This window comes from Ahaetulla prasina, chromosome 9 (genome assembly GCF_028640845.1).
Source record: "Ahaetulla prasina isolate Xishuangbanna chromosome 9, ASM2864084v1, whole genome shotgun sequence".
Classification (NCBI taxonomy): Eukaryota; Metazoa; Chordata; class Lepidosauria; order Squamata; family Colubridae; genus Ahaetulla; species Ahaetulla prasina.
This window is the reverse complement of record NC_080547.1, coordinates 27528504-27816861: the sequence shown is the minus strand read 5'-3', so window position 1 is coordinate 27816861 and position 288358 is coordinate 27528504. Positions and strand designations below refer to the sequence as shown.

The 288358-nt window shown below is 41.4% G+C and overlaps 5 protein-coding genes and 1 non-coding gene across 13 annotated transcripts; 3 read left to right on the top strand and 3 right to left on the bottom strand.

Moving 5' to 3' along the window:
- Positions 1 to 29699: 29699 nt before the first annotated feature.
- ATP6V1B2 (ATPase H+ transporting V1 subunit B2) lies at positions 29700 to 47851 on the bottom strand. The gene is made up of 14 exons (XM_058194428.1): positions 47704 to 47851; positions 39341 to 39396; positions 38408 to 38506; positions 37539 to 37632; positions 37323 to 37400; positions 35710 to 35849; positions 34176 to 34277; positions 33811 to 33908; positions 33447 to 33570; positions 31837 to 31987; positions 31054 to 31136; positions 30721 to 30825; positions 30265 to 30394; positions 29700 to 29946 (listed from the first exon to the last, which is right to left on the bottom strand). Exons 1-14 carry the CDS (start codon positions 47825 to 47827, stop codon positions 29804 to 29806), a joined length of 1527 nt encoding a protein of 508 aa, XP_058050411.1. The 5' UTR covers positions 47828 to 47851; the 3' UTR covers positions 29700 to 29803.
- Positions 47852 to 68978: 21127 nt separating this feature from the next.
- On the top strand, positions 68979 to 95297 carry SLC18A1 (solute carrier family 18 member A1). The gene is made up of 15 exons (XM_058194708.1): positions 68979 to 69117; positions 69882 to 70233; positions 78849 to 78907; positions 80203 to 80286; positions 81687 to 81779; positions 83043 to 83132; positions 83388 to 83431; positions 83890 to 83950; positions 84958 to 85053; positions 88195 to 88273; positions 91036 to 91087; positions 92306 to 92369; positions 92754 to 92873; positions 93824 to 93957; positions 94752 to 95297. The coding sequence occupies exons 1-15, from the start codon at positions 68979 to 68981 to the stop codon at positions 94863 to 94865; spliced, it is 1581 nt and encodes a 526-aa protein (XP_058050691.1). The 3' UTR covers positions 94866 to 95297.
- A 6635-nt stretch (positions 95298 to 101932) lies between these two features.
- MAK16 (MAK16 homolog) lies at positions 101933 to 110322 on the top strand. The gene is made up of 10 exons (XM_058194429.1): positions 101933 to 102032; positions 102945 to 102994; positions 104324 to 104433; positions 105073 to 105137; positions 105752 to 105903; positions 106052 to 106106; positions 107183 to 107257; positions 108528 to 108641; positions 109786 to 109842; positions 110128 to 110322. Exons 1-10 carry the CDS (start codon positions 102018 to 102020, stop codon positions 110320 to 110322), a joined length of 888 nt encoding a protein of 295 aa, XP_058050412.1. The 5' UTR covers positions 101933 to 102017.
- Positions 110323 to 110538: 216 nt separating this feature from the next.
- Positions 110539 to 123547, bottom strand: TTI2 (TELO2 interacting protein 2). 3 transcript variants are annotated; one of them, XM_058194425.1, is made up of 7 exons: positions 122634 to 123545; positions 117776 to 117962; positions 116462 to 116554; positions 113495 to 113682; positions 113256 to 113399; positions 111316 to 111478; positions 110539 to 110717 (listed from the first exon to the last, which is right to left on the bottom strand). In XM_058194425.1, exons 1-7 carry the CDS (start codon positions 123314 to 123316, stop codon positions 110547 to 110549), a joined length of 1629 nt encoding a protein of 542 aa, XP_058050408.1. In that variant the 5' UTR covers positions 123317 to 123545; the 3' UTR covers positions 110539 to 110546. The 3 variants fall into 3 exon arrangements, with proteins under 3 accessions (XP_058050408.1, XP_058050409.1, XP_058050410.1); XM_058194426.1 differs by lacking the exon at positions 116462 to 116554 and having other exon boundaries at positions 122634 to 123546; XM_058194427.1 differs by lacking the exon at positions 110539 to 110717 and having other exon boundaries at positions 111314 to 111447; positions 122634 to 123547.
- A 716-nt stretch (positions 123548 to 124263) lies between these two features.
- On the top strand, positions 124264 to 124361 carry LOC131204109 (small nucleolar RNA U13). The gene has a single exon (XR_009156535.1). It is a non-coding gene; the product is annotated as a small nucleolar RNA U13 (small nucleolar RNA).
- Positions 124362 to 132824: 8463 nt separating this feature from the next.
- Positions 132825 to 206991, bottom strand: LOC131203806 (RING finger protein 122-like). Of its 6 annotated transcripts, XM_058194430.1 has the most exons (9): positions 206975 to 206991; positions 203328 to 203441; positions 194181 to 194463; positions 192916 to 193130; positions 158581 to 158737; positions 147537 to 147582; positions 140815 to 140856; positions 137676 to 137758; positions 132825 to 133570 (listed from the first exon to the last, which is right to left on the bottom strand). In XM_058194430.1, exons 3-9 carry the CDS (start codon positions 194357 to 194359, stop codon positions 133441 to 133443), a joined length of 852 nt encoding a protein of 283 aa, XP_058050413.1. In that variant the 5' UTR covers positions 194360 to 194463; positions 203328 to 203441; positions 206975 to 206991; the 3' UTR covers positions 132825 to 133440. The 6 variants fall into 6 exon arrangements, 4 of the variants coding, with proteins under 4 accessions (XP_058050413.1, XP_058050414.1, XP_058050416.1 ...); XM_058194431.1 differs by lacking the exon at positions 206975 to 206991 and having other exon boundaries at positions 137676 to 137755; positions 203328 to 203479; XM_058194433.1 differs by lacking the exon at positions 206975 to 206991 and having other exon boundaries at positions 132825 to 133818; positions 137676 to 137755; positions 203328 to 203471.
- Between the last annotated feature and the right edge of the window lie 81367 nt (positions 206992 to 288358).

Here is a 288358-nt window from a genome sequence, read left to right as displayed (position 1 = left end):
TTTGTCTCCGACTCGATGCCCGTCTGCAACGGCGACCATCCCGTCGCACCCCCCGGGACCCGCCGTCGACATCTGCACCCCCACTTCCTGCACCACCAGCACCCCGGGTCGCCCCACGTTTTGTAACCGCTGCGGAAGAGCCCATGGAGTTGGGGGCGGCCAGACCTCGCCTGACAGCCCAGGAGCGGAACCGGAGGCGCCAAGGGGGATTGTGCCTGTACTGTGGAGAGCCCGGCCACTTCGCTGCTTCTTGCCCCAGAAAGCGAAGTGGGGCACGCACGCCAGTCCCCGAATCACAGCGTGACCAATCGGGAAACGGAGCAGGCCCGACCTCGGGGAAACCCTAGGTCGGGCACGTACTAAGCCCCCACTGGACGTTGCGGAAGTAGACTCTGGGCCCCCTCGGCATCTGATTCTGGACACACGGATATGGTTGGGGAACCAGTCGGACGGGCTCCAGGCGCATATGCTGGTGGACTCAGGGGCCACAACAAACTTTATGGACCAGGCCTTTGTGACCCAGTTTGCGGTCCCCGTGGTTCCGGTGGACCCTCCGATGCGGGTAGAGACAATTGATGGACGAGAACTGGTGTCCGGCCCCATTAAATTCGCCACCCAGCCTTTGCGCCTGGCTATTGGGGACCATGAGGAGGCGATCCAGTTTTATGTCACGGCGGACCTTCATTTTCCCTTGGTCCTTGGGATGGCCTGGCTTCGGACCCACGATCCTCAGGTGGCCTGGTCGCGGAACGCCATCTCTTTCCCGAGTCTGCAGTGCGTCGACCACATCCGCCACACCTGTGCCGGCCAGAACATCCCCACCGCTGCCATCACCTTGCCTCCTGAGCTGACGGACTTCGCCGACGTGTTCAGCAAGAAGGAGGCGGACCGACTACCCCCGCATCGGCCCTACGATTGCCCCGTGGACCTTCTGCCCAACGCACCACTGCCTGTGGGACGCCTGTATTCCATGTCGGAGCCCGAGTTGGCCGCCCTCAGGGACTTCCTGGACAAAAACCTGGCCCGAGGGTTCATCCGGCCTTCAAAGTCCCCTCTCTCGGCCCCGGTCCTCTTCGTGAAGAAGAAGACAGGGGACTTGCGCCTGTGCTGTGATTACCGCCGGCTAAATGCCATTACGGTACGAAATCGCTACCCCCTGCCGCTCATCCCGGAGCTACTGGAGAGGTTGCGGGAGGCCACGATCTTCACCAAGCTCGATCTCCGGGGGGCCTACAACCTGGTGCGGATGCGAGAAGGAGACGAATGGAAGACGGCATTCGGCACCCGATACGGACACTACGAATACACTGTCATGCCATTTGGGTTGACCAACGCTCCCGCCGTTTTCCAGCACTTCATGAACGACGTGTTCTGAGACATGTTGGATCGGTTCGTGGTTATCTACCTGAATGACATCCTGATTTACTCCCGGTCCAGGGAAAGCCACCTTCGACACGTCGGTCTGGTTCTGCAACACTTGCGGGAGCAACAACTCAATGCGAAGCTGGAGAAATGCGTCTTCTTCCGGACTTCCATAGAATTCCTCGGGCATATCATCTCGCCCGAGGGCATAGCCATGGACCCATGCAAAGTAGAAGCTTTGTGTAGCTGGGAAGCCCCTCGTCGGGTGAAGGATGTTCAGCGCCTGCTGGGCTTCACCAACTACTACCGGACCTTCATCCCGGGCTTCGCCACACTGACGGCTCCACTTACCCAGCTCCTCAGGAAGAAGGTTGCGTTCGGTGGGGTCCCCGCAGCAAGAAGCATTCACAGCCCTCAAGAAAGCCTCGCCACGGAACCCGTCCTGAGGCATCCCGACCGCTCCGGCCTTTGTGGTGGAAACGGACGCGTCCAATGTGGCTCTGGGAGCGGTGCTGCTACAGGCTCCGACGAATGGTGGCACACTTTTCCCTGCGCTTACTACTCCCGGAAACTCAACCTTCCGAGCGCAACTACACTATCTGGGAAAAGAGTTGCTGGCTATCAAGGCTGCATTCGAGGCTTGGCGACACCATCTGGAGGGCCCGACATCAGGTGGAGGTCCGAACGACCATCGGAATCTCGAGCACCTCACCACAGCTCGGAAGTTGAACCAGCGGCAGATCCGTGGTCGTTGTTTTTGCCGGTTCAACTTCCGCGTGACCTACATTCCCAGCGGTCACAACCGGAGGCGGATGCCCTGTCCCAAGCCAGAGTACCTCTGCGCCAAGGACCCCTTCCTCCACGGACAGTGCTGCCGGCAGAAGCCTTGGCCGCAGCATGGGAGCCAGTGGACTTGCGGCCCAGGTGCGAGAGGCGAGCGCCAGGACGCCTGGTCGCAGCAAAGGAGAGCGGAGGTGGGCCCCACGTCTCCTTGGACCTTGGAGGAGGACTTACTCAAGTTTGGGCGATTATATGTGCCCACAGGACCACTCCGAGCCCTCGTCATGACCCAGTGCCACGACAACCCTGCAGCAGGACATTTTGGGTTCTTCAAGACCCTCCACCTGGTGACACGGACCTTTTGGTGGCCCGAGTGCGGCATGATATACATGCCTACGTGACATCCTGTGCCGTGCCGGCAAGCCAAGACCGCCACGGGGCCCTCCCGGCTCCTCCAGCCCTTGCCGACACCCGACAGACCCTGGGGCGATCTCTATGGACTTCCTGACAGACCTGCCGCCGTCCTCTGGGTTCACCACGGTGCTGGTGGTGGTGGACATGCTCACCAAGATGGCACACTTCATCCCATGCCGCGGACTGCCCACAGCCGCAAAACGCCCGCCTCTTTCTGCAGCACATCTTCCGCCTCCATGGTCTACCGGACAGGGTGGTTTCGGACCGCTGGAGTTCAGTTCACAGCCCGCTTCTGGAAGAGCCTGATGGCGCGTTGGAGGTGCAGGTGTCTGTCGTCATCGCACCATCCGGAGACCGACGGGGTACAGAGAAGGTCATCGGTATACTGGAACAGTATCTCCGTTGCTTCATCAACCAGCAACAGGACAACTGGGCCGACTACCTGTCCCTGGCGGAGTTTGCTTTTAACAACTCTCAGCACACCTCTACTCAGATGACCCGTTCTTTGCCAATGTGGGGTACCATCCGCGCTCTTCCTCTGGCACCACCGGACTCTCCTGTTCCCGAACGCAGACCTTCCTGACGGAATTGCATGCGGTCCAACAGTTGGTACGTCAGCAGCTGAATCGGGCAAGGAGGACTACAAACGGTCCGCCGACCGCTCCCGACGGGCAACGCCCCGCTGGCAGTTGGAGACCGGTGTGGCTCTCCACCAAACACCTCCCGTCCGACCGCCCGGTAAAGTTGGACCACCGATTCATCGGCCCATTCCCTGTCGAGGCAGTCATCAACCCGGTAGCCTACCGACTGACCCTGCCACGATCCATGCGGATCCACCCGTTTTCACGGTCCCTTCTGGTTCCTGAGGCCACACTGAGTCCCTTGATGCCCAACAGCACCCGTCACTGTCGCCGAGGGCGGATCGGAGAATCTGAAGTCCACAGCGTATGAGACTCCCGCTGGCTGAAGGGTCGTTTCCAATATTTGATCGCGTGGAAGGGATACGGGACTGATTTCTCCTGGGTAGATGCCTCCGACGTTCATGCCCCTGACCTGGTGCAGGCCTTCCATGAGCAGAACCCAGCCCGACCGCATCCCGATCGTCAGCCCCGGGGGAAGGGCCCTGCAGTGAGGGATAGTGTTGTGACCCAGGTTCCTGGACCCGGACTCCTGGACTCGGATGATTCAGAAAGTGAGGGAGAAGACCTGGCCAGCCCTGCTTCTCTTGAGCCCTTTCCCTCCCTGGCACCCACTCAAAGGGAGGAGGAGGGGCCGGCAAAGCCTGATTCCCTGGAGCCTCCTTCTGATTTGGCAACGCCCCAAGAACAGTTTTGGAGTGATGCAAGATTACGCAGATGTGACCGGCGTGCACAGCAGCGGAAGAGTTGGGACAAAGCCAAGTCATAATTGTCATGCAGTGACATCTGCAGAGACTATAAATAGGAGGCGGGACTTCCTGGTTTTTTGTCTTGGACAAAGTAATGAATTTCTTGGGCAATCTGTATCAACGGAGGGAAGAATATATTCGTGAGTAATTCTGGCCTTATCTGTAATTTCCTTGTTATCTCCAGAAACTTGGCAGGCCTGTGGGTAGACGTAGCCAGGACATTTATATATATGTAAATAAATCAGAAAAGGAGGCCTCTGACTGACTCTTTGCTGGGATTATTGGGGGAAGGGAAACAGAACACCCATAATGCAATGCAGAGGGACCCAAGCATGCATGCACGACCCCCCACAATGCCGTGTGCATGTGCACGTGACTCTCCCCCACTCCCCCACCTCCCCCCTCCATGCATGCATGCGCAGTGGAACTGAGCTGGGCGACAGCTTGCGTGCTCTCACAGAGGGCTCTGCATGCCGGCTGTGGCACGCGGATAGGTTCACCATCACAGGTCTAGGCACACAGCAGGAAGGGGGAAAATGCCTCCTTGAAAACTTTAACTGATCTCATAATAGGCATTTAGAATCTAAAATTGACTTCATTTTTCCATATTGTACATTGCAGACAATGTACTGTAAGTTAAAACAGCACCACTGTGTGCCCAGTTCCTGAATAACACCGATACAGAATGATATACAGAAAATAACATCATGTTGAAAAATGATTTATTAGTAAAAGTGTAAATATATGTCCCATTTTAAGTTGATAATATAGAAAACAGTTTATTATTCTTTCTGATTTTCAGCTTACCCATTTCCATATCTAAGAAAGGAATATAACATTCTACATATGCAATTTAACTTTGCTAATGGTGCTAAATATTAAACAATATTTAAGCTTCCACCACCACACCACATTCTTTTGCAATAGGTACACAATTACTCTGTCAGCACATTTCCCTATTAAATCCAACAAAGGTGAGGTTAACATTTAAATTTTCAAGGTAGATGTCATCTGATGGACAGCATTGTGATCAGTGCATGGTTTCTGTGGGTAACAAGGTGCATGTCTTCAGCTTTTATCAGGATACCTTGCCCTGAAGTTCATTTCTCTAGTTAAATTTTTGCTTCAGTGGCTAAAATGGCAGAGAGGATTCCATATTTTTCAAAAACCTCTCAAAAGAGATATATTTTAATAGTGGCAGCAGTGTGCAAATCTAAGATGGGAGCTCATTTTCAGTGGAACTGCATGAATCATACTTTGCAGAGATCTATGATACATCTTGTGCTTCACTAACCTTTCAAGTAGAGTTTGTTTTCATTTCTGATGGAAGTGGATAGTAATTGAACATTTGCTTCATTTTTCTCCAGACAATTCCTCCTCCTCTGTCTTGACTGGAGATACAAGTTTCTTAGACACAGAGGCAGCTTTTTCTGGTTTTACTTGGAGAAGACCAAAGCTGCATAGTGTTTCCTCTGCAGGCAAAATCTGGCTGGTTGTTGGTTTCAGAGCCACTGGGTCATCATATCTGTAGACAGTAGAAAAGCTAAGGCTATCATCTTCCAGAATTCTCTCTGCAACAAGGGAAGTGAGTTGTGGGTTCCTGGTGGACTTTGTTGTCCCAGCAGCAGGCTGTGGAAAGTCTACTGGAACTTCTGTCTTTTGAGAAATGTTGTATTCAATGGAATCTTTAGGCTTGTTAGTGATGCAGTCATGACTCCCGTTTTCCTTGCATTCCTTTCCACTTAACAAAGATGCATCATTTGATGATCCGCTGAAGTTTTCTCCTCCAAATTTCTTCAACATTGAATCCTTAATATGAGGATCTTGGATGACTGAAGGGTGATCAGGAAATTCATGAGCATTATCTTTGCTTCTTAAATTCAGTGGGATGGTCATTGAAAGAGTACTGGCTGTGCTCAGAGTATCTTCTTGTACTCTAGTAAATATACATACATGTATTAAAAAAACAAGCTATATAGAACATTTAAGCTGATGTTATTGCTGTATGTGCATATGTAAGTATGGATAGAAGTACAAATGCATGTGCTTGTATCATATGGCAGAATAAAAATCTTACATGCCATCTCTCCTCTCACTGAAGCTAATAGGCCTGTTTTAAAACATGAGAAGCCATCCAGTTAGTAATTACCGTTTATGGACATGGTCATCATCATCTTTATTAATGGATGCATGTTCATCACCAGAAGCTTCACTTCTGTGATTCTTGTCTGCGGTGGAAGCTTCAGGAAACTGAAGCGTACTCTGATGGTAATCTGAGAACAAAAATTATACAAAAATATAATGTTGATGTTCTTACAGTCTATTTCCTCCTTATACATCTAAAACTATCCATCACTCCTACCTGCTTCAGGACTGCTCATAACTGGGGATAAATCTTGCTTGTGTTCAGCAAATTGTCCTTCTACCTTTGACAAGGAAACCTGCAAAGGCAGGAAGCACTGTGAAACAGCAATCAATTTTCAACACAAGAGTAACTTTGAGAAGACTGCCCCCCAAAAAGGATCTGGTAACAGTTTTCATGTTCTTTTCAAAGGAAAGTCACACAGAAGCAGCCACAACTTGAACTGCGGTCTGAGTCCAAGATATGAGATAATGTTCTTATGTAACTGGAAAGATTGCAGTTGATTAAAAATCTTCTGAAGAATCAGAACAGTTTGAAAATGAACTAATTACAGAGTCTATAACTTCCCTCCAACACATCTATTCAAGCAGAAGCTAAAAAGTCATTTATTTTAATATTTCTGTAAGTCTTAGCCTTTCATGAGGACAAACTGCTTATCATGCTAAGATGATCCTTGAAGTGGAGCTATGGTGGTGCAATGGTTAGAATGCATTACTGCAAGCTAATTCTGCTGATTGCTAGCAGTTCTAGTCTAACTGGCTCAAGGTTGACTCAGCCTTCCATCCTTCTGAGGTTGGTAAAATGAAGACCCCTCCAAATTGTTGGAGGCAATACGCTGACTCTGTAAACCATTTAGAGAGGGCTGTAGAGCACTGTGAATATATAACTCTAAGTGCTATTGATAATGGTGATAGCATATTGGGGATAAAGGTTATTAAGAGTGCAAAACCCCTCAGCCTCACTAGGTAGACTAGACTAGGAAATCAGCTTCACAGGACAAACTACCCTTTATTGAGGTTGGCTACAGTAATAGAATCCTGCAAGTCACTTTTGGTGACATTTTAAGCCTCTGCGCATGTGCAGAAGGCTTTGAACATGCACAAATGATGGTGCACGCACATTTGCGAACTGGTAAAGAAGATAAGTGAATTTCACCCCTGAGCCTAAGTAATGGTTCTTCCACATTTCCACCAAAGACAACTTCTTTTCTTTGTATACTACTTTATAAACCAATCCAGAGAACCAGATATTTTACTCCTGCAATTTTTCATTTGGTAGTGTTCACAAGGAGATGGTCACAGAGAGGCAAAATTAAGGTAGATCAACTGAATCCAAGAAGACATCCAGAATTCCCATTTGTCAATAGGTTTATTCCAAGTGTGACTATCCTGATCTTTTCTTTTCTTTATTACTTGGAGAAGCAAACAAACCCTTACCTTTCTAGACTTGGTTGCTGGTTTTGACAAAACTTGCTGATGAATCTTTACTAGTCTTTTCTTCAATTTCTGCTTTGGCAAGACAGTGTCACCTAAAAGGATTTAGGCTATTGTCATAAAAATGCTTTGTTCTTTTCCACTGCAAGACCTAAAGCACCTATTTTGCCCTTTAGGACCCTTGAAAACCCAGTAGATCTAAACTTTTCACCCAAACCATAGGAAGAAGGAGCTTTCAGCATTACTAATAAGATGCTAGAAGGCATATAATGCCCAAAGATTGCCCACTTTTGATCCAGATGTGTCATCTACAGTTTGTAGATTTGATGGATGAGAACTTAAGCTGCTACATGCTCTTTCATTACTACATAGGTTCATTTTCTAACATGGAAGCCAGAATAAGTGGACCAAATGTTTGATATAAGTAGAAATGAGCAGGACAAGATTACCAGCTTCCCCATCAATTCAAATAAAAGCTAAATATTAAGTACAGTAGCAAAAACAGGGCCTCTGTGGCTCAGACTGCTAAGACTGTCTGTTATTAACAGCAGCTGCTTGCAATTACTGCAGGTTCAAGCCCCACTACGCCTAAGGTTGACTCAGCCTTCCATCCTTTATAAGGTAGGTAAAATGAGGACCCAGATTGTTGGGGGCAATAAGTTGACTTTGTATATAATATACAAATGGATGAAGACTATTGCTTGACATAGTGTAAGCCACCCTGAGTCTTTGGAGAAGGGCGGGATATAAATGCAAATAAAAACAACAACAACACTACCTTGTTTTTGTAAGTTTGATGCTGTGATCTTTTCTGCAGACTTCTTGTTGATTTTAAAGAAGAATCTGGGGTTAAAAAAAACAGTTGAACTAAGCATTAAAAAATCTTAGTGAGATGTTCAGCACACAAAGGTATTAACTCTGTTCACACGGGAAACTACAGTAGGACACCAGCAGAGAAGAGAAGATTGTGTTCCTTTTATGAAAGAGAGATTTTAAATTAAAGAGCCATTTAAAGGGCTGGAATTCACTCAGTTTACTTCTGTAGAAAAATTCAAAGTTCCAACAGGCTGATGCTTTGAGATGGGAAGGGCCTCTCAGATGTCCTAACCAGCATGTCCATGCTCATTCAGATTTCTGAAAGCTATTGCCTAACATATTCAAAATATAATACTGCATTTGACAAGAACAGCTATAGCAAGATTGTCCATTGGTTCTGGGAGCTGAATAGAAAATGTCAGGCGTGCCTCCATTCAAAACTCAAGAAAGAAAAACCCCAACTCCATGTTTGTAGAGAAAGGTACTTTTACTGAGCATGAACTGATAGCAACGAAAAGAAAGCAAGATCTGAGGCAATAGGTGTAAAAATTACATATTGAAAGTATTCCCAAATCCCTCCCCCCAAGGACCTTAGCTGAATGTCCAATCCTCAGCTCTCCAAGGTGTCATGTGAGGTGCATCTTCAGATGGTCCCATCTATCTGGTATGCCAGAGCGGTTGACCTTGACTGGCTATCAACAAATCCATTCAGCTGCACCGAAGGCGATGAGATATTCCTCCCTTTTCCTCCCTTTTGGTCACATGACGAGACATCTCACTTCCCTCTCCCAAATACCTATACAATTCCCCCCCCACATTACTATGGCAGCTGATAGCAAGCAAGCATCATAGAGGCTGACACATTCAAATCCTAGTGACAGGATATGGAAAACAGTTGAGTTCCTGCATTAATCTGTTTTATGTAAACTAGTAGAATAAATCTTGTCCACTGTTTTCCAACTTTTGCAATCTAGTGCCCCTTTTAGTTGCAGCCAGCATAGCGTAAATTTGAAGCTGATGGTATCCCTTATCTGTGGAATGCCAGTCTCTGGTGTTTAACAAGATCTCAGTGATTTAAGAGGGGATTATTATAGTTATCCATTTAGCGATGGGACTTTTTCAAGCTATAATTGTGGCAGCAGCTCAGTCAATATGAATAGGTCATGATGAATGCTGCTAAACAGATTTAATGAGAGTCATGTCTTAGGAACAAAATCATGTAACCATAGTATTGCTCTGGATTAACTCTGCAACTTTGACAATATTTCTGGCTATGCAGTTTACCTGCTAGAAGACTGGGTAGGAGAGGAAGACTGAGGAGGTGAGGATGCATGCTGCTGGTTTTCTCCTGGCTGTGCTAAAGAACAGCTAGCATCTTGCAGTTGCCTCTGAAGAACAGTCACTATGGAACAGGCAAGAGAGTCTGAATTAGCTGTGTCTTTAAAAAATTCATATCACCTCCGCTTGAAATAGACATTTTAACATTTTCAAATTTAAAATCATTCGTACCTTGCTGATTTGGCCTTCAAATCACAGTGATTTTATTTGCAGCATAGATTTTTTACTATCAGAGCAGTTTTGATTTCTGAATTATATTATTTGGGAAGATTAATCTCTGATTTCTCCTACCTGTATGCTCTAATTCCACCACGGCCCTCTCTGCTGCAAATGCTCTGCCTGCTAGTTCCTGCTTTTCCATCAATAGGCATTCTAGGTACACTCTCACTCTCTCTGAGAGTCTTAGCTCTGTACATTCAGACAGCTCCATCCAAAGAAAGCACAAAACAGAAGTCAAACCTAGGCTTCCTTTCCATGTACACATAATCAAAGATAGCAAGTCTCTTATAACAGCAACCACCTAAATACAGTTAGTGTTGAAGCATCAGAAGCATATGCAGGAGATGAATTTTCTATATTAGAAGATGCTTTGTCCACCTTGGTACTCAATTGCTTTAAAACTCATTGAATGTGGTACTCAATGCATTTTGATGTGAAAATCTTGTCCTGGTACTCATGGTTTGTTTGGTACTCGAAGCACAAGCTAGAACTTGTTGTTGTTGGCTGTCTTGTGACTCACTACATTATTCCTTATGGGAAAAATTTGTTTGGTACTCATCATTTTTGGTACTTGTCACACCTCCCAGAAACAATTAACAATGAGTGCCCAAATACCACTGTTGTCGTGTCCCACTCCTCCGCTGACGGCCGGGTCAGGGAAATCCGAATCAGGCTTGCCTCTGCAGCTCTGCCCAAAGTCCTAGCAAAGTCCTCAGAGCAGGCAGGAGACCAGTAAGTGACTTCAGCAAGATAAGTTCGACTTTGCCTGACTCAGAGACTGCCAGAAAGTAGATCCTTTATATAGGCCATGGGGTGTGGCTCCATGACTCAGCACTCATTAAGGCCTGCCCCTCCCTTCCTTCTGTTGCCTCTGCCTATCCAGTCTTCTGATGTGAGGGTCACTCCAATCAGCTGTTGGAAGTAAACTTTCCTCAGGCTCACATGCTGTGGAGGAGGGGGAGGGGTCTAGCTAGCTGCTCCGTTTGCCTGGGCATGGAGCCAGGGCTGGGGCCGGGGGATGCTCCCTCCTCTGCAGCCTGCTTGGGCATGGAGCCAGGGCTGGGACCGGGAGGTGCCCCCTCCTCTGCAGCTTGTCTGGGCATGGAGCCAGGACTGGGGCCGGGAGGCATACATTCCTCCGTGTTCGGGAGCAGATAAGCAGACCCCGGCTGCGGTGAGAGCGGACAAGACACAACAACTGTATAATCTTAGATTTATATGAAAGCATCTTATTTCACGAAAGCAAAGATGCAGCATCCTAATCTTATGTTTTCAATATAAATCCCCAATTCCAACAACCAGCTCTACCTCTGGTAACACAAGTTGATCAATTTCATTCAGCAGACAAATCAACTTGCGGTTGTCCTTCCTGGCATTATCCAACTCATGCTCAAGTTCTAAACAAAAAAAAGGGATATCAGGTCAGCATCATACATGTCTGATACCATTAGAATAGGGGTGGTGTTGACTTACCTTCACTACCTGTTCGCAAATGTGAGAGCACATGCATGCTCACTTCGCTCACAACTCCTCTGCACATGTGCAGGACCTTCTGCACATGTAGAGCATCAAAAATGGGACGTGACAATGTCTGGTGGGTGGGTGTAGCCTCCTGCAGCCGCAGCTACCAGTTCTCCCGAACCAGATAGAACCGCTGAATACCACCACTGCATTAGAACAGTAGTGACATTCAAATTTTTTCCCCACCGGTTCTGTGGGCGTGGCTTGGTGGGGAAAAAAATTTTTTCCCCACCAAGAAACCTTGGTGGGGGTGGTCCTGTGACTGAGTGGGCATGGCCAACTTGATGTCACTCATGGCCACACCCACTTAATCACATGACCCTCCCACCAAGCCACAGAACCTGGTAGGGAAAAATGTGTGTATGTGCACAAGGAGGGGTCATAGTGAATGCTGTGGCAGAGAGAATCTGAACTTTTCTCCCTCCACTCACAGCGGAGCTGCTACTCCCTTTATGGTCCCCCAGCTCCCTCCCTCCCAGGGACTACCTTAAAGGGACAGGCTGCAGCAGCTCCGCTGTGAATGGAGGGAGAAAAGTTCAGATTCTCTCTGCTGCATTTAACATTGAATTCTGTGGAATATTGAGTGACCGGAAGAGGTGAGCAGCTAGTGGGCAAGTGGGAGGGTGTGGGCGGGGCCCACCAGGGATGATTTTTACCGGTTCGGTGAACTGATTCAAATCATCCCTACCGGTTCACCTGAACTGGTCCGATCTGGTCGAATTTCACCCCTGCATTAGGGGCATTCACTTCCAGAATGTCCTCTAAATTAGAGCTCTGACTTACTCTGCAGCATCTCTAATTTGATCAATTTCCTCCTTGATAACACAATAAATTTGCGCTTTAGAATTGTAAGATTCCCAAGAGTTACTTGGTGGAGTTGAGTGGCTACAAAAATTGAATAAATAAGCATTTGGCTCACTGTGTGGTGGCACACAGAGCCCTTCCCAATTTGCTCACATGATGCTATTTTATTTAATATTTTCTCCCTCCCTTTTAAATGATTTTTTTTTTGTAATTGTGACTTTTCATATACTACCACATTGTACTTATTCTAGTCTAGTGACATTACAATTTCTGTGTTTGTGTGTCTTCAAAATATTTTCTCTAACCTTAACCTTTACCTTGAATTAGAAAGGGGGAGGAAATTTTTGTTGAACCTCCATTTATTTTTTATTATTGGTGGGGGAAATTAAAAATTGCTACTTATACTTCTCATACTTGCAGCTTTAAAGCCAATAATGTTTTTCTTCAAAACAGCAATGTTTAGGAATTTGTACTGCAACTTAAAGCAAACTATCAGTGAATATCACTGAAAGCAGAGAATTGACTTGAGCCAATGTGCTAGCGATGAACTGAAAATCATCTCTCTTATTCCAAGGTCTGTGTGTTTGCCCAAAGAACTTCATGGAACAAATATACCATTTTTCTATTAATAATGCACACTGACTTTATAATATCAGATATACACTATAAAGCACAATAGATGGAATACTCAAAACTGGCTGGGATTTGAAATCTTTTTCTCTTAAATTTGTCAAGTTTGAGAAGCAATGCTTTAGAAGAGGTTGTTAATTGCTAGTGGAGAAATTGCTAGTGGAGAAATTGCTAGTCTTGTTCCATCAAGTTTCAATATTTTAATCAAATCAATTTACCTCTGATTCGCCTTTGATATACTTCGGTATCTTCAGTTGCCATATCTGTGGCCCAGTGTTCTCTTTGGGATAGAGAATCTTGGACTTGCTAGAAAGGAAATTTTTATTTAAAAAATTAGCCATCTTATGTTTCCCACTTACAAGAGATCATAGCCATCATTTCCATGAAAGATCTTTCATCTATCTATATATTACTGAGACACTTGTTGAAATGTCTTTAATTGGATGAAATGATGCATTATAGGGCAACCATTTTTGAACCAGGGTCACCTCAAATGGGCTATCTTACAAAATGCATCCTGAATCCAGGACCCACGACTCCTGAAGGAATAAAATTTGAGGAATTTGTAGCCGTTTCTGTGCTATTGGCAGTTGCTGCACTGCTATGCTGCTGTTGTGGTCATGTTTTCTTCATCTTCAACCTTCTGTGACAGTTTCCCAGCCACTCCTGAAATTTCTCACTGCCTTCCCCGCTCAGAAAAAGCCACTTACCGTATTTTTCGGTGTATAAGACACACCTTTTTACCCCAAAAAAGCGGTTGAAAATCTGGGTGCGTCTTATACACCCACATGCCGCCCCTCACCCTTCGGAGGTTGTCAGCCTCTGTGCATTGCACAGCTGCGCAACCTAATGCATCTGCTGCGGCGCTTGCATCTGCTGCGGCGCTTCAAAGGGCCGCACTACTGCTGATCAGCGCTGTAGGCGGCTAGTAGACCAGTGCCTCTATTTTCAAAGAAGGTAGACTGGTGTGCTCCCAAAAAAAGGCAATGAATAGATTTGTGCTCTATTTTCAAAGAAGGTAGACCGGTGCGCTCCCAAAAAAGGCAATGAGTAGACCGGTGCCTCTATTTTTAAAGAAGGTAGACCGGTGCGCTCCAAAAAAAGGCAAGTAGACTGGTATGGCACTGCTAGGCAGAATTCTTTTTTTCTTGTTTTCCTCTCCCAAAATTAAGGTGCCTCTTATACTCCGATGTCTCTTATACACTGAAAAATACGGTACCTGCCTCCCAAATTCCCACAAGGAAATTCAATGGGGAAGCAGGTAAAAGTTGTTTCTGCTCCCCTTGCTTTTTGGCTCACCCTTGGTCATACTGTTTTTCTCTGTTTAGGTAAAAAAAATCTTTGAAACAATGACTCAACATGGCACATGTTGTCTAGTAATCTTCTATCACTTTTGGTAAGATGAGACATCCCTGCTGAATAATATCTCCTGTCATGGTTGTTAACCCTATATTTTCTGGAAATCACTACCTTTTAGGTACACACCTGAAAGGGCCAGAAAGTTATAAGATTTGCATTTTTCTTTAATTTCTCTTCAGCTAATTGTCTAATTATATTTGCTTCTGGGCAACTAAGAGTTGTATAATTTGCTAGTGATTTCCAACTGACTGTTTTCCTAACTCAGTTTCCTCTTGCTAGGGTTCACAATTTCCTACCTACTTGGAATTTTGAAACTATTCAACATCAGCTCAGATAAAGTTTTTGTTGCTACCCCATCCAATAAATGAGAATTGGTCCTTTTCTAAAACACTAGTAGCCAGTGATTCTAAAATACTAATTTTCAGTGGAGTGATTATTACTGTTAACAATATTTACACATCACACTTGCACCCACAATTACTACTGTACTGAACTCCAGTGACAAGCTCCACCTATGATTTTCTATATTTCCATATCTTTCTGCCCTTTAACAGATCTGATTTTGACCATTTTTAAAGCAGTTTCCACAGAATCAATGCATCCAGTCTTGGATCTGCCATCGTAAGTGGACAAAGAATCTGACATCAACAGGTCACAAAATCATTTAGTTTTCAAATTCTCCAAAACTCTTCATCAGAATAGAAGCTGGACAATAAGGATGTGGAGAAAGGAAGCCAGTTTAGTATAACAGTTGCCAAATACTGAGTAGTTAGTGGTTTCATTTCCCAGGAATATTTCAGTATCAGCAGCTATTAGCAATGATACTAATAGCTGAGTAATTCACGCAACCTACAATATTTAGAATAGAATAGAACTTTATTGGCCAAGTGTGATTGGACACACAAGGAATTTGTCTTGGTGCATATGCTCTCAGTGTACATAAAAGAAAAGATACGTTCAATACAGGTTTCAAATAGCAAATTTTAAGTTTAAAACAGCTTATCTTATCTTGTATCAGTGCCATATCCTGCCTCATGTAACATGTAATGGAGATCTTTAGAAATCTCAATTCTTACTTAGTATTTATAGCCTTTGGGGTTATGCCAAAGACCATAGAGTAAGAATATAATTCAGTTTTACCTGGACATCACTTCCTGGAGCAATGCAGCCATTATCATTTGTATTGGATTCTTCCTGCTGCTGTTGCTGTGGTGAATCAAGCACACCCCCTGAGAAGAATACAATTCTTGGAAAACTGAGAACATGAAGCAGAGACCCTGTTTTTCCAGCATAAGTAGCACCCATAATGTTTTTGTAATAGCGTAACAATGAACATAGTACAAAAGGTGTTAACATCTTTGAAACTCACTGAAAATCTGCAAGGTTAGTTAAAGGTTTCCAAGGCAAACTAAAGCCAGTTTTAGGTGCAGGCAGATGAAGCCCTGATTAAAACATTCTCCAGTGTCTTGAGGTTCAAGTATAAAAACTAATCAGAAGTTTAAAGCCCATAAACTCTTATGAATGAGTTATAGTTCAACTGGAAAGGAGGGGAAAATACGCCCACTTTGCATAGAAAAGGTCTCCATTTAAATCCAGTCCCCTGAACTTGGGGGGGCGGGGCGGTATTGGAAAACATTTTGCTTCTTATCCAAGAAGCTTTTTCAGTTCTGTCTGGAGGGGAATGGAAGCATTTAATGGAGAAGTGAAATGTTTGAAACCAAGACAAGTTCAGTTGCCTTTTAGACAAAAAAAGCACTTTTGTGACAACCATGATCTGGATGATGGAGAATGTCCATAGACTTTTATCTGAAAGCTTCCTATTCTCCTAACACTCTGTGGAGTGTAATGCAGGAGCAAATTTACCTTTTACTATTTGAAATATGATACCTTATTTAATCCTTTAAATCATTATTTCTCAACTCAGCAAAAAGTAGTAATAACTGAAATCGCAGTTAACTTACAGTAGTGGCCAAAATTGTGGAAATCTTTTGGAAAAAGTGTATTTTCTAAAACTAGCTAATAACACCACTTTTTTTTGAGTAATACCATAAAATTATTTATTAATGGAAAGATAATTTAATCAAGAATGTAATGCAATAACTTTTATGAAAGATTTGCTATTAAAATAGCAGTTACAGTATAAAGAAGAAAAGTGAAATACGTAGACAAAATGAGATATACAAAAATTATCACGTCAGGTTATCCAGGTTGGGTAACCTTTAGCATGAATTATGGCCTTACAACATCTTCCAATGGAGTGAACCAAGTCTTTTAGTTCTGCGGCTGTTATAATGTGAAACCAAGTTTGAATGATTGCTTTTATTAACTGAGTTTTATTGCTGGGTCACTTCTGACTAACAAGTTTCTTTAGTCGACTTCATAGATTTTCAATTGGGTAAGGTCTGGGCTATTCCAAGGCCATTCCAGCAGTGGAATATGATTATCTTGAAACTCCAAACAAAAGTGGTGCTGTTAGTCATCAAACCTCAAAAATACACTTTTCCCAAAAGGCTTCCACAATTTTGGCCACTACTGTAGAGATGCAATAAGGATTCTATCATATTGCTAACTTTCAACACAAAGCATTCCCTTCTCTGGTAAACACCCTCTTGATTAAAAAAAAATCTTCCCCCAAAAGTAACATTCCATTGCTGATTATCCACATTTATTCATCATTCCAAGGATATAAACTCCCAACAAACCTTTGGCTTTCAAACAACAAAGAGCTTCTCTTATTCCACCTCGCCGGCCATTCCGCTGATTAGACATAATTGAGCCACACAAAAATCTCCCACGCTGAACTTTTCCATCCTTCCTTTTTATCTTTATTTGCTGTTCTCCCATTGGAGAAACTAATCAGGGAACATGTGTTGCTTATTAATTGATCTGAGGTTTCAGCTGACAACCGATTGTCTTCTAAGATAGCCAACATTTGAATTGTAGCTATGCTTCTAACATCCCTTCCTTGCTAGCAGTTAGCAGATCAGGTTTGGCTTTCAAGTTGCCTACCATTTTTTTCTACTTAAAATAAATCTATTATATTACCAGTGTTTCTCCAAGCTACCCTTATGGGAGAATGGCCTATTGCCTAGAGTTTTTCATACTTTGCATGAAACAAGCAATGCCTTAATGAAATTGAAACTTTTTACAATGGAATTTTACAATGCGATTAATAAAAAGATATTGCCCTGAAGGTTGAGAAATGAAATCTTGGATGAGAAAGCGAAACATTTTCAAAGGTAAAAAAAAGTCCTGGTGCCTTTTGGAAAAGGAACTTTGGGACAGCCTGACCTGGATGATTGAGAATCTCCACAGATGTAAAAAGATATTGTGACAACCCTGTGTGACTTACGTTTCTGGTACTATCTATGAACAAATACATAATAACCAATTGTCCATCACATTTACACAGAGAAAACTACGAAGGAAGATTAGAACCACAATTGTGTTCTTTACTGCTACTAGCAATTCTTCAGGTATCGAAAAGCTTTGCTTTCAATTCTTCAACCATCATAACCACTTGACCATCACAATCTTAAACTGAAACGTCACTTTTATCTTCCACACTGGTGCGCTTATGCACGCCCCCTTAAGGACTCTTAAGAAACATGAAAGGTCCACAGTTTAAGATAAAAGGTGTGGGGATTAGAGAGCCTAATGACAGGATCAGATAGATTGTTCCAGACATTTACTACTCTATTTCAAAAGTCATATTTCCTACAATTAAGATTAGAGCTAATTACATTGTCTTTAAATCTATTGATGGCCCTTGTATTATTATGGTTGAAAATAAGGTATTCATTTACAGGTAGAATGTTTTGGTAAATAATCTTATGAACTAAGTATAGGTTGAAACATAGACGATGTAGTTTGAGGCTTTCTAGACGTAAGATTTCAAGCCTGGTGGTATAGGGAATTTTATTTCAAGCAGAAGATTTGAGAAATCTTCTGGTAAAATATATCTGTTTGTATAGTGCCCTTATGACTATATCTTCAGTAAAATCGATGTGGATTAGATCATTGCAATTGGATGAGGTACGACTAGGAAACGAGGGGGAGACTGAACTGAAAAAAGTATTGAAGAGATTAGCTTTAATGGCATCATCATTACAATCTTACCATTTGGCCTTTTTTGAGGTGGAATGGTTTTAGAGTCTTTAAGTTTGGCGTTTATGAAATTATAGACGGCACGATTGGAATTCATATGTAACAACTATTCTTCCTGCTTGCAGTGGTAATTGATACATTCTGTTTTTATTTGGCGGCAAATGGATTTGTATCGGTTTTTGAAGTTAGCTACATAGCCAGTTTTATTTTTCCACCAAAGGGATTTTTTTTAAATTGAAGTTTCCTTATTGATATGGGTAATTTGTTCTTTTTAGCTTTGGATGTTACTAATGGTACATATAGATTAATGATTCTTTGTACTTCAAGAAGAAAAGTGTTATAATAGTCTTCAGCAGTGTTGCAGTCATTGAATAGGATTTGCCAATCTAGAGATGAAAGGTCGGCAGCTATGAGATCATAATTTGCTTTTTTAAAGTTGTATTTAGGAGTCCTATTATGAGATTCCTTGTAAGGATATAAATTTATACAAAAGTCAATCATGTAGTGGTCACTGTTGGAGAAATGTTCTTTGATGTAAGGTTATAAATTGTGTTTAAACTGTTCCAGAAGATTAAATTGAGGCAGTTGTTGAATTGTTAGATACCAACTGATCAAGTCCTAAAGAAATGATGGCATTATACAGAGTTGTATGTATTGATTCAGTAGAGCATTCCTTTAGGGTCCAATTAATAAGAGATAAATTGAGGTCACCAAGAAAAATAATTGGATGTGGGCATGAGACTGCCCATGTTAGGCTGCCATTCTCATGATCAAGGTCATAATCAGGGGCTCTGTAACATAAAAGGAAGCATTTAGTGAAAGAACATAGATAATGGTCTCACGAAGAACTAGCTTTCACCAAGTATGCTTGGTTCGCCAGTTGCGCCCCTTCCTTGACCGGGATGCCTTATGCACGGTCACTCATGCTCTTGTCACTTCCCATTTGGATTATTGCAATGTTCTCTACATGGGGCTGCCCTTGAAGTGCACCCGGAGGCTGCAGCTAGTCCAGAATGCAGCTGCGCGGGTAATAGTGGGAGCAACGAGTTTTGTTGTAACACCAATTGTAACACCAATTGTAACACCAATCCTGCACAGTCTGCACTGGCTTCCTGTAGTCTTTCGGGTGCGCTTTAAGATTTTGGTTACCACCTTTAAAGCGCTCCATGGCTTAGGGCCCGGGTACTTACGGGACCGCCTGCTGTTACCTTATGTCTCCCACCAACCCATATGCTCACACAGAGAGGGCCTTCTCAGGGTGCCGTCCGCCAAAAAATGTCCGAACCACCTGCTGCCATTGCTACTGGATTGGCCAATCGGGTCCGAACCGGAAGCATTTTACCCCTGGGCATGCATGCCTAGTTTTGGATGTTAGGGTGTTGAGGTTGTTGATTGTTGGATGTTGGGGTCTTTGATTGATGGGATAATATGAAGGACAAATAAAACAATATCGTGAAAATGTCCTGTTCAGATGAAACCAATCTCTTCTAATGGTCTCTTGATGAAAATCGACTCCAAACTAATGTTCACCTATGTAAAGAAAAAACTTTGAACTTTTGAAAAGAACTGTGGGAAAACCCCTTTTGAATACAGACGGATCATCACTTGGAACACAACATACCAGATATCACCGTTGTCGAAAACCAGAACGTACAATTTATTGACATTGGATTACAAGGAGATGCCAGAGTCGAAGAAAAAGAACTGGAAAAAGTCATGGAATATCACAACCTGGCCATTGAAACAACACAGCTATGGATGAAACACATAACAGTGATTGCCTGACATAGTGTAAGCCGCCCTGAGTCTTCGGAGAAGAGTGGGATATAAATCCAAAAAAAAAAAAAATACCCATTGTCATTGGGGCACTTGGTACCATGTCCAAGAATTTTATAAGATACATCAACAAATCACAGCTTCCTGCAATAACACCAGCGGAACTGCAAAAAACTGTGCTACTTGGAACATCGTACATCTTAAAAAGGTACTTCTTTGATACCTAGGATGCTGGCAGCAACCCATATCAGCCATTAGCACCAGTCAATGGTATTTGTAATGCATTTTTTAATGTTCAGTTGACTGAGTTTCATGTTAAATGAATAAAGTAAATAATAATAATAATAATAACCACCTTTATTGTCATTGTACATCATGTATACAACAAAACTGGTTTAGCCTCTACTGGTGCAATCCATAACAGAAAATACAAGACAACATGGTTAGTATAGAGAATAATCTTTATACAAGTAATTGGGGAAAATGCACTGTAATCTATAAACCATGTTCATCTCTTAAAATGTGTGAATAAATGCAATTGAGGTTTATTTATTCACTGTTAAACAACCCAAACTCCATAGTGTAAAACCAGTTGTTCTTTATTGAAAGAGTAGTAAAGGAACACTCACAAACTGCAATTGGTGATTCTGCTGTTATCTGTTTTTAGGGAATGCTTAATTTCTGCTTCCTATTTTGTCTTGTGATTTTTGGAGATGCTTTGTAGGTGATTCTATCAGATTCATTTCTTCTCTCCCTGTTCAGTCAGGATCTGTAGTACATTTTAACATAGACTGGTGGGTGTATTTTGACAATACCTAGATAGTATCGATTTGTCTGGGCTCTAACACACTCCTAAAAGAAGCCTATTTAGCATCTTTTTTGTTTTTGGAAAAAAGCTAGTCCTCATTTAGCAACTGCCTCATTTAATGACTATTTGCAGTTTTATGATGGTGTTGAAAAAATAACTTTACAACCAACCTCAAACTTATGAGCTCAGGTCTGTTAAGCAAAGGAAAGCTGAAGAAAGATCATAAGCGCAGTGTGGATGGCCTCACTTAACAACATGTGTCCCAATTATGAGCATTAAATGAAGATTGCCTATAGTGGTTAAAAACCTACTTTTCCAGCTGCTTAAGTTATGCTAGCAATTTAAACTGTCTCAGCTCTGCAGTCTGGCTCTGCCTTCCATATAAATTGCTTTGTTGTTTATTACTTGTTTTGAAATCATTTGTGATTTGTTGTAGTAACAATATATTTTGATGTTTTATTATATTCTATAAGCCCTGAATGTCTTTAATGGGACTAATGAATTGTATGGCTCAACATGATGCCACCTACCACGATTGTTTTATCATCTTTTAAAAAAATATTTTTATTATTATTATTATTATTATTATTTATTTGATTTTTATACCGCCCTTCTCCCGAAGGACTCAGGGCGGTGTACAGGCAACAATAAAATACAAACACCACAGTATACAATTTAAAATGCAAGTTAAAAAACTTATTATAATTAGCCTAGAACTTTAAAATTTATAAAACCAAACCCCATTTAAAATTAGTAGAAAATTTAAAATCGATAAAATTTATATAATTTAAAATTTAAAATTTAAGCCAGCCCCGCGCGAATAAAAAGGTATGTCTTCAGTTCGCAGCGGAAAGTCCGAAGGTCAGGTATTTGGCCTGGGGGAAGCTCGTTCCAAAGTGTGGGAGCCCCCACAGAGAAGGCCCTTCCCCTGGGGGCCGCCAGCCGACATTGTTTGGCGGATGGCACCCTGAGAAGTCCCTCTCTGTGAGAGTGTACGGGTCGGTGGGAGGCATGTGGTAACAGCAGGCGGTCCCGTAAGTACCCAGGCCCTAAGCCATGGAGCGCTTTAAAGGTCGTAACCAACACCTTAAAGTGCACTCGGAAGGCCACAGGTAGCCAGTGCAGTCTGCGCAGGAGCGGTGTTACGTGGGAGCTACGCGAAGCTCCTTCTATCACCCGCGCAGCTGCATTCTGGACTAACTGAAGCCTCCGAGTGCACTTCAAGGGGAGCCTCATATAGAGAGCATTACAATAATCCAAGCGAGAGGTAACGAGCGCTTGAGTGACTGTGCACAAGGCATCCCGATCAAGGAAGGGGCACAACTGCCGAACCAGGCGGACCTGGTGGAAGGCCCTCCTGGAGACGGCCGTCAAATGATCTTCAAACAACAGCCGATCATCCAGGAGGACACCTAAGTTGCGCACCCTGTCCTTTGGGGCCAATAACTCACCTCCAACAGTCAACTGCGGCTGCAGTTGACTGAATCGGGATGCCGGCATCCACAGCCACTCCGTCTTGGAGGGATTAAGCTTGAGCCTGTTTCTCCCCATCCAGACCCGTACAGCTTCCAAACACCGGGACAGCACTTTATGAATTTCAAATTCCATTTATCTGACATCTACTATACAACTATGATTTAAAAATTGTAAAAAGGTAAAGATTCCCCTCGCACATATGTGCTAGTCGTTCCCAACTCTGGGGGGTGGTGCTCATCTCCATTGCAAAGCCGAAGAGCCAGCACTATCCAAAGATGTCTCCATGGTCATGTGGCCGGCATGACTAAACGCCAAAGGCGCATGGAATGCTGTTACCTTCCCACCAAAGGTCGTCCCTATTTTTTCTACTTGCATTTTTACGTGCTTTCAAACTGCTATGTTGGCAGAAGCTGGGACAAGTCACGGGAGCTCACCCCGTGGAGCTCACTAGGGATTCGAACCGCTGAATTGCTGACCTTCTGATTGACAAGCTCAGCATCTTAGCCACTGAGCCACTGCATCTCTTTAATTTTTTTAAAAAAATTAAAAATTGTGCAACTTTTAGTTGCTTCTGAAAATTATCCAAGACTGAACTGAGAAAAAGAGCAACAGAAGTCTCCTACAGTTCCAAACCATTTGCATCTTTGCCGAGTTGCTGACACATGAATCTATCTTAGGTTAAACAACTTGGTGGCCGCTGGGTAACACATATACTCCCTTAGGGCCCACCAAATTCTTTGTCTCTCCTGATTTAATTTTTAGAAGATTCTTCTTTCAAAAGCTAATCAGGCTGCAATGCACCAGTCTCTAGCATAATTACTCAGAAAGACCCTTGACCCCCTTCCAGTGGCCCCAATTGGCAGAAAAAAAGAGAAATATTCATGAAATGAACAGTGTGAAATGGCTGTAGGTGGATGGCGCAACCTTGCCACCTTGTTTGGAGTAGTAGTCAAATGTAGTCCTTCACTTATAATAGTTCATTTAGTGACTTCGAAGACATAACAGCATAAAAAAAAACGTAATTTATGACCATTTTTTATTTATGACAGTTGCTGTATCCCCATGGTCATGTGATCAAAATTCAGATACTTGGCAACTGACTCTATTTATGATGGTCGCAGTGTCCTGGGGTCATGTGAGATCCCCTTTTGCAACTTTCTGACCAGCAAAGTCGATGGGGAAGCCAGATACACTTAACAACCACATTACTAACTTAACAACTGCAGTGATTCACTTAATGACTGTGGTGAGAAAGGATGTAAATGGGACAAAACTCACTTAACAAATGTGTCTTAGCAACAGAAAGTTTGGGCTCAGTTGTCATTTATTTATTATTATTTAAAATTTATATACCGCCCTATCTCCCGAAGGACTCAGGGCGGTTTACAGGCATTTAAAAATAGATAAATACAGTCTAAAAACAATTAAAAAACTTATTCTAAAAGCCTAAATTAAAAATATGAAAATAAAACCCAATTTAAAACCCGTAAATTAAAATCTAGCTCAGTCCTGCGCTATTAAATAAGAATGTTTTAAGCTCGCGGAAGGTCCGAAGGTCCGGAAGCTGGCCTGGGGAAGCTCGTTCCAAAGTGTGGGAGCCCCACAGAAGGCCCTTCCTGGGGCCGCCAGCCGACATTGTTTGGCGGATGGCACCCTGAGAAGTCCTCTCTGTGAGAGTGTACGGGTCGGTGGGAGGCATGTGGTAACAGCAGGCGGTCCCGTAAGTACCCAGGCCCTAAGCCATGGGCGCTTTAAAGGTCGTAACCAACACCTTAAAGTGCACTCGGAAGGCCACAGGTAGCCAGTGCAGTCTGCGCAGGAGGCGGTGTTACGTGGGAGCTACGCGAAGCTCCTTCTATCACCAGCGCAGCTGCATTCTGGACTAACTGAAGCCTCGAGTGCACTTCAAGGAGCCTCATATAGAGCATTACAATAATCCAGCGAGAGGTAGCAGGCGCGAGTGACTGTGCACAAGGCATCCCGATCAAGGAAGGGGCACAACTGCCGAACCAGGCGGACCTGGTGGAAGGCCCTCCTGGAGACGGCCGTCAAATGATCTTCAAACAACAGCCGATCATCCAGGAGGACACCTAAGTTGCGCACCCTGTCCTTTGGGGCCAATAACTCACCTCCAACAGTCAACTGCGGCTGCAGTTGACTGAATCGGGATGCCGGCATCCACAGCCACTCCGTCTTGGAGGGATTAAGCTTGAGCCTGTTTCTCCCCATCCAGACCCGTACAGCTTCCAAACACCGGGACAGCACTTTATGAATTTCAAATTCCATTTATCTGACATCTACTATACAACTATGATTTAAAAATTGTAAAAAGGTAAAGATTCCCCTCGCACATATGTGCTAGTCGTTCCCAACTCTGGGGGGTGGTGCTCATCTCCATTGCAAAGCCGAAGAGCCAGCACTATCCAAAGATGTCTCCATGGTCATGTGGCCGGCATGACTAAACGCCAAAGGCGCATGGAATGCTGTTACCTTCCCACCAAAGGTCGTCCCTATTTTTTCTACTTGCATTTTTACGTGCTTTCAAACTGCTATGTTGGCAGAAGCTGGGACAAGTCACGGGAGCTCACCCCGTGGAGCTCACTAGGGATTCGAACCGCTGAATTGCTGACCTTCTGATTGACAAGCTCAGCATCTTAGCCACTGAGCCACTGCATCTCTTTAATTTTTTTAAAAAAATTAAAAATTGTGCAACTTTTAGTTGCTTCTGAAAATTATCCAAGACTGAACTGAGAAAAAGAGCAACAGAAGTCTCCTACAGTTCCAAACCATTTGCATCTTTGCCGAGTTGCTGACACATGAATCTATCTTAGGTTAAACAACTTGGTGGCCGCTGGGTAACACATATACTCCCTTAGGGCCCACCAAATTCTTTGTCTCTCCTGATTTAATTTTTAGAAGATTCTTCTTTCAAAAGCTAATCAGGCTGCAATGCACCAGTCTCTAGCATAATTACTCAGAAAGACCCTTGACCCCTTTCCAGTGGCCCCAATTGGCAGAAAAAAAGAGAAATATTCATGAAATGAACAGTGTGAAATGGCTGTAGGTGGATGGCGCAACCTTGCCACCTTGTTTGGAGTAGTAGTCAAATGTAGTCCTTCACTTATAATAGTTCATTTAGTGACTTCGAAGACATAACAGCATAAAAAAAAACGTAATTTATGACCATTTTTTATTTATGACAGTTGCTGTATCCCCATGGTCATGTGATCAAAATTCAGATACTTGGCAACTGACTCTATTTATGATGGTCGCAGTGTCCTGGGGTCATGTGAGATCCCCTTTTGCAACTTTCTGACCAGCAAAGTCGATGGGGAAGCCAGATACACTTAACAACCACATTACTAACTTAACAACTGCAGTGATTCACTTAATGACTGTGGTGAGAAAGGATGTAAATGGGACAAAACTCACTTAACAAATGTGTCGCTTAGCAACAGAAAGTTTGGGCTCAGTTGTCATTTATTTATTTATTATTTAAATTTATATACCGCCCTATCTCCCGAAGGACTCAGGGCGGTTTACAGGCATTTAAAAATAGATAAATACAGTCTAAAAACAATTAAAAAACTTATTCTAAAAGCCTAAATTAAAAATATGAAAATAAAACCCAATTTAAAACCCGTAAATTAAAATCTAGCTCAGTCCTGCGCTATTAAATAAGTATGTTTTAAGCTCGCGGCGGAAGGTCCGAAGGTCCGGAAGCTGACGAAGTCCGGGGGGTAGTTCGTTCCAGAGGGTGGGAGCCCCCACAGAGAAGGCCCTTCCCCTGGGCGCCGCCAGACGACATTGCCTCGCTGACGGCACCCTGAGGAGTCCCTCTCTATGAGAGCGCACGGGTCGGTGAGAGGTATTCGGTAGCAGTAGGCGGTCCCGTAGATAACCCGGCCCTATGCCATGGAGCGCTTTAAAGGTGGTCACCAAAACCTTGAAGCGCACCCGGAAGGCCACAGGTAGCCAGTGCAGTCTGCGCAGGATGGGTGTTATACGGGAGCCACGAGGGGCTCCCTCTATCACCCGCGCAGCCGCATTCTGGACTAACTGTAGCCTCCGGATGCCCTTCAAGGGGAGCCCCATGTAGAGAGCATTGCAGTAATCCAGGCGAGATGTCACAAGTGCGTGAGTGACCGTGCATAGGGCATCCCGGTCCAGAAAGGGGCGCAACTGGCGCACCAGGCAGACCTGGTAGAACGCTCTCCTGGAGACGGCCGTCAAATGATCTTCTAGAGACAGCCGTTCATCCAGGAGGACGCCTAAGTTGCGCACCCTCTCCATCGGGGCCAATGACTTGCCACCGATGGTCAGCCGCGGATTTAGCTGACTGTACCGGGATGCCGGCATCCACAGCCACTCTGTCTTGGAGGGATTGAGCTTGAGCCTGTTTCTCCCCATCCAGACCCGTACGGCCTCCAGACACCGGGACAGCACTTCGATAGCTTCGTTGGGGTGGTCCGGCGTGGAAAAGTACAGCTGGGTGTCATCCGCATACAGCTGGTACCTCACGCCGAAACCAGATGATCTCACCCAGCGGCTTCATGTAGATGTTGAACAGAAGGGGTGAGAGGATCGACCCCTGCGGCACCCCACAAGTGAGGCGCCTCGGGGCCGACCTCTGCCCCCCTGTCAACACCGACTGCGACCGGTCGGATAGAAGGGAACCACCGATAAACGGTGCCTCCCACTCCCAATCCCTCCAACCGGCGCAGCAGGATACCATGGTCGATGGTATCGAAAGCCGCTGAGAGGTCTAATAGGACCAGGGCAGAGGAACAACCCCTATCCCTGGCCCTCCAGAGATCATCCACCAACGCGACCAAAGCCGTCTCCGTGCTGTAACCGGGCCGAAAACCGGACTGGAACGGGTCTAGATAGCATAAGTCGAGGACTACCTGTATTTTTGATAACTGGCCATGCTAATCATAGCAGTCACCCACCAGAGACTCACAACCTTCAATGAATAAGATTTCCACTGTAATGTAGAAAATCAGTGATCAATGGACAACGTCAGGTGGAAAGCAGAAATTTGCAAGAGTGGGTGATGCAGGAGAGGGACTCTCCTCATCCTTCTAACAGCTCAGAAGCTGGTAGGTAAGGATATCTATGGAGGCAAAGATGAACTACAATGAGCTCATGACTTATATGGCTATGGGCTAACTTTTGAGTACGAAATAGTTCTTGAGAAACTTTAAGCTCTAAAGGCTTATGATTTAAAAAAGGCTTACCCCCTAAAGAAAACAAGAAGCCTCTATATGACCAGTACAGAACAGACTCCCATTTTCTTTAACATTTATTGATCATGTTTAACTTATTCAGGTATCACAGTTTTTTACATTAAAATATTTCCATGCTATTTCCCCATCCCCATGATTCCCAACCCTCCCCAGATTCAGAGAAAAATAGAATCGACATAACTTTGATGGAATGCATCAAGAATAAAGGGAGTGGGGAAGGCTACTGCACCCAAGTTACAGAGCACACAGAACAAAACCGTACAAAGAAGATCTGCATAGGACAAAGCTTGGGAGGGCCAAAGGGGTGACATGTTGGGATCGACAGTCTTTGCAGCCTGAACCATCACAAACCTTTCCAAGCAACACCCAACTGGGATCTGAGATATTGTCCTGTAGTTTTGTGATCTGGATCACCAAAATTGGGAATGCTGGGAGAGGCCCCCAGGAATAGGCTGGAAACCAAAACCAAGGGGAAAATGTACCTCGTATTTGCCTCTGGGCTTTGAAAGTCACGCAAGCCCATTCTACAAAAGCATCGGATTGCCAACGCCATCTGCTGCCTAGTGCCAAAGCAATGTTTCGAACTGTGCTCAATGGCTAGTGAACTTCACTTTTGGAAGATGGTTTAAAGAAAAATCCAAGGTTGGGGTAGGGTTCAAACCTAAATACCTTCCAAAGGTCTCTCAATAACAGACTTTAAAATGGCCTTTCCATGTTCAGTGTGCCTTCTTACTTTCTGGATCATTAGGGATTGAACAAGAGGACCCTTTGGTCTAAACTTTGAAACAATCCATGCATATTTCAAGCAAAGGCTCCTGAGCTTTGTTCAAACATAAGGATCTGCTGCAGTTGGAAAACATTGGGCCTTTTTCAGAGTATTCAGAAGACTAATAAAGGAGAATATTTGTAGCTTAGGATTGATAGGAGGGGTCCTTGGTGCTCTCTGAGTTGGTTTGTTTTAATGCAGACATTTCATGATCCAACTAGGTAACATCATCAGTGCTCCTAACGAGTGGGCTTTGCTCTCAAATTATATTCTGGTGGCTTGCCTGTCAGTGTTGATGGGGTGGTCTTCATTTGGTTGAGCTGTTTACTGTTGGCTTGTGGCAGTTACTTGATACCCCAATCAAAAAACTGCCAAAGAGCCCACAGTAAACAACCCATCCAAATAATCTCTAAGATCATCCCCACCAACAGACAGGGCAAACCACTAGAATATAAACCGACAGCAAACCACACTCCTTACTAGCACTAATGATGTTACTTAGTTTGGGTAATGAAACGTCTGCAAGAAAACAACGCAGATCAGAGAGCACCAAGGATCCCTCATATTTTGAAGACCAATGATGTACCAAACAAGATAGTCGTTAGCTGCAGGCATCCTTACCCTCACGAACATTGTCCTCTGCCTTGATTACTTTGCAATGAAGCATAGGAAAAAAAGTGGGGAGGAAACGCCCGTTTTGCTGCTGTTTCATATTTACGTCCACAACTGCATAAATGTGCAGCCGGGCAATGGGACTAGCCATCTGGAAAATAGTCCCTATGCCAAGTTTTCACAGAAGAGGTAGGAATCATGTACTTTTTCTGGGCAAGCAACAGGATGTGCAAATATTGCAAAATCACTGTTGAGCAATTTCCTAGCCATATAGCTGAAGCAAATGCTGCTTTGTGGACTTGAAATGCTACCAGTAGCCATTGTAACCTGGTGGGTGGCTTTCTCTTGCCCACTTGCCTGCAGAATGGCTTAAGAGTGGAGTAACCCCAAATACCAAAACTCCCAAGTGGACAAGGATGGCCTGACCAAGGAATACAACTTTTCTCAATTTTTGATGGGTCTAACTTTTTCCTTCATTACTAGATGATTTTTCTTACGCTCCAACAGTCCAAAAATGGCACAGCAGCCAGCTCTGTGTACTTTCTTCCTTCATGAACACATAAAGAAGAAAAATACCCCTTGCAAGAAAGCAAAGATAATTCTAAAAATACACACTTTCCTCCCAGTATATGTAAACCACTCAAGATACCAGTGTTTGAAAAGGAGCGTATTTTAAAACATCAGCAACACTGGCACAAATATGTCACTTATTCTTGGTTTAATTACAGGGCTGACAAGTAAACACCAACACAAGGGAAGGGGGGGGGAATCCAGTATTTTGGGGAGGGAGCAAAAGGTGCAAGCTAATGTTTTGCAGTGGAGTCTCGGGGATAGAACTCTGCCAAAGTGCTCTGAGGAATCCTCTTCAGCATCTCCTTGGGGAAAATACGTAGCAGCTGCCAACCAATGTCCAATGTTTCATAAACAGTGCGGTTTTCATAGGGCCCTGAAACAATAAAAAAGAGCAGGGTCACACGCTGAGATCCAAATGAAACAACACCACTGTCCCGTCATCCAAGAGTCAGCTTGATCTAGTGGTTAAGGCACCAGACTAGAAATAGCAGCCTGTGAGTTCTAGTCCTGCCTTAGGTATGAAATCAGGCTGGGTGACTGGGCCAGCCACTCTCACAGCACAGTCCACCGCACAGGGTTGTTGTTGTGGGGAAAACAGGAGGAGGAAGGAGTATCATATGTGTTTGCTGCTTTAGTGGTAAAAATAATAAAGGCAGGATATAAATAAATAAATATGAAAGACAATCCCTACCCTGAGCAATGAAGTTCCTCTCAAACTTCTGCAGAAATTCAAGGTAGAGAAGATCATCAGAAGTAAGTGCTTCTTCTCCTACTACTGCCTTCATGGCTTGGACATCCTTCCCAATGGCATAGCAGGCATACTAGACAAAAACAAAACAAAACACTAAATTAAAGAACTGTGAAGTTTATTAAGAAACATGTCTCTATATTTCAAACAATATGAACCTCATAGGAATTTTGAGATTATTTCTGGCATGAAAGGCAATTGATATACTTATGGTTTATTGGGATCCTACCTTTCATTAAAAAAATTGAGAGCTTGATTTTTTTATTGAAGATTTTTTTCCATAAGTAAAAAAAAATAAATCCAATAAAGGCAAGAGAGAAGGAAAGAAAGGAAGCAAGAGAAGCTGTTTAATGCAAGAAAATGGTGGAATTATGGACTTCTTTTCGTAATTCCACTTACCAGCTGGTTTGATACTTCAGCATGATCCTTTCTGGTCATTCCCTCCCCAATAGCAGATTTCATCAATCGAGACAAAGAAGGAAGTACATTGATGGGTGGGTAAATCTGAAAAAAGAACCAGGTTTTAACAACAGCTCTGAAAATTTGGAAATGTGACTTCCAGGGAAGAATGATGGACTGAAGAAGGCTCTGTGAAAAGTGAAGCCAGTAATCATGAAAGAATGAAGAGATGGCAAATAGACAGGCTCTTTGATAATTCCTTCCTGGACAATCAAACCAGTGACTTCATGCATAAAAGGCACAAAGCAGTATTTTACAACATGAAATACTAACCTGTCGGTTGTGCAGCTGTCTGTCTACGTAGATTTGGCCTTCTGTAATATATCCCGTTAAATCAGGAATAGGATGCGTTATATCTGCAAGAGAAGTTGCATCAAAGCTTTTCTGTGCAAATTACATGACTAATTACTGATCTGTTTCACATGCAATCTATTGAGTCACAAGAGCTGTGATAGTATAGTGTTTAGAATGCAGTATTGCAGGGTAATTCTACTGACTGCGAGCAGTTTAATTCTCAAGGTTGACTCAGCTTTCCGTCCTTCCGAGGTGGGTAAAATGAGGACCCAGATTGTTGGTGCAAGATGCTGACTCTGTAAACCACTTAGAGAGGGCTTAAAACACTGTGAAGTGCTATATAAGTCTAAGTGCTATTGCTATTTATATCTTGGTGTGTTCAGTGAACCCAGACATTATGGTTTATTTATTACTGAGCACGAACTATAAATCCAGCCACTGTGACACACTTGCCTAAGCAGAAGGAAAAGGAAAGGCAATCCAAATACAAAGATCTATTAATGAAGGAGACTGCTGGGAAAAGCAAGAACCACCAAATGCTGGGGGAAAACCCTTCCCTTGCCTAGGAAGGCTGTGCAAGAAACTCCTGGAGTTACAAAACACAGCTGCCCAGATGCTCAAAGCATCAGTGTCTGAATTGTGAAATGTTTGCCTATCAGGCTTAATGCATTTAATCTTAGCCTGCAGGGCAAGGTATGTAGCATCAGATGCAGAGGTTGAGAGAAGTTCCAGGACTAAAAATAAGCCTGAAAGAGCACTTACCATCATTGGGCATGGTAAGAATGGGAATCTGGGTAATGGACCCGCTCCTGCCTTCTACTCGTCCAGCTCGTTCATAGATTGTGGCCAAATCTGTGTACATGTAACCAGGAAAACCACGCCGGCCTGGGACTTCTTCTCTGGCAGCTGAGACCTTTGGGAAACGAGGGTAAATAACCAGCAGTAGCAAGAAAATAAAATAAAAAAAAAAATCTGCCCCCAAAGCTACCCTTTTCTGATTTATCCTTTGGCCCTGCACACCAGAGGATCACTACTTTTCATCCCTCTGATCTCTCTGTGAAAATTAAGACTCTTGCCACCTCCTTAACATAAAGAAATATTTTCCTGAACCCAGAATCTAGCTGATGGGCATGCAAAGGGTTTTCATACCCACTGAGGATCTGAATACCGCACACTTCTATTAAATACCCTTTTGAATTCATTCATTCATATGAAAGACAATAATGTCAGAATATTCTGTAGTAATTCTTCTTCTCAAAAAACCATAACCTTCAGATTCCTAGTTAATTTTGTGCCTTACAAGCTAGAAAATTCAAGCTGGGGAAAATATTTGGCTGCACAGTTCAACAGTTGTCTAATCAATAGACAATATTTTTCGGAGTATAAGACCAGGGGTGAAATATAAAATTTGTTACTACCGGTTCTGTGGGTGTGGCATGGTGGGGAGGTAAGAAGAAAAAATGCTTTTAAAAGTAAAAAAAAAACCACCTCTCATGATCACGCGGCTCAGCTGGGCATGGGCAGAGGGTGGGGCAGGGATTTTTGCTACCGGTTCTCCGAACCACCCGCCGCCATCGCTACCGGATCGGGCAATCTGGTCAGAACCGGGAGCATTTCACCCCTGTATAAGATGCTCCGGACTATAAGACGCACCTACCTTTTTTGGGGAGGAAAATAAGATATACGCTAGTGCATGGATATGGGAAATAACATGAAATTTTACGTTTGGAACTGTTTTAACTTTTTTTCTTTGCAAAGATTGGTATTGTAAAAATCAGTAAGTTATTCAGCACAGTCTGTTAGATGTAAAGATTTTTCCCGCTCTCTTTATTTTCCTTCAGGTAACATTTTAATTAAGTTAGTGAAATGCTTTTTAAATTCCAGCTAATTGTTGATTCTAGACAGAAATTTTACAATAGAAGGACACAAAGAAAAAAATAAGACTCACAAAACAGTCACAATAACTCTGCCTCCCAGCACAGCAAACAGTCTGCTTTAGTTTCGTTTTCAGCACAGTTTGATTAGCACAAGAAAAAAAAATCTGCCTCCCAGCAATTTGCCTGCTTGCAGGAGGCCCGTGCGGCAATAGGCAATGGCAAATTCCTGCAGCCTGAAACAGCTGAGAGTCGGGCGGCTGATCCAACAGACAATCAACTGCTTGTGCTAATCAGGCTGTGCTGAAGCTGAAACGGGCTGTTTGCAGTTTGCTGCTTGCTGCAAGGAGGTAAGTTGCTAGGAGGCAGAAGCCAAAGGGTGAGGGCCAATGGGTGGACGGGGCTACATTCAGTGTATAAGACACACCCAAATTTCCCCCCTCTTTTAGGGGAGGAAAAAGTGCATCTTATACTCTGAAAAATATGGTAAATATGTACCTCTCTCAGAGCTTCTGCGTAGGAACTCATATCTGTCAGAATGACCAACACGTGCTTTTCACACTGATAAGCCAAGAATTCTGCAGCAGTCAGTGCAAGACGAGGAGTGATTATCCGTTCAATGCTGGAAAAAATAACATTAAACATATGCCAAAGTGAAGGAATGGCTTTCTGCCTGAAGACTGCCTGAACATAACGAGAAGACAAATGCATCCAGTGCCCCAAGGACTTGACTCCTCTTTCAGTCACCAATAGGCTTAGATGTTCCATGAATGCCTACACAATTAATATTAAAGGCCCCACTTTTGGTAATATGATTAATATACCAGACAAAATCCAAGAATGAAGATTCCAGTCCACTTACGTTGGATCATTAGCCAAATTCAAGAACAGACACACGTTGTCCATGGATCCGTTTTCTTCAAAGTCAGATTTGAAAAATCGAGCTGTTTCCATGTTCACCTGCAGTAAAGCAAGGAAATGAAGTTGACCCAAACTCAGCTTACAGAAAATATCACTGTAAACATGTAGTAGGCATAAAGATGCCTATTACGTTCGTAAATTTTGTCTTTTCCCCCGATTTTTATTTTTTTAGCAAAAAAGAAAAAAAATGTTGCCCAAAGTTGGCAGCAGTCTCAGAGAAATGGGGACAAGTTACTTTCCCATGGAGGTGCCCATTTTTCTTAGCAATGAAGGAGAAAATAATTTTGCATGCATTTAATTACTTACTCCCATCGCAGCAAATACAATGGCAAAGTTGTCAGCACTGTAGTCTACCACGTCTTTGGATTTCTTCACCAAGCCTGCCTGACGACAGATCTGAGCTGCTATCTGGGGTAAAAAAATGGCAATGTATGACTTCAGTGTAATAAAGAGTTGATTATTAGGAAGAATGTAGATGATAATGCTATCCAAGTGTCATTTATGAGGATAACTGCTTTAATACAGGTAGTCTTTGACGTGTGACTGTAATTGATATCATTATTCTGTTAATTGAGCCTGGAATGTAGAAGAACATAGGTAGAGCCTGAGGATGGAGTCAAGAGAGTAATCAGCCTAGAGTCATTATGTTCTCACAACTGATTCAAGTCCAATTACTCTTGAATTCTATTAACTCTTATTTAGCGCCAATTTAGATTTGACCATTAGTTGATTAGATTCTTGTCAGTAGGCATGAACAATAAATGGGCTAAACTAGAATTTAAAATGTGGTCCTGAATCTTTGTGCCCGACAGAATGACAGTCATAAAGTCATGTCAGTTAAGGAGGTCATCATGTTACCAACCTCATTATTACAACAAGTTTTTGTCATTAACGACTTGGTTGTTAAGCAAGTCCACTGCCTGCAATGGGTACCTTTTGTCAGAAGCCAAAAGTAAAAAAATGGGTTTTTGGCAAAAAAAATAATCATGAATTGTGGTCATATGACTGTAGGACACTGCAAACAGTCATAAATATGATCACAGGACCGCTGGGTACTCTGGGCATCATAACTTTAAATGGTTGTTAAGCAACTGGTCATAAGTCAAGGACTGCTTATACTTGGTTTGGCAGCATTTACATCAGGGGTGTCCAAACTACGGCCCGCGGGCCAACTGTGGCCCGCGGGTCAGTTTTTATTGGCCCGCAGCAAATTCTGAAAATATAATTGAATATGGCCCGCACATGGCGCTTGAGCTCAACTCTGTTGCACTTCTCAGTTTCAACACTAGATGGAGCCAGTCACAGAAAAGGTGCTTCTCCACTAAACAAAATTAAGCAAAGAAAAATATTTACCACGAGTCACCAGAAATGGCAGCACCGAAGAAACGCAAGATAGCAAGTGAGTGTAGAAGATTTCAAACACGGTGGGAAAATGAATATTTCTTTAAAGAAATCAACGGAAAGTGTGTGGCCCGGGACTTTGCTTATTTTTCTGTATTTGGCCCTCACCAAAAAAACTTTGGACACCCCTGATTTACATGCTACATCTCCGCATCTCCAAGAAGGCATCCTTGGATTTCATGCAGCTTTTAAATGAAATATAATGGAGTTCAGCTTTCAACATGATTTTAGCTTAATGTTTTGATCTAAACGTTTGGATTTCTTAAAGAGTTTTATTTTTAAGCTTGTTTTTATACTTGAGCTCCATGAAGGACTTGCTAGAGAGTGGCCTCCAGTTTTTTCTTCTTCTTTTTGATCTGTCCAAGAATTCGACCATATGGTCATCTCCAAGCAGAGGAAGTGAGATGACTACTCCATAAAACACTATTCAAACCCCTACCTCGTTATGGGGCAATCCAGCAGCAGAGAAAATGGGGATTTTCTGGCCTCTGGCAATACTGTTCATACCATCTATAGCAGAAATGCCAGTCTGAATCATTTCTTCTGGATAAATTCGACATTGAGGATTGATAGGCTGACCTATTTCATTTTAATGGAAAAAAACAGTCCATTTTAGTCTGCATTTTTGAAAAAAGCATGACCAGCATTTCCCACAAAAATATTAAAATCCAACGTACCCATGTTACAGTTCAAGCAATTTGTCTAAGGAAGTAGATATTTCTGAAGCATCAATAGCAGGGGTGTCAAACTCAATTTCATTTGAAAGCAGCATCAGGGCTGTGTTTCACCGGGGTGGGGGGCGTGGCTGGGGTAGGCATGGCCAGCTCAACATCACTCATGTTTGGGGCACCTGTGGTGGGGCTGGAGGCATGCATTGTCTCTCCAGTGGAGGAAGGTGAGATCAGGGAGAGTGCCAAACCCTTGTCCTCCAGAGGAGCCTCACCGGCCCTCTCAGGCCACACAGAGGACCCCTGTCCAGAGCCTTAGGCAGCGAAGGGAAAGCACCCAGCCTGGCCCTTGAGCTCCTAGGGCACCAGGACCCAAAGCCCAGCTTCCCCGAGGGGGTGCCTGGCATTCCATATCTCCTTGAGGCTGCTGTTCTTGCTCTCCATGGGCAGGTTGCTCATGGTGCATGTTTTCGGCCATGATGGCCTCCTGCAGCCTCTGCCAGCAAAAATGGACCGGGGGCTGTGGCCGCCCCCCCTAGGCTCCATTTTCAGTTGCGACAGCTCCTGCAACCCTCCGCCAGCAAAAGCAGCGGGGGGAGGCAGCTTCATTTTCACTGGCAGAGGCACTGTGGGCCGGTCCTTCGCTGTTTCTGGCCAGATTTAAGCACCCCACAGGCCAGATCCTCAGGGCCTTGATCTATACATAGCAAGGCCTTGTGTGAGTTACTAACTGCAAGCTCCTTCTTAATTGACAGCCTCTAAAAATGGTGGAGTACTTTCAAAGCTTGAGGCCACACTGCATTTTTATTATTTAAACGACTACACAGTCATTTCTGTGTTCCTTGAAGACCTCACCCAAGAAATGTCTAGTTCTCACAATCACTTAAAGCAAGTTAAAAGTTTCAAGGTGTTGAAACTGGATCTTGCTATTAATGGGTTAGAGTATCCTTTAGAATATAAGGTCAATCTTTGAAAAGAGACAGCGTAAGAAGTCTTCTGATTTTCTAGCTTGTGTAGGGATGTGCAAATGAGCCAAGATCTAATTTTAGTTTGTGATATGATTTGGATTCCACATGCCAATTTTTGAATTGATTTGAACATTTGGATGAATGCATGTAGTCAACAAACCTTCAAATCAATCTTCAAATCGATCACTTCATTCACTGAATCCTCAAATCTGTTCAAACCCCAACTGGTGTGATGGGATCGCAGCAATTTGATTAGAATGGGTGTTTTAATCATATTTCATTTGACTCCATATTTGCGACTGAACATTCACACAGTTCTGCTTTCCTGAGCTGTTTCTTTTATTATACTAGTCTACTACTAAAGAACTGCAAACCCATTTCCTGTGAAATTTTTATATTAAACATTTTAAACATACCCATGATATCAAGGTAGTCTTCGGCCAAGACTACAGGACCTCTGTCTATAGGTTTTCCTGAGCCATTAAACACACGTCCTACAAAGATCAAAATGAGAGGGGGGGGGGAGAGAGAGATGCATTATTACCACAGAAGCTACCATACTGCATACAAAACAGATATCAGGACAAGTCACATGTAAAGTTTTCCATCCAATAAACAAAATCTGATACTACCGAGCATATCTTCAGACACCGGGGTTCGAAGGATATCCCCAGTGAATTCACAAGATGTTCTCTTAGCATCGATTCCCGAAGTTCCTTCAAACACCTAGAAAAGGGCAAATATTTTACTTTGTGTTTTTATTTCAAAAATAGCATTATGCTTGTCCTTTATTTTAGGCTCCAGCTTCAACAGCTCAAAAATAGCTTTATTGTCACAAGACTATTTTGATGCGAAACTAATTCCAAACCCAACAGGAAATAAGATGATGTTAAGCTTTCCTGGAACAAAAATGTTGTGAGACCAGAAACTGAATGTACTTCTCTTTCATAAGAAGCCTGGAGGCACACAGTTTCTAAAATATTACAGCTCAGTTTAATAAGCTCAATCTTATATAAAAAAGCTTTTGGACCCTAAAATAGCAGGTAAGAATACAGGCAGTCCTTAACTTACAACAGTTCATTTAGTGACCGTTCAAAGTTACAACGGTATTGAAAAAAAGTGACATGGCTGTTTTTCACACTTATGATCATTACAGCATCAAAAATCAGATGCTTGGGAACTAGTTCATATTTATGATGGTTGCAGGGTCCTGGGCTCATATGATCCCCTTTTGCGACCTTCTGACAAGCAAAGTCAATAGGGAAGTCGGATTCACTTAGCAACGTTACTAACTTAACAAATGCAATGATTCACTTAACAACTGTGGCAACAAAAGTCATAAAATGGGGCAAACTCACTTAACAATGTTTCACTTAGCAACACAAATTTTGGGCTCAATTGTGGTCATAACTTGAGGACTACCTATAAAAGAGTATATCTCATTACTTCAGATAACTTATTTTCATTGCAAAATTAGAAATATGACTGGGAAGCAATTTACCTGAACTACAGCTTTGGATCCACTGACTTCTAGGACTTGTCCACTTCTCTTTGTTCCATCAGGGAGTGTCAAATGCACAATCTCTGCATATCTGGGAAACTAAATAATAATAACAACGATCAACTGTGCCAAGAGATTTTTGTTAAGAGCAGGGGAGAACACAAAATTAAAGCACAGAACATCAAGGGTAATCTAGGTCATTTCTTCAAATTTAAAGGTTAAATTAAAACCTGAAAAAACTTAAAGGAAGACTAAATTGTTAAGACATAATTATAGACCAGTGTTTTTTCCCCAATATCATTTTTACTAGCATTCAGTATGAAATTCTGACAGCCATAGCAATGGCGTGACAGCCACCTGTCAGTGAAAATTTACTATGGCATTTTATGGATAAGGGATAAATTTATCTAGTTTTCTCAACCCAGAAAAAAGCTGGCATCTATTCAGTAGCTTCCCCAAACTGATGTTCTTAAAATGTGATGGACTGCAAACTCCCAATCAAAATTAGATATGCCCCGGATGCTGTTGTTAGTCCAATATCAGAAAGGTCGGTCTAACTTTTCATGTTTGAAATTCCACAGTGACATTGATAATGCTTTTGTATTTGATGTGAATGTTCAAATGCTTCTGTAAATAAACCCATCGGTTATTTGTCTATGAATGTTATTTTACTGCAAAGGATGGGATGAGATTTGCATGTCTGTATTGAACATGTTGAGAAATGCTTGTCCACAAGGATGGTGTGGACACAGAGTCCATACATTGGTTTGAATGTAATTTTCATTACAATATCAACCAAGCTAGCATTGAAATGGATAATTGCAAAATGCACTTAGACATATAGAAATGTTTGCTATAATTAAGGAAAACACAACCATAGAAAACTGCAGTTCAAATGAAATGTTTTACAAACCTATCAAATCCCAAATTTACCTTCACTTGATCCAAGATTACGAGCGGTCCATTAACTCCAGACACTGTTTTATAGGCTGAAAAGCCAAAATGAAGAAAAGACATTAAAATGCACTCTTAGTCAAAATTTACACAAATTTACTAAGTAATAATGGAGGCTATGTAATCACATCAAATACATTTGTATGCTTGATAGATCATCTCTGGAAAAGAGATCACAACTAGCCGAGTCATATGCTAGATATGGGGTGCCAATTACAGCTCAACATATGACTGCAATTAAGCCCAAAATTTATGTTGCTAAGTGAGAAATTTGTTAAGTGAGTTTTGTCCCATTTTACAACTATTCTCGCCACATTTATTATTGCAGCTCTTAAATTAGCAACATGGTCGTTAAGTGAACCTGGTTTCTCAGTCAACTTTGCTTCTCAGAAGGACACATAACGGGATCACATGACTCCGGGACACTCCAACTGTCATAAATATGAGTTAGTTATCAAGCATCCGGATGTAAATCACATGACCATGTGGATGCTGCAACAGTTGTAAGTGGGGAAAATGGTCATAAATCATTTTTTTCAGTGCTTTTGTAATTTCAAATGGACACTCATTTAGTCAACTCTTGTAAGTTGAGGACAATCTGTATTGTAAGCTAGCTAAAGTACCCTAAAGAGATTTATTATGCCACTGCTTTTTTGCCTCCAGTCTCTGAAAATGTAAAATCATATAAATAGACTATCAACCTGCGATGCAACTCTAAAGTTGCTGACAACTAATTAAAAGGATGTATGTTATTGTCAAGACAGTATATCTAGCCTTCTTTGTTTCACCCTTTGCTGCAAAAGTGTTGGGGCCGGGAGATCACCACAAGTTCAAAAGCTGCAGATTCTTAATCTTTAGGACAAAATTTTTGGCACAAGAAAACAAATCAGAAGCTGCAATCTTCTCAGAGTACACTATGGCTCTGCATTAGAATTTCCTTCAATGAATAGCTGGGAAAGATCATATCCATTTGCATTGGCACCAGTTATCTGCACCTTCTTGAGCACTCAGTAGTGGGAAAGCAATCAGAGGCAGACATTTGAGATCCCAGTTTCTTACTCTGGGTTAAAGGGATCTGAACTATCCACAGTTGGGCCCACACATGGCTGGAGGATGTGTTACTATTTCATTTTGCTTCTTATTCATGACACTTGCAAGGATCAACTGGTTTGAACCAATGTATTCATTTTATGTTTTCTAAGAAAATGTGCTATAGAGTAGGGGTCCCCAACCCATGGTCCATGGATTGGCACAAGTCTACAACATGGCAGAAACTGGCCAGAGCAAACAAGCGAAGGCAACACATGAAATCACGCCCCCCCCCGCCCCCGGGTCCACAGAAAAACTTCTCCCCATGGAATTGGTCCCTGGTGTCCAAAAGCTTGGGGGCCACTGCTATAGAGCACTATCTCTGCCACCATCAGCCCCTATAAAGAAGGAGCAGAAAAAGGAGAATAATTGCACATAAACTGAAATTTGATTCATATATTGCTTTAAATCAGTAATTTTCATAGTGTGGTCTTAACCTTAGCAATTCCAGAAACCCCTTTAGGAGTCTATGAAGTCAAATAAATAAACTTTGAATGATTCTGGGGAACTCATAGCAAGGAAATTACAATGAAACCAATAAAAAGTAAATATAAAGGAACCATGAATTACTGGTAATACCAGATATGAATTTGATCCCTGTACTTTTGCCTGGCTCAATGCTTCTGCCAAAGAAGTTTCTCACACCTATGTCCCTCCTGTAAGAAGAGGGCTATTTTATTGGGTGCCTAGTTCTTTACACTTTACAGTAAACAATAATCCTCAATTTACAACAGTTCATTTAGTGACCTTTCGAAGTCACAATGGGACTGAAAAAATGACTTATGACCATTTTTCACACTTATGACCCTTGCAGCATCGCCAATTCATGTGATTTACAGTTAATGCTTAATAAGTGGTTCATATTTATGAAGGCTGCAGTGTCCTGGGGCTTTCTGATAACCTTTTGCAACCTTCTGACAAGCAAAGTCAATGGGGAAGCCAGAGTCACTTAACAACTATGTTAACATAACAATTAAAGAACTGCAATGATTCACTTAACAAGCCGCAGGCCTGCACCCTGGAGACGCAGCTGACAGTGCAAAGTGGCGTTCCGAAAAGCGGACCCTGCACTGGCAGGAATACTCTAGGAAGAACAAGAATGATTCACTTAACAAATGTGGCAAGAAAAGTCATAACATGTGGCAAAACTCACTTAATAAATTTCTCACTTAGCAAAATAAATTTTGGGTTCAATTGTGGTTATAAGTCAAGGACAACCTGTACCTGATTCTCCTGAATGGGTACAGAGATTTTTTAAAAATTGGAGGAATCCTCATAAAATCCTGGATTCTCAAGAACTCATAATTTTAGAGCATCTCTCTCATTCGCCCTTTAAAGAAAACCACCTGGAAACTAGAAACGACCACCACGTTTCATTCATTCACTGGATGATAACCTTAGCTTTCTTACCTGTTGACTAGAGTAGTAAAAGTGAGTTTTAGGAATGCTTTCTCTGTCCACTTTAGCTTGTCTATGAGAAGCTTCTGAAGATTAAATGTGCATGGCCCAATTTCTAATGTCTTCTAATATTTGTCTGCTCAGAAATAGTGTGACCTGGTTCTTACACCAAGGTCTATCAAACAAGTCAGTTAGATGAGCTTATATATAACATGCCATACCTTACTTAAATCAGGGTTTTAAAATGAAAAGGGATGATTTCATAGCAAATCAAAGCCATGGTTTGCTTATAATGCCACAAGAACCTGGATCCATTCATCATGCTAAATTTCAAGAATTACCTCCACCAACCATACGTTAATACATACCCTGTCATTTTGTAAATAAATAAAATTCTGTGAAGCACTGTGACCTGTTCCCATTGTCAAGATGGCTACAAGAAACACAACTATCTCTGTGATATGCAAAAAAGTTCATCTGGGCTCACAGAGGCAGCCAAAAGATATGCAGGAATTATTTTACAACAGTCTATTCAGAAAGGAAGTTTGAGACACTGTACAATGAATAAGGGATGGGGGAAGAGGTGAAAAAGAGCATGCACAAAGGTATAAGGGTCCTTTATCATCCTTCCCAGCAAAAGCTTCAATTTAATCCCACATGACTGTAAAAAGAGAAGCACTTCAAAGAGCACAAGGGCTTTATCAGACTCATAAGATGAAAGAGTAATCATTAATCATCATCCCCCAAAATTAAGGAAAGGATGAACAAACCAGATTATTTCTAGGACAGAATAACTGAGTAAGAAGCTGCATCCAATCCATAATTATCTAGAAATAAATCTCACTAAACAATAGCGATTCTTAAAATATGCCAAAGGGATTGTCCTGTGAAGGTCACACCTAAGCACAAATCTTTATGGAATCCAACAGGATCAGATCCAATTAAAGATTTGGTGGACAAGAGATTAGCCATTTTCACACATTTAGTAGCTACATTATAAGTCTGCTTTAGTTGTGCTATTGTTGTTATTGCTATTTACAAATTGGACGAGGGACAGAATAAATCTGTTCTTCCTTAGTCACCCCACTTTGTCTTTGTGACAATTTAAACTCATTTTGCTCAAAAATTCCCTTCAGCATGGTCATTAGATGCTACAGGTAGTCTCGATGTACAACCATTCATTTTGTGACTATTTAAAGTTACAAAGGCACTGAAAAAGGTGATTTAAGACCATTTTTCACATGACCATTGCAGCATTTCCCACACTCACCTGATCAAAATTCAGATGCTTCAGAGCTGATTCATATTTATGACATGACAGTTGCAGTGTCCTAGGGTCATGTGATCATCTTTGCAACCTTCCAACAATCAAAATCAGTGGAGAAGCCAGATTCATTTAAGAACTGTGTTACTAACTTAAATGGCTGCAGTGATTCACTTAACAAGTGTGGCCAGAAAGGTCATAAAATGGGGTAAAACTCACTCAGCAAATGTCTTACTCAGCAACAGAAATTTTGGGCTCAATTGTGGTAGTAACTCAAGGACCACCTATATTCACTTCTGATCTCGGGAAAGGTAAACCCAGAATCTTATTTATCCAAAATGTCTCATCAGGTCATCTACCCCATAGCATTATTTTCTTAGGCGTCACATAATACATTGTACTTGGTGGTTGGCTTAATATAATGTGTAAATCCAGTCATAATTTTAATGATACAGTTTGCATCTAGATTAAAACATTTTATATAAGTAAAATTATCATCGTTTATTTGTGCTAGCAATTATCATGAGGATGTCTCAAATTTAACTAGAAGAACAGCTATATGAAACTATTTATAGCAAACATGATAGTATGTTACCTGTGTTGTGTCAACACAGAAATATTTACATGCCTGGTGGATTTGTAACAAAGTTTTTGGTGTACGGTAAAGACGTTTTTACAGTATCACCAATTATGCTGATAATACTTGGGTTTTAAATCAAAACAATGTTAAAGTGTACATCTTTTAAATATTTTAAAACAATTGGTTTTTTTTAACCCTAACCTTAAATGTTTTAACATTGTACATATTCTTCTGCTGTTCAAAAGATGTGTATGGTAAAACAGATATCTACAGTGTGTGTGTGTGTGTTTCATAGCAACTGGAGACCAATCAACAAGATTTTTTCCTTCAATCTCTACCACATTTGGGTGTTAGCTACATCCTTAACAGCTATTGCACAACTGCAAACTATTTCTGCTAAAATATTGCCAAAGTGCAAATCCCAGTCTCTTAGAAGTCCCTCAAAAGGTATCATCTAGGATGCTGTTTGAAAGCAGGCTTAACAGTAAAGTTACCGATAATTTTCAGATAATATTTACAACATAAGCACAGTCTTACATGTTATCCTAGATAACATATTCCTTGTAACTGCAGAAACGATATACACGAACACCCAATTTTACCCCTAACCTCCACAAATAAGTCTGAAGTTAGTTAAAATGTGGCTATCCAGGCCAATTCTGTACAACTACAATATAAATCTTATGATTAATTCCTGAACATTTTGTCTTTCCCCCCCACTTTTTTAGGGAGAAGGATTTATTTCCTGTCACTCTCCAAACAATCTCATTTCCTTCCTGTGTGTTTGCGCATACAAAAATCCAAATATTCCAGTGTACAGTAAGGACCCTACGCTTCTAAGAAAGCAACAACCAGCCACAGAAGACCAAGTCAGAATCCATGTGGCTAATATCGATTAATCCTTCCAAATTTGGCCAACATTGCTGGCAAACACACTGAAGTTCTTTCAGCAAGAAAGTTGCAGGCAAATCAGCTGAGCCTCAAGTATCTTACTCCAGACTTAGTTATTTATTTATATCCTAGTTTGCAGTACTATCTGAGAAAGAAAGTGGATTACCTCTTGCTTAAATGAATTTCCTCCACATCCAACATCTGCATCTGTCTCTTCACTCTTTTCAGAAATATCTCGTTCTCTCATTCTGTTGAAGATGAAGAACCATATCTAAAAGCTGAACCCCTTAACTAAAGATATTCGGATGCTTGTGTCACACAAGGATTGGCCAAAGGCAACATTTTTTGGCTGATATGTGCATTTTAAATCTCAAGGGCATGGCATTTTCTGTCACAGGAAAGTCTTACATATTCTTAAAAAGAATGAGTGAGGATAGCCACAAATAATGCATTTACTAGAAAGCAAAGTCTTGAGGTGCTTCCCACTCTAAGTCTCCTTTTCTCCACCACCTAAGCTTAACTCTTCCTTCCTACGTGGGCAACCTCGCAACCAAAGCACAGGGCTAAGTCCTGTACTCTAGAAATATAAAAATGCTTGGAATGCACTTTTGAAAGTAAACAATTCTGGGGGCTAAAATGTGTGGCTTTGCAGCACAGCTGATATGTGTTTTTGATCTCCTTGAAGACTGGAAAGGTTTATTTTTCTTTTAGAAAAATTAAAGCAGGAGTGGGAAGAAATATTAGATACATTTGCTACCTTGAGTTATTTATAAAAAAATAAAAATATACAGAAATACAAGATACATCTCTGAGTATAGGGAAATAATACTATTACTGGTAAGATTCAGGATCATGGAGGTGCTGAAAAGACAGGATGGGAGGATACACAAACCTCTATTCAACTAAGGAATTATCTCTAATGTAACTTTAATATAACATTTCACAGCTTCCTCAGCAACATCTTCTCTGGAGATGCAAAGAGAGAAAAGAGACTACTAAGAAAAAGAGAAACCTTGGCTTCCATCTACATAATTAGATTTCTTTACCCTTGCCTGGAAATTACCTCTATATAGGTAAAGGTATCTTCATAAAGCAAACTAGATGTGCTTCTAAAAAACATTTCTCTGTTGTTGGAATGTTTCTGTTCAACCCACTCTTGTATCTGTATGGGATCCATGAAGCTATTTTTCACTGCCGCAACACAGGATATCCCCATTCTGGGAGTTCCACAATTGTAAAACTTTATTTGCTGTCACACTGCCTTTGATTTAAAGCAACAAGATCAGCATCAGGAACATCCCTGTTCTGATCTGAATAGTAACCAAGCTTACTTTCCCAGTGAATAACTGAGCCTATTTTACTTTACATCTGATTTAATTGCCTACAGTAAACTTGTGCACCACCTTATGCAAGGACCACCATTATAGCTGAGTGGCAAATTGCCAAATAACCAGCCAGCTCAACAATCTGAAGAGGTCAGCCTCTACATTTCCTCTCCCTTACCTGATCTAAAGGCAACCAAGGCAATTCCAGATCAGGCTGAAATGAATAAAACCAGCTGTCTCATGCAGCAATGTTGGAACTGTTCTTAAATTAACTCGTTTCTATCTTTCCTTCATTTCACCTAGCAACAATAAACCTATACCCCAAAAGACCAGAAAGTGTGTCTCATCCCTAGAGCATTTCACACACTGGGATGTGAGAGCGAAACCTCTGAATGCCAGAGCCATCTTGCTTCCACTGACTGCTTTCACGCAAGCCTGCAGTGTATCACATGATCTTGAGGCTTAGCCAGAATCTATTAGTCAGAAGGTTTCACAATCTCTCATTCTCATTTCTCGATTTAATAGCAAACCAGGATGGTTCTGTTTGAACCTTTAAGAAAGAGAGAGAGAGGAAAAAAAACAGGCAGGGAGAGAATCAGCTTCAAGGGGCAGCAATATTATGAGTGACAAAGACAATCCGTCAGTGGTGGAACAAGAGCATTCTAGTGGTTTCTTTCATGCACAAATCAGCACGGGGGAATAAGCTGACCAAGGAAAGAGAAGACAGTCCATATTAAAAAATGGGGGAGAAAGACGTGAAGGGGATACGAAAAAATGATAAAATCATGCGAGTTATTGCCTCAGATTAAAACCAAGGAAATTACAGAAGAGGAATCATTTACTGAAGCATATGTACTGTTAAGAGAATGGGCACGGAGTGCCATAAAGCAGTTTATCTGATCCTGCAGGGGGTGGCACTGCAATATAGCCCCCTTTGGGCCTCTCCACTCCCAAAATTATCTCTTCACCTTGGGATTTATTTTATTTTATGGCAATCTACCCTACCCTTGGACAGTCAGTTCTAGCTAAGGGAGGTTTACTTGAAAATAAGCCATCCTAGATTTCACTGGCCTTACTTGGAAGGAAGGCCTTCCAGCAGAAACTGGCACTGCAGTGCTCTTTGTGTGTGCAAGGAGGGCCTAGCCTGGAGGGCCTGGTGGGTCTGATGCCAACCTAGGAAGCATTCAAGAAAGAGACACTCAACATCCTTGGAGAGAAAACAGAAAGGTCACACAGAGGCTCTTCCTGCAGGATGATGGGCATGAAGCAGGGAAAAGGAGGCAGAAGCTGGGCCTGGTACAAGGTCCGGTCTTCACTGCAGGGTTTTGGGGCATGGAAACCTCTGGAAGAAAGGCTTGCATTCCCTTCCCGGGCAAATGCACAGAACAGAAGGATAGGGGCATCCTTTTTGATGCCAGGATGAGACCTGAAAAAGGAGGGGCTGCATCCCAGCCTGCACCCAAGAAGAGCTCCTGCATCGCCCTCTCTCTCTCTCCCGCCCCCCCCCCCGCATCATCACAACGCACGGACAAAATTGCCCATCATCCCCAGCCAACATGAGATTTGCAATCCAATAGAGGGCGCCAAAGTTGGACCTGCTGCAACCAGGCGGATCCTCTCCTCTTGCCCAGTGAACAAATCTTAGCTTTCCCCCTTTCGGGAGAGAAGAAGCCGAGCCTATCCGAGGGATCCCGGGCGGAGGTGCGCCTCCCCCGCTGGTCTTTTTCCAGCTCCATAAAGGGCTAAAAGGAGAAGCTCTCTTGGCACTAAGGCGATGCCGGGCCCCCGTACTCACTGAGGCGGGGCTGAGAGATGTAATCGCGGGTGACAGCGGCCGCCTGATCCCGCGTCGCGCCTCCGCCGCTCAACTCCGAGACAGCACCGTTCACCATCCCCCGAATAGCCCGCATCGCCGCCATCTTGTCCCGTCTGGACTGCCGCGTGACTGCGCAGGCGCTGATATAAGCGCTCTGCGTCACCCCCCTCTACCCCGCCTTTCTGTCTCACGCCAACCCGGAAATCGCCGGGAGAGGGGCGGGGCTGGAGGAGAGGAGCTGGCCAAAGTGCTGAAAGGCGGGGCCAGAAAAACGCGAGGGAGACGCGCAGGCAAAAGCAGGGCGAGACGCAGAGCGCAGTACAGAAGAACCTCGCCCCCGTCTGCAGGTTGCAATGGAAGCCATAGAAGCGTGGAGAGACTCCCGACTGGGCCCAGGGTGTTCCCTGCCCACCCCAGGTGCCACAAAGACAGGCATGCCTTAATCGGGGATCAAGTTGCATCAGAGAGCTGGGACAGTTAGTTTCCACCAATTCCTGGTACTGCAAAGTGGCTGAGCTTACCTTCTGTTATCCAAATCCGCATCATACAACAACGAAAGAGCCTCTAAGCACCTGCAGAGGGGCTTCTCCAAGTGCCACTTGTACAGCATAGAGAAGTCAAAGCTGCCAGTCTGGATTTTGCTATTTAAAACTGCAGGGAGATGAATAGAATAGAATAGAATAGAATTTTTTTATTGGACAAGTGTGATTGGACACACAAGGAATTTTTCTTGGTGCATATGCTGTCAGGGTACATAAAAGAAAAGACGTTCATCAAGAATCATAAAGTACAACACTTAATGATAGTCATAGGGTACATATAAGTAATCAGGAAACAATATCAATATAAATCATAAGGATACAAGTAACAAAGTTACAGCCATACAATCATAAGTGGAAGGAGATGGGTAATGGGAATGATGAGAAGATTAATAATAGTGCAGATTTAGTCAATAGTTTCACAGTGTTGAGGGAATTATTTGTTTAGCAGAGTGATGGCGTTTGGGAAGAAACTGTTCTTGTGTCTAGATATTCTGGTGTTCAGTGCTCTGTAGTGTCGTTTTGAAGGTAGGAGTTGAAACAGTTTATGTCCAGGATGTGAGGGGTCTGTAAATATTTTCACAGCCCTCTTTTTGACTCGTGCACTATATAGGTCCTCAATGGAAGGCAGGTTGGTAGCAATTGTTTTTTCTGCAGTTCTAATTACCCTCTAAAATCTGTGTCTGTCTTGTTGGGTTGCAGAACCAAACCAGACAGTTATAGAGGTGCAAATGACTGACTCAATAATTTCTCAGTAGAACTGCATCAGCAGAACTGTATCAGTTCTGCAGATGTAGATTAATATTGTAGTGAATTACTGTGAGACAAGATGGATGGCTAATACATTTTATAAATAAATAAATGAACAAGGATCATGTTCTCCCCTTGAAAGTAAAAGCAAAACTTCATGGTGTAAAATAGATTAAGATAGCCTTGTCTACTTGTCAGGTTAGTAGCAGCCCTTTCAAAGTGAATTATAAGCAATATAAACAGTTGCAAATAAAATACAAGCAATAGGAGAGAAAAAGAAATATATTAGGATTTTTTTTTTTACCATAGGAGATTCTGTGCCAATAGCTCTGCAGGGCTAGAAACAGGGTGGGAAAAGGTCAGATAAGCAGAGACTGTAGTGACTGCCAGTCTCAATAACCTTCTCTTAGAGTAGTCAGTGGAAATGAGTTCTAGATCTTGCTATCTGGGGCTGATGGGAGTTTATTGGGTTTGGGAAAACTGTTTCAAAGAAATAGCACAGAGCACATTTTTGTCCTGAGAGCTAGTAAACAAAAGTAAATACCCTGGCACCAAAGCAAGAGAAAGATAGAAACTGGGTGAAGAGAAAGTCATTAAATCTGTTGTATTTGCCTGGCAGGAGAAAACAGCAAGGGGGGAAACAGCTGTGCCGCACAATTTAATTTCACTAGAAAGCAGGATTCCAGCAGCAGCAATTTTAAATCATGCTGCACAGCTGATTGTCAGAAATACCGGTTCAGAGGAACTGGTAGCTTTTTTTTACTACTGGTTCACCTGAACCAGTAGTTTTTTTTTTGTCATAAAAAAGTTTTATTTTTACAATCATATCAAACAGCTCATCCAATGTACAGTTATATACAATTAGTCGGGCTTGCCCAGTCACCACCACCCTTTTTAACACTCTTCCCTCTTCTACCTTCTACTTTCCAGACCTTCCTCTTCTTCTCTTATCTACATCCTCTCCTCCCTCCACCCTCCACCTTCCTTCTCCCTCTTCTACCCCTCTTCCTTCCTCTTCTCCTCTTTCCTACCTCCTACTCTCTCCTCTTTTCTCCCTCCCCACCGTTCTAAAATGGTAACTGGGCAGATCCGACCCTACATTAATTATATTTATACATCTTCAATAATCCCTGTACATTAACCATCATCCTCTACCCTCAACCCCCCAATTCCCCTCCCCCTTACCCCCCACCCGCCACCCCGACTTCCCAGAACAAAATGCAGGGTATCAAAACTAACAATCATAATCCAAAATAATTCCTAAATTATAATCTCTAGTCACTCCACACATAATCACACTCTCAATTCCCCTCTCCTTCTGAAATAAATCTAATACAAAATATTTCCTAAATTTACTCATATGCTATTCGATATTTTTTTATCTGATACTTATTTTGAATATAATCAATCCACATTTTCCATTCTAAAATATATTTTTCTTGTGTATAGTCTTTCAAGTAAGCAGAAATTTTTGCCATTTCTGCCAGATTTGATACTTTGAATGTCCATTCTTCAATTGTAGGTAATTCTTCTTTCTTCCAATATTGAGCAATCAAAAGTCTCGCGGCTGTTATTAAGTTCAAAATCAATTTAGTCTCTATAGCTGTACAATCCATAATTATTCCTAGTAGAAAGAACTGTGGAGTAAACTTAATCTTCTTTTTCAAAATATTCTGCATGATCCACCATACTTTAATCCAAAATGCTTTAACTTTTTTACAAGTCTACCATATATGGTAATAAGTAGCATCTTCACAATCGCATCTCCAACATTTAGCCTGTACATTAGGATACATACATGACAACTTTTTGGGGTCTAAATGCCATCTATAAAACATCTTATAAAAATTTTCTCTCATATTTTGCGCTTGTGTGAATTTAACATTCCTCACCCAAATTCTTTCCCAAGTTTCCAACGTTATTGATTGCTGAAAATTTTGTGCCCATTTAATCATACAATCCTTAACCAATTCAGTCTCTGAATCTATTTCTACTAATACATTATACAACCTCTTAATATGCTGTTGGCCTTGATCTCTCATTTGTTTTAACAAATTATCCTCAGTTTGCTTAACACCTATTTTTTGATCTAATTTCCATCTAGCTTGTCATTGTCCATATTGGAACCATGTATAATTTTTCCCTTCTTCCCCCATCTTTTCTCTGGATTTTAATTGTAATTCCCCCTTTTCCATACAAAGAAGTTCTTTATAGGTAACTACCTCCATCTTTTGATATATATTTATATTTTCTATCATGTGTCTCGGGATTGCCCATATTGGAATCTTTCCATCTAATTTATATTGATATTTCCTCCAGACCCTCAATAATGCATTTCTAATTATATTATTTTTAAATATTTTATCTACTTTCTTATCATATAATAAATAGGCATGCCACCCATATAACAAACCATAACCTTCTATATTCAAAACTCTTTCCTCAGTTAAATTAATCCAATCAGTAATTAATGATAAGACAACTGCTTCATAATACAATTTTAAATTAGGCATTTTAAGACACCCCCCTTTCCCTTGTGTCCTGCATTATTTTTAATTTTATTCTTGGTTTTTTGCCCATCCATACAAAGTTATTAACCCCCTTTTGCCATTCCTGTAATTTGATATCATTCTTAAGTACCAGTATCATTTGAAACAAAAATAGAAACCTGGGCAAAACATTCATTTTTATAGCCGCTATTCTTCCCAGCAAGGATAGTTGTAACTTCTTCCAATTCTCCATTTCTTTCCATACCTTCTGCCACAATACCTCATAATTATTTTTGTATAATTTGACATTTGAAGCTGTAATATATATTCCTTTCCATTTTACTTTGAAATTCATCCATTTTATTTTCTAATTTTGAGTTAAGTTGCTTGATTTCTTCAACTTCCTCTTCTAATAAAATCACATTTGTTGCCAAACTTTGTACTGCAATTACAAATCCTTCTTTAACTTCTTTATTTCCCACTTGAATTTCTATTATCTGCTCTTTCATTTCAGACATCTCATCAGTTATTACTTTAAATTTTTCTTGTATAAAGTCCTTTAAGTTCTCTTGTAACGCCTCTAAATTCAATGTTCTAGTCTCTGCTGTATGAGCTGGAGAGGCACCAGCTGATGAAATTCCAGAGCCCTTTGTTACAGTAGACTTTAATTGTTTGGCTGCCATCTTCTATAAAGTTATTTATTTATTTATTTCCAACTTAATATTCACTTTAAATCTTCTTAACCTCTGAGAAACACAGTCTTTTAAAGCAATATTTAAAAATCTCCCCTAGATTCTATCAGCAGGCAGCAAAGAGTTAAAGTAGCAAATAACATGCAATTTACCAGGGGCAGACAGCAAGCAATAAAAGTATCATTTTCGCTTTCCACTCGTTAGCTTGTTAACAATTCGCCTCCATTTTCTTGCTATTTTCAAGCTTGTTACAAAGTAACGGGGAATTGGCTTGGCTACTTGCATAAAGTTCTCCCACTTTCATTCTGTCCGGTATAATCCTTTATTGTCCAAAATAAATCTCGGCGTTTGGTCGTGGTGATTGGTTCCGCCAAAGCAGAAAAATCCTCGGATCTGGAGCACTTCGGGTTGCTGAAGGGAACTTAACCCTTCAAACCCCTTTTTTTTCAGGGGCTTTAGGGAAGTTCTACCTCTACCCTGCAGCTCACCTCCTCTTCTTCTCCCGAAGAGGGGTTTTTTCGAACCGCTGGACGGCAGATTTAAGCTGTCCTAGTGATTCCACATAATCCAGAGGTTGGTGATCGTAAAGATCACCGCCATCACCTACGGTGCCAAACAGGAAGTCCCTGAACCAGTAGTTTTTATCACAATTGGTTCACCCAAACTGGTACAAACCGGTATTATTTCACCACTGGTTTATATTTGATATACAGCCATCACTGAAATTATTTCATAATGACTTGATAGCATGAACTTTTCTTAGCTTTTTTTTGTCCTTGGAAATCTCAAAGGTTTTTGGCTTTGTTAGCTGATGAAAGAATGATATCTCCATTAATAAATTCCTAGTGTGACTAGCATTAATGATAAAGGCAAGATTTTTTCTCTTTTTCCACTGTGTTTTTGCACTTATTTCCCTCTAGCTGGGTATACATGTATAAAACTATGTGTTTTCCAATCTCATTCAGCAGTGAGTAGAAGCAAATAGGTTTACAAAGTTTCCTTATGCCTGGTCAGATCACTGGACTGCATTGTATCAGTCACTATTGCTTCCTACAGCCATCCCTTGAAGCCTTTCAGAAGCATTGGAATATAACATTCATGCTGATGAGCATTCATGACAAGGATCTACTTTGTTATATAGGGGTTATACCTGTTGAGAAGGATGTTTTGAATGGATTTAGGTAGGAAACATTCTTGAGGAAGATGGGAATTGAATTTAGGACTTTCTGTATTCAAAGCAGGCCTTCAGATCTCGACCCACTCAAGTAGGATTCTTCCATGTTACAAATTCAGAGAAGCAGAAAAGGAAAGGATGAAGCACCATCCTACTTCCCTTAATTTGCATATAGACAACTGGCTAAGTGCCATCTGCTTCTTCCTCTGGAGGAGTGATTAATATGTGCATGTTTCAGACTCAGAAATGTGTCCCAATGGAATAAATGTTCATGCATTGGTTTGAAACATACAGATAGTCCTCGATTTACAACCATACTTACAGCGGTACCAAAAGTGACCCATGACAGGTCTTCACACCTATAACCATTGCAGGCTGCTTATACTTTAATTTATCATGGTAGAATAGTTTTCTTATGGGTATCTAAGTCCAAAATAGTCTTCTTCTTCTTTTTCCTTATGATTGAACAGATTACATAATACTGAATGTTGCATAACTGATCTATAACTTCAATTGGACTCTCACACAAAGGATTTATTTCACCCATTTTATTGTTTTCCAACTTGAAGCAGTCACTTTTAAAAATATGTTACTAAATTGAACTTAACATTCTTTTACAAAAACAAGGTCCTGCAGAAACTAGCATATGTATGTATGAATTTGTAATTCATAGTTAATTAGAATAACATAATGATTACTGAGTATTAATATAACTCCTTTTAAAAATATTGTCTATTTTTATTAGACAAAAATTAGATGCAATATTCAACTCTGACTGTTCTTTGGGAGGACAGCTATTGAATGGCTCAAATATTTTGGCCACCTAATGGGAAGAGAGCACTCGTTTGTAAAGACCCTGATGTTGGGAAAGACTGAAGGCAAAAGGAGAAGGGGATGGCAGAGGATGAGATGGTTAGTGTGATCAACACAATGAACATGAATTTGGGCAAAACCCAGGAGACAGTGGAGGGGGTGGGGCGCTGGCATATTCTGGTTCATGGGGTCACTAAAAGTCAGGCATGACATAGCAACTGAACAACAATACAAAAACATAATGTTGTCTAATCCCCCTTCATTCACATGTATTAATAATTCCCATAATATTGTTGCCAAGCTTTGAGGTATATTCAGGCTGCTTTCACTTTTACTGCTTCACAGCTTGCCAACAAACCCGGGGGAAAGGGAGGGAGAGATTGGAATGTTTGTTCCAGACAATAACAAGAAACTGCCCCATGTGAACCAAGGACGTTTAGGCAAGGGTTTGCCAGAGGTGTGAAGATTTTTTCCATAACAACATCTGGACACCTAATTGGACAATGTGACCTGAACTAATGGAGGACAGACTATACTTATAGTTATTATATTGAATTGCCTGGGAATTAGCCAGAGCTGGTTTTGCTTTCATTCTTTGCCGAAATGATGTACTCAATAAATTTTTGCATTAAGAGATTGGATCGTTTCAACAGAGCTTGCTTGGTTGGGTTTGTCAGTTGGAATCTTGACAATTGCCCTAAGATGAATTGTTCTCTTTCAGCTAAAAAACAGACCTGCCAACCTAGAAACGAGTAAAGTAATAACTAGCAGTCAGCATGGGTTTGTTAAAAACAGATCATGCCAAACCAATCTTATTTCATTCTTTAACATAGTGACTAAATTAATAGACCAGCAAAATACTTTAAACATAATATACTTAGACTTCAGCAAGGCATTCAACAAAGTAGACCACAACCTACTTCTTCATAAGCTAGAAAAAAGTGGGATAGATAGCTTCACCACCAGATGGATTCTCAACTGGCTGACAAACCATACTCAACAAGTAGTCCTTAATGGGTCTACGTCTACATGGAGTGGAGTAAGCAGTGGGGTACCACAAGATTCTGTCTTAGGCCCAGTATTCTTCAATATCTTCATAAATGACTTAGGTGAAGGAATAGAAAAGGAACTTACCAAATTTGCAGATGATACTAAGCTGGCAGGAATAGCTAAGGTGGATTTTGAGAGACTTGAACACTGGGCCCTAACTAACAAAATGAAATTCAATGTAGAGAAAAACAAAGTCTTACACTTAGGCAAGAAAAACCAAAAGTACACATACAGACTGGATGAAACCAGACTTAATAGCAGTAACTGTGAGAGGGATCTTGGAGTCTTAATGGACAACCAAATATGAGCCAGTAGTGTGCAGTGGCAGCTAAAAAAATCAATGCAATCCTAAATTGCATTAACAGAGGGATACTATCAAGATCAAGTGAGGTACTAATACCACTCTATAAAGCCTTAGTAAGACCACACCTAGAGTACTACATCCAGTTTTGGTCACCACACTATAAAAAAAAATGTTGAGACTCTAAAAAAAGTGCAGAGAGGAGTGTTAGAGTTTGTAGCAATCCAACCAGCATACTAGTAAAGAATTCAGCACGATTCATGTAAATAAGAAACTTCTTTATATACAATAACATATAGCAGAAGCCAGAACCAAAACTCAGAATCCAGAAGCACAGAATCAATAATCATAGAAGTTCTCACTCATCATCTTCAGGCTGGTCGAAACGTCGCCATGAAACCCTCAACCTTACACGGGAAAAGACCCGAATATGCCAAGACCTACATACCTATACCCATGAAAACCTACGAAAATCAATCAATCTATCTATCTACCTACCTACCTATCTATCTATCTATCTATCTATCTATCTATCTATCTATCTATCTAGTCATAATTATTACTTTCAATCCAACTTATATATTTCTAATAGTGATACATATTTATATAAAGTTGCACTCTTTCATTATTCAATTATTCCATGTTTTCTCTTATTATTATTATTTGTTATATAAAACTGTGTACACTAATATTCCCCTTTTCTCTTATTTCTATCTCTTATTCTAACTTTTAATCATATCATCCTTCGTTAAAAAACATTTTCTTTCTATCCTACCTAATGTCTGTCCAATCCTGTCACCTACCTACAAAAAAGAAAAGAAAAAAAAAGAAAGGAAAGAGAGAGGAAAAGGAAGACAAATCAAAACAAACACCAAAGATGAAAGATCATCTATCCATCATCTTTTGTCCGCTTCAATACTTTAATTGCCATGCTTTTTTTCTTTTTGACTTGTCTTCCATATTTCTCTCTAAGATCTTTATCTCTTTCTACATCTGCTTCTTGGCTGTTCAATCTGTGTATTTTTCTCACCCCTACCCTCCTTCTCCAATGCCTCATTTCCAGGATTTTTGCCCATGCCCCTATCTCTCTTCCAAAGATATCTTCCTGTATCTCCAATTCTCTTTTCAACTCCCTTAATATATTTTCCCCCTGGTTTGAGTCATCAATCACTGTTATTTTCTTTGTTGTCACCTCTTTGTCTTCTTTTATTTTCTGATTCTTTGTCTCAGTCTTTTCTACCATTTCTATTGTTAGTGCCTCCCTTTCCTGGGCATCTTGATCTTTGCTCATCATCCCTTGTCCATCCATTTTCCATTTTTCCATAATCTCCTTAAATCCTTTCTCCATAATGTCCTTTGTGTTTTGAAAAAATAACACCATCTCCTTCAATGTTTCACTTGTTTCTTCCTTATAAAGTATCTTATTTTGTTTTTAAGGAAAAAAAATCCACTTTTATTCAACAGTCCAAGAGCTATTTATTCAGTCCTTAAATTGCCCTTCAAGGGATGAGCTAATCACAGTTCTTTATATCCCAAAGGTAAACAGTCAGTTCCATTTGAATAGTCCCAGAAGTTATCAGAAGTCATTCAGGGGTCCCTTTAATGAAGTAGCTTGCTTATTTTCATATTTAAATCTCCAGTAGTCCTGGAGTAGCTGGGGATAATCCAACAGATATTTTCACAGTTTTTTTCATAAGTATTTCCAGGCTTGTAGTTTTCCCATTTGTCAGCAGGTGGCACTCTCAGCTTAGATTTCAATATTACCACTCAGCAATTATCATTTTAGTTATAAATATAAAAGCAGAATAAGTTTTATAGGTAAATGTCAGTATGTATGAGAGTTCATGACTGGGAAGACATGGTAACAAGGTCAGCCAATGAATAGACATGGCAACAAGGTCAGCCAATGGGGACTGTTTGCTGATGCTTAGCACTAGTCTGCTGAATTGAAACCAAAATTTGCTGTTCTCTCCTTTGCCTGTGTTTGCCTGTACTCTCTACTATGCTGGAAGAATCAGCCATTGGTATTGTATATTTATTTTCATGTGTTCTATTATATATAAAGAGAAGTTAATGAATCCTGCTGAATCAGTTACCTGTGTGTACTTTCTGGATGTGATTGCTGCTGCAACATCTGACAGGTTATGGGCCCAGAGCACACAGAAAGACTGAACTTTAATTTAAGATGAGGGATAGCCTGTGTTCTAAGCAGAAGAGAACAAAGCTGTGAAATCTTGCAGGATGGTTGTTGAATTCAGGGAGAGGTCTCTGCCTTTGGGACAGAAGAATTATATTATTTTGGCTGCAAAGATGGACTGTTTCCTGAAGGCTAAGGAGCTCTGGGATATTGTTGTTAGTCCACCCCAGGCACCATTAGCAGCTGCAGAGCAAAGGCAGCCTGGCCTGCATCATCTTAAGTTTAAAGTTGATCAATTTATCAATGTAGCTGATTTAAAGACTGCACAGGATTGGCTGAAGTTAAGAAGTGTGCATGTGAGTGTGTCAGCATGCAAACTTGTGCAATTATGAAGAAAATTATACAGAGCCCATCTGCAACCAGGAGAATCTGTGGAGTAGCATTTGGTACAAATGCAAACTTTATTTGTTGAAACAAATGGAACACCATGGAATGTTAGAACACCATGGAATGAAGTTTCCTGAATCTCAAAAAGTGCTGTTGGTGTTAAACAGTCTGGATGAAACATGGGACATAATTTCTGCAGTATCTGAGAGCAAACCAGAACAGGAGTTGCATTTGGAGGCCTTAAAGCAGCAGTTCTCAACCTGTGGGTCGCGAATGACGATTTGCCAGGGGTCGCCTAAGACCATCGGAAATATGGAAAGTATACTTGCGAGTCGAAGAATCGCACTCCAATGGTTGACTCCACAAACCAGCTGCAGGCTCTTCAAATTGCTAGCCGAATTCGGTTTCAGGCGCAATTAATTAAAAAAGAGAGAAATCTTTGCTCTGATGTCTCCCTCTCAAGCCAGCTGCAATCACTCCCAATCGCTAACCTAATCTGGCTTCAGGCGTGATAAACTTAATAGGGGAGGAGTCTCCGCTTTAATGCCTCCGTCCTCAAGGCAATCGCAAGCAGTTCAGATCGCTAGCCAATACGGCTTCAGGCGCGATAAATTCAAAACGAAAATAATTTTACGGTTGGGGTCGCTGCATCATGGGGAATTGTATTAAAGGGGTCGCCACATCGTTGGGAATTGTATTAAAGGGGTCGCAGCACTATAAAGGTTGAGAACCACTGCCTTAAAGGCTTGTTTGATTGCTGAAGAGAACAAACGGCCATTATAGGAAAAGCCACGAGGAGAAATTCCTGAGGTGGGGGCCCAAGGAGCAGAGAGCAAGCAGCTCCATATGTAACAGACTGGCTGTCTGCAAGGAGCAGAGCAACAGACAAGATGTCTGCAAAGAGAAATTTAGCAGCAGAAGAGATCCACATTACAGCCCAGCAACAGAGGCAGTGTTTCATCTGTGGTGAAAAGACACATTTGAAGAAGGGCTGTTTGCAAAGGAAAAACTATTTGCAAAGAAAAAAGGAAGAAAATCAGCTGATGGACAAATTGCTGTGACAAAAGTCAGCTATTGCAATAGCAGAGACAATGGTTAATAGAAGTGGGGCAAGTAAAATTGTTTTATTATTTACAATTATTAACAATTGTAAATTGTTTTACAAAATGGATCCATCTGCTGGAGATGCAGTAGCCTTGGCAAATGGCCAGAAGGCTAAGGTCATTGGAAGAGGCAGTGTGCAAATTCCATATCTGGAAAAGTTATGTGTGCCTGAAATGGAGCATAATTTCCTGAGTGTCTGTAGTTTAGACAAGCAAGGATTTGAGACCACATTTGTAAATGGCAGGTATCTCATAAAGAGAAATGGGAATCTATGTGTACAGGGCTTAAAGGGGATAATCTTTATGTGTTGCAGGGACAAAAGGTTCATTGTGCACAAACATTTGGAAATGTGGCACAACCCGATTCATGTATTCATCTCTTGCACAGAAAGCTTGGCCATGCCAGCTTCAGAGTTTTGTAAAAGATGGACGAATTTGGAGAAGGATTAAATTTAAAGAGATGTAAAGTATACTTTGATTGTTCAGTATGCAAATCATCAAAGTCCAAGGCATTTCCAGTAAGCAAGAGTAGCACAAGGCAGATAACAAGAGCTCTAGAGCTGGTATGTGCAGATTTGGTTGGGCCAGTGCAAGCCAGTTTGGGACAAGCTAAGTATGCACTAGTCATTGTAGATGACTACAGCAGTTTGGGTTCTGCTATTTACTGAAGAGTAAAATAGAGGTGCTATAGAAATTTAAGTAATGGGTAAGCTTCATGGAAAGGATAAATAAACAACAGGTATGTCAGCTGCAAACTGACAGAGGTTCAGAATTCATGTCAGCAAGTTTTCAACAATGGTTGGGACAATTAGGAATAAAAAGATGCACAAATCTGTACAGAGCAGCTGAGAATAGTGTTTCTGAGAGGCAGAATGGAGTTTTACAAACAATGAAGGACTCACTGCTAGAGCACTCTGGTCTGAGCAGGTCATATTGGGTTGAAGCCATGTTGACTGCTAATTATTTAATCAATAGGCTGTGGAGTTCATCGATTAATGATACTCCATATGCGGTGCTATATGGGAGATAGCCATCTCTGGCATTTAAGGGTTTTTGGAAGCAATGCATGGGTGCATATTCCAAAAGCAATCAGAGGAAAAAGACAACCAAAGGCTAGAAAGCTCAGGCTGCTATCACTTTAGCAATGGGAGCAAGAGAATAGTGATTTCCAGGTCTGCTAGCTTTGCAGAGCAAAATTGGAATAGAATTGATGCAAATTTTTTGAATGATCCACTTAGTGACAGTGATCCACTTAGTGATGGTAACTCACTTAGTGATGTTAACTCACTCAGTGATGGTGTCAGCATTCAGGGAGGAGAAGCTGAAAAGGATATGAAGCAAGAGAGGGTTGACACAGAAAAGCAGTCAATGCCACGAGGTCAGAGTGATGGAACAAGGGGATTCCACCCTGCTAGTAAAGTAAAGGTGTGTAATGTATGGTATGAGCCAAGGAACTATAAGGAATTATTGGCATTACCTAAAATTGAACAAGTAAAGTGCAACAAAGCCATGGGTGAACTTAAAGTGTTCACTTTAAAGTGATTTGTGATCTTATTCAGGGGGAGTCCGCGGACCTTATGGGCATTACGGAGACCTGGTTGGGTCCGGAGGGGGGGGTTCCCCTCGTTGAGCTGTGCCCTCCAGGTTTCCGAGCATTTCATCAGCCGAGGGCCCAAGGTAGGGGTGGGGGGGTGGCGGTTGTCATTAAGGAAGATCTAGAACCGAGGGAGGCCACTGTTCCTCAGATTGCCGGTTGTGAATCCCTCTATGTGAGGTGGGGCCATAGGAATCAGTTGGGCTTGTTGATCGCATACCTGGCTCCTTGCTGCGTGACCACAGCCCTGCCCGAGCTGTTGGAGGTACTTGCCTCTGTGGCGGTTGAGACCCCCAGACTTATAGTCATGGGGGATTTCAACTTGCCATCGGCTGGCTTGCTATCGACTGCAGCTCGGGAGTTCCAGGCTTCCATGACGGCCTTGGACCTGATTCGGGTAAATGATGGCCCCACGCACATGGGGGGAGGCACACTGGACCTGATTTATATCTCTGGTCAGTGGTTAAATGATCTGGAATTAGATGATTTAGTAACAGAACCGATGTCATGGTCCGATCATTTTCTCCTTCGACTAGACTTCTGAACCGCCATCCACCATCGCAGGGAGACGGAACCTATACGGTGGTTCCGTCCCAGGCGCCTGATGGACCCTGAGAGGTTCCGGACGGAGCTTGGGCCATTCCCTGAGGATCTGGCCCACGGCACGACTGAGGAACTAGTTGCGGCCTGGGAGCCGGCCGCGGCTGGGGCCTTGGACCGTGTCGTGCCTTTGCGACCTCTGACCCGGCGTAGATCTTGTTTGGCCCCTTGGTTCTCCGAGGGGCTGAGGGAGATGAAACGCCGGAGAAGACGTCTAGAGAGCACCTGGAGGTCCAGCCGTTCCGAAGGTGATCGGACACTAGTTAGGTCCTATTCTAGGACCTACCTAGTGGCAATGAGGGAGGCGAGGCGTTCATATGCCTCCACCCTCATTGCGTCGGCAGATAACCGCCTGGCCCCCCTGTTTCGGGTGACCCGCTCCCTCCTTCATCAGGAGGTGCGGGATGACCCGTTGCAGGGACGTGCTGAGGAGTTTAGTGGTTATCTATACGATAAAATCGCTCAGCTCCGGGATGGTCTGGACCGAAATTGGGATGATCCAAGCGAGGGAGAGGAGACACGTCTTGTTGAGTCCATTTGGGATGAGTTTGACCCTGTGGCTCCCGAGGACGTGGACAGGTTGTTGGGGAGACTTCACGCCACTACATGTTTACTGGACCCGTGTCCTTCCTGGTTGGTACTGGCCACTGAGGAGGTGACACGAGGCTGGCTCCAGGAGATTATCAAGGCTTCTTTGTTGGAAGGGGTTTTCCCTGCCGCCTTGAAAGAGGCGGTGGTGAGACCCCTCCTCAAGAAGCCCTCCCTGGACCCAGCTATTTTGGGTAATTATCGTCCAGTCTCCAACCTTCGCTTTGTTGCGAAGGTTGTAGAGAGTGCTGTGACGCGACAGCTACCCCAATACCTGGATGAAGCCGTCTATCTAGACCCGTTCCAGTCCGGCTTCCGACCCGGGTACAGCACGGAGACAGCTTTGGTCGCATTGGTGGATGATCTCTGGAGGGCCAGGGACAGAGGTTATTCCTCTGCCCTGGTCCTATTAGATCTCTCAGCGGCTTTTGATACCATCGACCATGGTATCCTGCTGCGCCGGTTGGGGGGATTGGGAGTGGGAGGCACCGTGTATCGGTGGTTCTCCTCCTATCTCTCTGACTGGTCGCAGACGGTGTTGACAGGGGGGCAGAGGTCGACCGCGAGGGACCTCACTTGTGGGGTGCCGCAGGGGTCGATTCTCTCGCCCCTTCTGTTCAACATCTATATGAAGCCATTGGGGGAGATCATCAGTGGCTTTGGGGTGAGATACCAGCTGTACGCTGACGACACCCAGCTGTACTTCTCCACCCCAGGCCACCCCAATGAAGCTGTTGAAGTGCTGTCCCGGTGTGTGGAAACCGTACGGGTCTGGATGGGGAGAAACAGGCTCAAACTTAATCCCTCCAAGACGGAGTGGCTGTGGATGCCGGCACCCCGATTCAGTCAGCTGCAGCCGCGGCTGACTGTTGGAGGCGAGTTATTGGCCCCAAAGGATAGGGTGCGCAATTTAGGTGTCCTCCTGGATGAACGGCTGTCGTTTGAAGATCATTTGACGGCCGTCTCCAGGGGGGCCTTCCACCAGGTCCACCTGGTTCGGCAGTTGCGCCCCTTCCTTGATCGGGATGCCTTGTGCACGGTCACTCATGCGCTCGTTACCTCTCGCTTGGATTATTGTAATGCTCCCCTTGAAGTGCACTCGGAGGCTTCAGTTAGTCCAGAATGCAGCTGCGTGGGTGATAGAAGGAGCTCCGCGTAGCTCCCATATAACACCGCTCCTGCACAGACTGCACTGGCTACCTGTGGCCTTTCGAGTGCACTTTAAGGTGTTGGTTACTACCTTTAAAGCGCTCCATGGCTTAGGGCCTGGGTACTTACGGGACCGCCTGCTGTTACCACATGCCTCCCACCGACCCGTACGCTCTCACAGAGAGGGACTTCTCAGGGTGCCGTCCGCCAAGCAATGTCGGCTGGCGGCCCCCAGGGGAAGGTCCTTCTCTGTGGGGGCTCCCACACTCTGGAACGAACTTCCCCCAGGTTTACGCCAAATACCTGACCTTCGGACATTCCGTCGCGAACTGAAGACACATCTTTTTATTCGCGCGGGGCTGGCTTAAATTGATTTTAACAAATTTTTAAATTCTTAGTAATTAATTTTAAATGGGGTTTTTTAGCTTATTATATATTTTACTTCTCAGGCCAATTTTAAAATAAGTTTTTTAACTGCATTTTAAATTTGTATATTGTACCGTCTGTTTTATTCTTGCCTGTACACCACCCTGAGTCCTTCGGGAGAAGGGCGGTATAGAAATCAAATAAATAAATAAATAAATACATCTATGACTTTGCCACAGGGTTGCAAAGCCATAGGATGCAAATGGGTGTATAAAAGGAAGGTATTACCCAATAATGAGGTCTAGACCAGACATAGCTTGTGCAGTAAGCATCTTAAGTCACTTTACTGCTGCACCAACCCAGTTGTGTTTGATGGGAATAAAAAGGAATTCTCAGTAATTTGAAGGGAACTGTGAATTTGAGTCTTTAAATACAGGTCTGGGAAGAATATTTATGTCTATTCCAGTCATGAAGGGAGGAGTGTCAATGTATATTCATGTGTTCATGACTGGGAAGACATGGTAACAAGGTCAGCCAATGAATAGATGTGGCAACAAGGTCAGTCAATGGGGGCTTTTTACTGATTCAGACCGCAAGGAGCCTGGGCGTGGCTTAGCATTAGTCTGCTGAATTGAAACCAAAACTCTTCTCTGCTGCCTGTGTTTGCTTGTACTCTCTACCACATTGGAAGAATCAGCCATTGGTTTTGTATATTTATTTTCATGTGTTCTATTATATAAAGAGAAGTTAATGAATCCTGCTGAATCAGCGATTTGTGTGTGCTTTCTGGAGGTGATCGCTGCTGCAACATCTGACAGTAAATAATTCCAGCATTGTAAAATGCCTTCCCAGTACTTCATCTTCCCAATTCAAGAGTCCAATTTTCTATACATTTCAAAATTTACTATTTTTCTCTCTTGTGCCCTCTTCCTCCATCTGGTTTTTCTCAGAATGCTTGAAGGCCACTTAAACAAATAGACTGAGCAAATAGTTCCAAATTATTCCCTGGAGTAAGTTTAAGGCAAAAAAAAAATCCTCTCCCCCAGTTCCAGTCACTGTTCACCTACTTCGCTCCAGCACCAGTCTTAGTTGTTGTTCTTTGGTTGTCCCAGATTTGTAGTAGCCATCTTTAGGCTGCTTCTTCTTTTTGCCATGGCAGAGAGGAAAAGAAAAACCCTGGGTCTGACAGGAGAGCTGTGTCTCTCCTGGACCTCACAGGATGCTCCTCTTTGCTTCACAACCCCTAGAGGGCAGCTTTGACTCCACTTGGAGCCCACGAACAGGGAGAACCCAGCACAGGGAACATGGCAGAGGTGGGTTTCAGCAAGTTCTGACCAATTCTGGAGAACCGGTAGTGAAAATTTTGAGTAGTTCGGAGAACTGGTAGTGAAAATTCTGATTGGCCCCACCCCCATCTATTCTCTGCCTCCCAAGTACCAGCTGATCGGGAGGAAATGGGGATTTTGCAATATCCTTCTCCTGGAGTGGGGTGGGAATGGAGATTTTACAGTATCCTTCCCCTGCCATACCCACCAAGCCATGCCCACCAAGCCATGCCATTCCCACCAAGCCACACCCACAGAATCAGTAGTAAATTTTTTTGAAACCCACCATTGGAACATGGACACCCATTCCCTGTGTCTGATATCATCGCAACATCAGCCGGAACAGCAACCAGGATGATTAGGGGACTGGAGATTAAAACATATGAAGAACAGTTGCAGGAACTGGGCATGGCTAGTCTAGTGAAGAGAAGGACTAGGGGAGACATGATAGCAGTGTTCCAATATTTGAAAACCTGCCACAAAGAGGAAGGGGTCAAGCTATTTTTCCAAGGCACCTGAAGGCCAGGCAAGGAATAATAGATAGAAACTGATCAAGGAGAGATTCAACCTAGAAACAAGGAAAAATTTTCTGACAATGAGAACAATCAACCAATGGAACAGCTTGCCTTTGGAAGTTCTGGGAGCTTAATCACTGGAGACTTTCAAGAAGAGATTGGACTGCCACTTTTCAGAAATGGTGTGGGTCTCCTGCTTGGGTGGGGGGTTGGATTAGATGACCTACAAGAACCCTTCCAATTCTGTTAATCTGTAATTTGTAAACCCAATTGGTTGAAATGGAAAAGGGTGAAGAGGAAGTGCTATCTACAATGCTTGGAGAAAATCTAAGAGTTAGGTAGAGAATTTAGAATTGCCTACCAATAGCAACTACGCACAACAATATCCATTTTAAAGCAGACAGAAAAATATATAATGTAAGCCATGGTTTTGTTTCCTTCAAACGCAGCTTCTCCTGTGGAGCAACCCAGTTTATGTACACATCAGCAAGATACATTTAGATATGATTCTCTTTGCAAATTCATTTCCTCCCTCGTTTTATTTATGTAGTTTCTCTGTATGGGCAGATGGTCTGTCATCTTCCAGGTTATCTTTCCCACTCATCTACAATTTATAACAGTATGTTTGTTCTTCAGAGGTTTATTATTCTTATGACTGATATCTAATCCAATATCTGAGTAATAACAGTGTCTGGCTCCTATTATAATTTGCAATGACAATGCTACCCTCTTCAGTGTACATTTGGTTAACGTCAGTTGCTGCACCAGCCTGTCCCTCTTCATCCCAGCTAAAAGGATTTCAGATGATTGATTCAAAGCATTTCCATCCTATTCTTCAGCCAGTTTGCCTTGATGTTGTCATCAATTTACAATTCAATAATTTATCAATATAACTGAGGTGTTTATGCCTGTGAATATATAACCTGTTTGTATATATAAAAAAGCTAATTTGAATCATTTAGCTTTTTTTCCTTTTATAATTGTGTCTATTTTTTATTTCTTTTTCTGGATTTAGTTAATAAAAGAATGGAGGGGAGGGGGGGAGAAGGCCACCTCTCATCTTTATTTACACTCTAAAGCAAAGAATAGCATAAAAGGAAAAAGAGATGGGGAGGAAAGAGGAAAATGACCCAAATTAGGGCCAATTCTTAGGGTTCTATAGAACTTTTTATGCACAACAGAGTGCAGAGTGAATGGTATAAATTGTTTACAGCACCAGCTGGACTTCTATAGTTTAAAGATTGGAAGGGACAAAGGTTGCTGGCTTTTCAGCTGAGCTCATACAATAATCTTATTTCCTTTAGCTCTTTGCTGTAGTTGAATGGAACAGCTGCAACAGGGTTTCTCAACCTTAGGAACTTGAAGATGTATGTACTTCAACTCCCAGAATTCCCCAGCCAGCACTCAACTTCTGGGAAGTGAAGTCCACACATCTTAAAGCTATTGAGAAACATCAAATCCAGTGGATTATGGAGAGGCAAAATCCAGTGGAGCTGATTCTCTGCAGACTTTGCTATGAAGCAGACTTTGCTATTCTTTTTTCCTCCTGGAATGAATGCTAAAACACCTAACTATGTTGGGAAAACAACAGTAGCATTGTCACAATCTGCTTGTCAAAGGCTGCTCTTCCCAGCACAAAACTATCCAGATGTTTTGATACATCCACTCTTAGAATTCCTAAACAATATGGTCCAATTGTTTGAGCTGGATGAGGCTTAAAATTGTCAGATACTTCCTCTTATCCCTTTGTGGTTTTCCTGTCACGTTTTTCTTGGATTAAACCACTCTATCAGAATGAATTGGGGACAATAGTTGTTTAAAAGAAGGGAATAAACTAGATCAAGGATAAATTCACATTCCAGATGTTGCTCACCACTACCCTTATTATTTTGGGCAACTAGAAATGGTAATTTAGCAGTTTCTGGAGAACTTTAGATGGGTTCTCCTAGAACGTCCAAGATAAGATTGTTTAATTCCCTTCAATTCTGTAAATCAGTAATTTTGCTAAAAATATTTAGAAAGGGGATGTAGAGAAGGAATATTGTACAGGGAAGAATATCAGAGTCCTCTGAATATTCCTATCAGAACTGGAAATTTGTTATCTGTCCCTCTTTGAGCTGGGATAGAAGTATGTACTTTTGAATGATAAACCCTGATTTTAAAATTGGGTATTTTTGAGGTGGCTCTTAATGCCAATCATTTCAGTAGTCTAGCTCCCATTTCCCTGGCTTTGACGCAGATGGAGCTGCTGAGCTGATTGGGGGATGTTTGAGCTATCAATTATGCCTTCCTGGTCAAGAAATCCTCATATCCTTTTCAGATAAAAAGGAATATTAAATTCACTTGGCGAACCATTTTCGGAGCACTGTGAAAAAGCACCAGGAAGACAAACACTGATATATTCAAGAATGGTAAGGACTCTCCATTTCTCAATATTGGGAGGTATGACAGGGTGGAAACTGATGAGGCCATTAGAAGCCGGAAGGAAGGAAGGAAGGAAGGAAGGAAGGAAGGAAGGAAGGAAGGAAGGAAGGAAGGAAGGAAGGAAGGAAGGAAGGGGAAAAGTGTAATTTGACACTTGTATAAACTCAAATCCAATAAGTTGTACTAACTTCCAATATCTTTCCTATAAGTAATATTATGAAACTTCTAAAACACAAATCTTATTAAAAGACAATTCTTTTAGCTTATTCAACTCTAGGTACCCCTGTGGTTTACTAGAACCCTTCTTTAAAGAAAGGGTAGGTTAGGACAATGCAGTAAATTGAATTAATTTGGCACAACTAGTATGCAAACTTTCAAGTTTTACCTATAGAGATTCTTCTGTATTTGAATGTTTTGTAAACTGAGATGGTGGAGAAGACCAGTGATTGCTGCTTGTAACTTTTTAAAAATAAGTTTGTCAGGATTTATCAAACTTAAAAGAATAAGCCTCTGCTAACTACTCATGCTGAATAGTTTTCAATTCATACTGCATCAAAGATTAAAGAAACAATAATATGTGTGTGTGTATGTGTATGTCTGTAAGTCTGTACTTGGCTATAATGCTGTCTGATTTACACCAGAACAACTGAAGAAGGCAGAAGCTGAAATGCAACCTTCTTATTGTTAGTTAATTAAAAAAAAAACATTCATATTTTGACCTCCATGTTTGTTCAGGATCCAGAATAAGTAAACTAATTTAAAATGATACTTTAGCAGTCATTCAAGTCTGAATATTTATTTTCCCTTTTTTGTTTTTTAATGTAGTTTTTTCAGAAGATTCTTTCAGGAATAATTTTGATAGAGGCAATGAGAGCAGCAGTTTACTGGCTAACAGAATTTTCTATTGTATTTTTTCATTCTTTCTTTTGGAAAACTGAACGAGAGAGCAGTCCGCATATCTGCGAAGAGTGTGGGAATCAATATTCCTATTAGGTCAATATCTTTATGTACTCAACTCACCAGCATGAAATAAAATGCAAGATTTTTATGTCCTTGATAAACATTTCTGGAAAGTTTTGCATGCTGTTTTGTGCCTTGTGATTGGTTGCAAAAAGAGGTTGTCCTTAAGTCAATTTTGGAACTGTCCTTTTAGATATATTATTGATGTTGGAGTTTGGGCAGACATTTTGCTAAAATATTTCCCTTACAGGATACACAAAAATTTAACTTCTAAGGAGCAGTGAAAAGAAACTCGGAAATGAAGATGCTGTTTCCTAAGCTAGCAACTGAATGCTCCCTATGGCTCTTGTTAAAAGAGGGAAGAGAATCCCGGAAACTGGTTTTACTGGTTGTATTTGTGGCTCTGCTAGTAGACAATATGCTTTTCACAGTTGTGGGTATGTAGTGTTTTGGTTTGCTCATTCTTCTTAAATGTGGAGGCTTTTATTTTGCTTTCTCTCACGTAGCAGCTTATTTCAGCAGCCACTTCATAATAGTATCCATTGAATTTATTCAGAATTCCTCATACATCGTTCAAGGGGATTCTGAATAAAATAATATTGGCTGCCAGTTGGAATGATATTAGTTCCTGTATATATTTATTTACAAGCAGATAACCTTATTAGTTACAATATATACTTGTGTACCACACCCTATTTTTCATGGTACAGTATATTGGTTAAAAGTTCAAGGGTTTGCTTATCTGTGAATGGGTGTAGATGCATACGGAAAATATGGATGCTGTACTTTAAAAGAAGTGCCTTTATATATACTTGTGGATACGTCCATCTGTAAATAAGCCAAACACAATTTTTGGGGGTGCATTTTGGCACCTAAAATTTTCAAATTTATCCCAAGGTTTGTATTTGACTGCCATCATCCCAAACCTAATCAGATTGCCCTGCAATATAGTGAGTGTGTATGTCAGGGGTGTCCAACCTTGGCAATTTTAAGACTTGTGGACCAACTTCCAAAACTCCTCAGCCAGCCATGCACAATCTTAAATTGGCAAGGTTGGACACCTCTGTGTATGTGTTTGTGTGCATAGATTAAAAAAAATAGTTGGTAGAAAGCAGAAAGCAAATATATTTAAGATAAAAACAAAAAGTCAAACTTTTTTTTTGGCTGGAGAAATATTGCCTAGCTGTTCTTTTTTTTTCAGTGCCAATCATCCCTTCGTTTCTATATGCCGCACACAAAAATATCAGCCACTCTGCAATTCAGGCCACACTTCCCAAGGTTCCTGTGCCTTTTTCAGCTGATCCTTCTACTTCGGGCTTGTTGGACTATGACAACATCATTGTGACACTCTCAAGCCGTGATAGTCTAGCTAGTGTCAATGGGAGCCAAGAAGGAACAGTTGCCTCCCTTTTCCCCATGGATGCTTTGAACCATAGTTGTACAGATGGAATGGACTCTCTTTCAAATGAAAATGTTCGTGTTGGGCTGATCTTTGCCTCAAAAGCTTTGATGCAACTCATAGCAAATCCCTTTGTGGGACCCTTGACCAACAGGTAGGTAAGTTTTTAAGCAAACAAATCAGAAAGACTTTCTGTACTGCAACACACTCAATTTGCAAACTTTCCAAATACTCAATAGGAGCTAGTTTCAGCTAGCGGTTAAGCATCAGGTTAGCAAACAGGAGACTCTAACTTCTAGTCTTGCCTTAGGCCAGTCACTTATTCTTGGCCTTAGGAAGGAAACAATGGCAAGTCACTTCTGAAGTCTTGCCAAGAAAGAGCTGGCTTCATGCCCAAGGCAGGACTTCTTGTTATTTTAGCAAAAACTGGGGAGGTTCCTATCTGAGATGCTTTTTCAAACTATATTTCTGCCCTCGACCCATATTGCTTTTATCTGACCCTTATCTTGCACCTTTTCCAGTGTGTTGTCCGGATAATCCATGCATGGGTAATCTCCTATCCAATTGTCAGAGACTGAGTGAATATATTTTTGAACTATTTAGCCATGCCTCCTGCTTGGTAAGCTCCAGTCTTTTTCACTCAGTCCAAGGGAAGAGATCTGAGTTGGTTTTCCCTGACAATTTCATAGTCAGATTGGTTATTTTTGGAATATTTTTTTAAACAAGTTTTTATTGATTTTTTAGTTTCCCCCCTACACACATACATAATTTATGAACAAAGTATTGGCCATATCATATCTTAAACAATTCAATATATTCAAATATATGTTACTTAGTTGCATTTTTTGCCAAAATATTCTTTTTTCATAGTTTTTATTCATTTCCTAATATTTTCGTGCTCATTTTATTAAGTGGCATCTTCTTTCGCCCTCAAGTTCTAATTTCTCCATTTTTACTTGTATTCATTCCCTTTCATTCTTTTTTTTTAACTATTTCAATTTTTATCCTAATATATTCAAATATATTCGGGGTTGTCTTTCTTCCATTTCATCTTTTCCTTTTCACAGCAGTCCTTTCTTCTCCTTTCGCTTTTTTCCCTCCCTCCTTTCTTCCTCCCTCCTTTCTTCTCTCCTCTCCTACTCCTTCTCTACTTCCCCTTCCTTTCTCCCCCTCACCCTACTTCCTCCCTATCTAATCTTCTCTCCTACTCTTATTTCCCCTACCTTTCCTCCTCTCTTCTTCCCTTTCTTCTTTCTCTCTCCATTTCTGTATTTATTTTCAATATTTCTGGTGTCCAGACAACCCCGATTTTCTCATTTATTATGCATATTTCTCAAACCTCCCCTCCTATATTTTAGTTATTAACATTGTCTTCATCTTGTTCCATTTGTATCATACAATCAATTAATGCAACTTTCCACCTCTTATTTTCTTAATGTTTTTGTTCACAATTCAATACTTATTATTTTCTTCCAATAGTGTACATCATTTACTAACATTTCAATTTTATTCCATTTTACATCTTAATTTCAATCTTTTTCACTTATAAACCATACTATCTTTCACATTTCATCTGCTGGCTTTTCCATTCTTTTATATATTTAAAATTTATTTCCTTACCATCAACTTTAATTCTTTCTCATTCCATGTATTTTTAGATACAAACAGAAAAAGAAGACATATATCCCATTATAGGTTCCACATTTAATTTACTTCTCCTCCTTCTCCTTTTTTTTAATTTCCTTCATTCATTTCAACCTTTTTTACTACCTTTTTACAATAATCCATATATTTCTTCTAATTTCCATTAGTTGAGAAAGAAAAAAAAGAAAGTTTCTACCACTATTTTAGTTTCTTTTCTACTATTCATTTTTCTCCTTCTTTTAACCATTTTCTTTCAGTCTCTCCCAGATCTCATCTCTTGATATTTTTCTCCCTTTCTCCCATTCTTTCACCTTCTTCTTTCACTCTTCTTGCATCCTCTTTTTCACCTTTCTCTGGCTTTTACTCAATTACCCCCCTCAATTTTTCTCTTTCCTCCTCTTCTCTTTATTCTGTCACTGCTAATCCCAGTGTAATCATCTCTTTTTTTCACTCTTTTAACTCAATCTTTTCTTTTTTCCCTTTCTTTTTTAAAATATCTTTCCCTCTCTCCATTTTTATTTTTTCATTATCAATCCCAATATGATCATCTATATTATCCTCACTCATTTCTTTTTCAACATTATTTGTTGAAATTATATATTTTTGTTCTTGTTTTCTCATAATTATTTCATCATTTCTTTTTTTATTTTTAAGCCACAATTCTGCTTGTTTGTTCCCATTAAAAGACTCTCGCACCAATATCTTTGGAATATTTGAACTACACTGAATCTATTTGGATTTTAAAGACATATTTCTTCTATCAGGCAAGTTATTTGTGTGCTGCTGGTGGCTGGTGGGCTCCAGGCTGGGGCTCCAGGCTGTTTTCCCACTACCCAGGAAGGAAGGAAGCAGCTATCTGGAGTTGTTCTTCTGCAGAACACCTCTGTGTTTGTTTAGCTGCCGGTGGGCTGGCTGGCTTTTCTCTGTCTATCAGAAAAAGCCTTCCCCCACCTGTAATCTTCATTGTGGGAGGCTCTGGAGTTGTCCCCGGTGTTCCGTGGCACACTCTGAGGTCCAGGAAGGCTTTGAGGCACTGAGAGGGCTTTTTAGCTTTTGCGCCTTTCTGTTTGCTGGCTGGGGAAGCAACTGCAACCGATCGATATGGATTCTAAGACTGAGGCCGTCGCCAGCCACCGTCCAAGAAGCCATTTCGAGGAGCTGGAATCCGCTCCTTCAGACGTGGTAAATGACTCCTGGCTTCAAGCTCCCATTGGCGGTTGTCTCCAGTTATTTCATTAGCATTGGCAGAATTTAACGACCAATGCCTGGGTGCTACGGATTGTGAGGCATGGCCTCACCTTAGAATTTTTCTCCAGCCTTCCCACTCATTTCTTTCAGTGTCTAGTCTAGTCTCTTGGAATCCTGTCAAGAGGCAACTCATGGAAGCCGAAATCAGTCATCTCTTAGACGTAGAGGCAATAGAACTAGTTCCAGTCGCTCAAGAGAGGACAGGGTTTTATTCCACCCTGTTTCTTGTGCCAAAAAATTCAGAGGGCTGGAGGGAAATTTTAAACCTAAAAGATCTCAATCGTTACATCCTTTACAGAAGGTTCAAGATGCAATCCCTCGGGTCAATTTTGAGTTGCGTCTGACAGGTGACCTCTTACAATTAGTAGACCTCAAGGAGGCGTATTTGCATGTGCCAATACATCCGATGCATCGCAAGTTTCTCCACTTTGCTTATGCCAACAGGCATTTTTAATATCGGGCAATGCCTTTAGAGCTTTCTTCAGCTCCCAGAACCTTCACAAAACTGTTAGCTGCAGTGGCAGCTTCTGTCAGAGGGATTCCAGTATGTGTTTTGTGTTACCTGAATGACATCTTGCTCCTGTCAACATCACAGTTGCAAGCAACACAGGACAGAAAGATCCTTCTTCAAGGGCTTCAGCACCACGGTTTTTCTCTCAATTTGTAGAAGAGCCATCTACATCCAACTACACGCATTCTTCATCTAGGTGCGGTAATAGACTCAATAAAAAGTCAGGTGTTCCTGTCACTGGAGAGGATCTCCAGTCTCAAGGAGTTGGTGTTGCAGTTCTGTGGCAGCGTCATGTTCCATTGACCCAGTTGTCACAGTTACTAGGGAAGATGATTTTGTGCATCACTATCATTCCCTGGGCCTGACGGCATGCTCGCCCTCTGCAGTGGTTCCTGTTGCCATTCCAAAAAGCAGGGTGCAGCAATTCCAGGACAAAAGTTCTACTTCAGCCGCAGGTGCATCTGTTCTTAAAGTGGTGGCAGTCAGCAGTAATTCAGAAGGGGTGTCTATTTCTGGAACAAGAACGCATCACAGTGACATTGGATGTGAGCCTTCTCAGTTGGGGAGCTCATCTGGATTCACAGGGGTGCAAGGCAGATGGACGGCGGTGGAAAAAAAGAACAGCATCAACTGGCTAGAGTTGAGGGCGGTGAGATTTGCTCTCAAGCACTTCTCTTCCACAGACAGGTCAACATGTGTTGATTATAACGGACAACATGGCAACAAAGGCACACATCAACTGAGAGGGCAGTACTCGTTCATAGCTCCTCATGGAGGAGGCAGAGAGACTAATGAGCTGAGTGGAGAAATACCTCTGTTCTCTGAAAGCAGAACACATCTTAGGTATTCTAAACGTTCAAGCAAATTGGTTGAGCAGGGCACAACTAGACCCTTTAGAATGGCAGCTTCATCCTCAGCTGTTCCAGGAGATTGTGAGGAGATTCAGTCTCCCCATCATAGATTTGTTTGCTCATCAGGGCAAAAGGCAACTTCCATGCCTTTTCTCTAGGTTTCCAAGTCTGGAGGTGGAGGGTTACAATGCCCTCAGATGTCCTTGGCCACGGGGTCTACTGTATGCATTCCTGCCCATTCCTTTCATCCCAAGAGTGATTTGAAAGCTACTGGCAGAAAGCGTGGAAGTCGTTCTGGTGGCACCGTATTGCCCTCACCGTCCTTGGTTTGCAGACCTAGTAGGCCTCTCAGTGGCCCATCCCTGAGGATTCCTCAAGATTGGATTTCTCTCAGTCAAGGGTCATGCTCCATCTGGAGCCTCAGTGGCTCCAGTTGACCATTTGGCACTTGAAAGGATCCTCCTGAGGAAGGATAACCTATCAGAAAAGGTAATTCAAGGACTTCCGGTTGGCGCCACCTTTCTCGCCTTTAAGGCACTCCGCACTGGATATCATAAAAGCCGGTGAAAACAGCGAAGAACAGCTTTAATTTCCCTCTCTGGTTGAAAGAGAGAGAATAGAGCACAGGTGGGGGGAGTGGTAGATTCCCCTAGGGGCTTTGTTTTTGTTATGCAAAGTCCCGAAAGGTTGAATCCCACAATCCTGCTTCAATCTCCAGTATTCAGCGCACTCCTGCAAAAGCAAGAAAAGAGGAAGGTGTCCACCTCTGCTCAATTGATTTCTTTTTGTGGATCTCTACATGCAGACGGAAGAAACACGAGTGAACAATTATTGGATTGCAAGTATTTTTGATTTCCTGACTTCCACCTTTTAAAAAGAGAAACTTTTTTCCCCCCTTGCTTTAACTGACTGTTTAAAATGGCGTTTGAGAGGAAGTGAAAGTAAAGCGAAGTAAAATGGAAAGGAGCAAGCTGCGTAACTAAGAATGGAGACTTTATCTTATTGTGTTGGACTGTGGACTGTTGGATTATATTAGTTTGTTTAAGTATTTCATAAGGGGATTCTCAGCAAGAACTTTGCCATGAAGGTTCTTTCAGAAGAATGGATTCGTGACTTTATACAGGATTATACAGAAATAATGTATTTAATTATTCAAAAATACGAATTGATAAAAAATGGGGATGGTTTGGATGAGAGCTTGGAGAAATTAACCAGTGTAATCGGTACTTGGAATATGGAATGGAGGTGCAAGCAAAATCGGATAAAAATGAAGATATGATCATGAATAAACAAAATGATGTAAAGAGGCTTTTTCTAAAAAGTTTAGATGAAATGCCTGAATCTGTCTTACAAGAGGCTGCCTCCCAAACCGGAAAAATTCACAGGATTAATGCTTTTCAAGAGTTCTCTTTCCGGACTAATGGAATATATGGCAGTAACTTGTGGATTGTTGGACATAAGGAACTATTAGGAAATATTATGATTGACTTTTTAAAAGGAGTAATGAAGGAAAGACAGAGACTAATGCATCAAAAAAAATGGCAAGAGATAAAAGTATTACCCTGGAAAGAAGTTTTTTTTGAAATATTAACAGATAAAAATATTAGCGTTCCTGAAAGACTTTACGTGAGAAAGATCTGGAAGAAATGGATTGATTATATGTTTCACATCTATCATAAAAGACTAGGACTAAAGTTGAATAGATATTGTAATTTCTTGTATTGAAATTATATAATGTGTTGTACTGAATTGCAAATAGAATATTCTCAAAAGATCTTACGTAAGAAAGATTTGGGGGGGAAATTATATGGTTACAGAAATTATAAGGGAGATATTCTCTGAATTGGATTGGATTTTTACGCATTAGCTGGTTTTAAATATTTTAGGATTAATTTGTTTTATTGATTTATATATTTTATTACTGTTAATTGTTAAAAAATTTTTTTGAAGGATTTTGGTTATGTAAGGAGGAAGTCAGAGCTAGAGAGGGAAAATTGGTATAATAGTTTTGGGGGAATTTTTTTTTTTTAGCATATGTTTGTTTTATTTTTAACTATACCTTGTGTTTGTTCCGGGAAGTCAGGGGGGAGGGGGGTTTGTGAAGGGAGAGGAGAGGGGGGCTGGGGGAAAGGAGGAAAAAAATTTTTTTGTAAAACTTTTTGAATAAAAAAAAAGAAAAGGAAAGGTAATTCAAACCATGCAAGTGTCTAGAAGGGCTTCTACAAATTGTATTTATAATGCTTCCTGGAGAGCCTTCTGTCTGTGGTGTTCAAAGCATCACATTGATCCTACTTCAGCATTGATTCCGGATGTTTTAGAATTTTTACAAGGTGGTCTCAACAAGGGTTAGCCCCCTCCACACTTCGACGAAAGGTTGTAGCTTTGTCTACCGTTTTCACCAGTGATGCTTACCCAACGCTCTTGCAACATCCAAGAGTGCATTGTTTTCTCTAGGAAGCTACCAATCTTCGATCTCTGGTGGTGCATCGCTACCCTACTTGGGATATCCACTTGGTTCTTCAAGTGTTGATGGTTGCACCATTTACCTTTCTTCTGGCAATTACATCTGCCAGGAGGATTTCTGAGTTGGCAGCCTTGTCTATTAGGAAGGACCTTTGTATTTTTCATTCCAATAGGGTCATTTTACAATTGGATTCATCATTCATGCCAAAGATGAACTTTTGGTTTCACCAGGCCCAAGAGTTAATTTTTCCAGATTTTTGTCCTGATCCTCGTCATCCACTGGAATAGAGTTGGCACACATTGGATGTGCGGAGGGCATTATGCCGTTACATCAAGCATACATTGTCATTTTGACAAACGGAGGCTCTGTTAGTATCATTTCATCCGTCATCAATGGGGAAGAAAGTCTCCTTGTTGACAGTGGGCAGATGGCTGAAAGCATGTATGTCCATGGCATATGAACTCAAATCTCAGCCTTTACCAGGCAGAATTTTGTCACATTCAACTTGTAGTGCTGCAACTACAGCAGCTTGTGCCACACAGGCTTCTATTAGTGACATTTATAGGGAGGCTACTTGGTTGTCATTATTCCCTTTTATACATCATTATAAGTTAGATAGTTATGCTTCGGCCAAGGCATCTTTTGGACGTTGGATGTTACAGAGTGTACACTCCACCCAGGACCCAGGGTGTCGTGTCCCCCTCCCCCTCCGACGACCAGGTCAAGGAAGTCCGTCTCAAACGTGGCAACGAAGCCTCTGCAGCTTGCCAAATTCCTTCAAGGTTTATCAGGGCAGGCAGGAGTCCAAGTTGTGACTTCAGCGATAGAGTCCGATATCAGCAAACTAGATGAGACTTTGCTTGACTCAAGGTTGGAATGCCAAAAGCAGGTCCTTTATATAGGCTGTAAGGTGTGGCTCCATGATTCAGCATTTATCCAGGCCTGCCCCTCCCTTCCTTCTGCTGGCGTCGCCTCTCAGATCTCCAGAAGCGAGGATCCTCCCACTTTGATTTGTCTTCTGCTGTTTGGGAAAGGGAGGGGTCAGAAGGAGTAGGCCCGAGCAATTCCAATCCCTGGCTGGCTTCCTCTGACGGCTGAGCCAAAGGAACACCGGCCGTATGAGTGAGGTTTATCTGGCTTATTTGTTCACTCCTGGAATCCTCTCTGGGCATGGGGCCAGGGCCGGGGGCTGGAGGCATGACAGGCCGTTCATCTTCATTATCAGATGTCTGATAACAGGCATCTTCATTATCGGAGTCTGATAACAGGCCCAGTTGAAGACGGGAGGGGCCCGGCTGAGGAGAGGAGGGAGGACGAGTCACAACACAGGGAGTAGTCAGCCTCCTGCCCAGGGTCCATAAACTTGGGTATATCCCCATGCATGGATTATCTGGACAACACACTGGAAAAGGGACGTTGACTTTCCTGAACGTTGCTTTTCAGTGTGTTGGTAGGATAATCCATCCCACCGTTAGGCTTCCTCAGGTAGGCCTGTGTGTGTGTGGGGGAGGGGTTTCTTTCTGTTTCTCTTTACGGATCCAGGTTCTCTGGAGGATCGCGCCTCCGTGGAAAAAGACTGGAGCTTAACGAGCAGGAGGCATAGCTAAGCAGTTCAAAAATATATTCACTCAGTCTCTGAAAATTGAATAGGAGATTACCCATGCATGGATTATCCTACCAACACACTGAAAAGCAACGTTCAGGTAAGTCAATGTCCCTTTCCTTCCTATTCCTCAAGATTTCATCTTAAGCCTGTTACAGTTGCCATATTTGCAATAGGGCCTCTATGATGATTCACAACAGAGTCAGAAGACATGCGCAATGGCAACTAAAGCAGGCAACTGCAATCTGCTGTTTTAAAGCATCTCCAATACCTCATTTGATCTGATATTAGATCAACCTATTAGGAAATGAAAATTGTGTCCCCTACTATGATGAGTGCTCAGACACATAGAAAATCTTGTTTCCTTCTTCCTCCCGGTTATTCAAGAAATGTTGTGAAGTAGCTTGTGTTGTACAGTGAACTCAAAACCATTTTTTGGTCTCTGTAGGATAGGATACCATATCCCCATGTTTTTTGGATTTGTTATTATGTTCGTCTCTACACTATGTAAGTATGAACACCTACACAACATGTATCTCCTCTGATGTTGCTGGAAGTAGGTCTAGCCTACTAGACAGATGGGGGGGGCATGGTAGCTGTCTTCTATTGTTTGAGGGGCTGTCACAGAGAAATGGGGATTGAATTATTCTCCAAAGCATCAAGGCCAGGACAAGAAGTAATGGGTAGGAACTTGTTAAGGACAGATCCAATCTAGAAGTAAGGAGAAATTTTCTGACAGTGAGTAGAATTAATCAGTCGAACAGTTTGCCTCTTGGAGTTGCAAAGATTCCATTGCTAGAGGTTTTTAAGAATAAACTGGATAATTATTTGAGTGGGATGGTATAATGGTATAAGGTCTCTTTGTGCAGACGATTGGATTAGAAGACCTCTGAAATCCCTTCAAGTCCTCTTCTATGTTTGTGGAATAATATTGAATAGTTTTCATTCTGGGCAGGCAATCTAGAGTCCTGCAAATATTTTGGTCTCAAAACCCATAATACCTTTGCCTTAGTTATATTGACTACAGATGCTGAGAGACTAAAATATTAGAACATCTCAGTTTATTTCATCTTGATATTTGTCCAATATAATTCAATAAAATAATATGTAACTAGAATTTCAACATACTTTGTTTTTAAATGTAAATCGGTTGTTCTTGTTATTTTACTAATGACTGTTATTACTCAATTAGTCATTGAATGGATAACTAGCAGTTTCTGCTTTACTACTCATTTCCCAAAATAAAATCAGTGTTGGCTTAGGCTTCCATCAATTTATTTTTTAAAACTCTACATGAAAATTCCAGCATATGTATTTCTTCTCATCTGCATTGCCGTATGTAATTTGCCCCCTATATAACACTTTTTTCAAGTAATCTTCTCCTAATATAATTTTTATTCTTCCATTCATTTAACCTTTTTGTTCTGAACATTGGAAAAAAATCTGAAAAATGCAGGTTTTGGCACCTAAAGGTATTGAGGTTCATGAATTGCTTTGGCAAATCAGACCAATTCATAAACTGCAATCATCCATTCACTGCCAGGAGTTCAATCCTGATCGGCTCAAGGTTGACTCAGCCTTCCATCCTTCCGAGGTCAGTAAAATGAGGAGCCAGATTGTTGGGGGAAATATGCTGACTCTGTAAACAACTTAGGAGTGTAAAGCACCATGAAGTGGTATATACAGTAAGTCTAAGTACTACTGCTATTTAGCAATGAGGCAATTACATTCTCTCCAAAAATCCTTTTTTCAAAGCATCCATAATTTCAGTAATCTGATTCTGTGCCTTTTTCTTCCTTTAGTGTTTGCTTTTTCAAGGAGTTACACCTTCATGTTCATCGCTCGAGCGCTGCAAGGCTTTGGTTCTGCCTGCTCATCTGTTGCAGGTAAACATCCAGGACATAAACTGTTTCAACTCCTACCCTCAAAATGACGCTATAGAGCACTGCACACCAGAACAACTAGACACAAGAACAGTTTCTTCCTGAACGCCATCACTCTGCTAAACAAATAATTCCCTCAACACTGTCAAACTATTTACTAAATCTGCACTACTATTAATCTTCTCATCGTTCCTATCACCCATCTCCTCCCACTTATGACTGTATGACTGTAACTTTGTTGCTGGCAATCCTTATGATTTATATTGATATATTGACCATCATTTGTATTGTAAATGTTGTACCTTGATGAACGTATCTTTTCTTTTATGTACACTGAGAGCATATGCACCAAGACAAATTCCTTGTGTGTCCAATCACACCTGGCCAATAAAAAATTCTATTCTATTCTATTCTATTCTATTCTACATGCTGGAAGATATTATTAGCAATGCTATAGATCTTGCACAGCTGGGACAATATCCTGGAGGGCCAGGAGGCACTTATTTATTAATTAAATAGATTTATATGGCTGCCCAACTCACACTTGGTGACTATGGGCAGCATATTATATTAAAAATCAACAATACAACCCCCCCCCCCTCACTGCAGTGGTGATAAACATGATCATACAAACCTCACAATCAGCTCCGAATGAACCTGAAGTCTCCAGAATAACTGACAAAATTATGTCTTCAGGGCTTCCAGAAAAGTAGCAAGGAGGAGAGCCAACCTTATTTAAGGGGAATGATGTTCCAAAGAGAAGGAGCCACTACAGAGAAGGCCCTTTTTCTAGGCTCTATTAGGTCTACTTCTTTAAATAGATGGGACCTGCAACATTCCCTGCCTTTCCACTCTGATAGGTTGGGAGAATATTACATCTTGAAAGTGAAAGTCCTTGTTTAAATTTGGTATCTCCAGTGATGGACAGGAAAGTTGCCCACCTGGAATCTTTGTTGCTGTTCAGATTAGTTGGATGACCAAATATCTTATTCCTCGTTCTCAAACAAGGGACCAAGAAGGATATGCCTCCTGCAATGTATAATTTCTATATCAGTTCTACTTTACTTCTTGGAGAAAAGAGACTGGTGCTGAAATTATAAAAGGAAAATCTATTTATTGAGTTGAAAAGTTTGGGGTGATAAAAGAAATTTTAATAAAAGAAAATCTTCAATATTGGAGAAGGTTTGGGGAGGAACATTGGGGGAACATACTTTCTCCCTTATTACAGCTTTCACAACAGCTGGTGGTGAAGAACAGGGGGGGAAAGGAATTCCATAGACCATGAAGGTAGTCTCAGTCTTTCACTTCTGTACAGTGCAATAATGCTAACACTAACCAATGCCTGTTGCTTATTTCCAGCAACTCAAAACTGATTGTTGGCTCCACTCTGTCTCTGCCTGCAGGTCTGGGGATGCTTGCAAGTGTGTACCCCGATGACTGTGAGAGAGGAAATGCAATGGGAATAGCATTGGGAGGTCTGGCTTTGGGAGTGCTGGGTGAGTAAATGTACATTTAATACTGTTTAGGGCACCTAGGAACTCATGCAGAGTTCACTTCGATGCATCTCCCCAGCTGCTTCCCTTTAGGACTCTGTTCATTATTCAGCTCTCTTTGTCTTTAGTTCATTTCCCAACAGTTAAACTGGAAAAAGATAGATCTGCTATCCAGATGGGTCTCTTTGCATGTAAGCACAATCTACTATGGATTATTGCTTAGCATTCCTGGAAGAGAACAAGTGAAGATCGTTGGAGTGTAGATACTCAAGAGTAGATATTTCTAATAAGGTCACCCAAGGCATGAAACTCACTCTAGTTCCTCCCTCCCAAACACAAGTGGGGATCTGTATTGGGTGGCAAGGATATAGGATGAAACTGGAAGGTGATCACTTTAGTGACAATAGTAAAGACATCATTTTCAACCTGCTGGGAGAAGGCAATGATAAACCACTCCTGTATCTGACCAAGAAAACTAAATGGCTGGACAATATAGTGTCATATATTGGATGATGCTCAACATGCTACTGGGGAGAAGCTGAAGTTCTTTTGAAGTATTAGTGGTGCTTATAATACATATTGTTGGTGATATTTTTATCTGTTTATTAAATTTATATGCTGCCCATCTCACTGATAAGGCGACTTTGGTAAGGCTATGTTGATATGCAGAAAGAGAAAATCCAAACCTGCAAAATCAGAATTGCAATGGAAACATGAAATATTAGAAGCATGAACATAGGGAAGTTCAACGCAATCAAAGATAAAATGAATTGACCACACACTGACAGGTGTGTGAAATGATATGAATTGCAATAGGTTGGAACTGGAAACATTTAGTCAGAAGATCACACTGTGTACTACATAGCACAACAACAATGACAACAAAGAAGGAATATTGTAGCTTTGATAGTCAGAAAAGATATAGTAAAGACAGTTCTTGGCCATAATGTATAATCAATGGTCAAATACTATCAAGTAGACCGCATGGACAACCCTTGTCTAAGTTATCCACTGATACAGAAGACAAGGAAATTGATGAGTTTTATGGTCAATCACATCCTGTAAAGAAAGTGTGTTTTTATAGTTTGATACTATTGGAAATAGTAAAGTGGTTGGAGTGTTTGGTCTAAAAAACAGAAATGAAGCAAGAAAAGAACAGTTTGCTAAGCAACTAACCCCAAATGCAACATAGTCTATATTCATAGACTTGTTTATATGATGTGTGTCTCTCTTCATATTAGCACCACTGATATGTTTTTTTTGCAGTGGGAGCTCCATTTGGAAGTGTGATGTATGAGTTTGTTGGGAAATCATCTCCTTTTCTGATCCTGGCAGTCTTGGCTCTCTTAGATGGAGGTAAGTCATCCTTTGAAGTAGTCAGGTCAGGGCCCACCTTGAATCATTGAGTTGGAAAAGATAGCTTCAGCCACCAATTTTTTCTGTGAAGTAAATGCCACTGAGCATAGTGGGGCTTACTTCTTAGAAAACATCCTAAGAAGATGGCAGGGTCAAGGGAGAAATGAGCTACTGAACAGAAATAAGATTGAACATAATTAGTAGGAAAGATGGAAAGATATTTCTAAGCGTGAAATAATTATATTTCTGTTTTAGCTTTGCAACTTTGTATCCTGCATCCAACAAAGATTTCACCTGAGGTAGGGCAAAAATACCCATTCATGTTTCCTTTTATGTAGGTACTAAAATATTTTTACCCTACTTGTTGATGCAAAGTCTCTACACATCTATTTACTTTTACTTTTTAATGCAAAATAAAATGACTGTTTAAAAGCAGCAGTGTAAAATATCTTGAGTTATAAAATCAAGAGCAAAACAAGTATTTTACTCAAGCAAAAATATACCCTGTTTTCCCCAAAATAAAACATCCCCTGATAAGCCCAATCGGGCTTTTTAGCACATGGCAATAAGGCCAAGCGCTGATTTCAGAGTTCAAAAAAATATAAGACAGGGTCTTATTTTTGGGGAAACACGGAAGGAACTCTGAAAGCTGCTAGAAAAACAGGCTTTTTGCAACAAAACAAAACACAAAAGAAAACAAAACAACTCCAATTAACATCTTCCTCTGAAGCATATCTGTCTTCTCTATGTTTTCCAGAGTATCAAAGGAACGTCCTTGTTAACCTTGTTGTGGGATCCCTATATTTTGATTGCAGCAGGTAAATTTTATTGCCTCTGTTATGGGCATTTGGTCTTGAGGATACAATAACCACCATCTCAACTTAGCTTCTGTGGAACTGAGGTGGGTTTAGAAAATATTCTTTTGATCATCAGCATTGCTTATTGTTTCTGGTCCTGCCTGCCGGAAGAATAAAGCATGGTTGTCAGCCATATAGTTGAAGATGGTTTTACATCTCTCCAAGCCCAATGCACCCTACTTTTTCTATTGTCTCAGGTAGCAAATGTAGAATCAGAGAACTAAAGGGGGTTTTCTTAGGAGAAGAGTAGGCAGAGCTGGGGGCAGATTTAAATGGGACATCAGCCTAGAGTTGTTTTCTTTGCACAAATGGTCTAAGTCCAAACTTCTTGAATTCTCTTGACTCTTATCTAGTATCAATTTAGTGCTGAACATTAGTTGACTAGATTCTTGTGTATAGGGTTGACCAATAAATCATCTTCACTGCAACTTAACATATGGTCCTGATTCTTTGCACCTAACAGTATTAGGTCATTGCATGCAGTACAGATTTCCAAATTAATTGCTGTCTAACTTCTCATTCAACACAGCCAATAAATGTGAGCTCAGCCTGTGTAGAAGGTTCCATTGTCAAACTAATAGAAGAATTGTAGGAAGTTCTTTCTACAATTCTCTCTGCTTGAAAGGCGTTATTTCATATTTTGCATTTGCTCGCTTGGGCTAAAGTGAAGTCTGCATTTCTTGGTCTTTTTCTCTGGGATAGCCTTTAGTTACTGAATAAGGGCTCTCATGCCCATGCTCACTTGAGGTTTTGCAAGTCCAAGAACATATCAGTTCCCTCCATTCCTCATCACTGGCTTCCAATCTCCCAATCATGCCAAGAGGGCCTTTCTTTCCATCTAGTTTCCCCATGCCTTTCTTCAAATGTGCTGCTCTCAACTGCACACTTAATTGAGTTGGGAATCTGGCTGATGCTCTGCTAATTGATAGAAAACTCATAAAGGTTCTGAATCTTTTCTCTTCCTCCAGGTTCAATTTGCTTTGGAAACATGGGAGTTGCTATTTTAGAGGCTACTTTGCCCATTTGGATGATACAAACCATGTGCTCCCCAGAATGGCAACTTGGTAAGTTTTTAAAAGAAGTAATTTTCATAGGAATTGGATGGTAATAAAATATGTTTAGATTAATTTAGTTTTTAAATTTTACACTAAGATGCAAATTAAAATCAATTCAGGAGGACTTCAAAACCATTTGTGTTCCTTGGGATGGACTTGGTCTTTGAATGGCAAGCTGTAAACCATACTTCAAAAATAACATATGGGTCAGGAGTAAATAGGTTTGTTTTAATTGTGTTTAGTTAAATTGAAATTAAATTATTTAATTGAAATGAAAATACTGCTTGTAAAAAAGATATTTTTTCCTCTTCTGTCCAATGAAAAGTATTCAGTAGAAACTGTAAAGGAACTCTGGGACAGTAACTATATTATATCTTTTATGCATCAGTTTTGAGTAAGTTGGAAGAACCATAACTTTCTTCCTGTATGAAACAGGCTGAAAATGGGACCTGTTCATGCAGGTTGGCTGTTAGCCTCATCTGGACAGGAAATGCTATTATAAATTTCCTGTTTGGGCTGCAGCCTTGCCCAAACCACAGTAATTTTTCTAATGCTTATATGGATTTGTGTGTCTCTCAACTTTATTCCTAGTCTTGTATCTGTCTGCCTTATCTTTCAGTGTCATCTTGGCGGTAGCATCTATAGGCTCATATGTGCTGATGCATATGAGTAATGCAGTATTAAATTTTTAAAAAAGGGTCTTTCTTCGTCTATTAATGAAAACTGATACAGTCAAGAGAGAAAGCAAAAGAAAGAGTGAAATCTGGGCCTATTTTTATTGAAGAGTTCCCTACTGATTAAGGAAAAAGCTTCTTTAGAGGCAGAGGGTTGGTGATTCAGCATACAGCAATTATGTGCCATCACAGAGATGGAATAATGAGATGAAATAACTGTGTTGTTCTGTAAAAGGCACTGAAATTGAATTTATGGAGGACTAATGCTCTCAATAACACTTTCTGCCACAACTATTGAATTGCTACTTTGGCTTAGCCGAATGATTGAGGGTTGCTAATCAGTTTTAAGGCTGGCTAAAGCTAAACAGCCAGGAGAAACTCTTGATAAGATGGAGGGTTTTTGAGGATGACTTGCCACCTTCTTTATACCTTTCTGGAAAAACAGAAAGGGGGAGATGGGTGAAGTTGTTATCAAGAGGATGGCAAATATGGGGATGATGGTAGTGAAGGGGTGCCCATTCTGAGACTGGAGACATATCAATGCAAGACAAAGTTCTCCACAATCTTTCTAGACCTGTGCTCCCCTAGTTTTGTAATATTGTCCCATTATTTCTTTCCTATATCCATTCTCCTTATTTTTATATCCCTTGATATTTGCTTTGCTCCACTTGTGCATGGCATCTTTGTTTTATCCTGAATGCCTTTGGTAGAATCTACATTGATTTTCTTTTTTAAAAAAAATCTAACAATAAATATGTGGATCCCCAAGTTGTAAGAATCTGAGCAGTTCCTCTGATCATTACCAGAAGGAACATTCTGTGCAGTACATTAATCATCTAAAGATTGCTGATAAAACTGGTATTTCAGGACCTTGGAGAGGTCAAAAATGATAACTTGCATTCACAAAATATAGCAGAAATTTAAGGTGTCTACTATGGCTGGAGTCTATCCTAGCTTGTTCTCCCAGGTGCTTCCCCTTTCCTGAATAGACTTGGGGTGGGGGAAATGGAGCAATGTTTTGATATTGAGCCAAATAGCACACTTATTTATTTTTTTGATTTATAAAACTGTGCATCTTATAGAAGTGACTCTAAGTGATGTACCCAGATTATGACCATCACCACAACATATAATCCATGTCACCCTGATTAAAACAACAATAACAAAAGACACATCACCAATAGAAATTCTTGACCCTTGTCCACCACTTGTCATTGTTTCTTGCACAGATGTACAAATCCCTGCTTTGTCACCACATTCACTGAGTGACCCTGAGCCACATTTTCTTTCTTAGTAAATTCTAATCTACCAAGTAAAGATGAAGATAAAATGAAAATTGAACCAGGATGAATTTCATGGAAAAAGGAAAGCCAAAACATGTATTAGTTTTGCTTAACAATTGAAACAGCAATGGATGAGATCCAGATTTAATGTCATTTAGAGCAGACTCATTGGGGGGGAAAAACTTTCTAGTGGTATCTCCACATTACTCAGATTATGGTTTTTTTCCCCTCCAATGGATGGGGAAGTTAGGAATTGCACTTCAACACCATCTCAGCTATAAAAGAATCATATTTCCTCATATTCAAGGATCTGCAATCCACAATTATAAATAGTAGAACACTTTTGTTTGTTTCTTTAATTAAAAACCTTATAATTTTATACAATGGCTCTTCAATATGAAATGTAAATACATTGAAAAGATATGCTGCAAAATCAGGTTGACATTATTGGCTGACATTTACACACTGAGTAGTTTTGAACAACTAATACATTTTTAAAAATTTGTTCAACCTGCTGTTTCTTAGCAAAATGAAAAGAATGTAAATTTCCCCAGAGGACCTGCAAAACAATTAAAAAATCTATAGGAAATTAAACATCAAAGTTTCTATAACCCATTCTGTCATTTTCAGGCAAACAGAGATACTTGTTAACATCTGTCATCTGCAGGAGAATAAATTAATGATAAGCCTGTCAAATATTTGATTTTGGTTCAATTATAACTGCAAAGCAAATTATTATTTGATTGGTGCAGCATCTAAAGTAGAAATGAGGGAGGAAGGGACAGTAGGTTAATGCCTTGCAAGGACCTGACCATGAAACTTGTTTTGAATACAATGGATTTTATGAAGTATTAGATTAATTTTGTAGTTCAGCCAGGAAGTAGCTATCTCTTAGCAACTGGATGCTGCCTCTAAAGGTTGAGTTGAATTATCATGCTTAGTATCTTTTGTTAGAACTGAGCTCCATACATTGTCTACTTTCAACTGAACACTGAGTTTCTTTATAGGACAACCTGCAGTGACACTCTCGTTCCTTATTTTTGTTGAAGAATATGTCTTTTGCATTTGACTAATTTGTGTACAGACACACAAACACACACATACACAATAGGATTCTAAGCAAAGGATCAGGAGGGACTTCTGTCCTTGGAAATGCTGTGATGCCTTCCTTTCAGTTTTCTTTTGTTTTACAGGTGTAGCTTTTCTGCCTGCCAGTATCTCTTATCTAATTGGGACCAATCTCTTTGGGATACTGGCCAATAAAATGGGGCGGTAAGTAAAGAAGTTCAATAGATTTTTGAATATTGAAGTATTGTGAACTATTGTTGCTGTCAGATCCCTAATGTGATATTCAGGGGTGAAATTAAAATTTGTTACTACCGATTCTGTGGGTGTGGCTTGGTGGTGGTGGGGGTAATGTGACTGGGTGGGCATGGCCAATTTTTTTTTTTAACTTTTAAAAGCATTTTTTCTACAGCCTCTTTGGCTGAAGAGGGTGTAGAAAAAATGCTTCTAAAGGGTTCTGACGATCCCAGCTGAGCTGCACGATCATTAAAGGCTTTTTTTTTACTTTTAAAAGCATTTTTTCAGCAGAAGAAAAAATGCTTTTAAAAGTAAAAAAAAACCCTCTGATGATTGCACGGCTCAGCTGGGCATGGGCGGTGGGGTGGGGCAGCGCAGGGATTTTTGCTACTGGCTCTCTGAACCTCCCGCTGCCATCGCTACCGGATTGTGTGATCTGGTCCGAACCGGGAGCATTTCACCCCTGGTGATATTGCCATTCATATCGAGAGGTGGGAAGCATGGGGATAAGCTGTATTTTTATAACCTTTTTCCTGGTGTCTAAGTGCCCTGCATTATTCTCCCCTTTTTGGGAATGTAATAAGGAGGGAGGGCCATGTGGATTGTTTCAGTTTGCTGAAGGTGGAAGAAGATCCTGGGAATAGCTCCTTATCTGTTTCTCAAGATGGCCGTTACAATAAACATCTTCACACCTGTGGATTGGCTAAATCCACATTCAAACAGGAGGGAGGGATTCTAAAGCTCTATTTCTAACTGTGTAGTTTGGGAGGGAATTTAGAGTCTGCTTTGCCTGTTCTGCTATCACTTCTTTTCAATAAGAGGTTCCTTTTGAAATACCATGTTTGAAGAGTCTATACTTTCTTGGGAAAGGAGGAGAGGCAGATCCATACAGTTGCATCTTTGTATTGTCATGGAGAAGAGAGTGATTCTTGGGAGTGTTTCCTTTGTGGCTAGTGCTTTCCTACTTGAAAACCATCACGGATCCGCTGTTAGACCCCTTGCAATTTGCATATCGAGCAAACAGATCAACAGATGATGCTGTTAATATGGCTCTGCACTACATCCTACAGCATCTTGAGTCTCCAAAGACCTATGCAAGGGTCCTTTTTGTAGACTTTAGTTCAGCATTCAATACTATCATTCCAGACATTCTTCTAACTAAGCTTAAACCAGCTACAGGTACCGGAACAGACTTGTAAGTGGATCACAAGCTTCCTAACAAACAGGAAGCAGCAGGTGAAGCTAAGCAAGATCACATCAAATACCTGTACAATTAGCACAGGGGGCCCCCAAGGCTGTGTGCTCTCCCCACTTCTCTTCTCTCTGTATACCAATGACTGCATCTCCAATGATCCATCTGTTAAGCTACTGAAGTTCGCAGATGACACAACAGTGATTGGTCTCATTCGAGACAATGATGAATCCGCATATAGACGAGAGGTCGAACGACTAGCCTTGTGGTGCAACCAAAACAATCTGGAACTGAACACACTCAAAACCGTAGAAATGGTGGTAGACTTTAGGAGAAACCCTTCCATACTTCCACCTCTCACAATACTAGACAACACAGTATCAACAGTAGAAACCTTCAAATTTCTAGGTTCTATCATATCACAAGATCTAAAATGGACAGCTAACATCAAAAACATCATCAAAAAAGGACAACAAAGAATGTTCTTTCTGTGCCAATTCAGTAAGCTCAAACTGCCCAAAGAGCTGCTGATTCAGTTCTACAGAGGAATTATTGAGTCTGTCATTTGCACCTCTATAACTGTCTGGTTCGGTTCTGTAACCCAACAAGAAAAACACAGACTTCAGAGGATAACTAGAACTGCAGAAAAAATAATTGCTACCAACCTGCCTTCCATTGAGGACCTGTATATTGCATGAATCAAGAAGAGGGCCATGAAAATATTTACAGACCCCTCGCATCCTGGACATAAACTGTTTCAACCATTACCCTCAAAACGACGCTATAGAGCACTGCACACCAGAACAACCAAACACAAGAACAGTTTTTTCCCGAAGGCCATCACTCTGCTAAACAAATAATTCCATCAACACTGTCAAACTATTTACTGAATCTGCACTACTATTAATCTTCTCATAGTTTCCATCACCAATCTCTTTCTATTTATGACTATTACTTGTTGCTGGCAATCCTTATGATTTATATTGATATATTGACCATCAATTGTGTTGTAAATGTTGTATCTTGATGAACGTATCTTTTCTTTTATGTACACTGAGAGCATATGCACCAAGACAAATTCCTTGTGTGTCCAATCACACTTGGCCAATAAAAAGTTCTATTCTATTCTATTCTATGATGTACAGAAGAAAAAAAATCAGGATTTAACTCTATATCTATCTATCTATCTATCTATCTATCTATCTATCTATCTATCTATCTATCTATCTATCTATCATCTCCATCCATCCCTAACCCATCTACTTATCTATCCATCCACCCCGTATTTATCTATCCTGCATTCTTTAGCTTGCCTGCAGTAGAATATCTACCTACCTACCTACTATATCTACCTACCTATTGGTTAGAATTCCACAGAGATTTATTGCAGGTATTTTAGGACACTTCTGACAGGGGACTATTGCTGATTTCTGCAAAAAAGGATATCCCAATATTTATGGCTTTATTGAATTTGCAAGATGAAACTTTCAAACAGCCTTCAAAACGTTTGATATTGTTTGTTCATTGCTTTTCTTGGCAGCTGGCTGTGTTCCTTGATTGGAATGATGGTCATAGGAGTCAGCCTCCTTTGTGTGAGTATGACAACATATTGCATAACCCAAAATTGGAGAAACCAAGCAAAAAATCTTAATTCCAGCTTAATATCTGCCAACATTGTTGCAGGTAGCACAGGAATTTCAAAGAGGATAGGGAGGTGGCAGCCTGCATCCTAACAGAATTTTATGAGAAAAGATATATACAAGTAAACAATGGCAAAACATGGGAAAATTGAAAAGTGAAGGAAAAAAATTCCTCCCACACTTTCACCCATTTCTTGTGTGATTTTCCCATCCTATGCCACCAGTTTCTTCTCTGGACCTTCATGGTTCTAGTCTAGTGAACTCCTTCAAATGAACTAGAATCTGATCTGGTTAGGACATAAACCTAGCTAAGCAACAATATTTTATTCTGCTTAGTGTCTTATGCAAATCTACTTACTATAGTTTAGAAACCATGATTTATTGTGTACTCCAGTTAGTTTTATTAAACCATGAGTAAACAAATCATATCTTGGTGTGATGTGCCAGGAGATCCTCAGGACCAGGAGTGAAATGCTACCGATTTGGCTGAACTGATAGCGATGATGGTGGGTGGTTCGGAGAACCGGTAGCGATGGCAGCGTGAGGCTCCACCCACCCGCCTGGTTGTCATTACTTCCTGGTTTTAACCAGGAAGTAACTTGTTTTTTACCCTCTGTGCATGCGTAGAAGGGTTTGCACAGGCGCAGAGGGTGCGCGCACCTGCACACACTTCCGAACCAGCAGGGAAGGTAAATAGATTTCACCCCTGCTCAGGACTGATAGAAAAGTACACTTTGAGGGTTTTCTAAAAGGTTTTAAGATGACTTCACCTCATTCTGTTTAATAATTGAATGTTGTATCAATATTTCTGCTGCCAGGGTTCCAACTGATAAACCCAAGCAAACAAGCACTGTTGAGACGATCCAATCTCTTAATGCACAACTTTATTGACTACAACATTTTGGCACAGATTGAAAGCAAAACTAGCTCTACTTTATTCCTGGGGTTTTAGCATAGTTAAAGAATAGTTTCTTCACTCCCCTTCCATCTTGTTGTCACCTGGAACTGGCATTCCAAACCTAGTTTTTCCTCCCCCCTAGTTCTGTGGCAAGCTGAGAAGCGAAAATGGCTGCAACAGCATAATCATGCTTTGAACTTGACACCTTAAGTTTTCATCAGAAATAACAGTTACGATTTCTGAGCTTTAATCCTTTCTCTTGTGCACCCTAGATTCCCCTGGCTCATAATATCTATGGACTCATTGGACCTAACAGTGGACTTGGTTTTGCCCTTGGTAAGATTTTCAAAGACTTGATAACCTGTGACAAACCATTACAGGGTAATTATCGTCAGTTAATTTTACTAGGTACAGATGGAACTGAATTGTTGTAGAAAAGGAAGTGAAACTTTCCTGCAGTCAAGCCCAGCTGAGTGATTTTATAGGCACACTAATTCTTGGCAGAAGATTTTACAATGGGGGTGGGGAAGAACCACTATTCTGAGGTTCAAAACTGAAGGGAGTACAATGTATATTTCAGATTGTTTGGCATGGCTATTTCATTCCAGATTTAGGGAATGCAAGCATATTTTGGAAGCATCATGGCCTGTTGTTCATGAAACATGAATGGGGGATGAAATGCTATTTTTATCAGATCGTTATGTTTTATTTTGCGGACAGGCATGGTGGATTCATCAATGATGCCTATCATGGGATACTTGGTGGATCTTCGCCATACTTCTGTTTATGGCAGTGTCTATGCCATTGCTGACGTGGCTTTCTGTCTGGGCTTTGCTATTGGTATGGACTAATATGCATCATAGTGACATAAATTACCTTTTTGTTTCATCTGTATGCTGACAATTCCTAGAAGACTAATTGACTAATTGTTTATTTACAAAAATAAGCTTTTTCTAACATGTACATGATAGAAAAAGAACGAAAGCAAAAGCCAGATTTAGTTATGCTTCAAGGAGACTCATTCCAATCAACACAGAATGTTATCATCCATTTTTTAAAATGGATTTCAATCAGTTTATGCATGCATCATTAAGTCTTGGTCTAACTGGAGAGAGAGGGGGTGGGTGGGATGGATGTTTAGTTAGTTAGAAGTAAGTTTGTAAATTTTGAATTGATAAGATGAAATTTGCTGGAAGACAGAGAAGTGGGAATTATTATGAATTCTTTACTGTGTTTATTACATCCTGACATTCATACAGGAACTGAAAGTGCTATCTTTCCTTCAATTTCCCCACACAAAAATAGGCTGGGCAGAGAGGGAGTGATTGGGCCAAAGTCACCCATGTTGATCCCACGACTGAATCTGGTCTCCTTATGCTTAGAATCTTTACCAGCTGTTTGAAACATGAATTCCTAAAGGAGATCTGCACTTCAGCACTTTTATAGCTTTCCCCAAATTGCTGATTCTTCTGGGCAGCACATAGATGCCGCCGCTTGATTGCGGCATTTACTTTTTTAAAGATTGGTGATTCTTTTCTCAGAAAGAATCCTGAACCCTAAATCCACTTCTAAGTGGATTAAAAAAAAATCAATTTTAAAATCAATTTTTCTCACCTTTTAATTTTCTGCCAAAAAACAAGCCAATAACTAACAACACTTGAAAACCATGCTGTGTTAGAGAGAAACACATTTTAAAAGCAGAGAATCACTGCACAGCCTGCCTCTACCTCCTTCATTGACTAAACTAAGGATAGTTCTCCACAGTCAGAATAATGTATTGTTTTTGACAGGTCCTTCTACAGGGGGTGCTCTCATACGAGCCATTGGCTTCCCTTGGCTCATGGCCATCATTGCAGGGATCAACCTCGCCTATGCGCCTCTGTGTTGGTTTCTACGAAGCCCCCCAGCCAAAGAGGAGAAGATTGTGAGTTTGGATAAAAATGGGGTGGTGGTGGTTCTCTGGTGGTTGAACCCCAAGGGGAATAAAGAATAAATATCCAAAGGACAGTAATATTTATTTATTAATTATTAATTGATTAACCATTCTTAATTATTTTATTTTAATTATCTCTTAATTTTAAATAGATGTTAGGCCCATTCCAAGAATGGCGATAGAACAATCTAGCCAAGTTTAGTTCTTTATTTGCTTACATCATATAGAGAGAATCTCAACCTTTACCACTCTCATCGCAAAGGATGCACCCTTAGAGATTTTAAGGAATAGTTGTTCTAAATCCCTTCCTCTTTCCCCAATCCAGTTCTGGACCATGTTTTGTCTTATCTCATCCACTGCCTCCTCAAAATGTGCTCCCTCCATCCTGGGAAACTGCCACTTCACTATGATCCTTCACGCTGTCTCCCCCTTTGTGAACACAATCCCTCACACTTTGTTTTGCTTTTCCATTTGCAAAATACATCACAAATGATGACACACCTTTAATAACAATTGGGTTTTCCCCTGCGGTTTTGTTCACATTTTGTTTTCTTTCTTTCTTTTTTGAGCTGGCTGGTGACTGTCCTAAAGCAAGAGCCTGAAGTTCAACTTTTTGTCAGATTGTTCTTCCTTGTGGGAGGGTGGGTAGGTGGGCTGAGGAAATAAATGATTTTAGATGCCATAACAGATCCTTTGAAAAACAAATTTTAGATTGATATCACCATGGTGTAACAATGATGCTCAATATGGTCTTTTGCTTTCCTTCTCCCTGTCTCCTCTCTCAGGCAATTCTAAGCCAGGAATGTTCCATGCAGTCCAGAAGTTCCATCACTCAAAAGACCCTTCAAGAGTTCCCACTCACAGACAACAGTGATGAAGAAAATGAGACTGATTTCTAAAAAGAGGGATCCACTTTCCCCCCTCTTTCTCTCTTCCAAATCCTCTTCTATTAACTGTATCCTGTATTTTCCCTGGCAAAGTGCATTACTCTAGCTTGTTGAATGACCAAATAAGAAAAAACTCTGAGACATTTCTTTCAGAATGTTATGGCTGTAAGCTGTTTATTTAGGGAGTTATTTCTAGTTCTGAGAGGGAGGCCTACTGTACGTAGGCCTTCCTTCCCTCATCTCAGAACAATATTTGAAAGAACTTTTTCTTAACACTCTTAGCTGCTTCACTGCTTTTAACAGGAGCTTGCACAGCTCTCCATATGATTATTGGCACTATAGCAAAATATGCATTGCAAAAAGAGAAAATTGCCCTCAAATTGAGCTCAGCTTTTACATGTCCTTGGAATTTTCTCAGCAACAGTCTGAGATACATTTGTCCACTTCCCAATCAATTCTGCAGCCCAACCCAGCTCCAAGCATTTATTGGCAGGGTGAGGTGCCACTCTGCCAATAAATGCTTGGAGCTGGGTTGGGCTGGGTTGTTATAGATTGTCATGATCTCTTAGTGAAAATAAATGGTTCATGATGTCATTGTGTAAAATATTAGAAGTGCAAAGTCTGACATTTTTGACCTTCTCTCTTTCTCTTGATGAATGTATTTTATTTTCCTTATGTACACTGACAGCATATACACCAAAGACAAATTCCTTGTGTGTCCAGTCATACTTGGCCAATAAACAATTATATTCTTATTCTATTACAGATGCCTGTGTATAAGTGAGGCTGGAAGCATACTTGAATGTTAGAGGCAGCATTTCTCTCATTCTCAAACATTTTGTCTTATACAGATTTCGTGATATTTTGGGTAATCCCATTAAAGATATTTCTTAGTTATGTTTCCCTTTCCACTTTTACTTAATGGTATAATTCTGTTAATTTATTTTTTACAGAATACGGTATATTCTGTAAATACATAAATAAATGCATATTTATGCCCTCTTGTGGATGAATTGATCAGTGCAGGCTCATCAAACCTATGTTTGAGCTATTTGGTGAACTATAATCTTAAAACATGAATGCTCATCAAGTTAATGGAAAGCAAAGAAGGTATACTCAGAGGCACGCTCGTGCATTAATTTCTTTGGACTGCTTGCATGAGGAGCAGGGAAGGAAAGAACTATTATATTGTTTGTTCCTGAAATTTAAAAAAATACTTGTAATAAAATATGCTCAATCCTGTTGCCTTATGATTCCTTTACCAATTTGGCTTGAGAAGTGGCACAGCAGTAGGGTTACAAGAGATCTGAACAAGCAAAAGAGGTTGCGGACGATTAGAAAAGAGGAGAAATTGGAGAAAGGAGGATGCTGAAACTCTTTTAACTTTCTTGGCTTCTGCAGCAAAAATTATGGTGAAAAACTGTCCCTCTCAAAGACCTATAAGAAATTACATTTTTTTTCCAGTACCAGAAAGGCTAGGTTTTCAATCCCAGAAAAATGCTGGAGTGTTAGGAGGCAAAAGCCTTCTGGGGGTGGTAATTGATTAAGGTGTTTCAGGCAGCTGCAAAAACTGATGGGTAGAGTACTACTCAACAAATTAAGGTCAACCATAAAGAATAATATTTGTGACACAGGTTTGAAATAGAGTCTTTGCACTGATGATGTGACTTAGTTTGAATAATGAACGTTTGCAAGAAAACAACCAAGCTCTGGATAGCACAAAGGACCCCTCGAATTAAGGTCACTTATAGTATTAAAGTGTCTTATCACTAATTAAGAAAGATTTGTCCCCTCAGAGAAAAGGCAGCTTGATATTCAAAAAGTTGGACAATGGGACTTCCGGGTGGCTCCGCTTCGTTGATGGCAGGCTATCTCAGACTGCCAGTTCCGTGTGATTCTGTAGAGCCGCTTAGACAGCGTTAATCTGCTGTCAAGCGACTTGGAAATCTCTTCCCTCAGGCAAAGAGGGGGAGGTGAGCATTTGGGCTGAAGTAGAGCCCCCAGGAAAGCACCAGGAAGATTCCTGGTGGCTTGATGGAAATGCTCCTTCTATAGCCCGAAAAAAAGCTCCAGAATCCGGAACGCTTCTGCCAAATGGCAGAACAAAACACAGCGTCCATCTCCGTGACCGAAATGGATTACTGAAGGACTCTAACGCAGACAGAGCTGAAAACTGGAGCGTTAGCATTTGATTGTAACAAGATTTTAACTCCCTGATAGAGAATGTATTCGTAGTCAAGATTGGAGATGATGAAAGAAAATGGCATTTTGTGTATTGCAAGTAAATGGCATTTTGTATATTGGAAGTGAAAGTTAAGGAAATGCTTATTACAATTGCTGGCGTGGAACCTTTAAGAAGAATATAACAAGATATTTTTTTAAATGGAATTTTTATTTTTTATTTTTTATCCTTTTTTATCTTTTTATTACAGTGTTTAAGAAGAAAAGTTTATTGAATTTTTCTTTTTTCTTTTTCTTTTTCTTTTTTTTCTTTCCTTCTTCTTGGTATTACTTAGTTTAAAAATAGCTTTCAAGCAAAGAGATTTAACTACTTCTAAAATACTGGAAATTTCCTCACTTCAGATACAGAAATTGAAAGAAGATATTAAAGATGGCTTAAGGAATTTTTTACAGGAGCTTATGGAGGTTCATCTTTCAGAAATAGATCAAAAATTTGATGAAATGGAGAAAGAAATATTGGATTTTAAAGATATGGTGGAAGAACAAAGGAGGGAGATGAAAAAATTAAAGGAATCAGTTAACCCATTATTGCTATCTAGTATTCAAACAGAGGAAAGACTGGAAGAAATTAACCAAATTAATTTAGATTTGCAAAGGAAAATAGATGAAGTTCAAATTAATTTGAATTTAGAAAATAAAATAGACAATATTCAGGTTAAGGTAGATAGGGCAGATGAAGAAAGGGTTATATTACAATATAAATTAATGGAATATGCTATAAGGGTGAGAGGATTAAAAGAATGTAAGGAAGAAAATTTGAAAGAGATTTTTACTCAGGCCTTTGCTCAGATAGATGGAGTGGAACCAGAAGATTTTGAAGTTAATATTGAAAAAAATTATCGTGTTAATTCTTGGTTGGCAAGGCAGAAGTGTTTACCGAGAGATGTGGTTATTTATTTTACAAATAAGATTAGGTATGGAATTTTGCAAGCATTTTATAAAAATAAATTTCAAATACTAGGACAAGATATAATAATGATGAAGGAAATTCCTCCTAAAATGTTAAGAAAGAGAAAAGAATTTGCCTTTTTAGTGGATGATCTTAAGAAACATCAGATATATTTTAGATGGGAGATTCCAGCTGGCTTAACAGTGAATTATAAAGGAAGAAAGTATTTTCTTAATACAGTTTTTAAAGCACGAGATTTCTACACTAATGTATTAAAGATTGGGAACCCTTTATCGATAGATGTTAAGTTGAATGGTGAATAGATGGTGGAAAATGTGTAAGATAGAAGATAAGGGAAGTGAGAATGTTTAATTTTATTATATATGATTATGGTTAATTTTTGTAAATGATTTATTTTGGATATAAATGTGTAATTTTAGGGGTACTATTTGATATATTTGAGGTATAAAGGAATAGGAAGATGGAATATTGTTTAATTTTGGAGGATAGATAGTAAAATTTAATCTGGATTAAATATTATATTTGAGAGATGGATGTAATGTTGTTATATGGTTAACTAGAATTTAATTGTTATAACTGATATATTTTGGATAAGTTATAGGTGTAATTTTAATAATGTTATTTGATATAAGTAAGGTAAAGTGAAGATTTTAATTATTACAATTGACATATTGTGGAGATAATATAGGATTAACAATAATATTTGTAATCTGATTTGATGTATGTATGCTTGGATTATTGTAATGCTCTCTACATGGGGCTCCCCTTGAGGTGCACTCGGAGGCTTCAGTTAGTCCAGAATGCAGCTGCGCGGGTGATAGAGGGAGCTACTCGTAGCTCCCACGTAACACCGCTCCTGCGCAGACTGCACTGGCTGCCTGTGGCCTTTCGAGTGCACTTTAAGGTGTTGGTTACGACCTTTAAAGCGCTCCATGGCTTAGGGCCTGGGTACTTACGGGACCGCCTGCTGTTACCTCATGCCTCCCACCGACCCGTACGCTCTCACAGAGAGGGACTTCTCAGGGTGCCGTCCGCCAAGCAATGCCGGCTGGCGGCCCCCAGGGGAAGGTCCTTCTCTGTGGGGGCTCCCACACTCTGGAACGAGCTTCCCCCGGGTTTACGCCAAATACCTGACCTTCGGACCTTCCGCCGCGAACTGAAGACACATCTTTTCATTCGCGCGGGGCTGGCTTGAATTTTATTGAATTTTATTGGTTTTTTAAATTTTTAAAATTTTTAATATTAATCTTAAATGGGATTTTAGTTTTTTATATATTTTAAAGTTTCGGGCTAATTATAATAAGTTTTTTAATTCACATTTTAAATTGTACATTGTATTGTCTTTTTTACTTCTGCCTGTACACCGCCCTGAGTCCTTCGGGAGAAGGGCGGTATAAAAATAAAATAAAATAAAATAAAATAAATAAATAAATAAATGATACCAAAGATATGAAAAGATGGATTATTGTTTATCTTTGGAGGTTGGACAGTAAAATTTAAGAAATTAAGTTGGAAATATGAACTATTTTTGAGAGACGCTTAAGGAAGAAAGATATTTCAGAAGAATCCTTGGTGAATATTGGAAGATGGAACGTTGTTTTGGTACTGATTGATGAAGGTTGGATATTAAAAACTATGTACTTTAATGAAGAACAAATACGAACTCAATTGGAGTCGAGGTTTTAAGGAGTGACTATGGATTATGATTTGTGTTATATTTTAATTTTTGACTGTTAGTTTTATACCCTGTATTCGGTTCTGGGAAGTCCGGGGGTGGGGGAGGAGGGAAGGGAGGGGGAGGGGGGATGAGGTAGAAAATGGATTGATGGTTAATGTACAGAGATGATTGAAGATGTATAATCAATGTAAGATCGGAGCTGCCTGGCTACCATTTCAGAATGATGGGAAGGAAGGAAGTAGAAGAGAGAAGGAGGTAGGAAAGAGAAGAGGAGGAAGAGGAAAGGAAGAGGGACAGAAGAGGGAGAAGAAAAGAGTAGGGAGGAAGGAGGAGAGGATGTAGATAAGAGAAGGGGAGGATGGTCGTGGAAAGTAAAAGAAGGTAGAGAAGGGAAGAGAGTTAAAGGAAGGGGGTGGTGACCGGGCAGGTCCGATTAATTGTATATGATGGTACATTAAATATGTTATTGGATATAAATGTTAAAATAAAACTTTTTAAGCAAAAAAAAAAAAAGTTGGACAATGTTTGATTTTGAAGCTATACCTGCCAGATACATGGACTCTTTTTATCAGACATTTATAACTCTAAAAAGGAGAAGCCACTGCAAGGATTTCTGCCATCCCAGTGGCCAGACACAGAGAGAGCATTGGACCTCTCATGTTTCCTATGCAAATCATCCTTGTTTAGCAATTGCCTCATTTAGTGACTATTTACATTTATAATATTGATGAAAAGGTAACTTTATGACCAAACTTCCTTCTCACAACCTTCACAGGACTCTAAAGCAAAGGAAAGCTGAAGTCAGATCATAAGCACAGAAGCGTTTTCACTTCATGACTTCTTTGCTTAATGACTGAGGTTGGTCTCAACTGTCAACAAAACAAGATCTATCTGTAATGGAAAGATGAAAGGTGAGTCAAAGTTCAAAGCTCAGAGAAAGCATAAAGCCAGGGTGTGCTCAGCACCTCGTCCCTTTTTCTGTTCAGGAACTCAAGCCATGTGATCCTGTCCACCATTAAACCATCTTTCCAAGCAGTCTCCATGTTTCCAGTGTCTTTATCCCCACTTGGAACGGAACCCAGATGGACATTTCTTCCAACACAATAAAGTATATTTTAAAAAAAGAAAAATGGTGAGTCAGGCTCCAATGCTGACTGCATAAACATCTCTATATAGTGTTCTTGCAAACAATAAGGAAGTGGTGTGCTTTATTTTCCCCTGTTGGAAGAAATATCCATCTGGGTTCAGTTCCAAGTGGGGACAAAGACACTGGAAACATGGAGGCTGCTTGGAAAGATGGTTTAATGGTGGTCCGGATCACATGGCTTGAGTTCCTGAACAGAAAAGGGATGAGATCCTGTGTCCTTCCTGGTTTTATGCTTTTTCTGAGCTTTGAACTTTCTGGGGCACAGGAAGAGTATCCTGATTGGTTGTCAAACTCCCAGGTGGTCTAGGGGTCTTAGCTAATGTTGTAGGTTGTCTCTCAAGCTTGCTTGAGCCTTGCCATGTGGTAAGATTCTGTTGCTAGATGGGTAGGGGCTAATCCTATCTTTGTCATGTAGACAATGGACTGGCTCAGGCCTTAATGGCCCATTGACAAAGGTGGGGGGGAGTTGCTTTGTCTTTAAAACATGTTTCTCCATTTCTCATCCAGGGAAATATATTCTGCCTTTTAAATATTTTCTAAAATATTTCATTCTTCTAGGAGGGGGGTGGGTGCTAAATTCCTACACCCCCCAACAAGCATTTTGACTTCTCAACCATGGGATTTCTAAGACATGCTGTTTGTTCCTGAAATTAAAAAAAAACCCCAAGTATACAATCCTAGATAGCTTTCTTCTCTGCCCAGTTTTGGAAGGCTTTGGATATCTCTTTTGCATCTTTCCAAGAACAAGCTCTATCCAGACATCCTCACTCCTAACCAGGACGTGAATGTGCCTCCGTCTGCCTTTTCCATCCATCTCTCTGAAGCGACTTTCAAGTAGTGTTTCCCTCTTATCCTGGCACAAAATTGACCCCAAGTTAAGAGAAAGAAGTGTCTTTAATTTAATTTGAGATGCCTTAAATAGATTTTTTTTTTTGGTCATCGCAGATAAGGCCCCAAGGTGGGCGAAAATCAATAGAACTTATTTCTTACGCGGGAACAAGGGAACAGAGTAAAGTTCCATTGAATTCATCAGGGCACCAGGGGCGCACGTCTTCTAAAATCTACGGTAGAGCATGCGCAGTCGGCGCCCTGCCTCACGGAATTTGATCTTCTGAGTTCTCGCGAGATTTTCGCGTTCAGACTTCCATCCTCGTCTTCGTCCCGACTCTGTTGCTTCCTGGCGGTGAGATGCATTCAGACGACGTGAGTTGGGGGAGAGGTGACCGGAGATCCCGGGTGGGCTGGGAGGAGTTATTCTGGGAAACGGACGTGGTTCCGTTCGGAGGCTACGGGGACCGCCAGCTGCGCTGTCGCTCCCAGGTGGACTTCCTCCTTCCACGTGGGAGCGGAGCCTGTTGAGGCTGGACGTGCCTGGGCTGCCTTGAGCGTCGGGATCCACTCCTTGGGACGCGTGCTGAGCTTTTAGGGAGAGTACTTGCCAAGAGCCCTCTTCTTCCTAACTACAGCCTCAACAAGAGAAGAGAATGCGGTAGCATGTGCAGAATGGTGGAGTCGGTTTTATCCCCGACTCCACATTAGGATCTGGGTGTAGACACCAACTTTAAATATGTACCGAATGCTATTGCTGTATACCTGACTCTAGCATTAAGATCTGGGTGTGGAGTGGAGAGGAGAGAAGAGCAACCAGAATGTGTGTGTGGAAATTTGCAGACAAAAGACAAAAAAGGCAAAACATGTTTACATTTCAGTAGAAAGCTCAACTATATAAGGTACAGATATGCTTTACATATGCTTACTTTGATGGCCTTTTAGCCTATATCACTCCCTGTTTGTACATATTGCCAATTGCATACCACACATGTATTTTAATATACTAATAGATCCCTAGAACTGCATTGCTTTGTTGTTCTGCTTGAATAATGTTGTAGTCACCTGACATCTTCCTGCTATTTTATTAAGGCAATTGTATGTCCCTGTTAGTAGAGTGCCCAAGGTAGGTAATATAAGATGAAAATCGGTAAACTAAAACAATGGCATCAAGTGTGCATCATTAAAAGATAATTTGTTTGGTTCACCAAAAGAACCTCACCAAGATGTCTACATTTTCAGTTGAAAAGCATAGGAAGAATCAGTAACGCTGTCTTTTCCTCTTAGATTGTTTGGGATACTCTTGGCAATAAACAGTTCTGCTCATTTAAGATCAAGTGAGTATTTTTACTATGTATGCTGAATTCAAGGGTTAGAACTGAAGGGAAGATAACTCCTCTCTTCTAATGTTCTGGATTACATGATTGATCTATCTCAGGCGCCATACCAGTGATTAGGTTTTATGAGTTTTATGGTCAGAACATTTGAGACACTCCAGGTAGTTTTCTTTTGGGCTGGATTTTTCGTACAATGAATTTGAATAATAAATTCACATTGTCCTCAATCAGCATGCTTGTAAGGAGACTGTTATAAAAAATATCAGCAATAGCAATACCACAAGGGCCTCTTGTGGCTCAACAGACTAATGCAGTCTGTTATTAACACAGCTGCCTGCAATTACTGCAGGTTCTAGTCCTACCAGGCCCAAGGTTGACTCAGCCTTCCATCCTTTATAAGGTAGGTAAAATGAGGACCCAGATTGTTGGGGGCAATAAGTTGACTTTGTATATAAATATACAAATAGGATGAAGACTATTGCTAACATAGTGTAAGCCGCCCTGAGTCTTCAGAGAAGGGCGGGATATAAATGCGAATAAACAAAAACAAAAAAAATCTTAGACTTATATACTGCTTCATAGTGCTTTACAGCCTTCTCTAAGCAGTTTGCAGAGTCAGCATATTTCTCCCAACAATTTGGGTCCTCATTTTATCCACCGCAGAAGGATGGAAGACCGAGTCAACTTTGAACTGGTCAGGACAGGATCTAACCCCTGTCAATCTGCAGAATTAGCCTGCAATACTGCATTCTTTAACTGCTGAACCACCTCAGCTCATCTCGGCCCAGAAATATCTGTTTGCAGTTGTGTAGAATCCTTAATGCCATAGCTCAAAGCAACACCTAGCCCACTGACTGATTTTAGATGGTAGGCAAGTCCAGCCTTGGTCAGGACTTGTATGGGAGACTGCTTGTGAATTCCAGGGTTGCTTGCTGAAATGGGGAGTTTTAAAACATCCTGGAGGAATGTAATGCTAAACCACTTTTGTTATGTTGCTGAAGAAATTGTAGAAAGGCAGGAGTAGGACCTGAGGACACTTACCTTTTAGAATCTTTTTACTATCCAGAAATAGTGTTTTTGCATTACTCAAATTACAGTATATCTACATAGGGAGCAGTAGTGAATTTTTAAGGATTTATTTTTCTTGGCATTCTTCCTATGTACAAAGGTGCATTTGGATCATGGGGATTTTGGATATGGCAGTCCCAAAGCACCCAGATTGTAATTTGTTATTGGGCCTAGTGATTCTGTGGTAATATTCAATAATGAAGATGATAAATAATGCATGGTATTTAAAAGAGACTACCTTTACAACTTTTTCCTTTATAGAACAAAAACTCAGAGCTTTTGCCGAAATGAATATAATATAACCGGCCTGTGCAATCGCTCATCCTGTCCGTTAGCCAACAGTCAATATGCTACTGTTAAGGAAGAGAAAGGTAAGTGTTCTTACTGTGGGTTTTAAATATCACAGTATTTTTGCTTTAATAGAGCAGGACTTGTTAAGGTCCATCAACAGTAAGATTTGGAAGAAGATTAAAAGGCTGCTTAGATTGGTGCAAAAGCAATAATACTATACAAATTTACATGCTGACAGTGACACTGGGTGATTATTATTGCTAATAACAAAGAATAATACAAAAATACAGAAACAGCTCAAGAAAAGATAGAAAACAAACGTGAAAGGGAACAAGGAAAAGAAAAAAAGGGATGTCAGTTGTCCTCACCAAAAGCCTGGCTGAAGAGCCAGGTCTTTAAGGCCCTTTGAAATACCAGCAGGGTGGGACCTCTTCAAATCTCAAGGAGAAACTCATTCCAGAAGGCAGGTGCTGTGACAGAGAAGGTGCACTTCTGAGGTCCAAATTGATGGCATTCTTTAATTGATGGATCCCAGAATAAGGCACTCACTCTGAAGATAATTTCCTGGGAAAAGGCTGGGATCTTGTGAGCATCAATCACAGGAACTTGTAGAATGTATGGATTAATGCTTTTGGGGCAGATAGCTTGTTATTTGTAAGTAAGAATGTGGCAAATCTAATGACATTTCATATCACTGCTTATTTTTGCTCATGTTTTAGGACAATGTTACCTTTACATGAAGACCATTGAACGGTCTGCTTTTCCTAATCGGCTCTGGGAACGAGTAAGTTCTTTTGTATGTGCCAGGACTGAATTTGGGATCTTTTAAAAAATTCCGTTTAAGTTTGCAGTTGAAAATGACTACCCCTATAGACAATGATAGCTGTTTTTTAAAAAAAGGTATTCAGTAAGGAAAGTGTGAAGAAGTGTCCAGTTGTAGGGATCTGATTGCTGGCATTGTTGACTTGGAAAATACATTGACCATCGGTATTCCTGTGAAAGTTAACATTTTGATGCATACAAATCTATGGTGTGTATGTGACCCTTATTTAGTTCCTGTTGTCCCATCTCTAAAAAAGATAATATTCTTTTGCTTCCTGGTGATATTCTAGATTCTCTAGTTTCTCTATTCTAGATAGCATTAGCACTTATACATATCTATATACCACTTCATAGTGCTTTACAGCCTTCTCTAAGCGGTTTACAGAGTCAGCATATTGCCCCCATCAATCTGGGTCCCCAATTTACTGACCTTGGAAGGATGAAAGACAGAGTCAACTTTGAGCCAGTCAGAATTGAAGTCCTGGCAGTGGGCAGAGAGTCAGTCTGCAGTACTGCATTCCAACCACTGTGCCACCATTGCTCTTTGCTGCATGCCTCCTCTTTCATTTCTGGCAGGTTCGATTGAGCAAAAACTATGAGAAAGCATTAGAGGAGATTGACGAGAATCTCATCTACTGGCCCCGCTTCATCCGGCACAAATGCAAGCAGCGCTTTACCAAGATCACCCAGTACCTGATTCGAATCCGCAAGCTGACACTGAAGAGGCAGTAAGTGACATTGTGTAGGCCTGTCCCCTTCAGCAGAGGTTACCACTATAAGTGTGAGATAGGCCTGTTGCTGGCCTGAGAGAGCTGCAGTTTCTTGATACCTGGTTTGCTTGACATCTGTTCTATCGACATCTTCTGTCTCTTTCAGGAGGAAACTTGTTCCATTAAGCAAAAAGATTGAAAGGCGTGAAAAAAGACGAGAGGTAAAGCACCTTATCTGTCACAGAGATTCCTCATTTTTTGCTGTTTTCGCTCTCAAAGCAGCCCCTGTGGAAGTTCCCAGGCTTTGCTGCTGTTTTCTGTTGTTGTTGCAACATTTTGACCATAAGCTCTGGGTGCCGGCACTTAGTGGACACCTTCGCCCCATAAAGTCCAGGAGTTCGCCTACTAGATGAGCAAAGCCTCAGATGGTGATCCAGTTTAAAGTGCTAAGATTTCACCCTGTCTACCCCTTTGGAATGTATCTGTTTATACCGAGTTTGCATTGAGCATGATAACCAAGAGTACATATGCATGACGCTAAGGTGTTTGTTTTTTTTGGGGGGGAAAAATTGCCTTTGGGGAATCCTTTTTTTTTTTTTTTGAGGAGGATGGAAGGAACCAACCAACCCATTCTCACATAATACTATTGTTGTGTCTGCTGCACCCCCTGAGCCGGTCCTCCTGGCTGAGAGTGATTCAGAGAGTGAGGGGGAAGAGCCGACAGGGCTTCCCTCTGCAGAATCTTCCTCTCTGGCTCCGCTCCAGATTCCAGAAGCCAGGCCAGAAGCAGGCCAGGTGGAGGAGGAGGAGCTGACACGGCCTCTTTCCCCCGACTCCTCCTCCTCCTCCCTGGCAGAGCTCCAAGAGCCAGCTGAGGAGAATCAATTGTGGTTAGACGCAAGGCAGCGACACCGAGTGAAGTGTGCGCGGCAAAAGGAAAGGAGGGACCGGCCTAGGGAGTGCTGAGTCACGGAGCCACACCCTACAGGGTATAAATGTGGGCGGAGCTGCCTTTGGTCTCTGTGACGAACAAAAACAGACTTTTGGGAGCTTTGGCTGTGTATTTTGTGTTTCAATTTTGGCTTCTGTTTATTCCTGCACTGCAATTACGCTGGTCTGAGGAGAACTTGGCAGGCAATTGCAGGTTCGTTGCCAGAACTGTTATCTGTCGTTGGAGTAAATTGCTGGCAAAGACAGTCAGCTCGCATGTCGTTTTGGTTGTGGTTGGGAGGGGACAGAACAACTATCTTTCATCTTCCACTGTCCTGTTGACTTGTTCCTTGTTTTCATCTACTAGGAAAAAGCCTTAATTGCAGCTCAGCTGGACAACGCAATTGAAAAGGAATTACTGGAGAGACTCAAGCAAGATACGGTATGATCTCTTAGCAGGAAGATCAAAAAGGAGTTGGGTTGCCAGGCTATTTACATAGTGTGGACGAAGGGCACTCAGGTAGTTTACCTGCACTGGCCTTTATGTCTCAGAGGCAAGAGGTGAAACGTGATATTTAGCTTAAGCAACAGATTCTGTGAGGGAGCAGAAAATAATCCCTATAGTTCAGGAGCAGGAGTTTACTCAACAGCTGGCAAGTAGTATGGGCTGGGGATTCCCAGGCTTTCTTGTAAGTCAGGGGTGTCAAACTCAATTTCATTGAAGGCCGCATCAGGGTTGTGTTTGGCCTTGGGAAGCCAGGATGGCTGTGGCCAGTGCCACTCGTGTTGGGGGCACCTGTGGTGGCCTGAGCGTTCTGCCAGTGAAAACGGACTCCCAAGCTCTGTTTTGGCTGCAACAACCTGCAACTCTCTGCCAGCGAAAACAGAGCTTGGGAGTGCCACCCGTGACCCTTGCAATCTCCATTTTCAGCTTTGATGGCCTCCTGCAACCCTCTCCCAGCGAAAATGGAGCCTTCACGAGCTCCTTTTTTGCTGACAGGCAATGCGGGCTGGTCCTTCGCTGTTTTCAGGCGGCCTTGCAGGCCAGATCTAAACACCCCGTGGGCCGGATCTGGCTCCTGGGCTTTGAGTTCGACACCCCTGCTCTAAGTTGTTAGAGAAATAAGAGTTAGGATATAGTGGTGATGAATCTTCAGGATTCCAAAACCCTCCAATAAAGGATACATAAAAGGAAAAAAAAGTATGAAGCATATAGTTAACCATTAGAAATTACTATTGGAGAACCTTAATTTAATGAACCCTCATTTATTGGACAGGTGCAGCAGACCAAATTTTGAGCTGGATATCCCCTGAAACAATATTATTGTCAAAGTAGACCAAACCTGGTCCACAGGTGAAGCAGTTAATTTTAGGCTATTTGTAGTGATTTGTGAATATCATTGCGAAGGATGTAACATCTGAGAATAGTGGGCACTCCCTGACCCCTCAAATAATCCCTTAAATCAGGGCTGTCAAACTTGTGGGCCAGATGTGTCATGTGCTGGCCCCACCCCCATTCAGTTTAGCGAAGGGGGAAAAAGTCCCGATACGTCACGTGACATTGCGAGTTTGACACCCCTGCCTTAAATAAAAAATTAACTATAAGGCAAGATGCAGCAATGCCTTCTAAAGTGACTTCATTGGAAATTAGCAGTTACAGATCTTTGGAAGTTGTCTTAATGTGTTCCTGTTCTTGACATTTCTCTCATTAGTATGGCGATATCTACAACTTCCCCATCCATGCTTTTGACAAAGCTCTGAAGCAGCACGAAGCTGAAAGCGAAAGTGACTCAGAAGTGGAGAAAGAGACAGAGCAGGAGGAAAAAGTAATGCTTTTAAAATTCTTACTGATTTGCTTCAACCAGTGGATGGGGAAGAGTGCTGAACACGTATATGTGCCTGCAGCAGTGGGGAATTGCATGTATTGAAGAAAAAAAAAGTCTACAATGTACAGCTTTCTATTGCATCATCATCATAATCTGCTCAGATTGTGTTAAAAAAGCCAAGCTTCATAATGGCTGCATTACAGTAGGTTCATTAACTTGGTACATCCTGCTTCCCCAAATGAAGTGTCCATAAAGATGCTCCTATTTCCTTCCTTGAAGGCTGGGAATTGGGGGTTGAAATGTCATAAATAAAATTTATACACTGCCTGATTCTAAGCAACTCCAGGGAAAGGGCTTACAAATTGTTTTAAAGTAATTTTAATTAAACATTTTACATAAGTTTAAAAAACTACAAAAACATAAAAGGTAGGAAAATCCATAAAGATTCCCATATTAAATAAATCAATAAGCAACATTACATTTATATGATACATGATTCTGAGCAACTCTAGGTGGTTTACAAATTATTCTTAAAATTTTTTATAAGATTTTACATAAGTTTAAACAACTAGAAATATAAAAGGAAGAGAAAGTAAAATGTGAAAGAACAAAAGAGAAAGAAAAAAAGGTATCTAAATAAGTGTCTTCATAGTAATTGCCATCTCCATTATTCCAAATTGCATATTGTGTTTCTTTTTCCCATAAACAGACCTTTTAAACAAAAAATCATTTCAGTTTCATTTCATTTTTATTTATTTTCAGCAAAAAGTCCAAAAAGAGTTTCCAGCCTTTTACAAAAGTTACTGTAGTTCTCCTATCTAAACAAGTCAATTTAGCCATCTCTGCACACTCAGATATCTTCATAATCCTTCCCTCCATTATGGATGTGTCTGGAGTCTTTATCTTTATGCATATAACAGCTCTATACTATATATAAAACTGGTCCATGAGACTTTTCCAGTATAAGTCCTAGTAAAAAATATTCTGCTTTTTAGTGGTTTACAAATTGTTAAAAAAAATACAGAAAATTAGAACAAAGATGGCAGAGATAAATCAAGAAAGGAACAGAAAGGAACGGTTGTTATGCATGAACAACTGCTACTGCTCTGTGGATCAGTTACCTTTTTTTATGCTTTCCTTGTAGGATTTGAACAAGAGGGAATATGTAGAAGTTGATGAGAGTGATCTCAGCGATTTTGAGGTAAGTGCAGCCCATTGAAGATTGCAATTCAACAACTTATAAGATGCCAAGAACATCCAAGAACAGCAATGGAGTAATTTTAATGTTAATCTTATTGTCTCTTGGGATCAAAGAGACCTCAAAATGAAAGCAATGACTTTCAGAATTGGTACTTCCTGCAGTGCAGCCATTTGGTGGAGAATGTTGGCAGCAAGGAAATACAGAGAGAGGGTTGGGAGTAAGTAAAATGTGGGGGCAGGTTGCCTCCCTGTTGTTTTTAACCTTCTATTTTTTTTTCTATTGAAGGAAATGGATAAACTGGAGGCAAGTAGCGAGGAGGCGACATGCAGCGAGGAGGAAGAGAAAGAATCAGAACCCAAGTCTAAAGGGAAAACTCCACTGAAAGGGCCATTCAGGCGGAAACGAGCTTATGTTGAAATAGAGTACGAGCAGGAAGTGGAACCTCTGTCCAAGTCCAGGGAGACATTACTTGGGCGGTGAGGACAAAAAAAATACTTGGACTGTGAAGTAATTGTACATGTCTTCAGCATGGAACTGCCTGGAAGCTTTTTGTATAAAAGAAACGAAGGAATAAGCAAACTAGAACAAGCAAGTCAGTGGCTTTCTGTTTTTAGTATTTGCTTCTGCTGTCCTTCTCGACAAGCAAACATGCAAAAAAAAATTACTTTACTGTTACTGTTAAAGAACAAGAACATTTTTCATTCTTAAAAAACTGAAGTTTTTCCTTCCAGGTTCAAAAAACAGGTATCCCCTTCACCAACCTCTCTCTGGAGTTGTTCAGCAGACAAACTTGTGACAGGATCCTCTTGTATTTGCTGTAGGCATTCCTTGAGGTGTTCATTTTCACAGCTTTGGTAGACTCCTTGCAATAGGACCTGGCAGAGAAGGAGAAAGTGATTATCTATTGCTTTTTGCTCTGCCCTGTTTGTTTCCCAGGCTTTTCATACACTTAGATCACTGATAAACTTTTCAGACTTGGTAACTTTAAAAGATGGATGGACCTCAACTCCCAGTATTCCCCATGCTGGTGGAGGTGAAGATTCTGGAAATTAAAGTTCTCATATCTTAGAGTTGCCAAAGTTTGAAAAATACTTAGTTTATAACTGTTTATGTCCTCATGTTAGATTTCATGCTTTCTGTCCTGAATTCTTGCCATCTTACCAGGCTGTGCCCTGGAAGAGATACCTTATTAAAAACGGAGGGGGGAACATTTTTAAAGACCAGGAAAAATATCCTCAGAGGTCCCTTCACAAGTTCAAATAAGGAGATTAAGGATGCTTCTAAAATGGGTTTTTAATAGACATATATATTCAGACTTCTACGAAATGAGAGAAATTCTGAGCATGTTAGATCAACTCCTAACAAACTCCTAATAAATCAAACTTATCCCCCGAAGTTTCCTTCTCTTCTGTTGAAAATCTAGGTTGCTTTTTCCACACCTTCAGTTCACCTTAGGAATGAAACTTGGCTCACCTTCACCTGTCCTTGGGAACAGTGATTCAACAATAGGAGGCATTTGGTGGCTCTCTGAAGCAAAGTTGCTTTCACAGGTTCAGGGATGGTACTCCTATCTGTGACCACATCCCACATCATCTTCAGCAAAGCCTTGAGAATTATAGCAAGACGACAAGTCATTCTGTGGCAGGAAGATGGAGATTTGATCGGTAGGACTATTTCTGGAGACAAATGATCCCCCGGTATACCTGGGAGCCCAAACCCAACCTAGTTGGAAAAGCTAGCTGGATCTACTGACGCAAGATGGCCTATGACAGTGGTGAAATGTAAAATTTGTTACTACTGGTTCTGTGGGCGTGGCTTGGTATGTGGGTAGGTGTGGCCAACTTTTTTTTTTTTACTTTTAAAAGCATTTTTTCTACAACCTCTTTGGCCGAAGAGGTTGTAAAAAAAATGCTTTTAAAAGCCTATGATGATCCCAGCTGAGCTGTGCGATCATCAGAGGCTTTTTTTTTTTTTTACTTTTAAAAGCATTTTTTCGGCCGAAGAAAACATGCTTTTAAAAGTTAAAAAAACCCAAAAACCTCAGCTGGGCATTTGGGGGGCGGGGAGGGATTTTTGCTACCAGTTCTCCGAACCACCCACCGCTACCGGATCGGGTAATCCAGTAAGAACCAGGAGTATTTCACTCCAGCCTATGACCATTATAATAGTCAAGATAACCACCGTAGCCTTGACCAATTATTTAGTGCAGTGATCCCCAATCCCCAACCTTTCCCTACCGGTTCTGTGGGCGTGGCTTAATTGGTGAGCATGGCTTGGTGGGCGTGGCAAATAATAAATAATAAAAATAATAAACAAAGTATAAAAAAACAAGAGGTACCAAAAACCAACTTTCATACTTTACACACACACAACACAACTGACACACAATATAAAAGCAGCTGCACTTCACACTTCACATAGCCACAAAAAGCTCAAAAACTTTACACACACACTATGCCACATACAGCTTTCTGAGATTTTGTGTGTTTGTGTAGTTAGAGTGAAACACTACAGAAACACACCAAATCTCAGAAAGCTGCACAAATATTTTATTTTATTTTATTGTGGACTTCAAATTCCAGAGTTCCTCAGCAAAGCCAGCCAGTTGATCACCGAGGAAATAGATTAGCTGAGCGATTGATTCTGTCTGGGCTGAAACTGAAACTGCTTTCCGGCTGTGGCCATGCGTTCATCAGTAATCAGATAAGTGCCTTAGAATCTCTACTCTTACTTGTAGAAAACATGTTTTCTACAAATAAGAGTACAAGTAAGGTTCTGCTGTTTTTTACTTTTAAAGGCCTGTTTCTGCTGAAGCAAAACCGGCTTTTAAAAGTAAAAAAAAAAAAAAAACCACCTCTGCAGATGGTGTGGCTCAGCAGAAGCAGGGGGGGCAGGGCCAGGGATTTTTGCTACCGGTCCTCCGAACCAGCAGCCGCCATCGCTACCGGATCGCGCGATCCCCTCCGATCCGGGAGAATTTCATCCCTGCTTTGGGGCTTAAGTGACCCGGCTGGGGGGGAGGGAGAGGTGAACAGCAAGCTGGCATGTGCATGCACACCTGTGTAGCTCAACTTATCTCGGTGGATGGTTGCGTGGCCTGGTTCTGAATAGTCATGGCCCAATAGCTGTGGCCCAGGGTTGGGGACCCCTGATTTACTGAGCTGGAATAAAAGTATCTACCTTTCAGCATGTTTTGGTATGAATGCCCCTTTGATTCTAAAGCAGCAGTTTGGGAACTTTCCCCCCCGCTGAACTGCACCCCAAATGCTTCTGCCTCGTAGGATTACTGATCATTTATTCCACAATTCTCCCCTTCTGATATACCATGCATCTATCAAGTTTTGTGGTGATTTTCTTTGGCTCTGTAAGGGAGGCACCCAAGGCTTTTAGGGTTCGTGCCTCTTCTTAAATACCTAGGCCAGGCGTAGTCTATTGTACACTTCAGTGTTTCTAACATTGCAATCCGAGCAGCTTCCTCTGGTCCATCAGAGATTTCCAGGTATCCCACAATCACTCGCTGCAGCCGCTTCAGATGATGAACAATCCGGATACCAAGCCTCTCAAAAGACAAATTGGTTCAGAATTAGAAGCCATGTTAGAAGAGGGCCTCCCTCCCTACCAAGCAGTGAAGAATAGATGGGGCATTTTTTACCTCTCAACAAAGGCAGGCAGGCTCTTGGCATATATTCTCCGCAAAGAAAGCTGGCTCTCTGCTTCCATGTGGGTCAGTAACAGCTGGAGGACTCTGTCAGAGGCTGTGACACGTCGGGGTTTAGGGGACAATTGCTGTGGGGCTCTTTCCAAGACTAGCAGCACGTCCAGTATGCACAGCAACACAACCTGCATTAGGGATGAGTACAGCTGTATCTGAGCATCTGCTTGGGACAGATGTCCAGAAAGAGTGGCTGAGAGGTGGATTCTCTTCTTTTATTCTGCCATGAGATTCCCTGCCATGAGATTCAGTTAGCTTGTCACCCTCTCAACCTGACATACTTAGCAGGTGGTTGAAATTATATGTTCGAGCTAATGTGCACTGTCTTGGAAGATGCAGTACAGAATCTGGCAGAATCAAAACACTTGCCCAAGTAATAAGTGTAAGTCAGGTAAACTATTTATATTCAATACACCTTGGGTGAACTTGGCCACTTTTTTTTTTATATATAAAAAGTTTTTATTGGTCAAAAAAGATTTATGCAAATACATATCAGGTATGGTAAATTTTCATTTTTCTTATACATGATAAGAATTTTACTCAAAATTTTAAACACATACAACAGCCATATGGCAAGCAGGTGATACGAAGTAGCTAAGTTTCAATCTTACATACACAATAAGGAAGGGTCAAGAATAATCAGAATATCATACGAAAGAGAATAAGGAAAACCAACACAATACCAAATATCTTTGTCACTTCCTAGTTTTGGATCTCAGAACTCTGGGCTCAGCCTGACCCAATTCCAGGGCCGCAACAGCGGCAGCCGCCTCCGCCCCATGGTCTATAACCTCCCTTCTTCAATTCCTGGGTCATCTAAATCCAGGAGGGCTTTGTGTTCCTCCACGAGGCCGCAGCCTCCGCAATTGTACTAATTTTTTCGTAATGCCCTCCCGGAAAATCATCAATCCCTCTGGCATCAGCCATCTGAAGCCCACTCCTTCTGGTACAATTTGCTTGATAAAAGTAATATTTCTTTCTCATTTCACGCACCTGTCTGGGAATCTGCCTCAGAATGGCTATCTCCCTGCCCCTATAAGTCAGTGCCCCACTCCTATGTTTTCTAAGAATTTCATCTCTCGTCTCTCTTTTCACAAATTTGACATGAACCTCTCTAGGAACTGCATGCGTGCGTGCATATTGTGAATTAACTCTATAAACTCGATCCACATCCCAATTCATAAAATCAACACCTCTCCCAAGAAATTCTCCCAACAGTTTAGTCACAACATCTCTCAAGTCTTCTTGGTCCACTTCTTCCAAATTTTGAAACCTAAGGAAATAAGACATTTTATCCATCTGTAGTCCAAGCACAGCATTGCTTGTCGCCTCCCTCTTTTCTGCACTGCCGCATCTCACCCTCCAGACCTTCCACTTTCTGCTTATTTTCTGCTGAGACTTGTTGAGTATCCTTTAAATCCTTTTGGATAGTCACAATTTCTGCTCTTATTTCATCCAGTTTCTTGTCCATATTAGATAACTTTTCCAGAATTCTCCATTTCTCCAGCAGTTGGTCTCTGACCTTTTGCCATTTAAAAAATTTTCAAAATCCTCAGGCAAGCACAGTATCCTTATAATTTCCTCCGGATCCACCAGGGGGCACTCACAGGAGCAACGAGTCCAGAGTACAGTTAATCAACCAGGAAGCCGAAGGGAAGTGATGTCATCAAGATTCTCATAGTGAAGGCGGAAGCTGGACCGCACCATTGTTCCTCAGAGGAGGGGCCTCAAAGCCTCCCTCCTAAATTTCTCCATCACCTCTTCTCTCCAGAGCTCCACAAAACCGGTAATCTTGTTATTTTAAGTTCTCCTCTCTCCAAAGTGATTCGTACTCCTTCCAGTCGCAGGGGAGAAAAAACCCCCCCGCACTCCGGAATACTCCCCTCACGCTTGCCCATATTCCTTCCTTCTTCATTCCTCAATTCTTCTCCGTTCCTGTTCACCACCAGGCTGCTGCAATTATAAATCCAAAGCCCCGGTGTCACCGGGCACAGCGGCCCAGGCGACGACCAAAGTAATGGCCGCGGCCTGTAGCCTCCGAACCCCGCCGAGCCTAGGACGCGCCAGCATCGGTCCCCCCAGTCCTGTATATCGGCTGGGAGACCCCTGGCGAGCCGTCCGTGCGGCAGGTGTCCTTTTCGGAACACCTGGCCCCTAAGGGCCTCGGCGGCGGCCGGATTCGGACACTGGAGGCAGGAGAAGCCTTCCAGACGTCCGTTGCCACCGGACACCGGAAGTCGTCTCCAACTTGGCCACTTTTTTATTGCACAGACCTTGATCACAATTATCCAGAAGTAAAGTAATTCTCAAAGGTTTACTTAAAGGTGGAACCTTAAATACTTGTCTTCCTTACTTTTCCACTTAGGGAGATGTTTATGTGCAGAAAGTCCCAGGTTTAATTCATAGACTGAAAAGTCAAAAATTTAAAATCAAACAGAGCACAACTACCATTACCATTCCAACTACCAAAACCAATGGCAAGATTTCTGAAAGAGCCTTCTCCATTCTCATCCAAGATTCAGTTTTGCACCTCAGCAAACATCATAGTGGGCCTTGTCTTGAGAATGCCATGCTCTGTACATCTCTTGGTTAACTGGGCAACCAAAAGAACAAGCAAGTTTTATGTCAAGAGAGGAACAGCAGAGTTGCAGGACATTTCTTTCAAGGGGTCCAAATTCACCCCAACAGCAATTGCATGATAAATATGGACTAATCATTTTCAGATAGGAATGTTGAAAAGAGAGCAGCAATCTAAAGATTGCTTTCATTTCTCTATGACCAGGATGGCTTGTAAAAGCAAAGTTAAGACTGCAATTCTAGGGTTGTTTAGATAAGGAATGAGCCCAGCTAAAATCAATGACATTTATTTTTGAATAAATACTTGCAGAGGATTATGCTGTACATTACCTGCACAAGTTGAACCTCCCTGCTGTAGAGATGGTTAAAGAGAGCATGATACACAACCTGAACTCTGTTAAATTGGCCGAGGACAGCTGCTGGCTGCAACAAGAGTACATCTATATGATTATCTCAGCTGGAGGTATGTTCCGCTGGGTTATGCAACAGAATCATTTTATAACATGGAATTTACAGTACATGCACATACATCTCTAACATCATTCCCTTTTTGTTATATTTATGCTAAAATTGAAAAAGACTAGAAAGGTACTAAACAGGCAACTGAGGTTTTCATATCACAGTTTTACCCCACCCCCCCCAAATAAGACATCCCCTGATAATAAGCCCAATAGGGTTTTTGAGCACATGGCAATAAGGCCAAGTGCTTATTTCAGGGTTCAAAAAAATATAAGACAGGGTCTTATTTTTGGGGAAACACAGTAGCAAAACGGGCTAGAGTAGAGCATTGGTTTATATTTATATTCCATTGGGAAGGAAATATAGAAGTATAGCCAGCTGCAAAAACAGGCTGAAGAACAGCTTTTATCCGTGGGCTGTCAGACTCCTGAATGAGAAATAACATCATAACTATGTAGTATGATGGACTGCAGGGCCGGTGCAATGTGTAACATGTTCACACTGGTGCAATAGGACTGGATGTTTTGTTAATATGATTTATTGGGTTAGGGATTTTCTGTCTTCACTGTGAGTTGTATTATGTTGGGGTGGCGGTGCACTGAGGGAGCTCAACCAATCTCATTGTACATATGTTGTGCACTGACAAAATAAAAAAAAAAGAAATACTTATAGGCTAGGTTTAGCATATTGTTTTCCCTTTTGCTTATTTAAACTCCTGTTCCTAGGAGGAAGAGGCATGTGGAAATAATCAGATTGCATATATCTTTTCTGCATAAATACAATATTTATCTCCATTAATACTGTATACTGATTAGCTCCTACCTATGCATAAATGTTTATCCCCATTTCCACAAAGATTGTGTTAGTGAAATAGGGATGTTGAAAACTGAGTTGAATAAGCAATTTAAATCAAAGACTAACCCTAACACTAACCCTATATGCTGCTTATTCTCATTACTATTTCAATGTCATAAAACAATTTTCAAGACACCTTAATGTTTTTAATTGTGTCTGCTTCAGGCTGATATAGGAGAATAATCCTTTGTTCTAATTAGGTGAGATTTAATAGCCATTTCCTCCATCTTATTCATCTGTCTGGAGAGAAGAGGATTTAGGAGACTATAGCCATTGCATGTTTTTTGCAAGAAAAGGGCAAAATAGTGTAGGCATGCAGTTTCTCCTTACCACATTTTGAATAATATGATGCAGGCACTGTACACCCAGAATTTTATTTTCTACTCGGTAGTCATCTGACAGCAGTAGTGAAGGTGGCAGAACTTTTTCCAGGTGATCACCAAGCCAAGGTCTCTGAATCTCCTGGAGCACGAAGCAAAACACGTACTTTGTTGCTGGGTTACACTGCCATGTTTCTCTGAATCAGAGACAGAAAATAAGAGTTAGACAAAGAGAATTCCCCACCCCTTAGTACATGATTCTTTTAAATTGAGATGGCAGAGATTATTTTTCTAGAAAGCTGATTTTGTCAGTGAACTAAACTCTTATCTTGTGGTACTAGGTAAAGGTAAAGATTCCCCTCGCACATACGTGCTAGTCGTTGCCGACTCTAGGGGGCGGTGCTCATCTCCGTTTCAAAGCCGAAGAGCCAGCGCTGTCCGAAGACGTCTCCGTGGTCATGTGGCCGGCATGACTTAACACCAAAGGCGCACGGAATGCTGTTCCCTTCCCACCAAAGGTGGTCCCTATTTTTTCTACTTGCATTTTTACGTGCTTTCGAAACTGCTAGGTTGGCAGAAGCTGGGACAAGTAACGGGAGCTCACCCCGTTACATGGCAGCACTAGGGATTCGAACCGCCGAGCTGCCGACCTTTCGATCGACAAGCTCAACGTCCTAGCCCCTGAGCCACCACGTCCCTTATCTTGTGGTACTACTTCTATATAATTTCACTGCATTTGAAAGTGAAAATGGTGGAGGCGTGACCAGTGTCGTGATGGAATGGTCACAAGCCCCGAAAACTCCGGGGTAAGCGCCGATATCCCCCTAGAAATGGAAGTCAGTTCAGGACCCTAGCTGCCCCAAAGAGGCAGCGAAGAATGAGGGAGCCGCTGGAGCAAACAGGGAAGTTGCCAATTCCCTGTAGCCCCGGCTTTTTTCCCTCAATCCAGTGAGGAGGAACTGCAGCCGCCATCAGCTGCTCCAAAATTGGGACAGCCACAAGCACGGGCAGGAGGTAAAGCACAAAACTTGACCAGGATATCGAAGCCGGATGAGTTGTCACCAACTCACAAAGAGGCAATTTTTTTGGAAATAAGCACAAGCTTAAAGGAAACATTGAATTAGCGGGTAACTTTAAGTGAAAGTGAAAATGGAAAGAAATAAGTTTAAAGAATACCTGAATTCTGATAAAGAGTGCTTGGAATTGAAGTTTAGAGCCCCAATTAAATAAAGGAAAATAAGTTTTTTTTTCTTCTTTAATTAAATAATTTTTTAAGACTTTTGGAAGTTTTGACTATTTAAGATATATACAAGAAAAGAAAAAAGAGAAAGGAGCCAAAGGAAACATTACATTAATTTTAACGGAATAATTCCCTCTATTCTCTGCAATTTGGGACTAAAAGAAATATATAGAAAATATTAAAATGGAATAAATTCTGGAAAAAGGGAAGCAAGCGGAGACAAAGGAAAGGCGTGGTCTAGCATTACAGAAACAAAATGGACACTGTGTTATTTGTGGATTGTGATTCTAAATTAAAGAAGGACACCTAAAGGCAGAGGAAGAAATGAAAGAAAGAATTGTCTTTGTGATTTCAAGACAATTCCAAGAAAGATGGATATATCCTTGTTATTGCAGGATATTTTTAAGAAAGGATTTTGAATAAGAAAGCTGACCTTTATGATTTAAAACAACTAAGAACAAGAAGAAACTCAATCACCATTTAAGCACGACTGGAACAAAATGGACATTTTGTCACTTATGAAGTGCAATTGTATTAAAGAGTGACATCTCGAAGCAGAGGAAGAAACACAAGAAGAAATGGTCTTCGTGATTTTAGGACTATTTCCAGGAAGATGGATGACAGCTTAAGAAAGGATTTTGGATGGCTGACCTCAGATTTAAATATATTAAAGAATAAGTGGAAATTTTTGATATTTAATAAGTATAGAATAATTATTAATAATATTTTGGGGAATTGAAGAAAGGATGGGGAAAAATGGGGAAAGAGGGAAATGAGTGTTAAGTGTTAAGGAATCTATGTTAAGGAAATAAGGTTTTTCTTTTCTTTTCTTTTCAAGAATTTGTAATGGAATTGAAATAATTTGTGACGAACTTCCAATGGAGTAGCTGAATACAATGATGGAAATTTTTTGAGAAATAAGAAGTATTTGCCCCTTTTAATCTTTACGTTTCTTATTGAAAATTGATTATATGGAAATCATTAGGCATATGTATTTAGAGGCAGAGAAAGATGATAAGAAGGGAATGTCTCTGTGATCTCAGGACATTCCCAAGTAAGATAGATATGTCTTTGCGAGTGCAAGGCAGCTTTAAGAAAGGACTCTTTAATTAGATGGTTGACCTCTGATTTAAAAGCATTATAGATTAAGTTGAGATTGGTGATATTTAAGAAATTAAGAGACAATTAATAGAATAATTATTAATGATGTTTTGGGGAAACTAAGAGAATTATGTTAAATATGAAATTAAAATACTAGGTAAGAGAAAACTAAGATTTTATGTTGATCCCCTTTGTTTTTATTGGGTATTGGGTTATGAAATAATAATTGTTTTAATCAAATTAAACTACTGCTATATTTGGAATGAAGGAGGATAGAGTAAAAAGGGGGGTTGAAATATGGGGACTAGACTTGGTTTAAAATATTGATTTCAGAATGGGGGGATGGAACAGATTTTTTGATAGATATGTGCAAATAATAATAAATTTTTAAGAGGGAAAAGGAAATATATTGGATGTAATACAATGGGGGGTGAAATTATATTATGTTTAAGGATGTACCTGACTGATATCCTGTTCAAAAAATTTTTTTTATTTCTTTAAAAAAAAATAACTTTTTAGAAAAAAAAAAGAAAAAAGAAAGAAAGTGAAAATGGTGCCAAGAGGAAGAACAAATAATTACTTATTTGAAATTCACTTCATTGGACTTCAAATTCACATCATCTCTGTAGAATTTCTTTTTCAATGCACGCTCCAGAGTCCACTACTTTGCCTGGTAAGTGGATTACCTGTCAAATTGCTCTTAATATTTGGAAGATTTTTCTAAAATTCAAGACTTCCTTCCTATAACTTAAGTTTACTATTCTGGGTCTTGCTTTTAGGGATGATAGACAGAACAGGTTTTGAACCTCTGCATGATGTTCCCTTAGATACTTTGAGAATGCAATTGCATTCCAACTTCATTGAATTTTCTCAATTGTTCTCAATTTCTATGTCAGGGTTCCAAGTAAGACCCCCAATGAAATAAACCTCCGAGGCTTGAGTTTCCTCAAAGTTACATTTTATTACAGATTTCATATTGGCACATCTGGGAAAACCCGAATCTGAAAGTTTCCAGATTTTCCCCACCAACACCCACAAGGTCATCACATGGTCCAATTAAAGTTAGTCCCAACTTGAGATGCCTTCTAGGTCCAATCTTCCAGGTGCAGGGCAAGTTACCCATGGCTTTCTCAGAAAGGAATGTTATTATGACTATACATCACCCCTGCTCCATACAATCCCCTCTCCCAGTTTCCTACAATAATAAACATGGCAGGTCTGAAGATGCAACAGATGGCTTCCAGGTCTGACATTCTTTTTGTTAGTCCAGAGTTCACCCTTTTTTGCTCTTCTTTAAACCTATTTCAGCTTCTCTGAAGTCTTCTGAAAAAGTATTTAAAGAGGACCATATTATTTAGCCACTGCAGAAAATAAAATAAATTTTGTTTGTATTGATGCAGAATAAAACCTCATTTGCCTTTTTAGCAACTATGAAACACTGTTGACATATTCAACAGCCATATTCCTTTTTAAATGGGGTATTGTCAATCTAGTAATTTCTCATCCTAATTCAGTTTAAAATCAAAACTCCATTTGTTCTGATTACATTCACTTCTGAGCGCTGGCCCTATCTACTTCTTAAGAACATTTTTGGCAGAACATTTGAAGGCAAACATGATCCTAGACCAGAAAAAATGGCATATTCCCAATCCTAAATCATCAAGGCTTCTCAGTGGTCTCTTTCAAAATAGAACTGTACATGGCATAGGGCCGGGCTATTTACGGGACCGCCTACTGCTACCAAATACCTCTCACCGACCCGTGCGCTCTCACAGAGAGGGACTCCTCAGGGTGCCGTCAGCTAGGCAGTGCCGTCTGGCGACACCCAGGGGAAGGGCCTTCTCTGTGGGGGTTCCCACCCTCTGGAACGAACTCCCTCCAGGACTTCGCCAACTTCCGGACCTCCGAACCTTTCGTCGCGAGCTTAAAACACACTTATTTATCTGCGCGGGACTGGATTAGATTTTAAAGTTATGGGTTTTAAGGGGTTTTTATTATTTATACTATTTTAAATTTGGGGCAATAGAATAAGTTTTTTAATTGTTTTTTAATCTGTATTTATATGTATTTTAACTGCCTGTGAACCGCCCTGAGTCCTTAGGGAGATAGGGCGGTATATAAATTTGAAAAATAAAAAATAAAATAAATGATGTGTCCTGATCTATAAGCTCAATCACATGGTCAAGTTCAGGGGTCTGCAACCTTAAACAAAGAGCCATTTGGACCCATTTCCCACAGAAAAAAAAACACCAGGAGCCACAAAACCTGGGTGAGCATGGCCAACTCAATGTCACTCACTTCCACCAGTCATGTGACACCCCCCCCCCCATGCCTACCCAGCTGGTCATTAGGGCAGAGAACCTGTTGTTAAAAACACCAGGAACCACAAAATCTTTCTCTCTTTCTCTCCCCTCTCTCTGTATCTCTCTATGATAGTCCTTGACCTATACTATAGGACATGTCAGACTTTATTTTAGGCTACAATGGAACCTATAACTTTGCTTTCAGAGATTGGGTTCTCACTCACTTGGTTAGTTCTGGCTTCAGGCACTGCATCACCACAACAAACCAGCCATGTTCACCTTCACGTGTGCCTCTGAGGAACTCTGGTATTGATTTATACTCCAAAACACGCAACAGAGCATCCAAGAGCTCCTGAGCCCCACGCCGACTCCTGGGCTGGGTCCATGGCCTCTCTGCCCCATGGGTCACTGCGCAGATAAAGATGGGTCCTGCCACTTGGTGAAGGATTGAGCCGGTAACTGCAGAGTCCAACCTCTCAAGGTCTTTCGCCTCTTCTACTTTGGCCAGGATGTTGCAGAAAACCAGGCTGACTTCCACCGCTCGCTCAGCTCCTGCCGCACCAGAAGGGTTTTCCCTGGGGGATTTTTCTCCCTGTGGCTCCCACTGGAGAGGCGCTGCGTAGCGGCTCAGGGTAACCACTAGTTCCTGAAGCAGGGCCGGAGCGGCCCCAAACAGCCACCGAGAGTCCGCAGCCTCCAGCAGGGCGGAAAGGTCTCTGACGAGCCCCAGCTTGGCTGTGCAGGGAGCACAGAGCACAAAGAGCCGCAAGAACCGCGAGAGAACCTGTTCTGCTGGGGAAGAAGCGGGGTCCCCCAGGTTCCCCGTGGCAAGACCCATCGAGGGGTGCTGCCCTGCAGGGTTGGGACGGGCCTTGTCCCCTGACATAGCGGCCTGCGAAGGCCTCATGCCCCCCAGAGCCGACTCCCAGCGTCTCCCGTTGATTCTCCTCCCGAGTCCCCGCCTCGCAGTCCCGGCTGTTTCCAAACTTTAACGTTCGGGCTTCCTTCTTTGGATTTCCTGGGCTTCAATTCGAATCGTTCTCAGCGCCATCCGGACTCGAGCCGATTACGCAGAAGTGGTCCAATCCTTACGAGACTCACGGAACGAACCGCAGAAGCGGTCCGATTGCAGCAGAACGGAAGTCCATCGGGATTTCCGCTTTAGACCGGAAGCGGAAATGTAATCTTCTTTCCTCAGACATAGGAAAGTAGAGAACAAAGTATTACGTAACAGAAAAAAGTATTACGTGAACGGTCAAGAGGGTCCAAAGTCTCCACTTTGGGTCCACCGGAAACTATGTTTTCCTTTAACCCAAAAACAAGGAAAAGAAGCACTTTCTTTTCATTCTGCGTGAATCGGGGCTCATAACGGACGAAATATATGCTTTAGGATTTGAGTGAAAATTAAGATTGTGAGTCAGTCTATATTTTCTCTAAGCTTCCGTACGGCCTCCTCGGCGGCTCCGCCGTTTTCTCCTCACTATTTTCCTACGTTGCTTTCCTCAGTCGAAGTTGATTCTATTGCAGTTTCCTCTCCTAGAACTGCAAAGTTTTGACGCTTCTGATTTCCCTTAATCGTTGGGCCCTTGCCTTGAAAAACAGCCCACCCCCGTTGTTAAGAGTATGGGGGCGGGGCTGCCGGCGAATATATTAGCATATGTAATAAGAGCGCCCGATATTGGTTTCTGTGGGGGGAAACAAGAAACGCGGCGACTCAAAGAGAAACCAAGGGGCTCTGCTTGTTTTTTTAAATCAAAATTCTAAATCTGGGACAGAATAGTTAAGAGCGGGTTCATCATAACCTAAAAGCCGGCGGCATGGCTTTGCTAGCGCGGTTTTTTAAATGAGATTTCGATCCTTCAGGTTCTTTCATGTGATGAGTGGGGTGTTCATGCGCATGCGTGAGATGTGCCGTCCCAACTGTTACGACGGGGCACAGAACCCATCTGATCAGAACCTAGGGAGCTTTTCTAGTTGTGAAGTAGGGTTGTGTTCTTCTCATTGTTTATTTTAGTGTATGAGTTAGTTGTGGTTGTGTCACATATTGAACCTTTCCTGTTGGGTTTTTATTTAGGGCTAGAATTGGTGCTTCTGCTGGTATACTTGATTTTTTTGTCTGTTGTGCTTTTCTGAGCACAATGGGTGTAGTAGAACTCAGTAAATCCAAGTCGTCACCCATGGAAATGTGGCTTAATCTGGAAATGATTGGATATCTTTATATGATTTATTTGTATTTAGTATATGAATCATTTAAAACAATGGCTCGGATAAAAGTTAAATTCATAATTTTAAATCCTGCGGACCACTAATATGATCTGCCTAAGGGTTGGATGGGCATGGCTAGTTGGTCATGTGACTGGGTGAGCGTGGCCAACTCCATGTCACTCACATGGGGGGGGGGTGTGCCTCCCCAGCCTCTGTTCACCCTACTGCCATTCCTTGCCTCCTTGCCCGGACTCCTTAGGGCCCCAAAAGGAAGCAGTTGTTAGAGCTAAGCAGCCACCATGAGAAAGAGTTGGCAAAACAGCTCAGTTCAAATTGAATCTGACTGAGGACGACGAGAATACGCTTTCTAATCAGAGGGAAGACCTGTGGGAGTGCAACGCCAGGTACAGGTGCCTGGAGGCTTAGCGGGCTGAGATGGTCAGCCAGTTCCAGTCCATGATGCAGTCCCACTGGAACATAGCCCTCCGGCTCTTTGCCACCAGCAGCATTTCCCTCCAGCCTTTGCCCAAAGCCCCTCACCAAGAGGCTGAAGCAGACCCCAAGTCAGATTTTTCCCCCCTCCAACCTGCACAAAAAGACATCAAAGGGGGAGACTCTCTGCAGCAACACAAACATTCATTGCACATATTTGTCCCAGGGGCCATAGTTTGAGGACCCCTGATTAAGTGCAGTATAAAAAATGCAAATAATTTTTCTGCAGGAAATAAATTTTCTGCAGAAAATAAATTTTCTCGTGGACCTCCAGTGGTCCATGGACCGCCGGTTGGTGACTGCTGCTTTAAAACAATTAAAACTTATGGCGACCCAGAGACTTAAGTGGGAGGCAATGAAGGAAAAGCATCTACATTTAAACAGAAAAAGACATGCTATCTGTATTAGACGTTCTAACAATTACGAAGGGGAGAGCTGATATTTGGCCAGGCAATATCGATCGATCAAATCTATCTGAAGGAGGATAACACAAGGCAATAACTTTTGCCAAGTTCATTGTTCGGCACAGAGCACTGAGTACAAATGCAGCATTGTTAAAAAGCGGTTCCTTTGTCCCAAGACACAGAAAAAATCAGTGGTGAAATCCAAATTTTTTTACTACCGGTTCTGTTGGTGTGGCTTGGTGGGCATGGCAGGGGAAAGATACTGCAAAATTTCCATTCCCACCCCACTCTGGGGCCAGCCAGAGGTGGTATTTGCCGGTTCTCTTAACTACTCAAAATTTCCGCTACCGGTTCTCCAGAACCTGTCAGAGCCTGCTGGATTTCACCCCTGGAAAAAATGCAGTTCAAGATTTATGGCTTCTGGTTCTGCCCTGTGATCTTGAGTATATATTTATTTGGTCAACTGGTTGTGAGTGATAGCAAGTAATTACGCATGTCTGAAATAAACATCAGCACTGTTCTAGGATTTGCTGCTTTGCACAGCAGGAAACAAAGTGCTTCCAATGCACAGTAGGCATCCATCCCCAAAAAGAAGCAGCTTAATGTAGATATGTCTCTTTAAATGTGCCTGAAAATACCTTTGTACTACTCCAGTGATGGTTAACCTTTTCGGCACATGTGTGCGCGTGCCCATGCCCATGCACACACACCGGACTGCCAGACCCCGGAAGAGAGTAGCTGGCTAGTACACATGTGCACAGCGGCCAGCTGCTCTTCTGGGTTCCATCGCACATATGTGCACTGGCCAGCTGCTCTCTTCCAGGTTCTGGCATGTGCATGCGCATTGGCCAGCTGGTCTTGAGGACCAACTGGCGGGCATACATGTGCGTGACGGAACCCTGAAGAGAGCAGCTGGCCGGTCTGCATGCCCACAGAGTGGGCTCTGCGTGCCATAGGTACTAGTCTCTAAGACCAGCTGGTCCAGCATGCATGTGCACGATGGAACCTAGAAGAGCAGCTGGTGATGGCACGCATGCCCATAGAGAGGGCTCTGTGTGCCACCTCTGGCTTGCATGCCATAGGTTCACCATCACGGACCTATTCAGCTGAATAGGTTGTAAAAAAATGCTTTTAACAGTAAAAAAAAAGATCACGTGCCATAGCTGATCACCCCCCCCCACCCCGCTGTTCTACTTACCCCATGCATCCTTTTGGCGTGCGCTGTGTGTGTGCCCAAACACCTCGCATTTGGTGCATGGTGTGCACTGTGCACTGCAGTTGCGCTGCACATATGCTGCACATGCGCAGCCAGCAAACTGGTAGTAAACCGGTTCAGATTTCATCACAGCCGAGTGCTCAAAGCGTGCGCATGCCCAAACTCCCAAAATATAATGCAAACACCCCCGTGCATGTGACCTGCCCCTGCGCATGTCTCTGCGCATGCGTGCACAGCCCCCATGCATGCACCCCACCTGTGCATGTGGCAGAAGGCAAGCTTCATAGTAGTGGTGGCGCCAGTGGTGGAAGACAGAAGCGGAGCTCCAGGGCGGTGGTGGCGGAAGGTGAGCTCCAAAGTCGTGGTGGTAGCGGCAGCGAAAGGCAGAAGCGGCGCTCCAGAGTGGCGGTGGCAGGAGCGGAATGCGAGAGCCAGAGTACCAGCTGCGGTGGCGCTCTGGAAGGGTGGGCAAATGTCCTAGGGCAGCATGCGCGCACCGCAGTAGTCTCTGTTGTGCCTCGTCCGCTTTCCCCACAGCCGGGGCCTTCTTATCTGCTTCCGAATGCTGAGGAATGTCCTAGCATGCCTCCCGGCCCCAGCCCTGGCTCCATGCCCAGACAGGCTGAGGAAGAAGAAGTGCCTCCAGCCCCCAGCCCTGGCTCCATGCCCAGGCAAATGGAGCAACTAGACCCCTCCCCCTCCCCCACAGCATGTGAGCCTGAGGAAGGTCAATTACCAACAGCTGCAGAATGGAGTGATCCTCGCTTCAGGAGAATTGATAAGCGGCGTCAACAGAAGGAAGGGAGGGGCAGGCCTGGATAAGTGCTGAGTCATGGAGCCACACCCCATGGCCTATATAAAGGATCTGCTTTCTGGCATTCTCTGAGTCAGGCAAAGTCTACCTTATCTTGCTGAAATCACTTTCTGATCTCCTGCCTGCCTTGAGAACTTTGCTAGGACTTTGGCAGAGCTGCAGAGGTACGCCTGATTCGGATTTCCCTGACCCGGTCGTCAGCGGAGGAGTGGGACACGACAGTCTCTGCCCCAGCATGGCATCACCCCTGAGGGCCACCTGCGCACCCGCTGGCAGGCAAGGCCCAGAAGTGGTGCGTCCCCCCATCATGGACTGGATGCGGGACCCAACACGAAAGGAGAGGCGAGCAGGAGGCAGTTGCCTAGAACAGTGGTGGTCCGTGGACCTCTGGCAGTCCATGAGAAAATTTTGGTGGTTTGCGGCACACCCGGGTGGAGGAGCTGCTTCGGGATGAGCAATGGCCAGTCCTGTGAGTAGAGCTCTGGAATATGGGACTGGCCAGGCAGCTCATGGTGAGGCTGTAAATCTCAGCCGTAGAGGGAGGTTTATGCAACTTGAAACTTTGCAGTGCAGCCCTCGCTGGCCGGAATGTGGTAATGGTGCTGGGGGTGGGGGGGTTTGGCAGTGCAGGCAGGCCAAAGCAACAGGTGGAGGGAACCCTGGGTGGTTTCTTCCCCCTGCTGTAGCTTCCTATCGGCTGAACCCACTAGTGCCTGTCCCCGCCCCTCACCCTCCCTTCCAAGTCACTCCTCGCCTGGCAAGGTTAGGGGATGTGGGATGGAGATTCGCTCCATATTCCAGAGTGGGAATGAAGCTTCGTCTCTTGCTGGATCTCACCAGCCTTTGTTGGTTCTCCGTGCACCACAGTCTCTCAGAGAGATGCTTGACTTCCTCTCAGCCCCAAGACACTGGCTGGCCCATGAGATGAGAGAAAGAGAATGAGGGGAGGGGGTGGAGAGAGAAAGAGAGAGAGAGAAAAGGGGGAGAGAGAGAAAGAGAGAAAGAAGGAGACAGAATGAAAGAGAGAGAGAGAGAGAATGAGAGAGAGACCGAGAATGAAAGAGAAAGAATGAAAAAGAGAGAAGAGAACGAAAGAGACAGAGAGGGAATATGAGAATGAGTTGGAGACAGAGGGGGAGAGAGAGAGAGAAAGAAGGAGACAGAGAAGGTGTTGAGCCCAGCTCCGGCTCGACACATGATGCTACAGGGAGCTGAATCCTGGGAGCAATCCCAATCAAAGATCCAAAAGGATGAATTATCGAGGACTTGTTCGAGGGCTGCAGGGATCTGCGTTTGGGAAGCAAGGGGAGGGGATCATCACACTGGTGGCCAGGATAGAGGGAGATGAGGAGGCGTACTACAGGGTATGCATCTGACCAGGGGATGAGTGGAAGACAACATTCAATTGCCCTTTAGGCAGTTACCAATTTCAAGTAATGCCGTTCAGGTTACAGGGAGCTCCGGCTGTCTTTATGCAAGTCTTTAATGAAGTATTGCATGAACATCTTTACCGGGGGGGGGGGTCTTGGTATATTTGAATGATATATTAATATATACAAAAACTATGGAAGAACACACTCAATTAGTTCGACAGGTCTTGTAAAAATTATTGGCTGCCAAATTATTCATAAAACTAAGTGTGAATTTCATTGTACAGAGATAGATTATTTAGAATATCGTATTTCAGGAGAAGGAGTTGGAATGGATGCCAAGAAGGTGAAAACAGTACTAGAATGGCAGGCTCCAACCACAAGTAAAGTTACAAAGTTTCCTCGGTTTTGCCAATTTCTGTCAGCAATTTATTCCTTCCTTTGCCCAGATAGCTTTACCTTTGACTAACCTGTTACAGACTAAACAAACCGGGACGAAGCCAAGACCAGGGCAGGTGTTGGAATGGACATCGAAATGTCAGAGAGCTTTCGAGAAATTGAAAGAAATGTTTGCATGTGAACCAGTGTTAAAACACCCTGATCAATCATTACCTTTTATTATACAAGCCGATGCTAGTGATGTAGCTGTAGGGGCTGTTTTACTGCAACAGAACACTCAGATGGTCTTACAACCCTGTCCCTATACCTCATGTAAATTTACTCCCACTGAAAGAGGATGGGCTATATGGGAAAAAGAGGCATTCGCAGTGAGGTGGGCCCTCCTTACTTGGCGACATCTACTTTTATTTATTTATTTATTTACATTTGTATCCCGCCCTTCTCCGAAGACTCAGGGCGGCTTACAGTGTGTAAGGCAATAGTCTCATTCTATTTGTATATTTACTTGAAGGAGCAAACACTCCATTTGACGTCTGGACAGATAATCGAAATTTGGAAGCATTGCAAAATCCCAGAAAATTATCGTCCAAACAGGTGCCTTGGGCACAATATTTTAGGAGGTTCAAATTCACCCTAAAGTATGTACCTTCAGGTAGAAATTTCGTAGTGGATGCACTGTCACGCATGCCACAGTATAATAGTAAAAGGGAGGAGGTAATACAGGCCGTGATACCAGCTAGCTAGTCAGTTGGTGAAATACAGCAGACTCAGCCAGGAAATCTTTGGTATGAGAAAGTCTGACAGGTGCTAGCCACCGACACCTGGCTACAGGACAATAAAGCCCTAGTATCAATTAAAGATGGTCTTGCCTGGAAAGGGGATAAACTATATATTCCAAAGGATATATGTCTCGATGTTTTACAGAGATGTCACTATGTTAAATCGGCAGGCCCTTTCTTAAAACATTATTTCTGGCAAGACGGCAATTTTGGTGGCCTGGCATGCGTAGAGACGTTAAGAAATATACTAGGAAGTGTAGGACATGTGCTATGACTAAACCAAACCCCAGAAAGCCTCTAGGTTTACTACAGTCAGTAGCCAACCCCGGGATGCCATGGGATGAAATAGCAATGGATTTCATAGTCGACCTCCCGGAGAGTCAGGGCTACACGGTAATCTGGACTGTGGTAGACCTATTGTCTAAGCAGGCACATTTTGTACCCTGTAAGGGGTTACCATCAGCACGGTGGTTAGCATGAATACAACACATTTATTGGTTACATGGGGTTACATGGGGTACCGAACTGAATAATATCAGATAGGGGAGTGCAGTTCAGTGCACAAATTTTTGGAGGAACTTTATTAGGCTCATCGATTCATCTCAGGGACTAAGTTCAGCATTCCACCCCAGTATTAACGGGGCTGCTGACAGAACAAATGCGATGATAGAACACTACTTACGAAGTTATGTAACATCAGCAATCGGATTAGTCTGATCTCATTCCTTTCCATTCACTCCTTTCCAAACAGTGATGGGGAAGGAATTCAACGCTATACCAGAATTAGACCCCCAGGGGCGGGATCAAATATCTTGTAGTGGATGGGCCGAAAAGATCCGAGATATCTGGCCTCATGTAAAACAAGCGCTTCAAAAGGCTGCTACAGAATACAAAACACAAACAGACAAGAGAAGGAGGGAAACCAAGCCTTTCTGGGTAGCAGATCGTGTCTATTTGTCTACCAAATATATTAAATTAAGACTGCTGTACAAGAAATTAGGGCCTAAATATCTAGGACCATTTACGATAATCAAAGTTATCAACCCTGTGACTGTTATGCTGAAACTCCCTCCACTCTTAGGAAAAATACATCCAGTGTTCCATTGTAGTTTACTTAAACCTGTGGTGGAGGGGGAACCTACAAAACTACCTGGACTGGTAACCAGGGGACCAGTATGAAATAGCTGAGATTCTTGAATCAAAGGTGGCAAAGGGAAAACTAAAATATCTTGTCAGGTGGAAGGGGTATCCCTACGAAGACTCGTCCTAGGTGGAGGAACATAATATTGACGCTCCTAAGCTGTTAAGGCGGTTCCATAAACAATATCCACATAAGCCAGGGCCCACTGAAAACAATTAACATTCTGTTTATGTATTGCAGGTGAGCTCCTGGTAGCGGGGCCGGCTGTCGAGCCTAGCTCTGGCTCGACACATGATGTTACAGGGAGCTGGATCCTGGGAGCAGCCCCAATTAAAAATCCAAAAGGATGAATTATCGAGGACTTGTTCGAGGGCTGCAGGGATCTGTGTTTGGGAAGCAGGGGGGGGGGAATCATCACACTGGTGGCCGGAATAGAAGGAGATGAGGGCTGGGTGTCACAAAGAGCTGCTTTAGTTCTGGGATTTGGCAGATGATGTGGCAGCTGAGGCTGTCAGACGAGGAGGGAGAGCGCGGCCGGGCATCCAATCAACGGAGGAGCAGCGCGGGATGTTTAAAAGGGGCTGAGGCAGAAGCTCCCAGCATTGACTTTGTACAGAGACTTCGACTATTACTGATACCTGGTTTGTAGCAGACCCAATAAATGAAGTCACTGTTGGAAAAGAAAACCAAGTTGGCTTGTTTCTTCTCATGGCGTCTGATACAACTGTGGCTGAGCTAGCCGAGAGAAGGAATATAAGAGAGAATGAATGGGAGAGAGAGGGGGAGAGAGAGAGAGAGAGAGAGAATGAGAGAAAGAGTGGGGGAGAGAGAAAGAGGAGAGAGGGTGGAGAGAGAGAAAGAGACGGGGCAGAGAAAGAGAAGGATACAGAATGAAAGAGAATGAAAGAGAAAGAGAATGAAAGAGAGAATGAGAGAGAAAAAGAGACAGAGGGAATATGAGAGAGAATGAGTGGGAGAGAGGGGGGAGAGAGAAAGAATGAAAGGAGAGAGAAGGAGACAGAATGAAAGAGAGAAAGAGACGGAATGAAAAAGAGAGAATCAGAGAGAGAGAGAGAGAGTGCGAGAGGGGGAGAGAGAGAAACGGAGGGGAGAGAGAGAAAGAGAATGAAAGAAAGAATGAGAATGAGAAAGAATGAGAACGAGAGAGAGAATCAGAATGAGAGAGACAGAGAAAGAGAGAGAATGAGAGAGAGAAAGAATAAGAGAGACAGAGAATGAAAAAGAAAGGGGGAGAGAGAGAAAGAGAGGAGGGAGAGTGCCTGAAGGACTCCATCCCATCACTGGGAGTCCAGATGCTTCAGCAAGCGGTGCACTGGATTCGTATTAGTGGTCCGCGGGATTTAAAATTATGAACTTGGTGGTCCCTGAGGTCCAAAAGGTTGGGGACCCCTGCTCCAGAGTATCTTCTTGGTATCATATCTGAACCTTTGTGTAGTCCTAGTAGGTGCATTCATGTGTGTTGGGGGGAAATGATACAATGTTTCAATAACCCTTTAATGTAATGTGTTGCCTTCATCCCTCCTTCCTGCTAAGTCATGATGCAAACACATAATCAAAAGGGAAAAAAATCCAGTTTCAGAGAAAGTACTTTTATTTTTCTATACAAGGACAGAATAGGCAAAAAAAGTTTAAAAGGCCACTTACGAAAATAGTCCCACTTATCTGAAAGCTAAGAGAAGTTTTCATGCCCCTACCTTCGTCACTTTGCCACCTATATGGGTGACCCAAATGCCACAACATGGTTCCTTTTCTCCACAATTTGGAGAAAATGGGCTATCTGCAGCTCTGCTGGGTTGATGGTGTTAGCTGACTGATGCCCTTCTACAGCCTGCGGGGAGGCTTTCTGCTTAAGTCTTATGTAAACACTGTAGATTTTGCACAGAAGGATGTAGCCAAAGTCAGCAATAGCTCTTGTTTTCAAATTGCAGAAGGGATCCCCAAGGAGCAGAAATCAAGATAGCCCAAATGGCAGGAGCTGACTTACTATAAAAAGAAAAGTACTAATTAGAAATCAGAGAGGTTATATCATCATCTGCGGATTCTGACCAGCAAGTCCTAGAAAAAGGGAAGACGTTGATCTCACAATTGGCATCACAACAACCAGTTGCGGAAACCTGGTGCTAAAGTTCAATTGTTCACCAGGGTCATCCTGGGAAAGTTCAGACATTCTTGTTTCAAATCCTTCGTTGGTTAGTCATCCGAAATAGAGATTCCCATGCACTTCTGATCAGCCTTCCCCAGAAATGGCTCCCAGATGGTAGATGGAGAACAAGGCCAGCTTGCTTTCCATCTTGGCACTCGGAATGGTCCACACCGCCTTCTAAGAAGGTTAAGATAAACATCCACTTGGAAACAATCTCAGACTGTGACTGCTTGTTGAAGTCCACAATCCCAAGGCAATAATCAGTGTCAATAAAGGCTCTTTGGGGTGGGGGACATGGGCAGGAGGATTGTCACACTAGTTCATCCAGGAGAATTCCAATGTTCTGATGAGGCTCTGAGGGACCGCCTATAGGTTTATTGCACATGGGACAAACACATCGAACTTCTAGCCATTTCACAAGGCACCTGCATACAAAATGGGGGTGGGAGTGTCAAGAGATGGAGGGGTATAATTTGAAAATACAGATCTAAAAGCTTGATTATGACAATCTGAGAAGACCCTAAAGCAGCATTTCCTTTCTGATCAGCATCCCTTCCCAATTTTACCCTCCCTTTCCTGGGCCAACTGATGTTGAGCCACTTCCCACTGAAATGCTCATGCCCATCTTAAAGATACATTGCTCGTGGTGATACATTAACATACCTTATTTTGGCTGAAGGGCTAAATTATGAGGGTACTGTATTTATAGAGTATTTTTTCTTTCTTTTTTAATTTGCAGCAGTTTTATTTAATTTCCTGCTCTCAAATATGTTGCATTACAATTTTCTAAGCCTCAAGTTTTGGAAGCCAATTTACAGGTTAGATTAGATTTACCCAGCATCATTAAATAGCTGTACACAGAATCTAATGTTACCATTTTATTGTCTCTTCCTTATATTACTATCCCAGAAAAAGTGTATTCAAATGTTCTGAACATCTCAAAACATATTTACTTTAAGATGAATAGCAATTCAATATTTGCTTTTTTAGCAAAGAAAATCTGTGCAGTCAGCAAAATGTAAAAATCTTATTAATTTGATCAGATGATTTCTAGAAGTTAAGGATTTATTTAGCTATATTTTTTACATTAAGAGATTATGGGGAGGGATGGTCCTTGGTGCTCACTGAGCTTGGTTATTTTCTTGCAGGCATTTCTTTACCAAACTAGGTAACATCATCAGTGCAGAGAGTACAGGGAACCACATACTGCAGCCCTCCTGAGAAATATGAAGCTAACTTTGTAGATGGAATGCAAGAACAATTGAGTAACTTTCGTCCTGGGAAAGAAGTGGATGAGAAATAAATTCAAGATATCCCCATCTTGATTCTCTTTAATACAAGAAAGGCGAAAGGAAATTCTGTCAGTCTTCAAGATTTGATTGTGACATCTAACAATAAAATAGATTTCTAATACTCCTTGTGGTCTTTCTCTGATGTGGCATATTTCAAAGGGCTGAGAAGCCTTACGTAAAAATTGGTCAGACAGATAACTGAAACAGCCACCTTTGCACATGCATATTGAATTAGGGACAGGGTTTTCAGTCCAAAAAGGAAATGTACTTAAAGGTCTTTCGGCCTAGCAGGACTAATAACAAACTAATCATAAGATTTAAATTTTGGTTAAACGTATTTCAAACCACAATGCTAGTGGCTCCATGTAGGGCAGCTGCACATAACTAAGGTTTCCCAGTTGGAACATAGAAAATTTCTGAAAAAATAGGCCCAGCTTGGCTATAGTCAGAAAAAATTGTTCAGGAAACCTGCTATAATTTAACTCTTAGGTTTTTCCAGTGCAGCAGATGCTGGAATTCCAGTGACAAGTCTGTTACATCCTTGGGGAAAAATTCCACCCCACATTCTTTGGGACTGCATATGAGAAAGGAATAAGGACTTAAGGTGAGAAAGTGGACAAGATAAATAAAGCTTTGAAGACCTGGCTTTCCCCCCAAAGGGCTGGGATAAGAGAAGGTATGGCTTGACATCAGATTTTTGTTGCTTTTAGTGTGCTTAGTTTTATAGTTTTGTTATGATTTTTATGATGTTTTTACTTTTGATTGGGACATGTCCGTACTTGGTTATAGGAAGGAAGGAAGGAAGGAAGGAAGGAAGGAAGGAAGGAAGGAAGACAGATCACTAAAATGAATTTGTAACTCAACTGGCCTTTAGCCCAGCAATTACCCAACTTTCTGTTCCTTTTTAACAAGAGATACAGGAACAAGATTTATTATAATACGTGGACATACTCCGGTTAAATCTTCTATATCTGGACTTTTGTGTGAAACCAGGTAAGCTGAAAGCAACAGCCATCCATGCTGGTTTCAGATGAAGTATGAACTGAAAAGCCCCTTCCCCAGCTGTTATTGTCAGTAGCATGGATGTCAGGGAGAACATCTGATCTTACCAATAATAAAAGCTAAGCATATTTGAGCCTGATATGTGTTAAGATGGGAAACATCTGAACAACTCTGTCTGAATCACTTTGAGTTGTGTTACGAAGAAGAACTGGGGAACCAAAGTAAAATAACAGGATTATTTCACCCTAAATCTGTGACCCTAAGGACACAGATAAACCTCAAGTGATGACTGTAATAAATCCTTCCATTCTCTACCATTCAGTTAGAACTGAAGAAGCTTCTTGGATGAAAAGCACATTTTCAAGGAAAAACAAAGTTGAAAGGAATTATAAATTAACAATGTCCACAGCATATAAGGAGAATCAATATAAAATGTTTTACAGATGGCACATGCCACCTGAAAAATTGGCAAAAATGTTTAAAGATAAATCAGCTAAATGTTGGAAATGCCAACAGACACCAGGATCGTATTATCATATGTGGTGGACGTGTCCAGAAGCGAAAAATTATTGGATTAAAATTAAAACATGGTTAGAAGAAATGATGCAACAACATATGGATTTAAAACCTGAACTGTTCCTATTGGGTATCTTACCAGAGAAATTTAGTAAAGAAAATACATATTTGATTATACATGTCATAACTGCAGCAAGGATAGTATTTGCGCAAAGATGGAAGCAGAGACAATCCCTACAGAGGGAGAAGTAACTAAGAAAATTATGGACTGTGCAGAAATAAATAGAATGACTTTGACAATTAAAGAGAGGAATCGGAATATTTTAAGATATGGGGACAATTTTATCAGTGGTTAGAGAAGAGATATATATAGGATAATGTAATGATATGATATGAGTGAAGAAGAAAGAAGAGAAAGAAGGTAGATAAATGTATTAATAGAAAAGCAAGAAATGTGGGAGAAATGTTATAATAAATGAAATGATAATATTAAGATATGATAGTGGAGGAGTAGGAAGAAGACACAAAAGATGTACTCAAGTAATACACTGAATGATTGATTATGTACTATATGTTTATTTGTCTATAAAATAAAAAAAACTTTTTTTTAAAAAAAAAGGAAAAACAAAGTCCAGTTGCCTTTTGAAAAAGCACCTTTGGGACAACCATGACCTGGATGACTGATAATCTCCATAAATATTTCACTCTAAAAATATTGCTTCTAAATCAGATCTGCTGGATATCTCCAAAACACAGACCTGTCCTGATGCAGAGATGTGTATCCTTCACTAGATTTGCATTCCCTTAGAACTGATCTGGGCATTTTATGGCCCCCGGGCCAAATCTGGCCCTTTGACGGTCCCTGCCTGGCCTGTGTGGATTGCTTTTATTTTGAAGGCAACAGCTACTTTTAAAAAAAATGTATATATGTGCATGCATGCCTACGCACCTTTACAACCCTATTGGTTGGCACTCCACAACAGTCCCAATTTCTCATTTGACTGCTTGGGAAAATTAATGTTCCCCTCCCACCGCCTTAGAACCACCATTTGTTTTCTTCGTTTCTGATCCAACTCACCCATCTTTCCCACTTTGAAGTGGAGTCTAAACGCCTCCCCCACAATCAAATGAACTCGCAAGACAAAATAAGCCTAGGCCTAGATGTTCTTGGCTTCGCTGTTTGCTTCAGGCTCTTGGCTACAGCATCCTGGCACAATTTCCAAGTGTGATTAATTAGCTCTGATAGGTTTTTATCCTTTTAATTCAGGTCTTTGCTTAAACTCCTTCCCCATTTGCTGTCCCTTGGCTCAAATATCTCAAAATACAACAAATAGCTTCCCTCTTTATCATCCTGGGCGCCCACCTCCTCTTCACCACCACGGGCATGCTGGATGCTGAATGAATATTGTGGCTACTCGCCAAGACAAGAGGCACAAGGCAGCTTTTTGGGGCTGTCCTTGGCATCTACTCACTTTCTGTGGAAGGCATGTTGGCATGGCAACACTCCCAGTTCATCTTTCACTTTAAAGTCTTCCAGGCAGACGGCACAAGTCTGCTGCAGAGAAAGAGGTGGAGGAGAGAATGGGCAAACATCACAAAGCATCACAAAACATCAATAAAGAAATTCTCAGTATCTGTAGCTCAGGGTTGAAAGGGAGGGCTCCTTGGTACTCTCTGAGCTTGTAGACGTTTCATTACCCAAACTAGGTAACATCATCTGTGCTAGTCATAACATAACATAGAAAGCACTCACTTGAGGGAAAGACCCCTCAAAGCAGGAATTATGCATGCTTACCTGTTGTAGATTCCACAGCAAACTATGTCTGATTTTTGGGGGACAGATCAATACTTTTGGTGGGAAATAGAAGGAAAAGCTTAGAATGGAAGGGTTCAAGAGGCAAAGTTCTGCCCAGTCATTTGCTTCTAATAATGATTTATTGGATGCAAAATTACTTAGCTCGTGGTTCAAGGTTCCTTGGATATCGAGGCAGATCAGCATGTATCTGGGCTTATTCAATAGCATTGGTCTACAAATGAACCTTCCACAATCCAGAAACTATCTTTGCAGTATATAAACCCTTCTGAGAATGTGGGGTTGTATAGATCTGAGAGAACATCTGTTATAGCCCAAATAGTTCTGGAGAATTGTTTTGTATCATATTTGATTATGGGTCTATCAGCATTATCTAATCCAGTCTTCCCCAGTTAATGTCTTCTAGATTTATGGGTTCTGCATATCTAGAATTTCTAACTAGCTTGGTTGGGTTGGTTGGGTATTCTGGACATGGTAGTTCCAACATGGATAGTTGAAGAAGGCTAGTGGATTCCAGCACACAACAGTTCTTGAAAGTTTCTCGAAAAGATTTTCCTTATCATTTATCTCAAAGATAGATTAAGGCATACAAATCTAAAGTAATTTGCAGTGGATTGTCGAAGATTTCTGATTTCAACAATAGTGGTAATAATATGAATCTCTCCTAAGTTATGCTGCTTTTATGGGTCATCAGAAGATAATTTTTGTTTGGAAAGACAATAAGAGGCATTCAGTTTCAGAGTTCAGAATCCTTTAAGGCTTGTGTTTACCTAAACTTTTCAGGCGAAGAAGCAGTAGCTCTATTTGTACAACATTTAAGCCTGATAAGCGTTAACCTTGATTACGATTTTTGCAACTTAGTGTATTCTATTAGAATGTATTGGGAAAACTGGAAAATAGGTTAATTCAATAACCAGATTAAACAGGCTGTTCAGATAACCTGTTTCTTGCAACAGACTCAGATACCTCGTAAAGGAATAATACATATTCCCTGGGTATAATCTGCCTGACCCTGAGTTTTCTGATCTTTTAAGCTAGAGATGCCAAGATTTGACCTTTTGTCAATTCTACACTCAACTACCGTATCTTTCGGTCTATAAGATGCACTTCCCCTCCAAAAGTGGGTGGAAATATCTGTGTATCTTATAGAGCAAATGTTGCCAAAGCCCCACCCACCTGCTGGCCCCCACCCTTCGGCCTCTGCCTCCCAGCAATTTGCCTCCTTACAGCAAACAGCAAACAGCCTGGTCTACACAGCCTGATTTAACACAAGCAGCTGATTGGCAGTTGGATTCGCCTCCCAGAATACCAATGTTTAGCTGTTTCAGGCTACAGGGATTGCCGCTGCCCATCACTGCCATCACTGCCCATAGGTGCCACCAGCTATCGCCGCCTCCACATGCCCCATTTTCGGCCTCCGTGTGTCCTGTTTTCGGCCTCCACGCTTTCCGTTCCAGGCGGCAGGGATTGCTGCCGCTGCCAGTGCCTATCACCACTGAACAGCGGTCTGGAACACACCAAAAACAGGATGCGCAGAGGCCAAAAATAGGGTGTGCAGAGGCCAAAAATGGGGCATACGGAGGCAGTAATAGGTGGCGGTGATGGGCGGTAATCCACGCAGCCTGGAACAGCTGATTGGCAGTATTCTGGGAAGCTGATCCAACTAACAATCAACTGCTTGTGCTAAATCAGGTTGTAATGAAGCTGATCTTGCTGTTTGCTGTAAGAAGGCAAATTGGTGGGAGGCAGAGGCAGGTTTTTTTTTTTCTTGTTTTCCTCCCCAAAAGCTAGGTGGTCCGGAGCGTCTTATATTGTGAAAAATATGGTATAGTATATACAATTCTCCATTCAACTATATTGTCATATTGGGTTTCCTCCTCTTTTGTTTTCTTCTGTGGATTTTGTTTTTGTTAGCTGATCATTAAATGGAATGATAAAATCATATCATTGGAAGCAGTTTTGAAGGTCTTCTAGTCCAACCCTCTGTCCAGATCAGGAATTTTCAGACGATCCCCAACAAATGTCTGTCCAACTATTGTTTCAAATTCAGAGTGATGGAATACCCATGCTGCTTAACAATCAGGAAAGTCCTCCATATATGGATCTCACTGCATAGATAGCCCTCGAGTTTTGATCTAATGGAACTTGCATATTATGGTTGTAAATCATAACAGTAGCAAAATGTTACTACCATTATGTTTTTTGCAGTATTTGTTAAGTGAATGGGGCAGCTGTAAGCATGAATTCCGTGGTCATTAAATGAACCCATTGTATGCTATGGTGCATCCTCCTCCCTGCCAAAAAAACCTGGAAGCGTGTGCTAGTTTTCAGCATGTTGTAAAATACTTTTCATTTCACCCTGCATATTGCAAACAGCTATAAATGGGGTTATGTTGAGCCAAGTACCATCTATTTTATACCTGCACATCTCATTTTTTCCTATTTAAGTGTGGCATCATACATTTCTCACCACTGAACTAAATTTTACTGGAAAGGACTCAAAATTAAACTTTATTAAAATCATTTTGAACCAGTTTTATGAAATGTTAACAATCATCCCCAACTTTGGGTTATCTGCAGATTTTCTAAACATCCCCTCTCTCTCTTAATCACATTTATAAAAATATTGAACAGTCAGGACAGAATCCCAAGCTAACCTACAACAAACCTTTCTCCTGCAGATATATATTTGCATAACCACACATATACATGTTCAAACTATAAATACATGAAAGGATATCTTGCTTTCATTTTTGCTGAGAAATCAACTCTTTTGACTCATCAGTGGGTTTACTCACCCCATGTAAGTTTAGCTTTCTGGCATCACCTTTCAAAACCACCTGGAAGGAAGGCAGGCAGTAGATTAGTATCAGAGCACTGCTGCTGAATGACCAAAGCAGTCAATTCCATTGAACATTGCAAAGACAAACAGCAGCAGTTGCTAAACAGCAACAATATTAATTGATGCAGAAACCACAGCACAACCACGGACAGACTTTCTGAGTTGGGGAGATCTGGTCCAGCCTATACAATTCTTTATATTTGCATTATTTACACTAGTAGAGTTTCTCACTTCTCAAGCCTTCCTGCCCTCCCTCGTGCATAGCGCATCATTTTGATCATTTCCTCACATTATTTGAAATTTATTATTAATGCTCTGTTTTGCAGCATAGCTATTTGCAGGATAATTGCTCACTCCCCAAAAAGGATGCATATTTTTTTTTCCAATCTAGCAAGATAATTTTATTGGCATTTTAAATTTTAAATGGTATTTAATCATTTCTGCATAGTCAATATCAGTTTGGTAATTCCAGGAGTTGTAATCCTACCATGTCTGGAAAGCAGCAGATTGGGGGAGGGGGAGAAAGAGACCATGCGAAAGAGATCCTAACTAGGTAGTCTCAGTTTCTAAATGTAAACATACTCTAGTGCCGTGATGGTGAACCTATGGCACGCGTGCCACAGCTGGCACGCGGAGCCAAGTTGCCTGGCACGCGCAGCATTGGCCATTCGTCTTCTGGGTTCGCAACCTGAAGCTCAGATATCAGACTAGCTAGCCAGTGCTCATGCGTGCACCAGAAATTGAAAGTTTGTTTCCCGGTGTGTGCATGCCTACCGGGCAGCTCCCCTTACAACGCCTGCAAGGCTGGACTGTTGGCTGCTCTCTTATTTCTCTCTGCTTCCTATCACCATGAGGCCCAGGCCCAGCTGCTCTGCTCCTTGCCCATTTGATTGCCGTCACCGTCTTAATTTTTGGTAAGTTTCAGGTGGGCTGCGGGGGGAGGGGGAGGCCTGGATGTGTGCGTGGCAGGGTGCTGCCCAGGATCGAGGTGTGTTGCCATGGAGGGGGGAGGCCGGGAGGGAGGGCCAGCAGCTTGGCTGGCCGCATACTAGCCACCCCGAGAAGGCCTCTCGGCAAAACTCCCGACTTCTCCGAATGCCTTTTTCTTACCATTGTAAGGGGATGGGCTGCGGTGTGCAAACTTCAACAGCTCTTGTGGCGCCGTCTGCACCGCTTGCTTGGAGCTGGTTTGGAAAGTGAAAAATCACAGACAAATTAGGTGGGACACGCCCCACCCAGATCCCTCCAAACAGGTCTCCCTACGGTAGCCTCCCTGCTGAAAAGCTTTCCTGCTTCTCCTCTAGCTGCATGCTGTTTCCAGCGGCGTCTTGTTGGTATTAGGATGGGTGTGTGTGCAAAGCCGGTAACAGCATGCAGGTAGAGGAGAAGCAGGAAGTTTTTCAGCGGGGAGGCTACCATAGGGAGACCCGTTTGGAGGGATCTGGGTGGGGCGTGTCCCACCTAATTCGGCTGCGTTTTTTCACTTTCCAAACCAGCTCCAAGCAAGCGGTGCAGGCGCTGCTGCAAGAGCTGTTGAAATTTGCGCACTGCAGCCGTCCCCTTACAACGGTAAGAAAAAGGCATTCGGAGAAATCGGGAGCTTTGCTGAGAGGCCTTCCCGGGGTGGCTAGTGCGCAGCCAGCCAGGCCTGCCGCCCCCCTGCCGAGGATATCAAGACAGGCTGCCATGGTGGTGGGGGAACATTGCCGTCATTGCTGCCACCGCCGTTCCGCCAGGGCCAATATCAGTAACAGAGTTGGAAGGGACCTTGGAGGTCATCTAGCAACCCCCTTCTCATGCAGGAGGACTTACTACACATCTGCAGCCCACCCCTGCCTCCTCAGGTGTTAGAGTGGGGGGGGGAATGTTTTTTAAGTGGGGCTCAGAGCAGAGTCATTCTGAGAGTGTCTTTTAGAATTGCTTGGAAGAACAATTTTTCCCCAACAATAATGGTTTGTAAACTGTGGAATAAAACATATGCCTGGAAAAAGTTCTTGCAAAACTTGGACAGAAGGAAAAGAGAGACAGAACTGGTCTCATTTTCAGTAGCTAGCTAATAGTTCATTGTTATCAGTGACTCCCACTGATTCTAAACTCATTTTAAGATTGGGATTGGTTACTACTGAAATTTAAGTATTCAACACTGGTCTCAGAAATCTTTGAGAATCTGCAGAGGTGAAAATATTAGGTGGACATCAGTCATTACTTTATGGGTAGTTCTCAGTTTACAACAGTTCATTTAGTAACTATTCAAAGTTAGAAGAGCACTGAAAAAAGTGACTTACATGATCATGATCATGTGATCATGTGATCAATTTTTGCAAATTTCTGATAAGCAGAGTCAATTGGGAAACCAGATTCACTTAACAACTGAGTTACTAACTTAACAACTGCAATGCTTTACCTAACAACTATGGCAAGAAAAATCATAAAATGGGGCAGAACTCACTTAACCATAATAATTTCTAGATATTTTAAGAGTAGAGAATTCAAATGTTGAGAATGATGCATTATTTCATCTCTTTTTCTGCACTAGGTACCACTGTTTGATTTCTTTTCATTTTATTCAAATAACGACAAAAAACCCAATACAGTTCAGTATGAATTGGCTTTCCAGTCCTTCCTTAATGCACTTTTTTACATTGGTTATCTAGTTTAAATGCCAAAGAAAAATCAATATATTTTTCAGACTTTTGGAGGATCACACTGTCAATCGTTCATACTGCTCAAAGCTATTTGTTTAAGGCAAAACTAACAGGTATGAATTAAGTTTTAGCTAAAAAATGGAGCTTTAATTCCAGAAGTCCATTCTTTAAACCTGGACTTCTGGAATTAAAAGGCTCTGGATTAAATGGTAGTCCAGACAAAAGATTGAGAAGAGTATCTTGCTTTTAGACATGATAATAGTTGTCTAGAAAGTTGAGCTATGAGCTATTTTTACATCAACAGAAATTTAATTTCTTACCTGGTAAAAATGCAAAGACAAGGAGTACAATCCCCTTCATGCTGGGATTGGTTCTGGACCAAATCTTACTTGTGAGACAGAAACCAGCTCTCAGCTCTCCTTGTGGCTCCTTGCAAAGCATCCCCCCCCCCCACGCTCCAACCCCTGAGGAGGCAGGGGAGGGCTGCAGGTGTCCTGGTTGATCCCAAGGGGCTCTGGGAGTGGATGTGAATTCATCCCACAGCCCTCTCCATCCCTCCTCTGTGAAATTGCTTTCTCCCAGTCGCTGGTGGTCAGCAAATTCAAAAGGAACCCCCAGCTGAGAATCACTGCTCTAGATTGGTTGATTCAGGGGATTTCTTTAGTGTTAACTAATAGTGTTAGCTATTTTTGTTACAGGGATAAATTTGAATTAGATGCCTCATTTTTTAAAAAAAATTGTGTTTTTTTAGACTCCAAGTCTTGAATACTCAAAAAATGAGTACATCGAAAAAACTCAAAGCAGATAGTGGAAGATCATTCCAAGAGGCCTGGAGAGAGTCATTTGGAGTGATTGAACGCAGTGGGAAAGCATTATGTACTTTGTGCAATGAAAGTGTTGTGTGTCGCACATCAAGTGTCAGACGACACTTTGACACAAACCACAAACGTGTTGCTGAACTTGGTGCAACTGAAAGAAAAGAGTTTATTGCAGGGAAAGTGAGGAACTATCATTCCCAGTCTCTTAGTTTTTCCAGCTACTTGTCCAGAACAAATCATCTGACAACTGCCAGTTTTAAGTTTCACTGTGCCTAGCAAAACATGGCAAGCCCCTCTCTGATGGGGATATTATTAAAACGGCCATTTAGTCTGCGAGTAATTCGCTTTTTCATGATTTCCTAAACAGGGATAAAATTGTGCAATGCATCTCTGAGGTGCCACTTAGTAGAAATACTGTTAAAGATCGCTTCCAGCGCATGGCAAGTGATGTTGGTCAGCAGCTTACCACTGACTTACAAAAGGCAGCCTGTTACTCCATGTGCTTGGATGAAAGCACAGATGTAAATAATCAAGCAAGGCTAGTGGTAATTTTGTGTTATGCTGTTGGTGACATCATGAGAGAAGAGCTGATGAAACTGGTGTCTTTGCCTGAAAGAACACCACGGACAGATATCTACAATGCTGTGTGGAGGCTTTTTTGTCACAAGACGTAAGACCAGAAAAAGTGGTTTCAATTACTAGTGATGGGGCACCTTCTATGGTGGGGGCAACATCTGGTTTCATACAGTTGTTTGTTAAAGAAATAAAGCATAAAGTCATTCAGTTCCATTGCATTATATACCAAGAAGCTCTTTGTGCCAAGGAAAGCAGCAAAAAATTTGAAGATGTCCTCAAAGATGTCACAAAAATGGTGAATTTCATCATGGCTCGTGCTCTGAATTTTCAACAGTTTCAAGAACTTCTCGAAGAGGTTCAGGCACAGTATAATTGTTTACTTATGTACAATAATGTCCGGTGGCTGAGCAGAGGAAGAGTCCTGGAGAGATTTGTAGCCTGCTTGGATGAAATTAGGCTGTTTATGAATGAAAAACGGCAGGAATATCCACAGCTCACTGATATGGCCTGGGTTACCAACCTTATGTTTTTTACAGATTTTACAGTACACTTCAATGTACTGAACAAACAACTACAAGGTTTTGGGAAAATAGCAGAAAGGATGTTTTGTGATATCAAAACATTTGAGAGAAAACTGAAAGAGACATTGAAAGTGGGCAGCTGAAATATTTTCCAAATCTAAAAATGCATTTAGAAAATTCTGCAGTATTTGCAGACAATCCTACAAGCCATCAGGAAATCTACAAGGAATTTTCTAGCATTGTAGCAGCTGCAAAGGTGAATTTTAATAACAGGTTTTTGCAGTTCTGTAAGATGAAGACAACCCTGGGTTTTCTTACTTCTCCAGATAAAGCCAAATTTGCAGAACTTGATCTTTCCTGCTTACATTGTTTAGATTTAGAAAATCTGGAAATGGAGCTACTGGAATTTCAAGAAAGCTCCATGTGGACAAATAAATTATGTGACCTGTGTGAAACACTTGAGAAGATAGAAAGAACTGACAGCACAGTTAGTTCTGACACAGTTACTTGTATTTCTGAAAATGAAATCCTTAAAGTGTGGAATTCTCTGCCATATAAGTTTAAGTCAATGAAAGCACTTGGGATTGCTTTCCTTACTTTGTTTGGATCATCTTATGCTTGTGAGCAGCTGTTTTCAGCTTTGAATTATATCAAATCTGACAACAGAAACAGACTTACAGATGAACTGAGTGCTGCATGTGTTGCTCTCAAACTTACAAACTATGAGCCAAGGCTAGAAAAATTATCAGCAGGCATACAACAACAAAAGTCACATTAATAAAAAGCATGCCAAATGCAAAGTTTTACATTTCAATAAAAAGTTTTTTCTATCATTGAAAGTGCTGTTATTGTGTGGTTTTTTCCCAGAGAAAAGACATTAATCACGTATGAGTTGTTTTTTCTAAACTAAAACCTCAGTATTCAGGTTACTGTATTTTTTGGGCTGTAAGACGCACCGGTGTATAAGATGCACCAAGATTTCAAAGAGGTAAGCAAGAAAAAAAAGTGTTTGCCCTCCCCAGCCCCCAGGAGCACTCTGCAGGCCTCCCAAAGGCTCTGTGCACCCTGTTTTTGCAAAAAAGGGGGCCGTTTTTCACAAAAACGGGACGCACAAGGCGAGACTTCAGGAAGCCAAAAATGGCTGTATTCAGTGTGTAAGACGCACCAACATTTCCACCCTCTTGTGGGGGGGGAAGTGCGTCTTATACTCCGAAAAGTACAGTAAATTGCCATGTTGGCACTCCAAGATAAATATATGGGTTTTGGGTTGCGGTCTCAAAAAGGTTAGCCACCACTGCTCTAGTGAATCAGATACATTTTCTGTAACAGGTCAACAAAAGCTCCAGCGTTTCCAACATATGATAGATTAAAGGGCAACTGAATGGCAGGGCTTAGTGCTTCAGATTAATATATTAGCACTAATGCAGTTACAATCAGTAGTTCTTAGAAATTTGGTTTATTCAAATAGAGTTTATTGGTTTATTCCACCAGAGTTCATGTGCTTTGATGTGTCTTGCAAGGGCCTGGGCAGGATACTTCTGTATATATGCAACCCCATAACATCAGGCTGGCATAGGTGGCTTTGTGCTGATGGGTATATAGCTGGCATGGTCTAGAGCAAAGTCTAGGGGGGCAGGTTTCAGAAAGCATGAAACCATCTATGCCAGCCGGAGTTCTAGTCCTGCCTAAGGTGTGAAAGCCAGCTGCGTGACTTTGGGCCCATCACCAGGTGACTGGGTTTTAGTCCTGCCTTAGGGAAGAATTTGGGCCACTCTCTTTCAGTCCAATTTACCCACAGGGTTATTGTGGGGAAAAGAGAAGAAGGGAGGAATATTGTGGGTATCTGCCACCTTGAGTTATTTATAAAAACAATAAAGACAGAATATAAATAAACAAGCAAATAAACAAATCCCAAGCACCAGTTGCATGAGGAAGATCAGAATATCCAAATGTTTTTAAACACAAATTTGCAGTGGTTTTTGCATGTCAAAATTACAGACAGAACTCTTACAATGTGCCAGGAAGGTGACATTTAGGCTCCTTCCTTCACCCACTTGTAAACAAAGCCTTTCTCTTGAAAGAAAAAAAAAAGAAAAATGACTTAAATTGCTCATTTACCTCTTTGTATCCAAATCTTTCACTTTGTGCTTGATGCCGAAGTTTGCTGCAGAAAAAAAAAATGGAATATTTTTAGTGATCATCAATGAACATCTCCAATTTGCCTGATGTACGAGTAGTTCTTGTTTTTTGAACTCAGGATTACAAAATCTTTTGTTGTCATTGTCATGCTGCTAAAGATGGAAACAAGAGTTTCTTTGGAACTTGCCACATTTAGACTGTGGGGGTTTTTTGCCTTTGAAAACTTTGCTTTATATGTTAGGAAGTACCAGAATTTTTAGCTAGACTTTAAGTTTTTCTAATCCTGGCAATAAGTTTTTGTTCCAGTAACTGACAATTTTACCATCTGTGATGGAAAAGCACTAAAATGTATATCCAGTCCAACCCTTCATAGCTATCATCCCCTGATGGCAAATATTGGTGAATGGATTATAGTTTTCCTATAATGATAACATTATGATCCATTGTGGCTTTAAACATATGACTAAATATTTGTGTATTTTTTTTAAAAGGAATCTGTGTTGATCAGTTTAGTACACACTCAATTAAGTACACACTTAGCATGGGAAAGACTGTCCCTGGTTTATTTTGACTTTTATTATTATTCCATAGGCATTTTACCTTATTTAATCCCACTTCTCAGAGTAATTCCTCGCTAATAAAATCAAGTTTATAGGTAAATTATACAGGAATGATCATAGTGGATTTTATAAAAAACGCTGGAGAAAATGTTTTCAGACTACGATATTGCAAATATAATGGTTAAATATACAATAGAAAGTGAAAGTTGTGGGATTCTTTCTTTCCTTCACGGATAGATAGAAGTCTATCTGAAGGATGGGGGAAAACTAGATATTAGATTCTCCATCAAACTTGGATTTCTGGGCAGACTGAGTCATAAAACATTCAAAAGGATAAATCATGTTAAGCAAAGGGAGAAACAAAGGGACTTATAGATCACAAGAGTTTATAGCACAGGTAGTCCTCGGCTTTTGTTTAGTGACCCTTTGCAGTTTCAATGGCATTGAAAGAAGTGACTTATGACCATTTTTCACACTTACAACCATTGCAGCATCTCTGTGGTCATGTGATCAAAATCCAGATGTTTGGCTATTGGCATGTATTTATGAGGGTTGCAGTGTTCCAGCTTCATATGATCACCTTTTGTGAACTTCTGACATGTGACGTCAATGGGGAAGCCAGATTTGCTTCACAACGATGTTACTAATTTAACCATTTAACCACTGTGGCAAAAAAAGGTAGTAAAATGGGGCAAAACTCACTTAACAAATGTCTTGCTTAACAACATAAATGTTGGGCTCAATTGTGATTATAAGCCAAGGGCTGCCCTGATATTATAAATGCACTTGATGATGACTGCAAAGACTATTTACACCAGGTCTGCTCCTAGTTCCACTATATTTCTCCCTGTGGTTTGTGGTGGGAAGGCAAACTAACAAAACAAAACAGGAAGTGGCTGCAGCAAAACAAACGTGTCTTCTTATACCTGCACTATGCTCATCTGCTATTGGTAGCAACCTGCAGAACCTCAAAAGTCAAAGAGTTCCATGTTTATTAATAAGGTTACAATATTATTTGCATCCATTTATATGGCTAATAAACCATGAAATATCAGAGCTCTAAGAAGAAATATATATATCTATAGTATGTATTGCCTATACAGGTAGTCCTCGACTTATGACCATAGTGGAGCTTGCTCACGGCAGTAAGTAATTTATGATGGCCATAAAGCGAGTCAGTCATGTAACCAACCCAATTTTACAACCTTTTTTTGCAGTGATGGTTAAGCAAATACCGGCTGTTAAGCAAACTCATAATTTGCCATGGGTCAGTTTTGCAAAAACTCAAAAATAAATGCCAGTTTTCTGAAAAACCATCCGAAAGCATGGTCATGTGACTGCAGGATACTGTAAAGATGACCTGGTTGCCAGGTGCCCAAAGTGATTGCAGGAGATGGTGGTGACCATCAGAACTTTTAATCCAAGTTCTAAGTACCTCTCTCCCCCAAGCAGATCAATTGGAACTTCACGGTCACTAAGGAACTGGCCATAAATTAAGGGCTACCTGTAACCTGTGAATCTCATTGCTCAGGGTTTATTTGGGGATCATCCCAGAAGTGCCATAAATGCCGTCAAACAAACCAATCAATCAATCTCCAAATGGAGATCAATTGCTACAATTGCACTTACCAAAGGTGCTTTTTTTTCAAAAGGCAATTGGACTTCTTTTGTTTTTCCTTGAAGACGTTTCAGTTTCACTTCTCATCCAAGAAGTTCCTTCAGTTCGGAACTGAAGTCCAATTGCCTTTTGAAAAAACACCTTTGGGATTACCATGACAGAGAATCTCCATAGATCACAGGTGTCAAACTCGTCACATCACGTTGCCATCACATGACATTTTGTGATGTCATTTCCCATTCACAGAGCTGGGGTGGGCATGGCCTGTGCGTGACGCATCCTGCCCGCGAGCCTTCAGTTTGACACCCCTGCCAAAGGCTGGAGTATTTCCATTAAATTAAAAAAAGAAGATGGTTGATGTTCACTTCTTGATAGCTGATAGAACCTGGTGGTGCATGGATTAACCCTACTGTCCCAATAACTGCCAACATGATAGCTAAAGATGAGTAATCAAGAATTTGGCTTTTCTTCAGTCTTGCACTGCCCAAGTCAGCTGCCACAGGGCAGTTAAAGGTTCCAAGTGCGTTAACAGTGAACCCAGCATGTGTTCTGCTGCTTGAAAGTTTGGGTCAACGCTTAGTTAACACTATGCTGGGGTCAAATGTCCATTTGCTGCTGAGGAAGATAAACCAGCTGGTCTAAGCCGTGGGAAGCAGAAAATTGACTCTGAATAATCATTCTGTTTGGTGTGGACAGAGGTTTCTTTGTGCCCAAGCTACACTAAATTGGAACCAGGGGCAGGATAAGAGACAAATACTGACGCTGTTGCTATGGCTGTTCTAGAAGACAAGAGATTAATCTATTGCTTGTGAGGCCACAAGATTGCTGAAGAAAATAAAAGAGAGAGAGCGCAGACCAAAAGCTGCATTCTGCAACTTTGGAAAGAATAGCTCTTTTGGGAAAGTAAATGGTTCTCTATGAATAATCAGATGCTTCATCCTGAAATTGACCAGTAAAATTTAAAGGAGAAGGAGCAGCCAACATTTTATTGCCCTCAAAAGAAAATTGTCTAACTGGCATTTAAGCCACAAATGGCATGTTTTAGCAGTAAACATGTTGGGGATACAGTGAGAACAACAGAGTTATTTTTGAGGTAGAGATGGGAGATTGCCAATGAACTTGAGGACAGGAAGTCCTCGACTTACCACAGTTCATTTAAAGACTGTTCAAAGTAACAGAATCACTGAAAAAAGTGACTTATGCCCAGGGGTGAAATGTTACTGGTTCGGACTGTTTGGGTGAACCGGTAGTGGAGATTGGGGCTGGTTTGCTGAACCGGTAGCAACCGCTGACTGCCCACGCCCCTGAACTGGTCCGCAGCCTGCAGTCCTGCCATGCTTCCCTGCTGTCCACGCAGCCTTCCCAGCATCCCCTTGGCCAGCTTGCGAAGGCAGGCAAGCGGAAGGCCAGGTGGAAGGCAGGCGAGCATGGAAGGCTGAGGGGAAGGGAGCTAGCAATCTACTCCCTTCCCTGCAGCCCTACCATGCTTGCCTGCCTTCCATGCTACCTTCCTGGCATCCCCATGCCAGCTTGCAAAGGCAGGCAAGCGGAAGGCCACATGGAAGCAGGCAGGCAAGCATGGCAGGGCTGCAGGATAGGGAGCTAGCAGCCTACACCCTTCCCTGCAGTCCTGCCATGCTTGCTTGCCTTCCATGCTGCCTTCCCAGTGGTCCCCCATGCCCACTTGCCTTCCAAGGTCAGTGTCCAGCTAATCCTAATCCCCATGCCCTTGGGGGAGGCACTACCTTTGCCTGAAATGCCTCTCACATCTTTCGGAAGCGATTGGGGGGAGCGGGGGGGAGTGCCTAGCAAAGGGCAGGAAGACCCAGCTGCCCCCTCCCTCCCTCCCTCCTCCCCTTTCTCCTGTCTGGCTGGCAAGAAACAGGGTGTGGACAGCCACTGCAGCACTATTCTACCTCCTCTGCAAAACTGCTCCATGGCTCTGCTCACCTCCAGCACCCCGATGCAACGCCCGTGGCTTGCGCGGGGTATAGCATAGTGGCTGCAAGGCCAAGATGCTGCCCATGCAAGGGGGGTGGGGGGAGAATGCAGGCATCACACCAAGAAGCCCTCCTCCCCTTCCTTTTCTCCTCCACCAGCTTTGAGGCTGGGCAGGACTCGGAGCAGTAAGACGAAAGGCAAGGTGACCACAACTTTCTCCTCCTCCTCCTTGCAGGGTTCATTGAGTATGTTTTGCAAGCTCGCCGGAGGTTTACAACTTTGCACGGCCTTTGGGGCTTTTGTGCAGCAAGCCCCTCTCTTCCTCCTCCTCCTCTACAGCTCTGCAGGGGTGCTCCAGGAGGGTGGGCAGATGTAAGGCCGACGCTGGTGGCGGCGAAGGAAGAACTGCTGCATTCGGCTGAAGAGCTGTCTCAGGGGAACATGGCAAGGCTCGCTCGCCTTTTGAGCCTGGCATGCTTCGTTTCCATGAGGCCTTTGGGCGATTGCCGCCCACTTGCCTTCTCCTCTGCCTCAGGTCCTGCTGCCTGCATCCAGCCCATGACGGGGGACACGCCACTTCCAGGCTGGGCAGCCCACCCTCCCAGAGCACTTTCTTCCTTCTCCCACAGCAGCTGCTGCTCAGACCAGGTGTGTGTGTGTGTGTGTGTGTGTGTGTGTGAGAGAGAGAGAGAGAGAGAGAGGGGTAGGGGTGGGGAAGAAAGGAAAAGAAAAAAGAGGAAGGGAGAGAGTGAGAGAAGAAAGAAAAAGAGAATGTGACTTGAGTGACATCATGTGTCCGGTTTCCGGCCTGGTCACAGCACGGAAACAGCCTTGGTCGCGTTGGTTGATGATCTCTTGAGGGCTCGGGACAGAGGTTGTTCCTCTGTCTTGGTCCTATTAGATCTCTCAGCGGCTTTTGATACCATCGATCATGGTATCCTGCTGCGCCGACTCGAGGGACTTGGAGTGAGGGGCACTGTTCATCGGTGGTTCTCCTCCTACCTCTCCGACCAGTCGCAGACGGTGTTGACGGGGGGACAGAGATCAACCCCAAGGCGCCTCTTATGTGGGGTGCCTCAGGGGTCGGTTCTCTCGCCTCTTCTGTTCAACATCTATATGAAGCCGCTGGGTGAGATCATCCGTGGTTTTGGGGTGAGTTGTCATCTATACGCTGATGATACCCAGCTCTATATTTCCACCCCTAACCACCCCAACGAGGCTGTTGAAATGATGTCCCAGTGCCTGGAGGCCGTACGGGTTTGGATGGGGAGGAACAGACTCAGACTTAATCCCACCAAGACCGAGTGGCTGTGGATGCCGGCGGCCCGGTACAGTCAACTAATTCCATCACTGACTATTGGGGGCGAACTATTGGCCCCCACGGAAAGGGCTCGTAATCTGGGCGTCCTCCTGGATGCACGGCTGTCTTTTGAAGATCATATGATAGCCGTCACCAGGGGAGCTTTTCATCAGGTTCGCCTGATACGCCAGTTACGCCTTTCTGGATCGGGCTGCATTATGCACGGTTGCTCATGCCCTGGTTACATCCCGCCTGACTACTGTAATGCTCTCTACATGGGGCTCCCTTGAAGGGTACCCGGAGACTCCAACTGGTCCAGAATGCGGCTGCGCTGGTGATAGAGGAGCACCTTTGGCTCCTATGTGACACCCTCCTGCGTAATCTGCACTGGCTCCCAGTGGTCTTCCGGGTTCACTTCAAGGTACTTGTTATCACCTTTAAACGCCCATGGCCTAGGACCGGATATTTGCGGGACCGCCTACTGCCACCATTAGCCTCTCACCGACCAGTGCGCTCTCACAGAGAAGGCCTCCTCCGGATACCGTCAGCTAAACAATGTCAGCTGGCGACCTCTAGAGGCAGGGCCCTCCCTGTGGGGCCCCACCTCTGGAACGAGCTTCCTCTGGGGCTTCGCCAACTCCCGATCTCAAGTCCTTCCGCCATGAGCTGAAGACGCTGTTTCAAGAGCAGGACTAGCTTGAACGTAGTTTTAAACTTGGGATTTTAAAAAAAAGGGTTTAAATGAGGTTTTAAATTTGTATTTAAAAGTTAGAGCATCAATTGAATTTAACTGTCTATTCTTTTAGCTTTTTATGTATTATATGTTTTTCTGTTGTTTTTGACTGTGAACCGCCCTGAGTCCTTCGGGAGATGGGCGGTATACAAATATAATAAATAAATAAATAAATGTTGGCCACACCCACCTGGTCACATGACCACCAAGCCATGCCCACCAAGCCACGCCCACAGAATCGGTGGCGAAAAATTTTAAATTTCACCACTGCTTATGCCCATTTTCATACTTATGATCATTGCAGGATCCCATGGCCATTTGATCAAAATTCAGACAACTGATTCATATTTATGACCTTTGCAGTGTCCTGGGTTCATGTGATCCCCTTTTATGACCTTCTGACAAACAAAATCAATGGGGAAGCCAGATTCACTTAACAACTGTGCTAGTAACTGAACTGCAATAATTCAGTTAATAGCTGTGGTAAGAAAGGTCATAAAATGGGGTAAAACTCACTAAACAAATATCTCACTTAGCAACATAAATTTTGGGCTCAATTGCGGTCATAAATTGAGGAGTACCTGTAGTAAGATTTTGAGGAACGCTAAGTGTAGCACCAAAGGGATGAGTGCTATACCTAGCCTATGGAACTGAGCTTGAGAAATACCATATTTTTCAGAGTATAAGATGCTCTGGAGTATAAGACGCACATTAATTTTTGGGGAAGAAAACAAGAAAAAAAAAATCTGCCTCTGCCTACCAGCATCCATCAGTATTCATCTGGCTAGCGTCCTTGCAGCAAACAGCAAACAGCCTGGTCAGCATGTTATCGCAGCCTGATTCAGGATGAGCAGCTGATTGGCAATTGGATTGGCCTCCCGGAATACCACCAATCAGCTGTTCCAGGCTGTGAGGATCGTCACAGCCCATTGCCGCCTCCGCGCATCGTGTTTTTGGCCTCTGCGCATTGCATTTTTGGCATCCATTCATTGTGTTTTCGGCCTCCGCATGCATCCAGGCTTCCAGGATCACCACAGCACATCACCACCAATCTCCACCTCTGTGCATTGTGTTTTTTGTCTCTGTGCGTCGCATTTTCAGCCTCCGCACGCCCCGATTTTGGCCTCTGTGTGTCATCTTTTTGGCCAGTTTGAAGCTGCAGGGATCGCCGCAGCTACTCCCCGCCGCCTGGAACCGGCCAAAAAGATAACGTGCAAAGGCCAAAACAGGCGGCAACTGGTGGCGATGTGCTGTGGCAATCCCCACAGCCTAGAATGGGTCTAAAATGGGGTATGCGGAGGCTGAAAGCACGACGCACAAAAGCCAAAAAAGGGTGGGGCCGGTGGGTAGGCGGAGCTTTGGCATTCATTGTATAAGATGCACAGCCGTTTCCGCCCACTTTGAGGGGGGGAAGTGTGTCTTATAGTCCGAAAAATACGGTACTCAAATGATTGTTTCACCCACCTCATTATTTTGATAGTAACTGCACCTTTCAGAGTCCCTTTTCAGCTTTTATTTCCTAACCAGGCCTGGAGGTCCTGGGTGTTAGATTTGGCACTTTTGTATGCAAAAGAGATGCTCTCACCTACTACCATCTCACATCTAAAATGTTAATCAGTCCACAAGGAAGGATACAAGCAGCAATAGTTGCTTTACGTAGTGTTAAAAGGGTTGCAGGGGTACATTTAAGTGTCTGATTTAATGAAAAGAAAGACTAGGGGCAACATGATAGCAGTGTTCCAGTATGTAAGGGTGTCAAAGAAAAGGGTGTCAACCTATTCTCCAAAGCACCTGAAGGCAGGACAAGAAGAAATGGATGGAAACTAATCAAGGAGACAAGCAATCTAGATCTAAGAAGAAATAGACAGAACAATTAATTGGTGGAACGACTTGCCTCCAGAAGTTGTGGGTGCTCCATCATTGGAGGTTTTTAAGAAGAGACTGGACAACCATTTATCTGAAATGGTAGAGGGTCTCCTGTTTGAGCAGGGGGTTGGGCTGGAAGTCCTCCAAGCTCCCTTCCTCCTCTGTTATTTATTTTTTAGCAAATTTCTATAGTGGGAATGTCTACAATGCAAGCATGCATAATACCCTTCTCCTGCATTGTATGTGTGATCAGCAACTAAATTAGGCAAATAACACAAAACAACTGCTGAGATAGGTGGGAGTTGCCATCCTTGGCTCCAGAAATGGCACTTTCCCTGCCTCCTGACATGTTTTTCATGCAGGGAATTTCAATCCTTTGAGACAGAAGCACAGGATGTGGCAAGTACAACTGTATTTGTTCCAGCAGATCTTGATGACATCATAGCTAGCAAAGTAGAGTATTCCTCTTAGTTCTCTTCATCATTGATTTCTGGATAAGATCTCCCTCCCTCTCTGCTCTTATTTATGCATTGTGATTCTATTTGGCATACAGAACTTAGGGAAATGAGGATAAATGTGCATTGCTGTTCCATTGCCTGCAGATGTATCCTGCGATATTACAAAGATATAAAGCTCCCTTACATCAGACCAGGAAACTGGTCCATCTTGAGCAAGATGGTCTATTTTTGTTTGCATCACCTGCTCTTTAAAACATTGAATTGCAGCTGCCAGTGACTGAATCTGGGAACCTTCTGCATATGTAAATCATAATCTGTACTTCCCTGCAGTAGCTTCTATCTGGAAGGTGTTCTGAGGGAAAAGGTGCCTCCACTTCCCACTTTAGTATAAAAAGCCAACCATTTCAATGAGTATCTTGGGCTTTCAGCCATATGGATTATGATAAGAGAAAAATGAATTGTGCAATTCTTAACCAAAGGAATGAGAGTGCTGATAATAGACTTTAGAAGTTGGAGCAAATGTGGTGGATCCAACCTGGAGTGCAAATGTGGACACAGTTCTGCAGTGTGTATTATACAATTGGATTGCAACATCCACAATTGAGGAAACTGCAGTCCAATCACATTCAAAGGGTACCAGGTTGGAGACAGATGGTCTGTTGATCCACTTTCAAGTCCTAAGATCTGAGCTGAGTTACCAAAGCAAGGCTGAAGACCGCTCTAAGCCCCTGACAGAGCAACACAACATTTGAAAAGCTTGCAGTAAATATTGTTGAGAAAACATCAGTCATGATTTATTAATCTGACAGATCAGTGTTCACACTTCAAAACTAGGACAGTTGAAGTTTGACCTTAACTCACACACCCCAAGCCAATATTGATTAGCTGGAAAAAAGCAAACCTGACCACATATTTCCTGTATCTTTCCATTTAATGTTCTGCAGTCCCAAAGCTCCAGAATGAGCTGGATGACAGCAGTTCTGTGTCATTCACCAGGCTTTTTCTAGACATTCTGGCTGCAGATGACTGCAAAGGTTTAAAAATAAGCTTTCCATAAATAGATAAAGAGCCAGGACATCTTCCATAGAGACAATAGATCTATTCCAGCCTTCTGAATAAGACCCTTTCCCCCCAACTTCCTATAGTTTCCTGCTAGATTTTTGAACAAGCACCAGTCCTTTGAAATGACTGGCTATTATTCTCAGGATTGGGTCGCAATTACATTCTTGGAAAGATTTAAACGTTCAACTGCAGGATCATGATGAAGTTACCATTCACTTGAGAAATGATGATGAAAATATTTTGGAAGTTTTAAGTTTGGAAGGAGAAAAAGAATGCATGTGTGCGCAGATTATTTGAATCACATTTCCTACAGTCCCTTGAGGCCTGATGGGAGTTGAAATCCAAACCATATGGATAGCAAAGTTGCTTACCCCCTAGGGTGGCCCAGTTAAATCAGTGAGCAAAGAAAAGAAAGTAATTTTTCAGGAGTAGTATTCCCAGCTAATAATAAGTTACAATACAGATAGACTTCAAGTTACTGTCATTCATTTAGCAACCATTTGATCTGTTGGTTTAAGATTTGTACCAAGTTTTCAGCCACTGTATTGTTTATATCTATTGTGGAGGGGTGTGTGTTGATGAGTAACAGTTTGATTTGAGCAAACTAAAGAGAAGCAGCATCTTTTGTTTAGCCAGAAATGGCTTGCCAGCATGTAGCAGGAGTTGCCCTGGAAATTTTATGGGCAAGACTTGGTTTAAGATGACAAAAACTCCACATTACAGTTGGAATTTTCTACTTTGTATTTGCTTCAGGAACACTAAAATGGGGGATGTAGCAGAACTGAGATATGTTTATTCTCTATTTAATCAATTAGCATAACTAACATAACAATGGGCAATTTTTTCTAATATTTTATCCTACCCACTAAAATTTACATTTTTCATAATTGGGACTTCAATCAAAGTCAACAGAGAAGATGGACAAAATCAAGAACAGCACAGTTGGTTACCTTGAATGAATAGGGCTGATTTCATGTCCTGGCCCCTCCGGCATGTGATTTGAATGCCAAAGGATCATACATTTCCATGGGCAATCCCTTTGCATGCAAAAATATCCAGATTCAGTTCTGGTCCTGACATTTAGAATCAAGTAGATTAGCAAGCAAGAGAGCTTTTTGTCTGAGACTATTAAGAACCTCTGCTTAGTAAATCATGATTAAAAGAATGGCTTCTTATGATATATAAACCCAACCCAATGTTTTATGGAAGAATCTACAATAAGCTCCTATGGTTCTTACTGTTGACCTTGGAATTTAGTTTGAAAACTGCTGCTCTAATTCAAAAAGGTTTAAAATTACTGCAAGCATTGATTCTTCTTCAATCTAACTAGGTATTAGATTGAAGAAAAATCAATACTTTCAAGTAATTGATTCAGTTGAAAATAGCAAAAGGATACAAAACTGTAGCCAGTAGCCTAGGCACATTTGTTGAGTTTCCTCTCTTTTGCCATCTGCACTCACAACTCCCTTTGGAAACATGACTCACCTAATGAAGTAGCAGCAGAAAATAAGGCTGAGTACAAAGATGAAGACACCTGTGCCAAAAATCACCATGTAGATATTCAGTGGCAAGTCTTGGAAAGTGATGGGAGGCATGGTGCACGTTTTGTTGGTATAGATCAATCCCAGACCACAGAAGCATCCTAGAAATGAGAAAGAGAGGGAGGTAAAGTTGTATTTGTACCTAATGCTAAACTAAATATCTACAATTGTTTGAACATGCCTGGAATAAGCTAGGCTTAATCTTGTGGATGGGCAAAGTTCCCAGAGTCTGTTGAGCTAATTTTAGAATTGATATATCATTATATTATCTATCTATCTATCTATCTATCTATCTATCTATCTATCTATCTATCTATCTATCTATCTATCTATCTAGAATAGAATAGAATAGAATAGAATAGAATTTTTATTGGCCAAGTGTGATTGGACACACAAGGAATTTGTCTTGGTGCATATGCTCTCAGTGTATATAAAAGAAAAGATACCTTCATCAAGATACAACATTTACAACACAATTGATGGTCAATATACCAATATAAATCATAAGGATTGCCAGCAACAAAGTTACAGTCATACAGTCATAAGTGGAAAGAGATTGGTGATGGGAACTATGAGAAGATTAATAGTAGTGCAGATTCAGTAAATAGTCTGACAGTGTTGAGGGAATTATTTATTTAGCAGAGTGATGGCCTTCGGGAAAAAACTGTTCTTGTGTCTAGTTGTTCTGTTGTGCAGTGCTCTATAGCGTGGTTTTGAGGGTAGGAGTTGAAACAGTTTATGTCCTGGATGTGAGGGATCTGTAAATATTTTCACGGCCCTCTTCTTGATTCGTGCAGTATACAGGTCCTCAATGGAAGGCAGGTTGGTAGCAATTATTTTTTTTGCAGTTCTAATTATCTTCTGAAGTCTGTGTCTTTCTTGTTGGGTTGCAGAACCGAACCAGACAGTTATAGAGGTGCAAATGACAGACTCAATAATTCCTCTGTAGAAGGGAGGCTCCAGTGACGTCACCCTCCTACTGGGTGCTCTAACAGAGCACTCCGTGTTAGAAGATTGTAAAAGTCAGTGAAACAGAAAATAAATCACTGTTCACTGAGCTTAGCATAATCTCTGGGTGAAAGAGGTTATCAGAATTGTGGAAGAGTGGCAGGTCTGACAGGGGGTTTGCTCTCAAGAGCGAATTTTCCTGGATTTATGACCCCACCGAATTCCACTCCTTCCAACTTCAGCACGCCCCTGTTTTTATCAGGGAAAAGGAGAGGAATGTCGCTTCTGCTCTAGAGGACTTATTAAATTGATTGATATTCCAAGCAGACGGGAATTTCACAAGCGTTCGATCTTTGATGCAGAATCAGCACGGCAAGTACCGACTCCCTTTTTGAAACTTGAAACCTTTCTTTGTCTTTGATTAATTGACTTTTAAAATGGCGTCTAAAAGTGAAAGTAAAAATTTTTTAGTACGATGAAGCAGCGTTATTTGTGGATTGTTACAAACGGAGTTTTTTTATACTGAAAGGAGGGAAGGAAAGTTATTAAGTTTGAATTCCTGATTCTTTTGAAGACAGAATGGCAGCTAAACCTTTAAAGCCTTCTGGAAGAAGGGATCTGAACCAAGTCTTGAGGAAATATTGAAAGAACAATTAAAACTTTCTGAAGATAGGCAAAAAGAGATGATGGAGAATTTTAATGCAAAAATAAGAGAAGATATTCTTATGGCAGTTCAAGGACTGAGTAAAAATTGAAGGATTGGAAGTGGAAATGCAACAGATCTCTCAGTCAAATAAGCATTTAGAAGACGAAATGAAAGGTGTTCAGAAAAAAGTGGATCAAAATGAAGATCAGGTTGTGATATTACAATATAAACTTATGGAAGGAGCTCTTAGAATTCGTGGTATGCGAGAAGAGCGTGGAGAAGACTTAAGAAAAATTATATCAGAAGCATTGGCTGAATTTATTGAAGCGGACCCCCAAGAGGTAGCTTACCAAATTGATAAAATATATAGAGTTAATTCTTGGATTGCAAGACAGAGAAAGCTTCCTCGGGACATTGTGGTTTATTTTGTGAAAAGGACTATGAGAAATCAAATTCTGCAAGTTTCATATCAGACAACTTTAAAAATTGGAGAACAGGAGTTGAAGGTGTTGAAAGAGATTCCTTCAAAGATGTTAAGAGACAGGAAGGAATTTGCTTTTTTTACACAAGAACTTAAAAAACATCAGATTCAATTCAGATGGGAGGTGCCAGTTGGACTGACACTATTCTATCTATGACACTATTCTATCTATCACTATCTGACACTATTCTATCTATCTATGGCCCCATCCCTCTTTGTGAGATGGGGCCATAGGTGCCAGATGGGTTTGCTGATCACGTACCTGGCTCCTTGCTGCGTGACAGCTGCCCTGCCCGAGCTCCTGGAGGTGCTGGCCGGGGTGGCAGTTGAGACCCCCAGACTTTTAGTCATGGGGGACTTTAACTTGCCATCGTCCGGCTCGTCATCGACGGCAGCTCGGGAGTTCAAGGCTTCCATGACGGCCTTGGACCTGACCCAAGTAATTGATGGCCCTACTCACATTGGGGGTGGCACCCTGGACCTGATTTTTGTCTCTGGTCAGTGGTTGAGAGATCTGGACTTAAAGGAAATAGTCATTGAACCTTTGTCATGGTCAGATCACTCTCTTCTTCGTCTGGACTTTCTGACCGCCATTCACCGCCGCAGGGAGACGGAGCCGACACGCTGGTTCCGCCCCAGGCGCCTGATGGACCCGGAGGGGTTCCGGACGGAGCTTGGGCCATTTCCTGAGGGTCTGGCTCACGGCTCGGCTGAGGAACTTGTTGCGGCCTGGGAACGGGCCGCGGCGGGGCCTTAGACCGGTCGTGCCTTTATGCCTCTGACCCGGCGCAGGTCCCAACCGGCTCCTTGGTTCTCTGAGGAGCTGAGAGGGATGAAGCGCCGGAGAAGACGCCTAGAGAGTTCCTGGAGGTCTAGCCGTTCAGAAGCTGATCGGACACTAGTGAAGTCCTATACTAGGGCTTACCTAGTGGCAATGAGGGAGGCGAGGCGTAGCTACGCCTCCTCCCTCATTGCATAGGCAGATAACCGCCCAGCCGCCCTGTTTCGGGTGACCCGCTCCCTCCTACACCAGGGGGAGCGGGATGACCCGTTACAGGGACGTGCTGAGGAGTTTAAGAGTTATCTATACGATAAAATTGTTCAGCTTCGGGATGGTTTGGACCAAGACTGCGGTGATACGGGTGAGACGGCTGAGGGTGGTCTTGGTGACATTTTATGGGATGAGTTTGACCCTGTCGCTCCCGAGGACATGGACAGGTTGTTGGGGAGGCTGAATGCCACCACGTGTTTACTGGACCCGTGCCCCTCCTGGTTGGTGCTGGCCACGCAGGAGGTGACACGAGGCTGGCTCCAGGCGATTACGAGCGCTTCTTTGGTGGAGGGTGTCTTTCCGGCCACCTTGAAAGAGGCGGTGGCGAGGCCCCTCCTCAAGAAGCCTTCCCTGGACCCGGCTGTTTTAGGTAATTATCGTCCGGTCTCCAACCTTCGCTTCACGGCGAAGGTTGTAGAGAGTATGGTGGCATATCAGTTTCCCTTGCACCTGGATGAAACTGTCTATCTAGACCCGTTCCAGTCCGGTTTCCGACCCGGTTACAGCACGGAGACGGCTTTGGTCGCGTTGGTGGATGATCTCTGGAGGGCCAGGGATAGGGGTTGTTCCTCTGTCCTGGTCCTATTAGACCTCTCAGCGGCTTTCGATACCATCGACCATGGTATCCTGCTGCGCCGGTTAGAGGGATTGGGAGTGGGAGGCACCGTTTATCGGTGGTTCTCCTCCTATCTCTCGACCGTCGCAGTCGGTGTTGACAGGGGGGGAGAGGTCGGCCCGAAGGCGCCTCACTTGTGGGGTGCCGCAGGGATCGATCCTCCCGCCCCTTCTGTTCAACATCTACATGAAGCCGCTGGGTGAGATCATCAGTGGGTTCGTGTGAGGTACCAGCTGTACGCGGATGACACCCAGCTGTACTTTTCCACACCGGACCACCCCAACGGCCATCAAGTGCTGTCCCGGTGTCTGGAGGCCGTCACGGGTCTGGATGGGGAGAAACAAGCTCAAGCTCAATCCTCCAAGACAGAGTGGCTGTGGATGCCGCGCCCCGGTACAGTCAGCTAAATCCGCGGCTGACCATCGGTGGCGAGTCATTGGCCCCGATGGAGAGAGTGCGCAACTTAGGCGTCCTCCTGGATGGACGGCTGTCTCTAGAAGATCATTTGACAGGCGTCTCCAGGAGAGCGTTCTACCAAGTTCGCCTGGGGCGGCAGTTGCGCCTTTCTGGACCGGGAGGCCCTATGCACGGTCACTCACGCCTCGTGACGCTCGCCTGGATTACTGCAACGCCTCTACATGGGGCTTCCTTGAAGGGCATCCGAGGCTACAGTTAGTCCAGAACGCGGCTGCGCGCTGGTGATAGATGGAGCCCTCGTGGCTCCCGATAACACCTATCCCGCGCAGTCTGCACTGGCTACCTGTGGCTCGGTGCGCTTCAAGGTTTTGACCACCTTTAAAGCGCTCCATGGCATAGGGCCGGGTTATCTACGGGACCGCCTACTGCGACCAGATACCTCTCACCGACCCGTGCGCTCTCACAGAGAGGGACTCCTCAGGGTGCCGTCAGCTAGGCAGTGTCATCTGGCGACGCCCAGGGGAAGGGCCTTCTCTGTGGGGGCTCCCGCCCTCTGGAACGAACTCCCCCCAGGACTCCGTCAACTTCCGGACCTTCGAACCTTCCGTCGCGAGCTCAAGACACATTTATTCATCTGTGCAGGACTGGCTTAGTTTTTTAGATTTTAAATTTAGAGGGTTTTTTTAAATTGATTTTAATATTTATATTTTTATTTTTAATTAATTGGGCAGTAGAATAAGTTTTTTAATGATTGTTTTAATTTGTATATTGATGTTTTATATGCCTGTGAACCGCCCTGAGTCCTTTGGGAGATAGGGCGGTATATAAATTCAAACAATAAATAAATAAATAAATAAATAAATAAATAAATATCAAGGAAGGAGACATAGAATTGACACTGTTTTAAAGGCAAAGGATTTTCTTTCTACAGTTTTGAAAGTCGAAATAGAAGTGATAGAAAAACTTCAAGAGACTCAAGAAGGCGTGGTGACCCAAGAGCCTTTATTGCTGCCAGTATTAGAGGAACCACAAGAGCAAAGGGTGACAAGAGGAGCCCTTAAGCGTAAAGAAGAGCAACAGTCTCAAAGTAAAAGTCAGGATCCCATTATGGAAGCTGTGGGAGGAGCTAGACGGAAGATACCGGAGGAGGAGCTTCCGTTGTCTGCTTCAAAGCTTCAGGAGGCCAGTAATGGCAAATAGAATCTTGTCATGGAATGTTAATGGCTTGAATTCAGCTCAGAAAAGAAGGAAAATATTTCACTACTTGAAACAATTTAAAAATGATGTGATTTGTTTGCAAGAGACACATATAAAATTATCAGACCAAATTAATTAATTAATTCAAAATTGGGTAACCATTTTGTTGCATCAGCTTTGGAAAAGAAGCATGGAATTGTTGTATATATCAGGAAGGATTTACCAGCTAAGCTAATTGAGGCAGATATTCAAGGAAGATTTATTGCTATTGAACTGGTGATAGATGCAAAAAAGACTTTGTTGATAGGTATTTATGCACCTAATCAGCAACAAGAAAAGTTTTACAAAATGTTACATGAGAGGTTGACCCTCTGGGATTATAGTTCGTTTATTTTATTAGGAGACTGGAATGGAGTAATTGATACAAGGGATAAGAGAACCTCCTCCAAGAAGATACCTATACATGCAAAATTACCAAAATCCTTTTTTGAAATGATGGAAGACTTTGAGTTTAGAGATATATGGAGGTTACGGAATCCAGATGAGAGAGATTTTACTTTTTTTTCTGATAGGCATCAATCTTTTTCACGCATTGATTTTATTTTAATTTCTAATGACTTGCTTTCTAGGGTGAAGAAAACGAAGATATTTCCGAGGTGTTTAACTGACCATAGCTCAGTATGGATGGAATTATTACAAGGGAAAAAAGGTGGTAGAACATGGAGGTTGAATGAAAATCTGTTTAGATATGAGGATAATGTAACTTATTGTAAGAAACAGTTAAAAGAATTTTTTGATTTTAATATGTACAAAGGGACACCTATAGGAACTGTGTGGAAGCGAGCAAAGCGTTTATTAGAGGGATATTGATTTACTTGGACAACAGGCAAAGGAATAATAAACAAAGGCAGCGTAGATATTTGGAAGAAGAAATTCAAAGGAAGCAACAGTTATTAATTCAAAACCCACAAGATCATAAACTTAAGGAGGCTATAAAAATATTACAGAGTCAATTTAATATGTTAATGGCAGACCAGGTGGCAACGAATATACAATATGCTAAACATAATACCTTTTGTAATGCAAATAAACCTGGGAGATGGTTGGCATATAATTTAAGGAAGAAACAGAAAGCACGTGTCATACAAAAAATAGAATATAAAGGTAAAGAGATATACCAACAGGATAAAATTAAAAGGCATTCTCAGAATTTTATACTGCACTATATGCAAAAGACAAAATATTGGATAAGGACATTTATGATTATTTGAAAGATTATAAGGTGAATATTCTAACATTAGAACAGAGGGAGGAGCTGAACCGGCCGATAGCTACTGGAGAAATAGTGAGGCAATTAAACAATTAAAATGGGAAAACCCTGGTACAGATGGTCTTACAGCAACTTATTATAAAAACACAGGATGAAATATTAGGCCCACTTAAAGAATTATTTAATCAGATACAATTAGGAGTGGAATACCCCGTCATGGAAAACATCTTTATTTCACTGATACCGAAGAGGAGCAAGACTGCTCTAAACCTGGTAACTATAGGCCGATTTCACTTTTAAATAATGATTATAAGATTTTGTAAAATAATAGCAAATAGATTAATGTTAGTTTTACAACAAAGAATTCATACTGATCAATCTGGTTTTATAAAAGGGAGGCAGATGAGGAATAATGTTAGACAGATTATTAATATATTGGAATATTTGGAAAGAAGAATACTTCAGCGGCACTTATTTTTTTGGATGCAGAGAAAGCCTTTGATCGATTGCATTGGGATTTTTTATTTAAATTAATAGAGAAAATGCAATTTGGAGACTGTTTTATTAGAATAATTAAAGCGATTTATGGAGAGCAAACAGCACAGATTATAGTAAATGGTAGTTTGACAGAAGTTATTAAGATTGCGAAAGGAACAAGACAGGGATGTCCCTTATCACCATTATTGTTTGTTTTGACTCTGGAACCATTATTAGATAAAATACTAGAATTAATGAAAATAGAGGAATTAAGATTAGACAATATGAGTACAAAGTTAGAGCTTTTGCAGATGATGTAGTGGTTACGTTAACTAATCCTATAAATTCAAGTAGATTTTTGTTGGAAGTAATTGATAAATATGGAAAGGTATCAGGATTTAAAATAAATCAGAATAAAACAAAAGTGATAATTAAAAATATGTCTATACAACAGAAACAAAAACTAGAGGAAATGACAGGATTTGAGGTAGTAAAAAAGGTTAAATATTTAGGGGTCTATATTAGCTCATCGAACAAGAAACTTTATAAGAATAATTATGACTTGCTATGGCAAAAAGTTCAGAATGATATGAGTGGCTGGAAGAAATTGCAGTTATCCCTATTGGGAAGGATTACGGCTATTAAAATGAATGTGTTACCTAGATTTTTGTTTCTGTTCCAGATGATACCTATAATTAAAAAGGATAAAAATTTGGAAGATTGGCAGAGTGGGATTAATAAATTTATATGGCAGGGTAAAAAGGCGAGGTTAAAATGAAAATAATACAGGACTCACGGGAAAGAGGAGGTTTAAGAATGCCTAACTTTAAACTATATTATGAAGCAGTAACCCTTTCAGTAATAAGTGACTGGTTTAACTTAACAGAGGAAAGAATTTTGAATATAGAAGGTTATGACTTGTTATATGGATGGCATGCGTACTTATTTTATGGAAAAAAGTGGATAGGGCTTTTAAGAATCATGTGTTGAGAAGTGCTCTTTATGGTCTGGAATAAATATTCCTATAAATTAGATTACAAGATTCCTATATGGGCGAGCCCTAGACATGCAATAGAGAATATAAATATAGAACAGAAACAGGAAATGATTACATATAAAGAACTTTTGTATGCTGAAGGAGGTAGATTGCAATTAAAATCATAACAGGTATTAAATGAAGAAGGAGGAATTATACTTGGTTTCAATATGGGCAAATAAGTGCTAGATGGAAAGAAGATCAAAAATTGGTATAATGCAAAGGGAGGAAAATTTAATAAAGCAAATTAGAAATCAGACCCAGGAGCATATAAAGAGATTGTATAATGTGTTGCTTGAAATAGATTCGAAAAGGATTTGGTAAAGGATTGTATGATAAAATGGGCACAGAATATTCAGGAACCAATAATGTTGGAAACATGGGAGAAAATCTGGGTTAGAAATGTTAAGTTTACACAAGCACAGAATTTAAGGAAAATTTTTATAAGATGTTTTATAGATGGCATTTAGATCCCAAAAATTATCATGTATGTATCCTAATATCCAAGCGAAATGTTGGAGGTGTGATTGTGATGATGCTACATATTTTCATATTTGGTGGACTTGCAAGAAAATTAAGGTCTTTTGGATAAGAATTTGGTGGATTATTCAAAATGTACTGAAGAAGAAGATAAAGTTCCTGCCACAATTTTTCCTTTTGGGAATTATAATGGATTGTACAGGGATTGAGACTAAATTGATTTTGAACTTAATAACAGCAGCAAGACTGTTGATTGGACAATACTGGAAGAAGAAGAGATACCTACAATAGAAGAATGGATATTGAAAGTTATTAATTTGGCTGAGATGGCTAAAATCTCAGCGTTTTAAAAGACAATACGCAGGAAAGATATTTAATTGAATGGAAAAATGGATTGATTATCTACAAAATAGATATCAGATTAAGAAATATCAGATTGCCTTTGAATAATTAGAAAGTTATTTTATGTAATGGGGAGGGGGTTGGGAGACGAAAAGCTTTGGATGTGGTTATTTGGATTGGAAGGGAAAATTTTATTCTATGTTTGGTTTATGTATAACTTTACCTTGTGATTGACCCGGGAAGCCGGGGGGTGGGGGAGGGAGGGGGGTGTTTTGTTTTTTTTTGGGAGGGAGGGGGAAAAAAGGGGGAAAAATGTTTTTGTTTTTTTAAAACTCTTTCAATAAAAAAAAAAATAATTCCTCTGTAGAACTGAATCAGCAGCTCCTTGGGCAGTTTAAGCTTACTGAGTTGGCGCAGAAAGAACATTCTTTGTTGTCCTTTTTTGATGATGTTTTTGATGTTAGCTGTCCATTTTAGATCTTGCGATATGATAGAACCTAGAAATTTAAAGGTTTCTACTGCTGATACTGTGTTGTCTAGTATTGTGAGAGGTGGAAGTATGGAAGGGTTTCTCCTAAAGTCTACCACCATTTCTATGGTTTTGAGTGTGTTCAGTTCCAGATTGTTTTGGTTGCACCACAAGGCTAGTCGTTCGACCCCTCATCTATATGCGGATTCGTCATTGTCTCGAATGAGACCGATCACTGTTGTGTCATCTATCTATCTACCTACCCACCTACCTACCTAATCATGATATTGATTGGAATGAATCAGAAAAAAAAAAGAAACTTATGTTGATGCTACATCTGATATCCATGCATAACATTCTTATGTAGCTACTGGGAACTCAACACTAGTACAAGGTTCATTGGCACCAAGTACAAATAGATTGAAAGAAACCATGTAAATTTTCCATGATCCTTTAGAGCACTGTTGATCTCTAAATTGTGGAAAATTTGAAAAAGGTGGTGACCAACACAGATTGGGTGATAACTCTATTGCCCTTAAGTCAAGTCAGAAAGGGCGCCTCAGGAAGAGGAGAAGGTGAAAGAGATAGCAGCATAACAAGCCTTTTCTTGACAATGCCCAGAAAATCTAATTGTGCTAATTCATTAAGAAACCAAGGAATGAATTTTGTGAAATTGGGGCAGCCATTGATCATGCAACTTCTAAAGCAGAGATGGGGAGTCTGTGGCCCTCTGGCTGTAGAACTCCTCATATTCCCCATCATTTTCATAGATGGTACTGGCAATGGTAATCCATCAACAATTGGAGGCACCAAGTTTGCAGTTATAATGTTAAGCAGAGATGGGTGTGCATTTATTTTCATACATTTAGCTAAGTAGTCCTATGGTGCTCAGGGTATTATGACATTTAAAATGGCAAACAAGAAGACAGATGGAAAGACCATGAATACCAAACAAAGCATTCCTTCCTCAAGGAGTTGAGTAGCAAAACTGTGCAACATATGGTATATGTGTTGGTAGTTTATAACTTCTAACCACAAAACCAGACCCAGATGGCTATGCCTTCAAGAGAACTCCAGTATCAGAAGACATCAAGTAAAATAGTAACATAGTAACATAGAATTTTCCTCAGCATCAACTTAACCATGACAGGCAATTTCCCTTAAAGGCTCAGAAGACCTTGTCTCCTCTTGTTACAGCCAATCTGGATATGTTGGATTAAAAGCTCATCCTCACCAACTAAGATGTTAGGCACATGCCATAGCAATTAGACTTCCACGGTTGAAAGCAATTACAGAAGCCAATGGAGTCAACTTCCACCAGCCCAAAGTATGAAACGATGAAAGCCCAGTCAAATGAACTATTTAAAGAAATGGTACAGAAATCAAAACTGTTGATTTCATGCAAAACACAGATCATCTAGGAGCAATAAGAGGAAGACTGTTTTAAAAGCCCTACAAATGCAACTCAAAGCATCAATACCGGGTTACAGGCAGAAACCCATAAGCAAGGTATGCAAATGAATTGAGAGAGGAGATTTCATCCTGAAGCAGAGATAATTAAATGCTAGCCATTCAGCACCAAGCAACAGATGAAGAGTAGAAAAGGTGATTTTTCAGGATGAATGCACTGTTTTAATTATCCAAAGAACAAACATAGGTACATATAGCACTTGACCTGTGCTTTCCCTGAAGAGAGTGGAAGTGCAGAAATAAGGCAGGATTTTAAAAGAAAGAATAATTGGTATACTTAAAGAGGTGCTGAGTGCAGGAATGCTCTGAGCCTCAAAGCAAGAGGGGAAGAGGGGTTCTCCTCTGATAAAAGACCTTATTTTGCAGAAAAACAATGTGGTTTCCTTGCCTTTTCCAAAACACTTTCCCTTGGATGAGCTTCTACATTCTTGCTTCCTCCTTGGTGATGTTGGGGAGTCACCTTGGTAGCAAAAGCCAATTTGCAGGCTGATGAAATGAAAACAGAGGAGTGAACAGCTCGCTTTCTCCCAACCATAGCAGAGGTTCGCCAGGATGATGAGTCTCAAAAGGTCAAAAGTTAGAATCAGTTCTGACATCTCTCTGACCTTAACCCTGTCTTATGTCTCACTAGTGGTAGGTTTCCACAACCATTAGAATAGAATAGAATTTAGAATTTATTGGCCAAGTGTGATTGGACACACAAGGAATTTGTTTTGGTGCATATGCTCTCAGTGTACATAAAAGAAAAAGAAAAAAAAAACCTTCATCAAAGGTACAACATTTACAACACAAATGATGGTCATAGGTTGCAATTTACACCTTAATGATAGCAACAAAAAGTTACAGTCATACAGTCATAAGTGGAAAGAGATTGGTGATGAAAATGATGAGAAGATTAATAGTAATGTAGATTTAGTAAATAGTTTGACAGTGTTGAGGGAATTAGGTTGAACAACTGTGAAATTATGGCCACCACCTATGACAACAGCATTCCTGGAGTTCATTTCCACTCTCTAATTAAAAAATATGTTTTTATTTTATTTTTGTTTATCAAAATTACATGATAGGTCCCCAACTTGTGGAAGTAAATTGAAAATCAAAATACCTTACACAGGGCATGATTTGCTCGTCAATTGAAAGCTGCTATTGACTTTGGCTCAAATAGGAAGCTATGTTTAAAAACCTTTGTGGAATAAAAAAAGTTTTATTTGTCTCCTAGTACAGGGACTTGCAACCTTACACACTCAAAGAGCCATGTGGACCCATTTCCCACAGAAGAGAAAACACCGGGAGCCACAAAACTTGGGTCCCACCTAGTCACATGACACACACCCCCAGCCATGCCTCCCCAGGTTTTGTGGCTCCTGGTGTTTTCTGTGGGAAATGGGTCTCTCCTTCCCTCCCTCCCTCTCATTTCTGTTTTTCTCTCTTTTTCCTCTCTCTCTCTCACTTTCTTTTTCTTTTCTTTCTTTCTCTCTCTCATTTGTATCCCTCTCTTTTCCCTCTCTCTCATTCTTTCCATCCAGCTCTCTCTCATTTCTCTGTCTCCCTTCTCTCTTTTTCGTCTCTTTCTCTCCCTCCATCATTTTCTCATTTCTCTCTCTCTCTTTCTCTGTTTTTCTCCCATTTTCTCTCTCTCTTCTCCCCCCTCTGTCTGTCTCTGTGTCTCTTCTCTCTCTCCCGGAAAGCTGAGACTGGGCCGACCCAGTGGGCTCTCCTTGGGGCTCTTCGCTACTCCTTTTCTTTTTTCTTGGTAACTTTTCAGAAATCCAGGCTGGCTGAGGAGGGAGCACTGGCGGCAGCTTCGCCGAAGATGACCTTCCTCCTTCTCCTCACATGACCCCCTCTCTCTTGAGGAGGGTATCCCCACTCATGCACGCCTTCCCAGACCTGCAACAGCCAGCCAGGGGGTTGTGAAGCTGCCAATGCAGCTCTTGATCGCTTCTCAGCTGCAAACCTGTCCCCCTTTCTGTCATATCCTCCTCCCAGATCCCATTCCCACCCCACCAGCCCTCATGTTAGCGAGGTTGGCATTGGCCACGGCCAGGTTGGGCCAGTGTCTCAGGGCAGAGAGCAGGTCTCCCGACTAGGTCAGCAGGGAGCCGCAGGAGAGGGGTCAAAGATCCACATGTGGCTCAGGAGCCGTGGGCTGCCGACACCCGTCCTAGTACTTTTTGACAGTTTCTTTAGCTCCAAAAATTGTGTTTTAGCTTGACTGCCCCACATGCTATTTGCTGCTTCTAAAGTTCTGGAAAGGTGGGAAATTTTGCAGGAAAAAAGTCCCAAACTTTCTATTTTAAAGAAAATTAATAATCTCTGGAAAAGTTCCTGATAAATAGTGTGTAATTGGTCTCCAATTACAATTATCTCCAATTACAATTATCTCCAATTGAGATAAACACAACAAAAATGTTGTTTGTGTAATGGACACCTTAGAAAATGCTTATTAAATGTTGGTTTGGTTATAGTTAGAATTCTGCAATCCAGTCAATGAATCTACGGCTGTTTTTACTTTTTCACACAGACACATCACATATTGAATTGGTTTAATGAATCAAGCATTAAATTTGAGGACTTGCATCATTTGATTGCCAGAACTTGCCAACTTATAAAAGCATGAAGCTCTGATAGCATCCAATGGCACAGACATGCCCAGAAAATAAAGAATACTGGTTATAGAATTGCATGAATTGTTTTTCGAATGTGATTTTTTAATTCTTCAATAAAAGGGCAAGGAACAGCAATATTACTTTTTTTGAAAGTATCCTGTAGATAAGCTAACCTTTGAGGTCTTTCTCCTCTATTTCTTTGTTTTTATTGTACTGTCATGATTGTTAGTTTAGAGGTTACATTATATCCTTAACATTGTTGCCTGTTCTCATATTAGCTTGCTGCAATGAAATCAAATTTACTGCCTATCAGAATAATCATAGTTGAGCAAGACTGATAAGTCTGTTTCACATCTGAACCACTTCCTATTTTCTCTAAGATCACCTCTACAGGGATTCTGAGAAGGAGAAATTGCATTCAGAGAAAATACCCAAGCCAACTGGGATTATGGTTCTCCAAAATCTAGATCAACATGGTTAAAGGCCCAGCACCTGTGGCAGGTACTTGACTGGGGAATGGCTGTTTAAAGAATGCATGATCTCCTAAATTGGAAGATTATAGAGGAATTATCACTGAACTGATAATATACCAGAACTATTTCCATACAACTGCTTTGGTTTGGTTTGAAGTTATACCTGTCCTCTTAAGATGAATATCCAAATAATCTTAGGAAACTGCACAAGGAAGGGAACATTGTTATTTCTTTAATAACCCACTTCAGTAAAAGCTGATTAAGGACATTATCTAGGGGGAAGCACAGATTAGTTCAATTGTTGCAATATGTTCTACAGCAGACCCTCAGAAACAGCTTGGTACAGAATTCAAATCCATTGCTCCCTACTAAAGACATTTTTTCAAACTGTTGTAGAATTTGAAAGATACACAGAAGTTTTTCCTCAATGGTAGCAGTTTGAAGATGCATGCATAACAATTCCCAGAATCCCACAGCAAGCCTGAATTCTGGGAACAGAAGTCCACACATCTTAAAGTTGTCAAAGTTGAGAAACACTGACACTTAGACTAAAAATAGTTATTATATTCCATAAAGACAGTTGTTACTGATATGACTAAGACTGCTTCTGATTGCCTACATGCCAAACCAGAAGGCAGAAAGTTGTTTTATTTTGAAGAAGTCAGTCTTATCAAAAAGATGCAGGTTTAGTAGGTTGATTTCCCCTACCATCCTTTCTGATATGTTTTGTTTTTTTTTAATATCACATTTCTTCCCTTTCTGGGCCCGTTCCACTACTGCTCCCAAGGAGACAGCAAGAGTTCATTTGTTTTACAGTCAAGGATGAGAGGTAAATACCCTGTTTTCCCCAAAATAAGACATCCCCTGATAATAAGCCCAATCAGGCATTTGAGCGCATGGCAGTAAGGCCAAGCACTTATCTCAGGGTTCAAAAATATATAAGACAGGTCTTATTTTGGGGGAAACATGATAATAAATAATCTGTAAGTAGTAAAATAGATGAGCCCAATTGAGTAGAAGATTTATCATATGCACCTTTCTGCATCAATACATCATACCATTGACCTATCTTCCTCCCTTCTGCCTGCACAAACAGCAATGATCCGCCAGCAGGAACCAGAAAAACATTCCATGTTTCCATTGGGGCACACTCTATGCCCCAATCAAAATATGCAAATTTCAGGTATCTTTGTCCATGCATGCAGCAAAATAGTTGCTTTGTTCCAGGCAAGGAAGAGAGCAAAGCCCAAGGACATTAGCAGCCAAGGAGGCAGAAGGAGAAGGATAGGCTACCAGGAAGATTGGGGGTGGATAGACAAGATGGTGGAGTATTGTCTACCAGGAGAGGTTGAAAAGGATTAGAAGAAACCTCAGATTATTTCTCCATCTAGCTGGCTACAACTGGTACTGATAGGTGGTTTACTAACCTCTGACTGATGTTTTTTCCACCACCTGGTGCCTAAGACTGTCCACTGAAGATTGCACAGATGGAAACTTGGCTGCTTGACATGCAAGGAAGGTTCCCAGAAGCAGGCTGCCTCATCAGTATAGCATCAAGAAATAAGAAGGAGTTTCCTTCATTTCCCAGTTTGAATACAGTTTATCTACATGATTTAATAGCAACAATAAAGTTTATCTTGTGAAATTCAGGGTAAAAGAATACAATGTAACATGAACCTCTCCTAAAGGAAAGTTAGAGACCTTTGGGAGGCATGGCCAGCATCGCAACGGGATGATGTGCCCCGGTGCTCTGGGGTGAATGCCGAAATTCCAGTCGTTTTGGGGGTCCTTTATGGACCATAGCTGTCCTGGAGAGAAAGCGAAAAAAGGAGGCGCGAACAGGGAAGTTGCGAATTCCCTGCAGCAGTGGCACCCAGCCTTTGACCCAACGACAAGGAAAGGCAGCCATTAGGAGCTGCCAAAATCAGGATGGCCACACAAGAAGATTGAGCAGGAGGGAAGATCAGAGCAGAGTATTGTTACAGGGAAAGCAATTGGCCAACTCGCAGGTAAGAAGAAAAAGAAATTTTTTAAAAGCTTGAGATTTTTTGGCTTCAACTTAGCGGCTAATTGGTACGCAGAAAATTAAAGTGAGAGGAAACAAACAGCAAAGAGGATTTTTAAGACAAAAGCCCTAAAAGAACTAACGTTCCATCTGGACTTAAAAATTGGTTTTGTAAGAAAAAATAAATATTAAAAGGAGAAGAAAATTGAGAGAAAGCATCTTTTGCTAACAAAAGGATTAAATAGAGGAAGACAAAGGAATTGGTTTTGTGAATTAACAAGTGACATTTTGTTGCTGGGAGTTGTGGATTGGAGAGAACCATCAGTGGACAGGAAAACAACAACATTGAATTGTTTAGACTATAAAAGGAACACCAAAGGAGTACTTGTTTAAACAACTGTGGCATAGCTTCAAAAGACTAGAGAGATCTAGATTGGAACTAGGACAACCCGGAAAAAAAAAGGAAAAAAACATCTGAACTGGCTTGCATTTGGAAACAGAAAAAAAAGGGGGGGGGGAGAGAGACAACATTTTGGACTTGAATGTGGACTATACATAAGTTAAAATAGATAAATTTAAAAAGTCGTTCTTCTTATATTGAAAACATGGAGAATTGGGAGGAATGCTTCAAATGGTGTGAGAATCCTTTAAAGAGAATAAACAAGCAGAGCTGTGTCTTAAAAATAAAAAAGAAACAATGAAGAAATTATGGGGAAACAAGAGCAACAAAAACATAATGTTGAAAAAGAAATGAGTGAGGATAAAAATATAGAGGATCATATTGGGATTGATAGTGGAAAAATAGAAATGAAGAGGGGGAAGGATATCTTGAAAAAGAAAGGGGAAAAAGAAAAGAAGAAAAGATTGAAGGGAAAAACCAAAAGAGTGGAAAAATAGATGATTACACTGGGATTAGCAGTGACAGAATAAAGAAAAGAGGAGGAAATGGAGAAAAATTGAGGGGGGAAATTAAAAGAGTAAAAAGTTAGAGAAAGAAGGTGGAAAAGAAGATGTAAGAAAGAGAGAAAAAAGAAGTTAAAAGAATGGGAGAAAGGGAGAAAAATATTAAAAGATGGGATTTTGGAGAGACTGAAAGAAAATGGTTAAAAGGAGGAAAAATGAATAGTAGAAAAGAAATTAAAATAGTGGTAGAAATTCTTAGGAATTATGGAAATTAGAAGAAATATATAGAAATATATAGATTATTGTAAAAGAGTAGTGAAAAGGGTGAAATGAAGTGAATGAAGGGATTAAAAAAGAAGGAATATATTGTTTAATGTAAAATGGAGAAGTAAATGAAATGTGGAAGATATAATGGGATATATGTTTTCTTTTTCTTTTTGTGTCTGAGAATGCATGGAATGAGAGAGAATTATAGTTGATAGTAAGGAAATAAACTTTAAATATATTAAAAAATGGAAAAATTAATTGAAGTTAAGATATAAAATTGTAAAGAAAGTTAAAAAGAAGAAATATATTGTCTTAAAATAATAATAATAAATAGTCCAGCAGATGGAATGTGAAAGATAGTATAGTTTATAAGTGAAAATGATTGTTATTAAGATGTAAAAGGAAATGAAAATTGAAATGTTAGTAAATGATGTATATAATATTGGAAAAGAATAATAATTATTGAAATTATGAACAAAAACTCTAAAAAAATAAGAGGTGGAAGGTTGTATTAATTGATTGTAAGATACAAATGGAATAAGATGAAGACAATGTTAATAACTAAAATATAAGAGGGGAAGTTTGAGAAATATACTCAATAAATGAGAAAACCGAGGTTGCCTGACCACCAGGAGTATTGAAATGAAAATAAATACAGCAATGGAGAGAGATAAGAAGCAGAGAGATGGAAAGGGAGAAGGAGGGAGAGAAAAAGAAGAAAGGGAAGAGGAGAGGAGGAAAGGTAGGGGAAATAAGAGTAGGAGAGAAGGTTAGAAAGGGAGGAAGTAGGGAGGAGGGGGAATAAGGAAGGGGAAGTAGAGAAGGAACAGGAAAAGAGAGAAGAAAGTAGGTAGGATGAAAGAAGGGAGGAAGAGGAATGAGAAGAAGAAAGGATTGCTGTGAAAAGGAAAAGATGAAATGGAAGAAAGGCAACCCCGAATATATTTGAAAATATTAGGATAAAAACTGAAACAGTTAAAAAAAAGGAATGAAAGAGAATGCGTACTAATAAAAATGGAGAAATTAGAACTCGACGGAGAAAGAAGATATGATTTAGTGAAATAAGCAAGGAAATATTAGGATATGAATAAAAATTATGAAAAAAAATTTTTTGGCAAAGATCTAACTAAGTAAAATATATTTGAATATATTGAATTGTATAAGACATGATACGGCCAATACGCTGTTCATAAACCATGTATGTGTGTCAGGGGGGGGATTAAAAAATCAATAAAAACTTGTTTTAAAAAAACTAAAGGAAAGTTAGAGAATGTATAGCTTTCTTTTTCTATATTTTCAGAAAATTTAAGATACCACCTCCTTTCCATGCTGACTCTCTTAAAAGTAGGTTAATTGGGAGAAAATAGAGTTCCTTTCAGGTCAACAATGTGTAACACAGCATTGAGAGTAACAATGTCTTTTTTCTTTTGTTTTGGATTCTGAAGTTTGCCTAGTTGCTTTGGTATAGTCTGTCCTCTATTATTTATCACCTTTAAGAAAAAAATTGGTAACTGAATTGCTGTACAATTTTGATGTAAACTGTAAAGGCAAAGTTGCCCTTAAGTTGATCTTGTCCCCAAGTGACTTCACAAAGGATTTGTGCACCTTGATCTCGCCAAGAGACTAGAAATTGATATTGGCATGGTTAATGACAGGAGCATGATTCAGATGTGTCATTGAATCAGAAAGCACAGGGGCTGGGCTTGCCCAGACCACTAAATCCAAACCAACATGCCATAGTATGGCTTATTGCAAAGCATGACTGCAGCCAATATGTAACTCAGCATTCCTGTGTTACTTATTCTTTCCCAGGCCTTCTTTCTTTTCTAGAATGAAACTGACAAATTCAGGGATAAGGGAGGCAACCTTAATTAGTTGCTTCTGTCCAACAGAATGTGGGTAGGGGACTCAATTGATAGTTATTTGCAAGGCCATTTCCAAGCATTCTTACCCAGAAGAAACATCAACAGACTAAATCATTCAGACAGTAATTTCATGTAAACTCCAGATCAGACTTGGACACAGCATACACTTAGCTGATTCCAAACTAAGGTGGAATAAATGTCAAATTCAAAAATAGAGTCACCATGCTACAATTCCTGAATCAATCATAGGCTTTTTAAAAAGAAAGCCTGAAAAAAAATGGATATTGATACAGTAGGGTGGACAGGTGATGCATCTTGATTTCCCTAAAGCAAATCTCACCTTTTGGGAAAAACCTTATGAGGTGAGAAGTCCATTCTGTAATGGATCAGAGCAGTAGCATTAATGGTCCTCATATGAACATTCCAATCTTCTAGCAAAAGGACCAAGTCTCCTCTGACTTTATCAAGGGAGAAGTGACTTCCCAGAAGTGATGCCTAATACTGTAGCACTCCACAAATTATATTTATCTATAAAAGTTTTTAAAACTGGTCATTGCCTCAAAGAAGGACTCTTGTCAACATACTTGTCAAGCACAATCTACCCTAGCATAGAAAACAACCCATATTTATATTTACTTCTAAAACTCAGGGGCTGAATAGCTTGTTTGGACAAAGGGCCTCTCGTGGCTCAGACTGGTAAGACAGTCTGTTATTAACAGCAGCTGCTTGCAATTACTGCAGGTTCAAGTCCCACCAGGCCCAAGGTTGACTCAGCCTTCCATCCTTTATAAGGTAGGTAAAATGAGGACCCAGATTGCTGGGGGCAATAAGTTGACTTTGTATATAATATACAAATGGATGAAGACTATTGCTTGACATAGTGTAAGCCGCCCTGAGTCTTCGGAGAAGGACGGGATATAAATGCAAATTAAAAAAAAAGAGCAATGTAAATAAAGATATAATGGATAAATGTTTTGTGGCCTGATTGTAGTAATTCCTTATATTGGCATTTTGGAAGGTGCATTATACCAACTTGACCCAATTCTAACTCTTTCAACTGCAGCAGTTGTTAGATCTTCCCAATGCCTGATCCGTTTGATCTAGAGAAGCCAAGATCTACCCTGGAAATCTGCTGTTTTATCACTGTTTTATCTTATTTCTTAAAAGCCCATTTGTTCCTCAGTCTTTTCAATTTACAGTCTCCAAACCAGGGCGCTCAATTATTCATAGCTCCTTAGATGCTGCCAAAATGTTTCATCCAGGATTTTACTTTTAAGAGACTCACCAGATATACAAAGGATAATCTATAAGAGAGAACCATTTTCCCCCTTTAAGCAACCATAGAGAACTTTGATTTTGATCTGATCATCAATCCTTAGTGAAAGAGTCACTGTCACTGTGTCATTGTCTTGATCTCTGAAAGTTGTAAGTAGCCTTTTCTGGATTAAAAAAATGTTGGCATGATACAAACCCTACACACTCTCACTTCCAAGGATGCTGATACCAGCTCTGGGGTATGTGTGAATCTGGCCTGGTTGACTTTTAAGTCATGATTTATTGTTCAATGCATTAATCAGATACTACATTAACCCCAAACTAAAGAACTGATGATGTGTGAACACCATCTGGGTTTATGAGTGTCTGCTGCTGGACTTCTATGATTTTATCCCAACAGTTCTACTCAAAAGGTAACTGGACTTTCTTGGTTTTTCTCCTTGAAAACATTTGGCTTCTCATCCAAGAAGCTTCTTCAATTCTTCAGTTGAACTGAAGAACCTTCTTGGATGAGAAATGAAATGTTTTCAAGGAGGAAAAACCAAGAAAGTCCAGTTGCTTTTTGAACAGCACCTTTGGGACAATCATGACCTGGATGATTGAGAATCTCCATGAGCAAGTTAATTCTAGTTTTACTCTAAGCAACTTTCTCTTCATCCCTTACTTTGTAGTTGACTACAAAGGGTTTTGCGTACTTCCCACTGAAATGTTTAAAACTACAAATTGTTTCTGAATGATGGTATTTTAGTATCACCCAAGGATCAAATTCTCACCCTCCTTGAAGTGCCAAGTGGAATAGATGACAATTGCTTTCAGCATGGAAGGAACCAGGGTGTTCCTGCCTGACATGTAGCTGTTAAAGGTGAGAAGCCTGAGAGATAAAAAAAAGAAGGCAACTCTTGTTCCACACCATAAAGATGGTTCCATTTCTGACTTTTAAAAAATAGACTTCAAATGCTCTGCCTGGAATGGTCAAATCTTTGTTTGCTTCATTTGATAAGCTCATATTATTTATTTTTCCTTTTAAAAAACATAACAAAACTTTACATATTTATTCTTGTCTTCAATAATGAGACAAGAATACCTTGTTTACCTTGTAGGATTGTTGTACATGAAACACACATATAGTGACAGATCATAGTCCTGATCACATAATAGCTCTTAAAATTTGTGTCATTCAAAGAAGAGGAAGAGGAACAAAAAGGAAGGAAGAAGGAGGAGGAGGATTGTTCAAGCATTATTAGCTGGGCCACCATCAAAATTGGAAAAATAGAAAGAATCCTTGATTAACACAAGGAACATATGCCCTACAAAGAAAAAAATGGAATTGATTTAGCTAGCAGACCTGCAAACCTACAATTGAAAAGCAACTCTGTTTTGTTTAGATTTTACTGAAAAGATTCCAAAACATACTTTGTTTACTATATCTTGTTTGCAAATAATCCTGACAATGGGAGATGGGACTTTTGTCCCAACCCAGCCTTGTTCTAATCCTATCCATGAAGCTGCAGGTGGTGGAAGAGGCTGACTTTGCTTCAAGCAAAGCAGAAGAGGTTAACCGAGTCTCTGACTTTGACTCTGTGTCTCTGGATACCCAGAAGAGACCATCTCTCCTCCTGTTTCCCTTCCATCCTATTGTTTTGGAAGCACATGGCTCAAAGATTGTGAGTTTGTTAAAATTTCATGAAATAGAGAGGCGAGATGAAGGAGGGATAAAAGAGGAAATGAAGAAGGAAGTCACACAACAAAAGCTGCTTGAAGTAATTCATCTTAAGCTCAGCTTTACCCTTTTAATTAACTGATGATAAAAGCAGTCATCATCTGCTAGGCTTCGGAAGGGAACCAATCTTCATCCCGCCACAAAATGCAACATGCAAAATAGAATTTTAAGAAATTTCCCTGGGTAAACTTTCCAAGGTAGGAGTTTTGTGCTTCTTTGTGTCTTCCACCAAGATGGATTCATTCTTACCCGCCTCTCCTCATTTGGAGGGAGGAAAAGAAACATCCCAAAGCAAAAAGCAAATGCAAAAAGTTTGAGCAAAAGGAATCTGCCTGCCAGTCAGCCAGCCAAGCAATCTTCCTTGAAGTAAAAAAATCAAAAAAAAAATGGGATCAGCTCAGCAACTTTATGGAGGTGAATATAGGATAGTAGTTAAGCAGCAAGTGCCAAGATAACATTCACAAGATTGGTTGATCTCATTAAATCCCCCTTTCTCTGTTTTTACTGTCCAATTGCCATTTTGAGACTGTGGCTATTGGATCTGTTCAAAGTGCTTGGCTTTGCTGTCTTGTTTGAAGGGAGAAAAAAATTTGCACATAGTTCTGTAAGAAAATCCAGCTTTACTGTTTTTATCAAGAGGAACTAAATAATATTAAGGGAAAGCCTGCAGCCTAATGTCCACTTTTTATTTCAGTGTTCACGTTCTTTAAATATTTGGCCGTGGCTGATGGGAGTCATAGTCCAAAACTTGCAGCACTAGATACTATTCAACAGGGAACAATGTGTACCCAAAGGAACTGACTAATGATCTGACAATCTTTCTTTTCCTTTGAACAAGAGAACCCATTACTGGATTACAAACAGTAGAGTTTGTACTGACATAGAATTCTAAATCAACTAAAGAAGCTGGGTTTGCACAAGGTGGTAACAGCTAACAACAAGCCAAGATAAACACCAGGCCATCCAATCCAAGAGCTCCCATGCTGTGCAAAGCTACCAAGCAGATTTTTGATGTGGGTTTCATGTGTCAGAGATGTATGGATTTCGCAGTCCTAACCCAGTAAGGTTGCTATCCCACAGGATTGGCTTCAGAGGCTTTGATGGTAGGGTTAGGGTTAGAATTAATCTAATCACGCAAATCAGTGTTTAGGGTGGAAAGAAACATACAGTACCTGCCCTCCGATATTAGGGAGAGGGAACCGTAATCCTGCTACACTAGCCGGAGACCCACAACAAAGACATTCAACCCCGTCCGTTCGGCAACGCATCACCCTCTCCAGTCTCGCTGTTGGAGGAAAGGTTGGGGAACCTCAAGGCGGTGCTGTTTCCTTAAGCGGAGACAAAGAAGACCCGGCCTATCCGCTTCTGGAAAGGGCGGACTCATCAATCTTCCCTCCACCCGTAGCAGCTCCCCTTTTGATCTCCTAAATACAGCGGGGTGGGGGGGAGAGGATTACACACACACACACACACCCTTTGGGCTAGCAGCTCTGCCAATAAAGGAGCAGCTCTCTCCCACGAGTGAATCTGCCTTCTCCATCTGGACGGAGGAAAGAGAAGGGTGTTTTCATGGGAGACTTGCGAGGGGGCTTGCTTGCCCTTCCTCATCCCTGCTGGGGATCGAGCGGACTTACCGTTACACCACTGGAAGGGGTGCATCAGAGGCCCCAGAGCAGCTGCTTGGCCGAACGAAAGGCAAAACAATACCCCGAACTGCGCGGGGTGCCTATGACAATCTCGCTTTACCAGGCGCTCTGCCCACGTCCTCCGCCCTGCCTTGGAGCGGGACTCAGCATTCCAATCGCGGGGAAATTCTTCCCCGTGACAGACTTTCCGAAGGAGATTACTGCAGCTCGGCCGCGAGCGGTTGTTTCGAACGGCTCAATCCGAAGTGAGCCACCGCGGAGCGACCGACCCGAGCTGCAGCTCTTTTCTCGGGGTTGCGTCCAACACACGGCTTCGGAAACCGACCCTCCGCCTGGTCAATCCCGCCCCATCCCAGTCAACCAACCAATCGGGGCCCTCGACGAGAGGAGCCGATTAGCATCTTCGCTTTTGAAGTAGGCAAGCAGTGGGTCGGGATTGGCTGGCTTGGAACCTGGCTCTAGCCTATAGCGTTGCGAACCAAAAGAGGAAGAACGAAGAATGGGGATTAGAAAAAAGAAAGAAAAAGAAAAGAAAATTGATCAACCGTGGCTGCGTTTAAGATCGCTCGCGGTGCAGGTAGCCTGGACGGAAGGCAGAGCCTGGCTGATGGAGGTGCAGAATCCCGATTTTATTAATATTTTAAAAGGATCACCTGTCCTGCTCTTCATCTCAAGGGACCTGGCCACTCTTCCTTTCTTTATTAGATTTCTGTTACCCCTTTTTTCTGTACAAGACAAAGAGGCTTGCATCCTGCACCACCTCACGCACAATAATAATACCTTACCTACATCCAGTGGTGGGATTCATGTAATTTAATAACCGGTTCTCTGCCCTAATAATTTCTTCCAACAACCAGTTTGCCAAACTGCTCAGACAGTTAACAACCGGTTCTCCCGAAGTGTTGCGAACTGGCTGAATCCCATCACTGCCTACATCCCATCAATTGACTCAGACTATTCTCTCTGTTTCCCATTGCCTTTTTTTTTTTCTGGAGGTGGGCACACTTTGAAACCAAGTCCAGGGCTTCTTTGAGCTGCCATTTTTTGTTGGAAATACAGCAGCTGCCAATCATAGCTGTTGTATTTCCAGTGGACTCAAATTACTGTATCAAGATGATGCCAAAAGATTTTTTCAAAATCTATGGATTAAAAGTGAAGAGGTGGAAAGGAAGCTGCCAGATCTCAAGGTGGAAGTCACGTTGCTGATGTCCACAGGGTGCCACGTAGACATTTCTCAGGCTTAATCAAGATGTGTGACATGGTCTTTCCTGCAAATAAGTCACACAGGATTAACCGAATCCCCCCAAATCAGTGGACTGCAGGGGAGAAAGGAATAACTGCCTGAAATGTCCTGAAATGGAAGATTCTTCACTGGGACAAATGATGGCAGACACCACATGTGAACGCCAAACTGTTACTGAGGTCAACCCCTCCATAGAAGACCTTGCACTTTCATCTACCTACTGGGCTGCATCTGTAATCCACCATCAAACAAATCTGACCTGGTTGGGTCACACTTTGCTGATCTCAGCTTTGGCAAACAATGGTGTCCCATCTAATGAGCTGCGGAATAAACACGGAGAAAGGTCACCACCATGAAGCCATGTAATTCATTAAATCCTTTTCCCCTTGTGCTGGTTTATTCTATTCCATCGAACAACAAAAATGATTAGGGGACTAAAACATGTGAAGAATGGTTTCTATGTCTAGACCTTCGTTTAATGAAGAGAAGGAGTAGGAGTGACATAATAGCAATCTTCCAATAACTAGGGGGCTGCACAAAGGAGATGAGATCAACCTATTATCCAAAGCACCAGAGGGCAGGATAAGAAGCAATGGATGGAAACTAACCAAGGAGAGAACCAACCTAGAACTAAAAAATTTCCTGAGAGTGAGAACAATTAATCAGTGGAATGACCTGCCTTCAGAAGTTGTGTGTTGTTCCAACACTGGAGATTTTTAAGAGACTGAACAGCCACTTGTCTGAAATGGTATAGGGTCTCCTGCTTCATCAGGGGGTTGGAATAAAAGACCTCCAAAGTCCCTTCCAATGCTGTTTTTCTTTTATCTTTCTTTGCTGTTTCCAAATCCATCCACTTAGTCTCATTCTGGAGACTGTGTGGCACTGTCTGGGATCAACTTTCTCAGCCTAGTTGTGATTGCTGCTTATGTATTGTGCAAGGCCTGGCTTTTTTTAAGGAGAAAGGTGAAGGGAGTTAGTAGTTTTGGGACTCACACATTGGAGGGGTGTGCATGTGTGGGAGAACTGAAGGAAGGTTGAAAATTGACATAGTGTAAGCCGCCCTGAGTCTTTGGAGAAGGGCAGGATATAAATGCAAATAAAAAAAAATGGATGGATCAACTATAGTCACAAAGGCAGGGAATCTCACCTATCTCTAAACATGTGCATTACAGAGGTTCAATAGTTTTGGTGGAAACTATAATAATCACCATCACCACCAATTCTGACAAAAGAGAGAAATAAAGAAAGAATTTTGAGGAGGTTGGAATGCAAACATTGCATTAATAATTTTTAAAAGGCCTCAATAATAGCATCCTGTTTCTCAAGATCACGACTGAATAGTTTGCACACTGAATCATGTGGCAAAATTATATTTAACAGAAGATGATAAAATTCTTGAGATGGATTCACTTGCTCTGAAATCAAATCCCTTGTCTCTTATATTTTATTTATATATATAAATATTTATGTCTCATACATTCTAATGTATAGGCTGTTCTCAGATGGTTCATGCAGTTTTTAAAATCAATTCACAGTGATATTCATCTACCAACAACTAAGATAGTTCTGTGTGATTAGTTTTCATTTTTTTAAAAATTAAAAATTACCACAGCAAAGAATTTGATCAATGCATTGACTAGATATTTTTTTTAAAAAAAGTTTTTCTTATCAGGGTTTTTGCCCCAACTGTGATTAAAAGCTTATTTAAACATGGAGGAAAGGGCTGGAGAAGACATGACATGTAAAATCATTGCAGGTGACAGAATTACCAAACTCGAGCTGATTTTGAGAAGTAACCAAGGCAGAACTGGTAAATGTTTAGAAAGGAGACCACAAAGCAGTTGAAAAAGTCTGAGAAGAAGGTGTTGGCAGATTGTTTCTTTATTCCTGCTAGAAAAGTAATATTTGCATCTACATAGTAAATAGGAGCTGTTTTTAAAAAACAGAATAACAGTGTTGGAATTTGACTCAAATTGAAAACTATCTTTCACAGTATTATTAATTCAGGTGTTGTTTTTGGTTCTTCCAAAAATTAGGGCTTAATAGTATCTTTTTCTACCAGTATGTTTTATTAAAAGGGATTTTTGCCACCAACATACCTCTTCTATAAGTCCCAAGAGGTACCCAAGAAACAGAAGTGTTCCTGTCCCTCCAAATGTCTCTCTCCTGCTCTCTGTTGTACCTACACAAAATGGATTCATACAGATTTATAGTTCGAGGCTGCAATCTTTCATGTCTTAGGCCACTGAAAACAATCGGTATTTTGGAACAACAATAAATATGTGACATTGCTTTCAAATATTTGTTTGAAGTGGGACTTGCCATATGCTAGTGCCAGTTTGTCTTTGAGCAATGTTGCCATTTCAAACAAACACTGGGCCAAACCAGTATTCCATTATTTATTTGCAGCAATATTTCTCTGTCTCTTTTTCTCTCTTTCCCTTTTCTTTCTGTTTTGGCAAAACAGGAGCATTGCCTATGAAATATGAGCTGTGTATTTTTGAAGGAAAACTATAGATTTTTACGAGTGATAGATCTCCCTTAATATTTATTTATTACAGCCCTGGGACTATAAGACAGCCCAGATACAAATAAGATACTGAATAAAAGTATATATCCCTACTTAGAAATTTCTTCAATAAAGGATCTGTTTATAGGAAACAGTTTAATAGCCCATGATCTAAAGTTTCTGTTGAACCATCACCAAATGGATTATAAATTCCTGTGTATAGGAATACCCTTAAAACATCCAAGAAAGGGGAAAGATCCATTTTAGCTAAGGTGAAGGCTTTACAAAATTTTAAAATTGGAATGGATAATAAATATGTGTCTGGAAAAGATCTTCGGAAGAAAATGATAAATGTTGGGGTATGACAATATCCCTGATTCATTTCCCCACCTGGAGTTTGAAACTTCCAGGAAACTGCTGCCCATCTACTATAGATGAAAGATTTAAATGTATGTAAAAGTTGCCTATTAAATATAACAAAGAGGAACATGGTTTGCCAGCCTGCCCATTTCCACTGTAATTGAGTTAGCCTTAAATTCAGCATGGTTTGCATTGGAGGAGGCCTACTCAGGATAGTTCTTTTATTCCCAGTATTGACACATGTGTTTGGAGGGCTGGTGTATTGTATGAACAGTATAATCCAGGCAACCCTGGATCTAAGAAGGGTTTAAACTAATTTTCTTCATTCAGTTTTGTTATCCAGACGTGAAGAGACAACAAGGGAATCGGGTGAGATCATATCACTGCCACTGCTTTAGTTTTGTTTGGGCAAGTAAAAATAGCAAAAAGTTGCTGTGAAGCCAGCCACACTAAGGTTTATTACGCTGATGCTTTTCTTCTTCTGCCCTGTCTCCAGTTGTCTGACAGATGTGAAATATCTTCTGGTTTCCCCCCCTTTCCTTTCCTTTCCTTTCCTTTCCTTTCCTTTCCTTTCCTTTCCTTCCCATCCCTCTTTCCCTTCTGCATTTATATCATATTTAACCTCTGAGCCAAAAGGCACAGATCACCTGGCTTTTATTATTTTGTGAACCACTTTAGAATGAAGAGGGAATCATAAAACATTTTCAACAAAGAAATAAGGATTGGAACATCTGATTTGGAACCCAAACAGGTCTAACATTCTGTTTTGACTCTCAAGACCTTGTAGCAATTGAGGATTGGTTATTTTAACACTCTGGCATCATTATCACCACCACTACTTAGTTAAGGTTCCTTGTTACAAAAAAGTCTTCTCTGCAAGGCCAACACTACAACAAGAGGAATTCTCAATATGTTGGCTGTACATAGAAAAGTGGTTATTAGATGACCTCAGATTACTCTGGATATTGATGAGTTCAGCCCTTTGAAGAAGGGCTTAAATTTCACCAAGTGTGCAGTTACTTTCTTTTTGTGCACAATTGTGCATAATTACTACACACAAGAAGAACTAAGCACTGCTTGACAATAGCCCAGTCTGGCATTGATTAGATTCTCCCAAATGAGGGTTTCATTTATTATTGCACTATGATGCCCACATTTCTAGCCAGGTCATCTTTTATTTCCTCTCTAAATGGACATGATGCTCCTTCAGGAATTTGGATTCAAGGATATTTTGCAAAATAAAAATATCTCAGGTGATAGTTAACATCATTGTAATATGACTCCATTATACTCCTGTCAAAACAAAATTCTGGTGTCTTATGGAGTCTTATAAAACTTTGTCAAAGTTTCAATCAGCTGACTTTAAAAAGCTAGCAAAAAGGTATGAACTATGAAGGCAATAAAATCAATATATTCTGGAGAAGCTGATTTCATGAGCTTTCTGAGAGATAAGTATAAAATACATTTGTATGTCTGTAAACAGGATGAGACATTTTCTGTGATAGTGTCAGTGCGTACAGATGTGTGTGTGTGGGGGGAATCAAAATTGTTTTGCATTTTTAAATTAGTGGGCTGAAAGTGATATATTTTATGGGCTTCCTTTCTTTGTTTCCAGATCTTTATTACACATTTTCTCTCATTAGGCAATGAAAAGGGGAATATGGAGGAGATATTGATTCCATATAACCTCTTCCAAATTTTCCAATTTTTATTTCCAGGTTTAGATTATGATAATAATAATAATAATAATAATAATAATAATGGAAAAGCCAATGTAGCTTTTCCAGTGTCCAGCCTAATGGAAGCCAGACAATCAGTATTTAAAATATGCTGCCTTTAATTCTAGCTGAAATCTAATGTAATATAAGCTACCGGGATCAGCAACCTTTGATTGTTCCTTTGATCTTTCCTTGGCAATTTTGTCTGGATTGATAACCCAAAACCTGTTCTCTGATTGCTATATTTGGTCAATGGAGGTGCACAGGGCTACTCTAGAAGCTAAAATATTGTGTATATCTATTTGTGTATATAACTTTTTCAAGTAGCTTAGGAAGGGGGTCTGACCCTATAATTAACCTTCTATAGCAGGGATGAGGATCTGGTAGTCCTCTGGAAGTTGCTGAGCTACAGCTCCCAACATTGTCCTAATGAATGAATGAATGAATGAATGAATGAATGAATGAATGAATCAACTAACCAACCAACCAATCAAAATACAGCTGGAAAGGGATCTTGGAAGGCTTCTAGTGCAACCCCCTGCCCAAGCAGGAGATCCTATACAATTTCACACAAATGACTTCCAATCTTTTCTTAAAAACCTCGAGTGATGAAGCACCCACAACTCCTGAAGGCAAGCTGTTCCACTGGTTAATTGTTCTCACTGTTAGGAAGTTTCTCCTTCATTCCAGGTTGCTTCTCTCCTTGATTAGTTTCCATCCATTGTTTTTTGCCCCTCCCCCCCCCCCCCCGGCACATATCAGATGGGCTTCTGGGATTGAGGAATATTAATAACAGAAGGACTTTATTTTTCAACATGGAAGCCAAATAGAATTGTATTTTTCCATTTCTGTTTCTCTGCTTAGCTGCTATCATTAGTTCTCCAGGTTCTACTGCCCCTTGGTGTTTATTCTGAAGTATGACAAGCTGCGTCTAGCATTTATGCACATAAAACTATTGCACTAGAGATGCTGATGGGTTTTGATCCATTCTCCAGTTTATTTTAAGGCTAAATGGAGCCAGAAAAACCTCCAATGTAGGAAAAGCTTTTAATCAGCATGCAGACAAAAAAAAATCTATTTTTTTTTAACCAGAGACTCCATGATTTGTCTTCAGTGAAAAGGTATGCCTGCTGTTCTTTTGCCTTCTGAGCTCAACCCCAGGACATTTGCTTTTAGAAGAAAAAAAATCACTGAAATTCTTAGGGGGGAACTTCAGTGCCCTTCCACTTACTTAATACATACTTACTTTTTGCCCAAGACAGGCTCCCTGCTGACCTGACAGATTCTCGAAAGCTAAGCAGAGTCAGACTGGATTAGTACTTAGAAGGGTAGCAATTTCAGAACTGTAGATTGGCATCTCCAAAACTATGCTAAAAAACAAGAAGTTATTTCTACAATGCTGCCAAAGAAACAAGATGGATATGTTCCTATAGACATCAGGAGTTAAGCTTAACTTGATGGAGGCTTTTTGGTTTTTTTAATCCCATAGACAGTCCTCAATTTACAATCATTTGTTTAGTGACTGAAGTTACCACAGCACTGAAAAAAGTGACTTATGACTGTTTTTCACACTTATGACCATTGCAGCATCCCCATGGTCACTTGATCAAAATTCAGATACGTGGCAACTGACTCATACTTATGGCGGTTGCAGTGTCTCAAGGTCATGTGATCTCGTTTTGCGACTTGACAAGCAAAGTCAATGAAGAAGTCAGAGTCACTTAACAACTGTGTTACTAACTTAAAAACTACAGTGATTAACAAGCACTGTGGCAAGAAAGGTTGTAAAATTAATAATAATTATCTTGCTTAGCAATGGAAATTTTGGTTCTATTATGGTCATAAGTTGAGAAGTATTTTATAGCATTCTCTTCACTAGTCTTCAGCCTTTCTATTTCTATTAAATACCAATGGAAAACATCATAAACCAAATTCTCCCTTCAATTTTTTTAGTAGTGGTGTTAGGGGGATGTTTTCTTTTTTCTAATTCAAAGAAATCTTCTAGCATGTTTTTCCATTCATAAATGTGGGAGAAATTTCTGAAAGGTTCTTTCAGCTTGGATGTGAAAAATAAAATCCATTTAGCATCCTTGTGTTCTGTTGAACTTTATTTTGATTGTTAAAATACATTGGGGCTTGCCACTTTTTAAAACAAAAGCTAGAAACAAATAGGAGGAAACAAATCATAAGACATATCACTCCATGGGAATTTCAGCATTAAAAACTTCTTCAGTATGAGGTCGGGACATTGTCTTGGAAAATGGCTTTGGAAAGCCAATGGGGAAAAGGAGAAAGAAAACCTCTTCCTCTCAGAAACCTGAACTTGATCATCTCTAGTTGACTCCTGAACCTAATCACTGAGAACACTGGAAGTACATCTTGAAATGTTAGAGCTGAACTTCTGTGAGGCAGTATCTGTGGAAGGTCGGGGCTACCTGAGCTCAAATTAGGCTAGTAAAGCCTCATGTTTACCAACACAAACTACGCTATCATGGTTTCCCAACGACTCATCTGTTTACAGTCTTCTCTTCAGCCTGAGGGAGTTGTCCAGGGTGGTCAACTGGCGTAGAAAACCCCGATTGGGAATAATGCCTCGATGGTCCTTGACGGTCTTTATGGCCTCCACCAAAGTCAAGCGGTGATAAATCATGAGGTAGGCAAGGACCAGGGTTGCTGATCTGCTTACCCCCACAGCACAGTGAACAAGGATTCTCCCTAGGGAAGAAGGTCAATTTAAGAAAATGTCAGTATCAAACATCACTAAGAAATCTGGGGCCCAGAGATTCAGGAGAAGTCATTTATTTCAGACTTTTGTCAGCTGCCCTGAGGAGCCTGATACTACACTACATTTTATTATCTTTCCAGCAAAATTTGAAATTATTTATTTGTTGTAGGAGAAGGAGAGGGATAATCTGGGGATGGAGTCAAGAGAGGAATCAGCCCGCAGTCTATGTTCCTACAAGTGGTCCCAGTCCAACCCTTCTTTAATTAACTCTTATCTAACACCAATTTAGTGCTGACCATTAGTTGACTAAATTCTTGTTATAGGTATGAGCAATAAATCAGCTTGACTGGAACTTAATCTGTAGTTCTGATTCTTTGCACCTGACATTTATTTAATCAATCTATCTATTTACATGGTCACCTAATTTGCAAACTGACTCTTGGCAGCTTCCATAGAATTGGAAACCAGAAACACAAATCACAACATATCACCATCGATCTCACACTACAGTCTTTCAATTTCAAATGATTACAGGTGGGATCATCCAATATTTTGACTTTTTCTGGGAGGAAAAACCAACTCTTCAAGGCCTTACAGAATACCAACAAATTTGAATTACCCACATCCAGTGGTGGGATTCAGCCAGTTTGCACCACTTTGGGAGAACCGGTTGTTAACTTTCTGAGCAGTTTGGCAAACTGGTTGTTGGAAGAAATCATTAGGGCAGAGAACCGGTTGTTAAATTAATTGAATCCCACCACTGCCCACATCTTAGGGTATGGGTGAGGGATAGGACATTCCAGGTCGCAAGTACCAAAAGAGAGATAGTACACTTCCCCAATCCCACCAGATGTTTTATAAAGAGGATCCAGAACATGCACATACTGTCAAATCTTGTGGGATTAGCAAAAGCCTTCTTGGTCATTGACTATTAGCTGTTTAGGCAAGAACTGAGAATCTAAGAGGATCCCTGTGTTAGTTGCCAGTTCTGCCTGGGGAAAGTGCAACCCCACCAAGAACTACAGATGGTAAATTCCCAGGTCCAGATAGTCCTAGACCCACAACCATTTATTTAATGACTATTTAAAATTACAGTATCAGTGAAAGCAGTGGGGGTCACTTATGATTGGTCCTCACACTTATTACAGCAGTCATGTGATCAAAATTTTGGTGTTTGGCAACCAACATGTATTTACAACTGTTGCCATATCCTGGGTCATGTGATCACTATTTGTGACCTTCCCAGCTGGCTTCCGACAGGCAAAGTCAATGGGGAAGCCACTTTCGCTTAACAACCACATCATTCAGTTAACAACTGTAATGATTCACTGAACAATTGTGGCAAAATGGTTGTAAAACTGAGAGGAACTGGTTTAAGAACCACCTTGCTTAAAAATGTAAATTCTGGTTGAGGGCTACTAGTACTTTACATAGACATGTTCATCATCAGAGGTCCAGCTTGATTTCAAGGAATCCTTACTTTTTAGGTTTTTTTTTTAATTTGCATTTATATCCCGCCCTTCTCCAAAGACTCAGGGCGGCTTACACTATGTTAAGCAATAGTCTTCATCCATTTGTATATTATACAAAGTCAACTTTATTGCCCCCAACAATCTGGGTCCTCATTTTACCTACCTTATAAAGGATGGAAGGCTGAGTCAACCTTGGGCCTGGTGGGACTTGAACTTGCAGTAATTGCAAGCAGCTGTGTTAATAACAGACTGTCTTAGTCTGTTGAGCCACCAGAGGCTCAACACTCCAATGTTTAAACTCTCCCCATGGCTCTGATTTAGCTAGAAAAAAACAGCTTAGAAAGCAAAAAAGAAGAATAAATCTACTATATACAAATTGATGTATTTTGGGAAACTGCTATATGCCAAACTCAAGCTGGATATACAACCTGAGAATATGAACTGGATGTCAGCAATGCTGCATTAGAAAGATACTCTATTTTGTAAACAATGGAATATCAATTGGTTGTACAGTTTGAATGAGAAACATGCACATATATTATATACTTCTTCTAGTCATGAGTCATGTCACCCTTTTCCATGGACTTACCTCTACCGTTGCTCAGGGCTTTGTGGATGAAATCTGCAGCAGGCTGAAAGTAGGGGCTCATATCAAAGGTGGGTGAGTCATGTGCCTCAATGCCCAGGTAGCAGATTCCAGTGCCTTCATAGTAATCCGCACCTCCCCGCCACTTGCTGTGAGAAGCATTGAGGATGTGAGTGATGTTCAGTCGGGCCAGCTCACGTCGGTTGGCTGCTATATCTCTACATGGAGGAATGATAAAGTAGGGGGTCATTTACAAATTATCTTATTCCCAGAATCATTGCTTCTATCCATTCCTTCTCAAGTTTTTTTAATCTGCACTTAGCTGGCCTTTTCTTAAGAACATGTGGTAGAATTTTGCTAAGCCAATTCCTAGCAAGTGACAGTTTTGCAGTCAGGTTCATGCCTGGGATTTCTGAGGTTCATTTCCTTTTGGATCAGTTGACACAAGCCCAGAAACCATTGTGCAAAAGATCCTGTCTGCTCTTTGATTCCTGCTGCTCTTTGATTATCATTTGATGGAGGAGCTTTCAGACTGAGCTACATGATAATGGTTTTATCCAACTGAATGTTGCCCAAATTGTGAGAGTATCTCTTCTGTCCTGAAGATAGTAAATGAACCTCCTGTGCACCCAGCAGCTGTTATGACAATTCTCCCTCTATTGGTGTCTTCCTTCCCCTGAATTTGCCCTGAGATAACTGTCCCAGTGACTAATACTAGAACCGGTGATGATAGAATCCTGCTTTCAAATTATGTTGCATTATATATTTAACAAGTGATTTGTGGCAATGTGGTACAGGTAGTCCTTGATTTACTAACATTTGTTTAGTGACCAAAGCTATGACAGTACTGACATGATTGCCTCTCACACTTATGATAGTCACAGCATCCCCAATAATCACGTGATCAAAATTCAGGTGCTTGGCAATTAGCATGTATTTATGGTGGTTGCAGTGTCCCGGGTCATGTGATCATCATTTATGAGCTTCTTAGTCAACTTTGTACAACAAAATCATAAGGAAAGCCAGGCTTATTTAATGACTGCAGCAAAAAAAAAAAGGCAGTAAAATCAGATGAAATATGGTAACTCACTTAATGACTGCATCACTTAGATATGAGATTCTGGTTTCAATTGTGGTGGGAGCTACCTGTAGGTTCTTTCTTTCCTTTCCCCATCTGAATCCTTTCCCTAATCATCAGTATGTTGCCCCTTTGCTTCTTCCCCACCTCCTGGAAGTGGCCCATCTCCAGTATTGGGATCAATACGTACTGATCTCCTAGGTAAAGTCCTGGCCAGACCTCATCCGCATGGTTACAGGCTGTCTTCCCCGTGTACAGGAGTCTCTCAAGCTCAAAAACACTGAGAATGGGGTGGCTGACAGTGTCATCATGCGTCCTCCAGACAGGAGGTCTGGATGTATTCCTGGAGAACCGAGACATGAAGGCCATGGATGCTGCTGTGCCCCCTGTTGCATCCCCGGCTGCTACAGGGGGTTGGGCTGGGGCCCAGACAGTATTTCTGCTATGACCACCACCCACGGTCGGTTTCTAGTCTGAAAAAGAAAGAAGAACGGTATCAGAAGCATCATCTCGTGAGATTCTCATGAGGTTGGACACTTCCTGTATCAGATGCATTCTGAATGTTGATCCTGATATTGTGAAGAAAATTAAAAGAAGGCACTTTTAAGAAGATTCCTTCTTCCACCAACCACAGTATTTATTTTTTATTATTGATTTATTATGAAATTTATTTGACACCCATCTCATGTCCAACAACTCTTACAATAGAAAACATTAAAAATATTAAAATCATCAGTTATAAAATAGCAAAGCTGATAAAACCAGATAAAATCATTAACACAAAATGGCAAAGGAGGGAGTAGGATTAGATTTTAATTAGCAAACCTCCAGTGGGAAGTTCTCTCATTGGATCTCCAAGCCATCTGGCAAAGCCAGGTCTTAAGGCTCTCACGAAAAGTCAGGAGGATGGGAGCCAGTCTCACCTCAGGGGATAAGATGTTCCAGAGGGCAAGAGCCATGGCAGAGAAGGATCTTCTCTGGAATTCCGGCCAGACCAAATTCCTTGGCTGACAGGATCTGCAATATGCCCCTTGGATTGCAGCTCAATTAGCACTAGCATCAGTGTGTCTGTCCGTCCGTCCGTCCATCTGTCTGCCTGTCTGTCTGTCTGTCTGTCTCTCTCTCTGTGTAGAATATTCTAACACAGCAAAGGACTGGAAAATTTCAGGGGCTGCAAGAGAGGCTGTAGCCAGAGGTCACTTTAACATACAAGGGATAGGAAGGGCTGGTGAGCTCAAAAGCTTTTTGTTAATTGCCTAAAGTTCCTGGGAATTGGTGGCTAAAAAATTTAGTAAGTGAACAAATGAATGAATGAATGTTTGGCTAATGGTATTTCTCACGCAGGGTTCAAGCACTGAGTTAAAATGTAGGTTCTTTCCACTAAAGAAACCAGCTTCCTTCTACATCATAAGTTTAAATAACAATAGTCCTCAACTTACAACCACAATTGAGCCCAAAATATCTGTTGCTAAGTGAGACATTTGTTAAATGAGTTTCCACCCATTTTACAACCTTTCTTGCCACAATTGTTAAGTGAATAACTGCAATTAAGTTAGTAACATGATTGTTCAGTGAATCTGGCTTCCCCATTGACTTTGCTTGTCTGTTGGAAAAAGGGACCTTAAGACACTGCAACTGTCATAAATATGAGTCAGTTGCCAAGCGAATTTTGATCATATGAACCTGGGGATGTTGCAATGGTTATAAGTGTGAAAAATGGTCATAATTCACTTTTTCAGTGCTGTTGTAACTTTGAATAGTCACAGTGAACTGTTGTAAGTAGAGGACTACCTGTAGTTTCTGAATAAGCCCATTTGCAAAATATCATGAAACAAAATCTAACCAAGGACCCAGGCTCATGCAAGCATACTAACCAGTCTTCAACTCATCAAGCTTAGCATATCGTCCCAACGTAGCCATTCAATTTAAAATTATGGGAACACTATCAATGATTTCCTTATACAGGCTTTGCTTCTATATAGGAAAGCTATGTGTATATGAGAAAATTATTGGTACAAGTGCATGCAGTTAGAACACAAAGTCATCTCAGTGTGCCTTTTCCTATTGCTTTGCAGATGCTAGTCTCTTAGGTGAAGCTGGCAGCCATGAAGGAAATTCAGTTCTTTTTATTTTATTTATTTATTTTGTCACAAAAGTATATATAAGCATAAGCATGAAATAACTGTAAGATATATAAGCATATATATAAGCATAAGTATGTAATAACTATATGAAATTTGGATACAATCAAAGGCAACATTAGGACAGAAATGGTAGGCATATTGGTGCTTTTATGCTTCTTGAATTCATCAGTTCCTCTATTAGGAAAACAAGAGTTGGCACATCAAACTTCATTCCGACGATTGATGGATTGATCAATTGTTCAACTTAGAACAAAGCATATCTTCAGTAAATAACAATTAAATTCTTACAAAAACAATGATGGAGAAACAATAAAAACAAACTATGAAGATCCAAGGATGAAAAATACTGGGAAACATTCAGCCAATGGAATCCTCAGCCACTGAAATCATAACACCCACAGCTGCTGAATGACCCAGGTCTTTGATTGGTTTGGAAAGACAGGCAGGGGAGGGACCAAATCTCAGGTAGATGTTCCAAAAGGTGGGAGCATTGCTAGAGAAGACATTTCTCCTGAGTCCTGCCTAAGTGATGGGATTCTGCATGGTCAGATCTTACCAGACAAGCAGAAATAACTGAAGATAGACAGTCCAGAAAAAAACTTAGTCCTATGCTATGAGGGGTTTTATAGGTAAGAATCAGCAAATTGAAATGCAATAATAATCATTTATTATTTGTTAGTTTGATTGATTTTTTTTGCTGGATTACAAGTAGTCCTTGACTTACGACCACAATTGAGCCCAAAATGTATGTTGCTAAACAAGGCAGTTGTTAAGTGGGTCATGTCCTATTTTTTGACCTCTTTGCCATGGTTGATAAGTGACTCACTACATTTGTTAAGTGAATCATGTGGTCGGCTTCCCCAATTGACTTTGCTTGTCAGAAACTTCTTAGAAAGGTTGCAAGTGACAATCCCAGGACTCCAAGGATTGCTGCAACTATCATAAATACATGCTGGTTGCCAAGCACCCAAAGCTATGGCTATTATTTTATTTATTTATTTTATTAGATTTATAAACCGCCCTTCTCCCGAAGGACTCAGGGCGGTGTACAGCCAAAATAAAAAGATACAATGTACAGTTAAAATAAAATTAAAAAACTTATTATACAGTGTGGCCGAAATTAAAACAGTTAAAAAATCTAAAAAACCCCAATTAAAACCAGAGAGAAATTTAAAAACTAAACAATTTAAGAAAGCCCCGCACGAACAAACAAATATGTTTTCAGTTCGCGGCGAAAAGTCCGAAGGTCAGATATTTGACGTAAACCAGGGGGAAGCTCATTCCAAAGAGTGGGGGCCCCCACAGAGAAGGATCTTCCCCTGGGGGCTGCCAGCCGACATTGTCTGGCGGACGGCACCCTAAGAAGGCCCTCTCTGTGCGAGCGTACGGGTCGGTGGGAGGCATGAGGTAACAGAAGGCGGTCCCGTAAGTACCCAGGTCCCAAGCCATGGAGCGCTTTAAAGGTGGTAACCAGAACCTTGAAATGCACTATGGGGATGCTGCAACAGTCATAAGTGTGAGAACTGGTCATAAGTCCCTTTTTTAAATAAAATTTTAACTTTGAATGATCATTAAACAAATGGTTGTAGGTAAGGCTTGATTTTTCAGCAATCTTTTTGTCTAAAAGAGTCTTGGATTCTGTAGTGTCGTGTAACACAGTGCTTTATGTACTGGACTAGAAAAAGGGACTTGTCTTCTGCAAGCAGAGAAGTCTACCAGATACATTTAAGTGTTGTACTCTCTCCTGGCCTTGAGCCCTGGCAAATGCTCAGTATTGATGCTCTTGTAAGGAATCTCAACTCCTGCACTTATTATTAGATATATTTAGCTTATAGATAATTTAGGCACTCTTTGAACATAAAAGCAGGAAGTCAGAAAAGCAGACTGCTTTCATCTGATAGAAGAATTGGAACAAGTCTGATCTGATCTTCAACAGATCTATAAGATATGCTGACAACCGAGGCTAAAAAAACCCATGATGCCCTTCACATCTTATGAAAGTGAAGGCTGATCAAAAAACAAAATACTTTCTGTTGAATCTTACAGAATGACTATTTTTCAGTCTATCTGTTTCCATCTACTGAACTATCTTCTTTCAACTTCATGCAGAGTTGCTGCTGTCCAATTTAGACAAATTTAGTCGTCTGTTAAAATAAATGGACAAGTTGAACCCTAAATGCCACCTCTGGACATAGCAATGGATTTTCTAACGTTTTGCATTAGCTTTAATGAAATTGACAGGAAGGTGGGAGGGCTCTTTTCTCTTAATTCCTGAACTGACAAAGTTGAATGAATCAGAATCTGTGTGGGTTCAGCTGTTGCTTTCCTTCAAAATGAGGTTTTGCCAGCGCAGTTATGCCAATATGAGAACTGCCAGAGCAGAATGTACATGAAAAGGTCTGGCAGGTGCTAACACTTTGGACAGAGAGCTAAGAGCAATGGAGGATAAAAGCTAAGAGCTAGGAAGGAGAAGAAATCGTGTTTTCTTCCAGATGTCTTCCGCTCTATGTCTTGTAACAATGTTGATTTCTTTCTGGCAGAACCTGGAGAAGATTTTGAAGAAACGCATTGAATTCCAGGAAGGGGAGACTTCTATAGATCCTGGCTTGCTATATTTGGTCAGAAATGGCAGCCAATGATACAAGTGTAAGCTTAGAGAGTCAGTTCCTGACATTTTCACTTAATAAAGAATGGCGTAGTAGTGTTAAGGAAAAATTGACTTGAGTTCATGAAGAAACACTCTTGAGTATTTACTGACTCTGGTTATTAAATTTTCTGAGTTCACATGATACAGTGAATCATAAACTAACCAAACAGTCATGGTTCACCCAGCAGGTTAAGCAAAAGAAACAAAACAAAAACAAAAACAGAACATTATGCAGACTTATGCAAATTCACCTACTAAACTTATTAGGTTAAAGATATGGCATCAACATAGCTAGAGAGATTCCAGATACTGTATCAGCAAACTTGTGTCCTTAGGTTGTTTTAAATGTCAACTTCCATAATCCTTGATGACTGCCCATATAGGATAGGGGTTATAAAAAGTTTGGTCCAAATCACCTAGAGATCACTGGGTTGCTTGAGATGTTTTAGACTTCAAGTTCCATAATCCTTGACTATTGTCCTCATAGGACAAGCTTAGTCCAAAGCATCTAGAGAACACTGGGTTTTTTGTACCTGAATGACAACCAACATTAGGATAGGCCAGGGAAATGCAATCTGATTTAGAGTACAGACATGATAGGCTCAGGGGGAAAAAATGCCGAAAACCAGGGCAAAGAAGTCAGAAGAAAAAAAATAAATTCATTCCTCTCATGTGATTTAGTTTTGTTTCATCTTATAATCACATCAAAAATCCAGTGGTAGCTTTTATAGGTCTTCTGAAGGGTCATACTCAAGACTTAAAGTTACCAAAGACCAAATTATTTACCCTTACTAGCTGGACCAAATGTTGTTTGTGATAGAGTCTGTAAAAAATCTTTTTGCACAATCAGCTTCTGAATAACAGAAGACAGCTCCCTTGCTTTTCAGTGAGGGCATCTGGGATCATTCAAAGCTTACTGGGGAACTTAACTGAGAATGTTTCCAGAGAATGTGTGAAGTTATACAGGTGATAGATAACTCTGGAATGTGGGGCATTCTGTTTTCTCCCTGTTGAATGACCTCATCCAACCTCCATAGAATCAGAAACTTAAAGAACTCTGATCATACTCATTTTAAAAATTGTGCCAAATAGGACTTCCGCTTGGCTCCACCTTTCTCGCTGGGTGCTAATTTCTGGCACTCCGCGCTGGATATTGTAAAAGCCGGTGTAAATAGCTTTCAAACAGCTGTTCCCGACTTAATTTTCAGCAGGGGGGAGAGAGGTAGATTCCCTTAGGGGTTTTGTTTTTGTTATGCAAAGTCCTGGAAGGTGAGTCCCTTGGAATCCCTCCTATCTCCATTATCCACCGCGTCTCTTGTAACAGCAGGAAAAGAGGAAGGTGTCCAAGTTCTGCTAACAATTGATTTCTTTTTATGGATTTATAAGCAGGCGGAAGAAGCATAAGTGAATAATTATTGGTTTGCAAGTATTGTTTATTTCCTGACTTCCTCCTCTTTTTAAAGAGAGAAAAATTATTCTTTTTTTTCCTTCTCTTAAAATGGCGTTTTAACTAACTGCAAATAGCTTGCTGTGAAATCGAAACTGAATGGAGACATCATCTTATTGTGTTGGATTCTGGTTTGTTGGATCATATTACGTTGTTTAAGTATTTCATAAGGGGATTTTCAGCAAGAACTTTGTTATGAAGGTTCTTTCAGAAGAATGGATTCGTGACTTTATACAGGATTACACAGAAAGAATGTATTTAATTACTCAAAAATACGAACTGAAACAGGACTTAAATGCAATGGATGAAGATATGATCGTGAATAAACAAGCTGATGTAAAGAAGCTTCCTTCAAATAGTTTGGATGAAATGTCAGAATTAGTGCTACAGGAGGCTGTCTCCCGAACTGGAAAAACTTATAGACTTAATGTTTATCAAGAATTCCCTCTTTGGACTGATGGAATATATGGTAGTATTTTGTGGATTTTTGAACGTAAGGATTTACTAGGTAATATTGTGACTGACTTTTCAAAAGGAGAAATGAAGGAAAGACAGAGATTAATGCATCAAAAAAAATGGCAAGAGACAAAAGTATTATTCTTTGAATTATTAATAGACAAAAATATTATTGTCCCCGAAAGACAATGACCAGGACCACTTGAATAGCTACTGTAACGCTTGGTATTGAAATTTTATAATGTGTTGTATTGTATCTTGAATAGAATATTTTTGAAAGAGTTTATGTAAGGAAGACCTGGGGGGAAAAATTATATGGTTATAGAAGCTATAAGGGAGATATTTTATGAACTGGATTGCATTTTTATGTTTTAGTTGATTTTATATACTTTAGGATTAATTTGTTTTATTGATTTATATATTTTGTTATTCTTAATTCTTAATTTTCTTATTTTTTATATATATATATATTTCTTCTTGAAGGATTTTGGATGTGTTAGGAGGAAGCCAGAGTTAGAAAGGGAAAATTGGTATAATAGTTTTGGGGGAAAATTTTCTTAGCATATGTTTGTTTTATTTTTAACTATACCTTGTGCTTCATCCGGGAAGTCAGGGGGGAGGGGGGAGGGTTTAGTGAAGGGAGGGGGGTTGGGGGAAAAGGGGGGGGATTTTTTTTTGTAAAACGTTTTGAATAAAAAAAAAAAATTGTGCCAAATAATCACATCATGATAAATCTGCCAAAGACTACTGTTGTTAGTGAGGATATATGTAATCCTTTCCCTAGTTCCCCAATTACTAGCATTTCTCCACTGTTGCCAGCAACCTCTTTTCCGTGCTTGGAAGACATTCAATGATCCATTTCCCAGTTCTCTCCATCAGCCAAAATCAGATTAATGGAATTGGCGAGTATAATCCACATTTTAGTAATGGGGACCATCTGGAGATGTTGGAGTGTGTTTATTTATAAATGAAATCTATAGGCCGTCCAACTCAGAGTGACTGGGTGGCGTATAAGATAAAAACAATCTCATATGATACAAAGAAAAGAAGACAATAATCTAGAGATCCATACACTAAACAAGCTAACAAAATTTCCATAGCAACCCAGACTTCCTTACCAAGAGCCTGGAGCAAAAGGAAGGTCTTTCAAGTTTGTTGAAAACACAACAGGATCAGAACAATTCAAGCCTCTGGGAGGCGGTATTCCAGAGGGCAGATGCCCTGGCTGAGATAACTTGCTACTTAGGTCTCTTCAGATGACATAGTTTTAATGATAAGTACTACATCATGCCTACTTTGTCAGATTTACCAGACAGGCACCAATCTTTAACATTTAGGAATATTTTAACCCACTTAATCATACTTCTATAACACAGTTGTATAAAGTTTCAGACATATATCTTTGTTCTAATTTATCAAACATCCTTAGATACTATAAAGGTCTGTGCTGTTCTCTCTATGTGGACAAATGAGAACTGAAACTGGCACAGCTGTGCAGAAACTTGTGAGTGAATTCTTAATGAAGGTTAAGTGTTTGCTTTTAAAGTAGCAATTTTTTTGCATCAACATTCAGCTCCCAAATTATTACAGATGTCTTTTGAACAGTATCTTCTGCAGCAAGTTGTATATTTGTTTAGTTAAAATGAGTTCAAACCACTGACCATTGCAACATGCCAAGGGCCAAGCATTTGGGTGTATCTTCAGCTCCACCTTTCCTTCTGCTCCACAGTGTTCATATGTTCCATGCATTTCTCGCTTAACAATCCCCATGGATCATTAGCAGAGAGAAAAAAATACTGATTTGTTCCTTCTCATTGTTCAGTTTGCCTCACTTCCTACTCCTACACCCTGATGTGTGCAGGCAAAGAAGCCATCTTTTCATTACGTTCATTGCATTACACAAGATTCTTTTGCAAGCATAGTACCTGAGGTAGGGATTATCTGATCTATCTTTACAATCATGGTGTATACAAGACCATTCATAGTTTCATTTAACATAGGCAGAATAACTAGGTACAATTTGGATTAGGGGCATCTTGTCTTCAGTGTTTAATTCAACCTTTGGACAAAGTCAGAGGTCTTCACCTTCTTCACCCTTCTGCCACCACTTTGCTCCTTCTGTAATGGTCTTTGTCTCCTGGCCCAATGATCATTTCAAATACATAAGGGCCCTTTGGGCTCCAACAGGCATTAAAGGAACAGGAAAATCACTGAGGACTGTGAAGGCTGAGATGATTAGGAATGAAATCAATTCCTTCATGCTTAGAGATAAGGGGATGTTGGAGGGAGGTGCCCTACAAAAGTCCAGGTATCTGTCAAAATGATCTAAATTCCTTTCCGAATGAAGTTGCTTAAAGGGATGACCAAGATCACAATTGCTGGAGCACCATCCAGTCTCAGATCTTTGTCCCTCTCCTTCACCATCCTTGACCTTCCAACACAACTAAATCCATTTAGCCCCAGCCAGATGAAAACATGCACAACACAGAAAGCTCTCCTTCTCTGCAGCTTCTTAGAGGCAGAAGAATCAGACATAGAGTTCTTTGGCCCTGAGGAGGAGGGGACTGATCAATTCTGCATGCTTGGCAATCAACAAAGAGAGAAAAGCAGAACAAGAGGCAGGAGACAGTCCAGTTCCCTTACCTTTGTCAAATCTGTGGGGTTTTTTTTTCTCAGACAGCTGGTAAATCTAGCCAGCCATTTCTCCACTTCTTTGTGCTGCTGTTCTTGCTGTTGCTGCCGCTCCCAATGTTATGGCTGCAAGGAGGAAAAAAGGCTGCAGTCTTCACATCTATTTTAAGCCCTGGCATGTCCAGGGGCACATTTGCTTCCTATCCAACAATGGATGGGGGTGTGTATGGAGAGGGAGGGAGGGAGGGAGGGAGGGAGGGGGAGAGGGGGAGAGGGAGGAGGCGGCATAGAGGCTGTTGCTTTGACTGAGAGACACGTGGAAGCACACACCACACAGGAGAAGCACAGCCACCCTCCCATCCACTGTGTGTTTCCAGGCGTGCAGGGCTGCTTGTGGTGGTTCAACAGGAGAAATGTCCTTTGCAAAGCATTCTTGGGAATTGTACATGAAAATATACAAATGATGGTGGGCCCTTTGTCTGACAGGGAAGTGGGCACTTGAAGATGACTCCAAAGGGCAAATTCAAGCTAGGTCTTGATTGCTAGGTCAGGTTTGAAGTTAAGTGTTTTGGTTAATGTAACAGGACTAAAAAGATCGAGAGAAGGGTTGAAAAGTGTCAGAGTTTTCCAAACAATCTGGAATGAGAATTTCCTTTGTGTTCTTCTTACCCTCAATCTGATGAACATGAAATTATTTTAATTTTAATTTTTGCAAAGGGATATTTCGGTGAAATTATCATGGCTGAATGCAGGGATCTTCCACTAGCCTTTAGTATAAGGGGAAGAATACAGGTTTTCCCTTGTATAACTTTCTCTTTAAGGTTGGGCAGCCTCTCTAGCATTCAAATCTTCCATAGAAATATAAATAAGACAGAATTGTCTATATAGATCTTTTTCAGATCAGTAAATAGAAGCCACTGTAGAAACTGAAAATTGATGGAGAAATGTGCAATTAAAAATCAGATTTTGTAACATAATGATTTTTAGTATCCATGTTGACCTTGACTTTATCATACAACAAATATCCATGCCATCTAAATCTCATGTCTGTGCTTCTAACTCCAAAAGCAGCATCCACTCTTTCATATAAACCAAACAGATAGCTGCAAAATATAAATACAAATCAGATAAATCCAATACCCCTCTTTCTTCTGCATCTTGTAAACAACCTGTGTTTAACTTGGCACACAATTTTTCTCCTTGCCACACAAATTTAGGTGTGTCCTTCTGCCATGGATTAAATGGTGCATCAGTTGTCAAAACAGGTATTATTGTCTCAAATAAAAACATCATTCTAGGCAAGATATTCTCCCCAACAATGACAGTTGTAGTTTTTCCCATCTTAACATACTTTTAAAAAAATGTCATTCCATGTCTTAACATTATTTTGAAATAACATACATATTTTTCAGATTTGTCATAAAGATATATTTACCTTCTTTGCAGTCTTAAAACCTCTTTTATTCATCACTTCTGTTTGATTTTTTTTTCACATTTTCTGTTAACATCTTCAACTTCTGCTTTAATAATCTTAAAATCTGGTAGTACATTAAATTCTTTTAATTTGCCCATTAATATTTTAATTTTAAAGGATCTTTTAAAACCAAAATAAATAAGAGAGGCTACTGTAAGCATCATTGTCCTGTCTCTTTTTCTGTAATATTTGTTGAATTTCTGTTAACAATGATTTGTGGTTTCTCTGAAGTGTAAGTTGATCTTATCTATTTTATAAGGTTCACTCCAAAAGTTATATCTTCCAAAACCTTGAACGAGAAAATCCAGTTTGAAATGTCAAAGATCTTCTTTGCATCAAAGAAAATTAATGTGGCTTGCTTTTCACTATTTTGCTTCAAACGTTCCAGAATGTCCAACATATTTCTAACATATTGTCCTTGAATTGTCTTTTAGGCAAAAATCCAATCTGATCTTCATTATACAATATATTATACAATAATTTTCAGTCTATCAGCTATAATTGTTGTGAACAACTTGTAGTCAATCTTCAACAATGATATCAGCCTGAAGTTTCTTGTTAAAGTCAGCTCTTGTCCTCTTTATGTATTAATGCTATATTGACCTCTTTCCAATTCTCTGATGTCTTTCCTCCTTCTAGGATACAGTTCATCCAGTGATGGGATTCAAATTTTTTTACTACTGGTTCTGTGGGCATGGCTTGGTGGACGTGGTTGGGTGGTCATTTGACTGGATGGGTGTGGCCAACTCAGTGTTGCTCATGTCGAGAGGCGCTTCGCCTCACCTGGCCTCTCGTGATCATGGGGATATTGCAATAGTCATAAATCACTTTTTTCAGTGCCATTGTAACTTTGAATGGTCACTGAATTAACTGTTGTAAGTCAAGGATCACCTATACAAAAATATAAAAAGCTTCTTTGCTTGCAAAAAGCTGCCCTAAATACCAATCATTAGATTAGAAATACCTGCAAACCGGAGTTACAAATCTTGCAGGCCAGAGCACCTTGAGGAATTAAAATAGCTAAAATGCAATGATAACTATCAACAGCCACCTCTTGCTCATAAAGTGAAACCCTTGAGCAGAGAGGTCATTTAAGCTCTCCAGAAAGAGCACACCCAGGAGAAGCAATCCTTAGATCTATTTGCACCACTTAAAGATACCAGCTGGTCTCACTCACCTCATAAGATATTCTAAGGAAATCATCCAGATTTAAGGAAAGATCACATGCTGCCCAGAAAGGCAATAAAAAATCAGTGCCAAGCTTGCATCCTGCCTTTTGGAAGTACACCCCAAAAGGACAGTGCCAAGAACCACTAAAGCAGTAAAGGAAGAACCCCTCCCCAGATAGAAAAAGAAACCATGAGGCAGGAAAAAATTCAAACACAGTACAAATAATTAAATCATAACAGTTTAAATCCTTTTTAATCTAAAACATAAACTCATTGCCATAGCTCACATCCCAAGTAGGCTTAAGTGTAAACACTTGAGATAAGCCTAACTACAAAGAAAGCAATTAATGCTAGAATGAAGCAAAGGAGCAAACACAGCAGCTGTTGCTTGTTAAACCAATTACCAGAACAAACAGACACAGAAACTAGCCAGATTTCTGAAGCTGCTTCTTTTCAGGAACAGAGATTAACATTTTTCCTTCTAAACAAAGCTGAATGGGGAAAATTATCCCATCAATAGACACAGGATTAAGCATCACCAAAAATCAGTTTTAGACAAAAAGTCAGAGAGGGTATGTTTGAATGTCAATCTTTCTAGGTAGCCAAGAAGCCTTGCTAAATGTCACTTATCTTGGTTCCTTGTCATTAAAAGTTTCTTTCCAGCAGCTCTGCTTCATTATTCAATTATTTCTTTAAAGTGTTGAACATTACATCCCGGGTGGAAGAACTCCAACAGGGGAGTATTTCCTCCCAACAGCAGGGTAAAAAGCTTAAAACAACCCTCCCCTTTAAGAAAGTCAAGCCCCAGCAAAGTACCAGCAAAGAAAAAAAAAACTCTGGAGAAGCTCAGGTGACAGTAAGTCTAGGCATACTGCCAGGAATAGAATAGACTAGAATATAATTTTTTATTGGCCAAGTGTGATTGGACATACAAGGAATTTGTCTTGGTGCATAGGATCTCAGTATACATAAAAGAAAATATACATTCATCAAGAATCATAAGGTACAATACTTACTGATAAAGTCTACCACCATTTCTATGGTTTTGAGTGTGTTCAGTTCCAGATTGTTCTGGTCGCACCACGAGGCTAGTTGTTCAACCTCCCATCTGTATGCAGATTCACCATTGTCTCGAATGTAATAAGACTTAACAGAGAGGCAGTTTCTGTAAGCAGGGCAATAAAGATTAGGCTAGAAATAACACCGGAATATTTTTTCCTGCCTTCCTTACAGGAGTAACCTGCAGGCAGCAGATTCAGACAGTGAGGAGGTTGGGGAGGAATGTGGGCCAGTCCTAGAGTCTGGGGAAGGCTCGGACGATGTCTCTGAGTCGGAGGCAGAGAGGGGGCAAAGGCCATCTGATAGTTCTTGCTATCTCCCGAGTCTCCCGAGTCTGACATCAGTGAGGCAGAAAAACAGTGTGAGCCTGTTCCCAGTGTGTGCATGCGCAGAGCTGCCAGGAGACAATTAAGAAAACAGGGTCGACTTGGGAGTAAGACTTGGAGATGATTGGCCCCTCCCATTAGACATAAAAGAGAAGCGAATGGGATGTGAACTTTTGCAGGTAGCAATTAGTTCATTTGGCTGATTCAAGATGTGAAAATGCTGTTTGTGACTCTGTGCCAAGTTTGTCCTTGCCCTGTGTCTGGAAATTAGCTTTCTGGCAGTGTTCCATGTGAGATAGGTGGGTGTTGATAACCTTCCTCTGAAAGACTGTTTATCAAGCAGTATGAATTAAAGAGGTTTGCCGGAACTAAGTTTGTGCTGTTTACTTTCTAAGGAAGCCTAGGTCAGAACATAACCCTGTAAAATGAAAAAACAAAACAAAAGGAGATTTCTTCTAACAACCAGTTCTCCGAACTGCTTAGAAAATTAACTATCAGGTCTAGTGAATAGGTGCAAACCAGTAGAATCCCACCTCTGATTTCATCATGTTTTGTAAAGGCGGTAAAAGTTAATCTGCAAAACATTTATAATAAGAACCCAATATCCCATCTGGTCCAGTCACTTTTCCTAGTTTAATTTTTTTTATAGCTTTGGAAACTGTAAACAAATTAAAGAAAACTTTTGGCAATTTGACTTGACTGATTTTAATATATTTCTCAATAGTTCTGTTCAATTGTGGAGAGATTACTCAAAACTTTTCACTGAGCTTGTTACAGTCTGCCATTCTTCCCCAAAGCCAATTAAGTCACTTTCTGAGTTCATATGATAAGAAACCAAACTAACCCAATCAAATTTAATGCTAACCAAACTTTGCATATCTGGCAAATACATTCAGGTATCTTTAACAGACTTGGAAAAATCCCATTGCAGAGCAAATCCACTTAAGTTAGGGTTAGGTCTCCATCAATCTGGAGAAGAAAATGGACATCACCAACACATTTATAGCACATGAGTATGCTTAGGAGGGCTACAAAGCAGGGGTGAAATGCTCCCGGTTAGGACTGGCTCACCCAATTAGGTAGCGATGGCAGCTGCTGGTTCGGAGGACCGGTAGCAAAAATCCCTGGCCCACCCCCACCCCCCCGCCTCTGCTGAGCCGCACCATCAGCAGAGGTTGTTTTTTTTTACTTTTAAAAGTTTTTCTTCAGCCAAAACATGCCTTTAAAAGTAAAAAAAAAACCTCTGATGATCGCAGGGCTGAGCAGAGATCATCAAAACCCTTTAAATGTTTTTTTAACAATACCCTCTTCAGCCGAAGGGGGGAAAAAAAACAAGAAAAAAACCACAAGGTTTTAAAAGCCTCCTCTGGCGATCCCAGAAGAGTTTCCTGATCCTCACAGGCTTTTAAACTCACTTTTTAACAGACTCCACTTACAAGAGTCCCCACCCATGCCCAGCCAATTTCCCCTCATCACTTACCTATAATTACTGCTCTTTTCGGGCTGGCAACGCCATGCTTTCTTCAGCTCCTGAAGAAAAGAAAAAGCTTGCTTTGACTTCCTGCTTTGCTGAATGAGGAATTCTGGGAGTTGAAGTCCACAAAACTAAGTTACTAAGGTTGGAGTCCCCTGTTCTAAAAACATAAATAAAAATAATAAAATAAAATATTTGTGCAGCTTTCTGAGATTTGGTATGTTTCTGTAGTGTTTCACTCTAACTACACAAACACACAAAATCTCACAAAGCTGTATGTGGCATTGTGTGTGTGTGTGTTTGTGTATGAGTCAGTTGTGTTGTGTGTGTGTAAAGTGTGAAAGTGTGGGGTTCCTGCTTGTTGCAGGGGCCATTTTGGGTGAAGTGCAGCTGCTTTTACATTGTGTGTGAGTCAGTTGTGTTTTAGTGTGTGTGTGTAAGTTGGTTTTTGGTACCTCTTATTGTTTTGTATACCTTATTTATTATTTTTATTATTTATTGTTATTGGCCATGCCCACCCAGTCATCTGACCACCAAGCCACGCCCACCAATTAAGCCATGCCCACAGAACCGATAGGGAAAATGTTTAGATCTCACCCCTGCTACAAAGCTATTTGACACTTTTCTCTCCAAACTTATGGAGTCCTAACCCTAAGTGGATTTGTCCCCCAATGGAATTTTCCCATGTATTTTACCAGGAAATGTAAATAAGGCAGGCTCAAAAAGTCATCACTATTCTCTTAGGCATACCCAAGTGCTCTGAATCCATTGGTGATGTCCATTTTGCTCTCTGAGTTCATGGAGACCTAACCCTAAGTGGATTTGCAACCCCCTCTCCAATGGATTTTTCCATGTATTTTACCAGGAAATGTAGATAAAATGGGGTCGAAAAGCCAGCACCGTGCATAATGTCATGCTACAAATCCATTGAAGATATCCAGTTTGCTCTCTGAATTCATGGAGACCTAATGCCAATGCTAATGTTAACCCTAACCCTAACATTAATCCCAATGCCAACCCCAGTTCTGCCCAGTTGTGGGAAGATTACTCAAAGCTTTTCACTGAGCTCGTGTTTGGTCTGCCATTTTTCCCCAAAGCCAATTAAGTTACTTTGAGAAATCAAACTAACCCAAACAAATTTAATGCTAACCAAACATTGCATATTTGACAAATACATTCTGTTGTTTAACCTGAATGTATTTGGGGTGAATACCCTTCGAATGGTGCGGGAGTATGAATGGATTTCTAGAAAAAAACTGCAGATTGCAAGATCATTTGCTCTTCAGTTTGAGAGGCAGACAATACAGACTCATCCCCACAGCTTGCACCTGTGTTCAACAGTGAAGGGACACAGGGCATAAAAACATCCTGCAGAAAGCACAGCCCCACAAGACAGCCCTTTCAGCAGTTCCAAGAAGGCTCCACACCATTTGCATTACTCAGGTAACCCTGAGGACACAGACAAACCTACAAGTGGCCTCAGTAAAAGAATGCAAATAACCTGAAAAAATCCCGTTGCTTTTTCAGCCCATTTTTAAGGCTTTTTTCAGCTCATATTTGAGGCTTTTTCCAGACTGTTTTTCCCCAAAAATTGGCCAAAAAAAAAAAAAGCCTCAAAAATGGGCTAAAAAAAGCCTCGAAAATGGGCTAAAAAAAGCCTTGAAAAAAGGCCAAAAAAGCCAAAAAAAAAAAAAAAGGGCTGAAAAAAGGCCCCAAAATGGGGCTTGTGGAGGCAAAAAACCAGCTGTTGGGTGGGCAGGTCTTCGGCAATATTTGATCTATAAGATACACAGAAATTTTCACCCCCTTTTGGGAGACAACAATTGCGTCTTACAGTCTGAAAAATACGGTACCCCAGATCAGTGATGTGGTTTCCTGTCATTTTCATATGGAGAAAGTAACACACTAAAAATAATAATGCCAACCTTAAAATAGGCACACCACGATTAAAACACACAAGCGAGAACAAGAAAAAAACTTTCCAATCTCAGTCATATGATGGGGAGCATCATTTCACATGCTAAGCAAAACATTAGGCTGCCCCCTGGCCACCAAAAACCTGTCGGTCTTTGACTTACAGCATTGCACCTTATCAAAAGATATTGAGAAATCCTGCACCCTGAGCTGAAGTATATTTAAGCAGAAATAAGCACACTTGGATGATTATAAATCCAGCCTGCTTTATTAACTGTATTTGTAGGCACCATTCTAATCTGTCAGATTATCCTGGGTGAATAATACTAGCCAGAGTGGCTAATTCCCTTCTGCTCTATGCTTTAATTTTTCTGGTGGAGTCAGAAGGCTGCTTTTCTGCACCCTGGACTCTCTTCAGCATATTGCTTGTATTCAGAAAAAAAAGGTTTGTCTAATCCTATCACTCAACTGTATATCTCCATTTAAAGCTAAGAGGTTTTGAGAAATGAAATTAGGTGGATAAATGCTTTGGCTTTGTGCTGCCAGCCAACCAGCCACTAGCTGGTCATTTTCACTGACAGGCTTGTCTGTTGGATTTTCACTGGATGCTAACTAGGAAGGCTCCAAAACAGAACCAGCATCTGCCATTCTCACTGGTTAATGAAAATGGAGGCATTTTGAAATGGCTGGGCAGCTGTATGTCACCACATGTCAATAGCTTGTCTCCAGAATGAAGGGAAGTCAGGCAGATGTGAAAATTAGGAGCTATTTCTGTCTCAGTCTTCTCAGTGATGAATAGCTTATCCACTTTCAGGGATGATAGAGATGGCTTGCTGGCCATCTGGATCAGGCCATTGTTTTAATTAAATGTTCCTTCTTGGCACACAAAGGTTGTCAGGCAGCCAGCAAAGCTCCCTCAGAAGGAGAAAGAGACAGGGAGATCAAGAGATAATGCACCGTCTAATGCTGGGCTGGTTGTGTTTCTTAACAAGTGGACAATCCATAATTCCATGGAAGAATACCTGAGAAGATGACTGAGAATGTATGTAGGTCATTGCTTCTCTTGAACAAGATAAAGTCAGAAGACACTGAATATTCATAAATGAAAAACTCATGGATTTGGAACAAAATCATGCTTCTATTTAGTGTAGCAATCTTAATTAAAACATCTGCAAAAACAACTGTTCCATTTGAACTCGGACAAATTCATTCTCTCCCTTGATTATTGGTTCCATGGCTGAACCCTTCTTACTGTTGAGAAGATTTTGCTAATATCCTGGGATTTTGTTCCATTTGGATGTCCTTGATGAGGATCTCCTCAAATCTGTAACCCTAAGATTATAATTCCAGGTCCTCCATTTTGTGGGGCTATATGTGGTGGAAGAAGCCCACCATTTTCAGTTTTTTAAAGGTCTCCCAAGTGATGTTGGTGGAAATGAGCAGCAGAAATACCTTTTTTAGAAATCAAACTTTCTTTCTTCTCTTCCCCCCCCCCCCATCCACCTGCATATCCTGCTGAAGAAAAGTAGACTTGGAGTTCCAGGTAAAACCTGGAACCTTATGGTGCCATGTGACTCTCAGCAAGGGATGTTGCTTGTTTCTATCTTCACAGTTTTGAGGGGGGAAAAAATTCACCCTTGCTGCTTAACTGAATTCTGCAGTCCAAGCTCAAATTGAGCAGAAGGATTCTCCCCACTCTGCAGTCGAAAAGATGTCAGCCAACCAGAAATTAAGAAGACAAGCAACTGTATTCCAGAACTGGAATAACAAACGTTTTTCCTGCCAGCCCTGTAGAATGTAGCAACAGCTTCATGCCATTGGCATTATTCTCTAATATATTTCTCCTACAGCACATGGTTGCAAATTTTAAACATTTCTTTTTTTTTTTTTGAAGGGGGGAGGAAGAATGTGGGCAGAGTTCTCTCTCTCTCCTTTTAAATACACAGTACTAATGAAGTTAATCCTATAATGAACTAGGAAGAGACTAGATATAGCACTTTGTCTGGCTGAATGCTCTGTGATTGGCATTCTTCCTTTTGGGTTATGCTCAGAGAGGAAGCCACATTGTACTTTTCTGGCATTTAGCTGCCCAGAATGAGGGACTTCCAAAGAAAGAGAAAAAGAAGAAAGGTGCCAATCCCAATTTAATGTATATAGTGGGACAAATAGAAGTTCAACTCCAAGATCTGATATTTGAAGCCATTTGAATGGAGGCGTTCCATTTAGCAGTTCTCAATTTCATTTGCCTCCTATCCAATTTATGATGAAATTGACAAGATTGGGGAGGCCTCCCTCAGAGAGAGTGAGAGAGAGAGAGGGAGAGAGAGAGAGAATTTGAGAACAAACAGCTCCATAATCCTTGAACTGAGATATTTGATTACTGTGAATGGTCTACTTCATAGGTGTCAAACTGGTAGCCTGTGGACTGGATGCATCATGCATAGGCCATGTCCACCCCAGCTCCCTGAAGGGGAAAAATGTCGTGAAATGTCACATGACAGCAACGTGACGCGGTGAGTTTGACACCTGTGGTCTACTTGGTTTCTGAAACTAAAATCTAAGCTAAAATGCAATGTTAAGAGTATTTGTTCTAGATTCTTCATTCCTGAAGACTTATCATGGCATCTAAATGAATCAATATGTCCAATGACACGTCCCAAGGCAACTGCCAAGGTCTATATTTTCTGATAGGAATGCATGAATCAGAGAGAAATCATTTCAAATGGTTAACTTAGATTTGCATACGAATTCTGACATATAATTTGATTCAGCAGACTCATTTGATTTAGTTTGGATGTCCAAATGAGATCATTGAATTGAATTGATTTAGAATGCTAAATAGATGAGAAGAATGCTCAGACGTCAACTGATTATCAAATCAATGAATGAATTTGCTTCGAATGAATTTGCTGATTTAGTCTGCAAATCCAGTTGGGAGGGATTCAGAGATTTTTATTTTATTTAGACAACTTTAGTTTAACAAATTGCAAAGCATCAGTCTCAGGGATGATCTATATATTCAGGAAAAAAAAATCTGTCCATTGATTTTTCTCCCTGCTTTAGAATCACAGTACTTTATATAAAGCAGTAAAGTTTTCTCTTTTAGAAAACAGGGATATCTTGTTCGAAAAAAGATCTATAAAAAAGATCGAACTATTGAATAGTTTCTGACAACTGTTACAGCAGAGATCTTTTGGTATATAATATATAGTTAGAAAGCCAAGTCTTTTGGAGCTACTTAGATCAAAGAGACACCCATGCATTTCACATACAAGGCAGTTAAGTGATGTCTGGATTGTCAACTCTTGAAACGCTTCTAGATGAAGCTGTATTTTTCTTGCTTCATTTCTTAGTTGTCATACTTATGGAGGGGAGGGGACTTATGGAACGTAGAATGTTTTCCTCCAATGTGCCAGACATAGCAACGATAAGGCCCCTGAAAATCAAGGCCACATCATTGTGCCCTAAGAATGGCAGGGGAGAGCGCTCAGAAGTTTATCACCTGCTTGGTTGGCTAACATGACCTGTGACACAAGGGGGGTGGACAGTATCTATTCTTTAATTATACCAAAAATGTGGTAATTATTCAGTGTTGGTTTCACCTCTGACAGTGCCAATATGATGTACCCAATAAACAGGATTTTTGAGGAAGCCAAGGTTTCAGAGTCTTGAATTGATTGGTAGCATTACTTGGAACCATGACAATGCTAAAGCACTCTTATGCCGGGGCTCCCAAAATAATTTTAAAATTATGATTTTAAAAATACATGGCTGAAATACAATAAGCTTTCAGTGTTCTGGTTTGCGGTTTTTGAGATTTCCTGAGAGAATGTTCCATCTCTCAAGATTTCCACATTCATGAATGGCAAAGCCTATCTCAGTCGACCTTATATGAAATCTGAAGAAATCTGGTGAGATAGCAGATGTCGTGATATTTTAGAAAATTTGGTGAAGCGTTTTCATACCTGGGGTATGAAACTGCTGGCCCCCATTGTATTCATTTGGCGTTACTTATTCTCTAGATTTTTCATAAATCAGTATTCTTGTTCTGTTTCCCTCCCCCAATACTCCCAAGAGAGAGTCCGTCAAAGGCCTCCTCTTCTTCTTTATTTACATAGATAAATGTCCTGGCCACGTCTACCCACGGGCCTGCCAAGTTTCTGGAGATAATGAGAAAATTATAGATAAGGCCAGAATTACTCACGAATATATTCTTCCCTCCATTGATACAGTTTGCCCACGCAAATTCATTGCTTTGTCCAAGACAAAAAACCAGGAAGTCCCGCCTCCTATTTATAGTCTCTGCAGATGTCACTGCATGACCATCATTCCTTGGCCTTATCCCAACGCTGCTTCTGCTGCGCGTGCCGGTCACGTCTGCGCAGTCTTGCATCACTCCAAAACTGTTCCTGGGGCGTTGCCAAATCAGAAGAAGGCTCAAGAGAATCAGGCCTTGCCGACCCCTCCTCCTCCCTTTGAGTGGGTGCCAGGGAGGGAGAGGGCCCAAAAGAAGCAGGGCTTGCCAGGTCTTCTCCCTCACTTTCTGAATCATCCGAGTCCAGGAGTCCGGGTCCAGGAACCTGGGTCACAACACTATCCCTCACCGCAGGGCCCTTCTCCCAGGGCTGACGATCGGGATGCGGTCGGGCTGGGTTCTGCTCATGGAAGGCCTGCACCAGGTCAGGGGCATGAACATCGGAGGCATCTACCCAGGAGAAATCAGTCCCGTATCCCTTCCACGCGATCAAATATTGGAAATGACCCTTCAGCCAGCAGGAGTCTCGTACGCTGTGGACTTCGTATTCCTCTGACCCGTCCTCGGCGACAGTGACGGGTGCTGTTGGGCACCGAAGGGGACTCGGTGTGGCCTCAGGAACCAGAAGGGACCGGTGAAAGACGGGGTGGATCCGCATGGATCGTGGCAGGGTCAGTCGGTAGGCTACCGGGTTGATGACTGCCTCGACAGGGAATGGGCCGATGAATCGATGGTCCAACTTCTTTACTGGGCGGTCGGACAGGAGGTGTTTGGTGAAGAGCCACACCCGGTCTCCAACTGCCAGCGGGGGCGTTGCCTGCTGACGTACCAACTGTTGGACCGCATGCAATTCCATCAGGAAGGTCTGTGTTTCGGGAACAGGAGAGTCCGGTGGTGCCAGAGGGAAGAGCCACGGATGGTACCCCACATTGGCAAAGAACAGGGTTATTTGAGTAGAAGTGTGCTGAGAGTTGTTAAAAGCAAACTCCGCCAGGGACAGGTAATCGGCCCAGTTGTCCTGTTGCTGGTTGATGAAGCAACGGAGATACTGTTCCAGGATACCGATGATCTTCTCTGTACCCCCATCGGTCTCCGGATGGTGCGATGATGACAGACAAACCTGCACCTTCAACGCGGCTATCAGGCTTTTCCAGAAGCGAGCTGTGAACTGAACTCCACGGTCCGAAACCACCCTGTCTGGTAGACCATGGAGGCGGAAGATGTGCTGCAGAAAGAGACGGGCCATTTTTGCGGCTATGGGCAGTCTGCGGCATGGGATGAAGTGTGCCATCTTGGTGAGCATGTCCACCACCACCAGCACCATGGTGAACCCAGAGGACGGCGGCAGGTCCGTCAGGAAGTCCATGGAGATCGCCCCCCAGGGTCTGTCGGGTGTCGGCAAGGGCTGGAGGAGCCCGGGAGGGGCCCCCGTGGCGGCCTTGGCTTGCCGGCACGGTACGCAGGATGTCATGTAGGCATGTACATCATGCCGCACTCGGGGCCACCAAAAGGTCCGTGTCACCAGGTGGAGGGTCTCGAAGAACCCAAAATGTCCTGCTGCAGGGTTGTCGTGGCACTGGGTCATGACGAGGGCTCGGAGTGGTCCTGTGGGCACATATAATTCCCCCGAAACTTGAGTAAGTCCTCCTCCAAGGTCCAAGGAGACGCGGGGCCCACCTCCGCTCTCCTTTGCTGTGACCAGGCATCCTGGCGCTGCGCCTCTTGCACCTGGGCCCACAAGTCCACTGGTTCCCGTGCTGCGGCCAAGGCTTCTGCCGGCAGCACCATCCGTGGAGGAAGGGGGTCCTTGGCGCAGAGGTACTCTGGCTTGCGGGACAGGGCATCCGCCCTCCGGTTGTGACCGCTGGGAATGTAGGTCACGCGGAAGTTGAACCGGGCAAAAAACAACGACCACCGGATCTGCCGCTGGTTCAACTTCCGAGTTGTGGTGAGGTGCTCGAGATTTCGATGGTCCGTTCGGACCTCCACCTGATGTCGGGCCCCCTCCAGATGGTGTCGCCAAGCCTCGAATGCAGCCTTGATAGCCAGCAACTCTTTTTCCCAGATGGTGTAGTTGCGCTCGGAAGGATTGAGTTACCGGGAGTAGTAAGCGCAGGGAAAAAGTGTGCCGCCATTCGTCGGAGCCTGTAGCAGCACCGCTCCCAGAGCCATATTGGACGCGTCCGTCTCCACCACAAAAGGCTGGAGCGGGTCGGAATGCCTCAGGACGGGTTCAGTGATGAAGGCTTTCTTGAGGGCTGTGAATGCTTCTTGCTGCGGGGGACCCCACCGGAACACAATCTTCTTCCTGAGGAGCTGGGTAAGTGGAGCCGTCAGTGTGGCGAAGCCCGGGATGAAGGTCCAGTAGTAGTTGGCGAAGCCCAGCAGGCGCTGAACATCCTTCACCCGAAGAGGGGCTTCCCAGCTACACAAAGCTTCTACTTTGCGTGGGTCCATGGCTATGCCCTCGGGCGAGATGATATGCCCGAGGAATTCTATGGAAGTCCGGAAGAAGACGTATTTCTCCAGCTTCGCATTGAGTTGTTGCTCCCGCAAGCGTTGCAGAACCAGACCGACGTGTCGAAGGTGGCTTTCCCTGGACCGGGAGTAAATCAGGATGTCATTCAGGTAGATACCCACGAACCGATCCAACATGTCTCGAAACACGTCGTTCATGAAGTGCTGGAAAACGGCAGGAGCGTTGGTCAACCCAAATGGCATGACAGTGTATTCGTAGTGTCCGTATCGGGTGCCAAATGCCGTCTTCCATTCGTCTCCTTCTCGCATCTGCACCAGGTTGTAGGCCCCCCGGAGATTGAGCTTGGTGAAGATCGTGGCCTCCCACAACCTCTCCAGCAGCTCTGGGATGAGCGGCAGGGGATAGCGATTCCGCACCGTAATGGCGTTTAGCCGGCGGTAATCACAGCACAGGCGCAAGTCCCCTGTCTTCTTCTTCATGAAGAGGACCGGGGCTGAGAGAGGGGACTTTGAAGGCCGGATGAACCCTCAGGCCAGATTTTTGTCCAGGAAATCCCTGAGGGTGGCCAACTCGGGCTCCGACATGGAATACAGGCATCCCACAGTCAGTGGTGCGTCGGGCAGAAGGTCCACGGGGCAATCGTAGGGCCGATGCGGGGGTAGTCGGTCCGCCTCCTTCTCGCTGAACACGTTGGCGAAGTCCGTCAGCTCAGGAGGCAAGATGATGGCAGCGGTGGGGACGTTCTGGCCGGCACAGGTGTGGCGGATGTGGTCGATGCACTGCAGACTCGGGAAAGAGATGGCGTTCCGCGACCAGGCCACCTGAGGATCGTGGGTCCGAAGCCAGGCCAACCCAAGGACCAAGGGAAAATGAAGGTCCGCCATGACATAAAACTGGATCGCCTCCTCATGGTCCCCAATAGCCAGGCGCAAAGGCTGGGTGGCAAATTTAATGAGGCCAGACACCAGTTCTCGTCCATCAATTGTCTCTACCCGCATCGGAGGGTCCACCGGAACCACAGGGACCTCAAACTGGGTCACAAAGACCTGATCCAAAAAGTTTGTTGTGGCCCCTGAGTCCACCAGCGCATGCGCCTGGAGTCCATCCGACTGGTTCCCCAACCATATCCGTGTGTCCAGAATCAGATGCCGAGGGGGCCCAGAGTCTACTTCCGCAACGTCCAGTGGGGGCTTAGTATGTGCCCGACCTAGGGTTTCCCCGAGGTCAGGCCTGCTCCATTTCCCGATTGGTCACGCTGTGATTCGGGGACCGGCGTGCGTGCCCCACTTCGCTTTCTGGGGCAAGAAGCGGCGAAGTGGCCGGGCTCCCCACAGTACAGGCACAATCCCCCTTGGCGCTCCGGTTCCGCTCCTGGGCTGTCAGGCATGGTCTGGCCGCTCCCAACTCCATGGGCTCTTCCGCAGCGGTTACAAAACGTGGGGCGACCCGGGGTGCTGGTGGAGCAGGAAGTGGGAATGCAGATGTCGACGGCTGGTCCCGGGGGTGCGACAGGACGGTCGCCGTTGCAGACGGGCGTCGAGGTGGAGACAAAGGGGCACCAAGTTGTCGAGGGTCCGCGGCGCCTCCATCTGGGCCAGCTCGACTTGCAAATCCTCTGAGAGTCCCTCCTGGAACGCGTCCACCAGCGCTGCATCATTCCAGTCAGATCCTGGCACAAAAGACGAAATTCGGCGATGTACTCCTGCAGGGGGCGTTTCCCTTGACAGAGTTCCTTAAGGCGCCTGGTTGCCGTCAGCATCCGAACGGGGTCCTCGTACATGATGCGCAGGTGCTGCCAAAAATGCTGTTGGTCCGCCAGCAGGGGGTTCTCCCGGAGCAAGAGAGGCGTGGCCCATCGAGCAGCCGAGCTGAAAAGAAGGTTAATCATGAAGGCCACCTTAGCCCGGTCGTCTGGGAAATCCTCTGGCTGCATAGCCATGTAGAGCTGGCACTGTCCCAAGAAGGTCGGGAACATCTCAGGCTGCCCAGAAAACTTATCCGGCACCATTATCGGGCACTTGCGACGAGGAGGAGGAGTGGGAGGATGGGGGGGGGGCCTGCAGGCACATTCCCGGCAGCAAGTTGGCCTGCCAAGTGAGCCACTTGCTGCTGGAGCTGTTGATTAGCCGCTTGTAGCTGCTGTAACTGCTGCTGTACCTGCTGCTGGTCCATCTTTGGTGGAAGATGGTTTAGTTGGGGTCTTGGACAAAATGTTCTGTTTCCCTCCCCCAATACTCCCAAGAGAGAGTCCGTCAAAGGCCTCCTCTTCTTCTTTATTTACATAGATAAATGTCCTGGCCACGTCTACCCACGGGCCTGCCAAGTTTCTGGAGATAACGAGAAAATTATAGATAAGGCCAGAATTACTCACGAATATATTCTTCCCTCCATTGATACAGTTTGCCCACGCAAATTCATTGCTTTGTCCAAGACAAAAAACCAGGAAGTCCCGCCTCCTATTTATAGTCTCTGCAGATGTCACTGCATGACCATCATTCCTTGGCCTTATCCCAACGCTGCTTCTGCTGCGCGTGCCGGTCACGTCTGCGCAGTCTTGCATCACTCCAAAACTGTTCCTGGGGCGTTGCCAAATCAGAAGAAGGCTCAAGAGAATCAGGCCTTGCCGGCCCCTCCTCCTCCCTTTGAGTGGGTGCCAGGGAGGGAGAGGGCCCAAAAGAAGCAGGGCTTGCTAGGTCTTCTCCCTCACTTTCTGAATCATCCGAGTCCAGGAGTCCGGGTCCAGGAACCTGGGTCACAACAATTCTCAGTTTCTTCCTTGAGATTAAACTCTACAGAAAAATCACATGCTTTTGAGAACCTCTTCAAACAATCAGCTGAAAAACACAGAGCCAGCAAGTATTACAGAACACTGGATTCCCCCATCATGAGATTATTGGGACCCCCAAATTAAATGATATTTTTAAAATTGCTAGGATCATTTTAGATGACTACATCTTGCAAGATTCTGATGTTGTCATTTGAAATCTTGTGAGATTTTGGTGAGGAGCATCAAGATCTCTTGGGATTTCAAGTGGCTATTTCAGTTTTGTTTTTAAATGGATCTTTTTAAAAATGTTTTTCAAACAATTATGCATCAGTGACATTACAGCCTAAAACTCAAGCAATTCTTGGATCCATAGACTGAGTCCAATTCTCCCTCACATTATATCTAGAAACTGCAGGCCAGTTACAGTTACTGTTTGAAATTCACATTGGGGAAAATATGTGAAAGACATATGCCTATGGAGATTCTCAATCATTCATGATTATCCCAAAGATGCTTTTCCAAAAGGCAACTGAACTTTCTTGGCTTTTTCTTTGAAAACATTTTGCTTCTCATCCAAGAAGCTTCTTCGGTTCTTCTGAAGCTTCCCATCCGAAGAAACTTCTTGGATAAGAAACAAAATGATTTCTAAGAAAAAAACCAAGAAACTCTAGTTGCCTTTTGGAAAAGCATCTTTGGGACATGTGAAAGATACAGTTTCTTTGATTGATTGATTATATGCCATCAAGTCATTTTCAATTCCTAGTGACCACATAGATAGATTTTCTCTACGAGGATCTATCCCTAATCCATCTCTCAATGGTTCACTCATCACCATCATAACCTAGTTGCTGTTCTTCTCTTTCCCTTTCACCATTCCAGCATTAGATTCTTTTCCAGAATACAGGGCTGTGTTAGGAAACAGAACTGTAGAAATCTTTGGAGAAGATCCCCAACTGGAGGCAATCTATTGTGTCCTTTCAAAAGGAAAGCAACCTCCGCTCCCCAAGATTCAACAGTCCCTGTGCAAATACGTTTTATTAAACCCAGTTTATTTCTATGTTAGCTTTAGCACACCAGATTTTTCTTTGCTGATGGTGTACAAAGTGTGACCACTAGGGGCCGCTCTGATTATACAGAAATCTCATTTCTGTTTCAGTTTAAAATAAAAATAAACAACTATGTCCAATAGGAGGAAACAAACAAAAGTCAAGGAATTTTTCCAGACATTTCTGTTTTCTATTCTCAAGGCATACCTGCTTTGCACACTGCTGGTAAGATAGTTTTTGGAGAACCACTGTATTTATGGAGGAACTGTTATTCTGCCAGGAGCATTTTTAAAGCCTCTGCCCTTTACCTAAAGTTCAGGAGGAATCCCAGTGGGAATATGTTGAGAAACAGTGGTGCTGCAGTGTCATAAAGTCAGATCTCTTGAAAGTAGCACAGCTTCTGCAGATGGTACAGTTTGGAGAACTCAGCAGTGAGGTGAGTAGCTAAAGGTCAACAATCACAGATGGTGTATTCCATGCTAACTAAATATTTCAATCCATGCTGATATGGAAGATGTTATGCATTGAAAATGATCCAAGAGATCCTGCTTTTTTTATTCATTGATTGATAGATGGGTTGTTTTTTCTTTTCCTTTCCTAGTTTTGATGCTTCTGTTTTTCACTGTGGAATTGGAAGAATTCAGGTTTTCAGCATTTGAGTGGAACTGCTCTGCAAAATTATTCTTTCATGGGTTCAAGCTACTATGATATAATTTTAGATTCATCCTGCATTTCTTCAATTATATAATCCAGAATGTCCTCCTTCAACTTCAGGAAAATGCTGCATCATGTATTCTTGACTAGAGTCTCAGATCTTTGTTAGATGATGAAGCTTACCAGTCTCTTGAGAGCACTGGGTGCTGTTTATGATGTCTTCTCATTCACATATATAACCCTTTATCTTCTCAACAGCCCTGCAAGTTACATTTATCCCTAATGTTGCAATCCATCCTGTAGGGCAGGAGTCCTCAAACTTTTTAAACAAGGGGCCAATTCATGGTCCCGGGTGAATGATAGTTTGAGCTGCCTAATAACTGGCTGGGTGGGCATGGCTAGGTGGTCATTTGACTGGGTGTGGTCAATGTAGCAGTCCATTTTTGCCTTTGTCCTTCCTAAGCTGAACTTGCTCAACCTAAAGCAGGGGTTTCAAACTCAATTTTATTGAGGGCCAGATCAGCATTGTGGCTGTCTTCCATGGGTGGGTGGGAGGGGTGTGGCCAGGATGGTCACGAACAACTGGGTGTGGCCAGGGGTGTGGCCTGCTTGACATTACTTGCATGGGTGGTGCCTGTGGGTTTGGGCAGGGTTGGGGAGGGAATTCAAGGGTCTCCGGAGGGTGGGAGGCTTGTCCTGCAGGATGAGGTGAGATGAGGCAGGGGGTGGAGCAGCTACAGCCAGAAACTTATCAGCTACCATATGCTTGCCACACTTTGTGTGCAGGGGGAATGGTTTCTGGCTGTAGATACAGCCTGCTGCCCCTCAGCTGGCACATGCTGCTGCTCCAGAAGTTGTTTGCCAGCTTTCGGATGTATCTGGTGGGTTCCGAGGGGAAGTTTTTGACTCACCCTGAGTGGGTGGGTCATATAAAATGAATATCAGTCCCTTCAATTGAAAGCTGGAGAGTTACAACCCAGGGAAAAACTCAGAAATCTCTCTCCAGGTGTGTATTTCAGTTGGCCATCTTCCCAGAAGTCTATGTGGGACAATTGTTGAGAAGTCTATCAGAGTGCAGGATCTGGATTTTAAATATACTATGACATTAAACTATCTCAGAGCAAAAGGTTTGAGAAAATTAGAAATCACAGCTAGTTGGGAGCTATCATTCCTAGCTTTAAAGCCAGAGAACTTTGAAGCATATATAGGCTAGCATACCAATCAAATGAAGTTTTTCTAATAGATGTCTATCAGGAACAACTTTCCATAATTTGAGCCAAGGTGGTGCAGTGGTTAGAGTGCAGCACTGCAGGCTACTTCAGCTGACTGCTAGCTGCAGTACGGCAGTTCAAATCTTACCGGTGTCAGTGTTCCGGAAAACCCCCCACTCCAAGTAAAAACTCTGAAGCAAGCATCTTTCAAAGTTCCATTTACTAGGGTAGGTAAACTGGCATATCTGGGAAAACCTGAATCTGAAAGGTCCAGGTTTTCCCTCAGTAAATTAAAACCTCCAAGACCATCCCCTGACTCTGCAGTCAATCACATGCTCCAATCACTAACTGTCCCATCTCGAGACAGCACTCTGGCCACTCCTTCTCCAGATGCAGGATCGGCCTGACCTTGACCAATAGGAAGAATGTTATTGTGTCTAAAGACAACCCCTCTACTAAATTCCCCCCCTTCCCACTTTCCCACATGTGAGAAAGTGGCAGTACAGAAGCTTCCGGCCTAGTATTGCTTCCAAAGCTGACACTGGCTCAAGGTTGACTCAGCCTTCCATCCTTCCAAGGTTGGTAAAATGAGGACCCAGATTGTTGAGGGCAATATGCTGACTCTGTAAACCGCTTAGAGAGGGCTGTAAAAAGCACTATGAAGCTGTATATAAGTCTAAGTGCTATTGCTATTGCTATCACTATAATTTAGCAAGCTATATCCAAAGAAGTAATCCAAGTTTGGAGTAAAGCAATTATAATTTGTAAAGGGACCAAAAGCTAGTATAATATTTAATACTTTCTAGTAGCTGTATTTGCTGTACAAATATAAGTCTTCTCTAATCTATTTCCGTTCTTTTTTTTATTTTATAAGTTATATATATATGAGTTAAAAGTAAAGGTTCCCCCCGCACATAAGTGTTAGTCATTCCCAACTCTAGGGGGCGGTGCTCATCTGTTTCAAAGCCAAAGAGCCAGCGCTGTCCGAAGACATCTCCGTGGTCATGTGGCCAGCATGACTCAACGCCAAAGGCACACGGAACACTGTTACCTTCCCACCAAAGGTAGTCCCTATTTTTCTACTTGCATTTTTTATGTGCTTTCGAACTGCTAGGTTGGCAGAAGCTGGGACAAGTAACGGGAGCTCACCCTGTTAGGCGGCACTATGGATTTGAACTGCTGAACTGCCAACCTTTCGATCAACAAGCTCACTTGTTACCCACTAGTCTTACCCACTAAGCCACAGTGTCCCTTATATATGAGTTATAAGGTTATTTTTTAAAAAAAATATTAATTTTATTCTCCTTTTAACTGCCTCCTACTGGATATAACTAATGCTCCACAACTCAGAGTCACTTTGAGTGAAATGGGTGATGTAGGAGTTGACCAGGCTGAGCATCAAGCACACCATCAGTCTTGAGTCCTTTCACACCCACAAGAGATCTAACTCCAGCCCTTCTTGAATTCCATTGACTCTTGAACTTGCCTTCCATTGAGGACCTGTATACTGCACGAATCAAGAAGAGGGCCGTGAAAATATTTGCAGATCCCTCGTATCCTGGACATAAACTGTTTCAACTCCTACCCTCAAAACGACGCTATAGAGCACTGCACACCAGAACAACTAGACACAAGAACAGTTTTTTCCCGAAGGCCACCACTCTGCTAAACAAATAATTCCCTCAACACTGTCAGACTATTTACTGAATCTGCACTACTATTAATCGTTTCATAGTTCCCATCACCAATCTCTTTCCACTTATGACTGTATGACTATAACTTGTTGCTGGCAATTATAATTTATATTGATATATTGATCATCAATTGTGTTGTAAATGTTGTACCTTGATGAACGTATCTTTTCTTTTATGTACACTGAGAGCATATGCACCAAGACAAATTCCTTGTGTGTCCAATCACACTTGGCCAATAAAAAATTCTATTCTATTCTATTCTATTCTATTCTATTCTATTCTATTCTATTCTATTCTATTCTATTCTATTCTATTCTATTCTATTCTATTCTACTGCCAATTTGCATTGACTGTTAGTAGTTCAGATTCTTATAAAGAATACCATATCATACCATACCATAAACCTATATTCATTTGAACTGCCTGGATTTCCTACACTTGACAGGTGGTCCCCAAATTTGATACACAAATACAATATAAATAAATATTTGGCTTCTCCAAATATAAGGCTCGGAAAGCCTTGGTTGAAATCTAGAAGAGCCTTTGGAAGTTCATTTAGACCAGACTTGGTTTGATTACAACTCCAAGAAGACCATATTATGGGCAATGCTGAGGGTTATAGGATTTGTAATCCAACCCCCCTGTGAGCCACCAAGATGTGTTAGCATCAAAGTAATGGAATCAATCATCAACCAATCCATTACCCTCCACCTAGAAACAAACAACCTACTCTCTAATAAACACTTTGGTTTCAGAAAAAAAATATCCTGTAATCTACAACTTCTACACTGCAAAAACATATGGACTACAAATCTTGATCAGGGCAAAGCAATAGATGCAATTTACATAGACTTCTGTAAAGCCTTTGATTCGGTGGTACACGACAAACTACTTCTAAAACTAAAATCCTACGGCAACTCTGGACCCCTCCATAATTGGAAAACTGCGTTCCTGCCAAACAGGCATCAAGTGATCAAAATAGGCAGTGCTCTATCAAATCCTGCATCTGTTAATAGCGGTGTCCCCCAAGGCAGCATTCTAGGACCAACACTCTTCATATTATAAATAACTGCGTTCTCTTCGCCAATGATGTGAAACTATTTAACACTATCAACAATGCTGCTACCCTTCAAAAAGACCTTGACTTTGTGTCGGAATGGTCAAAAAATTGGCAACTCCAAATCTCAACCAACAAATGCTCTGTCTTACACATTGGCAAAAAGAATCAGAACACAAAATACAAGCTAGGTGGACATGACCTTGTAGATGACCCTCACTCTGTCAAGGACCTTGGAGTACTCATATCAAATGATCTAAGTGCCAAAGCCCACTGTAACAACATTGCCAAAAAGACATTAAGAGTTGTAAACCTAATCTTGCATAGCTTCTTCTCCAGTAAGATTACACTACTAACCAGAGCATACAAAACATTTGCTAGACCAATTCTCGAATACAGCTCATCTGTCTGGAACCCACACTGCATATCGGACATTAATACAATTGAGTGCGTCCAGAAATATTTCACAAGAAGAGTCCTCCACTCCTCTGCTCGCAACAAAATACCTTATGCCACCAGACTTGAAATTCTGGGTTTAGAAAATTTAGAACTAGGCCACCTTCGGTATGACCTGAGCATAGCTAATAAAATCATCTGCTACAATGTCCTTCCTGTCAATGACTACTTCAGCTTCAACCATAACAATACATGAGCACACAATAGATTTAAACTTAAAGTGAACCGCTCCAATCTCGATTGCAGAAAATATGACTTCAGTAACAGAGTTGTTAATGCCTGGAATGCACTACCAGATTCCGTGGTCTCATCCCAAAATCCCCAAAACTTTAATCTAAGACTGTCTATTGTTGACCTCACCCCGTTCCTAAGAGGTTTGTAAGGGGCATGCATAAGAACACCAGCGTGCCTACCGTCCCTGTCCTAATGTTCCCTTTAGTTGTATTCATTTTATGTATTCAATTCATGCTTATACTTATATATATATATTATTTAATATGTAATTGACAAAATAAATAAATAAATAAATAAAATTAGGGAAGATTGCTTTTGAATTCCATTCGGTTCTCCTCTAAAGAACAAAAGCCCCACCACTGTTTTAAAAGAAAGAACATTCTTCTTTCATGTTTATCTCATCTGACAAGATCCTGCTTACCTCACAATCCATTTTACTCAATAGTCAGCCCCTGTGTGTTGTGCTGGGGAACATTTTCCAGCTGATGACATTTTTGTACCTTAAACACCATTTGCTGTAATAACACTCTCAGGAATAAAAATCACCCAGTGCAGCACCTTTTCTTAAGCCCCCCCCCTCCCCCCAAGTGGAGCACAAAGAAAGATTTAAATGTCACCAGAAAAGCAAGAACACGTCCATCAAGAAATAACCTGTTTTTTTCTTCCTTAGGGATATAGCAGAGCCGTGATCGTGACTGTCATAGCTTGGGGAAATAAAAGCTCAGAATAACCACACTGAAGGGGATCAGGAAGCATCTTTCTAGAAAGATTTGGTGAGTAATTATTCCTCTAACCTCTTCAGAACAAAATCCTCTGATTTTGGGCATGGACAATGTAAGTAAATGGGAGTTGCTTAGGGACACCATTCTCTTGTGCAGTTCCTGTTCATCAACAGCAGGTATGGATGGGAAATCTTTGCAAAATATATCCTGTCTGCTGACTTCATTGCCCAAATCCTGCTAAACATTGCAAAGACGTATATATTTGCTTTATTAAGCTCATCACGTTTAACCCACAGGACTAATAAAGCTTCCAAATGTTTCCCTTTTCAATTATGGCAGAGTGGGTTCAAACATAGGTCCATTGCTCTGCATGCATTAAAATGATCCTGACAAAGAAACCCAGAACCATAAGATTGGAATATATTCTGCTTAGGGTTAGGGTCAGACTTCATACATGTTGGCAAATAAATAAGGAGAAGCAACTAAATTATGCTTGCAAGCCATGCCATCCAAAACAGTTTCCCAGAAGGATGTGATAGAATGTGCACCTGAAGAAGCTATGGGAGAGAGTTTTGGCAACACAGAGCTTTCCCAGATGGAGTCCCGGATGAAGAAGCTGTGCAATGAGTTGGAAGGGAACTTGAAGATGTTCTGTTCCAACCCCCTGGACAAGCAGAAAACACTATACCATAGGAGCCATTGTGTTGCAGTGATTAGCATGCAGTGCAGTGATGCCTCAGTATTTTAATGCTTCAAAACTCATCGAATTTAGTACTCAACACATTTTGATGTGAAAATGTTGTCCAGGTACTTGTAGTTTCTTTGGTATTCGGCATGCTGCACAACGAAGAAGGGGGTGGCTGTAGAGGGTGGACAGGAAGTCAGCCATGCTGGGAAGGTCAGACAAAAGGTCATGTGATAAGTCACAGGTTTGTTTGGCACTCATAATTTTTAGTACCCATTTTGCCTCCCAGAACTAATTAACATTGAGTACTGAGGTACCACTATATTTTAGACAAATTCTGTCCACAGTCTGGAGTTTGATCCTGACTGGCTCAAGATTGACTCATAGGTCAGTAAAATGAGAACCCAGATTGTTGGGGTCAATATGCTGACTCTGTAAACCGCTTAGTGAGTGCTGTAAAGCATTATGAAGCAGTACATAAGTCTAAGTGCTATTACTATTGCTGTTTCAGACAAATAGTTGTCCAATCACTTCTTAAGAACCTCCAATGTTGGAGCACCCACAATTTCAGGAAAAAAGTTCCACTAATCAATTACTCTAACTGCCAGGAAATTTTTCCTAGTTCTTGGTTGGGTCTCTCCTTGATTAGTTTCATCCACTGCTTCTTATTCTCCTTTCAGCTGCTTTGGAGAATAGATGGATCCCCTTTTATACTTCTCAGGATATACTTACTAGGTTAGAAGGTTATAGTTTTAATTTGGCAAGTTTCTGTCCATTAGGTGTAAGCAAATAAAGGATTGGATTATCTCTGGGCTTGGGCCTGACAAATATGAGGAGGCTGTATAAATATCTGTACATAGCTATCTGTTCTGTATGGGAACTGTGACCAAACAGAATCTTTGTTCATATGAATGAGGGCTATATTCTTTACACAGCCACTGAACATCTGACTTGCAAGAACCCTAGCTATCCGTTGCATCAATGATACCTGGAGCAGGGCTTGCAGAAGTGCATAAGGCAGGGAACTCCACATGGGAGGATTGCTTCCTGAAAATGGCAGAAGCTGCCCTGCAACTATAGTTCTTAAGGTGATCAAGTAGGAAAGTGTTTGAGTATGGGAATAAAAATGGCATTTCACTGAAAAGAAAGATGGGGCCAAATTAAAGCATTCATTTCAGTTAGCGTTTTTTGGGGGGAGTATAAGATGGTCCAGACTATAAAACGCACCTAACTTTTCTGGGGAGGAAAACAAGATATATGCTAGTGCACGGATATGAGAAATAATATGAAATTTTACCAGTTTGGAACTGTTTTGGTTTTTTTTTGCATAGACTGGTATTGTAATCAGAATCAGTAAGTTATTCAGCACACAATCTGTTAGATGTAAAGCTTTTTTCCCCTCTCTTTATTTTCCTTCAGGTAACATTTTAATTAAGTTAGTGAAATGCTTTTTAAATTACAGCTTATTGTTGATTCTAGACAGAAATTTTACAAAAGGACACAAAGAAGAAAATAAGACTCACAAAACACTCAGAATAACTCTGCCTCTGCCTCCCAGAAATTTGCCTTACAGCAAACAGCAAACAGCCTGCTTTAATTTCATTTTCAGCCTGATTAGAACAAGGAAAAAAAAAATCTGCCTCCCAGCAATTTGCCTACTTATAGGAGGCCCGTGCGGCAATAGGCAATGGAAATCCCTGTAGCCTGAAACAGCTGAGGGTCAGGAGATTGATCCAACCGACAATCAACTGCTTGTACTAATCAGGCTGTGCTGAAGCTGAAACGAGCTGCTTGCTGCTTGCTGCAAGGAGGTAAATTGCTGGGAGGCAGAGGCCAAAGGGTGGGGGCTAGTGGGTGGGTGGGGCTACATTCAGACTATAAGTCGCACCCAGATTTTCAGCCTTTTTTTGGGGGGGGAAGTATGTCTTATAGTCCAAAAAATACGATATTTGCTTTTCAATCAAAAAGAATGAACAATTTTATTTAATTTATGATTGGGCCAAGTAGACTTTTTGGAATATAATCCTGGAAAATCATCCAGAGGACTATTCCCCGTTCCATCTTTCTTCTTAGTTTGCTTTTTAAACACCATGTAAAATAAATAATGGTATTTTTTTTCTAAAATGCATTTTTAAAACTCCCATTTTCTCTTACTGTGTTCCTTTTCTTAGACAGTTTTTAGGAATGATCTCTTCATTCTGAGTTGATCTGTTATAAACCAAAATGTACTGCTAGAAGAGAATATTTGTAGCTCAGGATTGAAATGAGGAGTCCTTGCTTCTCTCTGAGCTTTATTGTTTTCATGCAGATATTTTATTACCAAACTAACTAACATCATTAGTGCTAGAAGAGAGTAGGGGTTTTCTCTCATTTATATACTATATACTAGAGAGTACCAAGGAACCCACAAGCCAAACTGTTGTTTTTTAAAAAGCTGAAACCTAAAGCAAATAACCATGTTTTCTAGTCTGAGCATCAGAATTGCAGGAGGATGGTCTCCCTATGTTTTTCAGTAGGTAAAAGCAGGAAGCAGGAACTAGAACAGCCGTTCCGATTTCCATGGAGACTATAGTAGTTTGGTCAGCCCACTGCTTCAGATATTAAAAATTAAGCAACAAACGAAATAAACAGATTCCAATAAAAAGTGTTTTTTTTCCAGGAGGAATAAAAAAGGGCATCTTACTCTGACACTCTCACAATAGGGAAAACAAACTAGAATGGATAATTGAATTTGAGAAAGGGCAAAGCTTGTCAGCAGGTGTCATATGAGCCACTTCTGAGTGCTATAACCTTTAAACAGAGGAAATTCAGTCCAGGTGGGAAAAAATGCCCCTTTTCCCATTAATGACTTTTGTAAATGAATGATTTTAGTCAAGAGCAAAGGAAAATGGTGAAGGACAACACTGGCAGGTTGGATTATAGATCTCTGTTGTATTGTGTCTGTGTAATGATAAGGAAACAATGAAATAAATAAAAGATCAACATCTTACCTTTGAAGAGTTGTCGTCCTCAAGGACAAACAAATCAGGATCGCTACCCAGCTTCTCATCAGGGTATAACACAAGGCTGAGAAAAACAATATAATTGAAGTATATCTGGGTGTATGCAGACTGCATTCTTGCTGTTCAGCATCCTTGAAACCCAAACCAAGGATTGGTTTTGGAAGGTGAGCGGGACAGCTTGATAACACTTTGAGTTGATGTTGCTCAAGCACCCCCAAAATTAGGCCACCTTATTCATTTCTACTTGCTTAAGCTCTCATGAAGAAGAATTCACATCACCAGCGGCATGAAGCCAGAGGATAATCAAAGGATCATCCTCCTCAAGAAAACAAAATGCAGGAGAAGCAGATATGATTGCTAATGATCTCTTTTCAAGGTCTACTTATCCCTCCTCTGAGATTACTGCAACCTAAATTTCTTGAGTGTGAAAAGGGGGTGTGATGGCTGAGTGGTTAGCTGGCAGCTGACAGCCCAGGTTTGAGATCCAAGTGCTGTGCAACAGGATGAGCTCCATTACTTGCACCAGCTCCTACCCACCAGTTAGAAAGCATGAAAATGTGAGTAGATAAATAGGTACCACTTTGGTGGGAAGGTAACGGTGTATAGTCATGCTGGCCACATGACCATGGAAGCATATTCAAACAATGTTGGCTTCTTTGGCTAAGAAACAGAGATGCGCCCTGCCCTGTAGAATTGCCCACAACTGGAAAGGGGAACCTTTTACCTTTAAATTTTTTAGAGCTGGGACAGATGCACATTTGGGGATGAATTTAGAGACCAAACAGCACAAGTGGTTTGCTTTTCAACCTGTTATACTATTATACTGACACTGTTATATTTGGGGTAGCTGATAAAACCCTGGGACAATTCTGCACCAGGCAACCAAGAACGAAACACCTTCAGCAGTAGCAGCCCTCCTGTTCTAATTATTTTCTACTGGGAGATATGAATAAAGAAAAAAAAAAGCATTTGGCCAGAAAGTCAAATCAAATCTTTGACTACAAAACTCTGCTGCCCAAACAAGGTCGGTGGATTCCCTTCCAATTTTTTGGGTGCGAAGGAGATTTTTTTTTTTAAATTCTACTATTTTTGCTCTTACCATTTTTCTTCATAAGATTCTTGCAAGTGGCAAAGGCAATTTATATATGGGCATGGGAGACCTCAGGAATCTCCTGGAGACCGATTCACATTCCCACAATTGCCTTCTTTGCACAAAAATACTTGTTCTTGTCAAGCTCTCTTGCTTTTTCTTTTGCAAAGATGAAGATGGATGATGAGGGTGTGCCCATTAATCACTGCCCCACAGAGAAGCAAGATTCAAGCCAGCATCCTGATCAGATTTGATTGGTGCCACCGTTTTTCATGCCACTTGTTCCAGAGGGGTGTGTAGACTTGCTAATGATTTGCGAGAATTCAGCACCCGATATTAAATGGACCCCCTTAAAGCTAACCATAAGAAAAGCCTTCACTGGAAAAAGTGTGGGGGAATTTATTTCTGAGAAATATACAGGTACTCAATTCACAAAAGTTCATTTAGTGACCATTCAAAGTTACAATGGCACTGAGAAAAGTGACCTATGACTGTTTTTCACACTTACTACCAATGCAGTATCCCAAGAGTCACATGATCAAAATTCAGACACTTGGGAATTGACTCACATTTATGACTGCTATAGTGTTCCGGACTCGTGTGATCACCTTTTGCAACCTCATGACAAACAAAGTCAGTGGGAAAGCCAGATTCATATAACAACCATATTACTAATTTAATAATTGCAGTGATTCACTTAACAGCTGTGGCAAGAAAGGTCATTAAATGGAGCAAAATACTCAATAAGTATTGAGTTCAAAAGGTTGATTAGTAAGACATGATTAGAGCAAAAACGAAGATGAATGTTCTTGTAAGGCCCTTACAAAATCCAGGTTTTCAGTTTAGGAAACTGATGTAATTTCAGTTTGAGACCAATCTCAAAGTCTTATACCATAAGCTTTCTATTCCACATCTGTATCTATCTGCTAAAAATTATTCTCGATCAGATACATGGATTCTTAGGAGAAGATCCTGGCTCTTGAGTAGAAATGCTAATCCTTATGGAATTGTAATTAGATTATTGTCCGGGATTGTCACAGGATTAGATGTGGTGGGTATTGTTTCTGCTATAAATTCTGTGCTAGAGATCTGACTGCTCAGGATTGGTTTTAAAAAACTATTCATCCTATTTGTGAGAGCTGATTTTCTATATAGTAGCTATTCCCCAAACAATCAGCAATTTCTTGCCTTCACCAGAGAGACCAGACCCTGCAGAAGTAGAATCTTGCAGCTTACTTTACTTATATGAACGTTTCTTAAAAGTCTGTGCTGACCAATTGGTTCCCATCTTCACCCTTATCTTCAGTAAATCACTAGAGATGTGCTATGTTCCTTCTTGCTTCAAAAACTCTACTATCATCCCAGTGCCGAAGAAGCCCACCATCAAGGAACTGAAGGACTATAGACCAGTTGCTCTAACATCTGTAGTCATGAAAATCTTTGAAAGGCTAGTGCTGTCCCACTTGAAAACCATCATGGATCCACTGTTAGACCCCTTGCAATTTGCATACCGAGCAAATAGATCAAGAGATGATGCTGTTAATATGGCTCTGCACTACATCCTACAACATCTTGAATTTTCAAAGACCTACGCAAGGGTCCTCTTTATAGACTTTAGTTCAGCATTCAATACCATAATTCCAGACACTCTTCTAACTAAGCTAAACCAGCTACAGGTACCTGAACACACTTGTAAGTGGATCATAAGTTTCTTAACAAACAGGAAGCAGCAGGTGAAGCTAAGCAGAATCAAAACATACCTGTACAATTAGCAAGGCTGTGTGCTTTCCCCACTTCTCTCTGTATACCAATGGCTACATCTCTAACAATCCATCTGTTAAACTACTGAAGTTCACAGATGACACAACAGTGATCGGTCTCATTCGAGACAATGATGAATCTTCATACAGACAGGAGGTTGAACAACTAGCCTTGTGGTGCAACTGGAACAATCTGGAACTGAATACACTCAAAACTGTAGAAATGGTGGTAGACTTTAGGAGAAACTCTTCCATACTTCCAACTCTCACAATACTAGACAACACAGAATCAATAGAAATCTTCAAATTTCTAGGTTCTACCATGTCGCAAGATCTAAAATGGACAGTTAACATCAAAAAATTCATCAAAAAAGCACAACAAAGAATGTTCTTTCTGCACCAATTCAGAAAGCTCAAACTGCCCAAGGAGCTGCTGATCCAGTTCTACAGAGGAATTATTGAGTCTGTCATCTGTATCTCTATAACTGTCTGGTTTGGTTCTGCAACCCAACAAGACAGACACAGACTTCAGACGATAATTAGAACTGCAGAAAAAACAATTGCTAACAACCTGCCTTCCATTGAGGACCTATATACTGCACGAATCAAAAAGAGGACTGTGAAAATATCTACAAACCCCTCACATCCTGGAACATAAACTGTTTCAACTCCTACCCTCAAAACTATGCTATAGAGCAGTGCATATCAGAACAACTACCCACAAGAACAGTTTTTTCCTGAACGCCATCACTCTACTAAACAAATAATTCCCTCAACACTATCAAACTATTTACTAAATCTGCACTACTATTAATCTTCTCATCGTTCCCATCGCCCATCTCCTTCCACTTATGACTGTATGACTGTAACTTTGTTGCTTGTATCCTTACAATTGATATTGAAATTGATTGTTTCCTGATTGCTTATTTGTACCCTATGACTATCATTAAGTGTTGTATCATTAAGTGTTAAATTTGTACCCTATGGCTATCATTAAGTGTTGTACCTCGATGAAGGTATCTTTTCTTTTATGTGCACTGAGAGCATATGCACCAAGACAAATTCCTTGTGTGTCCAATCACACTTGGCCAATAAAAAATTCTATTCTATTCTATTCTCTTCTCTTCTATTCTATTCTATTCTCTTCTATTCTATCCTTGTATTATTACTTTAATCTTCTCCTTAATAAATGATGCTAATCAAAAAATTAGGGGATTCTGTTTCTTGGACTATTTCCAGTCTAGCTTGTTATACAAGAAGTCTGATACTTTTTATTTCTTTTCCATGGACTAGAATTTTCTGAGATGATCATGGCATGAAGAATATGTGGTTTTGTTTGTAATATCATACATATTACATGGGAATGTGTTTCTGAATTCATGTTGGAAAAGAAAGTATGAACTTGCAGTTTGTATATTTAGCAGGCAATCAAACTGTTACGTTGAAAAGGTGCCTTGTCTTTGACAAGACCTGAATGTGAATCACTAGAGAATGATATTTAATCACTGAGTACTTTGTAGGTATCTGCTAAAACTTGGAGAAACCAAACTAAGCCTGGCTTCAAGTTGGACATTAAATAGAGTTTTGTTGTCATCCAATACTTCCTTTGCTGTTTATTATAAATGTATATTTTTAAAAAATTCTTTCTTTCCCCCTTCTACGTGGGGTTTGTGTTTTCTCTCTTTTATCTAACATCCTTTCAATGTCTTTTGTTGTCTTCCACCAATTTAAAACACAGTTTAAAAACTGCAGTTGATTTCAATTACCCGCCTCCCCCTTTGGGATTATTGTTTTTTTTAAAAACCCATACACATACAAAATAACAGAGAGACCCCTTTGATGGTTTCCATGGTAAAGTATTAAATGCCTATTTGGGAAGAACTTGGAACATTTGTCTAGCTCTCACCTTTTCATGTCCTCCCTCCCAGCACATACAATTGCTGGGGATGCTGATTAAAAAATGCCAGGCTGCTACCATCAAGGCTTAATACCAGCCTGTGTAGGACATGCCAATAAACATGGGTATGTGTGAGGGGGAGGTAGGGGATACAGCAAAGCAGCAGCAACTGTATTTTTCTTTTTCTTTGGTGATGCACAAATTAGCCTATTTTCAGTATATATAAATTTGCATGTGTTTATCTGCATGTTTATTCCATCCCCTTTCCTCAGCAGCCTATAATTTGTATACAGGGAATTAGCATTTAAATACATATTTAAAAATGCATTTTCTCTTTGCATATTTCTAAGTGTAAGTGGCTGTATTTTTCCCCATTGACTTGTGTTAGGAACCCACAGCTCAAAAATCTGTTTTATCCAGAGCAGGGAGAGTTACTTGCAATAACTCTCCTGTTTCTTGCATTTTCCAAGGTGAGAACATGGCTTTGCCCTTAGTGCTTGGTAATATGTTTTCCATGACACTTCTGCTCCTTCAAAATATATCGTCTACAGAACATGATGCAGATCCATCAAATGAACTAAGTAGGACAAACCTTCTACTCTGATGAAACCGGCCAACCAAGTGGCTCTCTACCTCCTTGTCCCAAAGGTGCTTTTTCAAAAGGCAACTGACCTTCTTTGCTTTCGCTTGAAGATGTTTTGCTTCTCATCCAAGAAGCTGCTTCAGTTCTGACTGAATGATGGAGAATGGGAGGATTTATATTTCTTGCAATCATCTAGTTGATAGTACTCTTTCTGAGAGTCACTGAGGCCACTTGGGGGTTTATCTGTGTCCTCAGGGTCACCTGAATAATGCAAATGGATGTGGAACCTTCTTGGAACTGTTAAAAGGACTGTGTTGTAAACAGGATATAGTGGTGTTGTATCCCTCCTCCTCTGTTGAGAGAGGACTGTTCAATCTTAATGTAGATGGTCTCTTTGACTCCTAATTCAAACCAGTGGTCCTCTCTGTCCAGAATGGGACTTCAAAATCTCCTTGGGCATGTCTTCTTTGGTAGCTGGGAAGAACCAAGCCTCTTCCTACAGCCACATTTTCTTTTTGATTCTGGTAGAAATATCAGTCTTATGAAACAAACTTCCTGAGCTCAATATTCCTACTGGTGTTCATATATTCATATACAAGGACCAGTAATCTCTGGAGAAGCTGGTCCAATTTGTTTATCTGGAATAAAGGATGTATCTCAGTATCTCCCATTGCTTTGACATTATTAAACAATGTCAGAGTTTGGTGCAGCACACACAATCAGACACAATTAAATGAACTTTAGCAGGATTCAAATTATATAAGAAACTTCTTTATCTACAATACCATACAGGAGAATTCAGCATACAACATCAGGAAAACAGAAACAATATTCATAGAAGCAAGTCATTACAGAGTAGAGTGATACAGAAGCTAATATATTGTACAGAGGCTCCCATTCAGTGGTGAAATCTGAACCGGTTTACTACTAGTTCACTGGCTGCGCATGTGCGCTGTACGTACATGCAAGTGTGCACCATGCACCAAATGCAAAGTGCACATGCAGTGCATGGCAAAAAGAGGCATGTGATAAGTAGAACAGCATGCACGGGGGGGGGGGGTGATCAGCTGTGGCGTGTGATCTTTTTTTTACTTTTAAAAGTATTTTTTTACTAACTATTTGGTCAAAGAGATTGTAGAAAAAATGCTTTTAAAAGTAAAAAAAAAGGCTCTGTTGATCGTGCGGCTCAGCTGTGATTGTCAGAGCTTTCTTTTTTACCTTTTAAAAGCATTTTTTACAACCTATCTGGCTGAATAGATTGTAAGATTGTAGATTTTTTACTTTTAAAAGTAAAAAAAAGGCTCTGATGATCGCGTGGCTCAGCTGAGAATGGGCGGGGGGGAGGGGTAAGGATTTTTGCTACCGGTTCTCCAAATCACCCTCCGCCATTGCTACTGGATCAGCTGATCCATTCCAAACTGGGAGCATTTCACCCCTGTTCTCATTACAGAGAGCAAACCAACTCTTATATACACTTCAGCAAGTCTAAGCCACGCCCAGATCCCAAATTGTTTCTTATGGCCCCATACAAACAAATATGTTTCAGCTGCCAAACAGCCCTCATTGGCTGACCCAGTTGCCATGTCCTATTCCAGTTCATAAATATAAATATAAACAATCAACTTGGATGTCAGGCGTGCCTCCTTTAACACTCAAGAAAGAAAACCCCCAACGCCATGATTTATAGAGAAAGGTATCTTTTACTGAGAGTAACTGATTGCACCGAAGTAAAGCAAGTTCTGAATAGTAGGAGTGTCTTACACATACATATCCCTCATATGTCCCTCCTCCCTCCAAAGGTCAAACAGCCAGGTCCAATCCATTTCTCATCAGGTATCACGTGGTGTTCTTTTTCCGATGGTGTTCACTTTTCTGGTATGCAGATTCCGTTGGTATCAGCCCACTTCTTGGAATTTGAATCCATGGGTTTCGTTTCAAGATAAAACTCCTCCCTTCTCCTTATGGCAGCTGAAGCAGCCTTAAAGGAACGTTACCCCATTCCCAATACTTAACACTAAAGAAAGCAATATAACAATTAACTAAACAGTAAAACGATTAACTAAGTAATAAAACAATTAAAATAGCACGTGGAGGCTGACATTCAGCCCTCCTGCAGAAAGGACATTAGTCCTAGAAGGAAAAGAGAGATTAGTTAAGGTTTGTCAGGATACTTCTCATAGAATAGTGCTAGTTTCCTGGGGGCCCAAACATCCTCCTTGTTCACCCATTCCACTTGGGACAAAAGGAAATGTTTCCAGGCCACTAGATATTGGACTTTACCCCTGTGTTTTCTAGAGTCTAGAATTTCTTTAACTTCAAAATGTTGTTCTCCTTCAATGAGAATTGGTACTGGAGGAGTAGTAACTAAGGATCTAATAGAGGATGTGTGTTCAAGTTTCACTAAACTAACATGGGAAACAGGGTGAATTCTTCACAAAGTTTTTGGTAGTTGGTAGTTCAACTGACAAGCCTCGGTGATGTGGCCTTTTTGCTGGCAGCAGTGGCAAATCACTTCTTTAAACTGGCAAGCCAATCTTGTGTGGAATCCCATGCATCCCGAGCAACAGGATTGTTGGGCGTCCTCATCTCTGTGGCTTCCTTGTCTGTCCGGGTGCATGCGATGTATGGTGTCATTGTCCACCCCCTCGTCCTCTTCCTCCAAGTCTTCTAACAGGACTTTGGGCTCTCAGTAGCTCTGGTGAACTCTGCTGGCTCTCTTGATATCCACGGCCGAGGATCCACGGCCGAGGATCCACGGCTGAGGTGTCTGAGGTTTCGGCCACTCTCGCTTCCTCAACAGCATCCTTGAAAGATACCCCTCATCTCACCAGCAGTTTCTTTTGAAGGGTTAGGTCTCTCATGCCCAGGAGGATGTGGTCTTTCATTATTTCTTCTGGGTTTATGAATTTGTACTTCGATGCGATTTCTCGTAGTTCTGCCACGAAGTCGTTGATGCTTTCTCCTTCTCGTTGGTACTGCCAGTAAAACTCTACTGACTCCCTACTAACCATGGGGGTCACGGTTGGAGTGTAGTGGTCCCACAATGTGCTAGGCAGCGTTGTCCATGAGACAGATTCGATATCTGTGGGAGAGACTAGGGTCCGCTCCATTTTATAGAGCTTCGGGCCGCAGTTGGTCAGGAAGATGGCTCATTTGTGGTCGTCCAGTAGTTGTTTGTCTACAGGAACATCCTGAAATGGCTCATGTAAGTGTGCCATTCTTCCATCTGTGGATGGGAGGTTGCTTGGGCTGGCGTGGTCTGGGCAGCCATCGTTAGGTTGGCCAGTGGAGTGTCTCTGATAGCTAAGATGGCCGCGGCTGCCATGAGGTGATGGTTAGTTCCTCTGTCCTTCTTGCAATCCCACCTTCGTCGCCAGTGTTAGATCGAGGCAAGGAAGAGATGACAGGAACTTTCAACCCTTTATTTGCTCAGCAAAATCCAAATACAAACAGCTCAGCAGCTGCTGAGCCTCACTTTTTATAGAGCTCCAGCATGCAAGCCGGCCACTGACAGTGCTTTACATTTCCCGCCACTGAATCAACCAATCAGTGGCCGCTATGAAAATGGCTCATGTACGTACGTAACACCACCAAAAACCTTTCAGGTTTAGTGATCAGGTAGTAGGAAGCTGATAACTTTCTCAGAGCAACGATAATTATCTGGTGTTTTCCCCAAATTTAGTAATGGTCTGAAGATTTAGCATACCCTATTTCTTCCTTTTTAATCTCAGGTTGGGGCAATCATGGCTCTAGTGTGAGATCTTTGATGCTCTCTGAGCTTGGTGATTTTCTTGCAGGCATTTCATTACCAAACTAGGTAACATCATCAGTGCTATATTACCAGTTTGGTTATGAAACTTCTTCAGGAAAACTAGGATGCTCAGAGAGCACCAAAGATTTTATAATTTAACCCTGAGCTACAAATGTTCACTTCTACTATGCCCTTAGAGTTTGGAAATTTACTGCCATTTACTTATTTGCTGGCAAATTTCAATAGCACTACCCTAGAAGGAGGATTCCCAGGCCATAAAAACAGGTTTTGGGAGCTGCATGCCTTCCCTGGACCAGCTGTGCCTTACATTCAATAGAAGACAATTGATAGATTACTGTGCATTGGTTGAGAAAGTCTTTTACGTGTTTTTCCATATCTTTTAGATAATTTTAAAATTGGCACAATCAACTACAAAAGGCACATTATTAGTTCTGATGGTAACCTTCACTCCTTACTTCATGCAGATTTTTGCAAACAGGAATATTAAACATCACCATCCAAACTGTTTCTTTGCTATATAATTTGTCTTTCCCTTAAGGCAACTAACACTACTTCTGCCACTGTAAGATTTGTGAGTGAGAAGTAGTGGGTTGTTACTCTTCTGGCCCACTTAATTACATTCCCATTTATTTAGGAATGGAGCTGACATGTAATTATTTTCATGATTAACACACTTGTTCAACTAATTGTAATTATATCTTATAATCACAGTTATGATCATTCATTACTCACTCTGATCTTGTTTAGATGTTTTCTTTATAGAAGTTTCAAGAAGTTGCAGTCATATGATAACCCACTTGAGTAACCACAGTAGCAAATTTTCTGAAATTCTATCATACCCTCCACATTAATAATGGAGATGTTAGTAAATATCAATATAAAATGAATCTTCTGAAGCACAAAATGGAGAAAATATAGGAGTTCTGAAATCTTTTCGTTTGCCTGGTCCCATGATAGTAAATTATAAAAATTTGGATTTTTTTTTCATTCTGAAATGTGGTTTATTAAGAATCCATCTTAGAGCTGAATCAATAGGTTATATAGATTTAAAATTTTGGATTGTAAATTGAAGACCCTTAGTGCAGATTTTTTTTTTAAAAAATCACAAATACTTTGCATTTGCAGATGGAAGATGAGAATAAATACCGTAGTAGATTTATCACCAGCCATTGGACTTAAAATTTACATCTTAAGAAAACCCCTCCAGAATTAATGTGGACCTGAAAATTGATATAGAAAATCTTGGAGCTCAAATCAAACAGAAAGTAGGATGCATAAATCACCCCAAAGCAGATTTAAACTGGTAATTAATTTCAATATGTTGATCCAATCTTTTTCAGATTCATGAGTCTCTTGAAAAGTTCATCTGCTTTGAAGTTTTGTTTGATATCATTGTATTGAATATATTTGACCTGAAGATTCAATTCCATTAAACTATGTGTGCAAAAGTCCATTGTATCTCTGGATAGCTTGGATCCAATATATGTCAATTCAGTTTGAAGATTCAGTAAAAAGGATTGGTTAAATCAGATTTTTTTCAAATTGAAGCTTCTAATAGAATTTCCAATAGTTTATATTGTTCTTGGTATTGGGCTTCTCCAATACTGATCAGATGAATTTAACTTCATTATTGCACATTCCATTCCATTCCATTCCATTCCATTCCAAGCATTGCAGTGGCCTAGAAGTGAAGATGCAGAAGACTGAGAGTTCAATCCTAGGCAGCAGCAGATGTTTCTCTATGAGGATGGAAAGAGAAAATATCTGCTGCAAACTCTGCATAAGTGTTAGGATGGGTACCTGGCCAGTAAATGCTCAGCTCCATTCAGTCACCCTTACTACATCCCAATAAAAGGGATTACAGGGTCGTAAAAAGAAAAAAAATACATATTCCATTCCCATCTATACAGAGACTGTGCTATATGATGACTAGCTACTTAACAGCAGATATTAAGTAGAAATAATACCATAGTCTCATAATCTCTGGGTTCACTGCAGCATTAAATTATAATATGACTCCCCCACCTTGCATAAAATAAAAATGGAGTCACTAAATAAACTATGGTTTATTTTAGGCAATAAACTGAAATTTGAAGTCATGGCTTGTTTGCTTATACATTGCAGGCTGGATTAATGTACTGTATACACAAAAATGTTCAATTCCTTACTGATGTTCCAGACCTATTCCTAGTTTCTTTTTACCTAATTTCCAAGCTTCTAATTAATCCACAAAAAAGTAACTCAAGAAGAATCCAAAATGGAATAAAAGCAAGTTAGAGATGAATTACACTAGCCATTACTACTTTGCTTGTCTGCAGAGCTCACTCTTGTTCAGCATATCCTTATCCTCTCATCTTCCTTATCCTTTCATCTTCCTGGGTGACCTCAACCTACCTCTTATCAATTGGATGACAAACGAATGTACAACTGAACCCATCCATACCACCCTGTACAATGCTGTTACAAATCTAGGTCTTGATCAACTAGTAACTAACAATACAAGACTCAACAACTGCCTTGACCTCATCTTCTGCAACAATGCAAACTCAATTTATGGACTACAAATAAAAGGACCCTTTTCCAACAGTGACCACAGCATGATGTTTAAAGGCGATCATGTGCTCCGGCCGCTCAGTCCTTACTCGTTCCCCGGATGGCCAAGATCCTCAGAGCTTGGGTCTTCGGCTGATGCTGTGCAATGCCCGGTCCGTGGTAAATAAGGCTCCCTTGATTTATGATCTTATACAGAGGGAGTCCGCGGACTTTACGGGCATTACGGAGACCTGGTTGGGCACAGAGGGGGGTGTTCCCCTGGTTGAACTGTGCCCTCCGGGTTTCCGTGCATTTCATCAGCCGAGGGCCCAAGGTAGGGGTGGGGGGGTGGCGGTTGTGATTAATGAAAGTCTAGAGCCGAGGGAGTCCACTGTGCCTCAGATATCTGGTTGTGAATCCCTCCTTGTGAAGTGGGGCCATAGGAATCAGATGGGTCTGTTGATCACGTACCTGGCTCCTTGCTGCGTGACTACAGCCCTGCCTGAGCTGCTGGAGGTGCTTGCCGGGGTGGCAGTTGAGACTCCCAGACTTTTGGTCATGGGGGATTTCAACTTGCCATCGGCCGGCTTGTCATCGACGGTAGCTCAGGAGTTCCAGGCTTCCATGACGGCCATGGACCTGATTCAAGTAATTGATGGCCCTACACACATGGGAGGAGGCACACTAGATTTGATTTTTATCTCTGGACAGTGGATTAATGATCTGGTATTAGGAGATTTAGTAACGGAACTGGTGTCATGGTCGGATCATTTTCTCCTTCGCCTGGACTTTTGGACCGCCGCTCACCACCGCAGGGAAACGGAGCCAATGCGTTGGTTCCGTCCCAGGCGCCTGATGGACCCTGAGAGGTTCCAGACGGAGCTTGGGCCGTTTCCTGAGGATCTTGCCCACAGCACGACTGAAGAACTAGTTGCGGCCTGGGAGCGGGCCGCGGCTGGGGCTTTGGACCGTGTCGTGCCTTTGCGGCCTCTGACCCGGCGTAGATCTCACTTGGCTCCCTGGTTCTCTGAGGAGCTGAGGGAGATGAAACGCCGGAGAAGACGCCTAGAGAGTGCCTGGAGGTCTAGCCGTTCCGAGGCTGATCAGACACTAGTGAGTTCTTTTCTAAGACCTACCTAGTGGCAATGAGGGAGGCGAAACGTTCCTACGTTTCCACCCTCATTGCATCGGCAGATAACCGCCCGGCCGCCCTGTTTCGGGTGACTCGCTCCCTCCTTCAACAGGGGGCGGATGACCCTACAGGACGTGCCGAGGAGTTTAACGGTTATCTATACGATAAAATCGTTCAGCTTCGGGATAGTTTAGACCAAAATTGCGATGATCCAAGTGGGATGGCAGAGGCACGTCTTGTTGAGGTTATTTGGGATGAGTTTGAGACTGTGGCTCTCGAGGACGTGGACAGGTTACTGGGGAGGCTACATGCGACCACATGTTTACTGGACCCGTGTCCTTCCTGGCTAGTGCTGGCTACTCAGGAAGTGACACGAGGCTGGCTCCAGGGAATTATAAATGCTTCATTGTTGGAAGGGGTTTTCCCCGCTGCCTTGAAAGAGGCGGTGGTGAGACCCCTCCTCAAGAAGCCTTCCCTGGACCCAGCTATTTTGGGTAATTATCGTCCAGTCTCCAACCTTCGCTTTGTAGCAAAGGTTGTAGAGAGTGTGGTTGCATGGCAGCTTCCCCGGTACCTGGATGAAGCTGTCTATCTAGACCCGTTCCAGTCTGGCTTCCGGGCCGGTCACAGTACGGAGACAGCTTTGGTCGCATTGGTGGATGACCTCTGGAGGGCCAGGGATAGGGGTTGTTCCTCCGCCCTGGTCCTATTAGATCTCTCAGCGGCTTTTGATACCATCGACCATGGTATCTTGCTGCACCGGTTGGAGGGGTTGGGAGTGGGAGGCACCGTTTATCGGTGGTTCTCCTCCTATCTCTCCGACCGGTCGCAGACGGTGTTGACAGGGGGGCAGAGGTCGACCGCGAGGCACCTTACTTGTGGGGTGCCTCAGGGATCGATTCTCTCGCCTACCCTGTTCAACATCTACATGAAGCCGCTGGGTGAGGTCATCAGTGGTTTCGGGGTGAGTTATCATCTGTACGCTGATGATACTCAGCTGTACTTTTCCACCCCGGACCACCCCAATGAAGCTGTCGAAGTGCTGTCCCGGTGTCTGGAAGCCGTACGGGTCTGGATGGGGAGAAACAGACTCAGGCTCAATCCCTCCAAGACGGAGTGGCTGTGGATGCCGGCACCCCGGTACAGTCAGCTGCAGCCGCAGCTGGCTGTGGGGGGCGAGTTATTGGCCCCAACGGAGAGGGTGCGCAACTTGGGTGTCCTCTTGGATGGGCGGCTGTCGTTTGACGATCATTTGGCGGCCGTCTCCAGGAGGGCCTTCCACCAAGTACGCTTGGTGCACCAGTTGCGCCCCTTCCTTGACCGGGATGCCTTATGCACGGTCACTCATGCCCTTGTCACTTCCCGCTTGGACTATTGCAATGCTCTCTACATGGGGCTGCCCTTGAAGTGCACCCGGAGGCTGCAGCTAGTCCAGAATGCAGCTGCGTGGGTAATAGTGGGAGCGACTTCTGCTCCCATGTAACACCAATCCTGCGCAGTTTGCACTGGCTTCCTGTGGTCTTTCGGGTGCGCTTTAAGATTTTGGTTACCACCTTTAAAGCGCTCTATGGCTTAGGACCCGGGTACTTACGGGACCGCCTGCTGTTACCTTTTGCCTCCCTCCGACCCGTACGCTCACACAGAGAGGGCCTTCTCAGGGTGCCGTCCGCCAAGCAATGTCGGTTGGCAGCCCCCAGGGGAAGGGCCTTCTCTGTTGGAGCTCCTACGCTCTGGAATGAACTTCCCCCTGGTTTACGTCAAGTGCCTGATCTTCGGACCTTTCGGCGTGAGCTGAAAACGCACCTATTTATTCAAGTGGGACTGGATTGAAATTTTATTGGGGTATTTATGTCTTAAGATTTTAAACTGTTTTAAAATTTCGGCCATATTATAATATTTCTTTTTAACTTCTTTTTAATGTTTATATATTGAATTTTTACTTGGCTGTACACCGCCCTGAGTCCTTCGGGAGAAGGGCGGTATAAAAATCGAAATGAATAAATAAATAAATAAATAAAATGATAGACTTTTGTCTCAATATAAGCCCTTACAATAATCTCCATAATAATGGTATTCCAAACTACAATTTCAAAAAAGCCAACTATGATCTTATAGACACTGACCTCTCATCTCTTGACTGGCAAATTCTATTCTCTAACTGTATCACTGCTGAAGACCACTATAGTGTTTTCCTATTTGAAGTCAACAGAGTCATTAAACTATATGTACCACAAACCACCACCAAAATCAGGAAAAACAAATTACCCATATCAATAAAAAAGCTCCAATCCAAAAAAAAAAAAAAAATCCCTCTGGCGAAAAAACAAAACTCGCTATGTAGCCAACTTTAAAAACCGCTACAAAAATATATGCAACCAAATAAAGATTGAATGCACCAATTACCACATCAAACAAGAAGACCATCTTCTGCCCACAAAATCCAATCGTGCTTTCTATAATTTTGTAAACAACAAATTTAAAGACACGAGTTCCATCCCCCCCCCTAAAAATATCTAATGGTAAAGAATGTAATGATGAAACAGTTAAAGCAAACCTCTTTAACACATTCTTCGGCTCAGTCTTTGTTAACAGTAATAGCTCATACCCAACATTCCCCAATCGTACCAACAATAATTACAATGATCTAACACAAATAGATTTCACAGAAGATAATGTTGAAAAGGCTCTTCGCAGACTGAAACCATCTCTATCTACTGGACCTGATGGTGCATACTTCTTAAAAAAGCTCTCCACTGTTATAGCAGAACCCCTAAGCATAATCTTTGAAAAGTCTTTCAGGACCAGCTCCCTCCCCAAACTATGGTCACTAGCCACGGTCATCCCTGTCTTCAAAAAAGGAGACCCCAGCCTAGTTGAAAATTACAGACCAATTTCCTTATGCTGTGTCACCTGCAAAGTAATAGAATCAATCATCAACCAATCCATCACCCTCCACCTAGAAACAAACAACCTACTCTCTAAGAAACAATTTGGTTTCAGAAAAAACTTATCCTGTAATTTACAACTTCTTCACTGCAAAAACATGCAAATCTTGATCAGGGCAAAGCAATAGATGCAATTTACATAGACTTCTGTAAAGCTTTTGACTCAGTGGTACACGACAAACTTCTTCCAAAACTAAAATCCTATGGTATCTCTGGACCCCTCCATAATTGGATAACAGCGTTCCTGTCAAACAGACAACAAGTGGTCAAAATAGGCAGTGCCTTATCAAATCCTGCACCTGTCAATAGCAGTGTCCCCCAAGGCAGCATTCTAGGACCAATACTCTTCATATTAAACATTAACGACCTCTGTGACCATATTATAAGTAATTGTGTTCTCTTCGCCGATGATGTTAAACTATTTAACACTACCAACAATACGGCTACCCTTCAAAAAGACCTTGACTTTGTGTCAGAATGGTCAAAAATTTGGCAACTCCAAATCTCAACCAGCAAATGCTCTGTCTTACACATTGGAAAAAAGAATCAGAACACTAAATACAAGCTTGATGGACATTACCTTATAGATGACCCTCACCCCATCAAAGACCTTGGAGTTTTCATATCAAATGATCTAAGTGCCAAAGCCCACTGCAACTATATCGCCAAAAAGGCTTTAATAGTTGTAAACTTAATCTTACGTAGCTTCTTCTCCAGAAATATTATACTACTAACCAGAGCATACAAAACATTTGAAAGACCAATTCTCAAATACAGCTCGCCTGTCTGGAACCCACACCTCATTTTGGACATTAATTAATTAATTTTATTTGTCATAACAATATATCACACAAAAGATTATATAGTATATAAACATATATATGAGGAAATATAAGGAGGTATAAGCATATACATATACATACAGATATATATATATATATATATATATATATATATATATATATATATATATATATATATATATATATAAATATATATATGTAGATCTTTGGTTATTCGGTTTTCTCCCGTAAAATTGGAAGTGTCTTGGCGATGTTTCAACAAAGTCTCATTCGTCATCTTCAGGCTTCAGCTTCAGGCTTCTGGGAGCAATGTGTGACTGCAGCTGTTTCTTCCTTTTAACTGCTAGTGGGGTTTGAACTGATTGGGTGGGAGCTTGGCTGTGCTCTGATTGGATGGGGTTTTTGTGCTCTGATTGGATGGGGTGTGTCCTCTTTGGGTGGGGGCTTGGTTGTGCTCAGATTAGTCTGAGCTGCAGGGGGATTTGAGCTGGTGAGCTGCACAGCTGTTGTCCGGCTTCGTGTTCGCGGTCGTGCCACATCTTCACAGTGGGTGTCAGTCTGCTGCATGTATGGATTGGAGGGGTTTGAAATGGCCAATGTTGCAGCTGCGGTCTGGCTTCTGGTCCTTAATCGTGCTTCATGATCAGTGTGGGTTTGGGTCTGCTTTCTGGGTGGATGTGTGGTGGTGACATCCTGTGTGGACCTCGTGAGTGTGGGTCTGGTGTCATTCCTCGTGTTAGGGACACGTTTGTCAATAAGAACAGGTTTCCAAATGGCTGGTAGGCGGGAGGTATCATCTCTTTTGTTCATGCTGTGTGGGCGTTTTTCTATCTCGATGGCTTCTCTGATTATTCTGTTGTTAAAGTGTTCAGTTTTGGCGATAGTTCTGGTCTTTTTAAAGTCAATAGCGTGTCCTGTGGCTTTAAGGTGTTGGACCAGGGAAGAAGTTGGTTCCTCTTTTTTGACTGAGTTCTTGTGTTCTTCGATGCGTGCACTTATTCTTCTGTTGGTTTGTCCAATGTATGTGGTGGGGCAGGCGGTGCATGGGATTTCATATACTCCTTGATTTTCTAACTTTTCAGCAAAGAGAACACAATTACTTAAGATATGGTCACAAAGATCATTTATGTATAGTATGAAGAGTGTTGGTCCACGAATGCTGCCTTGAGGAACGCCACTCTTGACAGGAACAGGATTTGATAGATCATTGCCAATTTTGACCACTTGTTGTCTGTTGGACAGAAAAGCAGATATCCATTTGTGGCGGGGTCCTGAAATGCCATAGGATTTTAGTTTTAGGAGAAGTTTATCATGTACTACTGAGTCAAAAGCTTTGCAGAAGTCTATGTAGATTGCATCTATTGTTTTGCCTTGATCAAGATTTATAGTCCATATGTTTTTACAGTGGAGAAGTTGTAAGTTACATGATAATTTTTTCCTGAAACCAAATTGTTTATTAGAGAGTAGGTTGTTTGCTTCTAAGTGGAAGGTAATGGATTGGTTGATGATTGATTCCATAACTTTGCAGGTGATGCAGCTCAGAGAGATTGGTCTGTAATTTTCAACTAAGCTGGGGTCTCCTTTTTTGAAGATTGGGATGACTGTGGCTAGTGACCAAAGTTTGGGAAGGGAACTGGTCGTGAAAGCTTTATCGAAGATTATGCTTAGGGGTTCTGCTATATTAGTGGAAAGTTTTTTAATTAATACAATTAAATATTAATTAAATATTAATCAATTAATACAATTGAGCGTGTCCAGAAACATTTTACAAGAAGAGTTTTCCACTCCTCTGTTCACAACAAAATACCTTATGCCACCAGACTTGAAATCCTGGGTTTAGAAAATTTAGAACTCCGCCACCTTCGGCATGACCTGAGTTTAACTCATAGAATCATCTGCTACAATGTCCTTCCTGTCAGTGACTACTTCAGCTTCAACCACAACAATACACGAGCACACAATAGATTTAAACTTAAAGTGAACCGCTTCAATCTTGATAGTAGAAAATATGACTTCAATAACAGTGTTATTAATGCCTGACTCTGTGGTCTCTTCCAAAAATCCCCAAAGCTTTAACCAAAGACTATCTACTATTGACCTCACCCCATTCCTAAGAGATCTGTAAGGGGCATGCATAAGAGCACCAGCATGCCTAATGTTCCTGTCCTAATGTTCCCTTTGATTGTATCCTATTCGTATAGTTACTACATGCTTATTCGGGTTTTCTCCCGCGTAAAATTGGAAGTGTCTTGGCGACGTTTCGACGAAGTCTCATTCGTCATCTTCAGGCTTCAGCTTCGTGCTTCTGGGAGCAATGTGTGATTGCAGCTGTTTCTTCCTTTTTAACTGCTAGTGGGGGTTTGAACTGATTGGGTGGGAGCTTGGCTGTGCTCTGATTGGATGTGGGTTTTTTTGTGCTCTGATTGGCTGGGGGTGTGTCCTGTTTGGGTGGGGGCTTGGTTGTGCTCAAATTAGTCTGAGTTGCAGGGGGATCTGAGCTAGTGAGCTGCACTGCTGCTGTTTGGCTTCGTGTTCGTGGTCGTGCTACATCTTCGTAGTGGGTGTCAGTCTGCTGCATGTATGGATTGGAGGGGTTTGAAATGGCTAATGTTGCAGCTGCGGTCTGGCTTCTGGTCCTTGGTCGTGCTTCCTGATCAGTGTGGGTTTGGGTGTGCTTTCTGGGTGGATGTGGTGGTGACATCCTGTGTGGACCTCGTGAGTGTGGGTCTGGTGTCATTCCTCGTGTTAGGGACACGCTTGTCAATAAGGGCAGGTTTCAAATGGCTGGTAGGCGGAGGTATCATCTCGTTTGTTCATGCTGTGTGGGCGTTTATCTCGATGGCTTCTCTGATTATTCTGTTGTTAAAGTGTTCAGTTTTGGCGATAGTTCTGGTCTTTTAAAGTCAATATCGTGTCCTGTGACTTTAAAGTGTTGGACCAGGAAGAAGTTGGTTCCTCTTTTGAATGAGTTCTTGTGTTCTTCAATGCGTGCACTTATTCTTCTGTTGGTTTGTCCAATGTATGTGGTGGGGCAGGCGGTGCATGGGATTTCATATACCCTTGATTTTCTAACTCAATTTTGTCTTTGGGGTTTCTTAGGATGGTGGATATTTTTGGTTTGTGCAGAATGCTGTCTTGATGTTATGTTTGTGGAGGATCTTGCTGATTCTGTCTGTGGTGCCTTTTATATATGGGAGGAGGGCTGTGCCATTTTCTTGCTCTCTGTCTTGGGTTTTAGTGGGGGGTTCTTTTTGGATTAGTTTGGTAATCTTATTTCTCTGGAATCCATTGGATGTTAGTACGTTTGTGAGAGTGTGTAGTTCGGTTTTTAGGTGTTGTTCGTCAGCTAAGCATTTTGTTCTAGAGATGAGTGTCTTGGCTACGGAGTTGATCTGTGCTGGGTGGTGGTGTGAGAGTGCATGCAGATAGCGGTTTGTGTGTGTTTTCTTCTGGTAGATGGTGTGTCCTAGGGAGCCATTGGGTTTCTTGTAGACTAAGACATCTAGGAAGGGAAGTTGGTTGTTAACTTCTGTTACCATGGTGAACTGTATTTTGGGGTGTAGGCTATCACACACCTCAATAGCACACATTGAAGAACACAAGAACTCATTCAAAAAAGAGGAACCAACTTCTTCCCTGGTCCAACACTTTAAAGTCACAGGACACGATATTGACTTTAAAAAGACCAGAACTATCGCCAAAACTGAACACTTTAACAACAGAATAATCAGAGAAGCCATCGAGATAGAAAAACGCCCACACAGCATGAACAAACGAGATGATACCTCCCGCCTACCAGCCATTTGGAAACCTGCCCTTATTGACAAACGTGTCCCTAACACGAGGAATGACACCAGACCCACACTCACGAGGTCCACACAGGATGTCACCACCACACATCCACCCAGAAAGCACACCCAAACCCACACTGATCAGGAAGCACGACCAAGGACCAGAAGCCAGACCGCAGCTGCAACATTAGCCATTTCAAACCCCTCCAATCCATACATGCAGCAGACTGACACCCACTACGAAGATGTAGCACGACCACGAACACGAAGCCAAACAGCAGCAGTGCAGCTCACTAGCTCAGATCCCCCTGCAACTCAGACTAATTTGAGCACAACCAAGCCCCCACCCAAACAGGACACACCCCCAGCCAATCAGAGCACAAAAAAACCCACATCCAATCAGAGCACAGCCAAGCTCCCACCCAATCAGTTCAAACCCCCACTAGCAGTTAAAAAGGAAGAAACAGCTGCAATCACACATTGCTCCCAGAAGCACGAAGCTGAAGCCTGAAGATGACGAATGAGTCTTCGTCGAAACGTCGCCAAGACACTTCCAATTTTACGCGGGAGAAAACCCGAATAACCAAAGACCAAAGACCTACATACAAACACCCGCGAAAACCTCAGAAAACATATATATATATATATGTATATATATGTATATGTACATATATATATATATGTATATATATATATATGATAGCAGCATATACATTCTATCTGCCACTTTGATGAGTTAAGAATTAATGAATTACCCTGTGGGAGGAGCAGACAAGACTTGCTTATCTGTATATGTAGAAGAAGTGGCTCTTTGATTTGACTTACTCATGTCCACCAAGTCTATCTTTTTGGGCTCCTGTAGCTGATTCCTATATTTTATATAAATGTAATGTTTCTGCTTTTCCTATTCTTAAATCATGGATTGTATGACTTCTTTCTTGCAAAAATCTTGGTTTATCAGCATAATTTAAGCACCATCCTTCTTAAATTCCTGATGGGAACTACACCCTCATTTTTAATGGTAAGCTATGCTTTCCTCCTTATTTTTCCTCCATCTTAAATAACATGTTTTACTGAAGCCAGCTTGGACCTTGGTGACACTAAAGAAAATATATTTTCATTAGAATTACCACTTGATCTATTTCATGGCAGCCTGTTGGAAGGTGCATATTTTTCCTTTTATAGTTTTATGTATTTATGAGCTAGTTTGGGTTTGTTCTTAGAAATATGCATCTACTTGATCGTACATTATGTGGTGGTCTCAAATGTGCTTTGTCTAAGCATCTAAAAATGAAGAGTGAATTAGACATGTGTAGGTGGAACCATTGTAGCTCAAATTCTTACCAGTATCAAATTGTGACTCTTTGGAGATGTAGTGCTGGACCATAGCTATAACATTAGGTCATACTCTATGGGAATTTAAACAATTCCAATAGGACTAACTAAGTTGCAGAAACTCTCCGTCCATCCCCTCACTGATCTTGTTTCCATCCATCTTCTTCCTCCTGTTTCGCCATTAAAAAGAAGCATGCTGAAACTCCCTGATCTGCCATGAACTTACATAGATGATTTAGAGTCACACAAGCTGGCATACTAAGAATTGTAATGTGTAATGCATATATATATATATGTTACTAGGATGGTGGGCATGTCTCCTTTTACCTGAATGAAATGAAAAGCTGTTGAAGGCACAATCATCTTGAAGATGATCCATCCAAGTTTGGTTTAATGAAGAATAACTAAGAAGTGAGATGGAAGGACTTTACTTTTGTTCTTCAACTACTAGTCCCTGGCTGGCAAATTATTGGCACACAAGTTGTTTTTAAATTTTTGTAATCTTCCTTTCAGTAAAAAAAAAATCCTAAAAATAATAAATCTTCTAGGCTTATATGATGACACATAGAGATTCTCCAAGAGGCCAGAGATCTAAAAAGGAGCATTCTGCATGCACGATAGATGTCCTATCCTTGAGTTATGGATCCTCTCATTTCCTCTTAGTATAATTTCCAGAATGAGAAAAAAATATTTTGGAGTTGCTGTACTGTGCACACAGACTTGCACATCCATAAATCTGATCCAGTAGTTAATAATTGGGAGCAGCTTAATACTAATGTCATTGATGAACATTTTCTGCTCTTGTGTCTTCCCTGACTCAATTTCTTCCCCTCTCCAACATAGTCAGGAAACATCACCTTACTAATATGAATTACCTGTCATGGTAATAGATTAAAAGTAGCATCTATAATAATCCATACAGCCAAGCTGGTAATTCAGTTTAGGAGCTCTGTCAGAGTCAGTTGGAAAGAACAGCAAATCCTCCTAGCCCATATTTCTCCACTAATTGGCATAAGCCAGAGAACTTTCAAGTACATTAGCTTGCTTTGGTGCTGCTTGAACAGGGCTGCTTTGTCTATCTTCATTTACAGAGCACAACCGAATAATTTTATTGGGAACTCCCATTGTATGCACTCAAGAGCTGCTTTTCTTTCTTTCCTACTTCTTGTCCTGTTCCAGAAGAGAGGGCAGGAAACAATGGGATTAAATTCAAAAGAAGTACATTTTGACTGGCCATCTGGAAAAACAATCCCAGTTGTTTAACATTAGAATGGATCACTTTCCTTCACTTTAGATAACTAAACCAAGTTTTGATGGCTCTGGTTTAATAGCAATAGCAATTGCAACATCACTTAGATTTATATACCACTTCACAGTGCTTTACAGCCCTCTCTAAGCCATTTACAGAGTCAGCATATTGTCCCCAAAAATCTGGGTCCTCATTTTACTGATCTCAGAAGGATGGAAGGCTGAGTTAACCTTGAGTTAGTCAGGATTGAACTGCGGGCAGTAAGCAGAGTTAGCCTGCAATACTGCATTCTAACCACTGCACCATCATGGCTCATTAAGGAAGTTCCTGCAATGGCTAGGGGTGTAGACTAGATGATCTCCAAATTTCTTTCCAAACCTTTGCCATTTTTTGTCATTTCAAATCTGCTAGCTCAAAAAATATCCTGGTCCTCCAATGGTTGACTTTCTATCCTTTGTTCCTAAAATATTCTACCTGGGAAATCTTTATGAGAGATACTAACTTCAAATCCTACTTCAAGATTATTTTTTGTTATTCTATGTTGGGCATAACATGTTAGTGAAATAATGATTTTAATTGTGTATGCCACCCTGAGTCACATATCAACTGGGAGACTATATAAATTGATCTAATAAATAAATAAAATGCAAAAGAAGGCTTATTATTCCTTGGCACTCTGTTTTTCTCTTTGTTATGGGTAAGCAAAACTGTCCGTCATGGTATTTAAGGATATGCCACTTTTGTTTATTTCTTATTTTTAAAAGAAGAATGCACTAAGATTTGTAGCTTGGTGAATACTTTCCAGCCTATGCAAATTTTTGTTTGCAGTTTTTCCTTATACATGCAGATTTTGCAATATGTTTTGTTAATATATTTTGTCAGATAAGTTAACGAAGATCTTTCCTTATTATACATTTATTTATTGGTATGTTTCAAAATGTGAAGTACTAAAATTTCTAGAATAATTATATTGAATTATTGGCTCAAAATACAAAATTGAGAGTCAGTTTGGGTTAACAAAGACACCAGGCCAGAAATTGGGAGACTGAGTATTGGTCCTGCCTTAGGCACAATGCCAGCTGGGTGACCTTGAGCCAGCTACTCTCTCTTAGCCTTTGGAAGAAGAAGGCAATGACAAACCACTTCTGAAAAACATTGCCAAGAAAACCTCAGGGGCATTTCCAGGAATTAAGACTTACTCAAAGGCACAAACAAACATACTGTAAATAAATACAACATTAGATGAAGCCGCATAAGAACTAAAAAGATCTTGCATTGAGTTATAAATTGCAACATTTGTGGCCAGGTTTCTATTGCTTATATCTATGAGCCACTAAGCACATTACTGGTAATACAGAAGTAATAAACAAAATTACTGCATAATCAAATAGATAAACAGCTTTATAGAACCATAATATATTGCTTAATGTAGATTTTCAGTCTGTGCAGAGGAAAGCTTTGATTTTATGTAGTATGACGAGTCAATAACATCATGAAAACTGGGGAAGGAATGGAGCAGGCTTGATCTAGTTCTCCTTCTGAAGAGTCTTAAAAAAGTATTTAATTGTCACTGTAAATCCATCAGGCTGTGATCTGAGAACTAGTGACAGCTGAGCTCTGCATAAATCAGGAGGAGAAGCAAGGAGAAAAGGCGAATTGAAAAAAAAAGGAAAGTAAGCAGCTCCATACACATATTGAGCTCTGACTGTATTCTTTTTTGGCATGTAGCCCTCAACAGTTCATCTTCCTGGAAATTGACCTCAACAGAGAATGAATGTCCCCTATTGTGTAATGGGATACAAATATTATGCTGTAATATTTAGTTAGCTTCAGCTTCATTGTGTAGCTTAGTCTACACAATTCCATCCAAGTACCTGGGACTTTATTATGCAGTCTCAAGCACAAATTGTATCATACAAGAGTTTGTGTCAAAGAAATATTAAAAAGACCTACAGCTGTAATATTTTAAAATGAACTCTGAGGCCATGAATAATACTGTCTCCTTATCATAGAGTAGAACTTTCTAGAGCGCCTTTGTTCAGACTCCTTGGGGAAGCATGGAAAGCTACCTATACAGTGGGACAGAATGTCAAAGAAATGTATCAAGTTTCAAAAAGTGCGCTTTTGCTGTTGCAACAATAAAAAATGGACTCCCCTCTACATAGGAGACAAGATGTACCTGTCCACGAAATTTTATTTTTTATTTTTATTTATTTATTTTTGACACACAGTATATATAAGCATAAGCATGAAATAATTTTACAATATATAAGCATATATATGAGTATGAGTTGTAATAACTATATTAATTGGATATAACGAAGGAAAACAATAGGACAGGAATGGGAGGCACATTTGTGTTCTTATGCGCGCCCCTTACAGACCTCCTAGGAATGGGGTGAGGTCAATGGTAGATAGTTTTTGGTTGAAGCTTTTGAGATTTTGGGAAGAGACCACAGAGTCAGGTAGTGTATTCCAAGCATTTACAACTCTGTTACTGAAGTCATATTTTCTGCAATCAAGATTGGAACAGTTAACATTAAGCTTAAATCTATTGTGTGCAATTGAAGCTGAATTGTCTTTGACAGGAAGGACATTGTAATAGATGATTCTATGAGTTAAACTCAGGTCATGTCAAACGCGGCGTAGTTCTAAATTTTCTGATTCAGTTCTACAGAGGAATTACTGAGTCTGTCATTTGCACCTCTATCATTTGCACCTCTATAACTGTCTGGTTCGGTTCTGCAACCCAACAAGAAAAACACAGACTTCAGAGGATAATTAGAACTGCAGAAAAAATAATTACTACCAACCTGCCTTCCATTGAGGACCTGTATACTGCACGAATCAAAAAGAGGGCCGTGAAAATATTTGAAGATCCCTCGCATCCTGGACATAAACTGTTTCAACTCCTACCCTCAAAACGACGCTATAGAGCACTGCACAACAGAACAACTAGACATAAGAACAGTTTTTTCCCGAAGGCCATCACTCTGCTAGCAAATAATTCCCTCAACACTGTCAGACTATTTACTGAATCTGCACTACTATTAATCTTCTCATAGTTCCCATCACCAATCTCTTTCCACTTATGACTGTATGACTATAACTTGTTGCTGGCAATCCTTATGATTTATATTGATATATTGACCATCAATTGTGTTGTAAATGTTGTACCTTGATGAAGGTATCTTTTCTTTTATGTACACTAAGAGCATATGCACCAAGACAAATTCCTTGCGTGTCCAATCACACTTGGCCAATAAAAAATTCTATTCTATTCTAAATTTTTTAAACCCAGGATTTCAAGTCTGGTGGCATAAGGGATTTTGTTGTATTCGGAGGAGTGGAATACTCTTCTTGTAAAATATTTCTGGACACGTTCAATTGTATTGGTGTCAGAAATGTGGTATGGGTTCCAAACAGTCGAGCTGTATTCAAGAATTGGTCTAGCAAATGTTTTATATGCTCTGGTTAGTAGTGTAGTGTTTTTGGAGAAGAAACTATGCAAGATTAGGTTTACAACTTTTAAGGCCTTTTTAGCGATGTAGTTACAGTGGGCTTTGGCACTTAGATCATTTGATATGAAAACTCCAAGATCTTTAACAGGGTGGGGGTCATCAGTAAGGTAATGTCCATCAAGCTTGTACTTAGTGTTTAGGTTCTTTTTTCAATATGTAAGACTGAGCATTTGCTGATTGAGATTTGGAGTTGCCAAGTTTTAGACCATTCAGATAAGATTTCCAGATCTTTTTGGAGGATAGCTGTATTGTTGGTGGTGTTAAATAGTTTGACACCATCAGCAAAGAGGATACAATTACTTGTAATATGGTCACAGAGATCATTAATGTATAATATGAAGAGTGTTGGTCCAAGAACGCTGCCTTGGGGAACACCACTTTTAACAGGAACAGGGTTTGATAGAACATTGCCAATTTTGACCACTTATCTGTTTGATAGAAAAGCTGTTATCCAATTGTGGAGGGGTCCTGAGATGCCATAGGATCTTAGTTTTAGGAGAAGTTTATCATGTACTACTGAGTTGAAAGCTTTACAGATGTCTATGTAGATTGCATCTATTGCTTTGCCCTGATCAAGATTTGTAGTCCATATGTTTTTGCAGTGAAGAAGTTGTAAATTACATGATAATTTTTTCCTGAAACCAAATTGTTTATTAGAGAGTAGGTTGTTTGTTTCTAGATGAAGGGTAATGGATTGGTTGATGATAGAGTTCAATACTTTGCAGGTGACACAACAAAGAGAGATTGGTCTGTAATTTTCAACTAGGCAGGGGTCTCCTTTTTTGAAGATAGGGATGACCGTGGCAAGTGACCAAAGTTTGGGAAGGGAACTGGTCGTGAAAGCTTTTTCAAAAATTATGCTTAGGGTTCTGCTATATTAGTAGAAATCTTTTTTAAGAAGTATGCACACAGTCCATCTGGTCCAATAGATAGGGATGGTTTCAGTTTGCAAAGAGTTTTTTCAACATTCAAGTTCAAGTCCCACCAGGCCCAAGGTTGACTCAGCCTTCCATCCTTTATAAGGTAGGTAAAATGAGGACCCAGATTGTTGGGGGCAATAAAAGTTGACTTTGTATATAATATACAAATGGATGAAGACTATTGCTTAACACAATGTAAGCCGTCCTGAGTCTTCGGAGAAGGGCGGGATATAAATTCAAATTTTAAAAAAACCCATTATCTTCTGTGAAATCTATGACTGTTAGGTCGTTGCACTCATTGTTGGTACGATTGGGGAATGTCGGGTATAAGTCATTGCTGTTAACAAATACTGTGCCAAAGAATGTGTTGGAGAGGTTTGCTTTAACTGTTTCATCATTATATTCTTTGTTGTTAGAATCTTTTAGTGATGGGATGGATCTCGAGTCTTTAAGTTTGTTGTTCACAAAATTATAAAAAAGCACGATTGGAATTTGTGCGCAAGAGGTCTTCTTGCTTGGTGTGGTAATTGGTACATTCAGTTTTTATTTGATTGCATATATTTCTGTAGCGGTTTTTAAAATTTGCTACATAGCCCTTTTTGTTTCTTCTCCAGAGAGATTTTTTTTTGGCTTGAAGCTTTTTTATTGATATGGGTAAATTATTTTTTTCTGATTTTGGTGGTGGTTTGTGGTATGTAAAGATTAATGACTTTATTGACTTCAAGTAGGAAAACTTTATAGTGGTCTTCTGCAGTGATGCAGGTTGAGAACAGATTTTGCCAGTTAAGAAATGAGAGGTCATAGTTTATAAGGTCATAGTTGGCTTTTTTGAAATTGTAGTTTGGAATACTATTATTATGACGATTTATGTAAGGACGTATATTGAGACAAAAGTCTATCATACTGTGGTCGCTGTTGGAAAAGGGTTCTTTTATTTGTAGTCCATAAATTGAGTTTGTGTTGTTGCAGAAGATGAGGCCAAGGCAGTTGTTTAGTCTTCTATTGTTAGTTACTAATTGTTCTAGACCAAGGTTTGTAACAGCATTGCATAGGGTAGTATGGATGGGTTCAGTTGTACATTCTTTTGTTATCCAGTTAATAGAAGGTAGATTAAGGTCACCCAGGAAGATTAGAGGATATGGGCAAGAGGTAGCCCATGTTAGTAGTGTGATTAACTTGTTTGCATGAGCGATGTCGTAGTCAGGGGTTCTGTAGCATAGTAAGAATTGAAGTGTTATGTTAAGGGACAGGTCGCATAAAATAGTCTCAGGAAGAGAAAGTTTATGTGTAACTTGAATATTTTTTAGATTCAGTGACTTTTTGTAAAAGATAGCCACTCCACCTCCTCTGCGGGTTTCGCGATCTGACCAAAAAACATGATTATTTCTTTTTTTTTTATTCAAAAAAGTTTTATTTTGACATTCTTATCCAATAACATATCCAATAACATATTTAATGTACCATCATATACAATTAATCGGATCTGCCCGGTCACCACCCCCTTCCTTTTCCTTTTACTCTCCTTCTCTACCTTCTTCTACTTTCCATAACCATCCTCTCTTATCTACATCCTCTCCTCTTTCCTCCCTACTCCTTTCTTCTCCCTCTTCCTCTCTTCCTTCCTTTCCTCCTCCTCCTCTTCTCTTTCCTCCTTCTCTCTTCTACTTCCTTCTTTCCCATCATTCTAAAGTAGTAGCCAGGCAGGTCCGATCTTACATTAATTATACATCTTCAATCATCTTTGTACATTAACTATCAATCCATTTTCTGCCCCTCCCCTCCTTCCCTTCCTCCCCCACCCCCAGGACTTCCGAGAACCGAATACAGGGTATAAAACTAACAACAAAATTAAAATCTAGCACAAATCATAATCCATAGTCATTCCTTAAAACCTCCACTCCTTCCAAAGACAAAGAAGATACTTTTCTTCCAATCCATTATATATCAGACCATTCCACTCCTAGAGTTCTCAGAAGTTTCCGATTGAGTTAGTGTTTATTCTTGAATAAAGTACATAGTTTTAATATCCAACCTTCATCAATCAATATCAAAACAACGTTCCATCTTCCAATATTCACCAAGGGTTCTTCTAAAATGTCTTTCTTCCTAAGCAGTCTCTCAAAAATAGTTCATATTTCCAACTTAGTTTCTTTAATTTTTCTGTCCAACCTTCAAGGGTAAGCAATAGTCCATCTTTTCACATCTTTAACATTTATATATACGACAAATAATATTACAAATATCCAAAGTATCAATTGTAATAGTTAAAATCTTCACTTTACCTTACTTATATCAAATAACATTATTAAAATTACACCTATAACTTATCCAAAATATATCTATTATAACAATTACATTCTAATTAACATTACATCCATCTCTTAAATATAATATTTAATCCAAATTCCTAAATTTTACTATCTATCCTCCAAAATTACACAATATTCCATCTTCCTATTCCTTTAAATATATCAAATAGTACCCCTAAAATTACACATTTATATCCACAATAAATCATTTACAAAAATTAACCATAATCATATATAATAAAGTTAAACATTCTCCCTCCCCTTCTTCTGTCTTACACATTTTCGACCATCTATTCACCATTCAACTTAACATCTGTTAACAAAGAATTCCCAATCTTTAATACATTAGTATAAAAATCTCGTGCTTTACAAATTGTGTTGAGAAAATACTTTCTTCCTTTATAATTCAGTGTTAAACCAGCTGGAACCTCCCATCTAAAATATATCTGATGTTTCTTAAGCTCATCCACCAGAAAGGCAAATTCTTTTCTCTTTCTTAACATTTTAGGAGGAATTTCCTTCATCATTATTATATCTTGTCCTAATATTTGAAATTTATTTTTATAAAATGCTCGCAAAATTCCATACCTAATCCTCTTATTTGTAAAATAAATAACCACATCTCTCGGTAGACACTTCTGCCTTGCCCACCAAGAATTAACACGATAAATTTTTTCAATATTAACTTCAAAATCTTCTGGTTCCACTCCCTCTATCTGAGCAAAGGCCTGAATAAAAATCTCTTTCAAATTTTTCTTCCTTACACTCTCTTATTCCTCTCACCCTTATAGCATATTCCATTAATTTATATTGTAATATAACCCTTTCTTCCTCTGCCTTATCAGCCTTAACCTGAATATCATCTATTTTATTTTCTAAATTCAAATTAATTTGAACTTCATCTATTTTCCTTTGCAAATCTAAATTAATTTGGTTAAATTCATTCAGTCTTTCTTCTGTCTGTGTACTAGATAACAATAATGGGGTAATTGATTCCTTTAATTTTTCATCTCCTACTCTGCTCTTCCACCAAATCTTTAAAATCCAGTATTTCTTTCTCCATTTCATTAAATTTTGATCTATTTCTGAAAGATGAGCCCATAAGCTCCTGTAAAAATTCCTTAGACTTTCTTTAATATCCTCTCTCAATTTCCGTACCTGAAGTGAAGAAATTTCCAATATTTTAGAAGTGGTTAAATCTCTTTGCTTAAAAGCCATTTTTAAACTAAGTAATATCAAGAAGAAGAAAAAAAGGGGGGGAATAAAAAGAAAAAAAAACCAATAAATTTTTCTTCTTAAACACTGTAAGAAAAAGATAATAAAAAAAAAAGAATAGATTTTTTAAAAAAGAATTCCATTTTTAAAAAAAATCTTGTTATTTTCTTCTTAAAGGTTCCACGCCAACAATTGTAATCAGCATTTCCTTAGCTTTCACTTTCAAAACACAAAACGCCATCTTTCTTCATCTCCACTCTTAAATACAAATAACTTCTCTGTCAGGGAGTTAAAATCATCTTACAAACAAATGCCAGCCCTCCTGCTTTCGGCTCTTTCCGTGTTGACAATTTATCAATAATCCTCTTCAGTCACGGAGATGGACGCTGCGTTTTGCTCTGCTTTTGCAGAGGCGTTCTGGATTCTGGAGCTTTTTTTGAGCTATAGAAGAAGCGTTCCCATCAAACCACCAGAAATCATTCTGGGGCTTTTCTTGGGGGCTCAACTTCAGCTCAAATGCTCATCATCCCCCTCCTTGCCCGAGGGTAGAGATTTACGAGCTGTTGACAGCAGATTAACGCTGTCTAAACAGCTCTCACAGAATCACAAAGAACGGGCGGACTGAGATTGCCCGCCATTTAGCGCAGCGGAGCCACCCGGAAGTCCAAAAACATGATTATTTCAAACATGATTGTTTGAAATAATGGAGTCAGGGAGGGATGAGTTCAGCCATGTTTTGCAAACAAATATAATATCAAATGTACCAATATTTAACAATGTACCAATGTTTAATATTTAAAAGCTGAGGCTACCTAGCAGAAAACTGGGTCCTAAGTATGTAAGGCCCTTCCCATAGTGATCAACCTAGTCATGGTTATTAAAAATGCCCAAAATATTGGGAAAAGTGCACCTGGTATTCCATTGCAGTTTGCTAAAACCAGCCCAGGGCTCTAACTTAAGGCCAGTTGGAAAAGATGTCCCAGGCCCAATTATAGTGGGATGCGGTGTGGTGAAAGACATATGAGGTTAAATGAATTTTAGATTCTAGGCACTATAAAGGAAAACTGCAATATTTGATGCAATGGAAAGGCTATCCAGTTTCAGAGGCAAGGTGGATCAAAGCCCATATTAAGGCAGATTGCTTAACTGGCAGATTCCATGCAAAGTACCCTAAGAAGTCAGTGCCCCTCCAGGGAGGAATTTAAAGTAAATGCTAATAATATGTAATTGTTGTTTTCCAGGTATCTCCTATGTTTTGAAACCATTATCACTTCTCAGCTTGCCAACAAACCAGGGGAGAGGGAAGGGGGTGATGGAATGTAGGCCCCAGACAGCAAGAAGACAGTCATGAGAACCAAGGACACTTCAGCAGGTGTTTGCTAGAGCTGAAAGATTTTCTCATAACAATACGAGACTCAGTTGGATAATGTGACCTAGGAGAATCTATACTTTGATTATGTGAGTTTGCGCGGGAAGTAACCAGATCTGATTTTGCCCTCATCTGTGCCAAAATGATGTACTCAATAAAGCTTTGCATTAAGAGATTGGATCATCTCAATTGTGCTTGCTTTGGTTGGGTTTGTCAGTTGGAACATTGACAAAATGCTTCATTTAGAGGTCCTTGATGTTCTCTGAGCTTGGTTGTTTTCTTGCAGATATTTCATTACCCAAACTAGGTAACATCATCAATGCTAGATGCTTCATTTTGACAAAGTCTTTTGTCAAGAACCTTTGGGAAGCCATGAGGGCTTCTTGCTTCTAGAAACAAAGTGGTCACATAGTTTTGCGCCACCTCTTTTCTGAAGCCTCTGCTGGTGGTCAAAATAAACTGATGGAGATGTATTATGCACATCCACCAGCCTCTTCTGTCATTAAAGGTAAAGGAGTCCCTGCAGATTTTACTCCACTAGTTGTTACCAAGTATAGGGGACAGTGCTCATCTTTGCCTAGCTCCTGCCAATCTTTCAAGGCTACTGAACTAGCTGTCAGGGTTGGAAGGCAATTTTCTTTTTTGCTTCTTAACTACCATTAGCACTGAAGACATTTCTATGGTCATGTGGCCAGCATGACATCATGGAGTGCTGTTGCCTTCCCACCAAAGTGGTACAGCTTCAGAAGTTGTGGGTCCTTCATCACTAGAGATTTTTTCAGAAGAGACTGGACAGTCACTTGTCTGAAATGGTATCGTGTCTCCTGCTTGAGCAGAGAGTTGGTCTAGAAGACTACCAAGGTCCCTTCCAGCTCTCTTTGATTCAATGATCTACTTGTATTTGTATCAAACTGCTAGGGTGGCAGGAGCTAGGCAAGCATGGGAGCTCACCCCATCGTGTGGAGCTTGGGTCTTGAAATTGGGCTGCTGGCTTTCCAACCAACAAGCACAGCATCTTAACTGCTGAGCCATTACGCTGCCTCTTCTGAGATTACCAGTGATTTATTGGAAGCTGAAGAATAGATTTCTGCACATGGGCAACACACATCCAGAAGGCCTCTTCATGACTGGGACTTTTAGTTGAGGCTCATTCAGGAGAATCAAGTTGAAAATTTCAATCAAGAGAATTATGCTTCATTTATGCCATGAAGCTCCCTGGCTAAGGAACTTCACACAGGCCTGGTCCCATGCTAGTATTGCTGCATTATTGCTTGATTACAAGGAAATCAGAAACATCTTCCTCAAATCATGATTGTATTAAGCATTTTCCTTTATCCTTAATCCAAAGAATTAGGTCTATTGATACATAGAATACATATTCCCAAAATGACTGGTAACGAAAGGCTAATGAGATAGTGCAATTACTTTCGTTTAATGTGCACACATGTTAAGTAGTTGTGGCTTTATCATTCTCTGACACCAAGAATGCTTCAGTTAGCTGGTGGAGTTTTCTGGCCATGGTAGGGATCACATTGCCAGCTTGTGCTGTATCAGAAATAGACATGAGATATAGAATAATAAATGTTTAAAATTCTTTCAGACAGATCTAACTTTTACTTAAAACATTTGCAAGGAAAGAACTAGAGCATACAAAACATTTGCCAGACCGATTCTTAAATACAGCTCATCCGTCTGGAACCCATACCACATCTCCGACATAAATACAATAGAACGAGTCCAGAAATATTTTACTAGAAGAGTTCTTCACTCCTCCGAAAACAACAAAATACCTTATACCAACAGACTTGAAATCTTGGGATTAGAAAATTTACAACTCCGTCGACTTCGACATGACCTGTGTTTAACACACAAAATCATCTATTGCAATATCCTTCCTATAAAAGACTACTTCAGCTTCAATCGCAATATTACAAGAGCAAAAAATAGATTCAAGCTAAATATCAACCGCTTCAAACTTGATTGCAGAAAATATGACTTCTGTAACAGAGTTGTTAATGCTTGGAACTCATTACCTGACTCCATAGTCTCTACTCAAAATCCCAAAATCTTCAACCAAAAACTGTTTACTATTGACCTCACCCCATTCCTAAGAGGACTATAAGGGGCGTGCATAACAGCACAAAAGTGCCTACCGTTCCTGTCCTAGTATTCCCTTCATTATATCAAATTAATATAGTTGATGCATATTTTTTTACTTATATATATATATATATATTTATATATATATATATATATATGTAGGTCTTTGGTTGTTCGGGTTTTCTCCCGTGTAAAATTGGAAGTGTCTTGGCGACGTTTCGACGAAGTCTCATTCGTCATCTTCAGGCTTCAGCTTCGTGCTTCTGGTGCTTCGTGCTTCTGGTGTCACGAGGAATGACACCAGACCCACACTCACGAGGTCCACACAGGATGTCACCACCACACATCCACCCAGAAAGCAGACTCAAACCCACACTGATCAGGAAGCACGACCAAAGACCAGAAGCCAGACCGCAGCTGCAACATTAGCCATTTCAAACCCCTCCAATCCATACATACAGCAGACAGACACCCACTATGAAGATGTAGCACGACCACAAACACGAAACCAAACAACAGCAATGCAGCTCACCAGCTCAAATCCCCCTGCAAATCAGACTAAACTGAGCACAACCAAGCCCCCACCAACACAGGACACACCCCCAGCCAATCAGAGCACAAAAAAACCCCCATCCAATCAGAGCACAGCCAAGCTCCCACCCAATCAGTTCAAACCCCCACTAGCAGTTAAAAAGGAAGAAACAGCTGCAATCCCACATTGCTCCCAGAAGCACGAAGCTGAAGCCTGAAGATGACGAATGAGACTTCGTCAAAACGTCGCCAAGACACTTCCAATTTTACGCGGGAGAAAACCCGAATAACCAAAGAATATATCTTCAAGATATGTTGTTTTATCTATGACAATTGTTTGTGTATACTGTTTGTGACAAAAAGAAAATAACTCAAAGAGCATGCATTATGATATAATCTTTCCCAAGTATCCTCTGAGCAACTTTCCCAAGTTGCATTAATTTTTATACAATGCTTGTTTTAGCTGAGAATGGATAGCAACAGATTCTGTTCAGTACAGAGTTCTTTTTAGAAGTCACAATATTTCAGGGTAAGAGAAATCTATGATAGGGTATGCTGTTTCATTGCAGCAGATGATGTACTATTATTCAAATTTCCAAATGTAAAGATTGCTTTAAACAGCTGGACTTTCCAGAGAATAACAAAATTGTTTTATCATGTTTTCATCATTATTTAGGAAAACATTTCTCTTTGTAAGAGACATGGCAGGCTCCAGAAGTTCTTGATTCAAGAGATAAGATTATTTAATTTTCTTTGTTTATTGCTTTAGTTATTCTTATTATGCTTAAACCATAAACCTGAAATAAATTTGCTGTATTCTCATAACCAGTTATGCTCAACAGATGAACTATATCTTGGCTTAAAATATGGATAGCAACAAACTGGTTCATACAACATGCTAAGATAATTGCTGTATAATTAATTCCAACACACAACCATAGGCAACTAAATCCCATTTTAGTCTAGCACCATGGATTCTGGAAATCAGTATTCTTCAACTTGATTTTAAAACCACTTGGATCAGAGGTCCCCAGCCCCCACTCAGTGGACAGCACCAGTCTGCAGCATGCCAGAAATTGGTCCACGCAAACAAGCAAAGCCCCATCCGCGGTGTTATGTATTTGAATTCTTGGAAGAAGCACATTTCTAATTGGCTGGTGCCTCAGCCCAAATGCTATATAAGGAGGACTGTTCTCCTACTCCAGTCGCTGGGTTCTCACAATAAACTTAAGAGCTGTTGTTACTGAAGTCCTGTCTCCTGCCTCCTTATTTTGCGAATTCAACATTGGCGACGAGGATGGGATAATGCTGGCAGAGAGATCAAAAAAGAGCTGAATTGGATTTAGCTATTGAACCCAGCCAGTTTAGGGTAACTACGATAGGAAGACACCAAACATGTCTACCTACATGCCACCATCGCCATTTGACCCAGCCAGAGAGAAGAGGGGGGGGGTGATACATGGCTCAATTTGAGTGTTTCCTTGAGGCCAACGACTTCCAAGACCTCTCTAATAATCAAAAGAGGACATTCTTCCTAAACCACTGTGGACCGGAGGTTTTTGACACTGCTGAAGCACTCTCCGAGCCGACGCCTGTCCAGTCCATGCCCTGGCAGGTACTGCAAGCAACCCTCCAAGCACACTATGCCCCAATGCCATCGAAATTTGTGCAACGATACGAGTTTCACCAGAAAATCCAACATGAGGGCAAGCCGATCAGTGTCTGCATGGCTGCCCTAAGAAAATCAGCCTCACACTGTGAGTACCGAGACCTCGATGATGTGCTCCTAGAGCAACTAATTTGTGGAGTGAGAGACATTCAATTACAGAGGTGACTTCTCTCCAAAACAAACCTAATGCTCCACTCAGCCCTGGACAAAGCCAGGGCTCATGAATTATCCTCCAAAGCTGCCAAGACATTACAGAGAACCGTCATGACCAACAACGCATCGAAAGCAGCACCAGTCCATAGCGAGAAAGCCAACCCTAAGAGTGACAGTGAGATCGAAGAAGAAGTATTCAGAACTGAGAAACCGGAACGAATCAAAAGAGAGAGCTGTGCTAGTTGTGGGGGAGCCCATCAGAGACAATACTGCCATTTTAAGGACATCATCTGTAGATGTTGTGAAAAGAAGGGGCACCTAGCACGCGTATGCAGAGCCATGCAGCCAAGCCGCCAAAAGCACAGAGCAGAATTCAAGCCAGCCAATCTGCAGCCATTTCAAAACCAAAGAGCTCCCATTGGTCCAGCCCAAAAGAGCGCAAAATCGAATCAAACCACTATAAAAATAGGGCAATCTTCTGCCAGCCCAGAGAGGAAAATCTTCACAATTGCATACATCGAGGGCGTTCCATGCAAAATGGAAGTCAACACTGGGTCATCAGTCACCATCATGTTCTGGGACAAATTGATCACAGCCATCCCGCACATTGCAAATGGGAAACTCAAACCTCACAGACTGTGAATCCAAGATTATCAAGGAAATCGAATTCCCGTAAGAGGAATCGCAACAGTTCGGGTCACCTACAGCCAGCACAAAAAGACTCTACCAATCACCGTTGTGAAAGGACACCTTCCCAGCCTCCTGGGTCTTGATTGGTTCAGGGCCCTGGGCATGGGAGTCTCCGGAGTCCACATCATTGGGTATGACTTGAAGGAGGAGCTACTCCAGGAGTTCCACGACATGTTTAAAGACAGCCTGGACAAGTATGTGGGGACCCCTATTTCATTTAATTTAGATCCTACAGTTGCCCCAGTACGACTAAAGGTTAGGAGGGTTCCATTTGCCCTTAAACCAAAAATTGACAAAGAACTTGATAAGTTAGTGCAACAGGGAATACTAGTCCCAGTCGACCACGCCAAGTGGGAGACACCCATCGTGACTCCTGTCAAATCAGATGGCTCTGTCCATATCTGCGCTGATTATAAGGCAACGTTAAATAAGGCCTTACAGAAAAGTGCATACCCTGTCCCAATAGTTCAACACCTTTTGCATTCATTGGGACCTGGTCAAATTTTTGCAAAGCTGAACTTAGCACAAGCATACCAGCAATTGCCTGTGGACACTGCCACAGCAGAAGCACAAACAATTGTCATGCACCAGGCTCCAATTTGGGGTCAGTGTAGCTCCAGGGCTATTTCAAAATCTGATAGAGCAACTGTTGCAGGGTCTACCAGGAGTAGTACCCTATTTTGATGACGTTTTAGTGTCAGCAAATGACCTACACGAATTAAGAGAGAAACTATGAAAAGTGTTGACAATTTTCTGGACTGCTGGGCTATGAGTAAAACTCAACAAGTGCCAGATTGGGGTGCCCTCAGTTGAGTTTTTAGAATATCCGATCGATGCTGCGGGAATTCATACAACAGAAAGCAAGGTGCGAGCCATTCAGAAAGCACTCCCCCCCCCACACACAAAATAAGACTGAACTTCAGGCCTTTTTAGGGCTTTTGAACTTTTACTCTGTTTTCTAAAAAGACAAAGCTATTGTAGCAGAACCTTTACACAGGCTGCTCACCAAAAAATCCCCTTGGTCATGGGGAAAAGCCGAGGCAGCTGCATTCCAAGCTGTAAAGCAACTGTTATCGGGGGACAGTCTGCTGTTCCAATATAATGGGATCTTGCCATTAGTTCTTGTGTGCGATGCATCCCTTTTCGGAGTGGGGGCTGTTTTGAACCACAAACTACCCAATGGAGCTGAAGCTCCCATTGCTTATTTCTCACAAACTCTATCAGGAGCCGAACGGAATTATAGCCAGTTAGATCGAGAAGCCCTAGTACTTGTCTCAGGGGTGAAAAAAAATCATGAATATTTATTTGGCAGACACTTTGACATTGTTAAGGACCATCTTCCCGTTTTGGGACTATTGAAAGGGGATCATCCCATGCCTATTGCTCTTTCCCCCAGATTGACTCGATGGGCCATTTTCATGGCCGCTTATTCCTACCGTTTAAACTACTGACCAGGCAAAGATTTGGGACACACGGACGCTTTGAGCAGGTGCCCGTTGCCAGAACTCGTCAAGGACCCCACCCTGGGCACTTCTAATCTCCTTATTGACTCTCTAGATACTGGCCCAATTATGTCTGCTGAAGTTGCCAGGGCATCTACGAAAGACATTGTTATCAGAACTGTTATTGGCTGGGTGCAAAGGGGGTGGCCCAGTTCTACTGGCGAAGAGTTTAAGCAATTTGTAAAAAAAGATTTGAACTGTCTACGCAAGGGGGGTGTTTGTTGTGGGGAGATAGGGTGGTTGTTCCATCAAGCCTGCAGGAAAATGTTTTGAATTTACATGTGGGGCACCCTGGTATTGTGCGCATGAAGGGGTTGGCGAGGAGTTATGTTTGGTGGCCCCAACTTGACAAGGACATCAGTGATTGGGTGGGGAGATGCAGTCCCTGCCAGGACTCCAGACCATTGCCCCCAACAGCCCCCATAAGAGAGTGGGAAAAGCCTCAGGGACCATGGTCTAGACTTCACATAGATTTTGCCGGTCCTTTCCACGGCCAAACATTTTTGATCTTAATAGACACATTTTCCAAATGGTTAGAAATAATCCTAATGCGATCCACAACGGCTGAAGCAGTGATCCGTGTCTTAAAATGACTATTTGTAATGCACGGACTGCCCGATACCATTGTCTCAGACAATGGACCACAATTTAGGGCTGGGAAGTGTCTCACCAGGCTAATGCAGCCTGTTATTAACACACAGCTGCCTGCAGTTACAATTACTGCAGGCTCGAGTCCCACCAGGCCCAAGGTTGACTCAGCCTTCCATCCTTTATAAGGTAGGTAAAATGAGGACCCAGATTGTTGGGGGGGCAATAAGTTGACTTTGTATATAAATATACAAATAGGATGAGACTATTGCCTTACACAATGTAAGTCGCCCTGAGTCTTCGGAGAAGGGTGGGATATAAATTCAAAAAAAAAATAAAAAAAAAATTACAGCCACCCAATTTGAGAGCTACCTTGCTGAGCTGGGAATCCATCATGCCCTCTTGGCGCCATTCCATCCAGCTAGCAATGGGTTTACAGAACGATTTGTTAGGAGTGCCAAGGAGGCACTGTCCCGGATAAACCCAGGGGATTGGCAGGCCAAAATTGACACATTCTTGACAGTCCAACATGGGACCCCATGTACAGCCACCGGCCGCAGCCCTGCGGAATTACTAATGGGAAGGAGGCTGTGATGCCCACTAGACCAGTTAAACCCAAACTATTCCCCAGATAGCTATCAGACACTAGAAAACAGGATCAGGGAATTTTCAATAGGCTCCCCAGTATTCGCAAGAAACTATGGGGAGGGACAATTCTTAACATTACAGGCCCAAAATCATACAAAATTGACATGGGCAATGGGAGAGTCTGGAGAAGGACCAGATTTGAAACAGATTGGCAGCCAAAACAGAGTTCCAACAAACAAAGCAACCAGGCCCTGACTACCCGTTGTTTACACCAACAGCTAATTCAAGCCGAGATTGGTCCGGGAACTTATCTGAAAGTTGTGACATCCAGTGATGTCCTCCAGTCCTACCAGAAGTCACTGAAGAAGAGTACGCCCATAATCCAGGCTAGGAAGGCCAATCGGAGGAGCTGGGAGGAACAGAGAGTCCCTCCGACCAGCTCGACTCCCCGCCTAGAAATGAGTTGTGCAGGTCAACTAGGCACAGGGAACGCCATGGTTACCTGCGTGACTATGTATGTAAATAGTTTGTAAATTTTAGCTAAATGTGTTCTGGGAAGGGAGGGGTGTTATGTATTATTATTTTTTATTTGAATTTATATCCCGCCCTTCTCCGAAGACTCAGGGCGGCTTACACAGTGTTAAGCAATAGTCTTCATCCATTTGTATATTATATACAAAGTCAACTTTTATTGCCCCCAACAATCTGGGTCCTCATTTTACCTGCCTTATAAAGATGGAAGGCTGAGTCAACCTTGGGCCTGGTGGGACTTGAACTTGCAGTAATTGCAAGCAGCTGTGTTAATAACAGACAGACTTAGTCTGCTGAGCCACCAGAGGCCCTTAATTCTTGGAGGAAAATTTGGGTGGGAAAAAGCATGTTGCTAATTAGCTGGTGCCTCAGCCCAAATGCTATATAAGGAGGACTGTTCTCCTATTCCAGTTGCTGGGTTCTCACAATAAACTTAAGAGTTGTTGTTTATTTATTTATTTATTTTTATTTTATTTATTTCGATTTTTATACCGCCCTTCTCCCAGAGGACTCAGGGCGGTGTACAGCCAAGTAAAAATTCAATATATAAACATTAAAAGAAGTTAAAAAGAAATATTATAATGTGGCCGAAATTTTAAAACCATTTAAAATCTTAAAACATAAATACCCCAGTAAAATTTCAATCCAGTCCCGCTTGAATAAATAGGTGCGTTTTCAGCTCACGCCGAAAGGTCCGAAGTTACTGAAGTCCTGTCGCCTGCCTCCTTATTTCGTGAACTCAACATGTGGGATGCAGGCAGTATGCAAATTCATGCACTCTCTGGTCCATGGAAAAACTCTCTCCATGGAACCAGTCCTTGGTGCCCAAAAGGTTGGGGGTCACTGACTTGGATTGAAGATAGCTGTAAATGTATAGGTACACTAACTAGTCTTCCTGCTCCTTCAGTATTTCTCCATTCTGTTGCTTTAGCATTCAAAATGTTAATTCCTTGACATCCACGTGAAAGCAATATTGGTCTACTTAATCTCACCACTTCTCTGGAGCAGGTAGAGCCTGTTTGTAGAATCTATGGTAAATGAGATTGGAATGGTGGAAAATACTGATTTTGTTTATAAAGCTCTGATGACCCTACAGATCTGCTCTGCTGTTCATCAGCAATGTGATTTATAGAATTTTTTTATAGAATTTTATTGGCCAAGTGTAATTGGACACACAAGGAATTTGTCTTGGTGCATATGCTCTCAGTGTACATAAAAGAAAAGATACGTTCATCAAGGTACAACATTTACAACACAATTGATGATCAATATATCAATATAAATCATAAGGATTGCCAGCAACAAGTTATAGTCATACAGTCATAAGTGGAAAGAGATTGGTGATGGGAGCTATGAAACGATTGATAGTAGTGCAGATTCAGTAAATAGTCTGACAGTGTTGAGGGAATTATTTGTTTAGCAGAGTGATGGCCTTCGGGAAAAAACTGACATAGATCTAAAAGGACTTGACAGGAGAGCTATATGGACCTGCATCATAGCTCATTATTAAAACCTTGGGAAGGAGTTATAAATCTTGACTTCTTGACTTCTTGGCTTCTTGGCCCTACCATGACTTTTATGTAGAACATTTTCTTGTACCCCATACAGCATGTGTCCCAACTATTTTACAATGAACCTGTAGGAGCAGGAGACCACATATTTTGCTTAAAGAACACCCTGGATTTGTTCTTTTGTCCTCTCTAGAGCAAAAGATCAAGTGTGGATAAATGGGTGCCAATGAGGAATGCATATTCTGACAAAATTTAGTATCCTGTTTACCAAGTTTATTTCTTAGTCCTAACTATCAAGAAAACACTAAAATATCTCCTTTTATTGCTTCCAGGTAATAATGACAATGATAAACAGTATGAATAAAATAGATCTTTAATGTCCATCTTTAGCTTGTGCAACTTCAGATATATTCAAGAAAGAAAGAGAAAGAGAGCGAGAGAGCGAACGAGCGAGAGGTAGGGAGGGGGAAAAAGAGAGAGAGAGAGAGAGAGAAGAAAGTCAATGCATCTACATAATTTTCTCTGCAAGTTCTCATTGCGGCCCACATTTTAGGTTATATCTTGCATTTTTTTCTGCATTTTACTCTTTGTCTATATAGTAACCTAAGATAGAAAATATCTTGCATGCATTTTACGAATTTTTTTCAAGCAAAAAATTCAATTGTTGGAAATATTCTAATTTTTTGGAAGAATGTGGAAAAGTAGACACACACACACACACACACATTTGATAAAAAAAGATTGAATAACTCATTGGTCCATGTATGAGGTTCAACAAAGCCAAGTGCAGGGTTTTTTTTCCCCAGAGTACAAACAAATTTATTAAGAGCTTGGGCATTTGATGTATGTTTATTTATTTACTGAATTTCTATCCTGACCAATAGCCGCTGTTCAGTTTACCAATTTGAGGCAGAATAAATACAAGGAAATCTTTCCTAATTTAGTGGAAGAAGCCTATGGGAAGTGCAACTTTTGGTATGAAAAACATTATCTTTATAAATATATAAACAAGTCCTGGTTTTCATTGTTGAAAATTTGGAAGATGTACAAAGCAGCCAAAAATAGTTCCACAGTTTGGGGCTATGGCTGAATTCACATATCATGTCAACCAGTAGAGAGCTTTGTTTGGTTTATGACTTTTTTTTTTAACCAACCACATACAGATTTTATTCATCTATTTTGAGATAAGGCACAGACCAAATATGTGAATAACGAACATCACTACTTCTTTCCCACCTAATTTAAGCTTTTGGGGCTTAAAAAGTCTCATCTCCACTTCCTTTTTTTTTTTTAGAATTTTTTTTAAATTTTGTTTCTTATACACATATTGTAAATGTACATTTTCTTATTCATAACTGATCCCACATATACATATTTTTACTAAAGAAAGCATAATTTTTTTTTTATTACATTCAGGGTTGCTCTTCCACCCTTTCTTTTCTCTCATTTTACAACAAACCTTCTTCTCCTTCTTTCTTTCCTTTCCCTACCTTCTCTCCTCTCCTCCCTTCTTCTTTATCTTGTGATGCAACTGTATGACTGTAACTTTGTCCTTATGATTTATATGATTTATATTGATATATTGACCATCATTTGTGTTGTAAATGTTGTACCTTGATGAACGTATCTTTTCTTTTATGTACACTGAGAGCATTCCTTGTTCCCCAAGTGGCTTGAATCCCCAGAGCCTGGACCTCCGGCTGATGTTATGTAATGCCAGGTCCATGGTAAATAAAGCCCCCTTTATTTTCAATCTTATACAAGAAGGGGGTGGGGACCTGATGGGCATCTCGGAGATCTGGTTGGGCACAGAAGGGGGGGTGCCCCTTGTGGAAATGTGCCCACCGGGCTTCCATGCATTCCATCAGCCGAGGGCCCAGGGTAGGGGTGGGGTGGTGGTGGTTATTATTAACTAAGGTCTGGAACCGAGGGAGGTCACTGTACCACAGATAGCCAGATGTGAGTCCCTCTTTGTGAAGTGGGGTCAGGGGATGCAGGTGGGCTTGCTGATTATGTACCTGGCTCCTTGCTGCGTGACAGCAGCCCTGCCTAAGCTGCTGGATGTGATAGCCGGTATGGCGGTTGATACCCCCAGACTTATGGTTATGGGGGATTTCAATCTGCCGTCGGTCAGTGAAACATCAGCGGCGGCTCGGGAGTTCATGGCCTTGGACCTGACCCAGTTAGTTAATGGTCCCACTCACAACGGGGGAAACACTCTGGATCTGATTTTTGTCTCTGGACAGTGGTTGAATGATCTAGAATTAGGGGATTTAGTCATCCAACCCCTGTCATGGTCAGATCATTCGCTCCTTCGACTCAACTTTCGAAACGCCAACCCACACCGCAGGGAGACGGGACCGATTCATTGGTTCCGTCCCAGGTGCCTGATGGACCCGGAGAGGTTTCTGACGGAGCTTGGGCCATTTCCTGAGGATCTAGCTCATGGCTCATCTGAAGAACTAGTGGCCGCCTGGGAAAGGGCAGCGGCAGTGGCTTTGGACCACATCGTGCCTTTGCGGCCTCTGACCCGGCACCGATCTCGACTGGCCCCTTGGTATTCTGAGGAGCTGAGGGAGATGAAGCACCGGAAAAGACATCTAGAGAATGATTGGAGGACCAGTCATTCTGAATCTGACCGAACACTAGTAAGGTCCCATATTCAGACCTATCTAGTGGTGATAAGAACGGCAAAACCCGAGTATTTTTCCACTCTCATTGCATCGGCAGATAACCGCCCAGGTGCCCTGTTTAGGGTAACCCACTCCCTCTTCCATCAGGGAGCATGGGAGGACCCCTTGCAAGGGCGTGCTGAGAATTTTGGACAATATCTGCATGATAAAGTCGCTCAGATCCGGGATGGTCTGGACTCGGATTGGGTAGATTCGGGCGAGATGACGGAAGTAGATCTTGAGGATGTTATCTGGGAAGAGTTTGATACTGTGGCTCCCAAGGACATGGACAGGGTACTGGGGAGGCTGAATGCGACCACATGTTTTATTGGACCCGTGTCCCTCCTGGCTGGTACTGGCCACCCAGGAGGTTACACAAGGCTGGCTTCAGGGAATTATCAACGCTTCTTTGATGGAGGGTGTCTTCCCTACTGCCTTGAAAGAGGCGGTGGTGAGGCCCCTCCTCAAGAAGCCCTCCCTGGATCCAGCCGTTTTAGTGAACTATCATCCTGTCTCCAACCTTCGTTTTGTGGCGAAGGTTGTTGAGAGTATGGTGGCATGACAGCTCCCCCAGTACCTGGATGAAACTGTCTATCTTGACCCGTCCCAGTCTGACTTCCGGCCTGGGTACAGCATGGAGAAAGCATTGGTCGTGTTGGTAGATGATCTCTGGAGGGCTTGGGACATGGGCTGTTCCTCTGCCCTGGTCCTATTATATCTCTCAGTGGCTTTTGATACCATCGACAATGGTATCTTGCTGCGACGGCTGGAGGGTTTAGGAGTGGGGGGCACCGTTTTCCGGTGGTTCTCCTCCTATCTTTCTGACCGGTCGCAAACGGTGTTGGCAGGAGGGCAGAGATTGGCTGCGAGGTGCCTCATGTGTGGGGTGCCACGGGGTTGGTTCTCTCACCTCTTCTGTTCAACATCTACATGAAGCCGCTAGGTGAGATCATCCATGGTTTTGGGGTGCGACGTCATCTATACGCTGATGATACTCAACTGTACATTTCCACCCCTAACCACCCCAACGAGGCCGTTGAAGTGATGTCCCGGTGTCTGGAGGCCGTGCGGGTCTGGATGGGGAAGAACAGGCTTCGACTCAACCCATCCAAGACTGAGTGGCTGTGGATGCCGGCATCCCGGTACAGCCAGCTGACTCCATCGCTGACTGTTGGGGGCAAGTCATTGGCCCCCATGGAGAGGGTTCGCATTTTAGGCATCCTCATGAATGTACGACTGTCCTTAGAAGAGCATAGGATGGCCGTCGCCAGGGGAGCTTTTTATCAGGTTCGCCTGATACGCCAGTTTCTAGTCCAGTTTCTAGTCCCTTTCTAGACCGGGTTTCCCTATGCACAGTCACTCATGCCCTCGTCACTTCCCGCCTGGACTACTGTAACGCTCTCTACATGGGGCTCCCCTTGAAGAGCACCCAGAGGCTCCAACTGGTCCAGAATGCGGCTGCGCGGGTAATAGAGGGAGTAACTCGAGGCTCCCATGTAACACGTCTCTTGCACAAGTTGCACTGGCTTCCAGTGGTCTACCGGGTGCAATTCAAGGTGTTGGTTACTACCTTTAAAGCGCTCCATGGCATAGGACCGGGTTATTTACGGGACCTCCTGCTGCTACCAATAGCCTCCCACCGACCCGTGCGCTCCCATAGGGAGGGTCTCCTCAGGGTGCCGTCAGTCAAACAACGTTGACTGGCGACCCCCAGGGGGAGGGCCTTCTCTGTGGGGGCTCCTGCCCTCTGGAATCAGCTGCCTCTGGGGATACGTCAACTCCCTGACCTCTGGACCTTTCAACGCGAGCTAAAGACCTTTTTGTTTCATCGCGCGGGGCTGGCTTAATGTAGTTTTAATGAGGGTTTTATTATAGTTTTAGTGTGTTTCGGCCTAATCGAATTAGCTTTTTAAAATGTTTTTAAATTTTTGTGAAATCTTTTTTTTATTTGGCGGTAAACCGCCCTGAGTCCTTCGGGAGAATGGTGGTATATAAATTAAATAAATAAAATAAATAAATAAATAAATAAATAAATAAATAAATAAATATGCACCAAGACAAATTCCTTGTGTGTCCAATCACACTTGGCCAATAAAAAATTCTATTCTATTCTATTCTATTCTATTCTATTCTATTCTATTCTATTCTATTCTATTCTATTCTATTCTATTCTATTCTATTCTATTCTCCTCCTCCCCTTCCTCTTCCCTACTTCCCCTTTCTTTCCCCCACTCCTCCCTCCTTTTCCTCCTTTCTAACTTTCTCTCCTACTCTTTTCCCTTATCCTTTCTTCTTCTCCTTTTCCCTTTCTTCCATTCCTTTTTCTCCCTCTCTTCTCTCCTCTCCTCTCCTGTGCTTACCCTCTACTCCTCTCTCTCTTCTTTATTGTCCACTATTTCCCCTATTTGGTATCTGAGAAGCCCCAATTTTCTATTAATATATACTTTCTTTTCAGTTTCTTTTCAATTTTACCCATTACACATCTATCATCATAATTTGTATATTTATATAATAACATTCTTTCTTCATCCCCCTTTTCCATTTACCCTGGTGTCATCTAAGTTTCAATTTCCTTTTGTCTACTCACTCATTTATTTTTACCTCGTCTGATTTATTAATCTATCATCTTTTATTCATATTTCTTTTCTACCCATACATAGAATCTTCCCCATAGAAGATTCTATGTTTGGTTTATGACTGAACATGATGTGCAAACTCAATTATTATAGCTTGTTCAATAAATCACAGTGAAATTAAAGCATAGTTTAGTGTGACATGGAAACCAGTTGAGATTAGCACTGGTCACTGACAATAACAGGATTATAACAAGAGCATTTTGCAAATGACAGAAAAATGTTTTCTTGGCCTTTTACACTGAATTCCATCATCTTGTCCCCCAGTTGCATATCACACCTAATAATTGCATAGTCAGTAATGGGTATCTGTTGGCCAGGAATACACTGTTTAAATTATTCATTAAGCTTGGGAGATGACAGAGGGTGATGTGGTGGTATCACCAGACAGGGTGAGTCTCTTTTGGCTCTGTTTTTGCAGGTGTTTTTTCTTTTCAATTAATGCATTAGATGCTGTTGAATTTTGTCTGAATTTTGTTAGCAATTCTGCAAATTGGTCATCTTGGTTCAAAAGCTTTGAGGTGATTTTAACTGGCAAACGAACTTAGAATAGTCTGCTCCTTTCATTGTTATGATTTCAAAGAAAGAAATAATAAAATGTCTGTTCTACAATCTAGAGTAATGTTTCTCAATCCTGACCCCCTTGAAGATGTGTGGACTTCAATTTCCAGAATTCCGCAACTGGCCATCATTCTGTTAGAAAAGCCATTGAATTCTTACCTTCCAATGCCACTGTGGCTAATGCCTGCAAAACACATGTGGCTCTTGCCCGCAAAATGGCATTTTCACACACAAAAGTTATTTTATTTGATTAGTAATTCAGTCAGTCATCTGACAAGATCACAACAGAATTTCTTTTCCAGCTTGAGCTGCCAAGATACAGATTGTGCAAGGTGTTCCTTGCATTTACAACCACATCTGTCTGTTCTTGGCAAAACCCTCTCTTGTTGAAGAGGTTGCTTCCACAACAATAAACTTGGTTGATGATAGGCCAGCCCTGTGAGTCTCTGTATGCTTAGCCACATTATCACATTAACTACCTTGATATGATGTCTTTCTACCAGAGCAGCTGAGGCAGTTCAGATTTAACAATGATGACAGATAGCCAAAGAGATATAACCCATCCAAAAAGGTAAAAGGCTTTGGAGTAAGGGTAATCTCCTGGATTTTTTGCTGATTCTTTTTCATTTACAGCAGCATAGTGTCCTAAAATATTGTGTCCAGTATCAGTGCAAATAAAGAGGGAAGGGCAGTGATGGGCTTAAGGGTTTAGTGTCTATGGCCTAGACAACAGATTTCCTGATATTTAGTGAGCAACTGTGACAAGGTAGTCTGCTATATGGTCTGCATGCAACTGAGCAGGGACTGATCAGGTGCCTGTCTTTATAGCCAGAGGACCTGGCTTCTGATTAATCAGGGAGAGGAATTTTTGTGAGAAGGTAAGATACAAATACATTTGCAACTGCTACTAAAAAGATCAGAAGCCACTTTTAAAATAATATTTTCTATTTCTATTCTATTTCCATTGTTTCTTGTCTAATATTTGTATTGTTTCTACCTTGTTAAAAATTTCTTCAATAAAATTAAATGAAAAAAACATCAAAATTAAATTTCTTGCCAGCTTTGTTCAATAAGCCAAACTTTTGTTGTCTCTTGTTGTGTTTCATTGCAAGCATTACAAAATATATTTCAATTTTTAAAAAAATCAGAGGGAAAGATAGAATGTATTTTCTGCTCAGCTATGAGATTAAATTAAAATATTCCAATTATCTCTTGGTAGTTTCCAATTTATGATGCTGCTAACATTCAGCTTTCACTCAGTTTGATTGACACTGCTGAATCTCATTTAGCTGTCAGGTTTTTAGAATGTGGAGGTGTCTGCTTTAGGAAGAAATATTTTTTGCTTGTGTTGCAACCACCAGTGATTATTGACAGTGGAACTATCTGCTGTCTAAATAAGGGTGAGAAAAATATCTCAAATACAAAATGTTAAGTGATGTTGAACAAATGGCCATTAGACTCAAGACACAAGTATCATACGGGTGAAAGTCCCTTCTCCTAATATAACTAGGGCTCTGAATCCTTTGAGTCAAGACCCAAGCCTAGAAAATGTAAGTTTTTCTGCTGGGCTGATTCTCTAGTACCAGTATTAACTGTGGAAGAGAACACAGCAAGGTTGTTATATTGAGGATGGTAATTAAATTCATTTTCAAATTACTTTTGAAAAAGAGGAGAAAAGAAGACAAATTTGCATAATATTTGCCTGTATTAACTGAGATCTATAGATGCAATTTTGCTTATTTGTTTTATATAACTGTGTTTTTATACCACTTCAATTTAAAAATTATCTTAGCACAGAGACTATTCAATATGTATATGCCTGATATGTATGTGTGTGTGTGTGTGTTTGTATGCTGCCCGGAGCTGCTTAAGATTGATTGATTGATTATTAAATTCATTTGCTACCCATTTTGCTGCAAGGCAGTGGTGGACAGTTTACAACATTAAAAGATTGGCAACCATATAAATCTTTTAACTAAAGAAAGAAATGTCTATAAAAAACCAGGAAGCACTTTGATTGTAGATCCATTTCTTATGACATCCCTGAATAAATGAAGAGAAATGGTTACCAAAATACACCCCAAGGTCATACAAATAAAACTTTATGTAAGTACTTTACTTGAACGTATGTATTTTACAGCATTTTTAAACCATCCTCATTCCTGATGGACTTTGTATTGCCAATTATAACATAAACATAATACAGGCACCTAACAAAAAAACAACACATTTTGTATGAAAAACCTCCATGGTTCTTCCATTTCACTTGGACCAAAAGACAATGGACTAAAACTATTTGCACCTGCTTCCAAAAAGGCAGAGGTGCACTTATATTAGGGAGGGGGTGTTCCATGAAGTGGCTGTCTTGTCTATGTATTTATAAAGTTTATGTGAGTAGTAAGATTACATACCAATTTTTAGAGCTAGTTAGCCCCGCCCCTTTTGTGACATCACTTCCCCCAAGAAGGACTGCTGTTTTGAGGAGTTGGAAGCCCTGCCCATTTTTGTGATGTCACTTCTGGGGGCCTGCCCTTGGAATACTTGTTTTTAGGACTCATTAGATCCTCCCATTTTGTGACATCATTTTCGGTCCATGCCCTTGGAGGACTGTGACATCCTAACCCCTCGTCCTCCTGTCTGGTTCTCAACCCCTTTTACAGGAAGTAGCACAACATGACTTCCGGGGTCCCCCCTCCCTCCCTCCCTTGGAGGACTGTGATATCATAAACCATCAGGCCCTTTTACAGGAAGTAGTGAGGGTTGGCTGCCATTTGAACAGCGGGAGGTTCAAAAAAATAATTAAAAAGTCTGTTTACACACACAGCATGGTGGAAAGGATTTATCAATGTAAATGTAAGCATACTAGGAAAGGATTTATCAATGTAAATGTAAGCATACTATGGCTCAATTCCTGAGCCAAGGCCTTATTTTAATGCAAGGAGGTTGAGCAACATCCTGTGTTTGTTCTAGGGGTGTTTACGTTGCAGGTATGTAAAAATAAAATGCTATTTTGCAAAAACACATTTTGTATGAATGCTTTTCTTTTCTGAAATGGGTCAGGGACGGTGGCAAAAAGCTGGAAAATATAAATAAAAGAAGGAATTCGGATACAGCCTTTTCTTGGGTCTAGGTTTTTTCCTACATTACAGGGGGGTTATAAAAATAAAAATACTATTTTGCAAAAGGCCTTTTTGTACGAGGGCTTTGCTTTTCTGAAATGGGTCAGGGATAGGGGGTAAAAGGCTGGAAAGCAGGGTTCCTGAGTGGGATACAGGTGATATATGTAAACAATGAAAATAAAATGTAGTACTTATGCGCATACTTATTTACGGCAATAGGGCACAGGGTTTGTTGTGGCATGTCCCAGGGGACTAGCGTGTGGTCATGAGCTGTGTACACACATGATCATATGTGTGACAGGAGGGCTTAGGACATGTTCATGCCTGTCCCAGGCATGACCTTCTTTTCAAAATTCTGATAAAACAGAGGTCTCTGCAGTCAGTTGCCAACTCACCAGCTTAAAACGTAGACAGCTTTTAATAATAAAATTGACCCTTGCTACAGAAATAATAAAAATGATGCTAAGTTAGAGTCAGAGTCTGATTTATTCGATGTAAATGTGAGACCTGGACCACCAAAGAGACCTCATCGAGTTAGGAAAAGGTGTAAAATGTTTAATATCGAGAGTAAGCGTGGCTTGGTGCTTAAGATATGTTATTGCCAGTTCTGCCAAATAACAAATGGTGAGGGTATGCAGAATGTGTAAAACAAAAAAGTTTCATGATTTGAAAATTGAATATATAATGTACTGTATTTCTTCTTTCAGAACTGGCTGTTCATCAGAATACAGGACTTTTGCAAATTGTCAAGACTTGTGTTGTCAAAATTCTCCACCATTGTTTAATGGGCTGTCTGCAAAGTGAGGACCAGATGGATGGAGCCGTTGAAGCAAGCATTGTTAAAAGCATGTGTCTTCAAATATCTAAACTTCAAATTCTATGGACAATCATTAATATTTCATACAAAATCAATAAATTATATTTCCCAAGGGATACCTTGAATGAAGTTAATGCACATATAGAAAGCATTGAGAAGTCAAAGGACCCACTGGCGTTAATGACAAAGATACAAGAGGAGACCCCTAAATCTGTCAAAAGATTGATATGCCAAACTGTATCAGAAATTTATTACAAGAAAATGTTAATGTAAATGGAGCGAATTTCAAATAAAACAGCTATACTGAACCAATTGGAAATATGTTATTTCTGTTCTGTAATGGGTAATGACTCACAGATTATATGTGACGCAACAACATTAGGGTGGGGGTACAGGACGTGTATTTAGTTGAAACTGATAAGAAAGGTGCTAGGCAATTAAATATAGGTGCACATCTCTGTTAACCAGTAAAGAAGTACTCTTCAGAGTACATAAGACTAATGTAAGTGCTTTTATAACTATTTTAAGATATTGCAAGGCCTACATATAGTAAATAATATTTATAACAACTATTTTGTGTCATTTAAATTCAATTTTAACGGACGGAGACGACTTCCGGTGTCCAGAGGCAACGGTCGTCTGGAGGCTTCTCCTGCCTCCAGTGCCCGAATCCGGCCGCCGCCGAGGCCCCCAGGGGCCAGGTGTTCCGAAAAGGACACCTGCCGCACGGACGGCTCGCCAGGGGTCTCCCAGCCGACATACAGGACTGGGGGGACCGATGCTGGCGCGTCCTAGGCTCGGCGGGGTTTGGAGGCCACGGGCCACGGCCATTACTTTGGTCGTCGCCTGGGCCGCTGTGCCCGGTGACACCGGGGCTTTGGATTTATAACTGCAGCAGCCTGGTGGTGAACAGGGAACGGAGAAGAATTGAGGAATGGAGAAGGAAGGGATATCGGTGGCGAGTGGAGTGCTCCGGAGTGCGGGGGGGGTTTTCTCCCCTGCGGCTGGAAGGAGCACGAGTCATTCTGGAGAGAGGAGAACTTAAAATAAGAAGATTACCGGTTTTGTGGAGCTCTGGAGAGAAGAGGTGATGGAGAAATTTAGGAGGGAGGGTTTGAGGCCCCCCCTCCCTCTGGGGAACAGTGGTGGCGTCCAGGCTCCGCCTTCCCTACGAGAATTTTGATGTCAACCCTTCCTTGACTTCCTGGTTGACTAACTGTACTCTGGACTCGTTGCTCCTGTGAGTGCCCCTGGTGGATCCGGAGGAAATTACAAGGATACTGTGCTTGCCTGAGGATTTTGAATTTTTTTTTAAATGGCAAAGGTCAGAAACCAACTGCTGGAGAGATGGAGAGAATTCTGGAAAAGTTATCCAATATGGACAAGAAACTGGATGATTTGCAAAGAGGCCAAATGGAAATAAGAGCAGAAATTGTGACTATCCAAAAGGATTTAAAGGATACTCAACAAGTCTCAGCAGAAAACAAGCAGAAAGTGGAAGGTCTGGAGGGTGAGATGCGGGCAGTGCAGAAAGAGAGGAGATGACAGGCAATGCTGTGCTTGGACTACAGATGGATAAAATGTCTTATTTCCTTAGGTTTCAAAATTTGGAAGAAGTGGACCAAGAAGATTTGAGAGATGTTGTGACTAAATTGTTGGGAGAATTTCTTGGGAGAGGTGTTGATTTCATGAATTGGGATGTGGATCGAGTTTATAGAGTTAATTCACAATATGCACGCATGCAGTTCCCAGAGAGGTTCATGTCAAATTTGTGAGAAGAGGCGAGAGATGAAATTCTTAGAAAACATAGGAGTGGGGCACTGACTTACAGGGGCAGGAGATAGCCATTCTGAGGCAGATTCCCAGACAGGTACGTGAAATGAGAAAGAAATATTACTTTTGTCAAGCAAATTGTACCAGAAGGAGTAGGCTTCAGATGGCTGATGCCAGAGGATTGATGATTTTCCGGGAGGGCATTACGAAAAAATTAGTACAATTGCGGAGGCTACGGCCTACGTGGAGGAATACAAAGCCCTCCTGGAATCAGATGACCCAGGAATTGAAGAAGGGGAGGTTATAGACCATGGGGCGGAGGCGGCTGCCGCTGTTGCGGCCCTGGAGTTGGGTCAGGCTGAACCCAGAGTTCTGAGATCCAAAACTAGGAAGTGATAAAGATATTTGGTATTGTGTTGGTTTTCCTTATTCTCTTTTGTACGATATTCTGTTTATTCTTGACCCTTCTTTATTGCGTATGTAAGATTTGTAAACTTAGCTACTTCGTGTCACCTGCTTGCCATATGGCTGTTGTATGTGTTAAAAAATTTGAGTAAAATTCTTATCTTGTATAAGAAAAATGAAAATTTACCATACCTGATATGTATTTGTATTTGTATAAACCTTTTTTGACCAATAAAAACTTTTTGAACATAAATTCAATTTTAACAATCCCAATATTTTTAATTTTATTCATTTCAATTTTCTTTAAATTTCAATCTTTTAATCCCTTTTAAATATATCATTTTATATCAAATATATTCCATTTTATTCAAATAATATAATCACCAATATCAATCCTAATACCATTGTTAATACAATTATTACTTTACATATATATCATATTACCCTTCCTCCTATCCATTGATTACTCCCTTTAACCATTTTCTCCTGGTTCATCTTATAAAGGTAAGTATACCTAAGATGGCGCCGACGAAGGCTGCCTCGGTGAAATGCTCTCTAATTGTTTCTTTATTTCTAATTGTTCTCTGTGACTCACAACGGATTTCCTACTCACGAGACCATCTGCTAAAAATTAAGGAACATTTCTTTAAGGAGCAGCTTTCTTTAATCTCACCCCCTCCTGTCTTTACAAACACGGAGGAGATTCTAACACAGGAGGAGGCAATTCCCACGGAGCCATGGATTACTAAAAAAACCAAACGATGGAAACGAAGGAAAAGAGGTAAACGATCTGGGATCTTAAACAGATTAAGAAGTCGCACTAAAACTCCTCTGCCTTCAATTTTCCTAACAAATATACGCTCACTTGCAAATAAGATGGATGAAATACTCCTCTTAAACAAATACTATTCTGATTTTCGCAATTCAGCAGTCCTATGCTTCTCTGAAACCTGGTTAAATGAATCAATTGAAAATAGCAGCCTGAACATTCCTGGATTTCAAATTGAACGATCAGACAGGATTCCAGAAACATCTGGTAAAAAGAAAGGAGGAGGCTTATGCCTATATATTAATTCAACCTGGTGTCAAGATTTTAACATAATTTACAAATTCTGTGACAACAATTTAGAGACTCTCAACTGCAAACCTTACTATTCGCCTCGTGAATTTTCCTCATTTCTTCTAATTGCTGTTTATGTCCCACCACAAGCCTGTGTAAACAAGGCATTATGAACTCTAGCTGACCAAATCATGGAGGCTGAAGCCAAACACCCTGATTCACTGGCCATTGTTTTGGGAGATCTAAACAAGGCAAACTTAAGGAAAGAACTACCAAAATACTTTCAGCATGTCAATTGTCCCACCAGAGGCAAGAATACTCTAGACCACTGCTACACAACACTAAAAGATGCCTATCGGTCTTTACGACGTGCAGCTCTGATCATTGCATGATTCACCTTGTACCTGCTTACAGGCAAAGACTTAAAGCCATAAAACCAATAATTAAATCAGTGAAAACCTGGACGGAGGAATCAGAATTAAAGCTACAGGTATGTTTTGACTGCACTGATTGGAATATTTTTAAAGATACCTCTGCAGACCTGGATGAACTCACAGATACTGTAACATCATATGTCAGCTTCTGTGAAGACCTATGTGTACCTACAAGGAACTTGCGAATATACAGTAACAACAAACCTTGGTTTACACCTAAACTTAAGCAGCTACGACATTCCAAAGAGGAAGCCTACAGAAAAGATGATAAAATGCTGTACAATCAGGCCAGAAATGCACTAACAAGGGAGATAAGAGCAGCAAAAAGAAGCTACTCTGAAAAGCTAAAGAATCAGTTTTCAGCAAATGAACTAGCAAACATGTGGAAAACTCTTAAAAATATCATGGCTATGGCAAACCTCCTTCCCAGGCTGAAGGTAATCAACAATTGGCAGATGACCTGAATGAGTTTTACTGCAGGTTTGAAAGGAAACTACAGCCACCTATCTCCACAACCCCCATCTCAGACACACCAACAACAGCCAAGCCTCCTACAACTGACCCCATTTCATTGGGTTCACAACCCCTAGTGATCACAGAAAAGGAAGTGCAGGACCTATTTCACAGACAAAAGCCAGGAAAAGCTCCAGGCCCAGACAAGATAACTCCTTCTTGCTTAAAAGTCTGTGCTGACCAATTGGCCCCCATCTTCACCCATATTTTCAATAAATCACTAGAGATGTGTTATGTTCCTTCTTGCTTCAAACGCTCTACCATCATCCCAGTGCCGAAGAAGCCCACCATCAAGGAACTGAATGACTACAGACCAGTTGCTTTAACATCTGTAGTCATGAAAACCTTTGAAAGGCTAGTGCTTTCCTACCTGAAAACCATCACGGATCCGCTGTTAGACCCCTTGCAATTTGCATACCGAGAAAATAGATCAACAGATGATGCTGTTAATATGGCTCTGCACTACATCCTACAACATCTTGAGTCTCCAAAGACCTATGTAAGGGTCCTTTCTGTAGACTTTAGTTCAGCATTCAATACTATCATTCCAGACATTCTCCTAACTAAGCTAAACCAGCTACAGGTACCGGAACAGGCTTGTAAGTGGATCACAAGCTTCCTAACAAACAGGAAGCAGCAGGTGAAGCTAAGCAAGATCACATCAAATACCTGTACAATTAGCACAGGGGCCCCCCAAGGCTGTGTGCTCTCCCCACTTCTCTTCTCTCTGTATACCAATGACTGCATCTCCAATGATCCATCAGTTAAGCTACTGAAGTTCGCAGATGACACAACAGTGATTGGTCTCATTCGAGACAATGACGAATCCGCATATAGACGAGAGGTCGAACGACTAGCCTTGTGGTGCAACCAAAACAATCTGGAACTGAACACACTCAAAACCGTAGAAATGGTGGTAGACTTTAGGAAAAACCCTTCCATACTTCCACCTCTCACAATACTTGACAACACAGTATCAACAGTAGAAACCTTCAAATTTCTGGGTTCTATCATATCGCAAGATCTCAAATGGACAGCTAACATCAAAAATATCATTAAAAAAGGACAACAAAGAATGTTCTTTCTGCGCCAACTCAGTAAGCTCAAACTGCCCAAGGAGCTGCTGATTCAATTCTACAGAGGAATTATTGAGTCTGTCATTTGCACCTCTATAACTGTCTGGTTCGGTTCTGCAACCCAACAAGAAAAACACAGACTTCAGAGGATAATTAGAACTGCAGAAAAAATAATTGCTACCAACTTGCCTTCCATTGAGGACCTGTATATTGCAC

Coding starts and splice junctions, on each gene's coding strand:
- ATP6V1B2 (XM_058194428.1), bottom strand. CDS start 47,827: ATGGCGGCGATGCGGGCTATTCGGGGGATGGTGAACGGTGCTGTCTCG. Junction 37,633..38,407: donor GATCCAAAGCTGTAGTTCAG/GTAAATTGCTTC, acceptor GCCCTTTTCTAG/GTGTTTGAAGGAACTTCGGG. Junction 31,137..31,836: donor TCTTACCATGCCCAATGATG/GTAAGTGCTCTT, acceptor CTTCTCTTGCAG/ATATAACGCATCCTATTCCT.
- SLC18A1 (XM_058194708.1), top strand. CDS start 68,979: ATGAAGATGCTGTTTCCTAAGCTAGCAACTGAATGCTCCCTATGGCTC. Junction 80,287..81,686: donor TGCCTGCTCATCTGTTGCAG/GTAAACATCCAG, acceptor CTCTGCCTGCAG/GTCTGGGGATGCTTGCAAGT. Junction 92,370..92,753: donor TGGACTTGGTTTTGCCCTTG/GTAAGATTTTCA, acceptor TTTTGCGGACAG/GCATGGTGGATTCATCAATG.
- MAK16 (XM_058194429.1), top strand. Junction 105,138..105,751: donor CTAATCGGCTCTGGGAACGA/GTAAGTTCTTTT, acceptor CATTTCTGGCAG/GTTCGATTGAGCAAAAACTA. Junction 108,642..109,785: donor AGACAGAGCAGGAGGAAAAA/GTAATGCTTTTA, acceptor CTTTCCTTGTAG/GATTTGAACAAGAGGGAATA.
- TTI2 (XM_058194425.1), bottom strand. CDS start 123,316: ATGAGGCCTTCGCAGGCCGCTATGTCAGGGGACAAGGCCCGTCCCAAC. Junction 113,400..113,494: donor CTGCCTGCCTTTGTTGAGAG/GTAAAAAATGCC, acceptor GTCTTTTGAGAG/GCTTGGTATCCGGATTGTTC. Junction 111,479..113,255: donor ATAGACTACGCCTGGCCTAG/GTATTTAAGAAG, acceptor TTCCTGCCACAG/AATGACTTGTCGTCTTGCTA.
- LOC131203806 (XM_058194430.1), bottom strand. CDS start 194,359: ATGGCCTTCATGTCTCGGTTCTCCAGGAATACATCCAGACCTCCTGTC. Junction 158,738..192,915: donor AGCCCTGAGCAACGGTAGAG/GTAAGTCCATGG, acceptor TCTCATTTCTAG/GATGCTTCTGTGGTCTGGGA. Junction 133,571..137,675: donor CAACATGCCTTCCACAGAAA/GTGAGTAGATGC, acceptor TAACCTTCTTAG/AAGGCGGTGTGGACCATTCC.